The sequence below is a fragment of the Molossus molossus genome, unplaced genomic scaffold (genome assembly GCF_014108415.1).
Source record: "Molossus molossus isolate mMolMol1 unplaced genomic scaffold, mMolMol1.p scaffold_m16_p_4, whole genome shotgun sequence".
Lineage (NCBI taxonomy): Eukaryota > Metazoa > Chordata > Mammalia > Chiroptera > Molossidae > Molossus > Molossus molossus.
This window is the reverse complement of record NW_023425377.1, coordinates 124491080-124779437: the sequence shown is the minus strand read 5'-3', so window position 1 is coordinate 124779437 and position 288358 is coordinate 124491080. Positions and strand designations below refer to the sequence as shown.

The following is a 288358-nucleotide window of genomic DNA, read 5'->3' as shown; positions in this document are numbered from 1 at the left end:
GAAACTAATGGTAGGACGGAAAGGAGTCGGAAGGTCCTTTTTGAGCAAAACTTTTTTTCTTAAAAGACAGAGACCAAAGCAGGCATGACCAAATATGAATGTCTATCCACGCTGTCGGCAGATGCATGCACACTGCTATTTTTTATTTTCTGCTTTCTTCCGTATAGTGAAAATATGTCCTAGTGAATATATTTCTAAAAGCTGAGAGGAAAGGGGAATTCTGTGGACAAAGGCACAGGAGTCAGAATGAACACGATGCTCTGGTGGCTGGGTGGTCACTGGGATCTGAGCAGAGTGGCAGAGGTCAAGGTCAGGGTTGGGTGTAGGAACACAGATGAATGGGACTCACCCCAGGTAACTGCTACCTGTGACACTTCTTTGCACGTGATGTTAAAGAACTCAGTCCATTCTGTCTCCTTAGCAGTATAATTCATTTGTTAAATTTTGAGTTTCTGTGCTTGTGGGGGGAAAAGTGGTAACACTGATCAAAATTCGAATTGGATGGGGGAGGGAAATATTTATTCTTCTTTCATAGGGACATGGACAGCTTACATGAACGCACCTGTTTTCTTGAAACAACTCTGGTTTCAAGGGGTGTTGATCAACGCAGCTGCCTCCACATCGAACAGCATCCACAATGTCCGACCCCTCTCCCGGCCCTGAGCACACACACTCTGGAATAGCCTCAAACAGTAGCCAGTGGGACCAGCGTCTCGAGGGGCCTAGGGTCCCCTGAATTAGAGTTCCATGTTCTATTCACTGCAGAAAATAAAGAATCAATCATATGTAAACCGACCCTCGGTTGCCTCCTGTTGACCCAGTGAAAGAGGGCTCCGTGTGGTGGTCCCAGCAAGTCGGCACTCAAGTTCTCCACTCTGCTCTCTGGGGGTCACGCCACGGTGTCAGCATCGTGCAGAATGAACACACCTCGGAAAGGAACCGGAGCACAGAGCTCTCAGGAATCGCCCGCTGGATGCTCCGGGCGCTCTGCACAGTGCACTCAGGGCCCCGCAGCCACTCCGCCCAGTTACAGGAGCAGGAGAACGAACGCCGGCCGGAAACCCAGGGTGTCTGCAACCAGGGACGCGGCTCCCTGGACGCTGTCGGGCCCTGAGCTTCTGAAGCTTCCTTCGATTAGCTGCCTTAGAATCCGTCTTAACAGAGAGGCCACAGTGGTGACTCTCCACCCAGAAAATGGGGTCACAAATCAACCACGAGAAACAATCTTTTGAAAAGGGATTTATAAAACGTTTCCCAGCTGACACGCAGTCGGTACGCCTCTGGCACCCACTGTGCGGACACACAGCTGCTGGGAGCCCACGGCGCCCCCTGTCTTCCTCAGAGGCGGGGGCAGCCCATGGCAGCTCCCACTGTCATCCGTGTCCTCACACACGCAGTGTCCCTTGTAAGACTCTGAGTTTGCCTCTAGGACATTCTCAGAATACCTCCAGGAAGAAAACTCCTGCCGTTCTGGAACTTCTAGGTCAGAGGGTGTTCCTCCTACCTAACATTAGATAATGTAAATACAAAGAGAAGACTCCTTTCTTCTTGCTCCATTCCACCATGCTAACCAAATTGCTTCCCAGCTACCACGGATGCCCCGCCCCCAGCATCGGGTCTGCGTACCACACACTCCCATCGCATCTCCTGCACCATAGAAGCGGCTTGGCAGACAGACAGCACTGACTGCGACGTGTCATCGTACGTCAGTGACATACTCGATCTAATGTCTGCCATCCTATTAAGTGCCGTGAGGTTAAGGCTGTTTTAGTCCCTATTATACCCCCCTGCTTTACACAGCCCTGAGCTTAGGGTAGGACTCAATAACACTTGCTAGATGAGTGACTGCTCAGGAACAGGTGACTACTGACCATCACTCCCACATTTCGGTTGAAGAGTTTCTAAATTAATAGGTGTGCGCAGTCTTATTACTTAAATGCAAATTCATTAGTCAGGAATTTCATTGTGCAAACACTTCCCTACCTAGGCAAACCTCACATTAACCTTTTTCCACCAAAGTCAAGCAAGTCATTTGTCCATCCAGTTATTCTCTAAGTTCCCAGGAAATGAAAAATGTATAAAAACCAGCCACAGACTAGAATTTTTAAAAATCATGGTTATACTGTTGATCATTTTCGGAACTTGAATTGTTAAATATAACATCCATTTCTATAGCATAATGTGCTGATGTGTGTCTTGGCCGATATATTGTAAGTTTATTTGATAATAATCGAAATGTGTTCTTAAAAACACAGAGAACTGTTAAATAAAGAGAAAGTATCAAAGTCATTATGGGCCATTATACCCTGTTAAGAAATCACCAGTAAAAGCTCCTAATGACGCCAAGCTTGAGTAACCTTTTGAGCACATTTGAGGGAACAGATATAAAATACTTCCTCGTACATCTTTCTGAATGTTTGTTTCACTGTCAGCTATTTTCAGAAGGATGGAACACTTTTCTTTGGGGATTTTCAAACTACCAGAATAATGAAAGCTAAGATATTTTGAACCACTAGTAAAAGGATGTTATCGCACATTTTTTGACACGAGAAGGACCCTGCTGCATATTCTACAGCGTGGAACCCCAGTCACCCCCTCTGCTGTGTATGAGCGTGGCTGGCCGTAATCTCTCGTCCAGACACTTGACCCAGCAGAAACGGATTCCTCCGAAACCGGTGCACGTGGAACCGGCTTTGCTGAGTCACTGCCGGTCGGCACGTCACTCACGATCAGTAGGACTTACTCCAGAACAAAATGTTGCCGCTGAAGAGGAACATAGATGCCTCCTTTTTCTCAGAAAACAACAAGCAACACAACAAAAAGTCATCTGTTTCCTTTTTTTTCATTTTAGCTGCCAGGAGACTCAAGCAAAATTCAAGCTCCAGGTTTCCTGCTCTTTTTCAGGTGCCTGTGAGCATTTACTGTGTGATCCACATACTTCTGAACATGTGCAGACACCGTGAGCTGAATTACTTAGGTCGCCTGAAGGTCAGGGCTTGCTTTCCTGGCTGCCGTGTCTCTACCCACCACAAGGTCAGCCAAGCACACCCCTTGATCATGGTAAGCTCCATACATGCTGGCCCCCAAATGAATAGAATTAAGTGAGAAAATTCTGGTGGTTTTCCAGTCTCCCTGTATTCTAGGTGGAGCCCAAACAAGCCGTCACCTGTGCCACATTTCTGCTTTCTGAGCTAGCAAATAAATCCAGGTGGACTCCGAGTTTTTCAAACAAGAAGGCAATTTATCTCAGCAGAAGAAAACAAAGAGGATTGTCAGAACTTTCAAATTCACGCGTTCCCGTGGTTACATTTTGGAGTCGGGGTGGGGGAGGGTCTTAAAAACACCTGTTGCAGTGAACAGGAGCACGTCACGTATTCTGCAACCAAGACCGCATCATCCTACTTGCTGAGTTTCAAAGTCAAGCAGCCCGTTACAGCAACAACTCTGCCTTGGCTTTCTTATCCAGTGAGCTGTTTGACGTGCTTTTAACAGAAACTGCAGATGATCACAAATATCAGAATACGAGAGGCTCGGTTACGTGGTGTCTCTTGACCTTCTGCCACTTGGGTCCATACTAACATGAGTTCTAAGTCCACGGGTGGGACTCACAACTGGCCCGTACCTTTCTTGTTTTTACTGGCAATTGTCAGTAATTGCCTACTTTTACTATTTTCTTATCTTACAATTACTTGGTTAGTTTTAGTGGAACTTGGGTTTATGGACCCATTAAAATATATATTCAGGCACAGATTCCCTGCCTCCTCCACCCCACCCCACCCCACCCCACCCCATTTTCAGTTCTGACCTAAGGACTAATACCTTTCTTCCAAACATACACAGAAGAAAGCCGTCTGCACCAGACTGGGAGATGCTAGACATGGATTTCAACCTCGGTACTTACATGCGGTTCCCTCCTCTGGGTTAGTGGTCAGGTGTGAGTTGTGGAAAGCAGCCTGTTCTCCCAATCTTCAGGCTTTGCTGGGGAGACGGGAATTTTCAGATTCTAATTTATATGACAGCGAACTCAGAATGACGACTTTCTCTCTCTGAGTGTTAATTATTCATTGAAAAGCTTTTTAAAGACACAGTTCAATATTTCCTTACTGACTCACTGCCAATAAAATTACAAGTAAGGCATCTCGATCCCTTATAATGGGACTTAATATTTATTTTATTTCTAAATCACATTTAAAGGGATATAAGCAATTTTTTGGAAACGTTAATGTGAGATGTTCCTCGTGTGCTACGCTACCCGCGCTACCAGCCATTAGCAGCCTTCCTCAGTCTTATTCCTGTGCTGGTGCCAAGTTAGTGTTGATGTAGCCACTCTCTCTTTCCTTTCTATTGTGGTAGGGACATGAGATCTAGTCTCTGAACAGAGTTCTGGCTGTGTAGCCCAGCATTGTTATCTGTAGGCACAATGCCATGTGTACACAGCTCTGTAGAACTTAGTAATCTCCTGTAACTGAAACTTTACACCCACTTCTACCAACTCTATTCCTTACACCTTCTAGTCCCCGGCAACATTCTATTCTTTATCTCTATGATTTGACTATTTTAGATACTTTCTCACCTCGATATCTGCACAAGCTTAGGCAAGAATAGTACGAAGAATTATTTTTAAAAGCCGGGATATTGGGTTTGAAATTTGAAGCTGACAATCATCAGGGAACGATCGCCTATTTCTTCTGACTTCTGTCCTGTTTTCCCACGTGCCGAGCTCGTAGACCTGAGAGAGGCTGTGCAGGGAACAGCCAGGTTTGGTGACGGTCCGCACGTATAGCAAGTCTCCAATTCCAGTCCGTGCTGTTTGGAATGCAGTTAATGTCATTACCGTAACACACACATCAAAGAAAATCAGATCACACACCCAGGGAGAGCTGTCCCCGCTGGAAATCCTGTTAGCTGACTTCAATTACGCCGCGCGTTCCCGTTCCGAGGGCTGCGGCTGCGTCTGGTTTGCTCGCTAAGTCGTCTGCCTGATCAACGTGCACACATGTGAGACCCATCAAATCAAGAAACATAACATCTGAATCCTGTGCTTGCTCCAGTTCAGAGTGTAGCAGGGTCACAATTATTCTGATTGCCAGAAGTGTGTCTGTGGATAGTAGTTAAGAAGATAAACAGGTAGGATTGAACCGGCATTGGGGAGAGAGTCTTACAGATGGGAAGCTTATAGAGTCTCAAGTAAACGTTACTTTCAGGATTCATATCTGTTTTTTAAGATAGAACTCAGGCCTGGCCTGTGGGCTCAGTGGATTGAGCATCGTCCCATGGACTGAGAAGTCCTGGTTCAATTCCCAGTCAGGGCACATGCCTAGGTTGCAGGCTTGATCTCCAGTAGGGGGCGTGCAGGAGGCAGCCAACTGATGTTTCTATCTCTCTCTGTAAAAATCAATTAAAAAAAAAAAAAAATATATATATATATATATATATATATATAAATTCAGGATTTGTAGAATTCCCTTCATCATATTCCCTGAAAAGAAAACGCAAGCATATAATGCCTGTATTCTTTTTCTGTTTTTACTTGTATTATTATGTAAAACAAAGTTCCTTCATTCTTTAAACATTTTTTTCCTTTTACTTATAACCAAAGACATTTGACTGATAATTCCTGTTTTGTTGCTTAAAATACAAGTAAGAAACTAACTGAAGCAAAGAGCAAGTGTTAGAATGAGGGTACTTTTGCAATCCTGAGTTACATGGAAAAACAGCACATGAGAGATGCATTCTAAAGAAGTTTTGTTCTATTTTTTAAAATTGGTCCTTGTCAACCACACTAGATATCATTGGATCATATCCCTATTTAATTTCTCTCAATCCTTCTATTTGGTCTAGAAGCAATTCTCAGTTTAGTGCTAGAATGTCTTTAGCAGCAAACAGATTCCAGCCTACACTTTTAATCAAGGGAGAGCCAGCCTCAAGCTCAAAGCCTTAGGCAGACAATGATATTTAACTAGAACTGAATAATATCATTTGGCACTCAGCTGGTGTGGTTGAGCATCGACCCATGCACCACAAGGTCACCGGTTCAGTTCCCAGTCAGGACACATGCCCAGGTTGTGGGCCTGGTCCCCAGTGGGGGGCATGCAGGAGGCAGCCAATCGATGTCCTCTCTCATCGATGCTTCCATCTTCTCTCCCTCTTCCTCCATCTCTCTCTGAAATCAATAAAGAAAAAAAGAATAATAATATCATTTTGCTTTAGTTGAATTTACTTTCATGGTTTTATTCTATTAATAACAAATGGTACTGTTTTTCTATTTATGGTAATATCAAAGTTTCCACTTTGTAAGTAAAAAATGATTTAAGTTAAAGATAAAGGTTAAGTCAATATTAGTGTAGCTGGGACATGGATGTGGTAAACATTATGAAGGTAACCCAGGGACGGCTGAAGTTTGGAGGAACTAGCCTAGAGGTTTGCTAATCCAGGGGAAGAGAGGATCCGTGGCCACCTGGGTGGAAAGTGTCTTTCCAATAGGACTCTTTACTGGGATCTCTTCTATATTTCATCTCAGGTGGAGTTTTCAAGATCACTTAGCTCCAAATACGGCATTCTCGAGGTACACCCTGCAATTCCACAGTCCCAGCCTTATCCTGGTCTTCCTAGGTCAGTGACTCCCTAGTACACCTGTGACAACGAATTGGCGTGTCATGCTCTGGTTTGAACTTCTGTTTTTTTTTTTTATTAACAGCACCTTCCCTTGCCATATCCTTCTGCCCTGCACACAGCTCAAGCATGTACTAATTCCAGACTTTATTAATTCTGATCCCTTTAGAAGGAATCTCCAAAGTTTTCTTCTGCTCAAACTCTACCAACCAAAGTCCTGTCCATCCTTCAAGGACCGACTCAAAAGCCAGTTTTTCCACGGAGACTTCCCAAACTGCACTGCAGTAAGAATGCGTCTCCTCCACCTCAGCATTCTTCAAAAGCTCTGATGAAGCATGTCTCACAAACAGCCTGGCGGACGGGGACACAGGGAACACGTGGAGATGAGGACTCTGTCTCAGTTATCGTCATCTGGTTAGTAAACGCCCCCCAAAATGTTTAAATTGCGTCAAACCGTTATCAAATCAGAACTTTAAATTATTTTGATATAATCCTGTCATTATTATTTAAAAACTCTCTTTTGTCATTTTTGTAATAATGTCTACTTTTCTCCTTATTTTGTTTTCTCCAAATATGGGTTAGAGGATCTCAGTAGTGGAAACAATCTCGAGGCATTATATTACAATAAAAGGATATATTTTAACTATCCCAGGGCACATTTATTCCACGTTGGGAGACATTCAGGAAACGTCACGCTATTTTCCTTAAAAACCCATTTCGTTTTTTGCATCGTTTAGTCACAGGAAGTTATTCCTCACATTGAACCTAAACCACTCCACGCATCAGCTTAATTTGTTTCTTATCACTGAAGTCTCATGATCTCCATAAGAAACAGCTGGTCACCATCCAATTCATTTGTTCCCACCACAATGAAAAGCCAGCTGCCTAAATATCCTTTGGGAAGCACACACAATTTTCCTTTTAAGTCAAGAGTTGGTAGGCATCCCACTCTAGCAGGGTAAGTCCCTGAGATCTCTAATGATGAGCATGGTGCACTCTTTTAAACAGAGAGTTCCTGAGATTACCATCAAGAGGACAGAGGAGAAAGTCTAAGGGAGACTCTATTACACTGAGATTTAAGGAAGGAAATGGATCAAAGTTAGTTTGTAAAAAAGAAAAAGAAGAGTGTGTCAAATTATGAACTCAAAGGAATGGTCACCAATATGATCTGAAAAGAACAGATGTTGAGGGAGAGACTGTAGAAAGTTTACATTCTCGTGAGCCCAGAAATAGAACGGTCCAAGTACTCAGCTGAAATTTGACCAGAGGAGCTGAGGATCCAACTGAAGCTGCACCGGGGGCATGGGTCATTCCTGCACACCCTGCCCACAGGACCCACTCTCCACAGTGATGACGTTATAATGAGAAGAAAATGCATGCAAATTAGGAAAGAAGAATCAAAGGTGGCGCCTTCATGGTCTGTTTTGGAGAGAGATCTTGGGAGGAGATGGGAGGGGGCTGGGAGAGATGAAGCACGAGGTCAGGAGAAAAGAAATCTGAGTTGTGTACAGAACAGTTGAGTGGCCGAGAGGCGGGCAGGAGAACGTGGAGAACGTCCTGCTCCCACTGAGTGTAGACAACCAGTGTAGACAACAAAGGACATGCCCGTCTTCTCTCTTCTAACCCTGGGCATCACTGACGGCACTGCACCAACCACGGAGAAGTCGGGGAGCTCAGCTTCCTGGGGACCACTGGGATTTTATTGGGGTTCAATGCAGTTGGAACAGTTTGCAGCTTAGGTCATCTGGCCTGCCCCAGACAGTCGGGACCTCCAGAGAGAGCGAGCGAGCAGAGGGAGTAGAAATGAGAGTCAAAACGTGAGCAAGAAGTGTACTGACAAGAGAAAATAAGAATGTGGTCTATCAATTGTTGTTTGACCGAGTTACAGAGCTGAACAGACTTCAGAGATTCACTGGACTGATTTTTCTAACTTGCTTCAGATTTTACCTGAGCATTCCAGGTCAACCATTATTGTGTGTTTATTCGAGATCCTAAGATATTTATCAAGTACCTCTTATCAGAAGGTCAGAGGTGAAGTTCTTAGAACGATGCCTGGCACGCAGATAAGGTTGGTAGTGGTCTTGGTAGCACTCACTGAACGTCAGGCACTGGGCAAGCCGGTGGGGTACAGACAGAGGGCAGAGGCCGGGACCTGAGCTCGTGGAGACCGAGCTAAGGGTTCCACGGAAACAGCCCCCTAACTTCTCCAGTCTTGCCCGCTGTTCGAGGAGCCCAGCGCATCGAGCTTGGCACTTGCCTGTTTTCTCCCACCGTCCATCACCCTGACACTTCAGAGTCTTCCCTAAGGGGGAGGAGATCACAGGATGCATGTTCTCATCTTCCTCCCTGGCAACGTGGACAACCACCCTTCTCCCAACACACACACAGATGTGCACAGACACAGACACACACAGATGCACATAGATACTCAGACACACAGACACACAGACATATACCCAGACATACACGCACACACACGCAGAGACATACATGCACACACAGACACCCATACACACACACACACACACACACACAGCCCTCCATGCTGTTATTAGTCATGAGACTTTGGGAAGAAAAGAGATTTTTTGTCTGGAACGTGTTCATTGAAGTACAGCACTGGAAGGGTGTAGATACGATGTTGGGGGAAAGTACTGACATTTGATAGGCAGTGCTTCCGAGACACCTGATCTTCACGTACACTTTTCTCAAGCGATAGCACAGGGGTGACCTTTCTATGCTGACATGCACCTCAGTTTTTTCATAATAGTGAAGGTTAATAATCTGAGAGACCATCCCCCCCATATGCCTCAATATAAAGTAATAACCTTGACTTCTCTGGGCTAAATGCTTTGGAAACACAGTTAGTTTATGGCTTTAAAGCGTATTTAATGTCAAGGGATTATTTTAATGTGTAGCACACCCAGGCAGAAGTCCATTTTGCTAGCCACAGTCTTGACTGTGATACAGGAAGGGCCATCCTGAGTGCCGACTCACAACAACATCAGCCGTTCCTTAATTGCGGCCTCTATGGGGATGGCTATTGAGAACGAACGAACCCAAACTCTGGGATGAGAACCAGACACCACCTCATATAGCTAATTTGGGTTCACATATTTGCAGTGACTATGATGAATACTATACAGTGCGGTTCTGTAGTTCGGGTTCCTTGGAAAGCAGAGCCCGAGATAAGAATTCAGTTTAGCCCTGGCCAATGTGGCTCAGTGGTTAGAGCGTCGGCCCGCAGACCGAAGGGTCTCAGCTTCGCGTCCCAGTCAAAGGCACGTACCTGGGTTGCAGGTTCCACCTCCAGCCATATTTGGGGTCGTTCAGGAGGCAACCAATCGAGGTGTCTCTCTCACATCAATGTTTCTCTCTCTCTCCCCCTCCCTCCCTTCCACTCTATCTAAACATCAATGGAAAAATATCCTCGGGTGAGGATGAACAACAACCACAAAAAACAGAACTCTGCAAAGTGCTAGTTTTCCTACCTCAATAGCAGCCAGAGGCTGTGCAGGGCTCCACACTAGGGCTCCCCAACCCGAGAAGGCCAGCGGTATTGATTTGGGGGCAGCCAGCTTACGCATGCGCAAGCAGTGCAGCCCTAAAGGGACGGGGTTTGAAATCCCTTCAGGCACCAAGGTTCCTTGGGGACCCAAGCTGAGAATCGACTTCATCCCTTGGGAAGCCCCAGAACCATCCTTTATGCACTAGTAAGAAACAGCAAAGGGTCGTTACTATTTAACTCTTCTGTCCAGCACCGTGTGGGCCACGTTGCATGAGAGCTGAAGTGAGTACATTTCCAGCAGCAGAGACGTCTGTGAACCTCATCGGATTTACCTAATTAACACCACCCGTAGACCTTGAAGTTATCTTGGAGGAAGGCCCAGAGCTGAGCTTTTTCGACAATGTCAAGTCCGGTGGCGCTGACAGAGGGCAGGTTTGCTCCCCTCTCCCAAGGGCATTTCACGATCTCCGCGGACGTTTGTTATGTTCACGGCTGTGCAGAGAGGCTGGTGGCATCTGGTGGACAGAGGCCAGAGAAGCTGCTCAACAAAGAACCATCAGGTCCAATGTCAATACTGCGGAGGCTGAGGAAGCTCGGTCTGGAAACACTGAATTTTACCTCTACTGACCCTTTGTGACGTCTCCCTTCCGGGCCTGTTTTCTGTGCTGATGACGATGTTGTTCAAGGTCACTTGCAACTCAGACGTCAGAGGATGCTGTGATGCTGTCCCCCCCATTGCTGCCTTAGCCTCCTTCAGCCCCGACATTCCAACGTCGCCCTGTTGTTGGAAAAGCTGAATGTAAATAGAAATGGATTTTTTTAATCTTTACGCTCAGCAGAAGAGAATGATTGAGTTGCTGTGGAGACAGCAACATCACTAATTTAACTGTTGTATGATGAATTTTAATACACGGAAAAGATTAAAGTCATAGCGCAATTTTTAAATTGTTGACTCTGTTACATTCAGCCCTGTCATGCCCTCCACGCAGCCCACCTGGGCCTTCACTGCACGGTTGTCTGTGCACATAGGCATCATGTTCTTTGTCTGATCTCCTCTCATCCTCCCAACCCCTCCCCTCTGAGATCGGTCCGTCTGTCCCGTGCATGCCTCTGGTTCGATTCTGTTCATCAGTTTATTTTGTCCATTAGATTCCACATATAAGTGAGATCAAAGATGACATGCAGATGGCCAATAGACATATGAAAAAATGCTCAAGTCACTAGTCATCAGAGAGATGCAAATAAAAACTACCATGAGGTATCACCTCACACCAGTCATAACGGCCACAATCAACAAGTGCTGGAGAGAATGTGGAGAGAAGGGAACCCCCCTACACTGCTGGTGGGAATGCAGATTGGTGCAGCCACTATGGAAGACAGCATGGAGTTTCCTCAAAAAATTAAAAGTGGAATTACCTTTGACTCAGCAATCCCACTTCTGGGAACATCTCCTAAGAATCCTGAAACACCAATCAGCAAGAATATATGTACCCCGATGTTCATAGCAGCACTATTTACAATAGCTAAGATCTGGAATCAGCTCGTGTCCATCAGCAGATGAGTGGATAAAAAAGCCGTGATACATGCACACAATGGAATACTATGCAGCTGTAAAAAAAAGAAAGATCTCTTACCCTTTACAACAACACAGATGGACCTGGAGATTATGCTAAGCGAGATAAGCCAGTCAGAGAAAGACAAGTATCACATGATCTCACTTATGTGGAATCTAATGAACAAAATAAACTGATGAATAAAATAAGTCCAGAGGCGTGGATACATGGGACAGGCTGGCAGATCTCAGTGGGGAGAGGGGTGGGGTGACAGGAAGGGATTTACCAAAAAATTTACGTGAGTATAAGCCAAGCTCATGAACACAAACTATAGTGTGGGGAAGGACAGGGGTGGGTGGAGGGGGACAAAGGGAGGCAGTGGAGGACATCTGTAATACTGTCAACAACAGAAGAAAGAAGAGAGGATTCAGCTGCTATCACACCATCATCCCGTGTACTGCTTGCGCAGTGCCTAGGATGAAACGTCCGGGAAGCAGAATGTGTCTGTGGCTGCGCCTGGGAGCGGCGAGCTGGGTGTACTGCGATGGAGGTGCGGTCTGCAAACCCCAACCTGGCCCCCGCTGCCCCTGCTGCCCCCGCTGCCCCCCGCTGCCCCCGCTGCCCCCCGCTGCCCCCGCTGCCCCCCTGCCCCTGCTGCCCCTCGCTGCCCCCCCTGCCCCCGCTGCCCCCGCTGCCCCCCCCGCTGCCCCCGCTGCCCCCCGCTGCCCCCCGCTGCCCCCGCTGCCCCCCTGCCCCCGCTGCCCCCGCTGCCCCCCTGCCCCCGCTGCCCCCCGCTGCCCCCGCTGCCCCCCGCTGCCCCCCGCTGCCCCCGCTACCCCCGCTGCCCCCCGCTGCCCCCGCTGCCCCCGCTGCCCCCGCTGCCCCCCTGCCCCCGCTGCCCCCGCTGCCCCCCGCTGCCCCCGCTACCCCCGCTGCCCCCCGCTGCCCCCCGCTGCCCCCGCTGCCCCCGCCTCGCCGGCTACTCAGGGTTCCCACCTGCAGGAACGGGCGCTTCCAACGGCGAGACAGCAACACAGAATGAAAAGGCCCCTCCTTCCCACGAGCGACTCTTCAATAAAAACAACCCAAAACAACAGAACAGAAAAGAAAGTGTAAACATGTAAATGTTAAAAACAGAAGACAGAAAAGTGGGGGTGAAAAAGCCCCAGGGCGGAAGGGTGTCAAGGCGCGGCTGTGAGTGTGACTGCCCAGGGCTGCGCTTCGCATGGCCCCGCGGTGGCTTTCTTTCGGATGCGACCGAAGGGTCTCCGCAAGGCCTGCGTGTGCTTCTAAATATATTCGAAACTCAGAAGCAAAATCTTTCTAAAAATGGTTGCAACCCCAGAAAAAGGTACAGCGGCGTTTTTTCAAGCTCTCTGGCCTTCTTGCAGTTAATAGACTGTGCCATCCCAGCAAGACCTGGGCTGAGGGGTGCGGGTCCTTGATGCTAAGGCCAGGCCCTCTCCGCGGTCTGTCTTAAACTCGGACCCGACCCCTGTTACCTTGGACTCTGAGTGCTCGGTCACTGCCCCTGCTGTTCCTCCTCACCGCCCTGGCGCCACCCTCTGCCCCAGTGCAGTGGGATTGCTACCTGCCCCTGCTCAGGCCCCGCCACAAGCCCCGCAGGCCTACCCGGGTGTCTGTGTCTCCAACAGCACAGTGTTCCATTTGGCTCTTTGGAACGACTTTATAAGAAAGCGTATATGTTTTCTGCGACTTACTGTTTCGTTTTTTCACCATTGTGTTTTTGCAAAGAGTTGTGATTAGTTCATTTTTTAAAAACTCGTTACAATCTATCCTGTTGTGTGGACACATCTCACTTTACATGTACATTCTTCTAGGGCTGGACTTTTGGGTTGTCCCTCCCCCACTATTTTCCTTTTTCTTTCTTGTGCTGTTAGTAAAAGTGGTGCTGTGAACATTTTTGTGTGTGTGGCCGGGGTACATGCAAGGGGTTTCCCCAGAGGTCTACCTACTGCTGGCTCAGGAAGTCTGCATGTCCTCCCACTTGTCGCTTAGGATGACCCAGACCCCTCAGCAACGGACCGAAGTTCTACCTAATCCTGACGTTCCCCAGCCTTGGCGTGGTCTGTGGGATATGAAATATCTCTCTTACGGGATGAGCTTGCATTTCCTTTAGCACTCAATTAAATAGTTCTCATGTTTCCTTTCTGCTTAAATGCCTGTTCGTGTCTTTTCTTGGCTGTCCTGTGGAGGGCTTGCTTTTTTTCACAGTGGTTTGTAACAGGTTTGAATATCAATCCTTTGTTGATTATATGGGCCTGCAAATACTGTTTATGCTGTTTATAAAAACCATGATTTTTTTTTTTTTTTTTGGATGAAGAGAAATTCTTAACATAGCCAAACCTATCAATCTCACCTTATATGGTTAATGCTTTTTTTGACCTTATTTTAAAAACATCTTCTCTACTCTAAGAGCATAATGATATCCTCCTATATTTCCTTCTAAAAATCCTGCCTTGTCTCTTTGGACCTTGTGTTGGCTCTGTGACTTCGTGATACAGAAGATTCTGCCTCACTTCTTTCATACGGATTACTCATTGTCACAGCGTCTGGTGACTAGCCCTCCCCTTCCTCGGTGGCTCACAGTCCCGCCTCTATTGTAAGTCAAGTTTCTGTGCGTGCGAATCTGTTTCTGGGCTTCCCAGGCTGTTTCCATGGTCAACGTGGCTCTTCTCACACCCACCCACACACTTCATCACTATGGCTTCATAGTATTCCCGGGTCCTGGGTATCAGGGAGGCCAGATCCCCCTGTTTTGTTCTTATTCAGGAGTCTCTTAACTGTTTTTTAAGCTCTTGTGGTTCCCTACAGGATTGCTGAATGAAATCTCATTAAATCTGTAGATGAAATTGCAGTTAACGACACTGCAATATTAACTTTCTTTTCCAAGATCGTTCTTAATATATTTCAACAAAGTTTTCCATTCTTTCTTGTCAAATGCCTTGCACATTTATTCTCATATTTATTCATTGATACCTTATATCTTTTTGCTTCTATTGTAAATGGTATGTTTAAACTTTGATTATTATAATGTCTGTGTATTGCTGGTATCTAGAAATCCAATTAATTTTAGTAGAGTTGATCTTACATTCAGCCATCTTTCTGAACTCTGTTATTCATTTTAAGATGCAAAATCTTTGGGGATTTATGTATGTATAGTCACTCATCTCTGTGAAAAAAATAAAGCCCCTTTTTCCCCATTCTTACACCATTCCAATACTTTTCACTTTTTTTTTCTCCTACTGACCTAAATACAGTGTTCAGAAGAAGCCATGATAGTTGGTCACGTTTGTTGTGTTTCTGATTTTAGGAGACATCTGTCTAACATTTCATCATTTTAGGTCAATGTTTCTTATAGGTTGTTGTCTTATATTTCCATTTTGCTAACAATTTCAAATATTAATCATTTTTAATTTGTTAAAAGTTTTTCTTATCTATTAAAATAATCAAATGGTGCTTTTTCTTTAATAACATAAAATTGTGAGTTCCATGTATTGATTTTTTAAAATTTTTACATAATTCTTGCATTCCTGGGATACATTCAGTTTGGCTGTCGTATATTATTTTGGTTTGGCGTATTTTGTTTACAATTTTTCGCTTCTGTGCTCACAAATGTGATTGGCCTATACGGCTGACCCTTGAACAACATGGAAGTTAGGGGTGCCATCCCCACACAGAGTCAAAAATCTGCGTATAACTTTTGACTCCCCCAGAACGTATGTTGTCTCTTGGTGTCCGTGGAGGGTTGGTTCCCGGACTTCCATGGGTACCAACACCCACAGGTGCTCACGTCCCCTGGGTAAACGGCGTAGATAAGTGCACACAGCCAGCCCTCTGCATCCGTGCACTCCCAACCACAGAAGAAAACAATACACGTACAAGTGGACCAGCGAAGTTCAAACCCATGTTGTTCAAAGGCCAGGAAGACCTCTCTTTTTCCGTGCTCTTTTCGTCTGGTGTTTGTGTCAGGACTATCATAGTCTCATAAAATGTTGCATCGTCATCGTCCGTCTGTGCGGCTGATGGGAACTCTGCGCCCCTTCTTCTAGGCCCTCCTTCAGATTTCTTCTCTGGAAGTTGTTAGTGTTCTCTCCTATTTGTTGATGCTCTAAAATTATGGTGTGGAGTTGCCCAGATGTGAAAATTCTGTTCTCAGTGGTGGTGGCGTTTTGTGTTATTTTTGGAATGGAAAAAAATTGTACTTGGCAGCAGGTGGATTCTTTTAGCAAAAGAACACGTATCGCTCATCATTCTGGAAAGTCTTCTACCGGTTCCTTGACTGTTGCCCGCCTCTTCGAAGCCGGAACGGTGGGGTCTTGACTCTAATGTAGACAGTACCTGTCCACATACCGATATATAACAATATCCGAAGAGGTCTGAACTTTTTTTCTTTTTGTTCAGGTTTGCTATCTTTTTATCCTTTGGCTGAGTTCTGGGAGAATATTTTCTCTCTCTCTCTCTCTTTTTTTTTTGGTACATGCCCCTAGCGGGAACCAAACCCAGGACTCTCTGGTCCACAGGCCAACGCTCCAACCGCTGAGCCAAACCAGCCAGGGCAGAATATTTTCTCTTTATTATGAGCTTATTAACTCATTCTCCAGCTATATCTGTTCTGCTACTCAAGCCTTCCTGTCTATTTGATAGTCGGGCTTTAAAAAGACATGACTTCTAATTAATTTTTTTCTCATAAATGTGGCAGTCTCAGATCTTCCTGACAATTAAAAACACAAAGCAGAAACCTGAATCAGAGAAAACTAAATCCATGCCGTACGAGGCAAGCCAGTGGAGGAGCGGAGACCCACTAGGGGTTGTGCTAATAGAAAACAGGGGGGAAAGTTGGAGAAACACTTCTCCCCATACTCAGCAAAGCACAACATGAGTGTCACTAACTTATTAAAAGAAAGAAACTCTAAGACTGTGTGAAATAAATCCAGCTACAAGCTGTTTATAAGGGAGATACTTGTAAAAAATAATTCCGGGAGTTTGAAAATAAGGAAATAAAATAGATATCACAAGCTATGGCACTAGAAAATTATAATTACCATTTATTTTTATTTTAGTCTTGATTAAATGGCAATTGAGCGAAGAATCCTGAAAGTAAGGGAGACCATTAGCAGATGCCATCAAGATGAATGCTGAACTAGCCATTACCCCCTAAATTAATGAATTAAAACGATGAATAAATGTAAACATTGAAAACAATTTCAAAATGTTAAGGGCGCTAAGAAAATAAGCCTTAGTCAAGGTGAAGACCCTTTCTTGTTAGGTTGATGTTCATTGTATGTCTTGCTAACATGGAGTTCAGTTTCTGTCTAAGTCTGTCTACAACATGGGGCAAAGAGCTTTCTGATACTGTTGAACAGGTTGTTTTTATCATCCCAAAGATAGTTGAAGTCTGACCGTGAGACCATGAAGAACTAGTGAAGTCTGCTGTAAGAACAGACGTGTTAGACTATGTACGGTAGAAAACCATGCTCACCAACACTGTAAACTCTGGTTTAGGAATAACTTTTAGTCACCGGTCTTGTGATAAGTAGCCCACTGATGGTATCTCATCGATGCTGTTAGGACTAACTCAACCATGATGACAAAGCCTGGCCAGATTTTGTCAGGACTGAGACTACAGATAAAGGTGGTACATTTTTTTTTTAATGGATGAAATAAATAAGAAACTTTTATTTGTTTGTTAATCTTCACCAAGGATATTTTTCCATTGATTTTTAGATAGAGTGGAAGTGAGGGAGGAAGAGAGAGAAACATCTATGTGAGAGAGACACATCAACTGGTTGCCTCCTGCACAACCCCAACGAGAGCCAGGGATTGAACCAGCAACCCAGGTACATGCCCTTGACCAGGAATTGAACCTGAGACCCTTAGGTTCATGGGCTGACACTCTAACTGCTGAGCCAAACCAAACAAGGCTAAATAAGTAACTTAAACAAACAAACAAACAAATAAAAGCATATTTTTACAAGTCAAGTAAATAAACAACAGGGTAACTTTTAAAATAAAAATTTAATTTACAATTTTTAAGTAGACAATATGTACTCAAAGTTCCAGTTTCTGACTTTTACATAGGATGTATAAAGGTTTGGCTTGGGCCTCTGTCCTGGGGAGGCCATGAAATGAAATACAGACCCGTCTCAATGTCATTTATTATCCTACTCCAGGGAGGTTTCTGAAATCGGTGTGCATACAGACTTGAACGCCGGTCTTGTCCTAATGCCACAGTTCTAGATGCAACATTTCATGACAACTTTTTTTTTTTTCTCAAGTGAGCATATTAAGAATAAAAAATGGCCCTGGCCAGTTTGGCTCAGCGGTCGGAGCATCGGCCTGCGGACCAGAGAGTCCTGGGTTTGTTTCCCGCTGGGGGCACGCACCAAAAAAAAAAAAAAAAGAATAAAAAATGTAAGTAAGGGTAACCATCTGAAGTCTATGTAGACCTTGTGGGGTTGCCTCATTGAGATGCACAGTTACACTGACCGGACCTCCAAGTCCAGGAGCTGAAGGGAAGATAAATCATTTCAGTTGCTGTTCGGGAGAAAGGCGGGATTAATAGTACGGTGGCGACGGAGCCGTTAGTAGAACCTGATTATTTCCAGGCCTGGCCCAGGGAGTCTTACTCCCGCCCCAACTTCAGGGGCGGAATGAACCATCTGGTATCTACAATGTCCAGTGTAATTTCCCACGGCTGCTGACAGTGCTGAGAAAGGGTTATTGTCTCTGCCCTGTAATGTCAGACTCGTAAACTGTGACCAATGAATTTTCATAATAAAACTGGAACGAGAGTAAAAATTCAAATCTATTTTCACGTACTCATATCCCAGAAGGTCACTGTGTGGTGGTGATGTTTGGCTTTCACAGTCGGCCATTCGGCACTTGGCCAAAACGTGCGGTTTGGTCAGCCCTAGTCTCCTGGGTTCTCTTCTAGTGTTTCTAATGCAGATACAAGCAAATTCTAGACTATATTCTTATTTTTTTCCTTTCTAACATGCACACCACTCTGCACTTTAACATATCAGCTTCAAATTACAAAGCAAACAGTAACTTTAAAAAAGCTGTTGCAGAGTATGCACGTCAGGCATGGTAGAATTCAACGTGAAAAGCCTTCGAAGGGGGAAAAAAGATATTTTATATTGGCAAGAGGCACAATTAACCCGTGAAAGTAGCCATGGACTTTTATGTTTTCCTAACAGTACGGCTTCAAAATATTTTAAGTAAAAGTTGACAAAGCTACAAGGAATGACGGGTCCATGACCCTGCCACCAGACTCTCCCGCAGCTTGCTCAGAAGAGACACATGAAGTAAATAGTCTGAACAATGAAAGAGAATATTGGGTGATCCACCTGCCAAACTTGCTCCAGTAGATACGTGCAGAGAAAACACTGTACCCAATAAAGAAAGACTCTGTATTCTTTTCCAACACACTTGGAGCATTCCCCAAAATTGCCCATGCAGTGTCGAAGGGAATGTCTAATCCCAAGGTTTATACCACTTAGACCACATTCACTGACCACAAAGCCACACAACCAGGAATCAGTAACAGAAACATATTTAGCCCTGGCCGGTTTGGCTCAGTGGTTAGAGTGTTGGCCCACAGACCAAAGAGTTGTAGGTTCGCTTCTGGCCAAGGGCAAGTACTTCGGCTGCAGTTCAGTCCCCGGCCCTGGTTGCGGTCATGCGGGAGACAGCCAATGGATGTCTCTCCCACATCAGTGTTTCTCTCTTTCTCTCTCTCTCTGCTCCTACTCTATCTGAAGATAACCCTCGTGTGAGGATTGAAAAAACAAACAAAAACAAAAATACGTATTCAGAAAACCCGCATCTGTAAATTTAAAAACTAAGTACACTTCTAAATATTGGCTGAAAAAGGAAATCAAAATGGGAAAACTCAAATGATTCAGGTCAGAGCAAAACTAAAAGCTCTAATTATGAAAGGTAATATATAAAGCAGATGAACGAAGCTTTCAACTCACGATGCAAATATATGCAAAAAGTAAGACCTTAATGAAACAAAACTAAAAGTTAATCAATAATTAAGATACATTGAAAGAGAAATAATAGTAGGAACAAAAGAAGTAACTACCGATGCAGAGACATTTTTTAATTATAAGAGAATAATACAACTACTTTTTGCGAACAATTTTGCAAACCTAAATGGGAAGTTCCTACAGTTTTTAGGAAAATGTAAATTTCTAAAATTGGCTCCATAGGATATAGAAAACTTGAGTAGTAGCAATGGAAATGACAGCCCCCTTCCCCTCCGCCCCGCCCTTCTGGCACCAGGCCAAACAGGAACAGAGAGTTCTTTTATCCAGCTGTTTTAGAGTTCAGTTTGTTTTATGAGGCATCACCCTGCTGAAAACAGCCCTCAAAGAAACAATAAGCAAATATCCTATAAGGATATAAATATAAACATATGTAAAGATATTAATAAACTAAATCATCTAAGGCATTAAACATGGGATTCGTGTCTCTTAACAATAAGACAGGTAGGTTTTGTCCCAGGAATGCCAGTAAGGTTCAGCACTGGACAAGATTTGAACCAATATAAGTCATTTCAGAAGAGACTGAAGAAGGAATTCAAATACACATCTCAAGGGAAACCAAAGACGCTTTTGCTTCAGTCCACGCCCATTTCTGAACTCTTACCGAGCCAGGGAACAGCCTTGATGGGTGTTAGCTGCCGAAACCCAAAGGGGACGCCGTGCTCAATTCTGAAACCGGGCCGGATTGGGGAGTGGAAAGTGGGGTTCACCTCAGGTGCAGCATTTACTGGGCACCAAAAACTCAGTAACAAGATAAATAATATTGTTGGAGACGGAGGCTAAAGGACTATGTGCTGGGTTTTTCTCGATAACTATTTTTTCCCCAAAGCATTTACTTTTTTAAATATTGAAAATTAAAAAGCAGGTGTATTAAAACTCAATATTATTTTAAATTGACATATCTCCTTTACAGCAACACCAGAATTTTACAATTTTACTTTCTCAGCTTTAATGGGAGCAAACGTATCAGTAACATTTTCAAACTCTGCTTCTTTGCTTCTCTCATTTTCGATTGAGAGAATTACCATTTTTAGAATTCTTCTTGGCCAAGTGATGATCTTAAATAACCACTATTGGGATATAAAATTGGATGCAGCACTTCTAAATTAATGGAAAGGGGAACATGTCCAAGAAAAATTGAATAATTGTAATACATTCAGAAGGAAAGAAAGAGAATACTCGAAAAGGCATCAATAAGATGACGGGAATCCTATTATCCATATTAATTGCATAATAACTGTAAAAGGGCTAATTTCTCAATTAACAAAGATTTTCAGACTGAGTAAAAAAGACATCCTGTCCATACTATTTGCAAAAGATATACTTGTTACTAAGAGACCCCAAAACATTGTCACTTGATTGACAAAAAATATCAAGAAATAAAAACAAAAGGAGAGAACAGGGTGGCCATATTATAGTTGGAAAAAAGCAGAGTTCAAAGGAAAATGCACTGAATAGGACACAGGTGTAAAATCTAAATGGAAATTACAGCAGCGTTCAGCTTTGATTCAACTAATGGCAAAGTGAACCATAGAGCAACACCTGCTTGGCTTAGCTAATACCTTTATTTTTATTTTAAATATGTTTTGTGTGTGTGTGTGTTTACAGAGAGGGAAACAAACATTGATGTGAGAGAAAAACATTGATCGGCTGCCTCCTGCACATCCCCTACTGGGGATTGATTCTAGAAAGAGAGAGGAAGGGGTGGGCAGAGGAGAGAGAGAGAGTGGGAGGGAGGGAGGGAGAGAGAGAGAGAGAGAGATCAATTTGTTGTTCCACTGATTTATGCATTCATTGGTTGATTCTTGTGTGTGCCCTAACCAGGGATTGAACCTGCAACCTTGGCGTATCATGGCAATACTCTAACAACAGAGCTACCTGGCCAGGGTCCCAGAGCCTTGCTATTAATAGCAAGCATTTGAATGCATTTTATGAAGCTAACAGAGTCAGGAGGTGAACACACACTCACACACTCAAAATGAGAGCGCATTCTCATGACAGGTGCGACACACACAGTACTTACGATGTGCCAGGCAACTCCAAGCAGTTTACATATATTAACTCATTCATTTACATGTATTATGTATTAACACATATTTACATATATTAACTTATTCTTCCCAACCATCCTAATATTGTCATCTTATAAAGAAAGGAAACACAGCGGGGTTAAGTGAGTTGCCCAAAGCTTTATACACTGCAAGTCAGCGTCGGGTAGTTAATAGTGGAGGTGGAATATGAACTCGGGCAAACAATGTTGGAAATTTAGTAATTGTATCCATTACGTATAGAATAAAGGAGAAGAAACTGTACCGTCATACTCATGAATGCCAAACAGGCACTTGATAAATTTCAGTTTCAAAATGAACAAATGAGAAGAGAATCATGGTGAATTAGAAATGACAGAGAGCTTCCTTAGTATGTTGGAAAATGCAGTGACACAGAATTGCCAGTAAAACACCAGCTGCCTTCCCACCGAAACCGGGAACACTAACATAAACATTCTCAAATAAAAGGCAAGCATACAGTTATCGAGGGGTGGAGAGAACCGCATGTGTCTGTATACAGAGGAATACCTGTATTTATTAACGTTGCACACATTCTATCTGTCTGTTTTGAAAATGAACAGTTGGAATCCTGAGTTACTAATCTATTTTGTGGGGTTACTGTTTTGAGGTTGACACAGCTGTAACTTCTTTTGGATGTTTTCGAGGTTTCTTAGGCCTTTTGTCTATTCAGGTAAAGGAAGCAAGCAATAGAAAGGTAACCTTCCTAATTAATGTTTTTAAGATTTCATCACTCATTCCACATACTAACCAATCCACAACGACCCTCACCTTCTCCCTCAGCCCCAGCTCCTCAGCCCAGACATCGGTGGTTGGTAGAATGATTTGGGTTTCTAGATTTAGCAAATAAAATTATAGAATATAAAATATAGAATATAGAATGGACATCCAATTAAGTTTGTATTTCAGATAAGCAATGGGCTTTTTTAGTATAGTATGTCCCATTGCGATATTTGGGACATACTTATACCAAAAAAGTATCTCTTATCAGAGGTCCCATTTACCGGGACATCCTGTATTTTATCTGTAGACCTCTGGCTGGTCCCAGGTTTTAATTTTGGATTATGTCTTTTAAAGATTGAAGACTCTTCAGGGCCAAGTTTTTCTATCTCATGCAAATTTTATCCATAAATTCCACTTACACAGGAATCTGAGCTATCTGGTTTTCAGCACTTTTACATATAGATATAAATTCTTAAATATGGATATAGGTATAATTCGATTTTATTATATTCCTGTCCATTAATCAATAAGTAGGCAAGTCCACTCATTGTTTAGCTGGAGCAAGCAGACGCATGGGTGTTTCCTAGAGGCAGTCGCAGGAACAACGGAATCGCAGCAGAGGAGACGGTTTTCCGTGTACACAGCAGTAGCGGGGCTCCAAGGAACCGAAAGTGCTCCTTTCGGAAGTAGCCATTGAAGAGAAAATGAGGGGGTGTGTTCTCAAGTGGTACAAAGTGTTTACGTGTTACCATCACATTTTATAGGCTCGAATTTCCCGGCACGCCTATGTAGAAATTCCGTTAATTACTCATTTGCAAAGAGGTGTCTTATTTGTACACAGACTAGTTCTGTAAATTGACGCCATAGATTTCAGGGTTTTCACCACAGTAAAATCTGAATTCAATTACTTCCTAGCAGTGTGATGTTTTGTTATTTATATATATATCTTTATTTTGAAATGTTTCAAACCCACAGAAAAGTTGGAAGAAAGGAACCAAAAACTCATGCTCCTCCTCTAGATCTGCTAAGTATCAATGGCTTTCCCTGCCTGTGCACGCATGCATGCACACAAATACACACGCGCGCGCACACACACACACACACACACTTTTCTCTTCTGCCAAATCATTTTATTGTAGACCACAGACATTGTGAGACCACATTTCATTTATTAGATACGCAGTACTCATCTCCCAAGAACAAGGACATTTTAGGGACCGACCACAAGACTATCATCACGCAGAAGAAAATCAATATCAATTCAAGGACATCATTCAACATGCAGCCCATGCTCCGGTTTCCCTAAGAAACGCCTGTTACAGCGCCACAGCCGCCGAGCCGGCATCGTCCCTGTGCATCTCTGCTCCCTCGTCCCCAGTTCTCCGCTCCTTCGGATTTTCCCACAACGCTGATTCCTTGCAGGGGCCAGGCAGACTGTGTTGGGAGACCACACCGCCCTCTGCAGTCTTCTGAGTCTTCATGAAACATTTCCAGCATGGACACTGAGGTGAGGTCTCGCATCTGCTACCACACAGGTCAGGCTGTCCCACTGTGGTAATCAGTGACTGGTGGGGTGGTCGTTTGAGATCACGTAAACATTCTGTGCCTCGTAAATCTAGACCACACCGCTTAATTATTCATTAATAATTCATGGGGAGCCACCTATTACATCGTGTTACAAATGCTGATTTTCTTCTCTCATCTACAACCCAATGGTGATTTTCTAATCGTCCCTTCTACATCTATTGGCTGTCATTTCCACTGTAAAGAAGACCATTGCTTTCTCCCCATCTCTTCTCATATCACCAGAACTCCGTGATCTCTTTAATTCAGCGTGTTACCACCCATTACCATCATTTTTCTTTTTGATGCTGAAATCGCTTTAAATTTGGTCAGTGGGGGGCCCTTCATGCTTGCTCCTGGGCCCTGCTGACGGGGCCCATGACTCTCGGAGCACTTCTTGGCTTCCTGGCATGAGGTTCCGGGCTCGGCTTGTACCTGTACTTTACTTGCCTCGGGCCAGGAATCTTCTAGATTTCCAGGGATACTTGGTTCCTTTTCATGGGAAAAAAGTTTTAGAAGTCAAGATTCTGCATACAATTAGAACAGAAATGTTAGTTTTCCTAGGCCCTTTCGCTGAGAAAAATGTACTTATATATCATAAAACCATGAGTATGTACTAATATGTACAATTAAAGTCCAATAGTCGAGGATTCTTTTCTTTTATCCACTTTGTATCTCCTTTTCCCTCAGTGAAAATCAACAGAGGTTTCCAACAGGACACTATTTACTCATTAGTTCTATCCAACATGCACACAGAATAGTTTCAGAACCGCACCACCGATGCCACCACCAGGAGCAAGTACAATTATTTGCAGTGTCCTTGTATAGCACACAATGGTATACCATCTCAAGAGTGTGCTTAACATTTACTTGAATTCATTATTTTTCTATACAGGTATGTTATTTCACACTCTGCTAAAATCAGGTGTTTCTATTTGTATTTCATTTTAGTGCCCATTGTTCACACGTTTTTATTTTTCACACTTATTTTTTTAATCCTCACCTGAGGATATTTTTCTATTTATCTTTTGATAGAGTGGGAGGGAGGGAGAGAGAGGGAGAGAAAGAGAAACATTGATGTGAAAGAGACACACTGACTGGTGGCCTTCTGCATGACCCTGACCAGAACCGGGGTTGAACTGCAACCGAGGTATGTGCCCTTGACCGGAATTGAACCCACGACTCATTGGTCCGTGTGCTGATGCTCTAACCGCTGGGCCAAATGGGCCAGGGCTATTTTTCACACTTGTAAATTTAGTTTTATTTTTGAAAATATATAACATATTTGACATATTTCATAAATCAAAACTACATTAAAAAGGAACTCAGCAAAGTCTCTCTTCAAATCCCTTCTGCCTTGCTCCTATCATGGATGGATGGATGGACACAGGAGGCAGATGATAGATAGATATTCACATATATCTGAACTTCACCTTATATCCTTTTTGTTCGCCTCTTGCATTTTTCACTTAAGGTTATATCCCGGAAATGATTCCATATCAATAAATGGAGATATTTCCCTTTTCATAGCTACTATCACAACACGACCCCTTACCAGTGAGCTCCTGTCCCTGGGTGTCAGGAGGGAAGTCTGGCAACAAAGAAGCGGAAAGGCTCCTCCAGTCCGGGCCTGGGGACTTCTTGCAGATGGAACACTGAAAGGTAGACAGCTTTGCAAGTGGATAAATCTGATCATTATAGGCATCTTATAGGCCACTGAGTCGTTGATGCTGTTGTTCATTTTTACTTTTCCAAAGTGTGAGGTCCTGTGGGCAGAGGCAGCGAGCCAGCCTCCCGGGAGGAGCAGTATAGGGGGAGGTGACGGGTCACCCCAGGAACAGTCCAGCTGCAGCGGCACAGAGGGACAAGCAGAAGGCCAAGCAGTCCTACAGAGCAATCCATCAGATGCAAATTAATACACAGTTCCGCCTTCTAATGACCTCAACTCCGGAACGCAGCCTTCAGTCCCGAATATGCAAAACACGGAAATACAAATTGGAAAATAGTCGCACTTTCCCAGAACGGTCTTACTTGATCACAGTCCAGAGGCTTGGGCTGTGTCCCCGCGAAGGAAGAAGACATTGCTCGGGTGCAAGCAGAGGAGCACCATGAACCACCTCCCTTGGCCAGGTCACCTTCCCTGCCTGTGGAGAGCAGGTCACGGGGGCGGGGGGAGGAACTCAGGCAGAGCAGGGAGGCCAGTGAGGACAGGTCAGGAGAGAGCCACCATCCAGGCAGGAGGCCTGCGTCCAGCGGAAAGAGGAGAGTGAGTAAGAACTGGGGAGGTGCTGGATATGCTGGAGGTAGGAACAACAGGATCTCCCACTCGAATGGGTGAGGGAGTAGGAGGCACGGAGCAGGGAAGGACGACTCCAGGTCTCTGGGCAGCTGTGGGTGTGGTGCTGCCAGTACATGAGATGGGAAGACCGCGAAGAGCAGCGTGGGCAGGAAGATTGGTGTCTTTTCATGATGGTGCCTTGGCATCAAGAAAAAGTTATGTTAACGGACTTGGTCATAAAAGGCAGAACAAATAGGTGATATATTTCTCCAGAAAATAATTTAGGAAAAAAAGTGTAAGTGACTAACCATTGGCAGTTAAAGAAATAAGCTTATATTTTCAAAAATTTTTCCTCCTGCAGGACAGAGCATTCCCTCAAAAACCCAGGAAAATAAAAATGTTTTCATTACTAAGAACTGAGGTCGCAATGTAAACGACTAATTGTATTTGGTGGGGCTAATGGAGGCACGTCCTCCAGGGTAGGTGTGGTTAAGCCCAGAAGAAAAGAAGGCAGAAGAAAAGACGCAGTGATAGAGTGACTCTCTGGCTTGGGGAATTCAAGGAGCCTCCAGCTAAAAGCCGAGTCCATTAATTCAGGAATCTGCGAGAGGCTCCGAGAAGGTTGGCTGAACCGCTGAGTCACTCAGCAAGGAAAGGAACCAATGGCTAGGCCACCACTGACTCGATGGACAAATGTCCACATCCTCTCCAGAAGGGTTGACTAAATTGTGTCAAAGGCACCTTTATGCCTCAATTCAAATCCTGTAATTTTAAATGAAACTTCATCTTCCAGCCTGGGAAGGGGTTATTATTCAAAAGATATTAACCAACTGTTCATCACCTCCAACAAGGATTGGACGTGAGGGAGAGAAGGGTAGGTTAATTCTAACAGAATTTCTTGACTGTTATTAAATCTCAGAATGAGGTCCTGAGAGCAATCTGCCATCGGATTAGTCTTCCTGAGCACCACTTTGTGTCACCGGCCTGTGCCAAACTCCCATGGTTTCTTATTGCTGCTCACTCAAGTCTCACCTGCTCAGACCTCTGGGGTCTGGCCCCAAAATATCTGGGCAGACTCGATACCCATCTCTGTTATCCACGTGCCTATAAGTCCAACCAATGTGACTGTCCAGCAGTCTTCCAATACAGGTGGTGTCAGAAGCCTCTGCAAAGACTCATGGGTACTACCTCTCCTGAATGTCACCCACCCCTGCTTCATATATACATATATATATATGGTTTAATATATAGCACGTGTACCCTGCTTTGTGGCTTCATTACCTGTACATTCATCGATCACCTGTGGTACACTTCTCTCCCACAGTGTCTCACGACGGCATAGTCGTGTGAACAAATGGGTGGGGATATTCTCTTGATACTTTCAGAAAACAAGACAGCATGGTTTCATATTGGTTTGGAATAATATAAAGTCCTGATTAAGAGACAGGGAAAGGTGAAAAAATTATGCCCAGTGAATGTTCACCAGGTGCCTGCCTGCTCCGTAGGTTCACTGTCCTTGTGGGGAGCCAAGGACAGGTTCCGCGGTATGTAAGTATGGTTTGTAAACCACGATTTAAAACATGTATAGATTACTCTAACTTTAAGAAATGTTTGATTTAGAGAACCCAGAAATGGACCCAAGACAATATGCTCAATTAATATTTGACGAAGGGGGCAAGAGCATACAGTGGAGTAAAGACAGCCTCTTCAATAAATGGTGTTGGGAAAAATGGACAGCTACATGCAAAAAAATGAAACTAGACCATCAACTTACAAGACCATCATATACAAGAATACACTCAAAATGGATAAAAGACTTATATGTGACTCATGAATCCATAAAAATCCTAGAAGAAAATGTAGGCAACAAAATTTCAGACATCATACGCAGCAGAATTTTCACTGATACATCACCTAAGGCAACAGAAACAAAGGAGAAAATGAGCACAAGGGACTACATCAAACTCAAAATCTTCTGCATAGCAAAAGAAACAACCACCAAAATGGAAAGGCAACCCACTGTATGGGAGAGCATCATTGCCAATGATACATCAGATAAGGGGTTAATTTCCAATATATATAGAGTGCTCATACAACTCAACAAAAGGAAGACAAAGAACCCAATTAAAAAATGGGCAGAGAAACTAAATAGACACCTCTCCAAACAAGACATACAAATGGCTAAGAGACATATAAAGAAATGCTCCACATCACTAATCATCAGAGAGATGCAAATTAAAACACAATAAGGTATCACCTCACACCTGTCAGAATGGCCGCCATCAACAAATCATTAAACAACAAGTGTTGGCGAGGGTGTGGAGAAAAGGGGACTCTAGTGCACTGCTGGTGGGAATGCAGATTGGTGCAGCCACTTTGGAAAACACTATGGTGTTACCTCAAAAAATTAAAAATTGAACTGCCATTTGACCCAGTGATCCCACTTCTAGGAATATACCCTCAGAAGCCTGAAACACCAATCAGAAAAAATATATGTACCCCCATGTTCATAGCAGCACTATTTACAATAGCTAAGATCTGGAAACAGCCCAAATGTCCATCAGTAGACAAATGGATAAAAAAAGCTGTGGTACAGCCCTGGCCAGTTTGGCTCAGTGGTTAGAGCGTCGGCCTGCGGTCCTGAGAGACCCAGGTTCGGTTCCTGCTAAGGGCACGTACCTCGGTTGCAGTTTGTCCCCAGCCCTGGTCGGTTGTGTGGGTGGCAGCCACTCGATGTGTTCCTTTCACATTGATGTTTCTCTCTCTCTCTCTCTGTTCCTCTCTCTCCCTCTCACTCTACCTGAACAAAAAATGAAAAAAAGTCCTCGGGTGAGGATTAAAAAAAAAAAAAGCTGTGGTACATATACACAATGGAGTACTATGCAGCTGTAAGAAAGAAAGATCTCTTATCCTTTGAGACGACATGGGGGGACCTGGAGAGTATTATTCTAAGCAAAATAAGTCAAGCAGAGAAAGACAAATATCATATGATCTCACTTATTTGTGGAATATAATGAACATAACAGTTTGAGGAACGAGGTAGTCCCAGAGACGTGGAAGTGGGGTACAGACTGACAATCCCCAGAAGAGGGGGTGGTGGGGAGATAAACCACAGAACATATGCATGTGTGCATGAACAATGGACATGGACAACAAAGCTGGGGACAGGGAGGGGAGGGAAAGGGAGGGGGGAATCAGTGGGGGGAAAAGGAGAAACATCTGTAACAAAAATAAATAAATTAGTTAAATAAAAAAAATAAAAAATAAAAAAAAAGTTTGATTAAAATTTGAGAAAGAGCTCTTACTTCACTCTGAAGTAAAAAGAAAGAACATTGATCTTGGTGGTGATGGCAACACACTGTGTACCATTAGCGAATAGTAACAAGACAGGAAGACGCACAGTTTCAAATCTGTCCCAGAGGCAAAGTGAGCTGGCTTTATTGATTGTAGCAATATATGCCCAACTCCGAGTGGCAGTAAAGTATGTTAATTCAATTCCAGTGGCCTGTGATTTAAGATCCCCACGCCAGCGACGACAACATTTGCATTTCCCCGCTGTTGGCTATTTTCTTGGTGAGTGTTGACAGTGGTCATCTACTTTTATGTTGTACTCATGATGGTTCACTCCGGATGGATGGTCACTTGGCGAAATCATCTCGCCGGGAAAGCACGGATGTTAGTAAGCCGATTCCGTACAGAAGGGAACAGCGTGATCATCCACAGGTTGGCATTCCTTTCTTCTCACCAAGTTCTGAGTCCTAAGTCCTGTACGGCTCAGAACCTAGCTTCCGGAACGAGGAAAACATAGGTGGCAGCTATTTTTAAAACTGACTCTCCAGCATTTCGCTCTTGACACGAGTCTAAAACAGGCTTATCATTTGTAAGAAGCTCTAAGTTCCTACCTAAGAGGTTCCATTCTTTATTCTTTTTTCTTCCCAGAAATTCAACCTTTTGAATTAAGCAATTGACAAAATGCAATGTTTTATCATGGAAAAATGATAGCAACAGTAACAAAATAAGGAAAGAACCTAAAATGCGCAATTACAAATACCAAATCTACCTTCTCTATGGCTGTTATTCTTTCTTTTTTATCCTCACCCGAGGACATTTTTCCACTTGTTTTTTGTTCAGATAGAGTGGGAAGGAGAGAAACATTGACGTGAAAGGGACATATCGAGTGGCTGCCTCCTGCACAACCCAATCAGGGCCTGGGATAAACCGCAACCGAGGTACATGCTCTTAGCGGGAACCGAACCTGGGCCCCTCTGGACCGCAGGCCAACGCTCTAATCGCTGAGCCAAACCGGCCAGAGCATGGTTGTTATTCTTATAAGGATTATTTTTATCCTTAAGGAGACTGTGTGTGTGTGTTTTTAAATTAATTTTGAGTTTGTTGTTCAATTTTGATGTTGTTTGACCTGCATCCTAGATGTTCTTTGTTATCTGATGAGGTAATTTATGATAGAACTGTTCAATAGCTATGATGTAAATACTGGACTATAAACATTATGCTAATCGCACAAGAACAGTTCCGTGCAAATAACACGAGTGACTAAGTAAATGCAGGGCTTGTATTAGATTTTACACTAATTATAGTGATTTATTGTCAGATCAAGATGAATTTCTCGTCAGTGAAATCCCTGTGGCTCTTGGATGCAGGTCCAGTGTACGCTGCAGCTGCCTGATTTCCCAGGAGCTTGTGCGGGTGTGGGAGGGGGGACCTCACGGTAAGGAAGCCGATGGAGCCATCACCACGTACAGGTGGAGCACAGTTGGCCTGGGGTTTGGTGAGCACTAGTTAAGACATGTTTTCTTAGAAAAGATAGGGCCAGACATTCTCACCCAGTTGCAGCCGCTGACAGTGACCATGCCAACCCAGAGGGGCCAGCCAGCCGGCTGCGCAAGGGCAAGGCGACCAGAGGTGGGCGGGCAGTGCTCACAGGAGAGCCCAGCAGAGAGGCTCGGCGGGGTGGGCGGGGAGGGGAGGACCTCCGGGAGGCGCTCCGCTCACGTTCGAGGAGCTTGCGTTGAGTGGGCTGGTGCGAGTCAAGTTAGAGGCCCTGTCCATCAACTTGACCAATAAGCTGAGAGTGATTACAGAACGGGAGAACCTTCCCTAGGTTGCTAGAAATACCTGTGGCCATTTAAATCACTAGTTTTATATGGTTTCAAACTGCCTCTTGGCCAAACATTTGTAGTCTTGGGAGAACCAAATTAGAAAACTCCCGTGTTGAACCCACTTAGAGCCTATGTTTATGGTGCAGGCTTAGCCCAGTCCAGAAGCCTTAGTTATAAGTCTGATCTTTGGTTTCCTCCGTGCAAGGTGTCATGTTCACCTACGGTCCGTAGCTTGGAGGCGAGGACGCCAGGGCGTGGGGTGAATCTGCCTGTCAGTATCGGTCTCCTGAATGGCTAGGCTCGGGCTCTATCCACTTCGTCAAATTAGGGAGATTCCTACAGGTGCCCTGTTATGGTCTTGGGTCTCTCCACCTACAATTAGTAAACATCTCCTGCCTGGTTAGAGCAGGCTTCCTCGTGGTAACAACCTAATTCAGTTTCTCCTAACGGAAGTTAATGTAGACTGTTCTGTCGCATCCTGGGGCTCAGCAGGGACAGAAAGTGAGAGTCGCAGGGTGGGACTGATGGGAGGGGGGCCAGCTGGACGGCAAGGAGTCAGGCTCAAGCGGGAGGGAACCACGTCCAACTTCAAACGGCAGGTGCTACAGCCCAGGGCCCTGCCCGGCGTCCGAGCGGGCCCTCCTGGCGGGCACTGGTCACCATCAGGAGACAGAAGAGCCGGGGGAGGGGCAGGCAGGGGCCTTCCACTGCATCTAGAACATGTACCCTCATAAAACCAGAAAGGCCTCAGGCAGACACAGCAAAAGTGGACGCTCGTCGATTCTGGGGCATGGGTGCGCCTGTGCGACAGACCAGCGGTTCCCATGGGACGGGCCCGGGCCAGCAGCACCAACACGACTTGGAAACTTGTTAGAATGCTCATTCGCAGGCTGCGCCCCAAACCCACTGAGTCGGGACCTCGAGATGGCACCCAGTCACCCGTGTTTTCGCGAGCCCTGTGGGTGATGCAGGCCCCATAGCATTTGAGAACTGCTGCAGTGGACTACTCTCCATACTTTTAAATATCACAGAGGTGATGGGGGAGCCCGACAGGAGCGTTGGGGAGGGCAGCTGTGGGGAGAGGGCAGACCGGTGTGGTCATAGAGCAGTTTCAGGACTAGGACCCAGTGTCTGCAGCGTGGGGCTGGGGTGGGCAAGGGCTGGTTTACAACAAAAGAAAAAGGCAAAATCAGAAAGGAGTGGTGTTGGGCCACTTAGCCAAGAAGCCTCAGGTGCAGGGTCCTAAGGCAGGCCCTTGCTAGCAGAGGACACCAGGAGACCAAGGACTTGGCAGGCTGCAGTCACCCAGCAGGGCCACCTGGGCACTGCACTGCTCACTGCAGCAGGACTGATGGGGGCCAACGTGCTGGGCTATGGAACTCCCTCCGCCCCTCCCTCCGCCCCTCTGTCCTCTCCCCTTCCCTTCCCACCCAGGACAAACATGCAGGTGGCGGCCAGGGGCTTTGCTGTTGAGGGGCTGGGGTGGGCAAGGGCTAAGGCTAGGCCGATGCCTTCACACAAAACTTCTTCCTATAACAAACCCTCCCATCTCCTCACCTGTCCCAGGCCTGAGCAGAATGAGCAGTTAATTTAAATTTTTTTAAAAAGCAATTATTTGGAGCATTGTCCCATGTACCAGAAGGTTGCAGGCTCGATTCCCGCTCAAGGCACATACCTAGGTTGCCAGTTTGATCCCTAGTCCAGGCAAGTATAGGGGCAACTGATGGATGTTTCTCTCTCTCATCAATATTTCTCTTCCTCTCTCTAACATCAATAAACACATCCTATATAAAATTTAAATTGCATAAAACACAACAATTTAAAATGCACAGTATAACAGTTTTCCAGTGCCCGGCGGTGTAGCTCAGTGGTTGAGCGTCGACCCCTGCATCAAGAGGTCGCCAGTTCGATTCCCGGTCAGGACACATGCCCAGGTTGTGGGCCCGACCCCCAGTGGGGGGCATGCAGGAGGTGGCCAATCGATGTTCTCTCTCATCGATGTTTCTGTCTCTCCCTCTCCCTTCCTCGCTCTCTCTAAAATCAATAAAGAAAAAGTAAAAATAAAAAAATGTTTCCCAGCGATCATGAATTAAAATTTCCCCAAGCCTCTGCGTCTCCAGCTCTGTCCTGAATTAACCCAGATGTTTTCCCCATCTTTTGGGCTCCTCTCACGCGGCTCCTCCGCTGAGTACTCCCTCCTCCATCCCACCTGGGAGGTCCTTAGGCTGTTCTAATGCGCTGCCCTGAGGCTCCCTGCCAAGGCATCAGCCCTAATGGCCGGTCTGGAGAGGCGGCTGCTTGGACAGCAGAGCCCCACGCCGAGTCACGTTACCGTGGTGAAGCACCGGCCCTTGCTGCAGGCAGTGGATGCTGAGAAGACAAAAGGGGCAGGGAGCCCGAATTCTAACTTTGCAACATCGCTTTTCAATCTAGTACAGACGGCACATACTAGACAACTATTCACACACACACACACACACACACACACACACACACACGACGGACTTTCCAGACACTGGTGGAATTAAGTGTTTCGTTCTCTCGCAGGGATTTATTTAGCCCACCCGGGACATGTTTGTGCCACGGTTCTGTCATTTACAGAAGGACAGGAATAACATCTCATTTCCTCGCAGGGAGGTCTCACATCTCCGAGATTACTACACCACAACCATCACGCTGTGTTTGAGGTGTCGTCAGGGACTGGTCCTCCCTTTGGTATCTTCTCGGTTACACAGCGTCAAAATTCCCGGGAAGCGGGTCCTCTGAAATGAGAGAATCCAAAGGAAGTGAGGTTTTCCAAAATGAAAACCCCCATTTTGCAGTCAGCAAAATTATCCTGAACACAGCCTTCACGTTCGTGGGTTTGGAGGCAGAGTCAGGCCGCTGCAAAGATGTTTGCATTCAGATCCCAGATCCTGTGAACACGGTAGGCTACTCGGAAAGGGGGTTGAAGGTAGCTAATGAGTGGACTTTTAAATATGTTTTTATTGATTTTTTTTTTTTTTAAGAGGGAGAGGAGGGGAGAGAGAGATAGAAACATCGATGTGAGAGAGATAGATGGATTGGCCGCCTCCTGCATGTCCCTCACTGGGGACCGAGCCTGCAACCCGGGCACGTGCCCTGACTGGGAATCGAACTGGGACCTCTCAGTCCATGGGACGAGCTCAGTCCACTGAGCCACACCTGTCAGGCAGTGGACTTTAGAATAGGGAAATTTTCACAGATTATCTAGGTGGATCCTTAAAAGGGACAGTGGGGGAGGGGAGGCAGAGGTGTGAACACTGGTGAGATGGCCGCTGAGGACCAGGCCTGAGGTTGTAACTTTGAAGATGGATGAAGGGGCCACAAGCCAAGGAAAGCAGGCAACCTCGAGAGGCTGGAAAAGGCGAGGAGATGGGTTCTCCCCTGGAGCCGCCACAGGACAAGCCCTGCCCACACCTCCGTGTTAGCCCGACGAGACGCCAGTTAGTCTTCCGGCCCTCAGACCCGTAGATCATACATCTGTGTTGTTTCAAGCCAGTAAGTTCGTGGCGATTCGTTATGGCAGCAATAGGAAGCCAGTGCAGTTGGCTTCCCTTTATCTGAGGTTGGAGACTCACGCTGCAGAGGAGGAAGGAGAGGGTAGGTTTCCCAAGGTTAGCCTGGCCAGGCTCTCCCCATCTCTCTCATCATGAACCCTCTTTTAGAGAGAATTCTGAGGTTCCATCACTTCATCACTTCAGGTCTTGCAAAGTCCCAAACTGTCATCTGTGTGTTACTTGGTTCTAAAGAGTGAGGGTGTGGGACATTCTGTTCCATTTCACTGTGTTTGAAAGGCCTGCATCTTCTATATTATAAAACACCTTCTCAGATTGATTTGAAATACCTCAGACATGGGGTTCAGCTACAACCAGCTTGCAGCACAGCAGGATGGGACGTGAGATGGGGCAGGATATCTGCTCGCAGACGGAGCACTGGTCTCCAGGTGCCCCCAAGTGATTCTGTGTCTCCAGGGTTTCCTGTGTCCTAGCCCTGTACTTATTGAAGAAGGAATGAATGCATGAGTGAGTGAATGAGTGAATGAGGTGAGTGGATGAGTGAATGAATGAGTGAGTGGATGAGTGAATGAGTGAGTGGATGAGTGAACGAATGAGTGAGTGGATGAGTGAATGAATGAGTGAGTGGATGAATGATTGAATGAATGAGGTGAGTGAATGAGTGACTGGGTGGGTGAGTGGATGAGTGGATGAGTGAATGAATGAGGTGAGTGGAGGAGTCGATGAGTAAGTGGATGAGGGAATGAATGAGTGGATGAGGGAATGAATGAGTGAGTGGATGAGTGAATGAATGAATTAGGTGAGTGGATGATTGAGTGAATGAGTGAATGGATGGGTGAATGGATGGGTGAGTGGATGAGTGAATGGATGAGCGAGTGAATGAATGAGTGAGTGGATGAGTGAATGGATGAGTGAGTGGATGGGTGAGTGGATGGGTGAGTGGATGGGTGAATGGATGAGTGAATGAATGAGGTGAGTGGATGGGTGAGTGGATGGGTGAGTTGATGAGTGAGTGGATGAGTGAGTGGATGAGTGAGTGGATGGGTGAATGGGTGAGTGAATGGGTGAGTGAATGGATGAGTGAATGAATGCATATGCTGTCTTTTTTTTTTATCCTCACCTGAGGACATTTTGCACTTATCTTTAGATACAGCAGGAGGGAGAGAGGGGGAGATGAGAGAGAGAGAGAGAGAAACATCGATGAGAGAGAGACACATTGAGTGGTTGCCACCCACACGACCTCGGAGGCCGGGGACAAACTGCAACCGAGGTACATGCCCATAGCAGAAACCGAACTCGGGACTCTCCGGTCTGCAGGCCGACGCTCCAACCACTGAGCCAAACCAGCTAGGGCTGTATGCTATCTTCTTGCTGCTTGTCTTCTTTTACCTCACTTTCTGCACAACCTAACTGGAAGTGAGAAAATACAGAGGCTGCCTCTGGCCCAAGACGTACCTGGTTTGCATTCCTTCCCTCATGCTTCTACCAAACAGAGGAGATAAACTTGTTTTTTGGGAAAACTTAAACATTGCTTTGACAAGTAGAATTCTTATACTAGTGAAAATGAAGTAGAAAGAATACATATTCCTTCAGAGTCTTACATTTAAAATACGTTAACATTTCTAAAGAGCAATAGGGCTTGAAAAACACCAACCAGGAATAATGCATTTCTGCCTCGGACTGAGTTATAAAAGCATGAAACACTACCTCGGCTGGTCTCCCTGCCTAACCCTTGAGTCCTCTCCTCTCGATAACTCATTGCCACTCAGTCTTCCAGTCGTAAGTTATCCGTGTCTCGATGTGGGCTTGTGTGTCCTGAGTTTCTTGTGGTGGCCTTTTGTTTGAATGAACTGAGATTGTCCGTCAAAAATGCATAGACTGATGCCGTGGTGCATGGGTTAATTAATCTCTTTGATTTTATTTTCCCCACCATGTGAAACTAAGGTGCCATCAGAGACTGACCTTGATGGATAATCAGAAATAATAATGAGAGAAGAAAGCAGAGAACTGGTTTTCAGATATTAGGTATTATTCATTTTCTACCAACGACCTGAGGAAATTTATTTTATTTCATTTATTTGCAACTTTTATTAATTTATTTTTGTTACAGATGTTTCTCCTCTCCCATCCCCCAGACACCCTCCTCCCGATCCCACCCCATCCTCCAGCATTGTTGTCCATGTCCATTGGTTACACACACATTCATAGAAATTCTTTGGTTTATCTCATCCATTCCCCCAACCTCCTCCTCTGAGGTTTGTCAATCTGAACCGTACTCCTTTCTATGTCTCTGGATCTATTTTTGCTCATCAGCTTATTTTATTCATTATATTCCACAAATAAGTGAGATCAGGTGGTATTTGTCTTTCTCTGATTGGCTTATTTCACTTAGCATAATACTCTCCAGGTCCCTCCATGTCATCTCAAAGGACAAGAGATCTTTCCTTCTTGCAGCTGCATAGTACTCCATTGTGTATATGTACCACTGCTTTTTTATCCATTCGTCTACTGATAGACACTTGGGCTGTTTCCAGATCTTAGCTATTGTAAATAGTGCTGCTATAAACATGGGGGTACATATATTCTTTCTGATTGGTGTTTCAGGCTTCTTAGGGTATATTCCTAGAAGTGGGATCACTGGGTCAAATGGCAGTTCAATTTTTAATTTTTTGAGGAAACACCATATTGTTTTCCTTAGTGGCTGCACCAGTCTGCATTCCTACCAGCAGTGTACTAGAGTCCCCTTTTCTCCACACCCTCGCCAGCACTTGTTGTTTGATGATTTGCTGATGGCAGCCATTCTGGCAGGTGCTGTGAGGTGATACCTCATAGTCCTTTTTATTTGCATCTCCCTGATGATTAGTGGTTGAGCATTTTTTCATATGTCTCTTGGCCATTTGTATGTCCTGTTTGGAGAGGTGTCTATTTAGGTCCTCTGCCCATTTTTTAATTGGGTTCTTTGTCTTCCTTTTGTTGAGTTGTATGAGTACTCTGTATATTTTGGAAATTAACTCCTTATCTGATGTACTGTTGGCAATTATGCTCTCCCATGTGGTGGGTTCCCTTTCCATTTTGATGCTTGTTTCTTTTGCTGTACAGAAGCTTTTGAGTTTGATGAAGTCTCATGTATTAATTTTTATCTTTGTTTCTCTTGCTGTAGGCACTGTATCAGTGAAAATTCTGCTGCATGTGGTGTCTGAAATTTTGTTGCCTACATTTTCTCCTAGGATTTTTATGGATTCACAAGTCACATCTTTTACCCTTTTGAGTTTATTCTTGTGTATGGTGTGAGTTGATGGTCTAGTTTTATTTATTTTTTGCATGTAGCTGTCCAATTTTCCCAACACCATTTATTGAAGAGGCTGTCTTTACTCCACTGTAAGTTCTTACCTACTTTGTCAAATATTAATTGAGCATAATATCTTGGGTCAATTTCTGGATTCTCTTTTTTTGCTTCATTGATCTGTATGCCTGTTCTTATGCCAGTACCAAGCTGTTTTGATTACAATGGCTTTGTAGTATAACCAAATATCTGGTATTGTGATCCCTCCTACTTTGTTCTTCTTTTTCAAGATTGGTGTTGCTATTCGGGGTCTTTTTTGTTCTATATAAACTTTTGAAGTATTTGTTTTAGTTCTGTGAAATATGTCATTGGTATTTTAATGGTGATTGCATTGAATCTATATATTGCATTGTGCAGTATGGACATTTTAATGATCTTAATTCTTCTAAACCATGAACAAGATATATGCTTCCACTTTTTTATATCTTCCTTTATTTCTTTTTTCAATGTCCTGTAGTTTTCTGCAAATAGGTTTTTTACTTCTTTGGTTAAGTTTATTCCTAGGTATCTTAATTTTTTTGCCATGATGGTAAATGGGATTGTTTTTTTAGTTTCTCTTTCTGTGAGTTCATTATTGGTGTATAAAAATGCAGTCAATTTCTTGATGTTAATTTTGTATCCTGCTACCTTGCCAAACTCATTTATTAAATCTAGATTTTTAAAGGAGTCTTTAGGGTTTTCTATCTATAATATCATGTCATCTGCAAATAATGACAGTTTCACTTCCTCCTTTCCAATTTGGATCCCTTTTATTTTTTCTTCATGTCTAATTGCTGTGACTAAGACTTCCAGTACTATGTTAAATGAGAGTGGAGAACGTGGGCATCCCTGTCTTGTTCCTGTTATCAAGGGAAATGCTTTTAGTTTTTGCCCATTGAGTATGAGGTTGGCTGTAGGTTTTTCATATATAGGCCTGAGGAACTTGAAATTTTTATCTAAAACATTTCTTAACTAGAAGGTAAAATGATTTACAGAATATGCCTAACAATATGTAGTACAAAACTAATACCTCTTGGGTCAGGTTAAGGTCACCTTTCTTACCAAAGTAGAATACAGTCTTCGGAATAACTCATTCTTTTCTTCCTATCCTGGAGGTTACAGCCAAGCAAAATCATACATTTCCTACGTTCCATTTCCCATGATGCTGGAACATTACCCAGGAAATAAACACGACGGAGTCTGTTTGTTTCCTAAAACCATGAGAAAAATGTGAACTGCTTGGAAAGTTGCACCCGAGGGAAAAGGCTCATGCTCAGATCACTGACGTGGTGAACGTGTTTGGTTACTTTTCTCAAGAGTCCACTTCTCGTCACTGGGTTAGGAAGCCTGCAGCCCATGGGGAAATAGCATCCTGTCCAAGGTCAACAGAGCTGGGGAAAAGGACCAAGCTTACTAGATCTCTGCCATGTCCAGTGATGTTGATTGTGGCAGACATAGTGCCCTCAACCTTCAGCCTCTGTCAGCTCCTTTGCAGGAAACGAATTTGATATGTTAAGTGTATTTACTGCATGCCTTTCATCCTCATCACACATTTCAATTACATCTCTTTCTCCTGCTCCCCAAGCTGACTGTGTTTATAGCTAGCCTCCTAGCCTCCCTCTTGTAGAGTTAATTCTTTGTTTAGGTTGCCTGCAGTCAACTGTATAAATAAAGGGGCATGCCCTAAAGGACTTTTTGGACAGCAGCCATCCTGTGAATAGGGAGTCGACAGAAAGAGAGAAGAGTAAGCAGCTGTGAGTAGTAGGTAGAACAGGGAAATACTGGGGGGAGGAGAGAGGAAAGAGAGAGCTGCGTGTCTGAGAAGTCTCCTGGGAGAGCAGAGAGCATGGGACAGGCAAAGGACAACAAGGACCTGAGCAAGGTGGACCGCTCTTGCAAAGCACAGCTGAAGAGGCTGGGTATCTAGCTTGGTTTGTTTGATAAAAACAGCTCCCATGACCAAAAGATCGGAAAATTGGCTGAGGAGGCAGGACCTATGGAAGATGATGACAGTTCAGAGGAGACCTCGGCATTGTCCTTCAGCATGGGTGCTAGAAACCTTGAAAGAAAGAGTGAGTGGTGATAAAGAAGAGCTGTAAAGAATAAGCGTCTCAAAAAGATGACTGTAATCTCTTCCTGCTCTGGAGAAAGCTATGCCAGTTCCTCCATCATGGCTTCCTTCCTCCTGGTGACTGCTGTCTGAACTTGGCTTTGCTTAATTAGGATTTTCCCAGCTGGCGGCTGAGACTTCTGTAGCTCTCCGGGGTCCCTGTCCCTTCCCTGGGACATTTCATCTCATCTTCTATCCCTCTCTTTGTGACTAGGTGTCCTCTGCCTACGACTGGCTTTTTCATCCATAGGAAATCTCATAGAATAAAGGCAGAAGCACGGCAAGTTATGTTCACCAAGCCGTTTGTAACGTTGCGACGGCTCAGGAACGCAGTGTAGGGATCTAGTCCCGTTGATTCCCGCGTGAGCTGCTGAGAATGTTAGAGTTCTCTGTCTCATCCCCTTTGTATTGTCCAGAGTTCTTTGTAAAATTGTTATCTTAATAAAATGCAGGTGAAGGGGTCCAGAAATGCAGTTGGCATAAATTGTTTTGTGCAGAAAGCATTTGAGAATAGGCTTTTCCTGAACTCCCTTATCTGCCCCCAAACAGAGCCTCCCCAAAAGAACTCAATTGTCTTAAATCCCTTCCCTGAGAGTTTCACAAGCAGAGAGGACAGACTCTTATCACCGGAGAGAAGTTGCAACCACACACCGCACTCAGACTATCACACAACGACACACTGCACTCAGACTGTCGCACAACCACACACCGCACTCAGACTATCGCACAACCACACACCGCACTCAGACTATCACACAACCACACACCGCACTCAGACTGTCGCACAACCACACACCGCACTCAGACTATCGCACAACCACACACCGCACTCAGACTGTCGCACAACCACACACCGCACTCAGACTGTCGCACAACGACACAGCGCACTCAGACTGTCGCACAACCACACACCGCACTCAGACTGTCGCACAACCACACAGGGCATTCAGACTGTCGCACAACCACACAGCGCACTCAGACTATTGCCAGTTCCCATCTGCTCTCTCCTGGGCCTGCTTATCTCGCTTAAAAGTCACTGATTTTCTCTTCTCCCCAACTTTCCTCTGGTAAGATGATATATAAGCACCTCCTTGATTCACATTTTTCTGTGGACTCTGCTACTTAGGTGATTGGATTTTGTCTTTTCTTTCCCAAGTCTGTCCTTTGTCAGTTTAACTCTCAGGCTCCCAGACTCTGAACCCAAGTGGTCGGAGGAAGTCTTGTCCCCCCTGACACAGGCCGTTCAGCAGGAGCCTCATTGCTGTCCTGCCCCTGCGTGTCCTCGGACAGCCCCGTGTGTGCCAGCCCATCTGGATTCTGCGCCATTTCTGGTGGCCTCCCTGGCTGCCTGTCAACCTCTATTTAAGAAATATCTATTTTTAGTCCTGGATTCTTTCTCTTTCTTAACAGGAGTAGCAAACCCTAACAGTGAGAAGAGCCGATACCTAACTTAGCACTTACCTTGATTCAGGTGATGTTCCTGGTATCTTCCATGAGAGGTCAAAGGACGTGCTGGAGGCCGCCCTGCTCCCAGGGGCTGGGCAGGGACACCAGGGCGGACAGTCCAGGGCTGGAGCTCACCCCTCACTGGGACACCTCGTCATACTTCCCCTCTGGCTTCCAGGGGCTAATGTTAGACCGGGACCAGGATAAGCCTAAGAAGGTGTGTGGCCTGAGACTTACTACCAAGTCTACAGAAATGCAGGGGAGGCAAGAGTATGTTTACAGTTGTTCGTGGGGAAAATGATGCAATGAATAATAAGACCAGAATGAACTGTTTTGTGTACTCACCGCTGTCACCCTACTTTGCCCCACCCTGTGGATATCCACCACCTGGCCCTGGACAGCGGTCGTTAGCTGACCCCAGCTCCGAGAGGTCCAGCGACGTGTCCCCAAGGGCACATTGACAGGCGACATTCTTAACCTCGAATGCAGATCTTTGGACTAGCCAGGGGACAGGCTCACTGACTAGCCGTCCCGTTGCTCTGTAGACAGAATAAAAGGGATGCTTCTATGCTTTAGGACCCTTTGGGGACTGCCAGGCTTCCTAGCTTCCGTTTCAACTGTGAGGCGCTTCCGATTGGAGCAGGGTAAGGAGGAAATTCAGAGCAGGCTCTCCAGCGCAGCTGGCGGGCACCTCCTCCGCGCTGCTAATCAGCTCCCTCCGCCGTGCCAGCCTTCCCCAGAGCTGAAGTGTGTCACCTGCAGGATGCGCATCCCTTCCAGAAGCAGCGTGATGAGACTCATTCCCTGTCCCCAGCCACGATACTTAACAAGAGTATTACACCCCTCGGCGCTCTCATGACTAAGGGAAATCAAAATAACAGATGGTGCGAAGAAATAGCACCCTCAAATCACAGTTCGGTAGTGGCTTCTCCTAAAACGACGGTGTTGATTTTGACTGACAGTATCTCCTCTGCTTACTGTATGCAGAGAGACAGCTTTGGAAACAGCCTCGGGCCTCTTCTGCTTCAGGGCACAGTTGGTCACAGCCTGCAGACAACCTGGACGCCAGCCTGGTGTTCTCAACAAGAAGCATGTGCCCAGTTTTTAAACAGGGGCAAGATGGCCAATCTGGGCACTTCCCCAAGTACTGCCACATTAGTCCATGGCTTTTCGTTATTTGCTTGTTGTGCATGAATTGTCAGAAAATTAATCACATCCATATCCAAATATAAATATATACGCAGATTTCAAAACCCAGTTAATTTTCAGAACATCCTACGTTTTGCAGTAACGCCCATTCTCTCTAACGTGTGTTAGTGTTGGTAGCCAGGAATTTCTACTTCAGCGATAGAAAACAGGGTATGTAATTTCTCTCCCTAAAATTATACGGAGTAATACAAGTAATTATTCATTAGGGGTTCCGGTGCTATGATTTCTCATGTGTATTATGGTTACTAATGAATTTGTGAAGAATAAAGTCAAAACACACGTATACTACAATAAGAGCATCTGTAAGGGCTACAGCTATAAGGCAGTTTATTTCATCATCATCATCACTAATAAAAGCCTATTGGGCCCAGCCAGTGAGGCTCAGTGTTTGAGCATCGTCCCATGCACCAAGAGGTCACCGATTTGATTGCCAGTCAGAGCACATGCCAGAGTTTTGGGCTCTGTCCCCAGTAGGGGGCATGCAGGAAGCTGACAATTAATGTTTCTTTCTCACATCGATGTTTCTATCTCTCTCGCCCCCTCTCTTCAAAAAATTCTATATATATATAGAATTTTATATATATATAATAAAAAAATTGAAAAGCCTGTTGGGAATACTTTGGGCTTGATTTTCTACGAAGCTGTCCACCAGAGCAGCTCTGCAAGGCGGTCATGAACCAAACGTCGAGAGGCTGGAGGGCAGAGGGGCAGCCCGCCTTCATTCTAACTTGCTCCACGACGTGAAGCCCTCAGAATGTACTCAAAGCATTCTGTGGTTCATCCTACCTACCACTGCCGGTCTTGTTTTCTAGGTTTTTATTTCAAAATGATTTAAGATTTACAGAAAAGTTGCAAAAACACTGCAAAGGCAAAAGCATTCCCAGGCGTGTTCATCCAGATTCCTCAAAAGTTATCCTATTGCATTTGCTGTATCGTTTTTTGTGGAACTAGATACAGGTGGATATCATGATGTGGTTTGTACCACTGGAGAGTACGCTGTAGACATGATGCTCCTTCATCGCGAAATGCGTGTCGCGTGTCTGTCCCAAGGCCAAGGGCGTTCTCCGTGTAACCTCAGCACGGCAGCCAGCTCAGGCAACTCACTTCGACACAGGTGAAGTGGGCGAGTGAGTCGGGTTTAGACATCATTCAAATGTTGCCGTCTGTCTCACAAATACCCTGGACAGGAAAAGGGGAAAATCTGGTTTAAGAGTCAACCTAGGGGCACACGTAGGTGTTTGGTTTTCTTCTCTCTCTCGTCGCCTTTAATCTGGAATCTCCGGTCTGCTGACCTTGACAGTTTTGAAGAGTTCAAGCCATTTCTTTTGAAAAAGATAAACCTGCAGATTCTGATATTTCCTCGTGATTAGGGTCACACAACGGATGTGTTTCAGGCAGGGGTACCGCAGGGTGACGTTTGGCCCTGTCTCAGCACATTGTTTCGGGAGACACGTGGCACATTGGAACGAGAGAACTGGGACCGTTTCAGAGTATCTGGCTGTGCTTTGCAAAGTCTGTGTTAGGGTTTCCAACAGGGCAGACATTAGGGTGAGGTGAGCAAGGCAGGATTGGGGACGTGAAAGGTTGGGTCTTGTCTTTATTGAAAATTTTGATAATTTGTTCATCATGAGGTTTTTTGCATTTTTTAAAAGCATTATATTGCAGTATTTATCTGATTCCTGAGGTGTTGGCACCCCCTTAAACTGCACCTGCGGGAGTACCTCACTCCAGCCCCACCTGGCTTCACTCTCGTGACTGTTCCTTTCTCTTCTTGGTGCTGCAGCGTCCCATGTCACATCAAAAGCATTAATGAAAGGGCACGCGTTGGGGACACGAATAGCTGGGAGAAGGGAGAAGGCTTAATGCTTCCCAGGTCAAACTTTGGATGGCTTTGTACGTCTAAGGGAAGCCATTTTCTGATAGATAAATAAAAAGATTGACTAGAATATCCCGGATCCAGTTGAGGTTGGATAAATTGAATTTTTAATAACACTAGTAGCATAATAATAGGAATCTTGACAGAAAATTAAGGATGAGCAAGGGCTATGTAGACAAAACAGGAGACAGGTAACCTAGGATGTGAACCAGAGCCGTCTCCTATCCATCTCCTGGCTCTGTCTGTGCTCATCCTTAACTTTGCAACACCTCAAAAAATGTCTTACTTACATGCTCCTGAACCATTCTGGCCAAGACACATACCAGTGCCTACAACATTGCCCGGAACATAGTAAGCACTCAGTTAAGTATTTGTTAAATGAATGAAGGCAGGTTCACTGAGATTTTCATGAGACATCAAAGGTCATTTCAGAGGATAAACAAGAAAACTAGGAAGTCAAAATTGTTCCTACTGGCCATCCCAACTAAAGAAAGTCATCAGGTCATCTACATTACCTCTAGAGTGTGTCCGGGTGTCCAGTGGCTTCTATTACAGATAAACATAACAGTTGTCTCTACTTTGAAAGTTAGTCTGGGTTCTCCAGAGAAACAGAACCAATAGGATAGATAGATAGATAGATAGATAGATAGATAGATAGATAGATAAAAAAAAGATGTACTATAAGGAATTAGCTAACATGATTATGGAGATTGAGAAACTCAAGATTTACAGTCAGCAAACTGGAGACCCAGGAGAGCTGATGTATAAATTCTAATCTGAGTCCACAGTCAAGAGGAAGCCAATGGCACAGCTCAAAGCCAGTCAGGCAGGGAGAAGGAATTCCTTCTTACCCAGCCTTTCATCTGCTCAGGCCTTCAGCGAGACTGAACGAGGCCCGTCCACACTGGGGAGGCAATTGGTGCACTCGGCACAGAGATCATGCATTAATCAGACCCAGAAACACCCTCAGGGACACACCCAGAAACAGCACGTAACCACATATCCTGCACCCACAGCTCATCCAAGTTAGCACATCAAGGTTGCCAATTAAAAATCTAAGAACATAGAGTTAGTTCTGTGAATCGAATGTTCAAGTAAGTGGCTCTTCCTTCCACTATTCCTACGAAGATACCTTCCTCCTGGGTGGCTCAACACAAATGAAAAGAAAAACTAAACTAAACTTGGTTAACTCCCAAGTCTTCAGAATTACAAGGTTGTCTAAGTGAGAACATTAACGAAGGCAAGACTGTGACAAGAGACCACTTCCCGATTTCATACTCAGTGACCATATGTACCCAAAGGACATGAAGAGTTCAGCGACAGGCAGCCACCTCCTGGGTCAGGAGAGCAGTCCTTCAGGGTATGAGCAAGGGGCAAAGCCAAGGGGTTTCCATTTTTAGCTACTGGTTGTGTCATTTTAGAATAAATTCAATTATTTTTCTAACTCGGCATTGGACTTTTAAACTTATTACTCTGAATGCAACTGTTCCTTTGTGCAATGAATGTGCTCAACACCTTTGAGCAGTGAACAAGTAGGGCGGTAGGACGGCACCCGGCCATGCCCCTGCTCTGCATGGGTCCTGTTCAAAGATGCGCCCTTCTGGCTGCCCCTCCTGATCATGTCCCAGGAGGTGGATTTGTATGTTTTTAACAAGTGGGTAAAAGATTTCATTGTTGTTTAGAAAACTCTGTTTTCAAGTTTCTTTTAAGTAGGCAGCTATAAGATTTTATTGTTGTTTTTGTTAATCCTCACCCAGGATATTTTCCCATTGATTTTCTTTCTTTTCCTTCCTTCCTTCCTTCCTTCCTTCCTTCCTTCCTTCCTTCCTTCCTTCCTTCCTTCCTTCCTTCCTTCCTTCCTTCCTTTCTTAGAGAGTGGAAGGGAGTGAAGAAGAGAGAGAGAGAAACATTGATGTGAGAGAGACACATGGATCGGTTGCCTCCTGCATGACCCCGACCAGGGCTGGGGATTGAACCTGCAACCCAAGGCACATACCCTTGACTGGGAATCAAACCTGCGACCATTCAGTCCACAGGTCAACACTAACCACTGAGCAAACTGGCCAGGGCAGCGATAAGATTTTTTGATAGGAGAGAGTGACATTATTTTTTGTTATAAAGACAATAGAACCATGGCAAAATTTCTTCATATCTGTTTTAAAAGTGTTCATTTTCAAAAAGGAGTTATTTTCTCATTCATTTTTTCTTTGATGACACAGATGGCTAAAAAGAAATTTTAGACTAAATGCTGCATTCAGGTATGCTCAGGCGGAATTATTTCAACCTCTCAAAGTGGCCCAGCAAAGCTTGTGCAAGGAGTAAAGGGTTATCTCTGCTTTCTTGTCATTTACCTGTGCTTGCCGTATTATTTCTGTCTTTGATCTGCAGTCACTTTGCAGGAATATTGTTGAGGCCACCTGTCCATTCGTGACCAGTGAAAGCTAGATGATATAATGTATGAAGCCGTTCATTTGGGCACACATAAACTGAATGTACGTGTGCTGAAAACAAGGATGTGAACACCCAGTTAACACCCCCGCCCACCACACTAATCCCCCTCTGCCTTCTCAGGATAGCGCTGCCCCAGACGTGACATGTGACCGACTGTCTGACAGGCGGATGAACTCCTTGTTACATAGTGTCACTTAGAGCCCAGCTTTTACATAGTGTCGCTTAGAGCCATAGTGTCCAGGGAGCCCAGCTTCATCTTGGAGCCATCTGTGGATCCAGGGAGGCCGAGGACATTTCAACTACAAATCAGTGCCGAGGTGTTCAGAGCCTTCAAGTTCTTCACGACAAACAAGCCTTCCTCTTCCTGACACTGATGCTCTCATAGCAAAACCTGGGTGCAGTATTTTGCAAATCCAGCCCGTCTCTCTTCTGCCTCACCCCCACACCCCGCTAAGTCAGAGTGGGTGGTAGGAAAGGGACTCAGGGAGAGGAGTGGGAAATGTTGACCCGTCACAGTATCAAGGTCCACCACGTAGCATGTGCTCCACTTTGGGTTGCCATAGTGAGGTGTAATTGGCCTTTCTGGTCATTTCATTGGATGCGGGGTCCCACTTAGTCGTGGGCCGGCACAGGACCAGACTGGGCCTGTGAGACGCCCCGGGCGCCGACATTCCGTGGTTCTGCGCGTCTGTCCTGGGGAGAGCCGCCTGCGTCCTTGCAGGGATGCTCCTGGGTGCTGAGCACAGCTCTGGGCCCTCACTGGCCCCGGTCTCCCTCCCTCCCCGGTGGAGCAAAATGAGAGCTTCAGGAGATGAGCCTGAAACCGTGAGAAGTGGAAGCGAATCACAGCAGGGAGCCAGCTAACAGCATAAAAATACTTGGCCAGGAGGGATGGAAGCCCTGGTTCCTGCTGTGGTGCACACAATGGACACAGCATGGGGCAGCTCTAAAAACCAGAGGGGGAGCATCTGCGAAAGAGCTCGAAACACCCCCAGAGAGCTCAGGCACCTCCCGTGGGGAAAGCGTGAGGATCACAGCACAGTCGGGGGTCAGGAGGGCAAACCCGTGGCCCAAGTTTAAAGTCCAAGTTGAGCCCATCTGTTGGTGCAACCAACCCCCAAGAACTTCATGGCCAAGGTTACCGTGTCCATTCCAAAATCGCTTAATTCCAGAAAAACGGATGAGAGGATAAGTAATCAGATTTAGTCCTCAATCTAAATCAAGGCATTTATTTCTCGACCAGTGTTTCCGCGAAGCTCAGGCTTGTGGCTCATTCTGCTTAGGGGTGATGAACAGGTCTTATTCCATCATCACCATGTTGCTTTTCGAATGTAAACCTACTGGGCCTCTCAGGGGGAGAACACTCTGAATTGAACGAAGAATGAAAATGAAAGTACAAGCCTGTAATCATCATTTCATACTATGTGTGCCAACAAAGAAAAAAAAGGACTATTTTATATAAGGATCACATCCTCTGAGGGGAAAAAAAGGAATTTAAAAAAGTCATGTTTAGCAAGTAAATCCCTCTGATAGTGACCCAGTTCTCCCTGCTGGTATTGAAGGAATACTTTTCCTAATTGGGTAACTGATGAGAAGTTCATTACACTCGGTCTGTTTTATAATCCTGATCTCTAGATCGTAAAGTCCTGGAGGGCAATGGCCGCACATTTTGTTCGGAGATTTAAAGACCTTCCTCAGTGGGTACAGTATGAAATCAGTAGGGAGTTTTTGTAGCATGAGGACGCCTTCCGCTGGAGTTAATGGGAAGCTCGTCTCCACCTGCTGAAGCATTGCAGTTACGTACCACCTTACATAAGAAGTAGTCCAGAGTTAAGGCAAGTTATCGAGTGGCTCGAGTCCATCACCAAAGACCAAGTTCTTCCTATCACCCAATCTCAGAATGTCAGCGTCTGCTTTGCAGCCAGCTCCCCTCATGAATATAGGGTGGCTCCCAAGTCCCAGCATCCTGTGCAGAGATGTCAAAGTCTGTCGGATGGCGTGGCCCTCTCTTCCCAGGCATCTCTGAGAGCAGGAGACATCTTTAGGAAGCTCCCAATTTCCTTGTTCAGGAACTAGGTCACATGGCAACAATTAAACCTAATCACCCAGTGATCAATTGACCAGCCAGGATTGAATTCTGAGGCTCATGAAGACGAGGTGGATGGCTCTTGATAGAGTAGAAGGGGTTTGGTTGTAGCAGAGATCCAAAATATAATCAATGCTTAAATAAGAAAGAAAATCTGCCCCTTTCCATGGTCGGCCATGTGGAGCAACTTAACGGTTAAAGCCAAGTGTCCGTACATCTTTAAAAATAAAAATTAAATTATCAAATGTGAAATGACATAACTTTTTGAAATAAAACAGAGGAACTGTTTGAAGACGTTGTTAGCTGTGCATTAGGTGCATCCTCTCTGGGCTCCAGCATGAGCTGCTGTGGGGGCGGGGGCGGAGGGAGCCAGCTCACAGGTGAGCTTCCCAAAGCATCATGCAAGTCAGCAACAGGAAAGGCAGCAATTAGGTCATCACAGATACGCCCTTGGCAGCCAATTACTAATAACCTCATGTGGACTGCCGGCCAGCTACATGGAAGCCGAGTGTCCAGCTTCGAAGGGACGAGGGCCGCTGCGTGCGCCCAGGGACCGCTGGTTGCCCTTCCCCCGGCCAGCAGGACACGCACAGTGGAGCTGCACACAGCTGGGACTTCAGCCTGTCCTTTCATCGTGGCCCCCGCTGGCCAATCATTGTAGTTGAAGGTGATGTTAAATACAGGGTGAGGCAAAAGTAGGTTTACAGTTGTGAGTACAGAACGCGCAACACAGAATTTATTCTTGTCCATTCTCAGTTATTAATTATTGTATTCTTTTCCATATGGGCAGCTGTAAACCTGCTTTCACCCCACCTGTGTATGTAATAGCTGATACGGCACAAGTCTTGATCCGTGAGGAGGACCGCAGCCGTAATGCAGGTGCGGGGCCTCGGGCTACATGCTGACCAGCACGAACCGCCTGGTTGCTGGGTGGTGGGGAGACCCAGGGGGCTCCAGGAAAGGCCGGACACGTGTGCGGGGCATGCAGGAGGCTACAGACATTAGCAGTTGACCAACTTTCACTAACGTATTTGAACGTTTTCAACAATCCTTCACTGTATCAGGACAAATCAGGCGACTATCGGCCCTGCCTCGGGACCCTCCGTGCTCAGCAGCCGCGCTGAGGTGGGAATGGCCGTCCTAGTGCAGGTCCGAGTTTCCTAAAGTTTGGGTCAGCTGGAGACCCGCACCATGGCTTTAGCCCTTTTGAGAGAACTTAGCCTTGGGAGACAGGTGACGAGTACTCTGCTTAACAACACTCCACGGATGTGCGCCGGTCTGTTGACTAGCACGATGTCTTCTTGGTTTTCACCCGTTAGCCATCCCCCCCCATTCTGCTACCCCCTTAATGCCGGCTTTCCACCGCTCACCTGTCACTCAGGTGTCTTTGGTTGTTCCCTGCTGAACCCCGTTGTCCAGAAGAGAGCCCGGTATGCAGGAGGCGCTCAATGAATGAGTCACCGTGGCCTCTGGGAGAGAGGAGAGGTGGCCGTGCAAAGGAAGGAGGGGAAGGCAGCTGAAGGGAGGCCACTGGACCCGAGATCTCCTCGGGGGGGCGCCCTCCCTGCAGAGAAAGTGTGTCTAGCGGCCAGACAGCACCGGGTGCCATCCTCCCCTCACAGGGCGAGACTGCCAGCCGGGAGAAGCGGATAGCAGGTGAGCTAGGGAAAGGGCAGTGAGGGGGTGTGCTTCTGCCGTCTCCCCAGTCCTGCCCGCAGCAGCTCCTTTGGACAGAGAAACGAGGTTGCTGTGGTTTTAGAAAAGGCCCGGCTGCCTCGTTCTCATCCTGGCGGCTTCCTAGCCTCGGGCCCGTGGAGCGAGGGCCCCTCCCGACCACCTGAAATCCGCTTCCCCTTACTCCAGCCTCTCCGAGTGCACGTGACCTGGGGTTGCCCACATACTGCGGCACGCATGGCTTTAATGCTGGTATTCTGCTCCCTGTCCCCGTGCGACAGTCTCAGATTCTAGGATCCAGGAGTGCAGGCAAGGAGTCTATGTAACTGTCACATAACAGAGTCGTTCAAAGCACGAGGTACAACTACTCACTTTGTTGATTTCCTAAAAATAGTGCTGGTGAGGGCCCCTGAAATCTGAAGTGTAAGGTCATAATAATAATCACTTTCACAAACGGGGATTCTTTTTTTCTTTTCTTTTCTTTATTGATTTTAGAGAGAGAGGAAAGGAGAGGGAGAGAGAGAGAGAAACATTGATGAGAGAGACCACCAATTGGCCGCTTCCTGCATGCCCCCCACTGGGGATCCGGCCCACAACCTGGGCATGTGCCCTGACTGGGAATCGAACTGGCGACCTCTTGGTGCATGGGGTCAATGCTCAGCACAGAGCCACACTGGCTGGGCCGACAAACCAGGATTCTTAATCTGGGATTCATAAACTTGGGTGGAAAATATTCTTTTATTTACTGTCTCTAACTGAAATTTAATAATTTCTTCAATTATTAATATAGGTAACAAGCCACAGAAGTATCAGCTCTATGTATACGTGATACAGATTTGAAGGGCATGATGGTTAGTTTTTTCTGTGTCAGTTTGGCTAAGTTGTGGTAGCGGTTAATCAAACGCTGGTCTAGGTGTTGCTGGGAAGGTCGTTGGTGGATGTGATTAGCATCTAACATCAGTTAACTTGACCTAAGGGAGCTTACCCTCGATAATGGGGCTGGGCCTCATCTAATCAGGTAAGTCCTTGAGAGCAAAAACAGGTTTCTCTGGGTATAAGAAATTCTGCCTCGAAACTGCACTGTTAACTCCTGCTGAGAGAGAGAGAGAGAGCGCGCGCTTTATATAAAAATATAAATGCACACACTCCATTTCAGCCTCTGCTTCTGAAAAGCCCAGCCTATCACAGTTGCTACCGAGATATACATTGTATCGCTCCTGTTTGTCCAGAGAAAGCAGCGGGGCACAGTGGAGGTGCAGGGACCGGGGCAGATCGGCGGGAGGTCGATCTGTGTGGAGGGCAGAGAGGTAGGGAGTGGCCAGGTGACCTTAGACCTTGTAGATTCCACAAGATAAGAATCCACAGAAGAGATGGCCAACAACAGGTTAAGTGAGGAAAGAAATCAAACGTTAACAGGTCTAAGAATTAAATTAGGTTTCTTGCCTGTCGGAGTGGCACGTATTCCAAAGATTGACAACCCCACTTTATTGGTGTGGCTGTGTGAAAACCATACTCTCAAATGCCGGTGCTGGGAGGGTAAAGGCCATATCCTGGGAGGAGGGGACTTTGGTGATAATCTAACAATGACTCATGGGCATGTATTACTGGTCCAGCATTTCTACTTCAAGGCCTTTACCCTGAAGATGTACCTTCATAAACATGAAAAACACAAAAGGTTATTCTTTGCATCACTTTTTGAAATAGCAAAATATGGCAAGTAACCGAAAGGCCCATGCCCAGGAGATTGGTTAATAAAGTCTAGTGCGTGCCCGGAGCAGAGTTCCACGGAGCTATCAAACACGGACATTCCCACGTTCGGGTAGAAAGTGGTTTCTACGATACCGTGTTAAGTGAAAAGCAAGGGGGAAATGAATATAAATAGAATGCCAACTTTTAAATAAGAAGGGAGGGAAAATAAAAATGTGTATGCATATTTGTTTATTTTGGGGGAAAAAATTGCAGGCCAAAAAAAAAAAGGCAGAAACTAAGGAAATGGTTTCTGTGGGATAACAGAAAATAGCTGTATTGGTCTCTGTCCCCCGCTCCTGACACTGAGCTCCTGAAACCCTTTAACTTCCTGGGTGATAAGAATGCTAGGAGCACTTCTTGTCCTAATATTGGTCTTTGAGCTGTGTTCCTGAGACAGGGGTTCTGAAACCCCTGTGCTTTTCCAGGTGATAGGAGTGTCTTTTATTCTAATGACTGGGGGAAGGGTGGGGGCTCCTAGACAAGGACTGGTCACCGGAAAGACCATGGTTAGAAGCCCGGAATTTTAGCTCCATCCCCGTTCTCCAGAGAAGAGAGGGACTGGAAGTGGAGTTAGTGACGGATCATGCCATGTGATGAAGCCTCCGTCAAACCCCAAAAGTGCAGGGTTGGAGAGCTTCCAGGTGGGTGAACCTGTGGAGCCCTGGGAGAGCGGAGCCCAGAGAAGGCACGGAAGCTCCGCCCCTTCCCACACACCTGGCCCTCCACATCTCTTCCACCTGGATGGCCATCGCATCCTTTACCATGTGCTCTTACCGTAAACCAGGAAATAGAAGTGAACTGCTTTCCTGAGTTCCGTGAGCCGCTCTCGCAAATGAATCCAACCTAAGGAAGGAGTTATGGGAACCCCCGATCTGGACATCCCAAAGACCACATTCATCCACTACATTGATGAGGTCAGGTTGATAAAGATACAGAAACAAGAAGTGGCGGGCACTTTTAGAATAGTATCTCCATTACAAGAAAGCGGGGTCGTTGGAGAAATGGTTGATTGCAGAACTGAGACAGAAGTGCGAGGGGAGGCGTATGCCCTCTCTCTCTCATTCTCTCTCTCTCTCTCTCTCTCATTCTCCCCACCCCCCCCAGTCTCTCTCTCCTCCTTTCTCAGGTTTGTGTGCCTTTGCTTTCCTTCTCCGAGCTGGTGCTGAGGAGACCGACTCTTGTTTAGGAAAATGAAAATCACTTTCAGCCCAGCGACTCTCGTTCATTTCTGTGCTTTTTCATGGGGGGAATATTTTCACACATTTGCACACTGCCATTTGCACACTGCCTCTGGTTGTTTCTTTGTATTCCTTCAATGTCAGTTCGCTCCACTGTTGCAGAGAGAGATTTCTCCGTGAGGTCTCTGAGACACACGTGGCAAACACCAATAGCTCGTCGTTCCTTGTCCCCAGTGAGTTCCCTCTCAAGGGTTAGCTGAGCCCCTTTCTTGAGATACGGTCCCAAATGTTTCTGTTCATGCCTGGGATGACAGACGATGCTGGACTTTTACTGAAGATAGAGCGACAGGTCTTTTCCATGCTGTTTGTGGGGTTGTGACATCCACACCCTTCCTCAATTTCTCCTTCTGCTGTAATGTTTGTTTGTTTGTTTCTTTCTTTCTAATTATTATTTTTTCTTTATTGAGTTTACAGACGGTGGAGGGGAGAGGGAGAGAGAGATAGAAACATCAATGAGAGAGAACATCGGTCTCTTCCTGCATGGCCCCTACTAAGGATTTGGCCCACAACCTGGGCATGTGCCCTGACTGGGAATCGAACTGGTTGACCTCTTGGTGCATGGGTTGACGCTCAACCACTGAACCACACCAGCTGGGCTCTTTTCCCACTATTAAAACATGTCCTTTTGCCTGGTTGGTATGGCTCAGTGGATTGAGCGTTGTCCCATGGACTGAGAGGTCCAGGTTCGATTCCTGCTCAGGGCACATGCCCGGGTGGTTGGCTCTATATCCAGTAGGGGGCGTGCAGGAGGCAGCCAATTGCTGGTTCTCTCTCACATTGATGTTTCTATCTCTCTCTAAAAAAAATCAATAAAAACATATTTTAAAAAAAACCAAAACATGTCCTTTTAAAGAAGCTAAAATGATATAAATTCTTGTATAAACTTCATGTTTACATAGTTTGAAATGTTTTATTTCTTTTGTATCTTCTCAAGTTTCACTCATTTCTTAACTTCGAAGAGAGGAAATTTCAGTGCATTTTCAGACCCAAGAGCACAAGCCTGCTTTCAATATCTACTAACATTTGCATCAGCTGCTGGGGAGACAATTAGTTTATATAAACTGAGATGAATTATAATTTGTGGGTTTTTGCAAGAATTACTATCATAGTTTAGGAAAAAAGTGGCTTATGATAGTAGTGTGAATGAGGCAATAATTCAATTACATGTTATTGAAGTGGGAGTTTGTGGAAGAGAAAATATGATTAGAGTTTAATAGAAGTGTACATTAGAGAATTACATCCTTGATGCGTGGTAACAAGTAAATAAATTACAGCCGTTTTTCCTAAGAAAAATGCAGACCCTCTGATGTGTAACTTTGACATTACTTCAGTAGTGCCATAAAAATTGCTATTGAGAATTGTATCTGTTGCTGAAAGTTTTAGAAACTTTAGGGTAATAGTTCAATGGTAGGATGTCCAACATTAAACTTGTTTGAAACAGAGAAAAAATTTAATTAATTCCAGAATAATAAAATCGGGTATTTGTGTGTTAACAAAAATACATTTTTTTTCCTGTGCCATTTAAGTGAAGAAGGTTGGACACCTTTTGCTCTTATTCACAGGGTTGATTCTGCTACGGAGAAATGACAGAAACCTTTAGTCTAATTTATGGGATTTATCATTATAGTTTGTATATTTGTCAACTCATCAAAAATAGAATCAATGCTATAGGTTTTCTGTCTAGATAAGCTCTGTCCTAAGTTCTCTGTCTCTAAAGTATCTATCTTCCTGAAGACTTGCACTTTCCTACCCAAAATCATACTAATATTTCCCCTGTGTTTTTATCATTGAGGCATAATAGTTCCTTATATATTCTGGGTAAAAATTCCTCATCAAATACATGATTATAAAAATGTTCTCCCCTTCTGTGGGTTGTCTATTTAATTCTGGATGACATCATTTGTACTGGATACAACCTAGTTCACCACCTGGAGTTAAGCTGCAAAGAGAACTCACAGAATATCCCACTGCATGGCCCACAGGAATTCACTAGGTCTGATCCTTACATCTCTGGGATTTCTTGTTTTTCTTTCCCTCTTTATTGATTTTAGAGAGAGAGGAAGGAAGAGGGAGAGCGAGAGATAGAAACATCAATAAGAAAGAACATTGATTGACTGCCTCCTGCATGCCCCTAACCAGGGATTTGGCCCATAACCTGGATATGTGCCCTGCCTGGGAATCGAACCGGAGACCTCTTGGTGCATGGGTTGACGCTCAACCACTGAACCACACCAGCCAGGCAACATGTTGTATATCTTAAACTTATACAATGTGGTATGTCAACTGAAGATACCCCCAAATTTAATTTAATTATTTTTTCAAATTTAATTTTAAAATTCAATACTTCTGATGACCACATTTTAAAAAATATATTCATTTTATTGATCTTTTTAGAGAAAAAGAAAGGGAGAAACAGAAACATCCATGTGAGGGAGAAACATCAATCGTCTGCCTCCTGCACGCCCCCTACTGGGAATTGATCCCTCAACCCCGGCATGTGCCCTGACTGGGAATAGAACCAGGACCTCTCAGTCCATGAGAAGACACTCAATCCACTGAGCCACACCAGCTGTGCCTGAGGACCACATTTTATTGTGGTCATATGTTGAATGGTGGGAAGGAAACATATAACTTCAGTTTCTTTGTCTACGAGAAGATATTCAGTAAATACAGTAATGTGTACTTTAAAATTTTTTCTCAAGTCGGTAGCATCATCTTTGTTGGTCTATTTGATTAAATCCGTGTAAAAGCTCTTTAGAATGAGGATGGTACATACTGTACTTCAGTAAGAGAATTTTTTCAGGCAGATAATTGTCCATTCTGCTGCTTTTCAGTTGGACACAGATAGGCACTTTCTGAAGCTGCTTTGTTCAGACAAGAAAGAAATAACTTTAATAGGGAAGAAAAAGCATTTCAGTAACTGTGGTAATGGTACTCGTTTGCATTGAAAATAATGTTACTAACGTTTTCTACTTAAAGTTTCATTAGAAAACTTCCTTTTTTTCCTTTTTTAAAAAATTTTACTTATATTGTTAACACTATTACAGGTGTCCTCATCTCCCCCACTTCGTCCACCTCACCCAGCTCCGGCCCCCGCTCTTCCCTCTGGCTGGCGCCACACTGTCGTCTGTGTCTGTGGTTATGCATGCATGGTCTTTGGCTCATCTCTTCACCTTCTTTCATCCAGTCCCACATTCCCTCTCCCCTCTGACGGCCCTCAGTCTGTACCATGATCCATGCCTCTGTTTCTATTTTGTTCATCAGTTTTCACAGTAAATACCAAGGCATATTTAGGTGTTAGTTTTGTACTGCTTTATATTGTATCTCTGTAGATTAGAAGGATCTCATCTCAACCAGACAAATAATTATATGTTAAAGGGAAACACTGGCTTCTAGTCACATGTTTCTTTGAAAGACTTCTGCTTTTGTCTCTATGCTATCCTGATTTTAGATCGCCATACCTTCTTGTGAGGGACAAATGAATTAATATGTACAAAGTGCTTAAGCAAAATTTATTGACACATGATAAGTGCTCAATATGTATCCACTATATTGATTGCTATGATGCTAATAATATAATGATATCACTTCAGCAAATTTGAATATGCAGTGTTAGTAGAGAATGTAAGGTTCTTTAAGCATAATAGATATTGGATTATTCCATCATATTTCAAGTTGAGAAGTATAGTCAATAATCAAAAGCACCAGGTAATGGTAACTTCTTTTTAAAGCATTGGTTAGTAAATGGAAATTCAAGAAAAGTGTGCAGTATTTCACATTCAAATAAAGGGTGTGACATTTATCGACTTTTTAAAAAACATTCTTTGATGTTTGTTTTCATATCGATTTTCTTTTTTTTTTTTTTTAATCCTCACCCGAGGACATATTTTTGTTTTTTGTTCAGGTAGAGCGGGAGGGAGAGAGAGGAACAGAGAGAGAGAGAAACATCGATGTGAAAGGGACACACCGAGTGGCTGCCACCCGCACGACCGACCAGGGCCGGGGACAAACTGCAACCGAGGTACGCGCCCTTAGCAGGAACCGAACCCGGGTCTCTCAGGACCGCAGGCCGACGCTCTAACCGCTGAGCCAAACCGGCCAGGGCTCATATCGATTTTCTATTATCCAAAATGAATCATTCCTTCCCTCACTTATTTAATAACCACTTATTGAATGTTTCCCTTATGCCAGTCACAGTGCCAGGCCTGAGTACAAAGGTCTGGACGATAGTCCTTCCTCAGCTAGCAAAAATGAACTTAGAAAAATCCTATGCTGTGTCTTTACTGATGAAGTAGCAATAGCCCGAAGTTGGTACTAGCTCCGATTCTGGGGATGGAGTGCATGCCCATAGCCCACACGGGTCATTACTACTGCAGTACCCATGGCCATGAGGGGTAGCATGGAACCCAAGAACAGTTGAGGAGACTCAAGGACACTTTGGCTGAGATTTCTGGAGAACAGACTCTTGTTTTTCTTGCTGAATCAAAAAATGGGGAAGGTGTAGGACTTGGAGGTCTGTCACTGTTTGACCACCAAGGGAAACCTGATATAGATGCCACCCCAGGGAACGGTTGTGCTGGGAGATGTAGCCACACCCGGTCCTGAGGACACAGGCAGCTTGGGGCCTCATGCCTGGCTCGAAGTCCATCTGCTTCTGGTGTTGAAAGCCTATGAGGATTGGCTCATTGCCTTCAGTTAGGCCAACTTACGTTACCTTTCTATCACGTACAAACAAAGGAACTTGAACTTAGTGCAGGTTGGGGGAAGAAAACTATTAAACTATTATTAACAGGAACTATTAGACTGCAGTGGTGGATTAGAATTTAACTTTTGGTTCATTCTCTAGCTTTTCCACTGACTCTAAGCTCCTCAGGGGCAGGGCCATGTCTACCTGGATCATTTCTGCAGCTCTAGGTCCCCATCCAGTGTCTAGCAGACCACATACTAAATATTTCTTGACCGAAGTGAAGAAGAAAAATAGGGACATGAAAAATCAAGATAAAGACTTCAAAGTACTTTTTCACATTGTGACCTGAGGAACTGAGATATAGTGGCAGATGATTAATGACTTGCAGAAAGAAGGTAGTAGCAACGACAGCAACAGAGGAGTTTATTAGAAAGATAAGATGCTATCACTCAGGGTGGTACACATGGTAAGCAGGCTGGACCAATGCTAAGGAATAATGGGAAACCCTCCCCTTTCCTGGAACACACACAAGATCAAATGATAATTGACCAAAACATTTTTAACTTTATATTTTTAAAAAAAGAATGATGAGATAAACAAATAAGATCACACACACACACAAATAAAAAAACAACAACATAAGTAGTAAGAGTTTTAAAATAGGGTGTGTGCAATGTATATTTCAAAGAATTATAGAGGAGTAAAAATGAGACTATTTTTAGGAAAAGATCTTATTTTTCAAGTGTTATGAACTGAATTGTGTTCCCTCAAAATTTATATGTTAAAGACTCAACCCCCAGGACCTCAGAATGTGACTGTATTTGGAGGTAGGGCCTTTAGAGAGGTAATTAAGTTAAAATAAAGTCCCTAATCCGGTCTGACTGGTGTCCTTGTAAGAAGAGATTAGGACACAGGGGGCACACTAGGGTCACACTTGCACACAGAAAGGACCATGTGAAGACACAGTGACAAGGTGGTCATCTGCAAACCAGGAACAAGGTCTCAGAAGAAACCGAACCTGCTGAGACCTTGATCTTAGACTTCCAGTCTCCGGAATAGTTTAAAAATACCCATTGGTTAAGCCATTTTATGGCAGCCACAGCAAACCAATACAGGTATAAACTCATCTTGGGTTTGGAGGGAGGAAGTGTAAATTGATGGAAGAGCCAAAGAAAGAGAGAGTTGTGTTTCATGAAAATATTAATTTGACTTTAGGAGAAGTAACACATGTACACATCACAAAGTCAGTTGTTATGAAAAGGGGATGCAGTGGGAGAGACTCTCCAAACTCATCCTGGCCAGGACGCCCAGTTAGTTCCCCACCCTAATCATAGTCTGTACCAGTTCCTCCAGCATTTTCTCAGTTATAACCTGTGCCTAAGAGTGTGTGTGTGTGTGTGTGCATATGTTATTTTACACTATGTGCCATTGGCTGGAAATTTTAACTTTTGTCCAATTTAGTCTTTGATCAGTATGTTTTTGGAGTCAATTTGTTGGTTTTGGCCTATTTACTTACTATTTTTCACACATACACATATGTTTTTGCTCTTCAGCAAATATACATCTTAGATCATCTTATATCAGGGCATTTGTAGCTATTGCATTTTTTCACTTGCTCTACAGATATTCTGTAATTTTCAAACCAGTTGTTTAGAATTGAACATTTTTAGGTTGTTAACAATCTTTGACTTTTACAAACAACGTAGCAATGGATAGTTTGTACATTGGTCAGATGTGAAGATATCCATATGATTCACTCTAGAAGTGGAAATGCTGGGTCAAAAGAAATGTGGACTTAAAATTTTAAAAAGGTATTGCTGTACTGCTCTCTGTTGGGGCTAATTACCTCACCTGCCCATCGGCAAGGCAGGAGGGTGTCTGTTTCCCCAAACCCTTTCTAGTACTGTGGTAATAGAATACTTCTGTGTCTTGTTTAGAGTGATGGTTACCTGAACTTACACTTAATAAAATGACATACAGCTTTATACACACATTATACCAGTGACAGATTCCTGGTTTTCATGCTCTACTATAATTATGATAAGATATAAGCATGGGGGGAATTGGGTGAAGGGTACCCAAGACCAGTCCGTGCTTTTAAAAGTATTTCCTGTGAATCTATAATTATTTCAAAGAAAAAAGTTAAAAAATATATCATTAGAGGCCTTCTATCATCAGAGCAATTCTTACTGAGGCCTCTGGATGGAGACAGTGACTTCTGTACCCTTATTTTCCTATCAGGGTGTTAAAAAGTGAAAGCAGGTGGAAGACGGGTGGAGGGGGCCTTGCCAGGTAATTAGTAAATCTAACGGAATGTGAGAGAGTTCAGCGATTGTCACAATATCAAACACCTTTGGAATAGAAAGGCTTTCACAATAAACAATTCATTTTGATGATGTTGCCTGGTGCACAGCTGTAGCTGCAGGATGGCTCTTGGGCACAGGGAGGGAAAGGAAGCAAAGCCAGCAACTTTCGGATTCCAACAGTTTACTGGGTGGCTAGGTGAGATCCAGTGACTTTGAGCCCTTCCCCCCGCTTAACCCTTCCCCTAACTCCAGAGCAATTTGGTCTAAGTTTAGGTTTTAATTTGGGGAAACAGAACCGCATCTCCATAATTTCTAGTGCAGAGAACTTGTCCTGGGATAAAGTTCCTCTCGGCAGAGTTGGTATTTGTAGCAAACTTGAATCCTTGTGGGAGCCTGGAGCCTTCCTGGGGAACTAAGATTAAGCACGCTGGGGACTCTTCCCACCTTAGAAAAGACTGTGGAAATTAATTTCTTTGTAGAAGTGCAGAAATAAACTCTAAGAATGAATTCGGATGTGGATGGTGGGGGTGTCCTGTGGCGGGGGGAGGCACTAGGATAGGTGTATGCTCTTCTCGGTTTCCATCCAGCCTTTTCCTAAACCCCGTCTGTCTGGGCCTCTGTTTCCTTACATGGCACTGAAGGCTGATATGGTGCCTCACGTGTTTAACTTCTCTTGGCTTTATTTCATATTTGCTTTCACGTCTGTTCCCTTGGGGTAAGAGTGGAACTCCCACGGGGAAATGTTAGACCAGGGACGTCAGCTCAGAATGGAAGTCAGAACAGAACTCAGCAGGCAGTATACAGGAATATTGAGGAGCATGAGCTTTGGAACCATGTTGCTTGGGTTCGAACCCTAGCTCTCCGGGTGGTGACTTATTTAACCTCGCTGTACCTTAGTTTTTCATTTGTGAGATGGAAATACATGGGGATAAGAGTGTTTACTTCACGGGGCTTTGGGAGGATTAAGTGCTTAGAACAGCGCCTGGCCCATATTTAACTCTGTTTGTAATTGCATGTCTACTTGTCTTATGTGCATATTTCACATCTGCTCCAAGCAACCAGAAAGCTTGGGCAGAGTTCAGAGGGCTGCCCACTGTTTCTATTACAATTTGTGCCTCCTGGTTTAGGCCCCGCCCCCACCCCGGCGAGGGGCGGAGGGAGGGGCGGGGCGCCGCCAACTCCTGGGCGGGGCTCGGCTGCCGTGCCTCTCGGCGCCGGCGTAGTGACGTAGGACGTTACCAGTTGACGCAGCCGCAGTGCCGCCCGGCTCCCAGCTCGGTCTCCCGCCCCCTGTCTTCCTCCACCTCCCTCTGTGTCAGTGGCCTGGGCTGCGGCCGGACCTTGGTGGCGGGCTGGACCTCAGGCGCCCGGCCCGGCTGGCCCGGCTCGAGGGTGTGGGCGCGGGCAGAGCTCCGCAGGCTGCGACCGCTCGGCGCTGCTGCCGCTGCCCAGGGCCCTTGGCGTCCTCCGATGAGAAGCCGGACGGTTCCGGGCCGCCCCGGCGCTCGCCCAGGTGAGGGGACCGGCCCGGGTTCGGCTGCGTTCGGGTGGGCAGCACTTTGTCCCGCGTCTCGGGACTTCAGCCGGGTCGGAGCTGGGAGGTTCGGCTTCGTCTCGGCTGCGGCGTCGGAGTCTCTTGCCCTTACCCGAAGCGTTGGGACCGCAGACCGGCGGGAGGTCCATGGGAGGCCAGGAAGGGCCTTGACCGGTGGCTGGTGGGTCTCAGAGGCCGGAGCGGCCCCTGCGGCTGGTGGTGGGGCGGGTGGGCGGCGCCCGCCCGCAGGTGTGGCCTCAGCGGGAAGGACCCTGCACCTGCCATTTGCGGCTCCGCCTCGCCAGCACCTGGTGGCCGGAGGCTGCAGACCGCCCAGCACCGGGTGGACTGGCCCCGGCGGCGGAGCTTTAGGACCCCCTTTGCTCCCCAGGCGTGGCAGTGTGTGTTCTGAATTGGAGCTCGCTGAGTCTGCACCCTGGGAGCGTACACATGTCAGCGGAAACATCATCTTGGTCAAAGGGAGATGGAAGGAAGTTGATTTTTCTCCCCAGAGCATTAGCCCTGTCCCACCCCACGCGCCTCCCCACTCCCCGCACTCCTCGCCGCGTGGGCCTTAGTTTTGACTGCAGAGAGGTAGGGACGCTGGTGAAAGGGCAAGAGTGTTTGTAAATTTCCTCTGTAAGGAAATCGTGGGATGGGAACTGTCCAAGTGTGTCAGTTTCAACTGGTTTCCTGTTGCTGCTCTCACCCTGTTCCCGGCAAAGCAGCTGATTTAGTCTACGTTAACTAGACTCGTGAAGTGTAAAAGCAGATGCATTTACCAAAATGTTTATCTTAGAAAGCTGTTGAGTGGCACATTATGTGCATGTATTATCTCATGTCCTCATCATAACAATCCTATCATGTCAGGCCTGTTACTCTCGTTTTACAGACGAGAGAACCAAAGCCCACAGCCCTAAGAAACAACTGGTCCAGAGTCAGAGCCGTGATTTAAACCAGGTGATCTGGCTCCAGGTTACAGCCCCTTAATCAGTGTGCTTGACCACTTCCCAAGCATCTTAAGAGTTTGCAGGGAGATTTTCACGTGATAAAAAGTGTGCTAGGTGCTGGGAATAGGATGGAAACTGAAGAGCTGTTCTTGCCAGCAGAGACCCAGCAGTTAAAGAATTTTTCAAGGTCACACTCAGAATGTTTTAAAGGTAGGATTTGACCCCTGAAACCCTCTGACTGCCAAAGTCATAAGTACAGTAGGTAGTTTTGAAATGTTTGGTAGGCCGTAGTTTGGAAATTGTGGCCTTAATCTAGTTTTAGGAGTATTTCAGGTTTGGAAACTTTAAAGAAGGAAATATAGTATTGAACTAACATTAAAGACTTTCACGCAGGTGTAATCAAATAATTTAATCTGAAATGGTGAAAATGCCAGCAAGGCCAGAATATCTTATATAATTGGTTGAAATGTTTGAAATTTGTTTTTGTTTTTGTTTTTTTTCAGGTTGATTACGATGAAACACTGCAGATGGACCTTCTGAAGATAAGGAGAAGGAAAAACAACATTGGAGACTCTGGGGAAAAAAGAAACGGGTAAGTATTTTGATTAAGTTAGAAAAAAAAATCTAATTTTCAATTAACGCTCAGGTAGAGGAAATCTTCTGATTTTCTGTTTTAGTTGTGTTTTGATCTGCTTAAATGGTCAAGGAATAGGGTGGGGTGGTGCTGGTGTGTAACTTGACCCGCCAGTCATTTTACTTGACTTTGGAACTACTGATACCTGACCGACAGTTGAGTCATATGTTTAGCTTGTGTACTGGAAGAATCAGGCCACGGAAAGCTTTGGCTTACTTCTTTATCGAGTGTTACTGCTCTTTGCTCCCTCTTGCATGCACATCAATCTGCCCATGTTAGAAAGGGTTTTAAAAAGAAATGAAGACAATTAGTTTACTTTTGGTTTGTTCTTCATAGAATAGTGTACGTGATTGAACTCAAGTATATTTTTTACTATGAGTTCTATGAAAAATAGTAGAAGATATGGTTAAACATGATTAAGAAACAATTAATTCATTTGATAAATTATTTAAGGAGTACTCTATGTTAGGCATTATTTCAGGCTTCTAGCAATGGAGTAGTGGTCTTCATGGCCCTGAAGAGGGCTAGTGTAGTGAGTTTTCCTGGAAGGTAATATTTTTGTGAACCCATACCTTTGCAGGGATTTCCTGGGTTATGTAAAAGGTGGGAAAGCAGCACTATGAAACAGATGGTGGTTGTTTGTATTTATGATAAATCTTTTACATTATTTCAATTAATCAAAGAAGGTACTCTGTTAGTGTTACTTTAAGGTTCAATGGGAAACTAGTATACTTACAGACTTCATTTTGGTATACTGTTTTTCATGTTAAAGGTAGTGATAGAGTTTCAAAATTTCATGGAAGGTTAAGAAAATTTACTCTTTCATTTGGGAAAATTTGGGGGAATTTCCATGTGGCGGATAGAAGTGGCGTAGTCAGATAGGCAGTCTGATGAATTGGAGAGAGGAGCTCGGAGGCATGGTGATCAGGTAGAGACTGTTGTGATGGAACCAGGTGGCAGATGAGAACCTGAAGGAGGAAAGCGGTGTGAATGGGAACTAGGGATGGAGATGCCTAGACAGACGCAACGGAGATAGAATGGGTAGAATTTAGTGGGCTTGAGGGGCAGGGGAGTCAAGATACTTCCTAGTCCCTGTCATGTTCAAGTACGTAATATTTACTAAATACTTGCAGGGTAAATGAAGTAAATTGCCTGATACCTGGCTTGGGAAACTGAATGGATTCTGGGGCCATTTCTGAGGGAGAATAGGAAGAACAGTAGATTAGGAACATAGTTGGAGGAGATAAGTTCAGTTGGGAGCTGTCGTATTTGAGACCTCTGTGATTTCCACGAAATGTCATTAGGCAATTGTGTGGATGGATCTGAGTTAGGAACACCCACCTTGATATATAAATTGTGGCGTCTCGGTTTATAGGTGGTAGTTAAAAGCAGTGTGAATGGCTGCGATCACTCAGGGGGAACTTGTGGCACAATGGAAGAGGGGTGAGGATGTGCACACCAATATGTAAGGGTCAGGTGCAAGAAAACACACCTCGGAAGAGATGCGGTGGGCAGGGAAGTAGAAAATCAGGAGAGTCACAGAAGTCAGTGGAAGAACTGAGTTTGGAGAAAATAAATGAGTGTTAGACATCTTTGAGACATCAAATAAAATGAGGACAACAAAAGTGTCCATTGGATATGTCAGTTAAGAAGTTTTTGACCTGAGCAAGACCAATTATATAGGTGGAGTAAGTTCACACTGTGTATGAGATGGGGAAATTGAAATATCTAATGTCATTTATTCTCTCAGAAAGTTTTTTTTTTTAAATCTTCATCCGAGGATCCTTTTTTCCCATTTACCTTCAGATAGAATGGGAGGGAGAGAGGAAGAGAGAGAGAGAGAGAGAGAAAGAAAGAAACATCAATGTGAGAGAGACACATCAATTGGTGCCTCCCACATGACCCCAACCAGGGATGAGGATGAACTGCAACTGAGGTACATGCCCCTGAATAGAATTGAACCTGAGACTCTTTGAGCCAAGGGCCAACACTCTAACCACTGAGTTAAACCAGCCAGGGCAGAAAGTTTGGTTTTAAATAGAATAGAGAGAAGGTAGCTAAAGAGATGCACTTGAAAGAGGGCTTTTGTTTTTTAAAGGTATGAGTGATATGAATACATTTACAGTCTTGATTTGCTGAGGATAAAAAGCCATCAGAAAGAAAATATGAAGATAGCAGAATGAGAAAGAATAATTGGTAAAACTCATCACTTTGTATTAGTTATTTATTGCTGCATAACAAATTGTCCAAAAATAGTGTTCTCAAACATTTATTATTTAAGAGTTTCTGTAGGCTCAGAACTTGGGAGTGACTAAGCTGATTGCTTGTAACTTTGGGTCTCTCAAGAGGTTGCACCCAAGATCTTGGCTGGGACTTCAGTCGTCCGGGGACTAAATTGGTGCTGGAGGATTTGCCTCCATAGCTCTTCACTCAAGTGACTGTTGCCTGGAGGCCTCAAATCTGCACCACGGAGCTCTCTCTAGGGCTTTTTATGTGTCCTAACAAGGCAGCTGGCTTCCCCCAGAACAGATGATCCTAAGAGGAGAGAGCAAGGAGGCGGCTGTGATGCCATCTGTGACCTAGTCACACACCATTGCTTCTGCCATATTCTTTTAGCATTGTACCATTCAGTCCAGCCACATTGGCTGGGGGAGGAGGGGACTTAATTAAGCTCCACCTCTTGAAGGGAGTACGATCAAATACTTTTTGGACTTATTTTGAAACTACCAAATACCTTCTATCAGTTGTCAATTTCTTGAGGAGCAAAGCTCTTTACCGCTGAGCCAAACCAGCCAGGGCAGGAGCAAAGCTCTTTCAAAATATGTAGATACATCCTCTATGACCAGGTGAGAGGGTGGTGCAGAAAAGCCAGGACTGGTTCATTTGGATTTGGCTCACTTCACAATGTGCCCTTCTTTGCCCCTAATCAGGCTCTATAACTTGATGTGTGCGTGTAATTATTTTTTTTTAAAAATGACTGCCGACCTTTGATTTAATGGAGAACCCTTTTAGAAGGAAAAATGCCATAGTGGGCAAAATATAAATTTCTTCTTATACCAAAATATGAATTCTGGTAACATTCATATCAGCTACTAAACTAGAATCTAGAACTGGGAGGAGGGCACTCATTTTTCATAGAAAAGAAATGGAAAACCAAGAGATTCTTACTGATTTCTATGAACATAAGTGATGAGAGACAATAGAACACACTCTAAAGCCATGCGGTCTAGGTTGTGAACAGGTTGGGTCTTAGCTGTGTTTGTGCTTAGCTTCTGCCATAGTTTTCTCATCTGTGAAAGGGGGAATTGTAAATGGGTTGTTATTTTCACAGTTAGATGAGTAAATACATGTAAAGTGTTTGGAACGGTGCCTGGCACACAGCAAGCAGTGAATAAATGTTAGCCACTGTTATGGTAGCTCCATTTTAATGGTGAGCTAATTCCAAGGAATTAACATTTCAAAGAGTAAGCTAACATCGACCAAAATGTTTAGAGTCTAGACTTTAAACTGTTTCTATCTAGCTCCATATCCATTTAAAGTACTGTGTCAGATGTCACCAGCAGTATTGTATAGGTCAAGCCTCATAAAACTCCCTGAAGCAGCCTTTAAAAATTTTTTTACATAAAAGTTTAGTTTTAATTGGAGCAATATTCTCAGCTCATAGGAATGAGCTATTAAATGAATCTTTTGGACTTTTTGTCTAGCAATATGCTAATAAAAATATTTTCTTTGAACTTGATATGACAAGTGTTGGTTGAACACATGTGGCCATTTTCCTCTTCCTTCTCACCACATCCAAAGATCCTATTTTGTTGAGTGAGTAGTTTGAAGATGTATTAGGGAAAGTTTTCTGACTGAAGTGACTTAAGGTAGAATATAAGAGAGGAACTTAAGGGCCAGATACAAAAATGGAAATAGTTTTATTATAAGAAACCATCTTTAGAATTTTACTTTGCTAATGCTTTCAAAAAAAATTTTATTGTTTTATTTTAGAGAGAGAAGAAGGGAGGAGAGAGAGAGAGAGACAAACATCGATTTGTTGTTCCACTTATTGATGAATTCATTGGTTGATTCTTGTATGTGCTCTGACCGGGAATTGAACCCTCAACCTTGGCAAATCCCAACGACGCTCTAACAACTGAGCTACCTGGCCAGGGCAAGTTTGCTAATGCTTTTTAGTGTTATGCTTTCTGGTATATTTCCAGTAAAAGTGGAAGTGATATATTGAATTCTTGATTAAAAGAATTAAAAGAAACTTGCAGAGTGCGTTTACTAGTCAGTACAAAAAGCAAAACAAATCCCACAGTTAACCAGTGTATGGGGTATGGAATTGGGAGGATGAAACCTATTCGCTATGGCACTTTCTGTTCATTTCTGTATCGCTAATCATGTTCAGGAATATGCTGGCGGTAATAATTAGTTCTGGTGGATATTACATGTGAGTACTATTTAAATATTATGGTTTCACCCTGATTGAGTAGCTCAGCTGGTTAGAGTATCACCCCATACATCACAGTGTTGTGGGTTCAATCCCAGTTGGGGTGCCTATGGGAGGCAACTGATCAGCATTTCTGTCACATTGATGTTTCTCGCCCCCTCCCTCTCTCCTCTCCTCCCCACCCTGTACCAAAGAAAAACCCACAAAAAACATGTCTTCTGGTGAAGATTTAAAAAATAAATAAATAAATATCATGGTTTCTTCTAGATTTGGAGAAGTTGAAGTCAGTTCTTTTTACCCTGTTTTTTTTAATTCTCACATGAGGATATTTTTCCATTACATTGCTGTTTAGCTAGAGTGGGAGGGAGGATGGGAGAAAGAGGAACATTGATGTGAGAGAGACACATCAATTAGTTGCCTCCATCACGACCATAATGTTAAAAATTCTTTCATATATAATATGAAGAATAATTTTTGTAACAGATTACAATATTCAAAGTACATTACATTTGTTTAGTTTGCTGATTTATAGTATTTGAATCATCAGTCACCACATCTGAATATTCCTTCAGCAATAATTGCCTGGCAAGTAGTGTAATTTGGTGTTTGATCTGTTTCTAAGAATCATGCTCTCTAGTATTTGTACAACTATGTGATTTATATTCACTTTGTAATTTATGTCAACTAATATCTTTGATTATAAACTTCTGTTATTTAGCTAACTATATATTTTTTCTCTTCTATTTTGTAATGAATGAGATACATTTTAGTCATTGTTTACTGCTATGCATGTTACTGTTTCTTTTTTAGCTTAAACCTTTTTTGTTCAACTGATTTTAAAAAAAACAAAACATTAATTATAGTAGCTTAGCTACCACTGTTGTAATGTGTTTCTTGTCAAGCACTGTGCTGTGAGTTTTATGTTTGCTTTGTGTTTCTAAGGCCTTTAGCACCTCTTAAAGGAAGAGATGGCTTTTTGCACCTTGTAGTAGGCCCAGAGAGATAGAGTGACTTGCTCCAGCTCTCTATTGCACAGCGAAGGAAGGGACAGATAGAGAGTGAGCTTTCCATTTCAAGTCTGGCTGTAAAGCCTACTCTATTTCCAAGTTACCAGATGATTTCTGTTAATTTTTTAAATTTATTTATTGATGTTAGAGAGAGAGGAAAGGAGAGGGAGAGAGAGAAACATCGATGAGAGAGAATATTGACTGGCCCCCTCCTGCATGCTCCCTACTGGGGATTCGGCCCACAACCTGGGCATGTGCTTTGACCAGGAATCCAAGCGGCGACCTCTTGGTGCATGGGTCGACACTCAACAAGTGAGCCACACCGGCTGGGCTGATTTCTGTTATTTCTGATTGAATGTTTTCTTGCCACAATTTTATGGACTTTAGAGTTAGTTAATCGTGAAATTATGTTTGTCACATACAGAATCCTGAGACTGAAAAGGACTTGGAATGACTTTATGTAGGTAATAAGGATTGTATCTAATCTATTTGACCTAAGAAAGTAATTGTTTTGTTTGTTTAGATGAATGGAATGGGACATTAGATAATTCTGCTTTATGTATACAACTGCTGACCCTGGCCAGAATTGATAAGGAAACTAAGTCTGCTTTGTTGGCCACTCTCTCCTTTTTAAGATTTCCCATCTTCAGGAATCTTGAGACTTCAATGATATTCCTGGGTCACACTTGTTAGTGGACAAAGTCATCTAATGAATTAATTTACATTAATAACACATAATAATTAATAGTAGCTATTATTGACATATTCTACAGTTAACTTTGTGTTTTAAGAGAGAATAGAGGCCCTGGCCAGTTTGGCTCAGCGGTTAGAGCATCGGCCTGCGGTCCGGAGAGACCCGGGTTCGGTTCCCGCTAAGGGCACGTACTTCGGTTGCAGTTTGTCCCCGGCCCTGGTTGGTCGTGCGGGTGGCAGCCACTCAATGTGTCCCTTCACATCGATGTTTCTCACTCTCTCTCCCTTCCTCTCCCTCCCTCCCACTCTATCTGTACAAAAAATGGAAAAATATCCTCGGGTGAGGATAAAAAAAAAAAAAAAAGAGAGAGAATAGAGGCTAGTACTTTATTTAAAGTTAAGAATGGGTGGTGGAATTTTAGGCTTTGTATTCTGATGAGTAAAAATTTTCAGGCAGAGATTTTCAAATCACTGTTTACTCAGTGGATAACACCAACCATCTTATATGGCCCAATACTATCTTAAATGTAAAAGTTTACATATTTCTTTTATGTGAGATGTTCAGTTGCAGGAGGTACTTCTCTATTTTGTGTACTTATTTGCAGAGCAACATAGACTTGGACGGAGCATCATAGTTCATTGCTTCAGGGCATCTGCCTTGAGCTTGGTGAGTGCTCAGATTGTCTGAACCATCCTAGAAACAATTCAAAAAAATTGAACACTCTTAAGACTGAATTTTGGATAAAGTTGTTGTGATCTGATTTGTGTTTTGCTTTTGTTTTGGGGTGTTATTGTGTTATGGGAAATATAGGCAGTAAGTATGTTCAGGCAGTTCCTTTGTGTTGGTATTGACAGAAATATTTGGGTTAATTGCCCAGCTTGGTCAGATGCTCAGTTTCTTAATTATTAAGGAGGACCTAAATTTGACATTGAAATTGGAAACCCTACACAGGTATCTCACTAAACAGTAGCTGCAAAATTTTCAGGTACACGTGTATATAACAGTTAATGCTGATCAGTAAACGTGGGTACACAATGCAGAAATGTATACAAAGTGCTTACTTTGTGCTTCACAGACTTTCTAGTATGCAGAATGTTGCTGTGTTGACTCTTGCTTGACAATGGAGAGAATATAAATGTTGATCAAGTTCAAAGGGGAGCTGTAAAGCTGATTTGTTTCCCAACTCCTAAAACTCACATAGTTTCCTCTATGAAAGAGGAACTATGATTAAATGCAGAGGAACTACGATTTAATATAATGGTCTGAAGAAGTGTAACACTTTTTATACAAAGAATTGTGACTTCATTGTTGCATGAGGCATTTGAGAATGACTACGTTTTTTTCCTTCTCATTTTTATTATATTTGAAATTAAGTTATTAAAATGTTGAATATCCTCTTCTTAAACTCAAGCAAATGAAAACCAAATTTTCTTGAGGATGAAAAAGATCATTTATAAGTCTCTCTGTCCTTAAACATATTGGAATTAGTTGCTTATCTTTGACAATAGCTCATATTATGTTCTTTTTATAATGATGCATTTATTTCATTCATATATGAAAGTAGTGTTTATGAGACTACTTACTGTATAGCAGGTACTTAGTTGGCTTAGGGGTAGGGAACCTTTTTTCTGCCAAGGGCCATTTGGATATTTATAACATCTTTCCAGGGCCATACAAAATGATCAACTTAAAAATTAGCCTGCTATATTTGGTCAGGCTATTGCGTACTCAAATGAAGAGGACAAAGCCATTCTTAAAGAGCAGCTGCCTAGTGAGGGAGACAGACTCTAAACTGATAACTACAGTGTGATGTGATAACTGCTAAGATACAGGTAGTCATTCAAACAGTTTTTATTTAATGCTTTGTATATTGTCAGACATCCTACAAAAGATTATTGTAAATATTCCAAATCTTACACTTACTACTCAGAATTCCTTGGATGCATAGTAGAATTTTTAAGCTCCATAAATATTTATTTATGTATTTTTAAAATATTTCTTGAATGAATAAACAAAATAAGTAGCACTATTTTATCATGTACTATCTTACTGTGTTGCTCCAAATAATTGGACTCAAATAGAAATCTCCATCATAATGCAGGGTCAGCTATGGCTCTTCAAAGCGAGGTCTCAGGTCACAGCAAATGTATATACACGTGTTCCAGCTGAAGCCCGAGACAGGAAAACCTTATTTCTGCCATGCTGTGTTAAATCACGGGGTGCTCTGTCTTTTGGAGGAGTGGTGTGACTCTGGCAGAGGTTTCACCAATGCAGCGAGGTTTTCTTGAGGCCCTGTGGACAGGTGCGGAGATCATCCTCTTCCTCCTACTTCTCTTGCTGATGTTATCAGATACTGTTGCTGAGGTGGGGGGCTTGGTGGTGAAGGCCTCTCGTCCACATGACCTTTCAGCCACCACCCTCTGGCAGGGCCATCCTTCTGTCGGCTGTTGTCAACACAAATTGAAAAGTGAGAAAAGTAGAAGAGGAAAAGGAACTGTAGAGACATGGGATTAGAAACAAACACTTAACTCAGGGCTTTTCTCGTTGTTCTCTTTCTAATTCTTTTAGTTGTAGGATTAGAAAGTTTAGAGATTTTTCTTGCTTCTTGAGGTAGGCCTATAATGCTATGAAATTCTCTCTCAGGACTATTTCTGCTGTGTCTCATAGATTTTGGGTTGTTGTGTGTTCATTTTCATTTGTTTCTAGGAAGTTTTTCGTTTCTTCCTTGATCCCACTGATAACTCATTCATTGTTTAATAACGTGCTGTTTAGCCTCCACAAGTTCGAATGTTTTTGAGCTGGATTTCTTCTGCTCTGTCCCCACCGTGGATGCCCTTTTCCATCCACTAAGGCTCCAGCATGCTGTGCCTAACTTCCTCTGCATGTGTGACCTCCTCATGCCACTATGGCTTTGATGCCCCAAGGCACTGCCACTGGTCCACTAGCCTCTTCATCTCACAGGTGGACATTTAATGTACCCTTGCCCACCCCTGACATCCTCTCTAGCCATGAGGACTCCAGTTCCGCCATTCCCCACATGCAGATGTTGGCCGTACTCTGTGTCACCTGTGGCTTTTAGATGAATTCATCAGGAAGGGAAGAGAGTAAGAAGCAACTAGTTTGGTTTTTAATGAGGCCATCATTTCCTCTGTGAATATTATGCAGTAGGTTCTTACATCAGTCTCTAGTTCCTCTCCACTAAAGGAACTGTCCAGTTAAACAAGGGGGCTGAGCCCCAGTACAGCCGCAGTTCAGTCGAATTCCGTGTCCATTGGTGTGTTGACATCCTTTACACTAGAATGTCCACTTCTCACTTTAGTGTCTTTATTAAGTCTTACCCTTTACTTTTGTACTTGCTCAAAGTATGTTCTCTTAACTGTGGAACCTTTATCTGTTGATTGCTCTGAAAGTGTTTGCATTAGCTAAACTTGGAAAAGTGTTGGTGAGGGCTGTGATACTCCAGTGTTCTGCCTTTGCAAGCAGCACACTCTTTCTGCATTCTCTTTGTCTGTGGGTTGTTACAGTGGTGGGTGGCGGTGACTGGGGATGGGGACTCTAGATCCTTTTGGCGGATAGATCACTTCACCTTGGATTTGATTCAAAACAGATCCCCTGGCGAGGTGAATACCAGGACACATCCCTCGCGGACTATCCCAGGAGGCAGTGGGAGATCTTTTCTTCCCCAGTGCTCTGTGTAAAATGGTAAAGATACATATGAAATAGGTACAGTTGTGGTTTTGTTATATGTAAACCACTATGTGTGAATATTTGGTTTTTGATTAAAAGTCTTTTCAAAGTGTTTTCTCCTTTTAAAAAATTATTCTTAGTTTAAAGAAACTAAAGAAAGAGAAGAAAAGGAAAGTTCATATTGGAAAGCCCCCACATTTTAAGTTGCTGGTTGATGGATTTTTCAAAGCTTTGAAAAATATGAATAGATTTTTTCCAGTTTTATATTGTGAGGTATAATTGACATGCAATATTGTATTTTCATGAGGGTGAGGATTTTTACAAATACTTGCTTGTCTTTGGCAGTAGTTCATAATCATGTACTTTTGTGATGATGCATTTATTTCACTCAGGAATTATCATCCGTCTTCCTGCCAGAGGAGTAAAGTAGTTTTACTTGCAACAGGTGCATCTCTTCCAGTTGGAGTCTAACTGATGTCTTTTTGTTGGGGTGTGTAATTCAAGTTCAGTGGTAGAGTGTGAGGGCTCCCCCTTCTGGCCTCGCCACTCCATTTTAAATGAGTTTTCCCCTTTATTTTCATAATAGTTACTTTCTCCTTATTGTTGAGATACATATCTTTAATTATATTTTAGAATAATGATGTCTCTCTTTGGATCCAGAGTACAGTAAATGAACCTGAGTCTCTGCTCATACTTAGAATGGTGAAATCAGGACATTAAAAAGACAGTATGTTGTCTTATATGTCAATGTAAGAAACATTCAAACCTGTGAAAAATTTTGTGAGTTTATTTGAGCCAAAACTGTTAACAATTGCCAGGAAGCAAAACCTCAGCAGATTGAGATATGCTCTGGAGAATGGCAGTGTTGCACCTTATTTTATACAATTTAATCAAAGAGGAGATGTAAGTGGGCTACGTGAAATTCTCGGGTGACAGAGCAGGGAGGTGGAGAAAGAAAAGCAGAGATGAGGGGTCGGAACCTCTGGGGCTGGATGAAAAGTAAAATGATAGACATGTTTCTTTCACACAGGGAGGTACAGCATAGTCAACAGCCAGCAATTAACATGATAATAATGGGGGGATTTGTGGTCTCCGCCCTGGTGTGTCACTTGTGCCCTGAGGAGTCTGGAACAAGGGGAGTTGCCCTGACACCCTAAGATACATCATTATAGGAGCAAACAGGCATAGCTCAATCAAGGTGGAAGCTGACTCTTGTCAAGGAGAATGGCCTAGGACATGACTCCTGCCATAAACTGCTTTTAGTTAAAAAACTTCCATTTCAGACCGTCCTCTGTGGTTACTTCAGGTCTCTCGGTCTGCAAGGCCGCCACGCAGGACTCCCTGCTGTCAGGTTAGCGTGTGGCCCCTTTTCGTCCGCATGTGTTTTATATGGAAATGTGGACATGTTCTGTTGTTTATTGTACTTTTTCATTCTTATCATTGGAGGAAACTTTTATATTTATTAAACTCACCTTTTTTTCCCCTTACATGATCTTCCTTACAGATGTATAAACCTCCGCTTCTAAATTTAACTTTTGGACTCTTTCAGACCTTTAGATGCTGCTCTGGAAAAACTTCAGTGATGGATCAAAGGAAGAATGAGAGTATTGTCCCTAGTATCACCCAATTAGAAGACTTTCTTACAGAACACAATTCCAATGTGGTGTGGCTCCTCGTTGGTAAGCAGAGTGTATTTTCTTATACGTTACTGCTTTTTATGGATGAAATAACAACTGCCACATTCTAAGCAGTGGTCGGCTAAGTTAGGGTGCTTAGAATACCCTTTGTCCATGTTTTGGAAAGAAGATCCATCTATGTTTCTGTGCACACTTGCCCTGGGAGCTGCTCTGGAGCTTCTCCATAGGCCGCCTCCTTGTCTGGCCTCGGGGGAGGGAGGGAGGAGAGGCCCTGCTCCTAGCTTCTCTTCCTTTTCAGGCCCACTCCCCACCCCATCCGGCACACACAAGCCTTGTTTGTTTTGTTACAACAGCGATAAATCCTCAGGGTAAAATAGAATGTATGTGCCCAATTAACCTCATCTCTTTTCTCACTCTTATGCACTTGGCAGGGGGCTCTGCTAGTAGTAACATTTTGTCTTATATTCCAAAAGTTTTCTAGGTATATGCAAATAATACAAAAGAGTGTATAAGTTAATGGCAGAGAGAGGGATGGAATATGAGTAAATGAGTGTATGCGATCAAACGAAAGGGAGAAATACTGAAATATATCCAGGAAGGTAGAGATTCCTGCAGGCTGTTACCCAGGAAGGGTTTGTGGAAGAGTGGTGTGACATTTGATTTGAATTTTGGGGTAGGAATTAAAAGGTAGGGAGGAAAATAGGAAGGGAAAGAGGGGTGAGAGAGGAAAGGGAGGCCAGTGGCCATCACTGAGCATCTCCTGTGTGCATGTCATCTCACTGGGCGCGCAGAACAGAGCCCACTGACGGAGGTCGTCATTCTTTCCCTGTAAGCATGTGGGAACCAGGGGATCCAGCGATCCATTACGTGGCTGGTTTTCTGAGTGTGTGCTTATGCTTCTTTCATGACCCCACAGGATGTGTGGTAGGGCCTCCGGTTGAGGTGAAGGGTATTTAGAAGGAGTCACAAATTGGAGGATTGGATTACCGTTTAAACTTTGAGTTCTATTTTTTCTAACGAGTAAATGTGAACTGATGTAAATTATCATTAATGAAAGCCAAAACAAAAGTACAATGAAATGCAAAGCATTAGTATGAAATAAGACTTCATTAAAGCAGCACTGAAAATTACCTTTTAGTTTAATTAAGGGCAGAATTCTTTCTTATTTCCTACCTGTCCCTTCAGGTATCACTTAAGAGTTTCTCTTTTCTGTTGTACACAACTCCTTTCTTTAAGGAAAAAACAGCAGCAACCAGATAAACACTGAGTGATTGTTTAAATTTGCCATTTTACTTGGGGGCCTTATGCTGTGAAGGGGTGGGAGCATGGCACAGTGGTGGGCCCCAGCTCCTAGGTCATTTAACACTAGGAGCATAGTTCTCCGCGAGTACCTCTCGCCTCTCTGAATGGCCCACAGCAGCCAGCTGTTGACACAGTGGTTTACAGTAAAAATCAGTACAAAACGACTTTAAATTTAGAACATAATGATATATCATCAAAATAATTTTTCAAAAGAATTGTTCTAGAAATAGCTTTTATGGACAGACAGTAACACTTGATACATCAAAGCTATTATCAATCTAAGCTAAACTGTGAAATGTTGTATCAGTGACTGCTTTATCTATATTAAATAATTTTTTTTAAAGTTGAGATCTTAATTTTATGTTGCTAAAAGGTTACCCATGTTAAATTGCTTTACATTACTTTGTCCTAATTTAGAAAATAGTTATACTTTTTAAATGGATAAGTAAAAACATTTATTATCCGGAAATGCTTTTTTTTGTTTTGTCTTTTGTATATTTATGAAGTAGTTTTTCTGGGGAATATTATGGATTTTATAAGTGACTGTAAACTTCATGACAAATGGTTAGATTTGGAGTATTACTTATTGTAGTGTATTCAGTAGAAGTAGACATTCTTAAATGGTTGTCTTATCAATTATAGCAAAACAGTGTACGATGCCCTGTTTAATATAGACATGCCTTCAGTGGCTGAACTCCTGCTTATTCCATTACTTTTTTAAGAGAACAGTTTATTGATTGAAAAAAATCAATGACTTTTCTCTGATTTAAAAAATCATTAATTTTCTTTCTTTTTAAGTGCCTTTAGCCTTTAGGGAATAGCTTGGGAATTAGCTGTTAGCCTGATAAAGGTGGGTGTTTTCATAATATTCAGAATTATGGGTTTTCTCATCCCAGAACATCTTCACATAAGTTTAATAACTGAAACAGTCCAAGGCAGTGGAGAAGGAAACAAGAAAAGGAAAGGAGAGGGCTGGAACTGACCAGAAAGGGAGCGAGAACATTCGGATTAAGTAGAGCCAACCTCTGATTTTAAATCCCAAGTAGTAAATTGTAAGAGGACATACTACCATATTACCATTTCTGAACATGGTAAATGATCTTTTACTAACAAAGTTTTACTAAGATATTAAGATGATTGAAGGTGACATCCTTTTATATATATATTTTTTTCTCTCAACAGCTACTATTTTGTCCTGTGGATGGATTATTTATCTCACTTATTATAATTCTCGAAATGTTGGTCTTATTTTAACATTGGTTCTTAACAGATTGTACAAACATGGCTATATTCATATTGGTGAGTTTGAGTAACCTTGCATTTTTTCTTCTGTGTAATCTTGAGGTGTAGATTAAAAATTTGTATTTTATAAATAGTAGCTTTAGAAATTTACTTTTGTTTCATGAAGATTAAACTAATCTAACTGGAATTCCTCTAGTGACAACTTATACTCATTCTTCTTAAAGTGTTTCCATCTTTACTTTTTGAATTCTTTTACTTGTAAAAAATGCTCATGGAAGCAATTTGAAAATATAAACAGATATAAAATATGGAAATAGACATTTCTTTCAATTCCACCATCCAGAGAAAGTTTCTAATGCTCAATGAAGTATTTGCTATTTTATTTCTTTAAGTAACCCATATTTTAAAAATCTGTTAGTTGGAATTATCTTGTATTTCATTTTGTGGCCTGCTTTATTAATTAGTGCTGACTGCTCATTAGTGGGAGCTTTGCAGATAGCTAGGAGGGTGTATCAGGAAGCTGTACACTCTGGAAAGTCCTAACCAGTGGGAAAGGGGGAGGGGACACCGGATAGAACCGTGCTAACCGTCCCTGGAGTTGAGTACCATTTAGTGGAAATGAACTTCTCTCAAACATAAATAGTCTTCCATTTGTTTGAGGCAGTGACTGGTTCCCGGAGTAAAATGGTGAATTAGTCACTGCTCTGGGTTTATATAATGGCATAATTAAGGGAATTAGTCATATGAAGCAGCTATTGAAACTAATGTCCTCATATGGTTATTTAGTAGCTCAGTTTTAGTGATGATACTTGTGGCACTTTTTCAGGAAAAATGCTAGAAATTAGTAAGGCTGTAAGGATATCAGTGAGTCAGGAGAGAACATTTAATTATTGAATAAATTGAATTCTAAGATTATTTTAAGCATTAAGGACTCTACTATCTATCAAAACAATTATGTTAATTGCTGTTGTTTTTTTCCTGTAACAGGCTCCTTCTCTTTCTCTGTTCTTTCCGGAAAAGTCATGGTTCGTGAAATCTATTACATTACAGAAGACATGTCTGTTAGGTAAAAAGCAAAATAAAAACCATAAAAAAAATCTTAAATTTGAAATATTGAAAAAATTTTCTAATTATGGGCATTTATTTAATATTGGTTCTTCAAATAAAACCATAAATCAAAAAATCTTTTTTATTTCTTTCAGTAAATCAGACCTAATGAATTAATGTTTTAAAATGTTACTATCAGTTGATTAATTTAGCTAAGGTTTAGACTGGCAAAAGTTTTTACCGAATAGCAGCATATAGAAATCAATAATCTCATTTCATTCCAAGATGAAAAATTGAGCCATTAAATTACCTGATCATTTCTGTTGTAGAATCCATAGTGGTCATTTGTTATATAAAATAAGGATCAGAGATGCCGATAACTCTTACCCATTAGGTCCTTATTAAGTAACATGTTTTTAAAATTGTTTAGCATCTGCTAACAACTCTAATTTTACTTTACGAAGGAAACAAAAATCTGAATGTGATAAGTGATAATATGTTTGATATATTCTCTTCTGTAAACCTCAAAAGAAAAGCTTACTCTATTTTTGTGATCTTCTTAAAATTTGTTACTTAGATAGAACGTGGAAAATTTTGAATTATTTGAGAGATGCCAGGGTTTGGCGACACTTATACTTCTCTTAAAACAGTAGAAGCAGCTTCTTTGTGAGTCTAAAACTACTTCCAAATTAAAAGTAAAAAGTAACAGTTAAGATACTGTAAGCATCCTTTTGGAGCATAAGGTGATATATTATTACAGAAATAAAGGGATATCTTTAAAGTTTCCCTTAGTGTGCTCATGACTCCTTTCAAGATTTGGCTTTCTGTTTATATAGTTTGCACCATTAAAAATATAACAGAAAAGGGTTTTCTGTTAGCACTTCATTTTCCTGTTGAACATAATCCGGTATTACATTTTACCTGAATAGAACAATGTAACTAGACCTGTACAAATCCTCTTTTCCTCTTTAACTAAAAGAGTTGAAACGTTTAGGTATGCCAGTGTTCTGTTGAGAAGATTTTGTGTTTCTTTATTAATTATCAATTGCCTGTCTTTTATAATAACTAGTTAAGAATCAAGTAAATTATTACTTAAGTTTTTATTTTTGTAATTCATCTTGCTTAGAATTCAAGATGGATTTATAATTTTTCGTTGGTGGAAGATGTATAACCCAAAGCAGAAGCAGCACGGTGAGTTTCCATTTTTTCATGTGTTTGAAATTGTCTATCATAGAATCAGTTTTTATTTATGGATATTATAATAGATAAAAATATTTGTAAAAGCTTTGAACTTGAAAAAACTCTAATTTTATCACCAGTCGGCTGAAAATCCTTTAACAGCTTTCCTCTTGCCTGGTTAAATTGGTTACTTTAGCTGAATATTTATTCAGGGTCATGACCCTTTTCTACTTTTCTAGCCTTATCATGCGTTTCATCTGTGGACCTGACCCATCCTGGGGATAAATGGCCTCAGCACCTTTTACATATTCTACTAGGACACTTTTCTAATGTTTCATCTTTGGCGACTTTATTCATACTTCTGCCTGACATTGCTATTAATTCGTATTTATCCGGTATGATAAGGATGATCAGAAAATGAGAAATGCAAGCTCTAGAATATCTTCTGGTTCTGCTTTTATCATCAGAATTTTGCCATCTCAAAATTTTCTCCACAGTTATTTCATGGCTCTGTTAGTGCCCCAGCTGTGGCCTTAACCCTTTTACCCGACACTAACCAGACCAGTGGCTTCCAGGAAAGTGGACCTTGTCTTGACTCTCTCCAAAAGCTAGGCTTTGGAAGGTCTGGCCAGCGTGTGAGGCACAGGCTTAGTCAGGGGAGTCAAGGCAGAAGCAGGGAGACTCGGTGGGAGCCACCTGCTGTGTTCCGCAGAGACGTCCTAGTGGGTGTGGACTTGGGCCCGAGTGGTGGCTGCCGCTCTCTGGATCTGTGTTGGAATAGAAGCTGGCAATGGCTGGGGCATGGAAGAGAGAGCAGTTGCGAAGACGGACTGCTATTGATGAGATGGGGAGTAGTGTGGATTAGGTGTGGGGGACCAGGTGTTTGGTTGATCTGTCAAGTGTGAGATGCCTGTTAGACATCACACTGGAGACAGTTGAGTAGGCTGCTGGACACTGGACCCTGGCGTTTTGGGTGGAGGTCGTGGATGGCTACTGAGGAAAGGCTTAACCCTAATGAGGGCTAGAGCTTGATTTTCTCAGTGAAAAATAGGTAATGATATTTATCTTCATCAAGTCTTTGACTACATATGTATTCTATGTACTGAAAAACTGGTGTGTTTCCTATTCTTTTTATTTTAAAGAATTGGACCTATAGCAAGGAAAAGATGATAATAATTTAGGGGATTATCTTAGCTTTTAGTCATTGGGTTTTTTTCTTTTAAAAAAATTTATTTTTCTTTATTGATTTTAGAGAGAGGAAGGGAGAAGGAGAGAGAGATAGAAACATTTATGAGAGAGAACATCGATTGGCCGCCTCCCCCATGCCCCCCACGGGGGATTTGGCCTACAACCTGGGCATGTATCCTGACCGGGAATCGAACCGGCGACCTCTTGATGCGTGGGTCAATGCTTAACCACTGAGCAACACTGGCCGGACGGGGTTTTTGTTTTTTCTCCCATCATTTATCTTAGGAAGTAATGAGGGGGAAAAACCAGGATTGGAGCTGAAGATATTACTGTGAAAAAATGAAAGTTGTTGATTGACTTTCCTTATTTTGGAAATATATTACTGTGTATTTTTCATTTGCTAGTTTAAACTAAAATTTATTTAGGGTGTTTGACAGTTTATATGCCTTTTTGCTAATAACTTGAAGTTAATTTTGGTGAAATTTGATACCTTACCATTTAAACCACAGCTTAAGCTACTAAAATGAAAGTTAATAACAATTCTCTACCTGTTTTAAAAAATTAAGCTGTTCTAACTGGCCATATCTAATTTTAATTGCTATATTACAGTCAAGTTATACTTTTACTTTGTAAATGGCACTTTTCTATTCTTAGTGTAAAGTCTTTAAATTCTGGCTTTAGACAACCAGAATCTAGAAATTTAGTTTATTTTTAGAATGCTAAATTAAATGCTACAGTGACCTCCGCTTTTTTTATTTATTTTGCCAGTGTTTTATCTGTATTTTAAAACAATTCTATTTACCATAAAAAATTTTTAAAAATAAAACATTTAAGTTACTTTAGCTGTGAAAAAAGATTTTAACAGAAACTTTGACTAAACTTTTTAAAAAGTTGACTGAGAACTTGTGTGTTTGTATATAATTCGTGTCTTTAGATCCAAAGGCAGAAACCAGATTATACATCACAGTCAATGACTTTGAATTTCATGTCTACAATCGGTCGGATCTTTATGGACGTCTTCAAGAATTGTTTGGTTTGGAGCCAACAATAATCCCACCCAAGAAAGAGGAGGATAAAACAAGGGAAAATGGAAGAGCAAGAACCCAGTCCAAAATTGACAGGTTCATTGTACCTTCAGATTTTACTAGTCTCCGATGTGCAAACATTCACTCTCCCTTTCTGGTATATAGGAAAGTGACTGACTTTTATAAGTTATTAACCTTGTGTCCTGCAACTTTACTATAATCACTTATTAGTTCAAAGCAGTCCGTTTGATTGATTCTTTCAGACTTTCTACATGGACAGATGTGTTGCCTGCAGACCAAGAAAGTCTTATTCCCCTTCCCAATGTGTAGCCCTTCTGCCTGTTGTGTTCCTGAAATAGCTAGAACTTCCGAGTGGAAGGAGGTGGTGAGATAGGACCTGCTGGCTGTGTCCCTCATCTCAGTGGGAAAGCTCTAGTTTCTTGCCTTTAAGTATGTTAACTGTAGATGGTCTTTATGAAGAGGAGGAAGTTTCCTTATTCCTAGTTTACTGAGAGATTTTAATAATGAACGGGTGTTGGATTTCGTCAAATGCTTTTTCTGCATTTAGTGATATGAGCATTTGATTTTTTGGTTTTAGACTGTTAATGTTAATTGATTTCTGAATGATAAACATCCTTGCATACCTAATAGTTTTTTTTTTTTTCTTTTTTATTGATTCTACAGAGAAGAAGGGAGAGGGAGAGAGATAAAAACATCGATGAGAGAGAACATCGATTGGTTGCCTCCTGCACGCCCCCCACTGGGGATCGGGCCCACAACCTGGGCATGTGCCCTGACTGTGAATTGAACTGGTGACCTCCTGGTGCATGGGTTGATGCTCAACCACTGAGCCACACCGGCCGGGCCCTAATATTTTTTAAAGTAGATTATGATGACAGTTATTCTCAATTAAATTTTTAATGGACATTATGTCCTAGGCACTGAGCTGAGGTACTGGTAATACTGGGAATATGACAACTCCTCTGTCTTGAGGGAATTTATAGCCAAATATGGAAGTTAGAAGGGTTAATGGGTAATTTTAGTGCACAAAGTGTTACCTCAGGGACGAGGAGATTTCTGTGGACACACACAGAAGGGTCAGGAGGGCTGGGGCCTGAAGGGTGAATGAGTTAGGGAAAGGTGGTGATGAACAGTCTTCCGTAGAGAAGAAATATCACATGCGACAGGGAAATTGCTTACTGAGGCTGCCGTGGATTATTCGAGGTGGGGATACATTAGACTAAAAGGTCAGCAGGATCGGGGCCTCCCCCCAGGTCAGTGGTGCTGTGATGTCCTTGGAGGGAGATGAACTGGAGGCAGGGAGGCCAGGTGGAAAGATGCTGGGACAGCCCAGCAGCTGGGTTGGTAGCAAGGGGAAGGAATGAAGTGGATGCAGCGAGACACACTTAGGCGGATGAACCCATAGACAGTGGTAGGTTAGACGTGGAGAATGAGGAAGAAGGATGGTTAGCAGTGAATCCAGACTTAATGTAAGCAGCAGCCATGCACAGGCGGGGAACCCCAGGGAAAGAGGGGGCTAGGGGGTGAGTGGGGTCTGTTTTAAGCACCGAGGGTCACCTTTATGTGACTGAGGAGATAGTGGGTTAGTGAACTGATATGCCTCAAGTTTTCATTCGAAATCTTGATTGAATTGCTGTGAACTTTTCATTCCTTAAATTTTGTGTACTTTGTATATGGCCATTTTTTTCTTACTCTTAGCCTGTCATTTTTATTTTACTGAGAGGACATTGTTTTGGCATAAAGTGGTGGGAATAGGGAAGGAAAAGGATCACCTCAGTTGGCAGAAATGCTCAGAACAGTAGAGAAGATCAAAGTGACTTGTGTGGTGATCATTTGTTTTAATAATAATTTTGGCTGCCATGTAAAATGTCATGTTGTAGTGTAGTGTGGGCATAATGGTGGATATCACGACAGCATCTCATAATTTACACTTTCAGTATTAGAGCTTGTCATTCTGAAAACGTAGCTGTATTATTACAGCCTGCCCGTGTAAAGCCCGGCACAGGATGGAGTGCACTCCATGAGGCACCTGAGGGGTACTGGTCTCTGCTCACTGGGGCCGTCATTAGATGTATCTGGAAAGATACAGCTGGTATTCATAATGTATATTTTGAGGAAGTCAATTGTATCCTCAGGTATTTAAGTCTTTTTATAAACATCAGTTTTTATTTTTCCTTATTAGAGTTAAAGTAAAAACAGAATCTCAGGACCCCACATCTTCATGGAGATCACTTATTCCGGTCATAAAGGTCAATGTGAGCACAGTAAGTAATTCTGGTACTATTAATGTTTGGTGGGTTAATAACAGAACCATTTATTTATGAAAACATAATTTTCACTTAAGAAAAGAAAGTAATTTTGTAGGGTTTTTTTTGTTTGTTTTCAATTTTCATAAAGTGTGAAAGAATTATTTTAACATCAGTACCATTTAGCATAAACTTATTAGACCTGAAAGGCTATTTATTCATAAATTCTTAAATTTCTTTAAACCCAAGTCTAAATTGATCCATGGAGTAATTTAAATATAGACAGTGCTAAAGTGGAATCATTTAGTTGTTGCTTGAAAATGTTACTAGGTTAGCTAAGGAAAAAAATTGAGCCCGAATAGTAATGCATAATATCTCTAATCTTTTTGTAGGGTCGCTTGGCCTTTGGAAATCATTACCAACCTCAAACTCTGTGCATCAATTTTGATGATGCTTTCTTAACTTATACTACAAAACCACCTTCCAGTCATCTTGACCAATTCATGCATATTGTGAAAGGAAAGCTTGAAAATGTTCGAGTCATGCTTGTTCCTAGTCCAAGATATGTTGGTCTTCAAAATGATGAGTAAGAATGTCTTCTATATGTCTAATATAGATATCAATTAGATCTTTAGCATCCTTTTAATTTCTGTTACAAGTTGGGCAATAATTAGGTATATTTCCCTGTTAAATCAATTAACAGCGTAATCCTGAGATAAATGGATATGCTATCCATTGGTAAACTCTAATTTAAACTATTTTTCTTTAAGATTACGACTATAATTTTTTACCCCTTTCTCCTTCTTACTATATTTGGGAAACTTATTTTGGGCAGTTAAGCCCTGATACTTGAGGTTGGAAAATACACATTACAGGTAGGTTTTTATTTACAGAGGGATGGATAAATAGTAAACTCAGCAAATTCATTATAGTGTGTAAGCAGCAGAAAGTCTGTGAGGTCGTGAGAAGCATGATTGTTCCTTTTTAGTTCAAGATCTTGCCGTTTGAGCTTCCAGGTGCTGGCTGGAGGGTAGACAGTCCCCTGGGGCCCAGGGAGGCTGTGCGTCTCCTGGGCTCACTCTTTTTTTTTTTTTAATCCTCACCTAAGGAAATGTTTTTCCTCTTAGCTTCAGACAGAATGGGAGGGAGAGAGAGGGGGAGAGACACATAGGCTGGCAGCCTCCCTCGCGACCCTGACCAGGGCCCAGGACCGAACCGCAACCAAGGTACGTGCTCTTGACTGGAATTGAACCCGAGACTCTTTGGTCTGTGGGCCGACGCTCTAACCACTGAGCCAAACTGGCCAGGGCTGGGCTTCTCTTCGGGATCAGGGGCTTTGCCCAGCATATGCTGTTGCATTTATGGCTGAAAGTTCAACACTGCACAGATAAATAAGTCGGGGTTTTATGAAAATGACTAGAGAATAAGATGGAGAAGCATTCTGCTATTCATTTGTATAAAACAATTTAAAATTGTATTTTTTACTTTTCAAAAGTGTGAAGATTAAATGATAACATTAAACATTAAGATTTACTACATTTTAAAAAGATTGTTGAATTTCTGTGATTATCTAGTGATTGAGAAGTAACTTTTAGTGCGGAAGGGAGATGTGCATGACAAAAAAGGGTTAAAGCAAAGCAATTCCAGATTGATGGTTCGTGGGAAAGAGATTGCAGAGAAACAGTCAGTCCAGAGTTTGAGTTGGACATGTTTGCTTTAAATTGGGTTCAAGTTGACCAAGTAAATATTCTTGGAAATAGGTAATATAAAGTTATTAACAGTAAAAATGACAAGATTATGTTTATTTAAAATTTATTATAAAGGCAGAATATAATTATTCTATTTCAATGAATATTGTTTTCTTGTATTTATCTAAACTTTGCCTTAAATTGATTTCTCTTATTCATAACTTAAAATGGAAAATGTGAAACAATTTTTGTTTATTCTTATTGAACTAATTTACTTATTTGAAAAATTTCAGTACCATTTTATTATTTAGTCTAATATAAAAGACAGGTATGGAACAATTCATTGTCTGTGAAAGATGGCTTCCCTTTTCAAGATGCTACACTTGATCCTTTTTAGTTTTTGTTGTTTGTTTTCACCTGTCACCACCGTTAACAAGAACACTGAACATTTTGTGTTCTGGAGATGCTCTGAGCCTGCCTTGCTCTCTCCCTAGGCCCCCGAGACTGATGGGAGAAGGCTTCGTGGTGCTGCAGTCGAATGATGTGGACATCTACTACTACATGGACGAGCCAGGTGGGACCGAGTGCTTCACGGCGGCCGCTCTGTTTCTTCTGTGAAACGGTGTCTAACAGTGCTTTAAGTTTCTTTACTTGGGATAAAAATATGAACCAGTAAATGGTAAATGTGGATGTAGGAGTGCCTGCCTAAAAAATACCTGTCGTTGTCAAAAGGTGAATATGACTAGCATTCCAGACCAAAAGAAAACGATACTGTGATCTTTCCTTCAGATTCCATTTCATCACTGTACCTCAAAAATTGTGACTGCAAATGACCATGAATACAGACCTTTGAGAAAAGGTGGTGGTGAAGGTTGTTCATGTCCGCTAGGAAAACGCCTAGTGTGTTAGGCTTCCAGTTTCAGCATTAAAATCCAGCTGCGATGCCTCATGGGTGGTTTTTGTTTTATGAAAGTATCTAAACATTGGATTTTAAGCCCCCCTTTTCTTACTTGCTATCTTGTTACACCTTTCAGGGGGCTTATTAGGTCAGAGTATTTCAAAACTAAAACTTGGGTGCTGTTTGCCTTTTTTGCCACATTGACATTTGCACCGCTGGTGTCAAAGCAACGGCAGGTGAATCTGCTAGCGCTGGAGCAGGAACCCCGGCGGCAGTGCCCACCCCACGAGGGGTCCCTGCTGGTGTCAAAGCAACGGCAGGTGAATCTGCTAGCTCTGGAGCAGGAACCCCGGCGGCAGTGCCCGCCCCACGAGGGGTCCCTGCTGGTGCCAAAGCAACGGCAGGTGAATCTGCTAGCGCTGGAGCAGGAACCCCGGCGGCAGTGCCGGCCCCATGAGGGGTCCCTGCTGACGGCCACGCGTGCGCAGTGAGACATGTGCCTGCATCCTGTGCTGAGCCAGCAAAAGTTACTTTGATCAAATCTTGACCCTTGGTAAACTTTGTAGTTTTTGGTGTGATAAATGGCAAAGACACACAGTACACTTGTGCTGTGTGCCAATGTACACGTGTGTTCAGAGGAAGCACCTGTGTGATTCAGTTCTAAGCTGAACTATTTTGTTTGTTTGTTTGTTTGTTTTTGTGGAACGATGGTTTTACTTGAAAGCATAGCTAGGGACAAACGGTGGTTTGAGCTTTCATGTGAAAATTAGCATTTTGGAAACTTTGGCTCTGCAACTGTGAGTTTGGTGATTTTTCTGATTGTAACAAGTGTGATTTTTAAAATGTGTAATAATGAGCTCTGGCCGGTGTGGCACAGTTGCTTGGAGTGTCGTCCGGTATACCAAAAGGTTTCAGGTTCGGTTCCCAGTAGGGCACATACCTGGCTTGTGAGTTCAATCGCAGGTCGGGGCATGTACAGAAGGCAACCAATGTTTCTTTCTTTCTTTCTCTCTCTCTCTCCCCTCTCCCCTTCTCCTGTCTCTAAATTCAATAAGCATATCCTCAGGTGAGGATTTAAAAAATTTTAAAAATGTTTAATCAGTTTATTAATATTTGAAAAAATATGCATGTCTTAGTGAACACATATTTTCCAAATGACCAATGCATGATATTACAAGGTCATGCCTTGTTATTCAAAGTGCAAGAGAGATAGTAAATTTAAATATAGCAGATCCTGAACAACAGCTCTAATATAGAAGCAGCTGTGACAATTCACTTGTATTCAGTTGAACTGGACATGAAAGAGGTTTGCCAAGATAAAAACAGTGCCAACACTTCTTACTAAATTAATTTGTTTTAGGAAATATAGTTATTTTTCATTAAAAATATTTTAATTAAAAAATGAAATTAAAATTTATTTTTCATTAAAATGTGGTTATTTTCTTTTTATAAATTTTAAGAATAACTATTAAAGCTGGGGACAAATCAGAAAGAATATATGTACCCCATATGTTCATAGCAACACTATTTACAATTGCTAAGATCTGAAAACAGCCCAAGTGTCCATCAGTAGATGAGTGGATGAAAAAGCTGTGGTACATGTACACAATGGAGTACTATGCAGCTGTAAGGAAGAATGATTTCTTTCTTATCCTTTGAGATGACATGGAGGGACCTGGAGAGTATTATGCTAAGCGAAATAAGCCAATCAGAGAAAGACAAATACCACATCATCTCATTTATCAACGAAAAAAAGCTGATGAACAAAGTAGACCCAGAGACATAGAAAGAAGTAGTATTCAGACTGACAAACCTCAGAAGGGAGTTGGTGGGGAGAGAAACTAAAGAACTTATATGCATATATACATAACCAATGTACATAGACAACAATGCTGGGGGAGACAGATCAGGAGGAGGATGTCTAGGGGGGAAAAGGGGGAAATCTGTAACAAAAATTACTTAATAAAAAGTAAAGTAAATAAAGCTGAGGACAGTGAGACAAGAACGTGCTTCGGATGGAAGCAGCCACAGGAGAGCGTAGGTGGGGCTGCTTTGGCTCACTGGAGAGTCAGAGCCAAGGGGTTAGAGACAGCTTCATGGGGTTAGCCTGGTGGAGCCCACTGCTGCCCTGGTTGCAGATCTCGTGGGTGCCTTGGAGGTTAGGGGATGCGTGCCTGAGAGGGAGGAAAGGCCTAAAATAGAGTTATTTTTCATATCATTTTTATTAAATGTTATCACACGTTTTATTTTGTCAATATATAATGGGTTTATTATTTAACAAATAAAAATTTTTGCCTGGCCAGCAAGGCTCAGTGGATTGAGCGTCGTCCCATGGACTGAGAGGTCCCAGTTCGATTCCCGGTCAGGGCACATGCACGAGTTGGGGGCTTGATCCCCAGTAGGGGGTGTGCTGGAGGCAGCTGATCTTTGTTTTTCTCTCACATTGATGTTTCTATCTCTGTCTCCCTTCCTCTCTCTCTAAAAAATTAATAAACACAGCCGTGGCCGGTTTGGCTCAGCGGTTAGAGCATCAGCCTGCAGACTGGAGAGTCCCAAGTTCGGTTCCCGCTAAGGGCACGTACCTCAGTTGCAGTTTGTCCCCTGCCCCTGTTGGGGTCGTGAGTGGCAACCCACTCAATGTGTCTCTCTCACATCAATGTTTCTCTCTTCCTCCTCTCCCTCCCACTCTATCTGATGATAAATGCAAAAAATGTCCTCTGGTGAGGATTTAAAAAAAAAAAAAAATTAATAAAAACATATTAAAAAAAAAAAAGAAAAAATTTTTAAATTGTTCAGTTTAAATTTTGAATACAGTATATATTGATAGAGATAATATAAAAATACCAGCTTTGGGGATCCTCAATAATTTTTAAGAACGTTAAATGTTCCTAAGATCAAAAAATTTGGGCACTGCTGATCTAAAGAAACATTTTAATGGTTATTTTAAGTAACTGCCTTTATGTTGTATATTCTGCAATGCAGGACTTGTTCCGGAAGAAACAGAAGAAAACATTGAAGGAGAAATGAGCAGTGAGGATTGCAAGTTACAAGACTTGCCTCCGTGTTGGGGACTGGATATAGTTTGTGGGAAAGGAACAGACTTCAACTACGGGCCGTGGGCCGACAGGCAGAGGTGCTTTATATTTCTAATAGTCTTTCAAATGTATTGAGCTGATACTGTAATTTTTATTAAAACTAGCTATTTTATTATGGCAGGGTAAAATATCCCTAGACATTTTAATCCAAATATTAACTTGTTTGTAGAGAAGTTGGCTTAAGCACGTTTACTGCAAAGGAAGGGTTAGTTCATTAGAAAAACGGTGAACAAGCAGCGTATTTATTGGTTCCTTTGTTTTTCCTTTTGTATTTAATCAGCAAATATGCCAGCAATAGTTGGGGTGATGCAGATTCAGAGATAAAAGACTTTACTTTTAGTGGAGGAAGAAAGAAAGAAATAGGTTTATTACATGCATAATAGAGGAAGTAAAAACTCTTGAAAAGCTTAGAAAGGTGCTGACTTGGTGTGCTGAGACTTCCATAACAAAGTACCACAGACTGTGGCTTAAACACCAGAAACTTGGCATGTTCGGGAAGTTAGAACTCTGAGACCAAGGTGTTGGCGGGGCTGGTTCCTTCTGAGGGCTGTGGGGAGGATGTGTTTGAGGCCTCTCTCCGTAGCTTTCAGATGGCCGTCTTCTCCCTGCATCTTCACGTGGTCTCCCCTTTGTGTGTCTCATAGGTCTCTGTCCACATTTCCTCCTCTTAGAAGAACAGTCATATTAAGATTAGGGCCCACCAAAAAGACCTAGTTTTAACTTAATTACCTCTTTAAAGACCCTGTCTCCAATTATGGCCAAATTCTGAGGTTAGGACTTCAACATAAGAATATTTAGTTGGACACAATTCAGCCCATAAAAGTTATATAGATCATATTAAAAATAAAAGGAGAAAAGAATTAGGGGAGGCTTTTTTGTAGAGGGAATATGTGGTTCAGTTTTGAAACATAAGTAAGAGTTAGCCAGGGGAGGAAGACTTTCAAACAAAGGAGAGGACATTTCAGTAGTGATGAGGAGACATCTAAAATGTTCACGTAAATAGACACTGCTTAGAGTTAGCTCAGCAACTGTGCCATTTGGACAGCTGATACACTTGTAGAAAATCTCCCATTTCTCACAGTAGAAAACAGTCTTTTGTTTTACTGAGAGGAAATTATAGTAGGTGTTTGTGACTTCTTTTTTTCTCTATTACGTCTATTTGTTAAATAAGATAGCAGTTATAAAGTTAAAATGTTGATTTTGGTCCCTTATCAGAGAGAATTTCATTGGAATAACATGTCATTATTCTTTCTACCTTCTTATATAGAGATTGTTTATGGAAGTTTTTCTTCCCACCTGATTATCAAGTTCTGAAAGTTTCTGAAATTGCACAGCCAGGGAGACCAAGACAGATCCTTGCCTTTGAACTGCGAATGAATATTATTGCAGATGCTACGATTGACTTGCTGTTTACCAAAAATAGGGTAATTATTGAAATAACATAGAGAAAATAGTGTTTAAAATTTGAACATTATTTTCCAGAGCATCTTTCTGGTACCTAGTCCTGTAGTTAGATTAATGGCTATGAGCTTCCTGCCACCCCACCCCAATAACTGTATATATGTTACTTTCATTAAGTGCCAAACAATAGACAGAAGTTAATAATAATAACAAACCTTTATACTATAGTTTGGTTCATTTTCTCCTTTATATCTGCCCCAATTGTTTTAATGTATTGTTGGTATAAATTTGAACTTTTGTTCTTAGGAACCTTTTTTTAAAATATGTTTTTAATGATTTTAGAGAGAAAGGAAGGGAGAGGGAGAGAGAGGTAGAAACATCTGCAAGAGAGAGAGCTGCCTCCTGCAAGCCCCCTACTGGGGATTGAGCCTGAGACCGACATGTGCCCTGATAGGAAATAGAACTGGCAATCTGTTGGCGCATGGCGCATGGCATGATGCTCAATCCACCGAGCCACCCGGGCCAGGCCTTAGGAACTTTTAATACCTATTTGATATCATGGATGGTTATATTTTGTCTGTGATAATAACTAAAGGGTAAAGATGGAAGTGTAATTACAGTGAATGTTTTATGTTAATTACTGTTTCTCTTGATAGGAAACCAACGCTGTGCATGTCAATGTTGGTGCAGGCTCCTATTTGGAAATCAACATTCCCTTGACAGTGGAGGAAAATGGTAAGCTGCAGGGAGTGCTTTTCTCTTCTAATTGATCAGCAGGGAAATAATATATAAACAGTAGTTTGTTAATCCACTTCAACAAACATTAATTAATGGGGTTAATTAAATAATTTGTGCAGCCAGAGAGAGGGGAACATTTTTTTAAATCAAGTTAAGTCATATAATTCATTGCTTTTATTATACTCTAGATTTCTCTCTTGTAAGTGAGCATACTTTGCTTAGCATATTTTTCCTGTTTCTGCATGAGAGCAGGTGCTGTGTATACCTGATGCTGAATCCAGTACCTGGCTTGTGGTACATGGCCAGTAACTGAATGACTGATAGCCTTTACTTTGGGTTATATTAGTAGATTTTGTCAGGGAGTAAACTGGGTACTTTGAACAGCAAAACTTTAAGAAAGGAGAACGCTTCATATTTCAAATGGTAAATAATGCCTTGATAGCTATTGCTGAAATAATCTAATTCATTATGCATTTGAAATTTGGTCTTTGATACAAGTTAATGAACAACATGAGTAAATACTTTGTTAAATTGATCAAAATATTATATAGCCATCTTCATTTTCTCATCTTCTGACCCTCTTATTACATTTGTAATTGAGAGCAATTAAAATGAAATTCTGCTTAATTTATTCACTTTCTTGAGCGTGCAGAGAATAGCAACTTACCCCTATTTTTAAATCACTAGCCAGCAATGTCATGATGGTTATGGTAGAGAGCACTCTCTAACTAAGCTTGGCTCTCTCTGCTTGTTCCTGCCACTCATTTTGTTTAAAGTTCAGGAGAACACGGGCTGAGGGGTGACGGGATTCATTGGGCCTATAAAGTAGGAGCAGTCGGGTATGCCCGCTGAGATAACCCACTGAAAAAGGGACTGGGATGGCAGAGGGCACTTTCCCCTGGGACTGGGGGCTGTGCTCGTGAAGAACGAAACTGGATTTTAGCTAGCTCCAGATTAGCCTCCTGTGTCGCAGAGCAGGCTCCTAGGACAGTAGGCTCAGCGAGGTCAAGGTAGGAGGCGGCCCCTGTTAGGACAGCCTTATTACCCAGCTGGCCGGGGGAAAGGCAGTTGGGTGCTGCACAAAATGGACAAGGGTTCGTTTGAGGGAGCGCTGCTGCCATTTTTAAACTGATGACTCACGTAGGAAATAGGATTTATACAGACAGCTTGTACAGTTATTGGCTCACTGGGGGAGGGGCACCTGAGGGCTGCAGGGGCTGGAGCACACCTGCCAGGGACCATGGAAGTGCCGCAGCACACCGGCTGCGGGCTGGAGGACGGCTCCAAGGAAGCCAGTCGGGGCCTTGTTCAAGGTTAAATGACTGTCTGAGGGACAACAGGCTTAGGCCTGAGACAGGAACAAATAGAACTCAAGTCTATGTCAAACTTTTTTCTCAGGGATTCAGGTGTTTGAAAAACTACAGTAACAACAACAAAATGCCCAGAGCAGAATGCACGTTGGAGTAGCCATGTAACAATGACAACAGGGTCCGTGCTCCGGGAGGGCCCCCCTCGAGAGCAGAGGGAAGTACTGTGCCCACTGCTCCTGTTCAGAACAGGCTACTTGGGGTTGTGTAAGAACGGGCATGGCGAGGAGTGGTTGAAAAAGATGAAAAGAGGTACGCGGGCGTCAGTGGAAGGAGAGAGGACGTGGGATCCATCTTAACTACTTCAAAACTCTCATTCAGAGAATGGGCTTGTAGTTTTACGCTGGAAAGCAGAGTCATAACAGACATCATGTGAAGATGGGACTTTCTTCTCTCAGAGGTGTTCAGCTGAGAAAGTAACCTGTTAGCTGGCAAGCTCCCTCCCCACCACTGGGTCTACCTAAATAGTGACGGCCACCACTTCTCGGGAATTCTCCTTTGAGTGGGGTGGGGTTGTTTCCAGTAGCTTCTTCATTTTATGTTTCATTTATTAGGTTACACCCCTGCAATTAAAGGACAGCTCTTACATGTTGACGCCACTACCAGCATGCAGTACCGGACCCTGTTAGAGGCAGAGATGTTAGCGGTAAGTCTGGGGTATATGATGATATGCTTGGGTGCATAAAATGCAAATTTGGTTTTAATTTTTCAATGTAAGATTTAATGACCAGGAAGACATCACACGGCCCATCTCCTGTTCTAGAACCAGCGGGTGCTCCTGGCCCTGTTGGGGGAGGAGTAGGCTCGCAGTGCCGGGCGCTCCCGGGCGCGCTCTTCCTGGCGGGGGAGTGACCGGAAGGCCATCTCAGGTGGGGTTTTGGCCTTTAAATATGAACAGTTGTTAGAATATTATTTTTAAACTTCGCTATATGGCTGGATTATCTGTCCGATGTTGTAAATAAATCTTTTGTTTTTTACTATGTTTTCTGGCCCCATTGGATTCTTTCTTTGGGCTTAATAATTCATTCTGGTTTTTACTTGATGAATAATGTGAAAAGAAGAAAATTTTGATACCTTGGATTGCTCCATATTACAAAGAGAAAAAAATACGGAAATGCTCATGACCAAAATTTCAGATTGGGGATTCAGTAATCAGGCAGCAAGGGTCAACAGCAATAACAACAATAATAAAAGCCACTTTGTAGGATGGCTGACATTCAGAGAGGATTCTTTTATATATTTTACCAGTAGGTTCTTAACTGCTTGCCAAACAAGCTATTTACACATGATACATATGTAAATTAAGAGGAACATTTTGCAATTAAGCAAGAATATATTGAGTACCATGAATATGTATTTAATTGGCATATTAAGCATTGTATTGATGCCTGAGCTATTGCTGATAAGTAGTGCTATGCACACATGCTAGTCCTGGCCAGGCAGCTCTTGCCTTTGCACAGCTGTTCAGCTTTGGCAGATGGAATTCAGGCCTGTAATGACCATGCTGTCAGATGGGAAGCCAGGTGGCCAGCGCCAGAACTGTGTTGACAGTGTGCTGTGTGCACCCCCTCGCCCGAGCTGCTCCCGAATAGCTGGGGTGCAGAGGAGTCATGGGTATTCGGGTGTTGGCTGTTACTCTGGGAGTTTACTCAAGGGCTATATTGAAACTGTAACCTGACTGTCGTTCCTCCAGTCTTTTGACCACATCATGGCTTAGTATTTCAAGGAACTGGATGTAACCATGGACCTTTAGCCACAGAAATATTAATATTTCTAAGGGACCTTCTGTTCCACTTAGTAGGAAAATAATTTCTCACCAGTGAGTGTGAGTTTATTTCTGATGCTGTACACACAGGCTTACATTTTAAGCTCTACCTTTTGGTTTTCAGTTCCACATCATTGCCAGCTACCCCCGAGTGTGGAACATGCCCCAGACGTGGCAGTGCGAATTAGAGGTGTATAAAGCCACCTACCACTTCATCTTTGCACAGAAGAACTTCTTCACAGGTAATTTCCTAACATACACAAATGCATGAGAGTCATCACAGGGAACTGCTTGCCATTCGGGAAGTTTTGCTTTTAGATTCAACATAGGGATTTAACGACACAAACTTTCTTCTTTTTAAAAAAATTTTTTTTCCTTTATTGATTTTAGAGAGAGAGGAAGGGAGAGGGAGAAAGAGCTAGAAGCGTTGATAAGAGAGAACATCGATTGGCTGCCTCCTGCATGTCCCCCACTGGGGATTTGGCCCACAACCTGGGCATGTGTCCTGATCGGGATTCGAACCAGTGACCTCTTGGTGCAGGGTCAATGCCCAACCACTGAGCCACAGCAGCTAGGCAACACAGACTGTCTTAACTTGCACATTTTGGGGGCCGAGATTACCAAAAGGAAAATTTAAATTTTGGTATGTTGTGCTGTCTTCTTACCCAAAAGGAAAATATGAACCCAAAATTGAGCTGAGAGGAAATAAAAGAACCCATTTTAGGCTGGTGCTTTGATTCGATCTAGCAGGGAATATGGCGGGGAAGATGAATTGGTTCCTTTCTCTTCCTGAATTAGGCATCAGCATGGCTGAATGATTTTGTTTTCATAATTGTAATCCACAACAGTATATTCAGATAGTCAAGTATGTTATGTTTGTATTGGGAGACCCTACTTTCTCCTTTCCATTGGCATAGATAATTGAGTTGATGTCCTTAGAAAAATTCCTTCATTTCTTCAGCATATTATGATAGTTACTAATATTTAATGAGTATGGAAACATGTAATCTTGGTGTCTGAATAGCATAAATATTACTGCAGAAAAACAAGCAGCATTTATTGAGACTTCCTGTGACAAGTTTGGCCAAACAGAGTTGGTCTGATTTGCCAGGGTCAGTGGCTCTCCCAGAGCACCTAATATTCGCTTGACTGAATGCTGCAGTCTCCCCTCCCTCCCTCCCTTCCTCTCTCACATTGATCTCTCTCTCTCTCCCTTCCACTCTGTCTAAAAAAATCAATGGAAAAATACCCATTAACATGGGTATTTACAACATGAGGATTAACAACAACAAAAAACATGAAAAATGAGGTCAACCCTGTTTCACTGAAGAAATTCAATGAAATGAGATTCTTTCTGCCAATTAACCAATTATCAAGCCACACCCCTGAAAAAGAGAGAGGTAGAAAAATATACAGGAGAGGATAGAGTGAAATAATCAAGCATACATTTCTGGCAGGGGCATGTAGGATAGTATAAAAATCTGGAAGGATTGTGTAGAACAAAATTGGAAAGAAACATCCTCAGAGTTGGATGTTTTGATAGTGGAATTCTCTTTAATCTTCCATAGTCTCTTTAAAAAATAATTTATGGAATGCATAGATTTCTTCTATTTGGAACTGTGATTACTAAGTAAACATCTGTTTTCTGTTAAATCATTTAGCTATATCTTAACCATCTTTTAATAGTTTAGTATAAAAGTTCTTTTTAGTTATGAATGAAAAATTCATTTTTGACTGGTGTTACAATCTTCACATTTTGTTTTCTGACTTTCAATAAATTTTAATTTCTGTCTCCCATCCTGATTACTTTAGATTTAATTCAAGACTGGTCTAGTGATAGTGCTCCAGACATCTTCTCATTTGTTCCGTATACGTGGAATTTCAAAATCATGTTCCATCAGTTTGAAATGATCTGGGCTGCTAATCAGCACAACTGGATTGACTGCTCCACTAAACAACAGGAAAATGGTGAGAACTTTGTAAAAATTGAGTTGAGTATTCTGTTCATTAAGACAGATACCAACAAATTGATAATGCTTTTATAGTTGATACTGGAATTGATCTTTTTTTCATTATTTTGTGAGACTTTCAGAGGAGTATTTCAGAGTTTTATTGGACTAAACATGTGGTCTTAAACTTAATTTTGTTTAGATGTGTCTCTAAGGCATTTTTTATTTATAATTTATTGAAGTGAAAAGGACATTTTTTTTTTTTCCCTTTTTTGTAGTATATCTGGCAGCCTGTGGGGAAACACTAAATACTGATTTCTCCTTGCCGTTTACGGACTTCGTTCCAGCTACGTGCAATACCAAGTTCTCCCTAAGAGTACGTATACTTGATGCATTTAGTAGGTTTGTTAGTAAGTTGGATTTCCCAAAGCTTATCCACCCCCTCGTGTCCACCAGTCCCCTGGCTACCCTGAAGTAGTTTAGCCCTCCTCCATCCTTCACTAACTTCCATGTCACAGAAGTGCCCTGGTCTCTTTTGTAGTTAGCGATAGCATTCTGCCATTCCCCTGAGTTTTCCACCTTCCCCAAAGAAGGTGGGCAATAAGGAAATCATTTTGAGTTGATTATTTCTTAACCTCTGTGACTGATCTATGTCTTTTTGACACCCCTTCTAGCTCTGATGTTTACTGTGTCTGAGAACTAGCTTTTATGTACTTCCCTGTATGTCATTCCTCACTGTAACCACGAACTCAAGCGACAACCACAAATACCTTTCTTCCTTTTGTCTGGAAACCAGCCTATATGCACCCAGGATTTTGTGGAACACCTAATTGTAGGGCACGGCCATCAGTAGTAGTTGTAGTATCGATGGAGGTTATGCTGGTAAAAAAAAAAAAAGGCAATTAATGATAAGAGCAGCTGACACTTGTTAATCATTTTCTATGCGCAGATACTATTTCCTGTGCTTATGTGTAGTTATTTCATTCTTGGAACAACCCTCCAGAGGCAGGTGTTACTGTCTGCATTCGTGGACTATGAAACTGAGAAGCCACATTTAGTGACTCGTCACATAGCTAGAGTGGCTGAGGTGGAATTTGAACCCAGGCAATAGATAGAGCATAGGGTCCTATTATTTTAAGCATTTGACTTTGCTGCCTGTTAAGAAACCAGGCATTAGGATGAAAAAGATTATGGGACCCAAAAAAACAAAAGTGATGCTGAATTAAGATCCTTTGATACACCAGCTTAGAATTCCTAAAAGCCAGTTGAGGAATCAAGACTTATTAGAATCAAAAGAAACAATCATGTTTTAAAAACTAATAAAATTACAGAACATATTCCACCTGGGCTTATATTAGTGAGACAGTTTTTTTACTTTTTACTGAATTACATGTGAAACAGCTATTATACCCACGGAAGATAATCTTTTCACTGTTTTGTGGAAACTGTGCTGTTTATTATCCTGACTTTTTTCTTGACATCTAATCAGAATTTAGTTTTAATCAATGTAAAATCTTACTTCAGTTATTTATCTGACTGTTCAATGTAAAATCTGTGTTTTGGAATTTATGGTTCCTTTCTTTTGAATTTATTCTCAAGATTATTATAGAGAGGTTTGGCTGTAAATAGTAACCTGAAACGTTTATAGACCTATTTTATTACTGTGAGTTATTATAAATTATTTTTTAGGGAGAAGATGTTGATCTACATCTGTTTCTACCAGATTGCCACCCTAGTAAATATTCATTATTTATGCTGGTAAAGAATTGTCACCCAAATAAAATGACTCAGGACACTGGTCTCCCTGCTGAGTGTCGGAGCAGCCAGAGAACGGTGAAGCCCAAATGGCGGAACCTCACGCAAGAAAAGTGAGTGCATAACAGGAGTGGCTGAAATGTTTCTGTTTATATGTGGAGAAACTATTCTTCAGAGTCTTTCAAAGAATAATAATAAATTTGATTATCTGTACCTGTTGTTTGTATACAATGAAAGGAATAAGTACCTGAGTAGAAACTTTATTCTTTTTTTAAAAAATTAATTTATTTATTTTTGTTACAGATGTTTCTCCTTTTTCCCCCACTGATTCCCTCCTTCCCCTCCCTACCTGCCCTGTCCTCAGCTTTGTTGTCTATGTCCATTGTTCATGCATACATACATATAATTTCTGTGGTTTATCCCCCCCACCTTCTCTTCTGGGGATTGTCAGTCTGTACCCCACTTCCACGTCTCTGGGACTACCCCGTTCCTCAGACTGTTACGTTCATTATATTCCACAAATAAGTGAGATCATGTGATATTTGCCTTTTCTGCTTGGCTTGTTTCGCATAGGATAATACTCTCCAGGTCCTTCCATGGAGATCTTTTTTATAGCTGCATAGTACTCCATTGTGTATATGTACCACAGCTTTTTTATCCATTTGTCTACTGATGGACATTTGGGCTGTTTCCAGATCTTAGCTATTGTAAATAATGCTGCTATGAACATGTGGGTACATATATTCTTTCTGATTGGTGTTTCAGAAACTTTATTCTTTACTCTTAAAGGGCTGGTTGGGTTGAATGCTGGACTGTCCCCAGTGTCATGCTTACAATTGATTATACATGGCATCCAATTTACCCACAAAAAGCAGATGAACAGCTAAAACAATCATGTAAGTGTTTTTATATAATTTGTACTTTGAACATCTGGTGTTGTGATTGATAATCATCAAAGATTAAAAAAAATGCATCTATTCTTTTAACATAATTGTGTGCATTTAAAATCTTTTAAGGATTTTGATATTATTATAGCTAACTGTTATTGAGCATTTACTATGTATCAAATACCAGGCCAAGCTGCTTCCTGTCTTACATTATCTTGTTTAATCCTTACAACAACTATGAGATAGGTATTGACATTTTTATTATCATTGTAGAGTTGAGGAAGTACGCTCAGAGAAAGCAATCACAAAATTTTTTCAAGGTCTGCCATCTGCCACGCTAGTTAACCTGGAGCTTATGTGCCTTAAAATTGGGATCCAAAATGGAATTAGAATCAAGCAATATTTCCTTTGTATTTTTCCAGTGAGTTAAATTTTAAAAAATAGTTTTCAAAATTATTCTTATATATGGAGCTTGATAACATCATGCTGTATTTGAATAGCTATTTAAAGGAAAATAGCTGTACCTTAATGTCCAAGTATAGTGAAAGCCTCATCCTGACCCAAATTTATATGGCAGGGACTTCAGAGGAACTTTTCATTGATCCTGTGCAGTCTGATTGATGTATTTCTACACATATTTCAATGCAGTCTACTCTATTGTGTATTCTTGATTATTGGTCTTTCAGGTTTGTTTTCATTATATACTATAGGTATTATATCAGAGTTAGTTGCTTTCATATTTGCCAAGTAAAACTTCTTAGTGAATAGTTCCTTGAAGAACTTCTCGGAGATCCTTTCCTCCTTCACCAAATTTTTAGTTTCTGAATTTATTCCAGTGTCAGAAATGGAGGAAACGATGCTGTCCGTATTGAGGCCGTCCCAGAAGACGGCAGACCGAGCGGTTTCTTCTCCCTCTACTTCTTCCCGTCCGCCTGTCGATCCCTCCGAACTTCCACCTGACAAGCTGCACGTGGAGTTGGAACTTTCCCCGGACTCTCAGATCACGCTCTATGGACCACTGTTAAATGCCTTTTTTTGTATAAAGGTATGATTTTTAAAAGAACAGGCATGTTTTTAAACATATACGAAGCAGTGACTATCTGATTGAAATTGAGACCATTTGCAATAGCCGGTGGATGTTTTAAAGTGTTGAGAATATATCATATATGATATAGGTAGTGCTAGACTCAATTGCAAAATTATTTATTAAAAATACTGTACTCCTCATTTCATCATTTTTTTTTTTAGCATTTAGCATGTTCTAGGAATTGTGCTAGCTGCCAGAGCTAGAAATGATATCGCACCTGCTCTCAAGGAGAAAAGCTAGGAGGGATAAAGTGGACCAACTTTAACACATTGTACTTAGTGCAGTAATAGAAATACAAGAGAACCTTTTATGTGAGGTTAATTGGTACAGGAAAAGTCTACTTCAAGCGACTCCATTAAAACTTTATTTCATTGTAAATAAAAATCAAAGATTTGTTTGGAGCTCCATCTTAAAAAATTGAAGCAAATATATGAAAGTAAGTTTATTTCAGAGTATCACAAATTTAGGTTCTGAAAACGTATGCACTATTTTTTGAGCAAGGATTGAACCAAGTGTTGATTCATTTTGGTAAAACTCACGGAAATTGTGTGATTGTGCAGTATGATAGCACCTACAGGTTGATGCCTGTGGTATGATTATGAGGCTGTTTTAAGGACGATGTGCGAGAACTTCGTCATTTTCCTAGAAGTCACTCTTATTCTTTTGATATTGAACTCATACTTTTAAAGAGCCCCCAGCAAGTCATCAGTAATACTTACTGATTGGCTCTTCTTTGTAGGTAACTGCTCTAACCTTCCACATCCTCATTTTATTAGTGAGAGGTTTTACCTGGGACTTGAGCAGTTGTCCAATGAAACTTTCAACAATTTCATGAAATTTTGCATTTTTCCAGGATTTTGAAAATTCACTTTGCTTTAGGTTTTCATTTAGTGTTGGTTTTTTGCCACACCTGACAACCAAAGGGAGACGAATGGTCCAAACCCTAGCAGTCACAAGCAGTGGCGTTCCGTGTGTGAATCTAGATCCATCAGTGCTCCCTCATGTGCTTCCTTCTGTGGTCTGGCTGCTGCAGAGGCTGCGGCAGCAAATGTGCAGCTGGCAGAGTCCCGGAACCTGCCGGGACGGGGGCGTCGTTCATTCTGGGAAGGTCTGGGATGATCAGGGCTGGTCAGGGAAGGACAGTCGAGGTTTGTTAGCCAAGACTAGAGAGGAAGTGCCGGCTGAACGGTTGTAAGGTACCTGAAGTCTCCCATCAAGCAGACTCTGAGCGGAACCTGTATTGAGATGCAGAAAACAGAGGAAAAAGCACCAGTTCTGGGAAGCAGTAGATTTGGGATTGTTTTTTATCCTCATTCGAGGATACTTTCCCATTGATTTTCAGATAGAGTGGAATGGAGGAGCGGGAGAGAGAAGCATCGACATGAGAGAGACACATTGATTGGTTGCCTCCTGCATGACCCTGACCAGGGCCGGGGATTGAACCTGCCACCCAGGTACGTGCCCTTGACCAGGAATCAAACCCGTGACCTTCGGACTACAGGCCAATGCTCTAACTGCTGAGCCAAACTGGCCAGGGCAGATTTGGGATTTTAATAGACCTGCCACTAATTAACTGGATGACCTAAGCCTTTCGACATCCTGCTCTATGAAAATACTTGAATTGACCTGATGTCCAGAACCCTAGCCAGGAAACAAATGTTAGAATTCACCCATACATTGACTTGTTTCTAATATTGAACAAACGCAGTCAGCAGTGTGAACAGGAATATTTTAACAACTTTGATTACTACTGACAGATCAAGTAGATAAAATTTAAATTCAGAATGAGTGGGAAGAAAAATAATTTCAATGAAAAATAAATTTTGCTCAGTCAGTGTGGCTCAGTGGATTGAGCGTCATCTCATGGACTGAGAGGTCCCTGTTCAGTTCCTGGTCAGGGCACATGCCTGGGATGTAGGCTCGATCCCCAATAGGGGGCGTGCAGGAGGCAGTCAGTCAATATATCTCTCTCACATGATTGTGTGTCTCTCTCTCTCCCTTTCTCTCTCTCTAAAAAATCAATAAAAAAAACCACTCATTTAAAATAAATAAATTTTGATGCAAAGAAACCAGAATATTAGTAGTTAAAACACTAATTAATTCATAAGAAACCAGGATGATTTATGTGAAAGGAAGTTTTGGTAATTGCTTTATAACATGTTTTTGTCAGCAATAAACCAAAATTGGACATGCTTATTAAACTGTTAAAACATTCCTGATAAATATTCCAACTGGAATATATGAATGACAGTATTTAGCTAGTTGGATTTAGCAAACTCATTTTCAGTGAAGTGATCTGCTTCCCCGAAAGGGTGCCTCTGGGTGTTACTTCTGAGAAGTATAGTTGACAACTGTTGAACCTTACAAGTCTTCAAAGATTTCTTCTAGGATATAGATTGCAAGTTTTTGCTATAACTGGAGGCGGTGTTATCATGAAGCTTTATTGTATGAACTTCTGTAACTTTGGGGGTTTTTTTGCTGTTAATATTTATTTGCTAAGCAGCCAAGTAAGCATATGTCTTATATATGTGTATACTTTTTTCCTTTCTAAGGAAACAGACCAGATGCTTGTTTTTTGTTTTTAATCCTTACCCAAAGATATGTTTTACTGATTTTTAGAGAGGAGGGCCCTGGCCAGTTTGGCTCAGCGGTTAGAGCGTCGGCCTGCGGTCCTGAGAGACCTGGGTTCAGTTCCCACTAAGGGCATGTACCTCGGTTGCGGTTTGTCTCCAGCCCTGGTTGGGTCGTGCAGGTGGCGACCGCTCGGTGTGTCCCTTTCACGTCAATGTTTCTCTCTCTCTTCCTCTCTTTCCCTTCCACTCTATCTGAATAAAAAAATGGAAAAATCTCCTCAGGTGAGGATTAAAAAAAAAAATCAATAGAAGGAGGGAAGGGGAGAGGGGGAGAGCGAGGGAGAAGGAGAGAGAGAAACATCGATTGCCGCCTGTACTCATCCCAACCGGTAATCGAACCCCCAACCTGAGTAAGTGTCCTGATCAGGAATTGAACCCAAGACCCTTCAGTGCACAGGGACAATGCTCCAAACCAACCGAGCCACCTGGCCAGGGCCAGATGCTTTTAATTAAATAAAATAGGTTAGGGAGATGCCTAGTTACAAACTTTGGGCTCTAAGGTGAGAAGTTATTGTTACATATCTCTGTTGATAGCAACTTGCTCATAATGTTTATAGGAAAACTACTTTGGGGAAGACGACATGTATATGGATTTTGAAGAGGTTATTTCAAGTCCGGTTCTGTCACTGTCAACGTCGTCCAGCTCTGGGTGGACTGCAGTTGGAATGGAAAGTGACAGAAAGGAAAACGAAAGTTCAGCCAAGTCGATTCATCCGCTGTCCTTGCGTCCTTGGGATATTACTGTGCTGGTCAATTTGTACAAAGTTCACGGGCGTCTTCCTGTTGTAAGTGTTCACATATCAAAGTAGTCTGGAGTGTCATGTGAAATTCACCCAGCATAGGAAACCGTGTGTGTGCACATGCACACAAGTATTTAAAAAATTCACATTAAAAACAAAATCTATCCTTTTATCTCTGTAAAGCTAGTTTATTATTTCCTTCAGAATGTAATTACTTGATCATTGATAATTTCTCCTTTCACTTTAGTTTCTTCTTTGCTGTTCTGCGTAACTTCAGAACATTTTGACATGGCAGAACATTTTGAGTTACTTTGTTTATAGTTAGCCCCATGGGTATTCTAGGACTTACCATTTTCATAGCCTTTATCTCCAACTCCAGATCAGTTTGGGGTCTCATGGTGGACCCGTTACAAAATCAAGGTTCAGGCTTGGCCCTGGAGGTTTAGATACAGCATTGAATCCTGGTTCACTCTAAGCGGGACTGAGGGCCCGTTGGGGCTGACTTGGAACAGGAATATACTCCCCAAGGAACCCAGGGCCATCGGAGCCAGGCCAGTCGGGGTCTGGGCAGCCCTGAGCTTTGTGCCGTTTGCTGGCTCCACGCCCTGTCCTAGGGGTGCACAGCGGAGTCACTGTGCTCAGTACACCTCCTGTCCTTGCTGGGGTGGCACAGGTAACGGGTTGGTCAGGGAGATGGTTTCTTTTCTTAAAAATCAAAACCTCTTAGTCATATAAGTACAATTTTTATTTTCTCATACTTCCTTGGTCTTCACCTTTTCCACATCTTGATTATGGGATTTTGTTTGATTTCTAGCACGGAACTGCCGATGGTCCTGAGTGTCCCACTGCTTTCTTGGAAAGACTGTGTTTTGAAATGAAGAAAGGATTTAGGGAGACCATGCTGCAGCTTGTGCTGTCACCCCTGAGTGTTTTTGTCAGCGACAACTACCAGGTAATGGGGAAGTGAGTTGTGGTAGAGACTTCGGGATTTCTTGTTGCTGTCTGTGGGGTGAAAACAATGTGTTAGCTTCTGTGCTGGAGTCGACAGCTCTGTAAACCAGGGACTTTTCATGTAACCGTAGTAAGCATGTACATGTGTATGGATGTATGAGAGTTTTTCAAGAATCTCTTTTCTTCTGTAATTCCCTGTTTATGTGGTCTCAGACAATTATATTTTATACCTATTGTTTTTAGAAATGCAAAGAAATACTTTATAACTTTCTCATTTATTTATGAAAGGGAAAATGTAGAAAATCTTGGTGGATTCTGCTGAAAATCACAGCCTAATTCTTACTATTAACCATAAATCTGCAAAACATGCATATCTGCATGGCCAGTGATTCATTCTTTTCATCTAACATACCTACAGGATGCTTTGTTCATTCTCTCATGATATCCCTGGGGCTCTTTTGGAAGAGAACAGTGATATTCATCAAATGGGAATAATTTATATCCTGCGTAGATTATCACTTTATAATTATTACTTTTTAATGCCAAATGGCTTATCTTGCTACCACTACTCTAGGGTTCTTCCCTACTTTTATGCAGATGGTGTGCTTTAGACATTTAATAGATTTACCCAAGCCCAGGTAAATAGGTAAGTGGGAAGCTGAATCCGATACTCCAGATTGTCAAGGAATGATAATTTACTATGGACTCTGTGTTGAATGGATCATCTTATTTCTCATAGCATACCCCATTTCACTTTTTTGCGATAAATGATTATATTTTTCTACATAGAATTTTAATTTACTTTTTTTCGTGTATATTTACATAGTTGAGATCGTAGTTGAAACTAACGTTTACTATATGCTTGTTTTGCCACAGAATGTGCTTTGTATTTTAAACTTCTATTTCAAAATAATAACAGATCCACAGAAGTCACAAAGTTAGTGCAGAGAGTTCCTTGGGTTGACCTTTTCCATAATTATAGTGCAGTATCAAAACCAGGAAGTTGACACTGGTGCAGTATGTACGCGTAGTTGTGTCAGCTCACCACGTGTAGATCTGTGGGACTGTCTCTGAAATGAGGGTGCAGCCCTGTGCTGTGGTCGCGAACATCAGACTTGCTCAGCACCTCTATTTGAGCTGCCACAGAAACCTTGACCACTCTGTTCTTCTCTCCCACTAGGGGGCACTAGACTTGGTTGGGTTTTTACTCTGGGAGAGGTGTGTGTGGAGAGGAAGTTCATCACCTTGCCGAGGAGATTAATAAAGGTGAAGGGAAGTATCTCCTGATGCTGAGTTCTGCAAACCTTAGCTGAATATCTGGTTTCTTATGAGTACCTCGTGCCATTTAACTTTTATTCCCATCACTGCATTCTCAAAAGACTGGACCAGATATAAAACATTTTATCGAGCTCATCACGAGAGGTCACATGAACCCTCACGACAGAGTTGTGGCAGATTTGTGCAGAGACCGAGGTGCTGGGTGCGGTGTGTGGGAGAGGAGTTGGCGGGGTGCACCTGTGAGACAGCAGAGCACTGGTTCCCACGTGCTGCAAGTCGTCGCTGTCCCCAAACCTGCCGACCAGGGGCTCTCTCTGGGCTCTCGCTGTCCGCTCATCTGCTGAACTTGCTTACATTTTGCAGTGCTGGCTCGTCTGTTCCTAAGACCTGTTTTCTTCCTTAGTCTCTGTTCTTTCTAATGTCCTTTCAGGGTGGTAGGCTTTACACTGTGACTCTCCCAGGGTCAGTCCTGGCTCACTTACCTGTAGGTGCTTATTCCTGGTGGTGTTAGTCTTAACGCAGGGCTTCAAGGTTAAGGATCTAAGGTGATGGATAGATTATTGTGTCTGGCTCAGGAGACCACACAATCTACATCATGGTTATCTTATGATGCTTCTTAGCTTTCTAGGGCTCCTGCAGCAGAGTACCCCACTGGGTAGCTCGGAACAGCAGACGTTTGCTCCCTCCCAGTTCCGGAGCCGTGCCCTCTCTGAAGGCGGGAGGAAAGGGTTCTGCCTTCCTCTTCCTGGCTTTCGGAGTTTGCTAGCAGTCCCTGTCATTCCTTGCCTGGCAGACACATCGCTCAGGCTCTGCCTCCATCCTCATGTGGCACTCGTGTCTGTGTCCCGATTCTCCTCCACTAGGACATGTCTAAGAAACCCCAGTCCACTGGGACCTCATTCTGACTTGATTGCGTCTGCCCAGACCCTGTGTCCTGTTCTGTGTCCAAATAAGGTCACACTCACAGGTACCTGGGCTTAGGACTTGAACATACCTTTTTGGGGGACACCATTTGCCCATAGCATGATGCAAGCCATAACACAATTTAGAATATAACCTTTACTAGTGTACTAGGTAGGCTATACCTTTAGGATAAGCCAAGATCCACATGTATTATTGAGCTAAAAAATAAGAAAACTATGAAAATTTATTCTGAGAATTATGGAATCTGCCAGAAGAGACTGACCATTTTCCCAGCTCCCTCAGATAAAACAAGGGAACTAATGCCTGGAGAAGTTAGACAATTTTGCTATTGTCACACAGCTTAGATGAGAACACCATAAAACGTGTTGAAAGTTCTAGAGCTGTATTATAGTCATAATTTGAAATTTTCTTTTAAGAAGTCCTTATGAGCCCTGGCTGGTTTGGCTCAATGATTAGAGCGTCGGCCTGCAGTCCAGAGAGACCCGGGTTCGGTTCCCACTAAGGGCACGTATCACGGTTGCAGTTTGTCCCCGGCCCTGGTTGGTCGTGTGGGTGGCAGCCACTCGATGTGTCCCTTTCACATCGATGTTTCTCTCTCTCTCTCCCTCTCCCTCCCTCCCACTGTATCTGAACAAAAAATGGAAAAATGTCCTCAGGTGAGGATAAAAAAAAAAAAGTCCTTATGAATTAGATTTAGTCCTTCTCCTTAAAATTTTTTTTAAAGAACACATTTCCACAGACGTGTTGAAACAGGGACCACTAACCTTGTAAGGCGTCTGCGCACACACGGGGAAGGCCGCCCTGGTACACTTGCTGGGGAAGCTCTGTGAACTGTCTCGGTGGATACAGCATGTGACATCTCTGTGCAGACCGCTGTGAGGACATCTGTGCAGCGCCTCGGGCAGTAGCATCTGCTTTTGTGGTCTCTCTGTTAGGTGCAGTGGGATACCTGGTGACCAAGGCAGAAGTGGTCCTCATCTACCTGGCCGAGAGAGAAATATTGAGGAATTGCCGTTAAGATAAATACTTCAAGCGTACGAAGTGCTGCAAGGAGAGGTGTGGGGTGCTTGGCAGCGTATCGTGGTCTTGAGACAAGAATATGATAAAATGTGCCTTTTATAAAGATCTGTGGTCCTTTTGTAGAGCGTGGAGCAGAGCGATGTAAAAGTGGGTGCTGGAGGGCTTTGCACACGTCCTGGCAAGAGGGCTTGGGACTTGGCCCGGGATGGTAGAGGGCAGACGGAGGATGTCGGTGCATTTGTGAGATACTGGGAGTAGCATGTGCAGAACCTGGCGGCTGGCGGGTAGGCCACTGTGAGCTTGCTCGATTCTGCATTCCTGGTCCTGTCCTGTGGAACTAGTGTTCCAGGCAACAGCCCATTTTAGCACTCAGTCTTTAGCTTTCTGGGTGAATTTTTGACATTTTCTGTTTCAAATATTTGCTGTTTTTAGTAGTGAGTATATAATTATTCTCTGTAAATCAGTTTCATACTTAAAAACTCTAAATGGAAGATGGCTTCCTTCCCTAGTTCTTCATTTTATGGTATTAGTGGTCTCTATTGTCCCCTGTTCTTTTATTCTTTTTAATATTTTAATCTCCTGATTCCTGCCTTCCTACGACATTGGCCTGTTACACTTCCTGCCCTCAGAGTCGGGTTTCTTTTTCTTCACCAAGGCCGGGACCACTCAGAGACTGGCATTCCTCAGAGGGCTCCTCTGTCTCGCTTTGTGGCTGGGCTCTCATGGGCACTGTCACCGCAGAGCCTAGCTCAGACTGCTCCGTGGGTGAACGCCGTGAGCAGCTTGTGGGTCCTGGCGCTTATTTTCCAGAGAGTGTGTCTTCACTATTGGTCTCCGGGGGAAAGCAACGAGAGAGCATGATGTGATTTTCTTATGCTTCTCACCATGTTCTTGTTCTTGTTTTCAGCAGCGACCCCCTGTGGATGAAGCGCTCAGGGAAGGTCACATCACCCTGTCAGGCCTCCAGCTGAGAGCTCACGCTATGTTCTCCGCAGAAGGTCTGCCTCTGGGCAGCGATTCCCTGGAATACGCGTGGCTCATAGACGTGCAGGCTGGAAGCCTCTCTGCCAAGGTCACGGCTCCGCAGGTACAGGCTCAGAGGACAGTCGCTTGCTGCTTCCCTCTTCCTCCACGCCCCCCGGCCCCAAGCAAGCTGCTGCCTGCAGGTCCGCTGCATGTCCGCAGTGCATTCTGACTTCTGACAGTCACAGTCTTCTTAGCGACAGATGAATCAGAGACAAGTGTTACTTTTCTGAGCTGCATAAAACTGATGAGTATAATGTTTTAAAGTTCTACATAGTACTTTAAAGAATTTGAGACTTTATTTTATTTAAAAAATAAAAGCGAATTTACCAGAGAGTGAGCCTAGGTCAGAGTGCCGGCCGTGGCCCTCCGGACGGATTCCCTCCTCTCACCACCCCCTCTGTCCGCAGAAGATTGGAGGCCTTAGGGACCGTGTGCTTCCAGAAATGGACCACTGAACTCAGTGCAGAGCCATTTCATGTGACACCTCACCTGCTGAGCCATGTCTTTGTGCTAGGATGCATGCTTCTCTTGGCGTTTCAAAGGACTGGGATGTGGTAGAAATGCACATACTCAATTTTAATGAACAGTTATAGAATGGATATGAAACATGTAATTGAGAGGTAGGTAGTAGCAACAAGGTGAATAAAGATCTAAGTACCTTCTATATCTGAAAGAAATTGTTGGGAGACAGTAAAAGTTAAGATTCTAGGAAAATGAATGAATTGCATAAGAGATATTTTATATAAAAAGAGGCAAAAAGATGTATTCAGTACTCTCTGACATCATAATTAGCCTTTTCTTATTATCCACCATTTCCTGTCTTTCCATTGACAAGTAAAAACTGAAATACACAATGAACGGCTTGTTTTCTGACAAGCCATACTGACCTGCCAGGCTGGATGGACATAGGTCCTTGAACCTAAGGATTGCTAGACTGTCATGTTTATAAGCTGCACTTCTTAGAAGATGACCATTTTCTTCTGCACTAGAATCGTGGCATCACTGTTTCCTGAGAGGTTCATGATTCCTTAGGTGCTTTTTAATGTTCATGCCATTCTTTGTATGCTTTCAAAGTAAAATGCATGTTTTCTAGGAGTTTAAATTATGTACTTTTTGTGTAGGGGATAGTATCATGTATACCCATGTCTCAGTGTGTTAATTAGTTAAGTTTTTTTAATCTAAAGGTTTGATGAAGAATTGATATATGGTTACTTAAGCCTCAATTTACATAAACAAAAGTACTTTAATTTTCAAAATATCTGATTTCTCCAAATTGTAGTTCAATATAATAATTAAATACTCAAATTTCACATCAAAGCTTGTTTGATTATTAGGCAGAGAATTCTAGGTGCTTTCCTATGTCGAGGATTCCTGTTAGTCATGTAAGAAGAAAGAAGAAAGATATAACCTTGAATAAAAATACTTGCTTTAGAAGTTGAATTTTTCAGTTGAAATGAGTTTTTATTTTGGCAATGTATTTTGTCATTCACAAATGCAAAGTGACGCAAGCTTATAAATGATGTCAAGACAGAAAAATCATGATATTGACTAACAAGTGGATTATAATATAGCAGCAGGTGTGAGACGGTATTTTGATTCTTTCAAGCTGTTTTAATATTCTTGATTATCTTTTAAGCTCTAAGCAGTTGTTTAGTGTGCTAACCGTGTTGTCAACCTGTACTGCTTATTTGTAGCTGGCTAGTCTCTTGGAGTGGGGACAGACATTTGTTTTCCATGTGGTATGTCGGGAGTATGAACTGGAAAGACCCAAATCAGTAATAATATGTCAACATGGAATTGATCGTCGGTTCTGCGAATCCAAGGTACGTTAACTAATAGGTTAGTCATATTATAAACACAGATTTATTTAAGTGGCTGATTGAGATACCAATTGTAAAACAAATGCACATAGCCACAAAGTAAACACTGTATTCAGTTTTTTTATTTAATAAAATTATTTTTGCTAATTTATACCAGTTATTTAGTGGTAAGTATCTAAAATATGAGGTAATATTAAAACGTGCATTCACAAATAAGTGGAGATATGAAAATTATATTTTGTCTCTTCTGTTTTTGTGTCAACACTCAGATCTTACTGCATTATTGCACCAAGTCTTTGGGACTGGCTGTATATGTGTGTCGAGAGTTAGAAACTGAAGAAACTGAAGCTGGAGGAAGTTCAGATTCCTTGCATGACACTGTTTGCAGGCCCCTGTCTTCTAGAGTGTGATTAGCAGTGTGGGCATTTGCAAGGTTTCCTGACTTCACTTCGCATGCTCTTTCCACAGCATTGCATGACCTTGACTCAGGGTCATTACAGCACCTTCAAAACCATGCGCTATGGCAATGACATGCAGACTGTAGTAAATACTGTGCCTTATGAATTTGGGGGTGGGGAGCATTTTGCAGGGACAGGGAAAAGTATGCTCATTTCAGAAAACAAGGCAATTTTAAAAGAGAAAAATAATTTAACCCAATTCCACAACACAGATAAGCATTGTTAACAGTTTGGTTTTCTTTCTATTTTCTTTCCCATGTGTCTTTACCGTCTTCTTTCCTTTTTTCTTTTGCTGTACAAACTATATTTGTTTGCAAATGTGTTATTATAAAATGAACGTAATTCAACCTGCTTTTAATTTTATGTCTAAAGAGTCTGTAACCCATGCTTATTTGCCAACGATAAAGGTACAGCTACAGTTGGTAATACAATTAGTTTTTCTTGTTATACACACATTGCCAGGCCCCCAGGAAATTAGTTCCTTGGTCATTTGTCACCCAGTTATTTTCTTAATGATAATTCACACATTCTTATAGGTGTCTCCTCCCTTCTTTTTTCTTTTATGACCCAAAGCTTTTAAGTTTCATTAAAAACATTTAAAACTCAACTTTATTAGGGCATAATTTACATACAATAAATTCACCCTTTTAAAGTTGTACATGTTTTCAGAAACATGGTGTATACTGCTGTCACCATGAGCGCCAGTGAAGACGCAGAGCATTTCTGTACCTTAGAAATTCCTTCGTGTGTTCCTGTGCAGTCGGTGCAGAGGCACACAACCAGTATGCTTCCTTTCATTTCGGATTCGCTTATCTTAGGTCTACTTTGTGTGGAGGGTAGATGCTCACGAGCACTCCGCCACTGGCCAGCCGCTGCGAGCTGGCGGGCCGTCACTTACTCGGGCTGCCACTGCCCAGGAAGCTCGTAGGTGGTGTGTGTGTTCTTGTCCAAGTCTGTGTGTTAGGAGTGAAACCAAATCAAGTCTGTGTGGCTTGTCCTAGATAGTACTGTGATATTTACAGTTGATGTGTTTGTGGGTGTGTGTAACAAGTATGTATGTATGTGTATGGTGGACTCACAAAATCTTACAACTTTAGCCCTGGCCGGTTTGGCTCAGCGGTTAGAGCCTTGGCCTGTGGTCCACAGAGACCCGGGTTCGGTTCCCGCTAAGGACACGTACCTCGGTTGCAGTTTGTCCCTGGCCCTGGTTGGATCGTGTGGGTGGCGGCCACTCGATGTGTCCCTTTCACATCGATGTTTCTCTCTCTCTCTCTCCTTCCCTCCCTCCATCTCTATCTGAACAAAAAATGGAAAAATGTCCTCAGGTGAGGAAAAGAAAATAAATAAATAAATAAAATCTTACAACTTTAAACTACAGTCTTATAAACCTATGACATTGTTTACTTTGACTATTCCTTTTGAGTTTCAGTAACAAGTTATATATGAATTCTGTCCATTTAAACTTGCTACTTGCTTGTTTTGAATGAAAATGGTACATGGTTACTTATATTTAGTTTTCTAATTGAAGGGATTTTAATTGCTGATGATTTTGTTTATCATTATAAAAAAGTGAAATTTAACCTACTGATTTTTAAAAATACATGTGACCAGAATTTTGTTTAAATAGAATTAACTATTCCATCTTTTTTCATTTCAGTTGAGTTGTATTCCTGGGCCTTGCCCAGCGTCAGACGATTTGAAGTACACCATGACTCGCCTAGCGGCAGACGGAGCTGATGTGTACGTTGTGGAGCACGGCTGCGCTACGAATGTAAAGGTACAGTTGTCCTTTTCTTTACCAGTGTAGTTCTTTTTCCTTTTACCAAACCAGACCTCTGTTTTTTGAAAAACAATACACATTTATAATTTGCCATCTCACTAACACTATCGAATTCTAAGAGATCGCTTTCTATTTTTACTCATTTGTGTTCTCTTCCAGTATTATTTTAAGGCATCTCGTCACTGCTTTTTTTATCTAACTGAATTATTATAACATTACTTTATGGCAGAGGTATAGACTAGTCACTTGCTTTTATAGCAGGGAAGTGAATTGGTGATGTTTTTCAAAAACTTGGTTTTGAATGCCTATAGGTTTCATACATTTATGGTCCCTGCCTGGCTTCTGAAAATGTTGGCCACCTTTGCTCTATGAGTCACTGCTTAAAATCAAGCTTTGTTAAGATTCTGGGATTCTGTTGTTACCGCTCTAACTTTCTTTCTTCCTTCTCTTGTTTTTCTTTAGACTTGTGTTCTTCTTATCCTTTTTTAAAATTGAATGATTTTACTCTGTTGCATTAATTTTTTTTATTAATCTTTCCCCTTTTTCCCTTTCCCTTTCTTTTCTTCTCTTTTATGCAACTTGAAATAATTACCTATTATGTAGTTTATTCTAAGTTGCTAAAAAATACAGAAACTAGAGTTATTTCATTTTCTTCATTCAACTTTAGATGGGTGCAATCCGGATTGCAAACTGTAATCTCCACAACCAGTCAGTCGGGGAAGGAATAAGCGTGGCGATTCAGGACTTCCAAGTGAGACAGTACATCGAGCAGCTGAGTAACTCCAGAGCGGGGCTGCAGTCGGCAGTACTGCGGAGGGCCTGCTGGCTGGAGGCTGGCTCTGCCGGCCTAGGGCTGATCACTGTGGATGTTGCCCTGGCGGCTGACCATCCTTCTAAACATGAGGCTCAGAGACATTTCCTAGAAACGCATGACGCCAGGACCAAGAGGTTAGTGAAATTTAAGATGAAAATTGCTAGACTATTATAGAGGAAGTTCTGCTATTAGGAATGGGGTAAGAGCATTTTAAATAAAGACCTTACATGATTGTGTCCCTACATGGTAACTCATTACCTTTTTTTTTAATCCTCATCCATTTTTTCAGATAGAGTGGGAGGGAGAGAGAGAGAGAAACATCGATGTGAAAGGGACACATCGAGTGGCTGCCACCCGCACAACCAACCAGGGCCAGGGACAAACTGCAACCGAGGTACGTGCCCTTAGCAGGAACCGGTCTCTCTAAACCGCAGGCCGACACTCTGACTGCTGAGCCAAACTGACCAGGGCGTAACTTGTTACCTTTAGTTCTGGGCACTGTTGTGGATATTTGTTTCCCAGAGTTCTGAGAGCAGGTGTATTCATTTCTGATATAACAGGGAAGTTACTGAGCATGTAGACCATTAGTTTATTAGTGTTTCTGAAAAGTATAGTTTCCAGGCCACCAGCACCAACTCTCCTTGGAACTTGGTAGAAACTTACATAGTCAGCCCTTCCTGGACCTCAGTCAGAAACTCTGGGGTGGAGCCCAGCTCTCCATAGTTTCATAAGCCACCCCAGTGATTCTCACTCAAGGGTGAGACCAGTGCATTGGATTTTATGCAGACTAGGCAGGGACACCTGCTGTGCAGCCTGTAGTCCAGGTTTGCGTCAGGTGCTTTCCACGTGTGATACCGTTGAATCCTCACAACAATCTCATTAGGTGTATCAGACCATAATTTTGCAGGTGAGGAAACAGGCTTAGAAATCTTAACTAACTGTCCAAAGTCCTGGAGTTGTTAAGCGGCACAGCTGGGGTTTGAACCCACATCTTCTAGGTGACCTCCAAGCCTGTGTTCTATGAAGTTTTTGCTGCACAAATGAAGTAAAAGCATCTGTGGGTTAGATAAGGGCTTTTGTTTTGATGGTGCTTTCAAATATTTTTGCCGGATGACTAAACCTTAACACAGACAAGTGATTTGAAATTGATAACATCTAACTGAAAAATAATTCTCTAGACTCTCTTATCCGAAGGCTTTCTCACGTATTTTTCCTCTGTCTCCTCTGATTATTGTTCCACTTCTAACTTGATACATTCGTTCCATCTCATCTTTCACATCTCAAGTATTTCTTGTTGAAAGATTTCCCATTTTCTTTGTCACAACACCCTCTTCCCTGCCTGCAGCTCTTTCTGTAACTTAGGGTTAGATGTCTATCTGTGGCCTGTCTTGGCTGTGGTGCTGTGAGCCTCACGTGGGTAAGACTTCTGCCTGGCACATCAGAGATGTTCAAGAGGCCCGGATGAGTGACCACACAGTGAAGATGGAAACACTGGCGCTGCCGTTCTGGGAGGGCCCTGAGGCCCAGTGCGACAGTGCGTGTGAAGGAGGAGTGCGGACATAGCTCGCACATTTGTGTTATATAACGTATTGAAGAGGGGAGGGAGCTAATACAGATTTGTGTGTGGGTCATGCCCAGCCCCTGATCATTTCGAATACATTTTCTTATTGTCTCAGTTCTAAATACTTCATTTAGAGTACTTACTACAAAATTATTTTTTCCTCTAAAATATAGCATAGTACATTATTTTGGCTTTATTGAGAAATAATCTTTTACTTACCCCATATTTATATTTGGATGTATTACATTTGCCATGTGAAAAAGGCTCTGGGATGCTAAAAGCAATGAATTATCTATTAAATATAATATATACTAATTCTTTTGTCCATTTTTTTAGATTAATGTTTAAAATTTTTAGTCCTTTTGAGAATATTTACTATTGTTTTTAAACTGGATTTAAACAATTTTTTAAAAATGTTTTTATTGATTTTTAGAGAGAGAAGATGGGGGAGGGAGAGGGAGAAACATCCATCAGCTGCCTCCTGCACGCCCCCTACTGGTGATCTCTTGGTGCACCGGTTGACACTCAACCACTGAGCCACACCATCCGGGCTGGATTTAAATGATTTTTATATTTGCTTCTTCTTAGCTCTTTATTTTTTCTTAATGTATATTTTATGTCTATTATTACTGCTCTTACTTATTTCCACCTCACCATGGTGAGATGCTTTTTTATTTAGAATGGCAGAATGATTAAAAAGACATACCACAATAAAAGTAAACCTTTATGTTTACTGTGTCTTTTACAAATATTAACAATTAACTTATATGTAACTAATTATCTGCCCAAAAGCTTTTCATTTCTTAATGAGTTTTTGTTCCATTGTTGTTTCTCATTTGTTTTGTTTGGAGTTCAGGCTGTGGTTTTTGTGGCCCGACGACACCCTGAGGAATAAGAGGTGCAGGCACAAGTGTGGCTGTCTCGGTGGCTGCAGATTCTTTGGTGGCACAGTGACTGGCCTGGATTTCTTCAAGCTTGAAGAGTTGACCCCGTCCAGTAGCTCTGCATTTTCAAGCACAAGTGCAGAGTCTGATATGTACTATGGACAGTCTCTGCTGCAGCCTGGAGAGTGGATTCTTACCAAGGAGATTCCCAGAACTGTGGATGGTAATGCAGTGTGCTAGTCTTTCGTCATCTTTGTCCCTGTGCCATTCTGAGCCAAGTTCAGTATTACTTTGTTTAACTCAGTTTTTGGGGGCTGTCTTAGAGGTGGGATTTGATAATCTGCCTTGTTTTGCATGTGATATAACTAAAGCCAGGTAAGATGTGAGTTTTTCAGATTTACACAAGGCAAAGTAGGTCCACTATTCACCCACATACTTCCTTTTATGTCATCATGTTCCTAGAAGTCAACTTCTGGAGATATACATAGGAATAGTTATGTTTCAAAGTAACAGTTGTTTTTCCAGTTTATCTAATAGGAAAGCTTAATAGTAGTAATATTTATACCACTGACCTCCTGTTAACTACTTTTGCAAAATATTCTTATCACTAAAATTGAATGTGTCAGGAAGTGTGGTCTTTCCTTAGGGTCTTTAGGATAACTTTATAAATACATGCATTTGGTATGTGCAGTGAATGGTATATTCACTGGATATTAGATTTAGATTTATCTCGTGTCTTTTCTCTAAAGACTTCAGAAATGGATTTTCCTATGGTCTTCTTAGTTGTATGTTCCTACAATTAAGTGAGTAGCTACTGCTTATGTTGCCATGTTGTCAACAAGTGAAATGTAGAGAAGTCTATATTTCACCAATATTCAGCCTTTTTTCCTTCGTCCATTCAAAAACATTAACTTTTGTTTTTAACATTAACATTAACAATGTTTGACAAAACGTTAACAATAGCACTGCCCATTGTCAGTAGACAAACAGGGATGGGAAAAGAATTGCCATCAGAGTTTATTGGATGGATTGCCCCTGTGTGAGGAGCTCTGAGCGGAAAGCACTGGACCCCATGTCTACATGAGCCGAATTCCCGTGCAAGTGACTTTTCACGAGTAGGAAGACATGGTATTTTTAGGCTGCTTGATTTTAGCAGTTTTGCTTATGAGACCAGGTTATCTTATAAAATCATCAGAACTTCTTGACATGGAAAAGAAAGTTGCTAAGTACAATGTAACTTCAGTGTCTTCTTATAATATTACTTTCTTACACTTGAATAATGTTTGTTTTTAAAGATTTTCACAGGCGTTTTCTCAGTTAATCCCCAAACTGCCATGTGAGGTGTATATCATCCCTGTTTATAGTGAGTAAACTGAGGCTTATCACTGGGGCTGAGGTGCAGGAAGTCAAACAGCCAAGTGCATGGCTTAGCAGAAACCAGAGTCAGCCCCTCCCTCATCATGAAACCACACAGGGCTCTTGTCACAGGCCTGAGGATGTGTTCCAGATCAAAGGAGACATGATTGCCAAACGCAGTCATGTACGGTCCTAGATTGGATCCTCTACTGGAGGGGCAGAGGTGCTCTAAAGGACATTATTGGGTCACTTGAGAACATTGGAAAGCACATGGTAGTAATCTATAAATACTAAATTGATCAAGTCGATAACTATATGGGAGCTATGTATTGTTCTTAGGAAATAAACACTTGGCTGAGTAGGGTAAAAGACCACATGTCTACAAATGACTTTCAGATGGTTCAAAAAGTGTTATGTATATTATATATAAGTAGAGTAAATGTGGCAAAATGTTTAAAATAGGGAATTTTAAGTAAAAGATATTTGGTGGCTTTGTGCTATACTTAAAAGTTTTCTCTAAGTTTGAAAATGAAAAAAATTCCCTGTCTGTAGACTCTGGATCCACACTTAGGTGGATACTTTGCTTTGTGGAATTATATACTTGTGCTTTTAAAAAACAGGGAATTGAGTTAAGTTGCTATGTTTTTCATAAATTGCTGTTGAAATGACTGTGTTCACGTAACCTGCTTTCGTCGGCTGGCGCAGGCAACGCGCAGGGCGCGAAGAGGAAAGGATGGGAGAGCCAGGCGGGGGCGGTGGCAGCCGAGAGGACGGCCCAGCGCCTCAGCCTGCAGGTGCCGGTGCGCTGCCACAGCTCGTCCTCGTCCTCCGACGACAGCAGCGGCTCCAGTGCGGCCCAGCCCCTGCTGGCCGCGGACAAGGAAAGCCCCGCCTCCGTGGCTGAGGACCCTGTGCTTCGGAAGGAGCTCCTGCACGGCATGAGAAGAGATGACGGCCCAGGGGGGTCAGTGTTCATGCAGACGTGGGGTCTGCTCGCCCTGCGATTACAGTTGCTTCACGCTGGCCAGAAAAACCTCTTTCCTCTTAACTCACCCCTGTAGAAAGTGTTTTTCTCCTCCCGAACAGATTCTTAAATGTGTATTTGCTGTTGACTTTTTGATTATAAAAGTAATACATAGTCATTCCAAATATTAGGAAAATACAGAAAAGTATAATGACAATAAATGTCTTGTCGCCTGACCTCTCAGAGTGACCCTGTTAACCCTGGGGCATTGTCCTAGGCTGGTGACTGTCCTCCTCTTTCCATAATAGTTGATGCCTCATTTCTTGAAACATACTTCCCTCTTGACTTGAGGGCACATTTTAGGTTTTCCTCCCTCCCTCTTGGCTGGTTCTTCTCAAGCTGTTTCATGTCCTCCATTTTTCCTCCCTTTCTTCTTTCTCTTTCTCTTCCAGTGACCTTTTGTTAAACATCGCTGTCCGTCAGGACTCTGTCTGTGCAGCCTTCTCTCCACTCTTTGTACTGTCTCCCCAGACAGTCTCTGAAACTGCTTCGCTTCAATTATGATCTGTAGCTAACATCTTTAAACTCCAGCCAAAACCTTTGTCCCTATAAGCCTGGTTGCCTTCTTGATGTATCTACTTGGATGTTTCACAGAGACCTCAAACTTGATGTATGACCTTGTGCCTGTCATGTCAGCTTGTTCTGCCTCCATAAAGGGCACTTCTACATCAGTAGCCAAAGTCAGAAACCTGTGACTTTTCTCTCCTCTCAGGTCCTCTCTGGTGCATTTTCTTGGACAGGCTTTTAAAGGATATGGAAAGAAAAAATCCAAAACTCGCCCTGGCCGGTTTGGCTCAGCGGTTAGAGCGTCGGCCTGCGGTCCTGAGAGACCCGGGTTCGGTTCCCGCTAAGGGCGCGTACCTCGGTTGCAGTTTGTCCCCGGCCCTGGTCGGTTGTGCGGGTGGCAGCCACTCGATGTGTTCCTTTCGCATTGATGTTTCTCTCTCTCTCTCTGTTCCTCTCTCTCCCTCCCACTCTACCTGAACAAAATAAAACGGAAAAATGTCCTCAGGTGAGGATAAAAAAAAAAAAAAAAAAAAAAAGAAAAAATCCAAAACTCTATTAATGCATTAGTTTTCATGGATTATGGATAGATAATATTTTTGGGTTTCTTTAATTTTTTGTTTTGTTTTAAGCTTCCTCAATTTTTTTTTTTTTTGTACTATATGGGATATGAACACAGTGTGCTGATTTCTGGTGTTTTTGTTGTTGTTGCTATTAATCCTCACCTGAGGATGTTTTTCCATTGATTTGGAGAGAGTGGAAGGGGGAGGGGGGGAGGGGGAGAGAGAGAGAGAGAGAGAGAGAGAGAGAGAGAGACATCGATGTGAAAGAGGCACATCAATTGATTGCTTCCCATACGACCCTGACCCTGACCTTGATCAGGGCTGGGGATCAAACCTGCAACCCAGGTACATGCCCTTGACCAAGAATCAAGCCTGAGACCCTTTGGTCCAAGGGCCTAATGCTCTAACCGCTTAGCCAAACCTGCAAGGGCACATTGTGCTGTTTTGTTACTTTGTATGGTTGTTTCATTGTAAAATTTTAGATTTTCATTTGTTTTTAAAATAAATGTTTAGCCCTGGCCAGTTTGGCTCAGCGGTTAGAGCATCCACCTGCGGTCCGGAGAGACCCGGGTTCGGTTCCCGCTAAGGTTGCAGTTTGTCCCCGGCCCTGGTTGGTCGTGCGGGTGGCAGCCACTCGATGTGTCCCTTTCACATCGATGTTTCCCTCTCTCTCTCTCTTCCTCTCTCTCCCTCCCACTCTGTCTGTACAAAAAATGGAAAAATGTCCTCGAATGAGGATTAAAAAAAAATTAATTAATTAATTAAAAAAAATAAATGTTTAAAATTACTAAAAGGATCTTATAAGTACTTCTGTTTATATACTTATAGTAAATGACGTGCTGTACAGTAAAGGATAATAGCTTTGCTTTCTGTTTTAGTGTTCCTACAGAAATTTCAGGAAACAGCCCAGTGTCTCCTAATACTCAGGATAAGTCAGTAGGCCAGTCTCCTCTGCGGTCTCCCTTGAAACGACAGGCCTCTGTGTGCCCCGCCCGACTCGGAAGCACCAAGAGCCTGACTGCTGCTCTTTATGGGGACAAGCAGCCGGTCCCAGGTGGAGTCCAGTTTAGCAGCGATGTCTCTCGAAGTGATGAGAATGTACTGGACTCACCGAAGCAGAGAAGAAGTTTTGGTTCTTTTCCGTACACACCGTCAGCGGACTCTAATTCGTTCCACCAGTATCGATCAATGGACTCCAGCATGTCAATGGCTGACAGCGAAGCCTACTTTTCTGCCGCTGAAGAATTTGAGCCCATTAGCAGTGACGAAGGCCCTGGGACCTATCCAGGTAGAAAAAAGAAGAAAAAGCAAACCCAGAAGGTTGACTACAGTAGGGGTTCCATATATCACAGTGTTGAGGGACCACTGACTGGCCACGGAGAAAACATTCAGGATCCCCGAACTCTGCCATTCAAAACTCATCCTTCCCAGGCCTCGTTTGTTTCTGCACTAGGTGGAGAAGACGACGTGGTAGAACATCTGTATATTGTCGAGGGTGAGAAAACAGTAGAGAGCGAGCAGATCACGTCTCAGCAGCCGGTGATGAGCTGTTACCAGACTTACCTCACTCAGTTCCAGGTGATTAACTGGGCAGTGAAGCACCCAGCCAACAAAAGGACCTCCAAGTCCTCCCTGCATCGCCCCCTCGATCTGGACACACCGACCAGTGAAGAGAGTTCATCATCGTGTGAGCAGCTCTCCGTTCCGACTTTTAAGGTATAAATCAGACCATTAGTTCCCCTGATGTGTGTATTTAAGAAAAGGAACACTGAAGATATTTTCAGTTACTCTAAGTGATTTTAGCTACTTTTCGGGAAGACTTTTTGAAGTCGGCTTCATGTGTGATAGTAGGTCTCGGTTACTGGTGGGAATTATAAAGTGAAGCATATCAAATTGAGGAATAGTTACAGACTTGATCGTCACAGTGTGTTAGTCAGTCAATGTAGTAGTCTCTGTGTACACTGTACTCTTAGATTAAAATCAAGTCTGTAGTGAAGAGGGAAATGGTCATGGAGCTTGTAGTTTAGGGGGGTGGAGACAGACCATTAATAGATAAACAGATAAGTATATGATCACAAATTGAGAAGAGTCTTATGAAGATAATCAACGCATACCAGGATGGAGAATAGTAGATTGTATTAACAAGACGATTGATATATTTCAACTGAAACTTCAAGGAGGAGGAGGAGTTGAGGGTGGGAAGACTGGGGGCCACTACATTCAAGGCGTAGGCATCAGCCTTGTTGAGTTGCTACTGTGGGAAAGAAGTCTGTGTGTCAGGCTAGAGAGTTAATAGGAACCTGCTGCTGATGAGCTGGACACCTGAACAAAGGGATAGAGCAGGTGACGGTAGTTAGAATTAAACTGATTTCACTGGAAACTCCTGAGAGCTCTAAGGAGATGTGATGTGACCTCATGTACTTTGGCCACTAAGTGAGATTGAACTGTCATTAAGCAGGAGAGGAAGTGACCACTTACGTAGGAGGTTGTGGTAGCGGTCTGTGCAGGAGGTGACTGGCTTGGGCCTAAATAATGATGGAAATGTGACAATGGAGTTGACTGTCCTTTCAGATACAGAGATACAGGTATATGTGTGCAATATATATTGAAGGAAATGGAAATATTGGTTAAAAAGCTTTGGTTTTAAGGTTTTGCCCATTTCTCTCTTTGCCCAAGATAAATTGCTTATGCTAGGATTTTAAAATGTTCTCTTTATTCTATGTGAAAATATGTTGGTTTATGAATTTTTCAGTGTAAACTTGAATGGTACTTGCTCTACAGAATAGTTCCTGAGAGGTTAGAATCATGTTAGTATTTTCAATACATCTTTTGGGTTTGATTAGGCAGTCAAATGTCTGCAGAAAATAAGTCAAGGAATTTGTATATTTTGATCACTTTAAAAATAGAATACAGGAAGTAAGAACGTTGTTTTTCTGCATTAAATCAAAGTAACTGGCTAACAGGGTCCAGGTTCAAGTGCATTATTTATATTATTTGTCTTTTATGGATATAAAATACAATCTAGCTTTTCCTATAAGGTAATATTTCTGTAGGATTCTTTCCCACCTGAGAGCCGATTGTGCTGGGAAGAGACTCTGACAGACAGACGGGAAGCCCTCGCCTAAGCTTGGCTGAGGGGCTTCCCCTCCCTGCTGAGTGCTGCAGCCCTGCCCTGCCCTGGGCTGCCTGAACTAACACGGAAACGGCCAAGGAAATACTGTCTGCGATGTCATTCAGCTTTCAAATATTTGTGTCGTATACGTCAAGATCATATTCACAGATGCTTGGTCTTTAGCATAAACTTAGAGACTAATAATAAAATTCTAGACTATAAGTAATATTTTATGTTATTCTAGGTTATCAAACAGGGGCTCACAGCTAATTCTTTATTAGACAGAGGAATGCAACTTTCAGGATCAACTTCAAAGTAAGCAAAAATTACATACTTGTACTGTTTTTATTATTTTTGTTACACATATTTCTCCTTTCTCCCCCCCAGACCCCTTCCTCCCACTCCTGCCCCCCACCCCACAGCTTTATTGTCTGTGTACATTAGTTATGCATACATGCATATAAGTTCTTTGGTTTATCCCCGCCACCCCCCGAAATTTGTCAGTCTGAACCGTACTCCTTTCTATGTCTCTGGATCTATTTTGTTCCTCAGCTTTTCTGTTCATTTTATTCCACAAATCAGTGAGATCATGTGGTATTTGTCTTTCTCTAATTGGCTTATTTCACTTAGCATAATACTCTCCAGGTCCCTCCATGTCATCTCAAAGGATAAGAGATCTTTCTTTCTTACAACTGTATAGTACTTCATTGTATATATGTACCACTGCTTTTTTTTATTTTTATTCCTCACCTGAGGATATTTTTCCATCTATCATCAGAGTGGGAGAGAGGGTGAGAGAGACAGAGAGAAACATCGATGTGAGAAAGACACATCGACTGGTTGCCTCCTGCACAACTTGACCATGGCCAGGGATGAACCGCAACTGAGGTATGTGCCCTTGACCTGAATTGAACCAGTGACTCTCTGGTCCTCGGGCTAATGTCTTATTGCTGAGCCAAACCAGCCAGGGTATTTTTATTTCACTTGACATATTAACCATCTTTGATCAGTTTTTGCTTTAGTACCTCATTTGTCATGTCTTTGAAAAGTATTTGAGGCATAAAGTGTCTAGTCCAGTTCCATGAAATTTTCAGTTAAAATGTAGGTTTAAGTGTCACTCATCTTGAAGAGGCTCCAACTTCTAGTCTTTTTCATGGTCTTTGTAATGTATACTCTGCGGGTTACATTGTGCAGAACTCCATATACTCCTCTGGAAAAGAGGGCCGTTGATAGCACAGATGATGACACTTTGATGGAAGAGTGGACCCTGGGTCAGCCCGTCTCTCAGACCAGGACGACAGCCATAGTTGAGGTCAAAGGAACTATTGACATTGTTCTGACTCCCCTGGTGGCTGAAGCTTTGGACAGGTATTGCTTTTGTCTCAAACCAGAACTGTTATTTGATAAAAGGGTAAATGTAGTTATACGACGATTAGTGTATGTGATATATGTTCATAAAGAAGAATGTTAATGATGGCTATTTGAACAAAACTGAAGTATGTTTAAAAAGGTCTGTGTTTTACTTAGCTATCATTTGTTACCTTTTCAGCCCAAATAATCATATTACAATATTATAAGAATTATGTTGCATTATAGTTTTTATTTTTTTGCTTTGGGATGATGAGCGTAAAATGATCGAATACCCAATAACTAATTATTAAGTTTATATTATTACTACTGTCTAGTTCATGGAGGGATGAAGGGGAAATAATATATCTCTGTCCTGCAAGAAGCTTATAATTTAGGCAAATAGAATGAACACGAATAAAGTCTAGAATGGAGCACCATGGAATAGACTTGATAAACTAAAGTTTCTTGTTTCCTGTTTCTCCTCCCACAGATACATTGAAGCAATGGCTCATTACGTACACGCCCGCCATCCAGCCGCTATTGTGGACGACCTTCATGCCAAGGTCCTCAGGGAAGCTGTGCAAAACAGCAAGACTACCTTCTCGGAGAACGTAAGACCCTTTTATCCAGGGGCTGTGGCAAATGGAGTATTCTTCCTGTGCACATAGACCCAAACTTGAAAAATTGTAATGTATTAACATTTTATTAGTCATGTAAATTGGAACATATGGACATTTCTAAATAGCCTTTATATGTCATTGGCTCCGTAAGAGATGGCATAGAGTACTATACTATGAATTAAATAGTAGTCAACTATTGATTAAAATGTAGCTTTATTTTTTCTTTTATTTCAAAAGTAGCTTAATTCCAGTCCTTTCCTGAAGAGCTCTGGTCCTAAGAGAGTGAGCACTCTCTAGGATTGATACATTCATTTCCTAAGAAAGCCAAGCTGCGTATTATTTTGGCTTTCCTCTATGATTAGATTACTTGTCTCTTCATATTTTTCAGATTATTTTTGCTCACTTCAGTGAGTCTAGTCACTGTCCCCGGGTATTTGATAGTCAACTTATGCCTGGTCCAAGCCTCGAAGCCATTTCTTTCCTTTTTTTTTTTTTCTTTATTGATTTTAGAGAAAGAGGAAGGAAGACGGAGAGAGAGATAGAAACATCGATGAGTGAGAATATCAATTGGCCGCCTCTTGCATGCCCCCCACTAGGCATTTGGCCCACAACCTGGGCATGTGCCCTGACCAGGAATCAAACTGGTGACCTCTTGGTGCATGGGTCAGTGGATTGAGTGTCGTCCCAGGGACTGAGGTCCCAGTTCCATGCCTAGTCAGGGCACATGCCCAGGTTGCAAGCTCGATCCCCAATAGGGGGCCTGCCAGAGGCAGCCAGTCTATGTTTCTTCCTCACATCGATGTTTCTGCTCTCTTCATCTCTCTTTAAAAAAAAACACAAACCAATAAAAACATATTTAAAAATATATCTATTGTTATTATCACCATTTTTCTCTTTCTCTATAGGTCATTTTAACTTTAGTATGTATCACTTCTCTCAACCCTGAAGCTACCAGTCTGTTCCGTCCAGTTTGGACTTTAACACTAGGGATGCTAAGCCAATGGCAGCTGGCACACCCATGGCGTAAGGAGCGGAGTGAAGGAGCAGCTTGCGGTTGTGGATGATGCGGACATTATGAAATGTCTGTGAAATAATAATTCTACTTTAATTTTTTTTAGTTATCTTCCAAACAAGATGTTAGAGGAACAAAAACGGAGCACTCTACCATAGGGACGACTAACCAAAGACAAGCACAGACAAATCTTATCATGAAGCAAGATAATGTGACAATCAAAGGTCTTCAGGCTAACGTCAGCATACCAAAAGTAACAATTCAATATTTTTTAAGTTTTCCTGAAAGAGGAGAATGTTTTGGTAGTTTTGTTTTTTGCATTTACTAAATTGAATGGTGGTGGAATATCAAAAACATACATTTTATTTCCTTGATCTAATGTAAGAATGTAATGTAAAAAAGTTTACTTAAGCAGAACATTGGGTAAGATACACTAAAATATTCCATATCCATCCAGTAAGAATTTAATTACAATTATTTTATGAGAGTCTATATTTATAAGCTTTGTCTTCATAACTCTCAGACACATAGATATGTTGTTTGTTACAGTAGTTTTGTCATTTTCCTGTGTATCTTATATTTGATAATTTTCACTTTTCAACTTGGACATGGATGTCATTTTCTGTGTTAGGTAAACTTATGTTTGTTACAAGCCTCAGTGGAAGAATCTCCAAGTATAGCTCCCAGCAGAAGCGTGACTCACGTGTCCCTGGTTGCGCTGTGTTTCGACAGAATTGCTACACAAGTCCGCATGAACAGGTAAGAAAGAGTGCATTAATTTGAGCCGTGATTATCTTGCTGGGTGGAAACGCAGGCCTTACTCCTCTTAACACAGTTCTGAAAATTCTAATGTTAAAACTCATGGGATTGGGATTGGAATTTCAAATCTCACTTTGTAGGTATTTGAAAATTTTTTTTTTTTTTTTTTTTATCCTCACCTGAGGATATTTTTCCATATTTTGTACAGATAGAGTGGGAGGGAGAGAGAGGAAGGGAGAGAGAGAGAGAAACATCAACGTGAAGGGACACATCGAGTGGCTGCCACCCGCACGACCAACCAGGGCCGGGGACAAACTGCAACCGAAGTACGTGCCCTTAGCAGGAACCGAACCTGGGTCTCTCCAGACCGCAGGCCGACACTCTAACTGCTGAGCCAAACCGGCCAGGGCGGTATTTGAAAATTTATAACTGTTTTTATTCATACTATTTTTCATTAAACACTGAAGAATTTATTTTTAATATTGTTTTAATTAAAGCAATGGAATGTTTTTTATTTTTTTGAAACCATTTATTAGTTAAATGTTTTTCCTGAACTACGTTGTTTAAATGTTAACCCTCATGCTCTCTTTGTTTTCCGTGAAGAGGTGTGGTTGAAGAGACTTCAAACAACACAGAACCCAGTAGGACCTCACAGTTTGATAGGTACGTCCACGCTTCCAAAATGCAGCCGCAGTCATCTGGATCTCTCAGATCGAATGCTGGAGCCGAAAAAGGCAAAGAAATTGCTGCCAAGTTAAACATTCATCGAGTTCATGGGCAACTCAGGGGTCTTGATACAGCAGGTAGGATTGTACAGCAAATATTTTTTCTTTGACATGTATACATGTAAGAGGATTTTGCAAAAGGAAACATTTTTTTCCTTTGAATATTGCTATAATTTGAGTATTTAATAAGAAAGAGAAAGATGTTCCTGCATATATTGAGCAATGGGATTTAACTCTTCCTCACTCACGCTCCACACGGAACAGTAGGTGAGGTTGGGCAGGGAAGTGAGTGGGATGGCCCAGCTGGGACCCCTCTGTTCTCTTCATGGCGCCTGCTGCTCATGGCAGAACGGAGTATGGTCTTCATAGTCTCTCACTTTGGCAAATCACTCTATTGGCTGAACTCTATTAAAAATTATTCATCACAATATCAAAGCAAAGAGTCAAGTGTGTGAAACACGTGAGAATGGGCGTGCGGCCAGGGCGGTGCCTCCTGAAGTCCCGGTGCGGGAAGAGAGGGACCCGACGTGCGCACGTGCACCTCAGGGCTTTGCCCAGCGCCACGCTGTGCGCAGGCGAGGCTCGTGTGGGTCAGGTTTTCAGGGATTTAATCCAGAGAGTGAGGTTGTCAGCTAGTCCAGACGGCCACGCTCCGTGAGGGACCGGCGGCAGTCCTGGACGGACCGCTCCTGTCCTGGAATTCGCTCCGTCTTCCGCGGGCCCTGAGGCGCCGTGAGGGCTGCCTGTGCTCTGGGTCCGGAACTGAGGCTTTCCCAGGACCGGGCCCCCTTGTGCCTGGGGCGAAGCATTGGGCCCAAGGCTGCGGAGCGCCCGGTCCCCCGCTCTGCGGCCCTGACACGGCGGCCGAGGCCTCTCTGCGCTGGGCACTGGGGGCCGGTTGGTGCCTGGTATCCTACGGGCTGCAAGCAGCGACTGGATGGAAGTGGCAGGGAGGGCGACCGGGTGAAACTCTTCAAATACAAAACTCCCGAAGACATTTTAAGGAGATCATTATGTGAACATGTACATGCCTTGGCTTTTACATACATACGGTATCTTGGGAAGATCCTCGGTAGTCTAATGACATGTTACCTCGGGGAGGGAAGTGTGTGTTGGGGCCTTCACTGCACACCCTTTTATACTCTAGAACTTGATGTGAGTGTGTTACCTCACCACACATAAAATTCACGTAAAATCCTCACCTCATGCCATATTTCAGAATAAGTTCATGGAATTAGACAAATATGAAATAATTAAACAATGAGAAAACTACAGAAAAACGTAGGTGAATGTTTGCTCTGATTTGGAAAGGCTTTCTAATCATAAATACTAAGTACAGTATTTTCCTGATAGAATTTTATATAGCTATTTAAACAATATCTTGGAACAATATTTAATGACCTGAGGAAATTATCATGGTTGCCGTTGCATGAAAATTGGGAACCAAAGCTGGGTTTGTAAAGTGATGTCTAAAAAGCTAGAAGGAAACTTCAAATGTAAACCAGTTATCTCTAGGTGATAAATTTACATGTTTTTTTCATCTTTTCTTTTCTGTATTTATTAGCTATAATCAGAGAAATTTGAAAACGTAAGAAAAAATGCCAGGAACTTGGGACGTTAATTTCCATATTGCATATTGTAATGGCAATGTCTGTGATGAGTTGTAGTTATACAGAATATGTTAGCATAAAGCCATCTTTCAGCAAACACTGTTATTTTATTAGAGAATAATGTTTTTCTTAAGGCTGGGTAATTAAAATAATTTTTTTTTATAAAATGATGAGAAAGTATTTAAAAATAGTTTACTTTGAAGCTGAATTATTCAGGAGCTTTTTAAGTTTAGATTTTTAGAGTACACTGTAGTCTTTCAGAAATGACTCCATCCTACCTTTGAGCAATTATTTGTTAATTATGGAATCTTTTTCTCCTACTTCAACGTGATTGTGGCAATTTGTAAGCCGTACGTCATTAGGCTACATTATTTTAGGTTGATTGGTGCATTCGTTTATTTTTCTTTTTGACAGATCATTAAGATATCATTTGAACATAACCAATGTGCCAAATGTTTACATTGTTTGTTGTTTTAAAAACTATACAAAACGCCTGACTTTAACAGTGGTGGTTCTGTTCTGTTCTGGCAATAGATATCGGCACCTGTGCCATCACTGCGGTTCCCTTCGAGAAGTCCAAAGTCTTGTTTACTCTTGAAGAGCTGGATGAGTTTACTTTTGTGGATGAGACTGACCAGCAAGCTGTTCCCGATATAACTCGAATGGGTCCCAACCAAGAAAAGTGGGGTTGGATAATGTTTGAATGTGGACTTGAAAATTTAACTATAAAAGGCAGGTGTTTTTTAAAAAGTTTGCTTTAGTGGGGACACATTGGCCCCACATTGCTGAAATGTTTTGAACACTCATGACTTTCAATAACCTGAATCATCATATTCAAGCAGAAAGTACGGTAGCTGGGAATATTTACCAGGAGTGGGTGCCCCATCCCAGTCCTTCATCGTGTGAGTCAGAACTAGCAGAGCATCTGGACATGTGAAACCTCAGTGCTCGAGCAGAGCACTCTGTGGCTCAGGTCAAAGCCCCCAGCTTGTGAGAGCTCATGACATTGCAGCTGGGTCTTTGATTAGCAGAGCTTTGCCATGTAGGAAGAAAATGCTGCAAATCCTTGATTCATTGAGATACAGAATGACTTACAATTATATGTGTTTTCCTTTACATCATTGAGTAATATATTAAAATAGAAAGGCTGACTGTGTGTAAGACTTTCATGTTTAGTCATATATGGTAGTAGTTGTATATGCCTACAGTTGCTACTTGGTAATCTAATCTAACCTTAGCTTTCAGAGATAAGGGCAAATTTTAGTGAGAATAAAAAGATTTTTATGAGATTTTTATTTTTATCTTTATGGATGTGTTAGAGCACATCACTGAGATACCAAGTGTTTTAATAAATACGTTCTCACATTTGTATAGGAGGAAGACAGTCCGGCGCTGTTTTGTATAATACATTTGGAACGATGGGCAAAACTGGTGGCACAGAAGGAGGTGGAGTGCTGACATCCAATAACTCTTCTGATTCTCCAACCGGCAGTGGCTACAACACCGATGTCTCTGATGATAACCTTCCTTGTGACCGAACAAGCCCTTCTTCAGACTTAAATGGAAATTCTGTTTCCGATGAGCAGGTTGGTGAACTTCCAATAATAATGCTTTGGAGACATAATGTAGAAAATGATGAACCAACTCAAAATTCATATCTGGAGTCTATTTGCATGTCTTTTCTATAGTTTGTGTTTTGCTTAAATGGTAGTCAAGGCATTTTGGTAATTACACTTCCACTAAAGAATGTTTCTGTGAGCACTATATCACAGATATGTTTATATCCATCACAGTACCTAGCATAATATTGTGTTCATATTAGGCACTTAATGATACTTGCTGCATTAATAGAATAAAGCAGGCTTTATTTTTATATCATTTGAAGGATTTTAGCAGAATTCTTTTTTTAAATAGTTTTGTTACTGGTAGTATTTCATGTAAGTTCTATATTTTTGTCAGTATGTACCGATTTCAGTTAGAGTCTTGAAGATTGCCTTGGATGTCACTCATTTGTTATTATTGGGGCAGAATTTCATGGTGATGAGTACCGGGGTAGCAACAATGAAAATATTTAAAATTCTAGATTACAAAAGAGTTGTACTGTTACCCGACTGAGGACCCGGGCGAGTTATTTAACCTCTCCCGACTTTCCTCACCTGTGAATGATGCTGTGAGGACATTGCTGGAGGAGACAGGACTTAGGAAAGGCTTAGCTCAGGGTCTGTCACGTAGTAGGAACTTGGCAGGTGGTGTACTTAACACATACATACACATGCACACCTCTGATCACTTGAAAATTAGACTGAGGAATGAAGCCACCTTTCAATCAAGAAATGTGTCATGGGTATTCATAGGCTTAATCACCTGTGAACCCCAGGGTTAAAGGAGTTTCTTTTGAAACATGTATTTTGACTGTATGCGTAGTTCAAGAATTTAATCCCTGTTTTCTTGTGAGGTCTTTGGAAGTCTCAGAGAGACGGGTGGGGCTCAGCACCCTAATGAGGAAGTGAAGGGTGGTGGCTGCTCCCCAGACAGAAGAGCCGCTCACGCCCTCCTTCAGCTCACCTGCAGCACCACCTGATGGTCCCGTTCTCCCGCAGAAGTCCCCGCATTGCTTAGAGTTGCTTCTTCCTGACTTTCCTCCGTCCATTTCCTTTGGCGCTTCTTTGTCCTTCACCGTGGTGCCCTCTGGGTTCTCCCTCCGCCTCTCTGTCTACCCGACTTGCTCCGTCTCCTGGCCCAGCCCCATCGCTTGCTGACAGCGCTCTTTCCCGTTGGTTTCGCCTTCAGCACCAGCCCTGCACTGGAGCTCGAGCTGCATCCAGTGGCCTTTCAGGCTCCCATTCGCATGGGCCTTGAGCACCCAGCCCGTGGTCTGCAGTTGAGTTTGCTGTTCTTCGCCTCATGCTGGTGCCGTTAGTTCTTCTTGTCTCCTTTTTCTGAAATTCCAAGTTCCTCTAGACTGTTCTCTGTGTCCTTGTATACCCAGTGCCTGGCTCAGGGACCTCGTCTGAGAGTTCCGGTTGTTTCCTTTTCAGAGAGGAATGCGCTGTGTGTACTGTATGTTACATAGACTCCCGGTGGAATCTGGGGCAGCTTCATCTCGAAACACTCATTTCTGCAGCGCAGTTTTAATAAAAACACCAGATGTGGGATAAATAGCTTCTCATTGCTTTAGATCAGATTTGGATACATTTACAGAAAAAGATTAGATTTTAGAATTGCAGATAAGGGAGTGTGGACTTAAGTGTAGTGCCTGCTGACTTTAAAGTTACTGGAGCCTATAGTTCACATTGTTCCCTAACACTTAGGACTCAAAACTGTTCTGTGGGTATTCTTCGTTCCTTAATCACCCCACAAGAAATGCCAGTGTGTTCTTTATCTTTTTCTTTTTTTTTATCCTCACCTGAGGACTTTTTTCTATTTTTTGTTCAGATAGAGTGGAAGGGGGAGAGAGAGAGAGAGAGAGAGAGAGAGAGAGAGAGAGAGAGAGAAACATCTACATGAAAGGGACACATCAAGTGGCTGCCTCCCACACGACCCAACCAGGGCCGGGGACAAACTGCAACCGAGGTACGTGCCCTTAGCGGGAACCGAACCCGGGTCTCTCCGGACCGCAGCCGACGCTCTAACCGCTGAGCCAAACTGGCCAGGGCTGTGTTCTTTTTCTTGACCAATGCTATCCAAAAGTGATTCAGGTTTTTGTAGGTAGATGTGAAAGGCAGGAGACGTTTTTGTTTGTTCTTTAATATGCTTCTTACCTCCCTGCATTCTGAAGGGTGGTGATCCCACATTCAGGCAGTATTCCTGTTCCTCAGCACAGCTGTAGACTGCAGCACAGAAGACAGCTGCGGTGGGGGTGGGGAGGGAGGAGGGTGTCTGCGGGGGAAAGGGATAAACATCTGTAAAAAAATAAATTAATAAAAAATATTTTAAAAAGAAAAAAGATAACTAAGAATTTTTTGTAGAGTGTTATTTGTTTGACATGGGACACAGTGGTATTTGTTAGGGGTTTTTATTTGGAATGTTCTGGTACGTGGACAAGAAAATAGATTGCAATAGGAAGCAGGCGACCTTAATTCTGCCTCCCGTTCTACTCAAGAGTGTATGACATCTGGAAAGTTGCAGGACCTCTTTCTCTCACTTCCGTCGTCTGGAAAAAGAACACTTACCATCCCTGACCTAAAAGTTTTGGGTATTCTATTTCCTGTAGGATGAAGGAGTCGAATCTGACGATCTGAAGAAAGATGTGCCCCTCACGCCACCGCCGCCTGACTCCTGCAGCATGAAGCTGAGCATCCAGGAGATCTGGTTCAGCTTCGCAGCCCCCACCAGCATGAGGTCTCCCACTCACGCCTTCTCCAGGTGAGCTGGCTGAGACTGCCCGTCGCTGATGCCTGTTCAAGCGACGTGCACTCTGTTTCGTGCATGTTTTGAATTCCATCTAGGCTCTGTCTCGTGTGAGGACTGCCACTTCTTCCCCGTCTTTCCTGCCCCAGTCTCTGCGACCTTACTCTCAGCTTGTTGGGCCCTTTTTCTTGGGCTTTAGTTTTCTTTTCACATGTTATCCTGATGTGAAATTTTTATTTTTCCCCACTTCTAATAGGCTTTTTTATATTTTTTTCCTATTATCTGTTCTTTGTGTACCATAAATTATGAAGTTAAATCTTCATAAGGAAGAGTAATTTTGCCTAACTAAAATACCTGCTAAGTACAGTTGATATGGACGATTGTTAGAAATACAAATCTTGATGCTTATTTTTATAATTTTCTAAAATAAATCCAAAGGCAGCTGAACCTCTTGAGCACTGCGACCCCTGCTGTGGGTGCATGGCTCGTTCCCGTTGACCAGCTCAAGTCGTCCTTGAACAAATTGGAAACGGAGGGGACACTGAGACTCTGTGCTGTTATGGGGTGCATCATGACCGAAGCGCTAGAGGTAGGTCCTCAGCAATGCACGGAGTCAGAGTCTAGTGTTGCGGTGATCCTGATCATTTGAGTGCTGAGTGACTGGGTGTCTTATGTCACTATCTTTGATACATCATGCTAAGACTGTTGCTGCTTTGTTTCAGAATAAAAGTGTGCATTTTCCTCTAAGAAGTAAATACAATAGACTCACAAAAGTTGCCCGCTTTCTCCAAGAAAACCCTTCATGTTTACTGTGCAATATTCTGCACCACTACCTGCACCAGGCAAATTACTCCATCATCGATGAGGCTACAATGGTGAGTGACTGAAACTGTACGTTAGCTCTGAAGAAGCCTCTGTTCTGTTGAGGAGCCACTGACCTGCAGGGAAGTCCGGAGGAGGAACACAGTCGGAAATACAGGCCCATAGACAGCAGCAGGCTCAGATTAGCAATTAGGATGTTGACAGCATGAAGGTGCTAAAAGCAGTGGACATGGATGAGAATTCTGGTGTTGAGTAAGAAACTGGCCAAGGATGGATCCCTGCAGAATACCAGTATCACAAGGGGTTGGGAGGGTGGACAGAGGCACGCAGACTGCTGAGGAGGCAAAGGAGAACCAGGAAAGAGTTGTCTGGAAGCCAAAGTAGAGCGAGTTTCAAGGAAGAGACTAATCACCAGAGTTGAACTTCCAGCAACGTTCAATAAATAAGGACTGCTTAATGATCGAGGGGAGATCGTATAATTGTACAAGATAAATAGAAGCACTTCAGAAGGTGACATGTGACTGGGGGGGGGGGGGGGCGGTTGGAGGAGCTCCCTTCCCCTTGCCAAGCTCCAGTGAGTAGAGAAGACAAGACTGTAGCCATATTAGGGGTCAGTGTATCCATATTGGTAATGGCCAGTCAAGCTCCTATTTCCTTCCAATGCCAGGATTTCCAGGAAGTCATGTTTTTGAAAAAGGTACTTGGCCTGAGGCTTGTGTCGTTTCCAGTTTCTGCTCCCACCTGAGAGCTGAGGACCGGGAGGCCATAGTGCGAGGCCCCCGCCCGTGCTGCCGTAGGCAGAGACTGGAACAGAGCGCGGCCGCATCCCCACGGCAGGTGCTCTGCCCAGGTGTGCCTTCCGTCCTGAGGAAGGGTGCAGACGGCCCTCCCGACTGGAGCCTGGGAGGGAAAGGGCAGGCGCAGGCAGTAAAGGAGGCGCTTCAACGGGGAATTGTCGAGAGGGGTGGAGAGGGGCTGGCTGTTTCTCCTCCGGCTAAGGCTCCAGTAGGAAAAAACCAGGTTTTCTTTCTTACAGTCATCACCATGTGGGATAATATATATTCTAAATTTTGTAATTGTTAATGATAATACATGTAACTTCCAGAGCAGTTAAAACCCATCTATGTCCAGCATTAGCCTGTAATAATTTATTATTTTAAATGTTAAAAGAAATCTTTGAAGGGAATCATTTTATTCCCTCTTTGCTTAATGAATATTCCAGGTTGTTCAAAACCCATTTGATTCTTCAGTTGGAACAGAAAGGTAAAGTGAATCGAATGCCTCTGAAGAAGAGTCCCGGTCTTGCCCACAGTCAGTCTCGGTCACCGGGCGCTGCTGTGCTGTTTGCGGCAGGAGGTGCGGCCTGGTGCTCAGAGCTGGGTCATGGGCAGTGTGAAGCGCTGGCTCTGTCGTGGGGCCTTGGACAGATCACCTGACATGTAACCCACTGGGAAATAAGGAAACTAACACTTATGCGGTTTAAATGAATGACTGTATGAAAGCACTGAAATGGTGACTGTCCTCACTGTAGTGAGGTGACTTCTAACCACATCATTGTCATTACAGGGGGATGGACTTCCTGCCTTGGTAACCTTAAAGAAAGGGTTAGTGGCCCTGGCTAGGCAGTGGATGAAGTTCATCGTGGTGACACCAGCCTTCAAAGGAGTCAGCTTGCATCGTCCAGCTCAGCCCCTGAAGCCCCAAGCGGCCGTGGACCGTGACCAAGATGATGGCCTTGGGCTAGACAATGGAGCTGGTCTTCAGAGCGACACCAGTGCCGATGGGGCAGAATTCGAATTTGATGCAGGTAATTTTGTAAATATTTTAACTAGTTATTGTGCACTTGGTAACCTAGTACATGTGACAATTTTAATAATTTGTATCCCAGATTTGAAATTTAAAGTTGTCATGTCTTAATTATTTAAGTATGGTTTGTATTAGTCCAAATAAATGGTAATAATCTTGGAGTCTTATACCAATTTTTTTCTTTTTAAATATCTTTTCTTTATTGATTTAAGAGAGAGAGGAAGAGAGAGGGAGAGAGAGAGATAGAAACATCGATGAGAGAGAACTCAGTTGGCCACCTCTGCATGCCCCCCACTGGGAATTGGGCATACAACCTGGGCATGTGTCCTGACCGGGACCCAAACTGGCAACCTCTTGGTGCAGGGTCGACGCTCTACAACTGAGCCACACCTGCCGGGCGTGATTTGATCCTTAAGTTTATTTTGTAAAGTATAGTAGACTTCTCCTAATCTAACCAGTCCAAACAACAGATATCTTTGTATAACTAGAATATTTTGAGTGAAACACAGTAATTTCCATTTAAAAATTATATCTGTCTCTTTATCACCTTGTCCTATGCCACAATCCTTTAAAGGAGACTTGGAATCTTACCCAGTGCCTGTCTGGTCCTGAGTTTATGTGATATTTGGAGGTCTGTTCTTAGCCTAGGACTCTGTGAGCATGACGGCCATGCCCGGAACACAGGCTGCACGTCTGTGGGTCACCAGGTACAGGGTGGGCATGTGTGGGCACCACTGTTTGTATGGAAAATTAGTAAAATAAGAACAAGCTCCATGTTTCACATGCTCACAACTGTAAACTTACTTTTGCCCCACCCTGTACATACTTGAATGCTTTTTCAAAGTTTAATTTTTATTATTATCATGTACTATTCACTGCAATTTTATTATGATAGCTTGAAAAAAATATTAAAAGTACCATAGGAAAAGACAGTAGTCTTAAAATTAGAGCTTTTCAGAACATCGATATATAATACTTTACCCAATTCGTTTTTTGTTTTTCAAAAAATAAAATTTTTTTTTGTTTTCAATTGTAGTTAATAAATGAATGTGTTATGAGGAATGGGCTGTATTTTATTTTATTTATTTAATTTATTTATTTATTATCCTCACCCAAGGATATTTTTTTATTTGTCTTCAGTTAGAGTGGGAAGGATGGAGAGAGAGAGAGAGAGAGAGAGAGAGAGAGAGAGAGAGAGAAACATTGATGTGAGAGAGACACATCGATTGGCCGCCTCCTGCATGTCCCCGACCAGGGTCAGGACCAAACCGCAACTGAGACACGCACCCTTGATGGAATCGAACCCGAGACTCTTTGGTCCACAGGCCAACACTCTAACAACAGAGCCTAATTGGCCAGGCCTGGATTTTGTTATTTATTTTGAAAAATTTCAAGGCTACACAAAAGTTGAAAGAATAGTGTAGTCAGTATCCCTTCTAATTAATTATTTACAAATGCCTATGCTAATCTGTGAAAAGTCTGTGTTTTCTTGAGTGCTGTTGAATTGATTTTTGGATTCTAACCATTTGGGTGGTATAAGTGAGGTTGAATAGAAGCTGTTTATTCCTTTTCTGAGCCTGAGTGAGAAGACTGGGGTGGGAAAAGTAAAATAAACTAAAAAAGACTGAGTGTTAGAGAAGATTCCACAAGTAGTTTGCCAAGGAGCATGTGAAGTTGAGTATGGGTGAACCACCAGGAACAGAGGTTGCTGTTTAAGGAAAGTGTCTGACAAGCTGCGGCCCACTCACTCTTCTGACCGGTTCCAGCCACAGTCAGCGAGCACACGATGCTGCTGGAAGGGACCGCCAGCCGGCCTCCACCTGGGGGCTCGGGGCCTGTGACTGGAGCGGAGATAATGCGGAAACTCTCTAAGACGCACACCCACAGTGACTCTGCGCTGAAAATAAAGGTACAGTGCTGCTGTTTTAGTCAGTGTCGTTTAGACTTGCAGAGAATACTTAACTTTTGCTGTCTCAAATTTAAGTATTAAGTACCCACCCTAAATATTTAAATTTAGTAAAAATAGTATTTTTATGTTGAAATTAACATGATTAGTAACTTTTAGTGTGCGCATTTCTTTGAAAATTATATAAAATGATATAAAAAATTTTATCATTTAATTAATATTAAATAAGGACTACTTTAACTACCAAGCTTTAGGCTCTCTTTTCCATGTATTGAATATTGCACTCAATACAATACAGTATTGAGAGTGTTGATCATCTTGTGATTGTGCATGATCAGAATACAGGTTGAGTGAGGCTGTTTTGTTTTCAGTGACGTGGTTTTGTTTGGTATCGTGTGAACCACAACAAGAGCAATGGCCAGGCTGGCCGCAGTTGTGGTTCTCAGCTGTCATGTTCATGTGCATAAGGAAGCGCCCGTGTGGTTCCTCTGCAGGGCATCCACCCGTATCACTCTCTGAGCTACACCAGTGGAGACACCGCCACGGATTCTCCGGTGCACGTGGGCCGTGGCGGGCTGCCGGTGAAGGAGAGTCCGCGGAAGGAGAGCCTGCTCAGCTACCTGACCGGGAGCTTCCCGAGCTTGCACAACCTCCTGGAGGGGACCCCGCAGAGGAGCGGCGCGGCCGTGAAGAGCAGCTCCCTGACGCGGACAGGTGGGCCTCCGCGCTGGACGCCGGTTTCCTTCGGCGGGAGAACTGAAACAGCAGGCTCACATTTATTTAGATGTGTACTTTCGAGGCATGACCAGTCTTTCATATTGCACCTCGTCTCTGGGAAAGTGTTTTGGGAAACTCCTGTTTGTAACCTGTTAGTGTCTTCTTGCCCTTAGTTTGTGTTTTTGCATTGTAGCATTTGACATTACCATCAGCCGAGGTGTGGTGTGGGTTGCTAGTGAATTTTTCTGTGGTATAATAAATATTTATTAATGCCTTGATCTCCAAGTACCAGTGTCATACAGTGAATTTGAAAACATCTGCAAAGACAGATATTTTAACATGACTTTTCAATAAAAATGACATAATTCTTTAGTACATAACACTATAGTCAGTAAAACTGTGTTTCCAGGAAATACGATGGCCACGGATATATTATCCGAACACCCCTTGCTGTCCGAGCCGTCGTCCGTGAGTTTCTACAACTGGATGTCCAATGCGGTGGGGAACCGAGGGAGCGTGGCACAGGACTCTCCCGTCACAAAGTCAGCGCACAACAGTCTTCCCACAGGTATGGACTTATCATCTGATTTTGCATAGCCGTCTAAGGGGCACCTATAAACTTACTGCAAAGTCCTATTTTTTTTAGAATGATTAAAAAATCTCAAACGTTTAAGTACTGTTTAGTTGAAATTGACTCATTTATGAAACACTTTTCGTAATTCTGCAGTGAGGGGCTATAAGCAGTTGTTCCTCGTTCCTGTGGAAGGTCAGGTGTGTCAGAGATGAGATCGTCTATGATGTAATGAGTTGAAAACTTCCGTTTAACCTGGCTGGTTTAATTTCAAAACACCAAAAGGAGGAAAATAATGCGGTGTGAAATTACAACATCATATACCTACAATGCAGAAAGTATTTTCAGTTTATCTGGATTTCTTGGGACATAATAACTCGCATTCTTATACTCTTTATGGTTACTTAAATATTTAATTGAATCTAAGGGAGTGCTAAGAGGAATAAAGTACAGTTCTTGCCCCTGAGGAGGGAAACATGAGGGCAGTTTATTAATTTTAAAGGGATGTGTATGAGCAGCGAGAAGACCGGCCAGGAACTCCCGAAGGATTGGTGGCCGTCTCCTGAAATATACACGGAGTCACCCCTCCTTTTCTTTTCCCCAGATTGACTGGACATATGTGTTTTGTTTTGGCCAAAACATATTTAAAAAAAACAATATGTGAGGTAGCCTTTGCTTCTTGTTATGAAAGGCAGCAAAAATTAATCTGTGTAACAGCTACTGGGATCACTAGTAAATTCCATTCAGACAGAAAATACAAACTCATGAAACGGGGTTGGCACGTGACCACTCAGCCTTTTTCTTGCTGGTGTGTGGACCGATCTGACTGGACCTGACCTTCGTGCTCAGCGTGGCCTCGGCTGCAGGAGGTGGAAGGGTGTGCCTGCTGCCGTCCCCACTTCTCCTCCGTGTCCCGCTGGGGACGGCAGAGGCTCTTGTGGACATGAACGTCCTCATTCTGGGCTGACTGGCTCTCACGCACACTTCTTATGTGAGGATGACAGATATTTTCTGAAATTTTAGTTTAATTTCACTTTTTATTAATCACGTCTGTAAAATGGCCTAAAGGTGCTAGCTGTTTTTACTCTGATTTAGACAGTCTGTAGCACTGCTCCACACAGGCTTAGTAGGTGTCCATGCCGCACCCGTCATGTCCTTTACCTTCCGGTAATTCAGATTGCCTTCTTGACCGTCTCTCCTGTTAGGTGTTGCGCCCAATCTACCCACAATACCCTCAGCCTCCGATTTCAACACCGTCTTGTCTAGTGACCAGAACACTCTGGACGGGACGCCTTCTCAGCACAGCACAAGTCAGGACGACGTGGCAGGTGTCGGAGAAGCCAGCCAAGGCTTTCCTGCAGTCCAGCTGGCTGACGCACAGGTGAGCCAGCCCCCCAGTCACTGGAGCCTCAGGCAGCACTGAGCAGCTGGCGCCACCTGCAGTGTGCACCCGAGAACTTCCTGAGCACCTTTTTCTGTGCTTGTCTGCCTGAGGCCTTCAGGCAGAACAGGAGGAGCCTCCAAAAAGGACGTGGGTGAATTAGCTTCTCTAGATAGTCATGAAACAGAAGAGTGGCATGGCTGTTTACCTCACGTGGTAACGTTCTTGTTATTTGGGGATGCAGACTGGCTAGATAGCATGACTAGAAAGATAAGTTTAATCACATCCTGTAGTGTTCAGTGTGACGAGAAGACTTGAGGGAGCAGTGGGAAGCAGTGAAGATTTTAGAGCCGAGCTCTGGCCAGTTTGGCTCAGTGGTTGAGCATCGGCCTGCGGGCCAGAGAGTCCCGGGTTCGGTTCCTGCTAGGGGCACGTACCAGAAAAGAAAAAAAAAAAGATTTTAAAGCCGAGGAACAACAGGACTGGACCTGGACGTGGGCAGCAGTGCGCTAGACGGGCCGAAGTAGGGGAACTAGAAGTGAGCGCTTTACACGGTGGTTATGCAGCTGGCTCAGGGCGTGGCTTGATGAGGCAAAGGAGAAATACAATCAAGGTCTTATTGAATGGGTTGAATATGGAGAGTCCAAGGCTAAATCTCTGAAATCTCTTTAGTTCAGGTGGCCAGAGGCGAGGAAGAGGGGGTCACGGGCGTTAAGAGGGGGTACTCGCTAGGATGAAAGGATGTGAGCACATTCACATACTTGGGCGGAGTTCAGACGGTTCCACTCCAAAGCAGAGGCAAGAAGGGCAAACTGACAGAGCCAGGTTCAGAGAAGGTGAGAACTGTGGGGATCGAGAGGTGTTTATAGAGATGCTGTGGACATAAACGATACTTTCTCCTCTGAGAATTTTTGGGACAATAAGGACAGCTCACATCTATGTGGGTGAGTGTGCAAACTGGCAGCCTCCATTTTCTTGTACAGGTGGAGGTAATTTATGTTCAAAATGTATCAGGCACTTAAGTTTTCTGAGGGTTACTTCTCCGTTACACTGGAGTTGTTTTGGGGGACTCCTTCACTTTTTCTTATAAGGGAGAGTGGGAAAAAATGTAGTATTTTTTGTTTTGTCCTTTGTAATATGTTCATTGTGTTTATTAGCATTCAATACACAGTTTCAAAGTAACTCTACTATTTTACACATAAAACTCTAAAATCTCCCCGAAACGTGAATATTAACTAATACAGTGAGAAACTGAGCTGATTAGGTACGCCCTGGAGAGGATGTGAAAGAGAGCTCGCCACAGACCGGGAGCGTGACTGTGCTGCGGGCCCAGTGGGGCTGAGGCTGTCGGGGCCCAGCGGTGCAGCTGGGCCATTTCCCGTCGCCGTCCTTAGCAGCTTAGCTGTGGAGCAGGGGAGGGTTCTCCAGAGTGGACGCCACAGACCGGGAGCGTGACCGTGCTGAGGGCCCAGTGGGGCTGAGGCTGTCGGGGCCCAGCGGTGCAGCTGGGCCATTTCCCGTCGCTGTCCTTAGCAGCTTAGCTGTGGAGCAGGGGAGGGTTCTCCAGAGTGGACGCAGCAAGCAGTGTGGGGTGACATGGAAAGTGCAGTGTAGGAAGTTGCTGAAGCACAGTGGAAGCCGGGGTTCTGGGGGAAGGGGAGCCCTGTAACTCTGGAGTGTTGGCTGAGTTACCTGCAGGGCCAGAGAAGCCATTCAGGATGATAACTTGGCATACGAAAGAATACATGAAAGTAAGTCAGGAGCCAGTTTCCCTGGTAGATATGGAGTATTAACTAGGGGTATACATGGAAGGTGGTTCGAACCTGGGAAAGGGAAGGGTTTTCCATTAGGATGAAAGAGTAAACCAAGAAAGTATACCAAGTGACAAGGGAGAGAACATTTCTCCCTGAGGTTACAGTCTAGAATGCTTGAATTCTCTCATTCTAGGCCTGTCTTCCCAACCACAAACAAAACCTAGAGACAGTTGGAAATGTGGGCTTGGGTCTTATTATGTAAATGGCACTTGTCCATTTTGATAGGATTTCTTAAGCTTCAGCAAATGATCACTAAGGGAGAATGTATAGTGAATGAGTTAGGAGGGACCTGGGAAAGCATCAGATGATGCCTAGATTCGGCCTGTCAAAGAAGGAAAAGGCACGTGAGTGGTCATTGATTATAGTGGTTTATGGAACACATGTCGTTGCTTCTGTTGGGTTAACTCGTAGTGACTTCAAATTCAGTTACCTAGAGACTTAACCAGAGTAATGGTATTTCCATAAGTGTGTATGATACTTAAAATGTAAAGGAAGTTGTCAGAAAATAAATGTCACATGACTGTTATGACCAAGTAATACCATTGAAAAATAGGTCAGATATTCATAATTTATCAAATGTTTTTATATTAACACGGGAAGTTGATAAACTATTTTGTGAACCTAATATACCAGATTTTTATGGAAATGCAGATATTCATGCCTTTTTCAAAAGCAAGAAGTAGATTGTTTTAAACTAATCCATGATTTTATTTTCCTTATATTTTCAGACACTCAGGCAGGATCGAGTAATCTTTGTTCTTGTGATTAATTTGAAGACATGCACAGAATAAGTGCTCAAAATACGGTTAAGCTCTTAGTTATTTTTAATACAGTTATATTTATTGCAGAAGACTTCTTTTGTGTTCCACACTGCACAATCTGAACTGGGGTAGGATAAGAAAAAAGCCGCATAAATGACGAGAATAAGCTGTGCAAGTATGAATGTGCTCTGTCTTTCAGGTTGTTTTCAAGCCTCTTCTGAGTCACACAGGGATCCAGCCCCAGGATGCGATGCCGCAGTGCTACCGCGTGTACTTTGGAGAGCACCTGTCCTTTTCGGGGACCTTGGACTGCCTCAGGGCGGATATCGTGGACTCGGACACGGCCAAGGAGAGGAAGAGCAAAAGGGCAAGAAGGTGTCTGCATTGTGGTTGTTTGCATATAGAATTTCGTGCAAGGGTTATAATTCCTGTTTGTGGTTACTTTGCTTTCCTCTCATGCTAATGAGAAATTAATTTTAATATCTTAACGAGAAGATAATTTCCATTTAACAAAAACAGGTTACAAGGCCTATTTTTATTTATTTCTAATGGTTTATTTATTTATTTTTAGAGAGAGAGAGAAACAGAGAAATATCAATGTGAGAGAGAAACATCGATTGGTTGCCTTTCCCAAGAGCCCCGACCAGGAATCAAACCTGCAACTTAGGTATGTGCCCTGGCAGGGAATCAAACCTGTGACCTTCCGGTGCATGGGATGCTCCAACCAACTGGCCGCTCTGGCCAGGGCACAAGGCCTATTTTCAGGTCTCTTTTTGTACCATGTTAGCACATCCTTGAGCATCAGCTACATAACACATGATGATATAGACACTTAGAACTTATTTACTGTTGCACTATGATTTTTATGATTATAATAAAATTAATGGATTGTAATATTATATATTTTGCTTAGAATTTATTTCCAACCTTTCTGAGTTGACTTGTGGCTGGTGACATTCTCTGTTAGGAACAGAGGAGAGGTCATATACAGTCTGGCCATCAGAAACAAAGACCCAGGAAGACCAAATGCAGCATGAGAGAGCGAGGAACCATCTTCTACCGTTGATTGTCGTGGGTGGTTCTTCAGTTTCTTCACTGTTTGCGAAGGAGATAACACGCCTACTAATAATATTTCACTGTTCTGCTGTGAACTTGAACTTTACTTTGGCTGGATCTTGCTACAGTGTATAGGAATAATAGAATATACACATGGGTGGCATTTCTGTCAGTAGGTTTTTGGCAGCATGCTTGGTTTCATCCAGTTTGTGCTTTTGCAAGGTGGTAGATTAAAAGTAAAATGCACATGTACCCAACATATAGTTAAGTGAAATATATTTTTCATTTGAAATACTCCATTTAAAAATTTAAATAATATAATATTGGTTTTTAAAATTCTCATGACAGTTTTTTTTTTTTTTTTTTTATCCTCACCCGAGGACATTTTTCCATTTTTTGTACAGACAGAGTGGGAGGGAGAGAGAGGAAGAGAGAGAGAAGGAAACATCGATGTGAAGGGACACATCGAGTGGCTGCCACCCACACGACCAACCAGGGCCGGGGACAAACTGCAACCGAGGTACGTGCCCTTAGCGGGAACCGAACCCGGGTCTCTCCGTACCGCAGGCGGACGCTCTAACCGCTGAGCCAAACTGGCCAGGGCATCTCATGACAGTTTTATATAGAAAATTAGAGTGTCCTTTTAGTTTGTTTTAGGTCTAAATATCTGAGGATTTTCTCATAACACGGGGACATGGAAATTGCATTGTCTTTTCTATTAAATATAAGACAGTTCTTGCTTTTCACAATTGTGTGATACCACAACAATGAACATGTAAGCTAAAACACGGAAAAGTGACCTTAATGATTATTAGGATTAGTGGGAAAAATTACTTTTGTTTTTTGACCTTGAAAAATGTCAAAAAATAATATCTCTCTTACTGTTTATTATAAATATATAGGAAAATGAAAAATACAGTAAAACTAACATTTAGACATTGTAATTTAAAACATTTAAACATTAAATTTCTTTCTAAAACACTTCTCAAAGGGTAGTTTGAATAGTTCTTGCTTCCTTGTCATGTAGCTTAAAGAATGAGAACCTTACCTTTTCTGTGCCTTGGCAAAATGTCATACTCTGCTAAGTATTCATCAGTTTCCAACATTTTATCCTTTGCATTTTAATGTTATGAAGTATCGTCACAAGTCCTTTTATTATGTTGTTTTTCAGCATCATTTCCTCTTGGATGTCTTCATCCTTTTTGTTACAGCCAATTTCCACATTATGCCAATAAGTCCGCCTTCCCTGTGTTCCTTTGGCTCCATATCTAGTTTCTAGAACAGCGGAAGTGGCAACATCTCCAGGGTCAGCTGTTCTTTGTATAGTTCCATTTATGTTTAATTGAATTTCACTACCAGCATTATCATTTTTTGTTTTGTTGCTGCATTTTTATCCTTGCTGTCCAATTCCCTGTTTTGATTATCTTTTTTTTTTTTAAATGTCACAAGGAGTCAACACACTACATGCTTCACTCTCTGGGTGTGAATTCATAACAAACATGCATCGACCAATCACAGACAGACTTTGACAAAGTGATGTGATGGGTCATTGATCATGGCCCATCCATTATTTATGTAGTGACTCGTGCACTGAAGAGCTAGCAGCAAGTTTATGCTTTATGAAGTTATACACAGTAAATATTAGTTAAAAATTTGAACCATGTTGTTGGGGAGCTGGTATTATTTAACTAAACTGTGATAACTGAAATCCCTTCACTTTGGGATCATCAAATCCAAACACCAAATGTCAGTGCCTACTTACACCCCCTGATTAGGGGTGAAGCTCTGAGTTAAGCTTGTATTTCTATATTGCAATAGTTGACTTTAATATAAATATAAATATAAACAAATATAAATGTGTGTATATACACACATATAGTGTATGCATTGTCATATATAATTAAGTTATGCATAATTATGTTTTATATATGTATATATGTGTATGTGTACATACATGATTATATGTGATTAAATAGGCCTCCTCATGAGCCTACTATATGGCATGGAACGCTGCCACAGACTAGACCTTCATCTGGCCACACTTCCCTTATGTTCCCAGAGAGGTTCTTTGAGTGACTTTGAACTTACTGCCTTTGGTCTGTCTACCCAAACTTAACATTCCTCTTAAGTCTTCTACCATCGCATCAACTCTGAGTGCTCTACATTTCTATTAGCTCTTATCTCTTAGATCTCCTGTAATTTCACCGTAAAGTCTAATTTACTTGGAGACCTTTGTCACAGTTTGCTTTTCCTGATCAATACTTTCAGTCTTGTTTGGGCTTTTTTTTTTTTTTTTTGTAGCACATTGTTCATTCTGCTAATTATTGTGTATCGCTACTGGGACCTAGTTTCTTGTATAAGCACATGTAACTCTCTGAGACTGTAAAGCAAGACAGTTACTAAATCATTTAGTTCTGGCACCTAGTAAGTCTTCATAAACATCAATTTCCTTCTGTCTCTGGTGTCTCTGACCAAGGTAGTTGAACACATTAGCAACTAAATATTTTTAGATTTTAATTTAACCTGACTGTGCAGTGCCCATGCCAGCTCCCTACCTGCCCGGCTACCTTTGCCTTAAGTGACTGCTTCATTGTGGACCCAGGTTGTCCTGCGACATATGTCTCTCTCAGACCTTCTCGCCTCCCTCGCCTGGCCAGTCCTCGTTCTCATCACTGCGGGTTATGTGAATCTCTTTCAGTCTTTTCTCCTGTCTGTTCTGATCCTCAGAGTTCAGTTTTCCCTCCTCTGACCACAGCGTAGCCTTGATTGTTGGCTGACTGTGAGCTTGTGTGTGTTTATGAATCATTCTACTAAATGGATTTTTCTTATTAAATAAGAAATACTAGCATTCATTAAGGAATTATTCTCTAATTATACATTATTTAAGTTCAGTTGAGGCCATCAAAGCAGCTTCTGTTTTCTTTCCAGTAGAAAAAGATTCTTTGTTAAACTTGACCTATACGGCTATGCATTCATAGTGTACATGGAAAAAAAGGGAAAAATGCCATTTTACAATTTCATTGCTTGAGATTTCTTGTTATTGGTAGTTGGTTTATGGAAATCTGAGACATTTTTGGCTCTTTTATATTAAAATTGACTAATATTCATTCATGAAAATTTTTAGATAAGCAGAAGAATTTCTCAAAATAATTTTTATAAAGGTTTAGTTTTTAGTGTGCAGTCTCATTTTTGTTTAATTACTTTCTTTACCACTTTCAACTTTACAAAGTATGCCAACAGGGTTTCATTTCAAATAGCAAATTGAAATTATATAAAATGTGACATTTTATATTTAAACTATAGGTTTAATATAAGGGGAGAGAATAGAATCCTAATTGACCTATAATTAACTTTAAATTCTAGTACCAGAATGGTGTTCCATCAATGGCAAGAAAAACTATTGTATCACTCCACTGAAATCATTAACATAAGGCTGATTTTGACTAGTCAACTTACACAAGGCTGGCTTGGTGAAAAAAGTAAATTCCACTTGATTTCATCCTTTTAAAGTGTTTACATGACTTACAATGTATATTACCTTGGAGATTATTTGCTTATAAATTAGTAAAGATTGTACAGTTCTAGAAAAGAAAAAAAAAGCCTTGTCATTTTCTTCCCTTTATTTTCACATTTTTAGGCAAGGCCACGTGAATCTCCCTCCACTTGAGTTCAAACCGGCACTAATGTTGGAAACCTTCAGCATCAGCGCTGTCATGATGGAGAAGTCCGTGTGCACCCCACAGAACTCCACCAGTGCTCTTTCTTTCCACGATCTCAACAAGCGTTACTACAACACCTTCCACTGCAACTTCACCATTTCCTGCCAGTCCATAAGCCAGCACGTGGACATGGCTTTGGTTCGTCTCATTCATCAGTTCAGTACAATGGTGGACGACATCAAAGCCACTCAGACTGACATTAAACTGAGCAGATACACAGCTGGATCCGCTTCCCCAACACCTACCTTCAAAACCAGAAAGCATCGGGACTTCCGCTCCTCTGACTTCAGCCGCAGTTCCCGAGGAAGTCTTAATGGTGGCACCAGAGTCAATAATGCAAAGAACAAACGGACCAGCAGTGAGAATAACAAAAAGGACTCTCGAAACAAAAACTCACTCGGAAGATCTGAGAGGAGAACTTCCAAAGTGTCCAGGAAAGGCTCCAAAGACGTGGTGGATCACATGACGATCCCCATGGATGACTCCGACTCCATCACCGTGTCGGAGCAGAGCGAGCCCTCCGCCGAGTGCTGGCAGAACATGTACAAACTGCTGAACTTCTACTCTCTCATCTCTGACCCAACAGGAATACTGGAGAAGTCTTCAGACGCGTTTGGGCCAGCAGGTAATGGATGGTTTTGTATTTTTCAAATTGCTGTTTGGAGTCACACTTCCAAACCCATGTGTTTCTGTTTCCTCTCGAAGGCATTCGGAGCCCGACCGAGCCAACCTGCAAAGTGGTGTTTGAGAACGAGCAGGACAGCAGCAGTGTGACGAAGACGCAGAGGAAGCGCAGCTTGGTGACTTCGGAGCCCCAGCACGTCACCCTGATCGTGTTTGGGATCGGCATGGTGAACCGCACACACCTGGAGGCGGACATCGGCGGGCTCACCATGGAGTCCGAGCTGAAGAGGATCCACGGCAGCTTCACGCTGAAGGAGAAGATGAAAGGTACGGCCACGGCCCACGCGGGCTGCTGCTGCGCGCCGGTGGCTCCCAGGTCTGCTGGCAGTTCTAGAGACGACTCCCGGGGGAGCAGGGAGCCACCTTATGTCGTTCTTGTCCCTGTTCTTTCCGAGTTTAAAATGTCCAGGTGTTCTGCGCTAAGTATTACTTCTGAGACTCACAGTGTCAGCAGGCTGTTTAATGCCTTTAGGCTCCATACTGCATGATTGGCATGTTAAACGCAATATTTAGCATTATTCCAACTTTGACATCTAATATATATGTATATATGAATACCTAGAGATAAAAAACTTCAAGGAAACTTTTTAAAGTAGTTTGAAGTTTATTGTAACTTTGAAATTGTCATTGAACATATTATGAATAAAATGCAATTTTAATGTGAAGTGAGTTATCTTATTTCCAGAATTCATGTAATTATTTTTTATCATATTTCAGATGTTTTACATCAAAAGATGACTGAGACATGTGCCACTGCGCATATTGGTGGGGTTAATATTGTGCTGCTTGAAGGAATCACACCAAATATACAGTAAGTGTGTTGATTTTTATTATTTTCTTAAATTTATTAGTTATAGTTTTATAGGAAACTTAAAATTCATTGGATAAATTCCACACCTGCTGAGTTTTGACATTTATGTCCTTAATGTTTTAGATACTGGGATTCCATCATTAAGAATATCACACAATGAAATATTTTCAGAAAAGTGATTTTTTTTCCTCTTTGAAACTGGTTTCACTGCCTCCCTTGCTCCCCCCCACCCCACCCCGGAGACTATACTCCTGGGACATTATAAGATTGTATATCAAGGAAAATGATTACCAAAAAAGAGAAATGATTACAGTGCAAATTTTGGTTAAACATAAGTTGCAAAAGCTCATATAATTCAAGTAGTTAAAGAAAACAAAATTATAGTCAAAGGTTATAGACTGTCTTGGTTTTATGTTAAACAGTCATTACCCACATTTATTCTGGGTCTTAAAACTTTCTCTTGCCAGTTTTACATTTAAACGATTTAACTGTACTGCCTAGGAGACCCTTATAGTAGAATAGGTAAGCTTCTTACAATGACTGACATTTCATATCACCCTTCTTTTGACTCTTTGTCCTTTTCATTGTATTCTTGGATCTGTTCAGAATTGCCCTGGAGGTAATGATTACCTTTTACACGATATTCTGACCACTCATCTATTATCAACACATTAAACACTAACAAGGTAGCATTATATACCTTCATTCCTAACTTCCTTTCAATGGAGCAGTTTTATGTTATAATGACAAAACGTATTTAGGTAAAATTTTAAGAATTTGCTCTTAAGGCTATACCTAGGTATTGTTATCCTACTATGGTCCTAGAGAGCCTCTATCATGCCAGGTACTGACTAAATAGAGAATTTGGTTCAGCATTATAAAAATTAAGTATTAGTTGTAGACCGACGAGTTACCGGTCTACTCATGATATTTTAAATGTGCACAATGTGATAGCCGTCTGGGGAATGTTTCCCGAGATGGATGTGTAAGTCTTGCTGGGGAGTTTGGACCTGAAACCTTAGAACCAAAGATAACATATTTTATTTCAGCTGCCTGAATGGTCCAGTTCACATCTCTTAAGAAGTCTTTCAAAAGTCCATAAAATACCAGTGGTTGGGAGGGACGAGACCTTTCCTGATTCTTCATTGTGGGAGAGGGACTATTACTTCGTAACTGTAATCTCGAGAAGAACCTACTGTGGGCAGGAGCCTGAGATGATCTCACAGTCCTGTGACCTGGGTGGTTTTATCCCCACTTTACAGAACAGGGTACTGAGATTTAGAGAGATCAAAGTGTTTGCCTAAAATGCTTCACATCCTACAGTAGAAGGAAGAGAGGCCAGAATCCAGCCTCCTGGCCCCTCACTGTGCTGCTTCTGCAGAAAGTCATCACAGACCTCAGGCCCCGTGATGCCGTGTTGACTAAATTTACAGCGCGCACCATGCTCGTCTGGCCTATTCAGAAAGGAAAGCAAATCTCTTGATCTGTCCTGTGTTTTATTTACTAAGTCCTATTGGACTCTCGTCTCCATTATCTATTAGTTCTTAGAAGGGCACAAATAGTCTCGAAACTTGCATAACCTATTTACAAAACAGATTTTTAAGAGTATTGAATAGTTGATTCCCGAACTTTTATATTTGAAAAATAAAAGTTATTACTCACTGCCAGATTCTAGTGGTCTTAAGTGTTTCTGGAATTATTCCTTGGCTTTTAATTTCCAATTTTAATTAAAAGGAAATGGACCTAAAAAAAATAGTTTAAAAGATTCTTTGAAGGAAAGTTTTACGAGTGGGAGAGAAAAGCTTGCCAGGTGATAGGTCACCTTGTGACTGATCTATGCATGAATGCTCATCTGCTTCCTTTTTGTTTCCTGCTTTCTCCTGAATCTTCATCTGTAGACTGGAGGATTTTCCTACATCTCCTACAAGCACAGCCAAACAAGAGTTTCTGTATGTCATATTATTCTTTTTATGGGCTTGTGGTTAACATAGTACTGAATAGTTTTAAAGATAATGTTACCTGCATGGCTGTGAATGTATGTAGTTATTATTTTGTAGTTTTAATATAGACCTTTTTATAGATGAAAGCTTACTGATATTCTAGGAACACATGCAGGTAAGGGCTTCACTTTTTGTTTTTTTGTGAAAGATGGTAGCACTGTAGTTGTGTGTTGCTTGTGCTGTTTTTAGACATGTTACTGTTAAAATTTATATTATCACATATCCTTGTTAATGTTTGATGGGGTGGTAGAAACTAAAGTGTTTCACTTTGCAAAAGAATTTTCACTAATTGCAAAAATTATTAAAACATTAACATTGAAAATATCTACACAGCCCTGGCCGGTTTGGCTCAGCGATTAGAGCCTCAGCCTGCGGACTAATGAGTCGCGGGTTCGATTCTGGTCAAGGGCATGTACCTTGGTTGTGGTTCATCCCTGGCTCTGGTTGGGGTCGTGCGGGAGGCAGCCACTCGATGTGTCCTTTTCACGTCGATGATTCTCTCTCTCTGAACAAAAAATGGAAAAATGTCCTAAAATGAGGATGATAAAAGAAAGAAAGAAAGAAAGAAAGAAAGAAAGAAAGAAAGAAAGAAAGAAAGAAAATATCTATACATATTAGCCTTACAATTCTGTTTTTAAGATGAGGAACATTTACTGCTATAATTGACAGATTTTATGTATGGCTTTTACTATATGTGCTTCTATATTTTGAGTTCCTTGATTTGACTCATGTATATCTGATATCTTGTAGTAGTGAGCTATCCTGAGTGCTATATTTAAAACTAGTCATTACGCCCTGGCTGGTTTGGCTCAGAGGTTAGAGCTTTGGCCTGCGGTCCAGAGAGACCCGGGTTCGGTTCCTGCTAAGGGCATGTACCTCGGTTGCAGTTTGTCCCCGGCCCTGGTTAGTCGTGCGGGTGGCAGCCACTCGGTGTGTCCCTTTCACGTCGATGTTTCTCTCTCTCTTTCTCTCTCTTCCTCCCACTCTATCTGAACAAAAAATGTAAAAATGTCCTCGGGTGAGGATAAAAAAAATAATTAATAAAATGTAGTTTTACTTTAAAAAGGAAACAATTAAAAAAAAAAAAAAAAGATAAAACTCGTCATCGTATGAGTCTTATCACCATGACAGATTAATGTTACTTAACATTGGTTATTTCTTTGGACATTTTTTATAAAACTAAATATGCTGAATAAATATTTGTATCTGTATATTACGTTCCATATTGGTAAGATTATCATACTTGGTAAAATTTGTTTCATTGCATATTGATAACAGGCCATAGACAAAATATCAGTCACCAGCCCTTTGTAGAGATTAATGTGAACTATGTCACTTTATAAGCCAATTAATAGTACTAAAAAAAATAAATGCACTAATATTAAATTAGATAAATGATTATTTCCTGTAACTTACTCTTCCATACTAGTGTCATCTTAACAGGTATTGATAAAAAGCTAATCCACTTCACATAGTAGCTACAGAGGACTTATTCCCCTTTTATCACTAAATTATCTGGACACATAACAAAAATAATCAATACTATGACCTTAGAGGGGGTGCTTTTAAAAGGCTGAAGATGACATTTTCATCCACTTACCAGCTATCAGTTACCTGTTACGTCCTGGGCACCGTGGCAGGCTTCAGAGCTGTGACAGTAGCACATGCGAGGGGCCCTGCAGTGACGTCCCTCACAGCCACCCCTCTCCTCTAGTTTCCTGCTGAGAAAGTTAACATGTGAAGCACAGTTGCCAAATGGAAAAATTCCAGGACCTTTAATAGCTGGCTAGCACAGAACCCCAACGCCCCCCGGCCCCGTGCATAGACGTGCAGGCACAGCTGCACTGAGGCAGGCAGCGTCCGTCATCTGCTTCTCTCCCTGCCCCTAAGCTTGGCCTGCATGCTCAGGTGGGCGGGGTGGGGACCCCAAAGCAAGTCCTAAAGCAATTGGCTCACCCTGGTGCATGCACAAGGCTGGCTGGCCTATCTTTAAGGCCCAGTTGCCTGGACACAGGGAGTAAAAGATGGTGAGAAGTCCTTGCCTGATGAGGGACTGTGGCCATTGTCACTGAGGCTCGCCGTGGATCCGGTGGACCTAATTCACTGTCAGGGAATTGGTTCTATCACCAGCCTTCCTGGTTACTCACCACGAGCTTTTCACACAGATGAGGCATGCCAAGTCTTCTCTTTAGAGAGAGTTAACCACTCCTTTTTGTATGACACAAGTCCTGTATGTACTACGTGTTTCAGTTGAAGTGACAATTCTCTTCAGGGATTAAAATAAAATTATGAATAGGTAACTCTTACTGGCAACTTGTAAAGTGTTTATCATCACTCACTTGGGGTCTCTTGACACTTTGACAGTTAAGCAGATGTCCTCTACAACTTCTGGCTCGAGGTGGTGACTGTAGGACCATCATGTTGTCCACCTCCAGGCAGCACTGCTCACGTGGGCGTGGTGGCATCATCACAGGGACCACAGTGTGCATGGGGCCCCTGGGGTGGGGTAACAGCCCCTGAGTCCTTCCTATCGACGTCCCCCCGGGACTGCCGCAGCAGGGTCTCCAGCTGCAGAACAGTCAGCCCCCAGCTTTCGCTGCTGACCTTGGGCACGTAACTGCAAACCCCGTGTTCTGTATGTGCTCATGTCATCAGAAGTACTAATTAAGCAGATTTCTGTAGACTGTAGGACACACTTCTTTGTAAATGTATGTTTAGTTTCATTCGATAGATGGATGCAGTTTGCAAGTAGGACCATTTTCATTTTAGCATCCTGTAAGTGTAAGCATCCAGGCTGCTGTTGAAATTGAATTTAAGATGAAATCTCCTCGATGATAAACAGCAGCTTTGTTTATTATAATATTTAAGAAAAGACTCAAAATTCAGTGACTCGTCAATATCCTTGAATCTGGCCAGACCCTCATGCTGGCTACACCGATACTTTTTCTTTTTCTAGTCAGTGATAGTCTCTTGGAAATAGTTGTCTTGGTAGAAGAAAACAATTTAGCTCTTTCTAGTACCCACTTGTAAATTGTATATAATATCCAGTTTTACTGTTTGTAAGTAGTCATGGTGTCTGATAGAGCCACTGTTAGGCTTCTCAAGGTTTATTCCAGCAGAAGTTAAATGTGATAGGCTGATTCTGTAGATCCCAAGACTGTGAGTCAATTCTTAGTTTAGCCTTTGCAGCCTAAGCAGAGATAAATGTCTGTGAACTGACACATGTTAATGTGACATTGCATTTTGCATGTTTTGCTAAATCTGTTTATTTTCAAGAATCCTTTGCCCATTGGAAAGATAACATTTATGTTAGAAGCTATCCTTTTACTATTTGGGCCTTTACTGGTGCAGTTCATTGGCAGGAACCTTTCTGTTTATATCACACTGCTTCGTCATGGCTTCTGCATGTGTGGCCTGCCACATGCTGTCCATGGAATTACACGGTTGACATGTTGAGAGCGTCCTTCTGCAGTGCTTCTTTCTGCTCCTTCATTTCACAGGATCCAGTGAGTGCCCATCAGGCCAGGGTGCTATTCGAGCCACAGGGACAAGAGAACACGAGATCAGGAAAGAATTCTCCGCTTTATGTCTGCACCAGTGCAGTGTAGCGGTTTTCAGCTGGCTAGTAGTTACTGGTTATGAATTGGACTTCTCTCATTTCCTTGTCACTCATCGAAAATAGAAAACCCAAATTTCTTTCTTCTTGTTCATTTCTCTTAGTATACTTTAATATATTACATAATTATTAGATTAAATTATTTGATTAGCTTTTAAGAAGTATATTGAGTATTTTTATCATTTCATATTCAGTGTCTGTACTTTCTTAGTGGTTGTACAGATCTCTAAAGTAAGTTGGAGGAGAAAAGCGGAATTCTGAATGGAGAAAAAAAGAAAATGGCACTTTGTGTGTTGCATGTATGTAATGTGTCGGTGTGCATGCGTTTACCTACCTGTGACCATGGACATATATTCTTCCATAAAATAGAATATTTGGTGTGTCTAGCAGACATTTTAAAATATATATATTTCAGTATTTTTAGAATACTTATTTCTTCAGTGTATGATGTAAATGCATGAAAAATCTTAAGTCGTTTAGTTCAATGAATAATTGGAAAGTATTTGTCTTTCTCTCAGAAATACTTTCCAAAATCTCTCTTTACTTGGCTGCGTTTTAAGAGCCCTCGCCCTCTGCTTGCAGAACTGTGGTGAAGTGCAGCATTGCCAAGTCCCAGGCCCTGTACAGCGCCCAGAGGGGGCTGAAGACGAACAACGCGGCCGTGTTCAAAGTGGGAGCCATCAGCATCAACATCCCCCAGCACCCTGCCACCTTGCACAGCATGATGGTCCGGAGCTCTCACCAGCTGTCGAAGCAGATCTCAGACCTCATCCGGCAGCCGTCCACAGTGTAAGCTATTCCGTCACCTCCTGTCATTCCCTGTCACACCTCACGTCATTCTCTGCTGTGTGCGCAGCAGTGTGGAGGAAGACGGGGTTTCTTCTAAGCATTGACCATGACAGACAGTGGGGCAGGTGGAAGTAGCCGCACGTGATCATGGGCAATATTGGATATCATATCACATGTCACGAGTGCCGTTGTCAGTCCATGTTGCATCAGTACAGTTTAAGAGGCCCTAGAGATGTGTAGGTGTCATAAGGGGTACTACTAAAGAGCGAAGTGACAAATTCTAGGACTGTGCAATCTTGTACTCTTAACTCATTGAAATTTATGACTGCATAGGTTTCAAAAATGTCAGTGACCATATATGTCCCATACATGGTTTTGTGCTGTCCTTTCTATGAAGTGACTGTATGTGGTTCAAGGCAGGGTATGATCATGCCACATAAGTGTTTTAAAGGGCAATAATTCAGACCAAGCTAGACATGCTAATCTATATTCTCTGTGTCTGAAGCCCTTGTTCATGGGTCTTCGTTGCTGACTTACTAGTCTCCAAAGCTATAAGTTATGAATAACTAATATAAATATGATAAGTAAAAGCTAAAAAAAATTTTCTTTTTCCTATTCTATAAGGTAAAAAAACACTAGTGTATCTTTTGATAAAGCAATGCCTTTTCCAATTGTTCTATCAAGATCTTTAATACTGATATAATTCATGTCTGAAGTTGCGTAAGTAGTAATAACTTGAACATTTCTCTTGTCAGTGGCATATGAAATCCAGAATGTGTACATGAGCCTTAGTTTAAAATAGTCTAAGGATAGCCCCGGCTGGTTTTGCTCAGCGGTTAGAGCGTCGGCCCGCAAACCAGAGAGCCCTGGGTTTGGTTCCCGCTAAGGGCATGTACCTCGGTTGCAGTTTGTTCCTGGCCCAGGTTGGGGTCGTGTGGGTGGCAGCCAGTCGATGTATCTTTCTCACATCAATGTTTCTCTCTCTCTTCCCACTCTATCTGAAAATGAATGCAAAAATGTCCTCGGGTGAGGATAAAAAATAAATAAAATAAGGACTTACTCCAAAAATTCAGACTCTGGAGTCAGACTGATTGCGTTCAAATCTTGGTTTCACCACTTTCTAGCTGTGCTCCCTCCTCTACAAAGTGGAGATGCTAGTGTCCACTCAAAGCATTGTGTGAGTTAGATAAATACGTAAAATAGAACACACACAGCACTGAGAACACACCTAGCACATGTGAGCACTCAATTATTGTGGTTGTTGGTGTCATAATTGTTATTAATAGTAGTAGCAATAGTCTTTTATTTTTAGTGGTTTTTTTTTTAGATATTTCTTTTTCTTTATTGATTTTGGGGGGGGGGGGAGACGGAGAGAGAGATAGAAACATCCATGAGAGAGAACATCCACTGGCCACCTCCTGCATGCCCCCCACTGGGGATCGGGCCCACAATCTGGGCATGTGTCCTGACCAGGAATCAAACCGGTGACCTCTTGGTGCAGGGGTCAACGCTCAACTACTGAGCCACACCAACCGGACAGTAGTAATAGTCTTACAAGCATCAGTAGAGTACGCACGCTAAAGCCATGTAATTCAGAATGATACACAGCTCAGTCTGAAGTCCACTTAGTTTCACAGTGATGCTATGAATGGTTTTGGTGGTACAACTTCCTGTTGATGTTGTTACTGCTTCTATTTGCTTACTTCTCTGGGTCATCAGTTTTCCATAGCTGTTTCTAGAAAGTCTTGACATGATTTGGAATTAGAAATAAAACATCTGTTTACAGTGTATATTTTCTATTTTTATTGAGAACTCCAATAATTTTATATAATAAAATTCATTCTGTGTCTTTTTAATTTTTTTATTTGCTTTATAGCCCACAGCCTGTAAAAGAAGATATTGCAACCCCCCTACCTTCAGAAAAAACCCCAACAAGTGTTAATCAGACCCCCATTGAAACAAATGAATTTCCTCAGCTGCCAGAAGGCTTGGAAAAGAAGCCCCTGGTCCTGAAGTTCAGCACCATGCTGGACGGCGTCGCCATCGGGGCCGCGCTGCTGCCCTCCCTGCGGGCCGAGTACAAGATGGGCAGGATGCGGAGCCACGGGATGACAGGTGGGCTGCCGCCGCCTCTCAGTGCAGCATTGCTGCATGATTCCGACCGTTTGATGGAAAGGAAATCTCGGTTTTACAGATAGTATATGAAAAATTTTAAAGTTTTCCTTAATGACCAGCGTGGACCCAGACTTATTGGACTATGGAGGCTATTTCTCCAGTTACACTCAAGTTGAATAAATTTCTACATCTGTCAGATTTCTGTTGCTTGAATAAGGTGGTTTAGGTTCACATGGGTGCCTTTAGCTCAAATTAGAGGTACTTTGACTTCTTTGAAATAGCTACTTCTAAAAGGTTTTGTGATCCTCATATATCTTATCAAAAAATTCTTTGCTGTGCCCTGGCCGGTTTGGCTCAGCGGTTAGAGCGTCGGCCTGCGGTCTAGAGAGGCCCGGGTTCGGTTCCCGCTAGGGGCATGTACCTCCGTTGCAGTTTGTCCCCGGCCCTGGTTGGTCGTGCGGGTGGCAGCCACTCGATGTGTACCTTTCACGTCGATGTTTCTCTCTCTCTCTCCCTCTCTCCACCTCCCGCTCTGTCGGAACAAAAAATGGATAAATGTCCTCGGGTGAGGATTAAAAAAAAAAATTCTTTGCTGTTATATTTTTATCCTGAAGTGTATGACATATGTAAGTGTAAATTATATACACACAGTTTAAAGGATAATGAAGAACTGTGAACACATCAGTCTATTACACACCTAAGAATTAGGGTTTTTTAAATTTTTCTTTGAAGTTAAAAATTTTATACTTAAGGTTTCTGTGCATATTTGGAATATATACTTATTTACTTAGATACCTAGTTATCCAATGCTGAGTTGGTAGTTATTACAAATAATGTATTTTGTAAAATGGCATTTTCTAAACTGTTTGGTGGTACAAATGCACTTGACACTTATGTTAATTTTATACTCAGCAACCATATTAAGCCTTGTTATTATTGCTAATAAGATTCTTTGGAGTTTTCTAAGTAGATATTCATACCATATGCAAGTAATACTTCTGTTTCTTCCTTTCCAGGATTTATGTGTTTTTGTTGCTTTTTCTTGTCTTTCTGTGCTCTAACCACAATGTTCAGTAAGGGGTATTATGGGCATCCTTTCTTACTAACTCCAGTTTTTTAAGGAAGTCAGTATTTTTCAAATAAGTATCATGTTTGCTCTTGGGTTTGCTTGGTTCCTTTTATCAGGTTAAGAAATTTACTTCTTAATGTGCTGACTTTCTGTGAAGAATAACTGGAGAATATTATCAGATATTTGTTCTGCTTCTGTGAAATTAAAATGTTTTTGTCCTTTATTCTGTTAACATGATAAGTTACATTAATAATTTTAAAGCCCAGCTGGTGTGGCTCAGTGGATTGAGCGTCGACACATGGACTGAGAGGTCCCGATTTGATTCCCGGTCAGGGTACATACCCAGGTTGTGGGCTCGATCCCCAGTAGGGGGGCGTGCAGGAGGCAACTGATTGATGTGTCTCTCTCACATCGATGTTTCTATCTTTCCCTTTCTCTCTCTCTAAAAAATCAATAAGAACATATTAAAATAAGTGAATAATTTTAAAAACATCCACATATACACATATGAATATATACATGTGTGTCTATATAGTATGTGTATGTGTTTATTCCTACCCCTCACATTTTAGGTTTTTTTTATTGAGAGGGATTTTTCTGGACAGCTACATTTTCTTTCACTGGAAACAGAAATACTCCACAGTGAGTTTCCCAGCTTTGGCAGTCAGCACTGGGCAGCCTTCAGATCTGGGCTGACAGGAAGGTGGGTTCATCTCGGCCCACCTTCAGGGGATCCATGAAATGCAGAGGCAACAGAAGCAGCAGCCAGCAGCCAGTTATGCAGGTTGGAATAGGAAGACACAAATACTTAGTAACAGCAAGGTAAACGTATGGTCAAATGTCCAGACAGGTCAGAACCCATCATTCTTCTTGAAACGAAGGAAAGGGGCAACAAGATAAACGAGTGGCTGCACTAGTTACAGGGCTGACCGGAGGCCTAGGGTCAGGTCAGTGGTGGTCTCTGTACTTAGTGATGCTGCTGGTAGTCATTGTAGCGGTGGCCACTGCGGTAGCAGTCCCCACCCCATACGGCCTGCTGCTGGTAACTGGGAAGTCTGCCTGGACGAATGCGGAGGGGAGGAGGCCAGAGCAGTCGCACTAGTTGGTGAGAGAGCTTTCCTGTTTACAGCTAACTCACTCCAAGTACAAACTCACTGTGTGGCGAGTGAGCATAACGCACGTGACACAAAGGTGACCACTGATTCGTATTTTCCAAAAGAATTATTTCTGGCACAACTGAGAATACTAGGAATACATAACAAATTATTTTACATGTATCTACTTGTACATTTAGGAAAACTAGTCTATTTCGTGACGTTGGAGTGGAGAGAGTCGGTAGTGAACAAGACAGGTGGGCAGACCTGGTTGGGCGGAGAGGAGCGTGTGCAGGTACACTGCGCGGTACACACGGCAGGCAGTGGTAGACTTGATTCCCCGAGGCTCCTGCTACTTCCTAATGCGTTCTTCTTGTACCTAACTTACTTGTTACAACTCTTCTGTGACGAGGGTGATTGCTTTTCTTTCTACCTTCTGTGAAATGAGGAACATTTGTATGTGATTCTCTAGCACTTAATGTTGGGTGCCTAGGAAGCTTAATAAGTAATTCTTGCTGGCTTAATAATACTACTGATTCTTTGTAGTAACCATACACATATTTAAAGATAGGAAATATAAGCAAATTGAAATAATCCTTTCCATATCTTTTAATATAGGTTTTGGGATACGCATACATTTTTCTCAGACACCAATTTTGAACAAAGTAAGGAGTGAGTGTGTGAATGGGCACCAGACTGAACAAGCAATAGCTTTTCTTCTTTCTTACAGGTGCACAGACCAGGTTTACATTTGAGCTGCCAAATCACAGATTGCGTTTTACTTCGAAAGTTTCTGCCACAGATATGTCAACCATTCCTCCTTCTGCCAGTCTGACCCTGCCTCCCGTGACCATGTCCGGGAAATACGTCATGGAAGAGCATGACAGTTATTCTGACCAGGTGTGGAGCATAGACGAGCTGCCTTCGAAGCAAGGGTGCTATTTGCAGGGCGATTACCTGCGCTGTGTGGCCGAGGTGAGCGCTTCCGTTTTCTCCCCCTGGCAATGGACGTCTCCAGGCCTCAGGTGCGCCAGAGTGTAGAGACCCAGACCGTAGGCAAATTATTCAGTCGTTTGTCCCTACAGAATTCTCTACCACATCTGGGGTGTGTGTGTGTGTGTGCGTGCACGTGTGCATGTGCACGTGTGTACGTGTGTATGTCTCTCCCTGTAGGGTTATTGAAACATGTTTTTTTTATTAGTCATCTTTGAATTCATTATTTCTTACATTGGATTTCACATCCATCTCTGCAATGTTTCATGGTTCATTTTATTAAAATGATATTTATTTATGGTTCTTACAACAGTGGTCATTAAAATAAATATTACTCTAGACAAAATTTCAATTTTGAAATTAGGTAACATAATTAAAGTATAATTTCTATTCATCTTCAAATGATTTCTTATACTTTATTGGCTACTTTTTCTTAAAATTGTGGGAATGATCCATAATAGGCCAGTAAAGTGTTGGAGAATCTGAGTATTTTTAACATTCTTCAGAGTATTGATTTCAAATAGTATGTAGATAATTGTTTGTCCACAGAGTTTGGGATTACTCATGTGAGCAAAGATGTATCTAGAACGAAGCCGGTCAGTAGGTCAGCCTAATGCTCTAATTTTGTTTGGCAGGTTGGTTCTTTTGAACATAATCTCACAACTGATCTTCTCAACCACTTGGTGTTTGTCCAGAAAGTGTTCATGAAGGAAGTTAATGAAGTAATACAAAAAGTCTCCGGTGAGCTGCTCTGGCCCCTTATAATACAGAGCGTATAGCAGCAAGTTTAATTCTCATTGGTGCAGGGTCTGTGGGTCTGTGGTCTGAGCATTGAGCCTGTCACCGGGATGTAACTGAGTGACGCCCTGTCAAGGTGTGCCCTGTCAAGGTGTGCCCTGTCAAGGTGTGCCCTGTCGAGGTGTGCCCTGTCGAGGTGTGCCCTGTCGAGGTGTGCCCTGTCGAGGTGTGCCCTGTCAAGGTGTGCCTTTTCTGGCTTTCCCAGCTGTAGATTCTTTTGCTTATTACTTTTGTCATGTGTAATACTTACCTTCCGAGAGAGAGAGAGAGAGAGAGAGAGAGAACACGAACTTAGTGTATGTCCATTAACCAAACCAATCTTACTCATTTGGGAACAAAATTGAGATCAATATTAAAATTGCCACTTTATACCTGGTGGTGACTGTGTGCTGGCTACAGGGTAAATTATTTATAACAACCTTTGTATGTTTGCTGTCCCTCAAAGAGTAGATTACAATTGAGCTTCTTAATCATAGTTTTACATTTTAACAGGAAATACATGTTTGATTTAAAAAATATTTAAGTGCCTTTTCATTCACAAGATGAAGTATTAAGGGGAATTAGGGTAGAAAACAAGTTGATTCTGTATAACAAGTCTCAAGGCTGAATATTTCCAGTATGAATATAATCATGTCAAAATAATAGTTAAACCACATCTATAAATTTAATTCATAATGAGGTAAAAAAAAAAAACTGTGGAGTTAATGTGACTAATAGAATGTGGCTCTGATATTTCTATAAACTATAATGATTATGTAGTACATTTTGCAAGAGGTGGAGCATCTGCCTTTAAATTTTAAGAATTTTTTTTCTGATACCAGATAAAATATGTTCAAGGTAGTGATAGATAACACAAAACAAATATAATTTTTACAAATAGACTTTTTTTGAGGTGAAATTGACATATAACATATTAGTTTCAGGAGTGTAACATAATAATTTGATATTTGTGTACACTGTGAAGAGATCACCATAATACATCTAGTTACCATCCACCACCACAAAATTATACTTTTCTTTTTTTGTGAAGAGAACATTTGAAATTTACTCTCCTGGAAACATTCAGATGTGCACTACAGTGTTGTTGACTAGCATCACCGTGCTGTACATGACATCCCCACAACTCAGTCATTTATATCTGGATGTCTGTACCTTTTGTCCCCTTCACCCATTTTTCCCGACCCCAACCCCCTTCCCTTCTAGTTGCCACCAATCTGTTTTCTGTATTTGTGAGTTTTGTTTTTCATATCCCACATCTAAGTGAAATCATACAGTATTTACCTTTCTCTATTTGACTTATTTCACTTTGAATAATACCCTCAGGACCCATCCATGTTGTTACAAGTACACGAGGTCTTTCTTATGGCTGAGTGCTATTTTATTGTGTGTGTGTTTATCACATCTTGACCCATTCATCCATTGGGGGACCCAGGTTGCTTCCATAGCTTGGCTATTGTAAATAATGCTGCAGTGAACATAGGCATGCATCTATCTTTTGAATTAGTGTTTTTCCTTTTCTTCAGATAAATAGACTTAATTTTTCAGAGCAGTTTTAGATTCACATCAAAATCGAGACAAAGGTATGAGATTTCCCAACTATCCACTGCGCCTGCGCATGCACAGCCCGCCCACTATCAACATCCCCTGCAGAGTGGGACATTTGTTACAGCTGATGAGCTCACACTGACACACCAGTCTGCTTGCTGAGAATGGGGTGGGAATTGTGGGGCATGAGGAAAACCATGAGGACTTGCAGTAGTTGCCGTGAGGAGTGTGTTGGAGACATGGCAGAAGGTGAAGAGTTCGGTCACCAAACAGCACAGGTGCCTAACCGCATTCAGCAAAACACTACCTGAGGGTCTGCTAAGGTACTGTTGGCTGGGATCTGAAGCTATTGGTAGCTGCCCGTAGGAACTCATCTAACTGGGGAGATGGGAGTGTACATAATAGAACAGACGTGTATTTCATGGTGTGCTTCACGGAGGAAGAAATGACTGGATTCTGATTGTGGTTCATCAGGGCGGGATCTGAATACACCGATAGGTGATAAAGAGCTTAGAGAGCATTTGGCACCGAATGGGCACTCCACTGTTGTCTCAGCATCACTGGTGCCAGGGTCGGCACAGAGGTTGGCTTGGTTGAGAAGACAGGAATGAACATGAATGGAATATGAGTGCAGGGACAAAGAAATTTTAGGAAAGTAAGTTCAGGGAACAGTGGTATAAGAGGGATGTGCTTTAGAATACAAATGGCAACAAGTAGAGAGAATAACAGTTTAGTGTTTAGAAATAGCTCTGAAAAGGAAGCCAACTGCCATCAACTAGGTCAAAGGAATGAATGATACAAGACTTCCAAGTGGTGGGACGACAGAAAAGGCGTATTCGAATGAGGTTAGGGAAGCAGAGAAGCGAAAGATGCTCTGCACAAGGAAGGTGTGTGACTGCAGATGGACATGGAGACGGTGGGCTTGAGATGGGTAGGTGACAGGTGGAAATGTGTGCTTAGATGCGGTGGGGTTAGGGCATCAGTGGTGAGGCCTGCGCGAGAGAGGGTTGTGGATTTGCAATAGAAGGTGGAGAGAGGAAGAACTTAATTATAAGTTGGAAGAAAATGCAAGCATATGGGCAGGTAATGAGCCCTGTAGACGTGAGACTAAACCTCTTCTTCCACAGTACAGATAACGTTTTAAACACAATGTTCTGGTGTTACCGACCCACAGATCTTGAATAACCTGTTTAAAAAGATTGGGTTAATGATCAGTGAAAAGAAAGTAACTTTTATGGGTTTTTTAAAATGTACAAAATAGTAACTTCCTTTTAACGAAATTACCCTAAACCCTCAGTTATCCCAAACCTTCCATTATTTCATCGCTTTTAGGTGGGGAGCAGCCAATTCCCCTCTGGAATGAACACGATGGGACAGCGGATGGAGAAAAGCCTAAGATTCTACTTTATTCCCTCAACTTGCAGTTTAAGGTGACAGAACAATAATAATGCTACTCTTAGAAGAATTTTCTAGTTAATGCCTGCTGTTCTGGAAAATTCATACGATACATAAATATGCCAGATAGAAAATAGAAATGATATATATTTACTCAAGGAAGAAGCTTTACAGTATCCTCTAGGGCCTTTTTCATTTGTATTTTTCAGTATGCATATATTTCTGCATTTTAAAAGACCTTGGGTGCCTTTCCATGCAGAACATTTAGCTCAACCTGCAAGAAATATTTTGTACACTTGTCCAATTAACTGTAATACCTTAATAGAAACTTTATATTTCCATATTTAAGCCATTAATGTTCTTAAAAATAAAAATTATTCTTACTGATAGTTATTTAATTGTAATGTATTTAACCCATGAATGATCTAGATTTTAAATACAAAATACTGAAATGAAATTTAATAGCTAAAAAGTCTCTACTAACGAGAAATTAAAGAATGTTGACAGTTTAATCAGTTTATTAGGCATCCCGTGTGTGTTTTAAAACATTCTGTTTTATTTATCGTATATTGAAAGGTTTCATTTGAGTGGTGGACATTGTTGATTTAAGTCTCTTTTCTACTTAATCCGCCAGGGTATTCAAGTAACAGCTACGACCCCATCAATGAGAGCTGTGAGATTTGAAACTGGGCTGATTGAACTGGAGCTTTCTAACCGGCTCCAAACCAAAGCCTTACCAGGGAGCAGCAGCTACCTGAAACTGTTTGGTAAATGCCAGGTGGACTTGAACCTGGCACTAGGACAAATCGTCAAGCATCAGGTGAGCGTGGAATGTGTTGACATAGAACTGGGGCTTTTAAATTTTGCATGTCAATTACAACTACATTAAGCATCATTATATTTATGAAAATACTTTGTATAAGTTGCTAAAATTTCTGATTGCAAATTCTGATGAAAATGTATTCATGAAGGCCTTTACAGTTTTACCTTGGTATTTTATTGAGCGTTTTGGTGATGTATTGTTATAATCTAGTGCAAATGCAATCATGTGAAACTTAATCCAGTATCTTCATAAATATTTGCTTATAAGTTCTCTTTATTTGTTAAACATTGTTTTTATTTTATTGCTTTGCGCTAACATTGATGAGTTTTTAAAATGTTACTAAGTTTCTTAGCTATCCTATAACATTGACAGGTTTTGCATACCATAATATTAAACATAAGTATACACAAACAGCAGTAAGTCAGACTGGATGTTATAAAAATTAATATTCACAACTCATAGGGGTTATTTTTTGTTTTGTTTTTTATTTTGTTAAAATTTATGTAGATTTTCACCTTTTCCCTCTGTGAATTGAAGAACCAATGAAATGAATACCACTCACCCTTTCAAAATTGAGTGCGGGGGGAAATGAACAAAAATTCCTTCTCATCTCTAGAAAAATAATTTGTTCAAGTAAAAACATTTTGAGAGGAGCGAGGATCTAATTATCTTGGAATATTTAATACATTGCCAATCAGAATATGAACCTCATCCTAGATTTTGCATGAATTTGATATTTGACTTTACATTTAGTTCTTAAAATACCCATTCATCTTGTATATTGATTTCAGGTGTTTATGTTGTAGAGTATAAGGTATGTATCATTAGTGCGTGAACTTGAAAATAATACACTATAACTGCTTTGGTGCACTACCAGTAATGGTGTGATTTTAGTTTCTTTAATTAACACATTTTCCATTATTTGATTTTATTGAATTTTTAATTTAGGTTTATGAGGAAGCTGGTTCTGATTTTCATCAAGTTGCCTATTTTAAAACCAGAATTGGATTGAGAAATGCCCTCCGAGAAGAAATCAGTGGTTCTTCAGATAGGGAAGCTGTGCTCATTACCTTGAATAGACCTATTGTGTACGCGCAGCCCGTGGCCTTTGACCGAGGTGAGAGTCAGGCAAGTCTTGTTGGATTTAGAGTGTGTGGTGTCCCAGGCAAAGATCACTGCAGTTCACCAGTGTAAATCCGAAATGCGAGCCTCCCAAGGGTATTTAAAGTTATTTGCTTTCTACATAGATTGCAATGCTAAGATTTTTGCTTTGGGTAACTAATGCACCCATTTATTTGGTATTGTCTTGATTCACTTATTGTCTAAAAATTTATTGTGTACTGCCTAGAAATGGAATTTGAATACTGAAGACAGTATCCTGCCCTCTGGGAACTCTCAGCCCTGTGGGAGGAGCTAAGTGGCTAAGTGGAATCAGAGCCCAGTTAGAGGTGGTGTTCTAGGGTCTCAGGGAGTCTCTGCCTTCACCTGTGCTGCTTAGAGCAGATGCCAGTTCCTCAGATTCACCTTGGAGTGAGGAGTTCACCAGGGAGACAAGGAAACAAAAGCTTGTCTTATTTGCCTCTGCATCCAGTGGCAGAACAGTCCCTGATGTGTAGCAGGGAAAAATAACTGCTTGCCAAGCGGCAGAGAGCATGGATGCAGGTACATGAGCACAGAGGTCTGAGAAAATGCAGCAGCAGCTTTCATGAAAGAAAGTAATGCGAGATAAGGCTGAGCAGATCGAGAGGGTCTGAATAATGCGTATTGGATGAGTATGTTGGAACTGACTTTGGTGGTAGACGTTGGCTGGTGATAAGATCAGTTGGTTGGAAAACTGCCCTTTTCGCAACATTATGGATAACATTTTATTTTGCTTGATCCAGTGTCTGTTCTTTTCATTTCTCATCTTACTGACTTCTCATCAGCTTTCAACAATTCCTTACAGTACTTTCTATTCCTTTATCCCTGACAGACACTCACTTTTCCTTCTCCTCTGGCCCCTCCTCCATCTCCCCTTTAGGCTCCTCTTATACACAGCATCCAATAAAGGATCTCCTTAGAATTCATTCTTGTTACACACTTACATGTCTTTGACTCTTCCCTACACCCCTTCTTCTCTATGTATACTCCACCTCTGGTATTCTGCACCTCTCCTCCAGGACGTTCTAACATTAGCAACAGTAAGCTCTGCAGAGCCAAGGGCCATGGCTGCTTCCCTTTGTTCTTCCATCCCAGTGCCTGACACACAACAGGTGTTTCACAGACAACTTGCTGAATGAATGAGTGGACCTGGATTGTCTTCTTCCTTCTGCTAGTGTACAGTTGTCTGCTTTCTGCTTCTTTGTTTCATTTGTCAAGTTGACCACATCCTCTTATATCCTTTCCAATTCTAATGCTACAGTGTTCTGGGGGTGATTTTTATCAATCAGTGTAATTTTCCAGCTATTGAGGTTTACTTGCTATATAGCTTTACAGTGTTGTTTATTTGTGTGTGTGTTTAAATTTTCTCTCTGCCCTGCCTTAATCATCAAAAGCTGTGCTGTTTTGGCTGAACTATAAGGCTGCCTATGACAACTGGAACGAACAGCGCATGGCTTTGCATAAGGATATTCACATGGCCACGAAGGAAGTCGTGGACATGCTCCCCGGAATCCAGCAGACCTCCGCCCAGGCCTTCGGGACGCTCTTCCTGCAGCTCACTGTGAATGACCTGGGAATCTGCCTGCCTATCACAAGTACTGCACAGGTACGGGCTCAGGTCCTCGTCCCACACCGAGAGCCCACAACTCTGCTGGCCATTTCTAGGTGTATAGGGTCACAATACATTTTTTTTTTTTTTTTTACTACTCACCTGAGGACATTTTTGCATTTATCTTCAGATAGAGCAGGAGGGAGGAAGGGAGGAAGAGAGAGAGAGAAACATCAATGTGAGAGAGACACATCGAGTGGTTGCCACCCACATGACCCCAACAGGGGCCGGGGACAAACTGCAACCGAGGTACGTGCCCTTAGCAGGAATCGAACCTGGGACTCTCTGATCTGCAGGCCGATGCTCTAACCCCTGAGCCAAACCGGCCAGGGCACAATAAATTTCTTAAGAGAACAGTTTATAACTTGAGTTTAGTAAACAGCAAGTAAGATTGAACTCCTTCAACCATTATTCATTCATCTACAGTGTATTAAAGGCGAATCTCAAAGACTTTTCTCTTATGCACTCTGATGTCCTTCAGAATAGTGATGAGATTGACACCTGTCTGATAACTCTTAATTTTGACCTTGACCAATAAGCAGCAGAAATTTTCTCTTCATAATTTGGGACCAAAAAACACATATTTGCATGCACGTGTGTGAGAGAGAAAAGGCCATGAAACCCTGCAGACCAAGAAGTTGCAATTAAACAAGTACAGAGGCTTATATTTTACTGTTATATTAGCTTAAAAACCTGTAAGCAGTTGTTGAATCAGTTTATCTTGTAGTAAACTTTGGGTGGAGGATTGGCACCGTCTGTGTCTCAGGAGTTGAATGGTAACTTTTAACGGCATGATGGATGGACTCAGGAGGGTCGCACACTCCAAGGGTAGGGGTCAGAATGTGAACAGACACTCCCCACGATGAAAACAGAAGCTTGAGATAGAAAAGCAGATAGTCTTTTGCAAGTTAAGTTTTTTGTTTGTTTGTTTGTTTGTTTTTTAAAAAGCACATGGAAATGCATTTCACCTGAGTAACCTAATTTTTGAAGTAGGCATCTTTCTAAGCTGCTTTTCAGTGACGCTTTTGGGCTTGCCCCTAATGGATTTCTGTCCCCTTGAGTCCTATGAGAATTCCCAAATACGGAAGTTGCCACCTTTTGTCTTGTTTCTTCGATATCTTGCAGTCCAATCACAGCGGAGACCTGGACACGGGCTCTGCCTTGGTGCTGACCATTGAAAGCACTCTCATCACGGCTTGTTCCTCAGAGTCTCTGGTCAGCAAAGGGCACTTCAAAAACTTCTGCATTCGCTTTGCTGATGGCTTCGAGACGTCGTGGGATGACTGGAAGCCAGAGATCCGCGGGGACCTAGTGATGAATGCCTGTGAGTGTCTTCTTTTCTGCATGAGCTTTAGAAAACAGAAACAACCTCCATCTTCACTTGTAAAATAAAGGATGTTCAGATACAGGACTGTTACTGGATTTTGTGAAATGACGGCTACTTCTATTTAAAATGCCAGAGTGTTGGTGAGTGAACCGGGTGGCCATTCTTGTTGATGATGTGGCCTTTGAAGGCTCCCTCGTTCCTTGACTTGTCCTGCAGTCGACTCACATTTTCTATAGTTTCCTATCATTGACCAGGTAAAGCATCTTTGTTCTGCAGGGATTTTAAAGAAAGTGTAAAATCCAGTTCAGCATGTAACACAGAACAGGTGTAGATAACCAGGAGCAAGAAGCTTGCCTTAATTAATGCCGACACGAGTACGTCCACATGTCCGGATCTGTGGGGTAGAGTGTAAACAGTGTGATTCCTTCGGTTGCATAACACTCAGGTCGGGAATTACTGCAGCTGTGCGTATATGTTATTTTGAAGGTGTAGGGGTTTATTTTGTCCATTTTAATAGTTTAAGTATTATAACAGTTAATAAAGCATCATGAATCCTAATGAGGATAATTATACTTAAAGAAGGAAAGGTGATGAACTAAAATGCTGCAGCCAGTCTTGTAAGCCAAGACTGATGCTTGATTACGTTTCAAAAGGTGGCGTGCTATTGTTTATACCATGTTCCCTCTGCAGTGGGAGAGAATCTTCTTCCAGTTCTGGGTTTTCATAGTTGATGACGTTGTAGTTTTCACTAACAGTAAGTATACTTAGATGTAACTAGCGTAATTTTTTTTTGAGGAGTTGAGTATAGGGCAGAGAAATAAGAGCAGTAGGAATATGCCTCAGGATTTCTTTTTACAGATCATTTCTGCCCTAGAAAAAAGATGGCCCAATCAGATTCTCGCTCTAGGTGATAATGTTTCTTTGGGAAATGCAGTGAAAGTTAGAATGGCCAGTCTAATATGTAGAATGTAGGAAGAGTTCAAAAGACCATGTAAATAGGTAGTAAAGGCTAGACCCCTTTCATTAACATGAACTTAGAAAAATTACATAAACCATGAAGTTTGAAAGATTAACACCTGAGTAGCATTCGGTCATGAGAGCCTGAAATTGTCCTTCTGGGTTCAGAGTAGTGGTTGGTCCAGCTCGGCTTTCTGTCTCTGCCGGAGGCCACGGGCGCCCTGGGGAAGAGGCTGGCCGGCTTCCTCCCTCGCTGTCCAGACTGGATCTGCTCCTGGCATCTTAATATTCCTTCTTAATGCGACAGCTTTGTGTTCTGAGAATTTATAAAAACTTTTTTAAACTTAATTTTAAAAGATTCTCTGACATTTCTTGAGTTTTTTACAACTTATTATTATTATTTTTTTAGTTACTAGTTCTTCCTTTCACTTGGCCTCAATTATGTTACTCAAATTTTAAAGGGTTTTCCTTTCATTCTGGCATTCTTAGATTTGAAAGGGTAGTCTAGGTTTCTTTTGCTCTGAAGGGTGACCATGACTATGAAGGCGAACTGGGTGATCTTTTACCCTGAATCAAGAGCTAGTTCTTTCTGTTTTATAGTTGTGTCTGAGGCATAGGTACCATAAGGTTCAAAATATATTTAGGTTTTAAAGTCATTGGCACTATCTTAAAATTAAAAACTACATAATAGAAATTGTCACTTAACAAATAGACCCTTTCTCCCAAATTAAGTTGCAGTTTTTCTACGACTCAGATTCAGGTAACGTTTGAATACCAATGTGAGACAGTGAGTTGCAGAAGGTTATTTCATTTAAGATGTATGTACATTTAGATTGAAATTTGGTTTCCATTAAGGATTACTGAAAAGGGGTTTAATTCTGTCTTTAGACTTTACTTTGTTTAAAAGTTATTTCAAGGATGATATGTCCTTGACTGTTTAAAATTGTTGGTTTAGTTAACCTCTCTGTTGAAGCTAACATTAAAGCAAAGTGGTGGTAAACGTTTTGAAGCTAAAATCTGGGGTGTTCTGGGGGAGGTCCATGACCTTATGAGTCGTCAGGGAATCCAGTCTTTTTTTTTCTCCTTTGAGATGTTCCTGGTCAAAGGGAAAGACAAGACTGATAAGTCATGTCTGTGACCTAAAGTGGCAGTTCTTAGTTGTCATTTTAAAACCATTTTCATCACTCCTGATGTCAGAGATTGTCATAGCAGCCAGAAGCTAGAGCTCCAGAGTCAGCCAGGGGTCGTCACTCAGATAAGGAAATCCCATGCAGAAGGTGAAGATAAAACTGCAGTTAAATTCCTAAAATTATAGAATAAAATCTTTTGAGATAGGAAGTTTATACTGCACATCATCTAAGGCAGCCCTTTCGTGCCACAGATTAGAAACTGAGGCCCAGAGCAGCCAGTGGTCTTGTCCATACGTCGGTGTCACTCTCTGGGTGAGGAATTGCAGTGTGATGTTCGGTCAAAGCGCAGTTCACTGAACGGCACCCCGGTGCTCTCTGCAGGTGTGGTCCCCGATGGCACCTACGAAGTGTGTTCCCGGACGACCGGACAAGCAGCCGCCGGTAGGTCCGCGTCGGGGTCACCCCGCGGCGTGGGTGTGTGGGGGGGGCTGCCTTGTGTTGGGGGGAGGGTCTTCTCACCGACTTGTTCTGGCATTCCCCAATTCCAAAGCATTTGTAGCAATCATTAGCACATTTAATTTAGCAGTTATAAATCGGACACCTGCTCTGCAGAAGGTACACTGCAAATATTTTGGGGAAGACAGACTAAGGTAGACTTTCTACTCCATAAATTTAAGTTTTAATAATTAGTTAAGGCTCTACTGCATAATTAAACTATAATACATGATAAATATAATAAAATGTAAAATTCTAATTGCTATTGAAAATTATAGGAGGAGAGAACATTTTTAAATTTGGAAGGATACTAGGATCAGAGAACGCTTCATGGAAGAACAAGCATTTAAACAGGAACTTGAAAGATGGATAAAATTGTTTCTTAGCAAAAACTGGGAGGTATAGGTCACAGAAAATTCAGGCAGAGAATGTCATATCAGCTGTGATGGCAAAACACAGTGTCTAGTTAGAGTTGTCTAAATTGGCTGGAACAAAGTTATGTAAGAATAAGATGAGTAAAACCTTAAATCCCAGAATCAGGACTTGGAACTTGATTTGGGGGATAGTGGGAAGGCCACTAAATCTTTTTGAGCAAGAAATCAGATGGTGACAGTGTGAGAGGGACATTTTCAAGAAAGGGAGGAGAAACCCCTAGGAAACCAGGTGGGAGGTAACTGTGGAGGAATGGGCTGTCTTGATTAAGGTGATAGCTGGTGTAAATTTTTTTATTTTGCTTGATATAAAATTAGGGTAAGCTGAAGGGAGAGATTTGTTGGAAGGCTCTTGAGTGTTGAGAGGGGTGGGAGCTGACTGAGGTCAGTGATTTCCTTCCTTCCTTCCTGTTCCTCTTGCCTCCCCAAGCCTAGCCTCAGAGCTCATCCTGAGTAGGTGTCCCAGAGAGCAGCAAGGTGACAGCCACTGACGGGACTGGAAGGTCAGGACACGTCCAGAGTCAAGCTGGAAGGCGGGGCGGTGACGAGAGAAAGGTCACACTAAAGTCTTTGTCAGGACTTGTTCAGAAGGGAGGACAAGCCCCTCAAACTAACTTAAGCCAAAGGGGCCTGTTAGGAGGATGTTTACAGACCACGGTTAAACTGGGGATTAGCTGTCTGGCCGAAGGAAGGAGCCGGGTCAGTTGGCCCCAGGAACCACGGAACAGGTCCATGTCGGCAGGACTCCAGCTCTCGTCTCGTCCTCTGCTCTGTCTTCCCACCGAGGCCGCTCCTGACACGTGGCGGGAAGCGAAGCCGGCAGCAGCTCAGGAGCCCCGGGCCCTCTTCGCCAGAGGAGGACGGTCTTCCGAGTCCAGGGGCAGGCTCTTGGTTTTCCAGCACTGACCCTCCCCTGGGCTAAGTGCCTGCAGTGCTTGCTGGTGGGGAGGCCACGGCAGTCTGCACTGTGGTGTGGGAAGGGACCGGAACGGGGAAACCACAGGCCCCAGGAGCAGGTGCACACTGGACGGTCAGGGACTCAGTCCACAGGCTGTGTTGACAGACACTGGTGCTCCACGAGCTGCCATCCACTTCGTCCCTGAACTGCAGAATTATTCAGATAGCGACACTCAGGGTGACCGGCGTCACTTCTCGATCCCGCAGAGAGCAGCAGCGCCGGGACCTGGACGCTGAACGTGCTCTGGAAGATGTGCGGCATCGACGTGCACATGGACCCGAACATCGGCAAGAGGCTCAACGCTCTGGGCAACACCCTGACCACGCTGACGGGGGAGGAGCTCATAGACGACATGGCCGACCTGAACTCCATGGACATCGGCGACCTGTCGGACGAGGACGAAGTGGATACCATGTCTCCCACTATCCACACTGTATGTAAACTCACCGTGGGCCTTTCCCAACTGGCCCTTACCCTGGGGCGGGATATTATAACTCAGTGTTATTTATTGTACTGTGGTTGCTAATTGTGCAGGAAGGAAGGGACTGGTGGTTCCTGGGTCTACATTTTATAATAATGTTTTAATGTCCTAATAACATCTTTTAATTGAGTTTCTTGTTTCATAATAATGTCTATCAACCATCTTGTACCTTAACCTACAGATAACATACTAACATTACAAGTGCACAGGTCCATAGAGACAGAATGTAGATTAACGGTTTCCTTGGGCCAGGGGTGTCGGGAGGTGCTTGGAAGGGGACCGGGAGAGACTGCTGACAGTTATGAGGTTCCACTGGGGGGTAGTGAAAAGGTTCCGGACAGATTGTGGTGATGGTTGCGAATATACTAAACACCACTGAACTGTACAATTAAAATGGGTGAATTTTATGGCATGTAAATTATATCTAAATAAAGATGTTAAAAAATAATACTCAAAAGCAAAGTACATGAACATAAAATGTATACATTTAAAAATATGTATTTCCATCTATACTTACATTTTATAGTGTCGAATTTTTTGATAGTTAAAAAGAAAGTTACTCTCTGCTTTCATTCTGGTATTGATTTTAAAAAGTTTTAAACTATCTTTTAACCATTGTATCATGAAATACTTTTGTTCTTAGAAAGACATTTTTTAAAAAATTGATGTTACTGTTTATCATTTAGAGTTCAGATGGAAGTTCAGTAAGTGGAGATGGCCACAAGCTCACCTTTGGGCAGCGACTTGTAAATCACCTGCTAGGCCTGACGCCCCCACACCAGCGCTATTCTGTTCCTGCAGAGTATCTGTGTGACCCCGAGCTGGGGGGCTCCCCTCAGCCAGGCCAGGCCCATTTGAAAGTGTGCAGAGCTCATTCCTGGGGAAACGTAGGTGGTAACTAGATTCCTATGAAAACGAAGGGATGTTAATCACTGGAGAATTCCAATCATCGTACTTCCTGTAGATGCCTCTGATTCTTGCATGCTGCTTTGATTTGTGTCGTTTTGTGATAGTGTAGATTTGCTGTGTGACCAAAGGGTGATCTGACCGACGTGCCTTGGTTTTTCAGGAAGCTGCAGAATATCGACGACAAGGAGCGTCTTGCAGTCAGCAAGGAGATCTGAGGGGAAGAAAGCTGGTGAAGCGAATAGTGGACATCCGAGAGCTGAATGAGCAAGCCAAAGTCATAGACGACCTGAAGTGTGTACCCGACATTTCACTCCACGCAGTCCTCCCTGGCGCAGAACCCGAGTTCTAGGTGTGGGCAGACTGGCCGTGGGCCAGCACAGCCCTTGGTCACAAAGGAGATGAGCAGGGCCGGGGGACGGTGGCAGGGTGCTGAGCTCTGCACCCACCAGTGACCCGGTCAGGCCTGAGACTGCTCTGCTGCTCGCCACAGCTCCTCGTGTGCGAGCAGTTTATGCCCGCTGTCATGTCACACACACATGTCTCCACGTCTGCACGTGCACTGACATGTATCTTCACATGCCTATGTAAATATGTACACTAGTCCTTTGCCAACATTAGTATTTCAGGAATTCACATTTTTGAAAGGGGAAACAAATTGAGCATTGATCAAGTACGTACTATGCATTTGACCTGTTACCTCAGTTTAATCTCCACAGCATTCCTGTGAGGTTAGATGGCATTATCCATACTTCATGGCTGAGAAAATGGCCCGGGGGAGATAAAGGGTTAGAATTTGAACCAGTGGTCTGAATTCAGAGTTCACACTGGTTTTGCCTGCCTGTAGTAGCCCTTTTCTAGGGGTGAGGACTGTGGGGCGAGGCGAGGCGAGGGTGGGGGGTGTGCAGGAGGAAGTGTGTGCTGGTCATTTATTTTCTGTATCTTTGTCTGCTGGATGGTACTAAGATATACTTTTTCTATAAGACTATTCTTGGAAAATTTTGAAATTTTTGTTTTCTCAGAGGTGATAGTCATGCCTCCTCTTTTCTAATCTTTGTACACCTGTATTTATATATATATTTTTTTGCATGCAAAAACTTTACACAAATATGTGCATTTTGTACAGTGGAAGTTATCACCTAAAAACTTGTTTGTCATTTAGTTCTGACACAATGATTTACATTTTCCTGTTGACTTACATGACAGTTTGAGTTTGTTCTTGCGGGGGGCGGGGGATGACTTGAAGCAAATATGTTTCCTTCCTTAAACTCTTCCTAGAGGCTTGACTTGCAGGCCGACTTTCACGTGCAGGCAGGATTCTGCTGCAGATTGTGCACAGCGCCACCCGCTGGTCCCAGGGGCTCGACGCAGGAGTGAGCAGGACCATTTCCTCTCACGACAGAGCGAGCTTGGTTGAGCTCATGAGGGTCAGCTTCATGAGCGACTTTGGCGTGTTCAGATATAATCTGATATCCTGAAAAGTGAAGGAATTAAAAAGGAGGAAGTAAAAATCAGTCTTATTTTGTAACTTCTTTACATTAACTGCCAAATTTGTTTTTTATCCAGAAAATTAGGTGCAAGTGAAGGAACCATCAACCAAGAAATCCAGCGTTACCAGCAGTTAGAATCTGTTGCTGTGAATGACATTCGAAGAGACGTTCGTAAAAAGTTACGGCGGTCCAGTATGCGAGTGAGTCAACATTTGCCAAGAAGCTTATTGAACTAAACCTTTTCTTTCTTTTTTCTTTTTTTTTGTAAGCAATTTTCTTTTTTCTATTTTTATTAATTTATTTTTGTTACAGATGTTTCTCCTTTCCCCCTCCATGACATCCCCCTCCCCATCCCGCCCTCCCCCCACCTGTGCCTCAGCATTGTTGTCTATGTCCATTGGTTACACATGCGCATAAGTTCTTTGGTTTATCCTCCCGTCCCCCTTCTTTGAGGTTTGTCAGTCCGAACTGTATTCCTTTCTATGTCTCTGGGTCTGTTTTGTTAATCAGTTTATTTTGTTCATTATATTCTGCAAATAAGTGAGATTATGTGGTATTATGCTAAGCGAAATAAGCCAATCAGTGAAGTAAATTTTTTCTTTTTATGAAACTTTCTGATGCTATTTCTGTTGTTCTCTTTCTTCCTCTGTTGCTGGTGATGATGCCTCCGGATTTGCATAGCTCTCATATGTGCACCATGCAGCACTCAAGTACTTTATGTCCAACAACCCATCAAACCCTGCAGCAGCCCTGTGAGGAGTTTGTACCATTCTCTCCGTTTTAAAGAGGAGGAAATGGAGATAGAGAGAGATCAAGTAATTTGATCAAGGTTATACACCAGCAATCCCCATGGAGCCAAGAATCAAACCCAACACTGGGACTCTACAGTCCCTGCCCTTAGTCACTATGTTTTGTCTGCCTTTCATGAAGTCACACTTCTTTTTAGTGTGTACCTCAAATGTGAAGTCTTTGAGATGTCCTACCCCACCCCATTCCCAACAGCTGACTTGGCCTCTCTGCACCTCCTTCTTACTTTACCATGTGTTTGTTCAGTTGCCTCTGTTAGAGTTTGAGTATCTTAAAGAGCAAGTTATTTATCTTTGACCCAACGACCTACCACATTTTCTGGGATTCAGTTCAGTTCCTGAACAACTGAAATAAATATATAGCTATACACATATAGTAGGAAATAATTATAAAACTTATTCAAATGGAGGTAGGTTGCTTTAGGTCAAGGTGATCTTATTAGTGGAGAAATTACTTTTAAAAAATATATAATTGGGTTCTTAACTTTTTTTTTTAACCAGAATAAGGTTTTTGGTGACACCCCACTACATACAAGCAGATTAAGCCAGAGCTGTTGAATCAGAGAAAGGGGGAAAAGTACAAAGATCGAGCATTTATTGGCTTGAACTTTCTTCCCTTCATCACCCCCAGAGTCCCAGACAACCTGGTTTGAATACTGTTCTAAATTATTTAAATTAAAGATAAAATCCAATTTGAGTTATTCATCACTGGCTTCTGATACTAATAAATGGGTAGAGATGATCTATAATACATAGTTCTGTATTAAAACCTTTGGTACTATGTACCTAATAATCATACAATATAGTTAAAATAATGCTTGCATAGTATTTGTAAGGTAGCTTATACTTGGTAGTCGACTGTTAAAAATGAAACTAGGGACCCTGGCCGGTTTGGCTCAGCGGTTAGAGCATTGACCTGCAGTCCAGAGAGACCCGGGTTCGGTTCCCGCTAAGGGCATGTACCTTGGTTGCAGTTTGTCCCGGCCCTGGTTGGGGTTGTGTGGGTGGCAGCCACTTGATGTGTCCCTTTGATGGTGATGTTTCTCTCTCTCTCTCTTCCTCTCTCTCCCTCCTAATCTATCTGAACAAAAAATGGAAAAATGTTCTCAGGTGAGGATACAAAGTAAAAAAATAAAACTAGGTAGAGAGGATTGGGGAAATGATTTAATTAATTAATTTTTTTTGTTGTTAATCCTCACCCAAGGATATCTTTCCATTGATTATTTTTACTTTTTTTATGTTTATCATGCCTTTTTTTTTTTTTTGCAATTTTTATTCATTTATTTTGTTAAAGATGTTTCTCCTTTTTCCCTCCTAGAAACCCTCCTCCCGATCCCATTGATTCTTTTTAGAGAGAGTGGAAAGGAGGTAGGGAGAGAGAGAAACATTGATTGGTTGCCTCCTGCATAACCCTGGCTAGATGAACCTGCAACCCAAGTTCGTGTCCTCGACTGGGTATCAAACCCTTGACCCTTTGGTCCAAGGGCTGACCCTCTAACCACTGAGCCAAACCAGCCGGGCAGGATTGGGGAAATGAGTGAAACGTGTGTGTTGCTAACATCTGTCCCTGGCGTTTCCCCTCACTGCCCTGGTAACCCTTGTATCGCACATCACCGTATGGAGTCCTTCCATGGCGCCCCGTCTCCCATCTGGAAAAGAGGGCTTCGGTATCCTTTGAGACGACATGGAGGGACCTGGAAAGTATTATCCTAAGTGAAAGAAGCCAAGCAGAAAAAGACAAATACCACATGATCTCACTTATATACGGAATATAATGAACATAACAGTCTGTGGAATACAGTAGACCCAGACACATGGAAGTAGGGCACAGACTGACATCCCTCAGAAGAGGGGATGGGGGTTGGGGGGTGGGAAGAGATAAACCACAGAACTTATATGCATGTATGCGTGACCAATGGACATGGACAACTAAGCCGGAGACAGGGTGGAGGGGGGTGGGGTGGGGGATGCCAATGGGGTAAAAAGGTAAAATATCTGTAACAAAAAAATAAATAAAAATTCATAAAATAAAAAAAAGCAATGGAAAAAAAAAAGAAAAGAGGGCTTCAGAGACGGGGCGTGTTCAGGTCACCCCGTCCGCTCCTTTGCCATAGTGGAGAGTCCTGTCTCAGGTGTCCTTAGGTGGTGCTTGAAGTGATTGGTGGTCTTTTCCTCTTTGCTTGTAATTCTCACGTCCTTTTCTCTTCCTTTTTAATCTTTTCCTTTCTTCTCGTATTGTTGCTGTACCCGGCAGCCCGCTCCCAGTCTGCTCCTCTCTCAGCCCAGCTGTTGGCTGTACTTTCCCTGCACAGCTCTCCTGACAGACGCAGAACTAACGAGCGGCCGGCTCATGTCCTACTTGGATCTGCCCACATTGTTAAGTGACACTTAAAGTCACTTGTCATCGACCTGGGGAAATGGCGCCCTTGTTCATAGCAGTTTATAGTCACCCTCTTCCTCTCCCTTCATCAGGCTGCTTCCCTCAAGGATAAGTGGGGTTTGGGCTACAAACCGAGCTACAACCGGTCGAAGAGCATCTCCGCTTCCGGAAGACCACCTCTGAAGCGAATGGAAAGGGCGAGGTAACGCTGCTCCAGCCAGCGGGCGCGCCGCCCGGCTGCTGTCCAGGCCCTGCTCTTCACTGTGTCCCGTGGGGCTGATGAGCTAGCACAGCGGGCGTGCCGCCCGGCTGCTGTCCAGGCCCTGCTCTTCACTGTGTCCCGTGGGGCTGATGAGCTAGGACAGCGGGAGTGGGTCCCTCCGGCAAATTCCGGCCCTGCTGGGTGCTGTCGCACCGAGAAGGTTGAGGGATTCTTCTGTCACACTTATGCCACAGTCATCGTGTGCTTTTCAGGAATGAAGCCCATTGCTTTTTGGACAAGTTTATGTGTAAATTTATAGACTATCCAGAGACATGAAAATGTGCCCATTAGTAGCTGCTGCTCCTCTACATTTGTCATTTTAGAAGATGTGATTTCATACAGATTCAGCATATGAAAAAATGGAAAATTTTATGTATTGAAGAAAAATACTGTTTTACTAGTAAATGAGCACTATAAAGTAATAATTGTAAATTCTTTTTTATATGGTTGACTTTTAGAAACTGTGTCAACAGAACATTGAATTATTTTTATGGGATGCTAAAGGTTAAGAAATGCAATACCAAAAGTAGAATCCTTGAGTAAGGAAATATTTAGAAATAGAACATAATGTCATTAAGTGGACTGTTTATAAAGTCCATGGATTTTTTTAAAAATCGGAATGTCAGTGTTTTCTAACTTTATGTTTCACTCATAGTTCCCGAGTAGGAGAGCCCGAGGAGCTCCCAGAAATCCGTGTGGATGCAGCGTCGCCTGGGCCCAGAGTCACGTTCAGCATCCAAGACACGGTAAGAGAGACGCTGGCTAGACCCGCAGTGCTGGGCAGTCGCAGACGAATAGCTAGACCGTTGCAGAACGCTGGTTCCTGCCTGCGTCCGCGTGTGCACTGATGGTCGGAGCACCCTGCTTACCAGCGGCAAGGCGCCGCCCACATGTTTAGTGCTTTGTGTGTAGAATCAAGACAGCTGTTTGTTCTTAGGTAGAAATGTTTTCTTGAATAATTTTTCTTTTCATTACAAATCCAAATTAAACTAGGTCTTATACGCAAATGTAAATGTGGAATGTTTATACTTAATGTGTTTTATTACTTATGTATTTAAGTGTAGAATATATAGAGATAATAGCAGATATAAGAAGTGAAAAAGTCAGCTTTAAAGTTGTATTCTAATTTTATAGCATATTAAAAATGTTTGTTTTATTGTATATTTACTTTTAAGCCATTGTTTCTATTTTTGTGAGTAAATTTTTTTAAGTTGAGAAAAAAACCGTTTGGGGAGGCACACCACAGTCTAGCTGTCCTGGGGAAGGGTATTTTCAGGTGCTTCTTAAGAGTAACATAAAGTCTGCTTTAAAACTAATTAACCACCCTGGAAATTGCTTTCAAAATGCCTTCCTCTCATTTCATACTAAACTCAGACCTCCAAAATATTTTGCATAAAGGTTTAAGATTGTTTGGTTAATAAGCTCTTGCATAAATATATTTTAGTGTTATACTTCTTTAGAGTTTAATATTAATTATTCTTCAAAATTAAAAGTCTTAATGAAATTACCAAATCAACTCAATGAAATTATAAACCAAAAAATGCAATTTTATTATAGTTATTTGCCCCATATTCAACTGCAAAATGAATATTTTCTTTTAAAAAATTAGTTAACTAGTTCAAACTAAAATCAAACCTGAGAACAAATTAATCATTGAATAAACATTTCTTTTGAGTCATTGGTATAAAAAAATGTATAAAAACAATCTATTTAGAAAATTATTCTCATGTTCAAAACAGTATGGAAAATGCGCCATACAGTCATAATTTAGAAGTCAAATTAACATTTTCATGAGCTGTATATTTTCCCTAAATATGTCATAAAAGTAAAATTGAATTTTTAAAAAGTGCCTGTATACCAGTTATGTAAACCTTCATCTAGAACTTTTCTATAAGGTTACTTTAATTTTTTTTTTTAATCCTCACCCAAGGACATTTTTCCATTCATCTTCAGATAGAGCAGAAAGGAGGGAGAGAGGAAGAGAGAGGGAGAAACATCGATGTGAGAGAGACACATTAATTGGTTGCTGCCAAACCAGCCAGAGCCCTGTCAGGTTACTTTCAAGCTGACACTTACTCCACATATATTGTTTTTCTTCCCCTACCGTTTAAGCTCAAGTCTCAATTCTATATCCCACAGTTCCACTGGATTCAGTGACACTGAATTTGGTTTTAGAACTATTAGATTATAACACAGTGAGCTTGATAAACATGTCCTTTTTCTAAAACTGAACTTGGAGATAAATCATTTACTGTGAACTGAGTGGGTTCTACTAATTAAGATGATTTTTCCCTGTCTGACATTTTCAAGTGGATATAACTGACAAGTGACATGATATCATTGTAGGTAGACAGCATAATGGTTCAATGTATGTACATATTGGGAAAGGATTAAGTGATTCTTAAGTGCATTAATATTTGAAATGATTCAAGTCGTATTTTTTGTTGTTTTTGTTTTTTATCCTCACCCGAGGACATTTTTCCATTTTTTGTTCAGATAGAGTAGGAGGGAGAGAGAGAGAAACATTGATGTGAAACATCCAGTGTCTGCCTCTCGCACAACCCAACCAGGGCCGGGGACAAATTGCAACCACGGTACATGCCCTTAGCGGGAACCAAACCTGGGTCTCTCTGGACTGCGGGCCGATGCTCTAACCGCTGAGCCAAACCGGCCAGGGCTCAAGTTGTGTTTTTAAATAGCATTGTACACTGTTTATAAAAAGCAGTACATAAAAGTTATAAATTCCAAAACACATCATTAGGCATTGTTAATAGAAAATAAATATAAAACAAAGGGATTTTATTCATCTAAACTTTTACTATTTTTAAAAATTGAAGATGTTCTGATAGAATCTGATTTACTTATTTACTAAATAACATGCATATAATAAAAAGTGAAGAAAAGCTGAATCCTGCAAATGTTTGAAATTTTGAATTAGGAAATTAGAATTTCACTAGGTGTATAATATAGTAGCAGCAATAAGTTGCTTCCCTGGAACAGCATAATTGACAGAGAGTGATCACATTCTCAAGGGATAGTCAGACAACTCTCAAAATTGGGAATCGAAAGTAGGTCATAGGAAGTTTTGCTGTTTCTTTGACCTACTTAAACACAATGGCCACAGGGTGCAATCCTCAATTTGTGACATGATGGGTATACAAACTATGCACAGCATTCCTAAGTTTGATGGATAAATGTGTCTGTTTCCAAAGTGATTTGCTTTTGTCAGCCATTCGGGCCTCATTCGTATGGGGCATACCTAGGCCAGGCCCCTGCAAGAGCTGTAACTGCTCGAGGGTGCACGGTCCATCGCTGGTGCCCTCCTGTCCTCTGATTACAGCCGATCCTTGTTTCCTTGTCTCCGCAGCGTGTCTAACTTACACTTGTACTAGCTGCTATGATGGTCTATGCTTCTCTGAGTCAAGTTTCGCTCTGGTGTCAGTATGTCAGTGGTGTGACTTTCTGTGGTTTGACCTTCCGCTTCCTTCTCTGCTGCACCATTTCATAAGTTCATGAATCTGACCTTTCTTTCCATTCAGAGTGAGGAAATTCGACTCTGAGACAAGTTTTAAATGCTTAAGCATACATCGTTTTCTTTTTTCATCGAGAAGAGATTCATAATGTGAACCTGATTCACGTTTTCTCTTTTTACCATTAGTTTCCCGAGGAGACAGAACTGGACCTTCTGTCAGTCACCATCGACGGTCCCTCCCATTACTCATCCACCAGCGAAGGGTCGCATTCTGTGTTCAGTTCTCCCAAAACTCCAGGCTTTTCACCAGGTGTCGCTTTTCAACCTGAAGACGGTCGACGAGATGACAGTATGTCTTCCACAAGTGAAGATTCTGAGAAGGAAGAGAAGGATGAGGACCACGAGAGGGAAAGGTTTTATATTTACAGGAAACCCTCGTGAGTAGCCTTTATGTGTTAAGATCCTTGGGTAGCATTTCTGAATCTAGAACTGAGCTTAAAGCATTATATATAACTTAACTTTCACAGAAAAACATCTTGATGTGCTTAACGGAGTGAGACTAAGAGACATGTCCATGGTTTACTAATGTAGTTTAGTTCTATATGCATTGTTTTGTTCTTTTCCTGTACTTCTGTCTTTTAATAAAATCTTGGAGGATTACAAAGTTCCATCTCCTCCCAAATGCAGACTGGTGCACATACTCATATTCCGCCTCCCTTGCACGGTGGTCCTGCCTGTGTCCTCGGCACCCAGCCCACAACCAGGCACACAGCAGTAGCTCTCAGAACATCCATGTGGAATGAAATGTGATGGTGACACGTAGGAAAAACTTCATTTAGTGTGAGCTAGTTGAGTATTTTGTGTGACTTTATAAACTAGCACAGTTTATTTGTAGACTGTTGCTCACACGGCCTGTCGGAGAACAGTTTGTTAAAAGCTGACCACTCACTGCAACATGATGACCAGTGGTTCTTTCTGCAGACACACGTCTCGTAAGAAAGCCACAGGCTTCGCTGCTGTGCATCAGCTGTTCACAGAGCGCTGGCCCACAGCTCCCACCAGCCGGAGCCTCGGCGGCACAGCCACAGAGAGAAATATCGACTTTGAACTTGACATTCGGGTTGAAATTGATAGTGGAAAATGTGTGCTTCACCCAACCACCCTCCTACAAGAACACGATGATATAAGCTTGAGGAGGTAAGAAACTGGTCAGAAGAGGGGCCGTGTCATTTCTTGGTTAGAAACACTATTTATATGGTATAAACACATTTTCCCCACTTCCCGAAATGCAGATTTAAAGAGGAGATTTAATCATACTTACAATGTTTGAGTGGTTATTTGTACAGTATACTATTTCTTTAGATAATTGTATAATTTTTTTGGCAACTAGAAATGAATGATTAAGATCCTAGAAAATTATTTAATTAAAATAGTTTCATCTTTGGGATTTTCTTTTAAACAAATATGACTTTCTTGGCTGGTCTCTGTCCTTGCATTATGCATGCTTCTGCTTTAGAGAGCGATGCAGAGCTCGCACTGTTTGGTTGTTGAGAGTGAAATGGGAAAGACGTAAGAGAGGCGGGGCAGCTGCACGCGGGCTTCCCCGTGCGGGACATCCTGGTGTAAGTGCAGCTGCGCCATTTGTGTCCATCGACGATCATCAGTACTGTGAACAGGTGGATGTTAGACTATTTTTCTTTGAAACTTTGTTTTGCTTTTTTTTTTCCTAATCTAAAGGAATTATGAGAAGATAATAATGATTGGGTGGGTGGGTGGGAAGGTAGATGGAACCAGAGGGCAGCTGCTGACAGTCCTTGAAGCTGGGAGAAGGATTATGGGTTCATTACACCATCTGCTTACTTTTTCTAAGTTTGAAATGTTCTATAATAAAAGGTCTTTAAATGGTCTGTTTGTCTAAGGAGGCTTTTATGAAGTCACAGGATAAAAAGTTAAATTCTTAGAAAGGTAGTAGTGATGATAAAAGATGACTTTATTTATTTTGGGTTGAATCATCATAAACCACAATAACTTGCTAGTATTCCACTGATTTTTGTTTTGTTTTCTTTTTTTAAATCCTCACCCGAAGATATCTTTCCATTGATTTTCAGATAGAGTGGGAGGGAAAGAGAGAGAGAAACGTCGATGTGAGAAGACACATTGATTGGTTGCTACCCACATGACCCCAACCAGGGCCGGGGATCAAACCACAACCCAGGTCCTTGCCCTTGACCAGAATTGAACACGAGACTGGTTCATGGGCCGACGCTCTAACCACTCAGCCAAATTGGCCAGGGCTTTTCCACTGTTTTTACCTTTGTAAAGGGCATTTTTGTTTGGTTCATCCTACTATGTTCACGTGAAATGGTTGCGACCTCAGGTGAGAGTAAAGGTAAGTGCGCAGACAGTGCAGCAGAAATGCACGTGCGAGGTGTTACCCGTGCAGTCTGAGGCCGCGCAGTCTGAGCTCTCTCCACCTCACTGCCGAGGGTGGCATTCTGTTTACCGCGCCAACAGCAGCTTGATGTTAACCAGCAGCAAAGGAGAGACATGTCCTTTTTTAGAAAGATAAAACATTTTTTTGTTTATAGGAGTTATGATAGAAGTTCCAGAAGTTTAGATCAAGATTCTCCTTCGAAAAAGAAGTTTCAAACTAATTATGCTTCTACCACCCATTTAATGACTGGCAAGAAAGTGCCATCGTCCCTGCAGACCAAGCCGAGTGACCTGGAGACAACAGTCTTCTACATCCCTGGCGTCGATGTAAAGGTACAGACCTCACTGTCTAGGATGTGGGTTAGATAACTAGTATCAGTGTTATTTTCAAACCGTACATGCACTTCCTTCACCAACTGTATTGAAATGATCCTTCCCGACATTTTTCTCTAACATGAGCATCTGCAGTGCGGTTGTCACTTTAGACAGCTTTCCCCACAACACTGGGGCAGAAAGAAGCTGATTATATTTCTCATACGTTGATCTCATAACATGTTTGCTAAGCTTACCTAGTGTGACTTTATTAGACAAATATATTTTAGGTTCTAGAATCACAAAACCCTAGAATGTTAAGCTAGAAATAACTTTAAATGTTATAAGCGGGTGGGGGTGGGGAGGCCTTTATAATTTAGAAAATGAAAGAAAGCTAAGAAACTTGCTGGGGTCACAGAGCTAACTTATAAATGTGGGACCTGGGTCTTCTGACTCCCGGGCCCATGTTTGTTCTACACATTTTCTTGTATTTCTTGGTTTTTCTCATCCGTGTGATGTTAACTTTGAAAGTGTTATTTTTTCAATACAGTTGCATTACAATTCCAAGACGCTGAAGACTGAATCGCCTAACGCCTCCAGAGGGTCTTCCTTGCCCAGAACACTCTCCAAAGAGTCCAAGCTGTCCGGTATGAAAGATAGCGCCGCCTCTCCTCCTTTACCTTGCACTGTCCAGAGCAAGACTAACACCTTACTTCCTCCCCAGCCCCCACCTCTTCCCTCAGGTACTGAAGGAAAATGTACTTGGCTTTTATTTTGTTTCATAACTTAATGTTTAGTCATCACCGACTTGCTCTAGTGAAACTTCAAATGCACATGTTTAAGAACAGAGGAAATAAACCCTGGCCAGTTTGGCTCAGCGGTTAGAGCATCGGCCTGTGGTCCAGAGAGACCCAGGTTTGTTCCCGCTAAGGGCACGTACCTCGGTTGCAGTTTGTCCCTGGCCCTGGTCGGGTCGTGCGGGTGGCAACCACTTGATGTGTCCCTTTCACGTCGATGTTTTTCTCTCCCTCTCGCTCCCACTCTATCTGAACAAAGAATGGAAAAATGTCCTCCGGTGAGGATTAAAAAAAAAATAAAAGAACAGAGGAAATAGACTTAATAATGATTGTACAAAATTTGTAGGTGGAAGTGTAAGCCAACTACTTTGGGCTATTTTTCAAGTTGTTATTATCTTAGAATATCAGTTGTTAAAATAAACTTAATATATGTACTTATTTTTTTAGATCTGTGCATATTTGGAAAAAGTTATATGTTGTTTCCGTTTGGGAGCTGATGATATAGATGGGAATATCAGACTTACACAAGACAGTGTACACTGGGCTTGACCACATACATTATCCATCAGTGCATCACACATTACCCACAACTTGGTGGCTTATAGCCTCAGACATGGTTTCTGTGGCTCACAGATTCAAGAGCAGTTTGGCTGAGTGGGTCTTTACGAAGATGCTGGCAAGATGTTGGCAAGGGCTGTGCCATCTGCATGCTTGGCTGGGTCTGGGATATCTGCTTCGATCCTGTCCCGTGGCACATGGCTGGCAAACTGCCTCAGTCCTCTGCTGGGCTGCTGGAGTGTTCTCCTGGCAGGGCAGCAGGGGTCCCTCAAAAGGAGGGATCACAGAAAAAACATTGCTGAAGCAGCCCCATCTTTTATGGCCTCAGAAGTCACATGCCATCCCTTCCGCAGTGTCTGTTGATCCTGCAGCTCAGCCCTGCTCAGTTTGGGAGGGAGCCACACAGGAGGCCAGGACCATTGGAAGCTGTTCTGGAATCTGAGTACCATGCCACGTGAATAGCACCTTACCTGTATAGAATTTCCAAAATGGGGAATGTCAGACTGGACAATAATTACAGTCGGCCCTCGTTTATCGCGGTCAATCAGTTCCAGACTCTACTGCAATAAATGAATTTCCGCGAAGTCGGATTCTTTATTTACAGACATGTCCCTCGCCACTTCGCGCTTCGACTTCGCAGCTTCGCTCTGTCACAGATCTTTCGAACACTGTGCTGTACTGGAAACCACGGTAGAGTGCAGCTGTGAGGGTGGGGGCGCAAGGTGGCGAAGTGGCAGGACGACTGTATTCGAAACAGTTTCAGTAGGGAGATGGAACTTGATACATAATCTTTCTTATTTTTTATCCTCACCCGAGAATATTTTTTCATTTTTTTTTCCTTCAGATAGAGTGGAAGGGAGGGGGAGAAAGGGAGAGAGAGAGAGAAACATCGACATGAAAGGGACACATCGAGTGGTCGCCACCCGCACCCAACCAGAGCCGGGAACAAACTGCAACCAAGGTACATGGCCATAGTGGGAACCGAACCCTGGTCTTTCTGGACCACAGGCCAACGCTCCAACCACTGAGCCAAACTGGCCAGGGCAATACATAATCTTTTAAAATAGCAGTAATCATGATAATAATGCCAGTCTTTTTATATCATTTTCAGTTGACAAGATACACCCGTGTCCACTAAGTGCAGGACAGATATGGTTATTCCCATTTCATCAATGAGGACAGTCAAGGCTCATAGAAGTTGAATTTCCTTCCTAGGTTTACAAAACTAATATATGTTGGAGTTAGAAATCGAAGCCAAAGTTAGCTAAGTCTGAGGTGGCTATTGCACTCATTCTACTGATAGGGAAATATTTAGTGAGGTAAAGACAGCGATGGCAGCACTACAAATATGTACAAGTTGAGAACAGCAACAACACAGGGAAGCCTGAACATAAGACATTTTTCTTCACCTGTCTCAAAATATTGTCAGAGTTCTGTCTTTTTAAGTGGACAAAATAATGCTAATGAGAAACTTAGCAAAGTATAAACTTGAAAAGCTACCGAAATGTGTGAGCTAGAGCAAGTAGGCATGACTTGTGCAACCTACATTATTTGTCATTTTGTAGTCTAACTTTAATGTGCCATTTCTTTCAGCCTGCTCTCTGTTACATTCTCGTGTGGTTTTCAATATGAGGTGCTTCACCTGATTAAGCTGTCATATAATTCTCACGTGTCACAAAATTGTCATGTTTTATTAAATTCACCTCACACTCGTCAATATTGTAGCCAAAGGAAAAGGGAGTGGAGGAATCAAAACAGCCAAGCTGTACGCCTGGGTGGCTCTTCAGTCGCTGCCGGAGGAGATGGTGATCAGCCCCTGCCTGCTGGACTTCCTGGAGAAGGCGCTGGAGACCATCCCCATCACACCGGTCGAGAGGAACTGCACAAGTGAGTGTCTGCCAGGTCTGCTGCCCCGTGCACACCCTGGGCCAGTGTGCGGACGCCTGAGGCCGTTACAGATCACTGCATGACGTGCTGAGTGCTGACCAGAGAATCACAGACCTGAGCAAGAGCTTGAGAGGCCCTCTGGTCCTCATTTACAAGTGAAGAAACCAAGTCCCGTGCAGTGCGTGGCTTTCCTGCAGCCACGGCCAGTTCTGACAAATCACAGCCCTAGGTCCTGGGGTGTCTCCGAGACTGGGAAGTCCTTGGGGCCAGTGTTTGGGGTAGCAGTGGGGGTGGGGTAGGGATCGGGGTTTGGAGGAAGGAACGAGGGGTTTGACTGGGAGTGTGGCATGATGGGCCCAGAAGTAAACATGGCCGTGTGTTCATAGCCTGAGCTCAGCCCTGGCCCTGTCTAATGATAAAACTTACGACTCAATGTCTTAATAGCGGTCAGCTCCCAAGATGAAGACATGGGACATTTTGACATTCCGGACCCACTGGAAGAGTCAGCAACATCGCTGGTGTCGTCCTCCACGTCTGCTTACTCCTCCTTCCCGGTGGACGTCGTGGTCTATGTCCGCGTGCAGGTGGGACGCCTCACTTCTGCTTGTTTTAGAGAAAAATGCATTGCTTGAGTTTATTTGAACCTTTCCAACACGATTTCCCTTTGGAGTTTACTTACCCTTGGGCTCCAGACCTTTGTATGTGCCGTGGCCAATAGGTCACCAGAACCTCGGGGAAATACCTGCAGTTTTGTGTGTTTGCTTTTTCGCCAGGGGGGTTTCAGAATTCAGATCTCATGCTTTTATGAAAAAAAATACAAATATATATGTTAAAACTTTTTTTTAGCATTATATGCCTTTTTTAGTATGGCGCCTGTGTTTCTTGCCATTATGACCCTTTGAGGGCAGATATAAAGTGTAATTGAGGTATAGTCACAGTAGTGTCTTTGTTAGATTTTTGCCAAGAGTTATGTTATTTTTATTTAACATTTTATTTTAAAATGCAGTCCTGTCAATAGGCCTTTGGGAGTGTATGTTAGCATCTGATGGAGTCCATTTAGTAAGAGGATTTGAAAGCTACTCGTATCTAAACTTGAGGCTTTAGTTTACCCTCAGTTAACATTTGATGAGCAATCTCAAGAATAAAAGAAACACTAATGGTCATCTGTTCAGACCGTTTCTGTAGTAGCAGTTTGGCCAAAAGAGCTTCCTTCTGGTGTTTCGCACTAGCTTTTCCAAGAGCTAATGAAAATGTGTGACAAGTGAGGGCTTGAGAGAGGGTTGATGAAACTTCTATTAATATAAGTCTTTTTAATTTTTAGTATAGGGGAAATTACTTTCTATACTTGATTATGAACAAGTATAATGTGAATATAAACATCTTTAATGGTCTGAATTATCTAAATATCACTCAGCTATAGCTCCTCAAATACTTAGATTTTTTAAAAATGATACCATTTTGTTAACACATTGCTTATTGTCTCGTGTCTGTTTACAAAAGCTGGTGCATTATACACAAAATCCTTTTCTGTGTCAGTGTGTTTGGTACGTGTGGACTGAAATGGAAATGTAATTTTTAGAATCGAGTGTGAAATTGTTTAACCTAGAACCGTCTTTTGTTCTTGTTTTTTGGCTTTCTGTACTTTAGCCCTCACAGATCAAGTTCAGCTGTTTACCAGTATCAAGAGTAGAATGTATGCTGAAGCTGCCATCCCTGGACCTGGTGTTCTCTTCAAACCGGGGAGAACTGGAGACTTTAGGGACCACGTGTCCCACCGAGACTTTATCCCCTGGAGGTAATGCCAGTCAGAGTGGAGCAAAGGCCTCTGCAGGCAAGACGGGAACCCCAGGTAAAGAAGCCTTTTACCCACTGGTATAGAGCCAAGGACTGTCTACTGCTCGTTCAGAAGGCCTCGTGTTGTTTATGTGTAAAGCATTGTGGGCATCAGCCCGACCACCCTGACAACACTTGGTTCTCTGAGAGAGAGAGGTCTTTACTTTTTGCTTTTTATTTTATTAGCATATATGCAGGTGTCCCTTTATTTTTTTTCAATTACAGTTTCCATTCAATATTACTTTGTATTAGTGTCAAGTGTATATCATAGTGGTTAGACAATCATACATGTTACAGAGTGATTCCTCAGTAAGTCTAGTACACACCTGACACCATTCATAGTTATTATAATATTATTGACTCTATTTTCTGTACTGTACTTTACATCCCCATGACTGTTCTGCAGCTTCCAATTTGTACTTCTTAATTCCTTCACCTTTTTCACCCAGCCCTCCGTCCCCCTCCCCTCTGATAGCCATCAGTCTGATCTCTGTATCTATGTGTCTGCTTCTGTTTTGTATGTTGGTTTATTCTATTCTCCAGATTGTACATGTAAGTGAAATCATATGGTACTTGTCTTTCTCTGACTGACTCATTTCACTGAGCATAATACCCTTGAGGCCCATCCGTGCTGTTGCGAACAGTATAACTTTCTGCACCTGCGCCCTTGCTCTGCATCCACTGTTTCCTACTAGAATGTGAACTCAAGCAGTCTGATTGGACTTGTTCACAGTTTGTCCAGCCCCCCGCCCCCTCCCCTGCTTAAACCCTGACTATTCTGTGCCTCTCCCTTGGCCTGTTCCAGTGGTGCAAAGGAGAGAGGAAACAGGAATTCATGGATTTGGCTAGTCATATGTATAAATGTTTCAGGGTATTCAACCCTGTCTTACCAAGTAAATTAATTGGAAAGTACATCTAAGACCTTATTTTGTTTTCAAGGATTTAAATCTATTGGTAAGTGCATGTTTCAGTATTTCTGTTTTATTTTCAAGTCATGTTTGGTTGCTTCTTGAGATTGTGCAATGGGCTTTTTTTATTTTCTGTGGCTGATAAAGAGTTTGGATGTCTGTACTGGCGGCAGGTTCGTCAGGACTAGGCAGCCCTCTTGGCAGAAGTCGGCACAGCAGCAGCCAGTCAGATCTGACCACGTCAAGCAGCAGTTCGTCTGGGCTGAGCTTCACTGCCTGCATGTCCGACTTCTCCCTGTACGTGTTCCACCCCTACGGAGCCGGGAAACAGAAGTCTGCTGTCTCCGGCCTCACGTCCGGGTCAGGCGGCTTAGGTACGCTCGGCGCGTTGGCGTCTCTCGGTGTTAGAGCTGTGTCCAGGCTTTGGTCTTTTCAGAAGCCATGCTACCTATAGTGATGGGTGCAGAGCGAGATCAGAAACTTAGCCATGTTCCCTCTTGAAACTATCTGTCCTGTCTCTACAATACGTAGAAGTATGCAATAAATAATTCAGGTAAATGAATTGTACAAGAATTGTAAAACTCAGAATATTTTGTAAGTGATATACATATACACAGCACAGTAATTTCTTTGGATACAGGTTTATTTGGATAAGAAGTTATATTCTACAAATAGCAAATTTTTAAAGTGTGTGCATCATGTTTATTAATTTAAAATGAGATTATTTTATCATTATTATTATCACTATCATTAGTCAGAGAACTTAAATTTCACTAGTATTTCAAAGTGCAGATTTACCTCTAAAAATGCTCATTAAATTCTTGTGCTTAATTTTTTACCTCATTTAAATGATTTTAATTGATGTGTTTAATTCCAGTGTTGGATAATTTCATGGAACTAGATAGTTTTGTGTGTGTGGTATCTGCACACCTGTATGTGTAGGTATATGTACTCATGTATGTGTGTGTTTTTTTAAAGGGAATGTGGATGAAGACCCCACTTCAGTCACTGGCCGAAAAGACTCACTGAGCATAAACCTGGAGTTTGTGAAAGTGAGCCTGTCTCGGATCAGGCGCTCCGGAGGCACCTCGTTTTTTGAAAGTCAGTCTGTAAACAAGTCTGCAAGCAAAATGGACACAACGCTGATAAACATTTCTGGTATTCAGTTTTATCGTTTTTATTTTTTTGATATATTTTATTGATTTTTTTTTTTTTTTTGAGAGAGAGCGGGAGAGAGAGAGAGAAACATTGATGTGAGAAAGGAACATGTATCAGCTGCCTCCTGCACGCCCCCTACTGGGGATTGAGCCTGCAACCCGGACCTGTGCCCTGACCAGGAATCGAACCGGGACCTCTCAGTCCACAGTGGGGAGGGACATTCAATTTACTGAGCCACATCAGCCAAGCAAGTTTTATTGTTTTTAATTTAAAGATTGTTTTCCAGAATTAAATAAGGGGCTTCTTTTTAACAGTGTTCAAATATTACATTTATTTAACAAAACGAGCCTTTTAGTGATAAAGGAAAAGGGAGGAATGACAGTCCAGCCTGGGGCATGCTCTCAGCCCAGGTGATCAATGGTAGAGATAGGACTTCTAGATGAATACATAGAAGAATTACCCGCGGGCCAAAGTGCACCTAATCCAACCACCTAAAACTGCTTCCCTTAACTTCTCCTCCATGACTTGGTAAAATTTCTAATTTTTTATTTGATTTTCTAATTGCAAATTCTTAAAACACTAAAGAGGAATGAGTTAAAGATGCTCCACATGCATTTAATTTTAAATACTCAGAAGCCATCTGCCCATGGCTGGAAAGCTAGTTTCGGAGCTAGCTCTGCACGTGCACACGACTCCAGGCCGGGCCCAGGCAGCGTGGACTCTGGGCAGAGACGCCATCAGGGGTCTTCAGGAAATGGGGTGGTAGCGTCATCCCCAGTGATAACAGACAGTACTGTACACTGAACAGTCTATTGAGAAGCTAGACAAATGGGAGGCTGTTGAACTAGGCCGAGCAGCAGGGGCTGGAGGCCGGATTGTGACCGTGATAAAGGAGAAGAGGGGCGGCGTCTAGAGAAAGCGAGGAGAGTCCACAAGCTTGGGGACAGAGTGTGCGAGGAGCAGCAGACAGGATGCCTCGCACTCTCAGCCTAGGTGACGGGACAGAGAGGTCGCTAACCTAGGTAGAAAATAAAGAAGGGAGGTGCCTCTGGGGCATTAGGTGGAAGGGCGGGGTAGGCAGCTGCTGGTGGGCTGGCTGTGGGCTGAGGCCAGACTGAACCAGGTCTGGGAGACGAGGTGTGCAAGCCCCCCAGAGGCCTAGAGGAGGAATGAGGAGCGCAGCAGCTGGGCTCAGCGCGTCGCCTGCGCACAGACCAGCCCTGCCCTGCCCACAGGAAAGCAGCGGCCCCTCCACACCGCCACGTGGCTTGCAGCTGCTTTGGAGGAAGTGTGTGTCCCAGCTCATCCCGTGATCCATTTGCCATACTTGAGAAGAGCCCTGTGTTAAAGCTGAAAATTTGTCTGTAGACTGACCTTTAGACCCTCTCTGAGAATTTCATGCTAAAGTGATCATTCCAACTTGCCTTCACCTCAAAAAAGGAATAGAACTAAAGTGTTAGAACGGGCTATTTTTCTCATGTGTGGAAGGAACATATCACTTACCAATCATGCTGTGCAACTTACTTAGATATTTCATGAATTGTAGCAGTTATAATTCAGTTGTGTAATACCATGTCATATTTTGCCATGTGAAAATATTAAAGGTTTTGGAAATCTGTTCTAACAAAGTTTTTTTATTTCTGTATCAGCTGTTTGTGACATAGGTTCTGCTTCCTTTAAATATGATATGCGCCGACTCAGTGAAATTCTGGCATTTCCGAGAGCCTGGTATAGGAGAAGTATTGCAAGACGCCTCTTCCTTGGAGATCAAACTATCAATTTGCCAAGTAAGCTTGTTATGTAATTAGACTTATACATAGGTTGCTTTTAATTTTGGTTACAATTGTAACAAGATCCATGATTGGTAACACAAACTTTGTCTCACTTTGCAAGTTGTACCGGGCAGTTCATTCCCTCATTCAACAGACATCGGTGGAGCCCTCTAGTGTGCCAACCTTTACAAAAAGCTTGCCCTCTCAGAAACCTCCTTCAGCTGACATACATTTCAGCTATTCAAGTTAAAATCATGGTTAGTGAAGCATCGAAAATAGAAAGTGTTGGACACATGCTACCATATTGCATTTTTTTCTCTTGGACCTAGATTGTGTAAGTGCAAGGGAGAGTTAGCATGATAGAATACAAAACACACGCAATTCGATCTCAGTCTGTCCCATCTGTAAAATGGGAACACAGTGCCTCTCCAGTCCTTATGGTGTTTCTGTGAGAAGGAAACTGGCAAGCTGGACTCTACTCTGCATACTGTAAACCTCTGTACACTTGTCAAATAGAGAACTAGAACTGTGTGATGTGATTAGAAGTGATCGGGTGGTGACATTATTTTAGAACATGCTGATTTTTGTTCATTGTTTTTGTTTCTACTTTTCTATTAGCATCTGGCCCAGGGACACCTGATTCCATTGAAGGGGTGAGCCAACACCTTTCCCCAGAATCATCGAGAAAAGCTTACTGCAGGACCTGGGAGCAGCCCAGTCAGTCGGCCTCCTTCACCCACATGCCTCAGTCACCCACTGTGTTCACTGAGCACATGGCAAACAGCACCATGTCACCAGGGACAGCGGCCCAGAGCCTGAAATCCCCGGCGTCCATACGATCCAGGAGTGTGTCTGATTCTTCAGTTCCCCGGAGAGGTGACCCTGCTCTCTCTTATCAGTAGCCCTCCAATGCCCCCAAGATAAAAATCTTGATGAGTTACTCTCAGATTTCTGTCCCACCTGCAGGGAAGGTGGGGGAGGGGACAACAAACACTTCAAAGTGTCTGTCAGCAGAAGAGACAGCTGGGTGGCTCAGCTTGGACAGGGGTAGGGAGAGAGAGGAGTGAGCTCCAGATGGTACAGTTATTTTTCTTATTTATTTTCAATTACAGTTTACACTCAATATTATTTTGTATTGGTTTGAGTTATACAGCATAGTGGTTAGACAATCATATACTTTACAAAGTGTCCCACTGATATTTCCAGTACCTACCTGGCCCCACACATTGTCATTACAATATTATTGACTATATTTCCTATGCTGTACTTCATATCCCCATGACTTCTATAACTACCAATCTGTAATCCTCAATGCTACAGTTATTTTTAGAAGGAAAACAGTCCTGTAAAACATGTTTGATATTGAAAAAGTTCATCTTTGTATTCATTCAGTCATTCCTTTATTCACCCAGTGTTTTTTAACTCTGATGTGCTCAGCACTCTACTTGTGTCTGAACATATAAAAATGAGTGATGTGGTTCATACCACAAGGTAAGATTAGAGAACAACGAGCCAGTGCTGGATTCGAGGTGTGTGTGAGTCTGTAAGACAGAGACGGACGCAGCCTCTGCGTCTCGGAACGGCTCCCACCTCCGGGCCCTCTGTTTGACAGTTGCAACTTGGGATTCCCGCCTCTGTCGAGCGGCCCAGCGCTGACCGATCTGCGCTGCTGTCCCTCGAACACCGAATTCCGTCCTGTGACAGGCAGCCCTCACAGAACTTGTAAGCTGCAGGGGTGCGGCTGCAGCGCCTACTGAACGCCAGCAGACAGGGTCCCTTGGGCAGTGTGACAGCTATTCAACGTTAGGCTTTAACACAGGAATATATTTTCCATTTTTGGATTATAGTAATGAGTTGTTTTTGCTTTGTAATCACTGAGCATCTGTGTGAATAAATGTACATTTCATTTTTCTATTTTTAGATTCATTTTCAAAAACATCAACTCCTTTCAACAAATCAAACAAAGCAGCAAGTCAGCAAGGGACCCCGTGGGAAACACTTGTTGTGTTTGCTATCAACCTGAAGCAATTAAACGTCCAAATGAATATGAGTAATGTAATGGGAAATACAAAGTAAGCTCTTCACATACAAAGGAAATACATTTAATCATTAGTTGTGATTTTTCTTACAGTGTAATAAAGCAATTCAAAACCTTTTCCAATGATGATATTTTTGAGATGGTAAAAACAGTAGATAAAAGATATAAGTTGCTTTTTCCTGAAAATGGCTTAATCAAATCCTAAAGATACTATAATGTAAAACAACATGAACTATATATTTTAAAAAGAGAGAAAATTATAAGTAAAATAGCATAATTTTCTAGTTAAGCAAAATGCCTCATCATAAATGTTAATTAAACATTTACTAGTTTTTATGATAAACTTTTTTAAATGTTCTGAAATCATCTAACTATTGTTTTAATTTATGTCACTGGAAGCCAGATGTCTAATTAGTAACCTTTTCCTTTTTTTAGTTGGACAACGAGTGGTTTGAAGAGCCAGGGCCGCCTGTCGGTAGGAAGTAACCGTGACCGAGAGATCAGCATGTCTGTCGGGCTGGGAAGATCCCAGTTAGACTCTAAGGGAGGGGTCGTTGGAGGGACCATCGATGTCAATGCTCTGGAGATGGTTGGTATGTTGAAATTTTACAACTAAAAAATATATTGAAAAAAAGTTTTTAAAAATTGATTGTGCTGAGTTTTTCCTATTCAGTTTATCTGTGAAAACTAATTTTTATTTCAGCTCATATTTCTGAACATCCTAATCAGCAACCCAGTCACAAAATCCAGATCACAATGGGCTCCACAGAGTCCCGCGTGGACTACATGGGCTCCAGCATCCTCATGGGGATCTTCAGCAACGCCGACCTCAAGCTGCAGGACGAGTGGAAGGTGAACCTGTGCAGCGCCCTGGACTCGAGCATGAGTGATAAAAGGTGCTCGGAGCAGTAGGGCCTTCCGAACGTCACATGGCTCCGGACATGTTTTCTGTCATCCAGTGAGAAAGCACAAAGTCTTTCTCTCTCAAAACGATTCTACATTGCGCAGTTAATGTGAATAAAAAAGCCGGGGGCGGAGAGAGAATTCTTCTTGTACTTTCAAATCATCTTCTATAAGTTATATGATAACGACTCTTTTTATGTTCTAGTGAAATTTTTGTCCATGGAGATTTGAAGTGGGATATTTTCCAAGTAATGATATCAAGATCAACCACACCAGACCTGATTAAAATAGGAATGAAGCTCCAGGAATTTTTCACGCAACAGTTCGACACCAGCAAACGAGCTCTGTCTACCTGGGGACCAGTTCCTTACCTTCCACCGAAGGCAGTGACGAATAACCTGGAGAAAAGCTCACGAGAGCAGTGTAAGAGTCAGAGCTGACCTTGTAGCGCTGATCTTTCAGTGAGCACCCTGCAGCCTGCGTTTGAAGCCCTGGAGCATCTACGGGCCGTAGCTACAGTGAGCCTGTGCTCTTCCCCAGCTCACTCCGCAATGCCCCTAATTCCTACCCACGTGGGCTCCAAGGCCATTATTTGAGAAGTCACTTTTTTTTTTTAAATTCTTACCCGAGGACACTTTTCCATTGATTTTCAGATAGAGTGGGAGGGATGGCCCTGGCCGGTTTGGCTCAGCGGTTAGAGCGGCGGCCTGCGGTCCTGAGAGACCCGGGTTCGGTTCCCACTAAGGGCATGTACCTCGGTTGCAGTTTGTCCCTGGCCCTGGTCGGTTGTGCGGGTGGCAGCCATTCGATGTGTCCCTTTCACATCGATGTTTCTCTCTCTCTCTCTCTGTTCCTCTCTCCCCCCCCCCCCACTCTACCTGAACAAAAAAAAATGGAAAAATGTCCTCGGGTGAGGATAAAAAAAAACACAAAAAAACATAGAGTGGGAGGGAGGGAGTGAGGGAGAGAGAGAAACATCGATGTGAGAGAGTCATTACCTACTGGTTGCCGCCTACACAACCCCAACCAAGGCTGGGGATCAAATCACAACCGAGGGACGTGCCCTTGACTGGAATTGAACCTGAGACCCTTTGGTCCACGGGCCGACACTAACTGCTGAGCCAAACTGACCAGGGCAGAAGTCACTATTTCTCTCCTCCCCCTGCCAATCCTTCCTAAACCACCCATACCCCACGTTCCTGAGTACTAGCTGTGGCACTGCACGTGCTGCTTAAGAGCATGGGCTGCAGAATCAGCATGTCTGAGTTTGAATTTCTGAGCTGGGTCATATTAGACAGGTTGTTATTGTCACTCAGTGATTCAGTCGGCAGACCTTTATTAAGCATGCCACGTGCCTACGCACTGCTGTAGGCAAAGGAGAGCTAGTGGGTCAGGTCCTAGTCTTGTGAGGTTTACACTGCAGTGGGAGAGACAGCCCATCATTAATTTCCTAACTGAAATGCAAGACAGTTTCAGGTAGAGAATTGCTGTGGAGAGGTGTGAAGCGGGGAAGGGAACGTGAGGGTGTGAGGACAGCTATTTCAGAGGGGGCTCGGGAAGCCGTTCTCTGTGAGAGAGAGCGAGGCTGAGGGCTGGGGAGGGGCTCCCAGAGCAGGAGGAGAACTCTGAGGGTCACCAAGGTGGTCGCTGTGTGGAACAGGTGAGCAAGCAGGAAAATGTTGCACCTCAACTCAGAGAGAGAAGCCACAGATAAGAGTTTTAATATGATGAGTAGCTATTGGAGAGTTTTGAACAGATTTGATATTATTTTACTTTTTCTTAAAATACTCCTTTGTGAAGCATCACTGGCTACTGTGTAGAGAACAGACTACAGAGGGTTAAGGGTGGAGGCAAGGAGAGCACGTGTGGTCATTGCCATCATCACACACACTTACGGGCCACGGGGAGCCCGCTGTGGGAGTCCAGGCTACAGGTGGTGGCGGCTTTAACTAGCGTGATAGAGGTGAAAGTGGCAAGAAGTTGTTCAAGTCAGGATCATTTTTAATAACTTCTTATTATCACAGAAGCAATACTTGTACATTGAAAAAAACTAGACAATACATACAAGCAAAAGATAACATCCCATTTTATCCAAAAGTCATCCCTGTGAACACCTAGGAGCATGTACCTTCACCTGTATGTGCATGTGTACTTTTTACCAGAATACTGTTCATACTGTTTGGTAACCTTTTTCACTCAACAGTCTCCCACTTTCCATTTTGTTAATTTATCTCTTCTAGCCTGTGACCACATTCTGCAACTGACCTAAAATTATCCTAAAGTCTGTCCAAACGAGTATATCCACGTCAAGGTCCCAGGTTAGATCTGGTGATGTTCCTTCACGCTCTTTCGTTCCGCGCAGCCCCGACCAGCCTGGTGTGAGCGGCCGGGCCAGTGGTCCTGCAGAATGTCCTGCCTTCTAGATAGTTTCAGTTGCTTCCTCTGGTTCCATTTCCCTTGTTGTTCTACTCTAGTCCCTGCATTTCCTTTCGATTAAAATTGGTGCCAGTCATATACAAATAGAGGGGAGTGTTCCCCAGACGCCTGGCCCTGGCTCTTTAAAAGGTCCTTATCATGGAAGGTAGACAAACAGGCTCAGGGAATTGTTCTAGATTAAAAGAAACTAAAGAAACATGCAAACTAAATACGATTCCTGGTTGGATCTGGAACCAGAGCTGTGGGAAAACCACCAAAAAGGAATTGCTGCTTTACTTGCACAGTCCAGATAAAATACTGAGTTTACAGAGTTACTGTGAGAACTGTATAAACGTCATGCAGGCATTAGTCATTGCAGCAGTGTTAGCTGCAATTAGTAGCAACTAACCACTTTCCTTAGTTGTATCCAGCCCTATGCTACATCTGTCGGGAGACGGCATGTTTATTCACTTCTTCTTCATGTTGTTTTCATCCCTTCCTGGAGTCACTGCAGCTGTAGAAAAGGGCCCTGCTCCCTTCCAGCTGCCAGCCATTGCCCTTCAGGCTGTGCCCTGGACAGGCACCCAGGACAGGCCTGTCTGGTTCTCTTGCAGTGATGGATGCCGCGCACCACCGGCACTGGCCTGGAGTCCTGAAGGTGGTGTCAGGATGCCACATATCCTTGTTCCAGATCCCGCTACCGGAAGACGGAATGCAGTTTGGAGGGTCCATGAGCTTACATGGAAATCACATGACACTAGCCTGTTTTCATGGTCCAAATTTCCGTTCAAAATCCTGGGCCCTTTTTCACTTAGAGGAACCAAACATTGCCTTTTGGACCGAAGCTCAGAAGATCTGGGAAGATGGTAAATTGACACTTACCAAGCTTTTACTCTTTCCTCTCTTCTGATGTAATAATACATGGCAGAGGAACTTTTCTCTCTCCTTTCTGTTTGTCTGTTTTCTCTGTAATGTTTCTGAAGTCCATGCTATTTGTTATGTGCCTGACACCTCAAGGAGTTCCCTGCCAATGAGTCCATTTTTATAAAGTCTGACGTGGTGAACTTGTTTGTGAACTTGCCATCTGCTGTGTTTCTTATTTAGGCAGTTGAAGTTTCTATGGCTACTGCTGGCCATAATCATAAAGGTAGTATTGTAGGTATTTCTTCATAAACATGAACAAAGAGACAGTGGCCGAGTAAGGAAACGGCCCCCAGTCAGCCAGAGGCGGTGGGCGAGGTTCGGCACTGAGCTCCCCCGCGGCACCCCAGAGCCTTTCACTGCCGTTTCCTACTCGGGTTTCTTCATGTGACCAAAACAATGGTTGATGCTGTTCATCTTACTTGGGATAAATCCATTTATAACTAAAAGAAAGAAAACTTGTGATTTTTTTTATCACTTATATACTCATTTTCACAGACCTCTATCTGTTGCTCTGAACACAACTATTTTCTTGCATCTAAATGTAGTTTGTTACATTAAGAAACTTTTTTTCCTCTAGGCTCTAGTGATCATTCTACATATATCGTACAAACATTGGATTTTCATCTGGGCCATAATACCATGGTTACTAAACCATGTGGTGCTTTGGAAAGTCCTATGGCAACAATAACCAAGATAACAAGGCGTCGCCATGAAAACCCACCCCACGGAGTAGCCAGTGTGAAAGAATGGTTCCATTATGTTACAGCCACGAGAAATGAAGGTTAAAAGTTTGAATTTTGAGGGGGGAGATATTTATTTTGTTTTTTCTATTTTGGGCTCTGTTGACTGTTTAGAAGTTAAGTGGGGGGAAGGGTTTCATTTACTCCTGCTTACATAAGTAACAACATTAGTACATGATTTCTCCACGCTGATAATGCAACATCTCATAGACTTATTTTAGATGTAACTGAAAACATTCCAAATAAAACTGGCTTAAATAAATGAAATTAATTTTATTTTATGATAACTAGAAAAATATTTTCATACTAATGCTAAATATTATAGGTTTGGGAAAGTTATTATACTACTAAGTAATAGAATGCCACAGACGTAAGGTTCTGGATGATGAAATAACATTAAACTAAATAATGTTATTCCTATGAAGTCGTAAGTTTAAAGAGAGTGGTTTTGATGAGTTTTTCATTTGATTAGATTCACCAATCTTGTAATAATGAGGTCATGAACATTTTTACTTGGTGGCGGCTTTATGTTCAAGTTACAGTACTGCTTTTGCCAATCATTTCATTTGTGTTAGAAATCTGACTAGACTGAGACATGTTAAGACTTGAATATGTTATTAAAAATGGTGTTTTAAGATGGAAAGGATGATGGCATGGGCCCCGTGGAAAATAGTTACTATGGACTAGGTAACCCCAGGGATCAGAGACTTCTGAGAACAAAGAGGCAAGGAAGCAAATGAGAAGAGTGTGCATGTACTGACTGTCCTTCCAAGTACACATTTCGGGGGAGGGGGTCATTTTTTGGCTGGGATGCTATGGTGGGGCTGTTAGCATATTGAACTGCTCCCTGTGTACCTAGAAAGATGCTAATTTTATAAGACAACCATAATGTAATCTAGCATGCATGTTGGGTAGAATCAGGACTTCTACCTGATTTCAAGATCAGGATCATATTTAATCACAAATTCTGTAAGAGTGAAATATTCAGTGTATGGAGAACGCTGAGATTAATGAAGCTCTTACATTCAGACATGAATTCAGTTGAGAGTAATATTCATCTTATATTTCAAGAAACAAAAAACAAAATAGATTGAATTCTTGGATTTATCCAAACCATGTTATAATGCTTCAGTCTTAAGAACTGTGATATATATCACTATTTGTGTGTGTGTGTGTGTATAAATATAATCACTGCATATATATTAACCTAGCCCTATATTTATTTATGTAAATATGCCTATACCCCTATCTGCATGTACAAGAGATACATAACTATTCTCAAGACCACAACTTCATGGGGCTCTATTTTTTCAAATGTGAGTTTATTTTCCAACTTCTGACACGACGAAAGCTCCTGGGTCAGGTCACGACAGCTGCAGGCCTGTCGTGCTGCCCGGTCTGACTCACTGTCTCCTGCGCACGCAGAGCTGACCCTGCTCCGTAACGTGGACGCCAGCAGCACCGAGAGCAGCGCCGCGGTGAAGAACGCCAGCCTGCTGAGCGGGTTCAGGGGGGGCTCCAGCTACAATCACGAGACAGAGACGATCTTTGCCTTGCCCAGGATGCAGCTTGACTTCAAGTCCATTCACGTTCAAGAACCACAGGAGCCTTCATTGCAGGGTATGTGCAGAAGCAGTTTTTAGTCTCTGAAATTAATAAAGAAAACGCTAAAGGAACTTCAGACTACTGTTTTCCCATAGTTATTTGTGAAACAATATAGTCTGATCATATAACTATATAATTATATACAATAATGTAAATTGATTTTCTGGGTCAATTTGATTGATTTTCTTACCAGCCATGTGACCTGTGGCAAATAATTTAATCCATCTGCACCTCATCCTCCTCAGTAAAATGGAGGCTAATCACTGGACTTGGTTCAGAGGGTTTTCATGAGGAAAAGATGGCACATAAAGTGCTCAGCACACCGTTGTCATCCTGTGACTCACATACAGAAACACTTGTTTCTCCACTGTCGCACTGACCCTTGTGGCTCCCTCGGAGCAGAGACAGGGACTTGTTCAGTAACTTTTGCCATAAAAGAGCTTGGCCCTTGCAGACGCCAGCCTGAAGCCGAAGGTGGAGTGCAGTGTGGTGACAGAGTTCACTGACCACATCTGTGTGACGATGGATGCTGAGCTCATCATGTTTCTCCATGACTTAGTGTCGGCTTACCTGAAAGAGAAGGAAAAAGGTGGGTCACAGATTCTTGTTTGGGGGGTTGTGTTGTTTTCTTTAAAAAAAACTTTTTAATTGTTGAAAGTATTACAGATGTCCCCTTTTTTACCCGCTGACCCCCTCCTCCCTGTACCCGTACCCACCCCGCTCCTGCCCTCCTCAGCCTAGTGTCCACGTGGATTGGTTGTGCGTATCTGCATACAAGTCCTTTGGTTTCTCTCTTCCCACCCCTCCCACCCCATCCCTCTGAGGTCTGTCAGTCTGTTCCCTGCTATGACTCTGGGTCTCTTTTGGCTGACAGCTTATTTTGTTCATTATGTTCCAAATTGTTTGTTTTTCTTTCAAGCTTCAGAAAAGGCAGCTGTCTGTCATGTATGTGAATTTTTAATGGTCTGATGGTAAATGAGTAGAATGTGTCTCCTTCCTCTATGAGTTGCAAATATCAATCAATAAATGAAATAAATATAAATAATCTATTAGTAAGACCATGTGGCAGACTGAGTGTCTGCTGGGTACACACAAGACTCACTCTAACCATGCCTCACGCTGAATGGTATTTTGTACATCACATGTTTCCATGTATGGGTCAACACTATCAGGCCTTGTAGTAGATTCTCACAGAGTAGGAAAGGAAAGAAAACCTCTTTGAAGAAAGATTACTATTCAAGCGAAATGACTAAAGAAACAACTACATGATAAAGGAACATGTTGCCTATTATTTATCATCATCAATTTAGAAAGATTTCATCTTTCATAAGACATTCGACTGTTCACCATATGGAATGAAAAGGCTGCTTACATAAAAAGCTTCTAAGTTAGTACTACATTCAAATACATATATTGCCATTAACATACTGAAACCAGAGTTGCACACATGAAATGAATGAATTATGTGGTATGTGAACTGTATCTCAGTGAAGCGGTTAAAATGATAAGTCACCCACCTCCAGCTGTTCTTAGCAAACCTGCAGTGTCAAGTCCAATGCCCCAGGCCGGCTGTCAGATTTCTGTACCATTAGTTTCAGGCCCACAGATACATGTAAAACATATGCTATTACTCAAAAATAAATGATAATGTTATTTCTAATTATAAGATAATGCAATAACTCTGACATTGGCTTTCTCCAAGCAACACTAATTATTGGCACTTAGTTAAGGCTCATTTAAAAATACTACTTTTTAAGAAATGCAATTAAATGAGGCTTTGGCCAGTTCATAAGTAAAGTGATAAATGGAACAAATTATTCTGTTTATATGGTGATTTAAAATAAACTTACAAGATATGTATTTGCAATATTAATTTATTATTTTCATCATAGCCATTTTTCCACCTCGGATTTTATCTACTCGACCGGGACAGAAAAGTCCAATTATTATACATGATGATAATTCCTCTGACAAAGACAGAGAAGACAGCATCACGTACACCACTGTGGACTGGAGAGATTTCATGTGCAACACGTGGCATCTGGAGCCCACGCTCAGGTGAGCAATGGGCATATATGTTTACCCATATTCTATGGGCTTATTAAGAGGAAATGGGTATAAATTATGTACTAATTAGGTTATTAAATATTTTTTACCAAAGTTATATTTAGAAGTTAGCCAGCTGTAACCTCGACAACACCTGACTGCCGTTTCTGCCGTCCCTCTGCTTTAGCCAGAGTTCCAGCGCAGGAGCGCGGACGCTGGGGCTAGCTCAGCGCCGGCTAGCTGTCCACTGCGTGACCTTCTGTCAGTTGATCACCAGAGTGTCAGAACAACTCCGCTCCCATCCTGGCTATTATTTTTTCACCATCTCACCAAGATGTTGTTTTCAGGCGCTTGAGGTCGCTACAGTAAACTTTTAGTTTGGGAAGATGTAGTGACAGTCACACGTCACTGAGGAACTACACAGGTTCTCACATACGTCATGACAATATAATAGGCTGGACCGTGTCACAGTGTCTTTTTGTCTGTATAGGAAGCAATATAAAACCATCCGTGAAAAGTCCAATTTAATGCTGTCAGATTTCAGTTTCTCTACTGAGTCATGTTCTCAGTTCTACAATCCCAGTTACATCAACTTGTTTTCATATCATAATTTTAAAAGTATTGTCTAATTTTAACTATTTTTATATTCGCTGCTGTAACCAGCAGTACTTGCTCTCTGTGCCCTTGTCTGTGATCAACACTCACAACCTCCCTGCTCCTTTCCCTGTCCTCGCGTCGGCTTTAGCGATCGACATCACTGTCTGACCCGAGTCATGGTTTCCAAGGCCCTCACGCAACACTGCACGATGCATAGGTTTCATTTAGATAAGCTGTTATTCAGACACACTTACACCAAAATAATTCCAACCAACAAAACCTCCATTAGACAGCGGGCTTTCTAGTCAGTGTAATTTATTGTAACCAAATTGACAAAACACTTTGGGGTTAATAGCACATAAATGTGTGAGAAATAGTAACAGTGTCAATACTCAGGAACAACATTAAAATATCACAAAGGTCTAATGCAGAAAACTACTTTAAAAATCTGTTTTGTACTTGTAAATCTAAATAACTATAATTGACTAGTTAAGTCATCACCTAATGTCAATAAGTTGGTTCTGTAACTCTAAGGGAAAAACATATAATGAAACCAATTTTACTATAGGCTACTTAATATAACAAGAGTTAAGTTCCTACAGTGTTATAACGAAAGGGTGTTATTCAAGGACCTGCTTTATCTTTTCATTTAAAATAAGCATCAAATAGTTAAGTCTGCCATAAATATGTCCCTTGCTTTGGCAAACTACCACGAGACTAGACATGTGCAGCGGTGGACAGCAAGGGGCAGAGCAGTGGCTCTGGCCTGCTTTCTGGCCAAGTGACACTGCCCAAGGGCCGCCTGAGGGCCTCATGACCAGTACGCTCTGCCTCAGCTGCCTCAGAAGAAAGATGCAGGGTTGTTAACAATGGTTCAAGTTCATTGACTCAGAATGCTTGTAACTCTTAGTTAGGAGTTTCAGCAGATCGATGCTTGAACACCCTTCCCCTCACTGAAACAGTGGGAGTGAGGCACTGGAGATTAAAATGACAGTGTTAACACTGATGACACTGGTGACAGCGGTTTTCTGCTGGAGTCCGGGTGTGGACTTACCCTGCAGGGGCTCAGTGCCGGGGGGCTCACAGGCGCAGGGGCTGGAGTTGTGTGGTCAGCAGCACTGGGTACGTCCCCAGCCACAGGCAGCCAGGCACAGTCTGGGGCTCACCTACTGAGGGACCTGTCCTTGGAAGACCTGTGGCGTAAAGGAACAGGCCAAAATGAATGTTTCTGAAAGAAGGCAGGGAGAAGGGTACTGAACTACACTACTCACTCAGTTCCTCCATAAATTTGCCAGATAAATCATCAGTCAGAGAGCAGAGGCCAGAGGTGTTTCACTAATGGCTATTCCTCTACACCAGCGGTTCTCAACCTGTGGGTCGCGACCCCTTTGGGGGTCGAATGACCCTTTCACAAGGGTCGCCTAAGACAATCAGAAAACACATATTTCCAATGGTCTCAGGAACCGAGACACCGCTCCTCCATCCGTCTCCAGGCGGGTCCGCCCACATGCAGATGCGCCCACAGACAACACGAGGAGCTGTATTCAAGGGTCCAGCATTAGGAAGGGTGAGAACCACTGCTCTATACAGAGAGAGATACTAAGAACAGGAAGAACATGGTTCTTCCTTCGAACATAGTTAGCACAGCAAACACTGTATATTTTATTCTCCCCGCCCCCACCACTGTGCCACATACTTGAATTCTATTTTTTCAGCTTTATTGAGGTGTAATTGACAAAACAAAGATATTTTAAGTGTATGACAACCTGACTTGACATACATACACATTTGAAAGGATTTCTCCCACCAACTTAATTGACATCTTTTAGAATGAACTCAGTGTCCTTTAAATGTTTAAGGTGACTATGTAACTTTAGGCTTAAAATGATCACAGTGAAATTCACTGAAGTCCATTACTGTATGTAGGCTTATCAAAGATACTTATAATCACACATTTTTAATGCTATTATAGTGAATCCAGGAATTGTAGGTTAAATTATTCAAATGCACCTACTGAAAATATTTTTGTCTTGGGCACATTATGGAGGCTGAGTGATGCTCTTGAACTTACCTTCAGGACTGTGCTGGGACACTGCATCTCTAATTATTATTTATAATTATCTTAGATTAATTTCTTGGACTGGAAGAAAAATTGATCCAGTAGGTGTTGATTATATTCTTCAAAAACTGGGCTTCCATCATGCCAGGACTACTATTCCTAAGTGGCTTCAAAGAGGAGTCATGGACCCACTGGACAAAGTTCTGTCGGTTCTTATCAAAAAACTCGGTACTGCACTACAGGATGAGAAGGAAAAGAAAGGAAAAGACAAAGAAGAACACTAAAAAGTAACTCAGTCTGTGAACAATTATGATTTTGTGTCCGTTAAGTTTTATTACACTGGAGTGTTTTTTTATATTAAAGTTATTTTAGATATAATTTTAAAATAATTCTAATGTTGTGGCCATTATATTGAAGTTAACCTGTTTGTTCTAGTTCCACCGTTCTATATACAGTGAAGTATTGCCTGATAATGTAAATTTTGTGAAAAACTAGATTCAAATGTATTCATCTACTCAGTAGGGTTTATAATTGTATTATGTGCAATATGATTCCTGCATCTTAAAATATTTTGAGAGTAACTGTGAATTTCCTGTTTTTGGCCATACTTTTAGAAAAAGTCTTGTTCATAATGTGATTTTTTTTTTTTTGGTCATTAATTGCTTTTTCTTTTTTTAAATTTAGACTTGTATAAATACCTATTTGTATATAGTTTGAGTAATTGTGTATGATTAAATACCACTAAAATATTGTTTGTAACTATTGTAATAAAGTCACAATAATTGGTTTCAGTCATAGTTGTTTTTGAGTCTTCTTCCTTTGATAGCTTATTTTTATAATTAAGAGATGCCCACCCTGTGTTAGCTATTCAGTGTTTATATAGAAGATAGTCAATACTTATATAAATGAACTCTGTATAAAACTTAGCTGAAGGAGGACACAGTCAGAGTACATTCTTTTTTTTTTTTTAAATCCTCACCCAAGGATATTTTTCCATTTATTTTCAGAGAGAGAGGGAGTGAGGAGGAGGGAGAGAGAGAGAGAGAGAGAGAGAGAGACACGGAAACATCGATGAGAAAGAGACCCATCTACCTGCTGCCTCCCACACAACCCCAACCAGGGCTGAGGACCGAACTGCAACCAGGGTACGTGCCCTTGACTGGAATCGAACCTGTGACTCTTTGGTCCACAGGCCGACGCTCTAACTGCTGAGCCAAACTGGCCAGGGCTATTATAGTACATTCTTTATGAACATGTGTATATGTATTCTTTTGGGCATATGAAGGTAGGTGTATAATGCATATATTGTGTTTATAAAGGTATATGTAGAATGTACATGCATTAGTATAATAAAAAGATTTTTAAAGAATAGCAAAATCTAAAATAATACTCAAAAGTAGCTATAATACTCTTAATCACAACTCAGATTTGAAATCAGCCAAGTCAGAACAGTCCATTTAAAAGTTGGGTAAACAATGGAATTAACCCAGAGCTAGAAAACACCTCAAAGTGTCTCACGCAGAATTTGCTCTCAGGTGGATAAGGCGTTATTTGCTGTGACAGATTTAAGAAAAAAAAAAGCCTCCAGAAGAGCCAAGACACTTAGACAGCCAAGGACATTGGTAGAAGGATGGACAGATGGATGGACAGATGAACAGTGTTAGTAGGGAAATTAAAAATTGTTCTCTATTGTCACACAGCAACTTAGTAACACAAAACTAAAACCCTAGTGACTAGAGTCATAATTTCGTATTCTTTCTGCCTGATCTCTCTATTCTTCCTCTAACCACCCCTACAGATGGGGGCTATAGGAACACTGTGTCTATTGATCAAACTTACTAAAGAAGCATATCCGATTCCTACTTTGGATCTACTGTCTAAGATAATACTGCCAGAAAGGTACTTCATAAAACAAAGTAAACAAAGATTAAACAAATTAGTTCCTTACTTGAGTCTTTCAGGTATTAATTCTCTGCTTCAAAGAAAATTATACCAGTAAGTTCTAAATGTTAACATTTTCCCATGGCTTTAAGTATTATTGACATGAGATTACAAAAAAAAAAAAAAGGTGTAAGTATAGACTTACCCTATTTCTGGCACTTAGAGTGGTAATGCTATAAAAAGAAAAGGGCAGCCCTGGCCGGTTTGGCTCAGTGGTTAGATCGGCCGCCTGCAAACTGAAGAGTCTCAGGTATGATTCCAGTCGAGAGCACATACCTGGGCTGTGGTTCCCAGCCCTGGTCAGGACAGTGCAGGAGGCAACCAGTCGAAGTGTCTCTCTTGAGATGATGTTTCTCTCTCCCTCCCACTCTATCTGAAGATAAGTGGAAAAATATCCTTGGGTAAGGATTCACAAAAGAAAGAAAGAAAAGGGCAATTTGAATCTGTATCTATTCAAACTTTCTGTGGCTCTGTTGGACAAGGCTATGAGAAAACCATATTTGTGCATTGTTTATGGGAAGTTAAATACGAACATTATAGGAATTCCAGAAGAGAAAGGGACAGAAAGTATAGTTAAAGAAATAAGGGGTGAGGACTTCCCAAACCTGAGAAGAGAAATGGATATCCTGATCCATGAGGTCCAGAGGACCCCAAACAGCTGAACTAGAATAGGGGTACAGAGAGACATTATAATTAAACTATCAAAATTCAGACAAAAATAATTTTAAGATGAGCAACAGGAAAAAAAGAAGGTACATACACAGAATACACGGGAACTCTTCAAGACTACAGGCAGAATTCTAAACAAATTTTTCAGGCCAGGAGAGAATGAGATGACATACTCAAAATATTGGGTGGAAAAAACTGTCAAACAAGAATTCTATACCCAGTGAAGCTGTCCTTAAGAAATGATGCAGAGAGAAAGACTTTCCCAAACAACACCTGAAAAATTTCATTGCCAGCAAACCTGCCTTACAAGAAATGCTAAAGAGTTCTTTAAGTAGAAGTAAAAATAAATAAATAAATAAAATTAAATGGTAATTAACATCAGAAAAGCACAGAAAGATAGTGTAAATTCTCATTGGTGATGACTATATATAATTATAGTTAGATTCTGCAATATGGTAATAGTTATCTAAAATTCACTTACAATTCTAGTTTAAAAGTTAAAGTAATAGCCCTGGCCAGTTTGGCTCAGCGGTTAGAGCGTTGGCCTGCGGTCCGGAGAGACCTGGGTTCGGTTCCCGCTAGGGGCATGTACCTCGGTTGCGGTTTGTCCCCGGCCCTGGTTGGTCGTGCGGGTAGCAGCCACTCTATGTGTCCCTTTCACATCGATGTTTCTCTCTCTCCCTCTCTTCCTCTCTCTCCCTCCCACTCTATCTGTACAAAAAATGAAAAAATGTCCTTGGGTGAGGATAAAAAAAAAAAAAAAAGTTAAAGTAATAAAAATAACTAAGTACAATAATCTGATCGTAGTTATACAATATAAAAAGCATGTAAATTGCAACAGTAATAATCTAAAATGTGACGAGCAGAAAATGTAAATGTATAAACTTTACAAGTTCACTTGAAGTTGCTACCAGTTTAAAATAGGGTGTCATAAGTTTAAGGTATTTTAGGTAAACCTCGTGGTAACCACAAGGAAAAATCCTGTAGCAATTATATAAAAGAATACATAGAGAAGCCAAACCATGATACCAAAAGACATCAAACACACACACGAGAGAGCCAGGTAAGAAAAAAAGTAACAGATCTACAAAACAACCAGAAAACAAAATAGCAGTAGTAAGTCTTACCAACAAATAAAACTTTAAAACTAAATGATTAAATTATGCAACTAAAATATAATGGCTAAATGGATAGAAAAACAAGATCCAACAATATGCTAAAAGAGATTCACTTTAGCCTTAAAAACACACATAGACTGAGAGTGAAAGGATGAAAAAAGATATTTCAACACATTTTGGTGATCACGAAAGAAAGATACATTTTTACTGAAAATGCATTGCTTAATGAGAGGAATGAGCCTTTTTTTTCACCCAATTACCTGTGTATTTGTGGATGGATATTACTCGTTACTGTGATGAGGTATAATTCCATCAATACTATTGTTATTTTTGTTTCCTTTTTGGTGAAAATGGTATAAATCAACTTCAGAAACCTGTCCATGTAAAGAAGTAGAGGGGTGCTTAAACTGTGTCATAAGGACGTCACTCAATTCCTTGGCTCCTTTGGGCGTGCCAAATCCGCGTTAGAAATGCACTACTAAGATACGGTGAACGACCTATCAGCTAACACCTCCGTGCAGCCAAGAGCTGAAAACACCCACGCTGGGTGGAACAGAATGGACCCATCAGTTCTCAAAGCCTCCACCTGTTTTCCCAACTGTCCGGCGGAAGTCTCGGGTGCTTTATTCTGGACCCGACAGGCTCGGAGGAAGCCCAGCCCGTCCAGGTGCCGTGACAGCGCATAACTGGGGATGAAGCAAAGGGTTTCCTCGAAACCACCTTGGATAAAGAGGGCCATGGATAAGGAGGCCCGACATGAGTCCCCGTGCACAAGGTGGCCCCAAACAGGGACCTGCGATGGCTGTGGGGCCACCCGGGCGCAGAGTGAGTGACCAGGTCCCCCGGCGCCACCGTATCAGGCTTTCCGTCGAGGAGCTCGGAGCTCGGCTTCGGGCCGGTACCTCCACGCTCAGAGCACGTGGCCTGCGCCAGCGCCGCCAACACACGTGAGCATGCGCGGCTCCCCACGCTCGGTGACGCAGGCGCAGGCGCAGACGCAGGGGCGCGGCGCAGGCGCAGAGACGGTTGGTGCTCGGAGGAGGCCTGGGCGGGCGCGTCAGTCTGGGCCGCAGGGCCACCCGCCGGGAGACCGTCTTGGGAAGCCGCAGCGCTGGCCGCGGGGCTCTCACGCACGGTGGCCTGAGGGGAGAGGTTGAGGCCGGAGGTGGGCCTCAGCTGCCCGCCCACGAGGTTGGACCAGCAGGGCCGCAAGGACGATTTCGGTGGGTGGGACTTGGGCCGGGCCCGGCGGGTGCCCCGGACCGGGTGCCCCTCCTGCTCCTTCCCCGGAGCCCGAGGGCTTCAGGCCGGCCCGTGGAGCGCAGCCGGGGCGGGGAGAGGGGAGCCGGGCCCTGCCCCGTGGAGCCGGCCGAGCAGCGCCGCCGGTTGGAGACGGGCCCGTGCGGGCTCGTTTCCTGCCAACTTTGCCGGTTCGCAGGTGAGAAGATGGCGGCCAACAATGGCTGGTTTCAGCAGAGCTCCAAGGTCCCTAGCTTTGCCCAGATGCTGAAGAAGAACCTGCCGGCCCCGCCGCCCGGCCAGACGGTGACGACGCCCGCAGCGCCGTCCCCGCAGGGCGACAGCCTGTCCCGCATGGCCTCCAAGGTCACACCGGTGACGGGTACGGCGTCCCTTCCACCTGCGGTACTGCCCACGTCCCTTAGGACTCGGGCCGGCCAGTCCGTGCCTGCGGGCTGGGGGCCGGCCCCTGGCGCTCGGGGAGCCCGCAGAGGCCCTCCCCGCGCTCGGCCCTGGGCGGCCCGTCCAGCGTGTCTTGCCACGTGGAGGTGAGGCCGTAACCCCTTCGCGTGGGGTTCCGGGCGCAGCCGGGACAGACACGCCTGAACAGTGAGGCCGGCTCCCACGTGAAGGGTGATATAAGAGTCAGGGGGGCCCTGGCCGGTTTGGCTCAGCGGTTAGAGTGCCCGCCTGCGGTCCGGAGAGACCCGGGTTCGGTTCCCGCTAAGGGCACGTACCTCGGTTGCAGTTTGTCCCCGGCCCTGGTTGGTCGTGCGGGTGGCAGCCACGCGACACATCGATGTTTCTCTCTCTCTCTCTCTCTCTCCCTCCCACTCTGTACAAAAAAAAAAAAAAAAAAAATGGAAAAAAAGAGTCAGTGGGAAAACCAGAAACGAGGGTCCAGTCGCAGACCTGCGTTGTACTCTGTTGTCGGCCTTAGTGTCCCAGTGGCCAAGAGCGCCCCGAAGACCTGGGCAGGACTGCAGTTGGGTGATTCTTGGGTACCCCTTGATGACACGCCAGCGACCTAGCCCCTCCTTGCAGAACAGCCGTCGCGCTCCAGAAGGACAGGTTGCACTTGGCATTTGTGCCACAATTGTTTAGGAGAAACTTGTCTGTCATGGAAGAAAACACAGATGGCCAAGTGTGTCAGGGACAGTCTTCCCCTTTAGGGAAGAGCTTAGTGCTTTTTTTACTTGTCTTTTTTTGTTGTTTTTAATTTAGCAAATTGACACGTGTAAACATTTATTTTTTAGGTAATTTTCCAGAACCATTGCTTTCCAAAGGTCTTTCATCTATTTCAAATCCTGTCCTTCCGCCAAAAAAAATACCTAAGGAGTTTATAATGAAATACAGACGTGGAGAGATAAACCCTGTGTCTGCCTTGCACCAGTTTGCACAGATGCAGCGGGTTCAGCTGGACCTTAAGGAAACAGTAACAACAGGTAAGTGAAAGCTGTGTCTGCTCATTACAGGACGGGAGAATTTTTTCCTGGTAAAAGCAGAGCGTGTAAGTGGCACTACATTTGATTATTTTCTATATTCGTGTAATGTTGGGGTTAGATAACTAATATTTTTTGGCTAGAATATTTCAGAAAAATTTATATTAATATTTCTTTAGCCTTTTGAGAATCTGCAAACAACTCATACAAAAGATTTATAATCATGGGATTTTGATACTTTGTGTATGGCTAGTTGAACTGAAATTTCATTATCCTTGTGCGTTATTGGCAGGTGTAACTACTTGTAGATTAAACATGCTTTTCAGGGATTTTAAGTATTTGGACTATGATTATCTTATGAGCAGGATTCTGTGAAGTTGATGCCTAACAAAAATCATGGTCACATGGCACATGATTGATACTCGTGTGCAGTCTTGTCTGTTTCCTCGGTTGTCTCTAACTGCCCTCAGCCAGGAATCTGTCACCACTGTGGCTGTGGAGTACAGATTAGTAACATGCAGAAAGCAGCTGTGTCATCACCTCTGACCAGCGACCAGGGAGAACTTAGAAAGGTGGAGGGGTAAGAGAACGAGTACTCTTAAGAGGCACTGACAGTCTTAAAAACATGTTTAACATGTGTACATACATGTGTGTACATGTCTGTGCAGATAGGGTCTTAATGTAGAGGGGAGTTTTCCTAGGTCCTGCCACTGTAGGTTTGATTACATCATGTGATCAATACTATGAGCTTAATATCCTGTAACTGGTCAGCTTTCCTCCACTCTCAGACTACCCTTGGAAGAATGTAGACTATTGGTCACAGTAAGAAAAACTTGATCGGGGCAAATTTTCATCAGTCTGAGCAAAAACTACTCAAAACACAATCCACTGATTATTAATAGTGTTTATTTTATGTACATAGTGCTAATTGAATAATCTCATTCAGTGGGTTTGTTGGTGAGATCAGAGTATCAGTATTTTTAACGTGCTCTACAGGTGACTTAGATCTGTTCATAGTAAAGTTTGAGAACTGCCCTGGCCAGTTTGCTCAGTGGTTAGAGTATCAGCCCTCGGACCAATGAGTTGCAGGTTTGATTCTGGTCAAGGGCATGTACCTCAGTTGCGGTTCATCCCTCGCCAGGGGCCTGCGGGAGGCAGCCAGTCGATGTGTCCCTCTCATGTTGATGTTTCTCTCTCTCCTCCCCACCTCCATTCTATATGAAGATAAACAGAAAAATATCCTTAGGTGAGGATTAAAAAATATATATGTATACGTGTGGTGTGTGCGTGTGTGTGTATATATACATACATATATAACATACAAAGTTTGAGAACCTGGGGTATAAACAAGATAAAGCTTGAAGGCTTCCCGATGCATCCAGGACGCTGACACAGAGTACTTATTAACGATTTCATGAGTAATATCTCACACACAAGAATCATCTGGGCTACTTGTTAAATATACAAACTTTTCTCAGGTTAAAGAAATTTGGATTGGAACCCAGGTGGTCCTGAAGGAAGAAACTTGGGAAACTGAGGTCGTAGATGATGGGAGGAAAGCAGTTTCCCAGATGCAGTCAGGAGTTGCTTGTAACCTTGATGTACTTCTTCAGAAACAACCAGCAGTTAATGTAATATTTGAGAAGATAATATCAAGTGACAGTGTCCTTAGCCATCCATAACCAGAGTAGAGACTGACGTTCCCTAAAGACCTCCTAAAGTCCAAATACCAACAACAAGTAACACTTGAACTGGAACTCATTGGCCTGTACATTTAGGAAATGATTTCATTTCATTTTTTTATTTTTTTTATCCTCACCCGAGGACCTTTTTTTTTCCATTTTTTTGTTCAGATAGAGTGGGAGGGGGAAAGAGGAAGAGAGAGAGAGAGAGAGAGAGAGAGAGAGAGAGAGGGAAACATCGACGTGAAAGGGGCACATCGAGTGGCTGCCACCCGCATGACCAACCAGGGCCAGGGACAAACTGCAACCGAGGTACGTGCCCTTAGCGGGAACCGAAGCCGGGTCTCTCTGGACCACAGGCCAAGCCAAACCGGCCAGGGCTCATTTCATTTTTTATCAGGAAAATATGAAAACTAGTAAAAGTAATTGTGTAAAGGTAATCCTAGGAATTTTGCATGATTGGTAATCTTTATTTTGTTTATATTTTGGTTTTCCTTGTGATTCCTATTCCTCTACCTTTCCTAGGACTGAGATGGGTTGAGTTGCTTACAGTGACTCCCTGAGAGGTACACAGGATTTCTTTAAAGGGATCCTTTCTGGATTTTTAAGAATATTGGGGCACTTGGAGGGAGGGAGAAATTCAGTTTTATTGGTATTGAAGTTTGAAAAAAGAGAGGTGTTACCAGAATCTGCACATTGTGCCTGTCATAGGTCATTTGATAGATGTCTCAATGCTTAGCATTGTTGGGCATTGTTTAAGACAGTGTCGCTCCTCGTGTGGCCTGTACTATGAAGCTGGCCTGCTGCTCATTAGGAATCTGGAGCCAGCTGGGCTGCTTGAAGGACTCTTCAGAACTAGTTCAGGGACCCCCCCCAGATTTCCTTTTTACCTCTAATAGGCCTACAAAAAACCCCTGCTGATCCGAGATAGCTGGTTTTCCAGTTTTGTACTTGGATGTTTTCCTGTGTAACATATTTTTTTCAGGGTTATACTGTGAAGTCCTGCAGCATTTATTCTGAGTTGTTTTTCAAGGTAACGTTTTAGGACCATATTTTGCTTTTTGTGCTGTGGTGGATGGTATTCAGTACAAGACTGGACTGGGACAAAATAAAAAGGAATCTAGATCCAACGCAGCCAAGTTAGCTCTCGATGAGCTTCTGCAGGTGGATGAACCTGAGCCAAGAAGTTTAGAAACACCAGGTAAGGGCTCTTGATTATAAAGTATTTATAAAATATATCATGTTTAGAAGGAATCACCTGAAAGGTTTAAGGAAGTTACTTGGCAACTTCGAGTTAGAAGTAGCAGGGTCTGAATAATTTTCTCCATTGCTGTCTGATTGCTAAGGTATTTAATAGTAGTTTAAATCGCTTACATCGATTTCAGTCCCAGAAGAGAAAGATACGTTGCTGAACTGTCAGATAACTTGTCAGATGGTCAGTGGGTTTGAGTCCTGAAACTTGCTTTTCTCTGCAAATTATTAGATTCTTATTTTGTATTTAACACTGTGCATTTAATACTTAAAGGTTTTTAATGCAATTTTTGTTAAGTTTGCCTGTGTTAAAATCAGTCATGCTAGAATTACTTGAGAAAACAATGGCTTAAGGTAGAGTAGAAAATATGCTAAGAGTGTGAACTCCAGAATTAGATTGCCCAGGTTGGAATATCGACCCTGGACAGACAAGTTATTTGCCTCTAAGTTTATCATTTGAAAAGTGGGGACGATGGTAGTGCCCGCTCCTGTGGCTACCGTGCCAGGCCTCTAAGTGCACGTGAACAACACGTGATCAGTGGTAGCAGTTCCCATTAAATACAAATTTGAGAATGTTAACATGTTGCATATGTTAGCATAGTAAGCAGTTTTTGTCATATTTCATGTTACATTTTAGTTTACCCTTTGGTTTAGTATCATGTTTTGTTGTTTTTCCTTGATTTCCTAAGTTTGGAACCAAATTGCAAAGCCATTGCAAAGAATGGGACTAACAGCTTTAAAACTTTGAATGTAGTTCCCCTAGAAAACACTCTGGTAAAATAGCATTAATTGCTTCGTGAAATAAGCCAGGTAAGAGAAAGACAAGTGCCGTGTAATTTCACTCATGTGGAATCTAATGAGCTAGTAATCAAAATAGAAACAGAATCAGAGATAGAGAACAGGCTGACAGCTTGGTGTGTGTGTGGGGGAGTTGAACCAAAAGAAAAGGTGATACTTTTTACTTATTAAATTTTTAATAGACTATTAATTTTAAGTATTTTGCATAATATTACTGTAAATAGAAAATTGTTCTAAGCATCTAAAACAGGGTTTTACTTTAAACTCTTCAGAACTCTTCAGAACACCTGCTACAAAGCAAGCATAAGCAAGCATAGTAGCAGAAGATTAGGAAGCCCAGAGATGTGTTTGAGACTTGGCTGTTGGATATTTGATGGTCTAGAGTTGGCAGAGTATACAGAAGAAAGTAATCATTCTGGGGTTGCCATTTTATTACAGAATAGTAAGGTGCTTGCTCTTTAGAACGATGGTGTTTTGTCTCCTTACACATTTGTGTGCTTACAGGTCCTCCTCCCATCCCTGCAGAACCTGCTGCTTCACCTGAGCCAGCATACGTTTCAAAGGTGCATTATGGTAGGAAAGTCCTTTATGGTGTTCCTTTTTAGAAGAGTAACCCAACTAAAAGTGATAACAACATATCATTGTTGAGGGGGAAGAGATAAACCACAGAACTTATATGCGTGTATGCATAATCAATGGACATGGACAACAAAGCTGGGGAGGGAGCAGGAGAGATGGGGAGGAGGGTGTCAATGGTGGGAAAAGGAGAAACATCTGTAACAAAAACAAATTAATAAAAATAATTTAAAAAATAAACTGCAGTAAAAAACATAATAAACCAAAAATTTGCATTCTAACCCATATATATTTGACTAAACTTACTATTTAAAGCAGAAACATTAAAATTTTGATTCTTTTTTAAAAGCTTCAAAAATATGCATAAGTATGAAACTATGCATTAGTATTTTATCATTCAAACCTGTCATACTTCCACAAAGAGGAGAAATTCATATGCTGCTAAATATTAGAGAAACAGAGAAAGGAGAAGAAAGGTTGAAGAACTGCCTTTTCCTAGGAGCAGATAGTTCATCAGTGTCATGTAACTGCTTTTCTGAGAATTCTTTGCCTTGGTGGCTGATCATTCATGAGAACCAGTGGCTTTCTTGTGCTTGATGGTTGGGACGTTCATGTCAAATAATTTATTCACTTTTTTTTAATGGTAGTTACTTGTTGCTCAAGCCCAAGAAAACTACAACTGCAGTTACAAGTACTTATTGTGTGACCTAGGAACAGTTATTTCTCTGTGCTTCTAATTTCTCCTTTTATAAAATGGTCACTACAGTAATTATGGTGTAGGGTTATTAAAAGGAGTATAAAGTATTTTGATCCGAGCCTGGCACACAGTAGATGCTCACTAGATTGTAACTACTAATGTTGTCACACTCTGGTGTTCAACATTGTGTGGTAGTCACTGTGTACTGTTTCTGTTAGGCTATGAATCCCCTGAACAGCAGGAACAGTTTTCAGGTTTGTTTTTCTTTTTTGTTAATCCTCACCTGAGGATATTTTTCCATTGGTTTCTAGATAGAGTGGGGTTGTGGGAGAGGAGAAATATCGGTGTATCAGTGTAAGAGAGACACATCGATTGGTTGCCTCCCGCATGACCCCGCCGAGGGCCAGGGATCTAACATGCCCTTGACCTGGAATGGAATCTGAAACCCTTTGGTCCATGGGCCAACTCTCTCACCATGGAGCCAAACTGGCCAGGGCTAGAAAGTATTCTTAATTTCTACATTGGCTACATAATAGTAATACTCAGACTACAGAGTATTTGTAGAATTAAAACAAGAAATTAGAAGTCTTTTTTCTAGGTCTGGAGACTGGGATTTGAAAACAATTTTATGCTGAATGCTTGGTTTCCATTGTTATTTTATAAGACAGAAAGGCTTTGCTCATTTGCCTGCTTGCACAGAAGGAAAGGTCAGGCCAGAGAAGAGAGGCACATTCCAAAGGACTAGACCTCATGGTCCTGAGCATTGATGAGCAGAAGGGCAGCGAGGGGCCGTCCGACAGCAGGGACCTTTTAGCATGAGAAGGAGCTCTGGTCTTTCTTTTCAGCCTCTGTGGACGTTTCTAGTGAATAGTGGGACAGAATTCCAGGTAGATTTGCATATAATACACATTACTAGTACGCTGAGAAAACAGGTCCATCTGGTAGGAAGGAAGAGCATGTGGTCAACAGTACATTGAAGGAGATGCAGAGTAGAGTCAGGTTGGCTAGGGTCGGGTCTGGAGTTGGTGTCAGTCAGAAAAGGGAGAACAAGCATCATCCTTCAAGCTCGTGTGTAAACACAGAAGTTGGATGTTACTGCTTTTGAAGAGGAAGGATTTTCACCCATAAAAATCTGAACAGTTCCTGTTGAGCCAGCTATAGAGGGTACCACTACTTCCAGCCTGTCTGCTGCACCGTATCTTTGTTAGAAATAGTGACATTTGGCTCTGAAGATAGGATCATGGTTACACACAATACTGAAGATTACTTGAAATTAGCACCTCCAAATCAAAGAGCATTATGTGTGGCATTTCATCTCATCCTTTATTTCCAATAATTTGAGATAACATTTTATTCCCTCAGGAGCCAGCACACATTTAGAGGGGAAATAGCATTGCCGTTGCTCCTTGTTCCTTCACACACGCGCTAATGAGACACACATTTACTGAGATTCGATTATATTCACATTATTCATTAATTCCTGTAACACTGAATAAGATCAAGAGGTAGATCTGATGTCATTAACTCACAAATGTTCTTTAAGATATAACCTTTTAAATGTGCAGCAAAACAGCTCTTGGCAAATTCATAATTCTTGTTCTGTCAGTACTAATTGCAGTGTATTTTTCTGTTCTATATCATAACACAAAATAGTTGCTAACTATATAGGATGTAAGTAAATAAATTATAGTGGAGTACATTCATCCTGTGGAACCATTAAGAAAAATGAGATAGCACTAAGGTCTACCCTTGAATGATGTCCAGGACCAAGAAAATGCAAAAAAGTGGGTTTTAGAATGTCCCAGTTTTTATTTTTGAAAATGATGTGTACATATAGATTGTTTTTCAGACTATTCATAACAAACTGGTAATAGTGGCTGCATTTGGAGAGGGAGACTTCTGAATGGATATCTCTTACATTGCTGTTTCAGTTAAAAAATAGTGCCCTAGCCAGTTTGGCTCAGCGGTTAGAGCGTCGGCCTGCGGTCTGGAGAGACCCGGGTTCGGTTCCCGCTAAGGGCATGTACTTTGGTTGCAGTTTGTCCCCAGCCCTGGTTGGTTGTGCGGGTGGCAGCCACTAGATGTGTCTCTTCACATCGATGTTTCTCTCTCTCTCTCCCTTCCACTCTATCTGTACAAAAAATGGAAAAATATCCTCGGGTGAGGATAAAAAAAAAAATAATGTTTTTATTTTTTTTTATTTATTTTTTTTATCCTCACCCGAGGACATTTTTTTTTGATATTTTGTTCAGATAGAGTGGGAGGGAGAGAGAGAGAGAGAAACATCGATGTGAAAGGGACACATCAAGTGGTTGCCACCCACACAACCCAACCAGGGCCGGGGACAAACTGCAACCGAGGTACATACCCTTAGCGGGAACTGAACCCTGGTCTCTCGGGACCGCAGGCCGATGCTCTAACCGCTGAGCCAAACCGGCCAGGGCTAAAAATAGTTAAGTTTTAAAAAGTTATTAAATTAAATACTACTTCTCTTGTATCTCTTGGTGATAAGTAGAGCCAAGTTGCTGAGTCCTTCTCATTCATATTTTTACTACATAAGGACCAAAACCTACGCACCACACATTGCTGGTTTTGACCAACCTGAGTGAAATGTATGCTAACATGCAATTATAATAATCTCCACATGGCATGCTGTGTGATGAGATAAGAGAACATAGCCAGAAGTTCATTCTCTTTCCCCCAGAGCTTCATTTTGTAATTAACTTTCTTTTTTTTTTCTTCTTCATTGATCTTTTGAGAGAGAGGAAGGGAGAAGGAGAGAGAGAGAGAAGCATCGATGAGAGAGAACATTGATTGGCTGCCTCCAGCATGCCCCCCACTGGGGATCGGGCCCACAACCTGGGCATGTGTCCTGACCAGGAATGGAACCAGCAACCTCTTGGTGCGTGGGTCGACACTCAGCCACTGAGCCACACCTTTCTGACTGTTCTTTCACTTTCATTGATAATGTAGCTTTACCTGTTTTTGCCAAGAAGAGAGCATTAGCAATATTAACAAAGAAAAATTCAAGTTTAACAAATATAAACAAAAACATGTAAATGTGAAGTGAGTCACAACTAACTGAAGAGAGTTGCATCCAGTTAGCATAACATTCATTAGCTGAGAAGGTGAACATGGAACTTCTATTATTTGTGTGCCTATATACATTACACACACACACACACATTTTTTTAATCCTCACCTGAAGACATGCTTTTATTGATTTTTTTAGAGAGAGAAAAACATTGATGTGAGAGTAAGACATGTATTGGTTGCCTCTTGCACACACCCAGATCAGGGATCGAACTGCAATCATGATATAAATATAAACTTTCTTACATCTCTTCATAAATTAGTAACTCATTCAATTGTGAGATTATAACATGAATAATAGAGGCCTCTGGGAGAAATCATAATGTTCAAATTCATAATGCATTTTATTTTTTTTCTAGAAAGGAGACACATGCAGTATGCAAAGATTTCTCATATTGTTAAAGAAACATTTAATCAACTTATTTATAGTCATTCAGAATATCTGAAATGTAGCAATTCATTGGCTGCTTTTATAATTGAAAGAGGTAAGTCCAAATATTTGGAATGTGTTAGTGTGTAAAAAAACTATTAAATATCTTAATGGTCTGAATTATACAATAGTATTTTAATTAACTATCTTTGCTCCTATTGACAGTGGTGTTTTATTGATTTGAGGTGGCCTTTTCTAGTAGGTGTGGGTTATTAAACACAAAGATTCCTAAAGGTAAATGTAAAGTATACTGACCAGTAATCAATAATAGATACAGAATGGTAAAATGCCTAACATTTTAAACAATAATTCTTCAGTCTAATAACCTGAAATCTAATCCCCATTATAACAGACATTGAGAAGTACTCTATAAAAACGAACATACTTTCTTCATTTTGAAGTAAAAAAAGATTAAAATATAAAAAATCATGAGCCCTCTGGTTTTTCTTGTGGATATTATATGTGATTTCAACTATATTTTATCTTTTATTTACTCTTTAATATTCTAAATTGAACATTAATTAAAAGTGTTTGAGCTCTATATTCATCTCTAAGTAAGATATTAAAGATGATATAAAACAATTTGAGATTTGGTTTGTATTCTTAAGTCCAAGATGATACAACTTAAAAACTGGTTTCTGTAATCTAAAAATGCATAATAATGCATAGATAGGAAAGAACTGATTGGTTTAAAATCTTTGAGAACAGGTGAGACTTAAACTGGATCCTTAAGGGTTAATAAGGTTTGGATCAAGGAAAGGAAGACGTTGTTGGAGAGAGAGAGAGAGACACACACACACACAGACCCAAGGAGAGGGGGCCAGCAGTGAGAGACTGGGACAGTGAGAGAGGACTTTGGTGCGAGTGCAGAACACGTGTGAGGATACAGAACAGGTTGGTAGATGTTACCAGTTATGGAGGGGCTTAAAAGCCAGTCAAAAGTTGGATTTAATGAGTTTGATAATAAATTGGGAAACATTTTTGAACAGGGATTGATAATGTACTATAGTTTTGGGAACATTAGCATCAGACTCAGTTCTGCAACTTCAGTCACTGGAAAAGTTATATACTTAACATTTCTCTGCTTCAGTTTTCTTCTCATGTATTAAAAATAGAAATTGTAACAACACTGACTTCACAGAGTTGTTAGGGTTAGATATGCTAGTGTAAATAAAGTAGTTAACCTGGTACTTGGCATTAAGTAAAAGCTTAATAAATTACATTTGTGATTATTTAAGATAATTGATGTTTAAGCAGTACTGAGAAACAATTTTTTAAAAATATTACAAGAATTTAATCTGAATTAGGGAATCACAGCTAAAATGGTTGTGTCGGAGTTACCTACATTAGAGTTGAATAGACATGAACATGAAGAGAGAAAGTAACATCATTTGAAGTTTACATGGGAGAAGGGTGCTCTCATGTGCACAGGGCAGCTGCCGCCAAGTTGTGTGAAGAGTGTGGGAGAGAAGAGTAATCCGACTGGAAACATGAGTGAAGCTGAGTGAATTAGTGCCCGTTCCTGGATGAACTCCCACAGTCCGTACATACTTGAATGCACTGTTACAGACCCCAGGTGGATGTTCCTCGCTGCCCAGCCAGCCTGTCTGCAGTGGGACTGGTCACACACCCTTCCATAGTGGCCTCATACTTTGGCTTTGTTCTCAAACGCCCACCAGCCTCTCTTCCATCCTTACTGTCATTTTCTTTTTCTGTCACAATTTTTAATTGTGCCTGTAAGAAGTTATCAAATCTAAACTTATGTCCTCTTCTACCTGTCTGAGTACTTTCCTGCTTATGTCACCTTCTCTGTTGTTACAGTGGAGGGGGGAACTCTCCTCCTGAAGACGAATCCCTTCCCTTAAATTCTGATTCCATTCCCCTGCCAAGGCGACGAATGCCTTCTTTTGGTTATCCCCCCTTTGTCTCTCATTCTACCACTTCAGTGTCTGCGTGACACTGCAGGTCGAGCTAGAGCTGAGAACGAAGCTGAATTCACAGCCACACTGTTGCCCTGTGTAAATCAGAACTTACATCACCATCCCAGAACTCCCCTTTTGACCCCACACCTACTGGGGGAGCAGCTGCACTAGAGATAGTGGAACTTGGTCTTTACCATCCACTCCTGCCCTCCCCTGGTGATCCCCGTCTCGGTAAATGGCGTTCCCCTAGTAACACCCTGCAAGTTATCTCTAAGTCCTTTTGATTATATCCCTAAACTCTGCCTCAGATCTGATCATTTCTTCTCATTTAGCCTCCCATCATTTGAGACTAAGCCATCGGTTCGTACCTGGACTCCAGTAAAAGGCCCCTAATTCAGCGTCTGAGACCCTGCATGTCAGTCTCCAGAGTGTGGCCCACTGTGCTGTTTGCTCCCTTACCTTCAGGAGCTTCACCATAGCTCGGGTGAAATCCACAAACTCCTTGCCGTGGGTCTGGAGCCTCTCACCTCATGGTGTGCCATGCCTTTCACTGGGTCAGCCGGGGTGTGCCCGAGCTAGTTCTTGTGGCCGAGCCACCCCACCTCACCCCATGCTGCTGACTCCTGGTCCTGAAATGTCACTGTTTCCAAAGCAGGGAATCCGCAAGTGGTAACATTTCCCCCATTGTTCTTGACCTCAGTCCCATGTTTGTTTCCTTCAGGGCCCTTGTCACAGTAGGTGGATTGTTTTGTCTTTCTCTGCTCCTATTAGAAGCTGCTTTAGGGCGTCTGGCTCAGCTTGTATTCCCAGCAGCTATCTCAGTGCCTGGTGCTTGTTAGGACCTTGGCAATTTTTGTTGAATTAATGGAAGTCCTACAGGTAACTAAATGGGAAATTGAACTTTGAAAGACTAAGAAGAGAGATTTCCCCAAATCATCAACACTGAAGTAAGGAATGAGCAAGATATCCAGAGGGGAATATTTAGAGAAGGAAAAAAAAAAAAGCAATGAACTGGTGACCAGGCTGTAGAAAGACCCCATAGTTAGGGTGTGAGAGGCAAAAGGAGCAGTGTCTGAGCACAGTGTCGGGATCTCTAATGATGCAGCAAGAAGTAAATGGAAGAGCTGGGTGCTCATTTCTCTTATTTAAAAAAAAGCCATTTTGGCAGAGCAAAGAAAAACTACAAACTAGAAACTGGTTTGTAGGGAATTTGAGTGGATTAAGAAAAAATTAGAGATACTATATATAATTTGCTTAATGCAGTAGTAGAATGGCAAATGAAGTCTCAGCCAGCCAAATAAATGTGGATGTAGGAGAATTAGATGCATATTTGAAAACCAAAGATATCTGGTGATTCTGGTGCTCATGGTAAAAATTGAGATGAAGTATAAAATAATATAAAACATGCTGTTTTAATTGAGCTATTGAAATATTTAAAAATTTTTGCGTCTTAGAAAAATCTCAAACTCTTACTTGAAATTGGAGAATTATTTTTTCATCTTTTCGGTCAGTATATTTTACTAACTTTAGAATGGTAAGTTGGAGCTGTGGCGGTTGAACCCAGGGAAGGGGGACATCAGACTAACCTGCTGCTGTACCACCTTCTCCAGCTGGACGGCACGAAGTCGTGGCCCTCGGCACCGGCGAGTACAATTACAGCCAGTGCACCAAGCCGGACGGAAGGGTGCTGCACGACACGCACGCTGTTGTCACGGCCAGAAGGTCTCTCCTTAGGTGGGTAACAGATGCGGCAGATGCCATCGGACTGTGATGTTCTCATCCCAGAGGAGCCCTACACATGCCTTTCAGCCCAGTCTTACTTGTCCCAGCATCTGATCTGATGATCTCCATGTCACGTTTGGAAACCTCGTCATGGTAGCTACCATGTAGCTTGATTAAGATTGTCTGGCTCCAGTTTTAAGAGTCCTACCACTCTTTTTTTTTTTTTATCCTCACCCGAGGACATTTTTTGTTCAGGTAGAGTGGGAGGGAGAGAGAGGAACAGAGAGAGAGAGAAACATCGATGTGAAAGGGACACATCGAGTGGCTGCCACCCGCACAACCGACCAGGGCCGGGGACAAACTGCAACCGAGGTACGCGCCCTTAGCGGGAACCGAACCCGGGTCTCTCAGGACCGCAGGCCGACACTCTAACCACTGAGTCAAACTGGCCAGGGCCACTCTTTTTTTTCTTAAGATAAAATACCATCCTTATGACCAGTGTAAGTAATTGGAGAGTATAGCATTAGATCTAGACCAAGTAGGGTTGGTGGTATTTCACCCCTGAAGTAGTCATACTTATACAGAGCAACACCAGAAATGGATGGGTTTCCATTTGTGAGGTCTGTGCAAGCTGACCATGTAACAGAATATATAAAAGGTAATCTCAGGCGGGCAGATCTCAGACGGAAAGGGGATGAGGTGAGCAATGCCTAGCTGCTTTGTCCAAACTTTGATCAGTCACTCTGCTCCTTGTTTATAAAAGAATTGTAGCAGGCAGGAGAGAGAAGCCAGGATGGGACTGTTTGGAAGTTCCTTCATATGAAAACAGTATCACCCTCACAGTATCTATCCACCAGCTTTGTTTGTTTGCTTTCTCTCTATTAATTTGTTTTTGTTACAGATGTTTCTCCTTTTTCCCCCACTGACACACTCCTCCTTATGCTCCCCATCCCCAACTTTGTTGTCTATGTCCATTGGTCATGCATACATGCATATAAGTTCTGTGGTTTATCTCGTACCACCCTCAATACCCCCCCACCCAGGCTTGTCAGTCTGTACCCCACTTCTATGTCTCTGGGTCAATTTTGTTAGTTTGTTTAGTTCATTATATTCCACTAATAAGTGAGATCATGTGATATTTGTCTTTCTCTGCTTGGCTTGTTTCGCCTAGCATAATACTCTCCAGTTCCTTCCATGCCATCTCAAAGGATAAGAGATCTTTCTTTCTTATAGCTGCATAGTATTCCATTGTGTACATGTACCACAGCTCTTTTATCCACTCATCTACTGATGGACACTTGGTTGTTTCCAGATCTTAGCTATTGTAAATAGTGCTGCTCTGAACATAGGGGTGCATATATTCTTGCTGACTGGTGTTTCAGGTTTCTTAGGGTATATTCCTAGAAATGGAATCACTGGGTCAAATGGCAGTTCAATTTTTAACTTTTTGAGGTAACACCGTAGTGTTTTCCATAGCGGCTGGACCAGTCTGCATTCCCACCAGCAGTGTACTAGAGTCCCCTTTTCTCCACACCCTCGCCAACACTTATTGTTTGATGATTTGTTGATGGCGGCCATTCTGACAGGTGTGAGGTGATAACCTCATTGTTGTTTTAATTTGCATCTCTCTGATGATCAGTGACATTGAGCTTTTTTTTATATATCTCTTGGCCATTTGTATGCCCTGTTTGGAGAGGTTTCTGTTTAGGTCATCTGCCCATTTTATAATTGGGTTCTTTGTCTTCCTTTTGTTGAGTTGTATGAGCACTCTATATATTTTGGAAATTAACTCCTTATCTGATGTATCATTGGCGATTATGGTCTCCCATATAGTGGGATCCCTTTCCGTTTTGATGACTGTTTCTTTTGCTGTACAGAAGCCTTTTAGTTTGATGTCGTCCCGTGTGTGCATTTTTTCCTTTGTTTCTCTTGCCTTAGGTGTTGTATCAGTGAAAATTCTGCTACATGTGATGTCTGAAATTTTGTTGCCTGCATTTTCTTCTAGAATTTTTATCGATTCATTAGTTACATTTAAGTCTTTTATCCATTTTGAGTTTATTCTTGTGTATAGTGTAAGTTGGTGGTCTAGCTTCATTTTTTTGGCAAGTAGCTGTCCAATTTCCCAACATCATTTATTGAAGAAACTGTCTTGAGTCCACTGTATGCTCTTGCCACCTTTGTCAATTATTAATTGAGCATATTGTCTTGGGTCAATTTCTGGATTCTCTATTCTGTTCCATTGATCTATCTGCTTGTTCTTGTGCCAGTACCAGGCTGTTTTGATTACAGTAGCTTTCTAGTATAACCTAAAATTTGGTAATGTGATCCCTCCAACTTTTTTCTTCTTTTTCAAGATTGCTGTAGCTATTCAAGGTCTTTTTTGGTTCCGTATAAACTTTTGGAGTGTTTGTTCTACTTCTGTGAAATATGTTGTTGGTATTTTGATGGGGATTGCATTGAATCTATAGATTGCTTTGGGTAGTATGGACATTTTAATGATGTTAATTCTTCCAATCCATGAACAAGGTATATGCTTCCACTTTTTTATATCTTCCTCTATCTTATTTCAATGTCCTGTAGTTTTCTGCAAATAGATCCTTTACTTCTTTGGTTAAGTTTATTCCTAGGTATCTTAAGTTTTTTTGCTGTGATGGTAAAAGGGATTGTGTTTTTAGTTTCTCTTTCTGTGATTTCATCATTGGTGTATAAGAATGCCATCAATTTCTTGATGTTAATTTTGTATCCTGCTACTTTGCCAAATTTATTTATTAAGTCTAGTAGATTTTTGATGGAGTCTTAGGGTTTTCTATGTACAAAATCATGTCATCTGCAAATAATAACAGTTTCACTTCCTCCTTTCCAGTTTGGACCCCCTTTATTTTTTCTCTATGTCTAATTGCTATGGCTAAGACTTCCAGTACTATGTTAAGTAATAGTGGCGAACGTGGGCATCCCTGTCTTGTTCCTGTTCTTAAGGGGAATGCTTTTAGTTTTTGCCCATTGAGTATGATGTTGGCTATAGGTTTTTCATATATGGCTTTTATTATGTTGAGATATGATCCCTCTATCCCCACATTGCTGAGCATTTTTATCAGAAACGGGTGCTGGATTTTGTCAAATGCTTTTTCAGCATCTATTGATATGATCATATGGTTTTTATCTTTCATTTTGTTTATGTGGTGTATCACACTTACTGATTTGCGATTATTATACTATCCTTGGATAAAACCCACTTGGTCATGATGAATAGTTTTTTTGATGTATTGCTAGATCCGATTTACTAATATTTTGTTAAGGATTTTTACATCTGTGTTCATCAGGGAGATTGGCCTATAGTTTTCTTTCTTTGTAGTGTCTTTATCTGATTTTGGAATTAGGATTATGCTGGCCTCGTAAAATGAATTTGGAAGTATTCCATCTTCTTGGATTTTTTGGAATAATTTGAGGAGAATGGGTATTAGATCTTCTTTGAATGTTGGGTAAAACTCCCCCATGAAGCCATCTGGGCCTGGGCTTTTGTTTGCTGGGAGTTTCTTAATTACATCTTTAATTTCTTTTGTTGTTATTGGTCTGTTCAAGTTTTCTATCTCTTCCTGGCTCAGTTTTGGGAGGCTGTGTGTTTATAGAAACTTGTCCATTTCTCCTAGATTGTCCAATTTGTTGGTGTATAATTGTTCATAGTATGTTTCCATGATCCTTTGTATTTCTGTGGTGTCAGTTGTTACTTCTCTTTTGTTTCTGATTTTGTTTATTTGGTTTCTCTCTTTTTGTTTCTTGGTGAGTCTGGCTAAATGTCCATTGATCTTGTTTATCTTTTGAAACAACCAACTTTTTTTTTTTATTGATCTTTTGAATTGTTTTTTTAGTCTCTATGTCATTTATTTCTGCTCCGAATTTTATTGTTTCCTTCCTCCTACTAGCTCTGGGTTTTTCTCTTTGTTTGCTTTCCATTTCTTTAAGTTGTAGGGTGAGATAGTCAGTTAAGAATTTTTCTTGTTTCTTGAGGTAGGCCTGTAGTGCTGAGCTTCCCTCTCAGGACTGCTTTCGCTGTGTCCCACAGATTTTGTGTTGTTGTGTGTTCATTTTCTTTGGTTTCCAGGAAGTTTTTAATTTCTTTCTTAATCTCGTTAGTAACCCATTTGTTGTTTAATAACATGCTATTTAGCCTCCAAACATTTGAATGTTTTTGTGTATTTTCATTGTAATTGAGCTCTAGTTTAATGCCCCTGTGATCTGAGAAGATGCTTGATATGGTTTGAATTTTCTTAAATTTGTAGAGACTTGCTTTGTGTCCTAACATGTGGTCTATCTTTGAGAATGACCACGTGCACTTGAGAAGAATGTATATTCTGCAGCTTTGGGGTGAAATGTTCTGTAAATATCATTTAAGTTCAACTGACCTAGTTTGTCTTGTAAGGACTCTATGTCCTTGTTAATTTTTTGTCTAGATCTATCTAGTGGTGTCAGTGGTGTGTTAAAGTCACCCACTATGATTGTGTTGCTATTGATCTCTCCCTTGAAGTCCTCCAGAAGTTTTTATCCACCCGTTTTTGGTTCTTTTACCCCACTGAACTTACTTTATGTAAAAATTTTTAATGGAAATTTTCACATACTCATACGTGAGAATTGGATAATGAATTGCTGGAGTATTTTTATTTTTTTAATCCTCACTCAAGGATATGTTTTCAAATATCTTCAGATAGAGTGTGAGGGGGAGGAGAGGAGACATCAGTGTGAGAGAGACACATCGACTGGTTGCCTCCCGCACAACCCCAACCAGGGCCAGGGATGAACTGCAATCGAGGTACGTGCCCTAGACTGGAATCGAATCCACTACTCTTTGATCCATGGGCCATCGTTATAAGTGCTGAGCCAAACCGGCCAGGGCAATTGTTGGAGTTTTTTAAGCAAGTTTAGGTATACTACTTGATCTGGAAAACTTAAGTATGCATCTCTGATTACAAGGAAAGAATCCTATAATATTAAAAGGAAAGTTTGGGGGAGTCCATTAAAGTACTGCAACTTACTGTCCCACCCTTTTGGTGCTGCTGAATTATATGACCTCTTTAAAATTACCTCATTTAGATTCATTTCTTTCCATGCTTGGCACTGTTATATACTGGTGCTTAATTTTTTATTATGTACTTATTGCTGATAATAGGATTAAAACCGTTTTTTTAAATGAGCATGGTAGTGTTTGCCCCTGATTTGATTAGTAGGGTCTTTCAGGAGCTCTGTCTCACTTCTTAATACAACTGTGGTCTTCACTGTGTTGTTTCTGTGCTCTTGTGTTTGTCTTTGGGATCTGAGAGAGGAGGGAGGAGCCGGAAGGAAGGTGGGTCTCTTGCAGGGTGTGAGAGCTGAGCAGTCACATGTGAGATGAGTGGCCTGGTGCCCAGGGAATGAACGGTGCCTAAAGGCAGGTCCCGGGCAGACTGGCTCCAGCTGAGGACTTCTCACAGGATTGATTCTTCATTAAATAAGGCCAAGATCATTCTAGGAATTCCTGTCGGTATCATAATTTTGACATACCAGGACATTGCTCATGACACATAGAAATATGATATTCATTAAGATAATTTTTAAATTGTATGACTTGATAAAGTTATAACTCATTTATTTTAGGTACTTTTATAGACAACTCTTACTCTTCTATAGCAAAAATCCTGCTATGATGGAAAAATCAATATTTTGTACAGAACCAGCTTCAAACTTACTCACTGTCAAACAGAATATCAACGTTTACCTCTATATGAACCAGCTTCCTAAAGGATCGGCCCAAATTAAGTCACAATTGTAAGTATCATAGAAGTTGTTTTTAAACACCGCAGGATGGCCATGTCAGGCATTCGGAATCCCGTCAGCAGTGTAACAGGTCAAATCACACCCCGTGTTTCCCTCCAGCCATGACCTGCCGAGTGTAGACCACAAGAGGCCCCAGAGTCTGTCTCCTTCCCTCCTGCAGTCTAATCTGTTGCTGCTAATAAATACCAATGTACTTGACCAGCTTTTCTGTGCTATTGAAAATCTTCTGCTTTCTAGTTTGAAATTCATAACCTTTAGAAAAGTGTGGATTTATTCACATACTAATACAGGAATTAAGGAAGGTATTTTGTTCTCCTGATGAGTGTGTAGCCAAAACCTCATTATCTTGATGAATGAATAGGCTTAGTTAGCATGGAAATTAACCCAGAAAAGCACAAAGAAGAAAGTAAAATTCTCTTAAAATTGACCATCTTAAAAATTCTTCTACTAACACCTTTGAAAACAGGGCAATGCGTGTTCTTTGAGAGAAACTTCAAGAAAAATGATTTTAGATTTTATTGTTTTAACATTGTATTGGAGATGAATCTTGAATACAAGTTGTCAGTTTTCTTTTTTAATTTCCTTATTTTGTAGTTAAAAATTTTTTTTTCATACAGAAAAAAATAACTCAAACTATGGTTATGACAAAAAAAATTAGGTTTTCCTTTGATTTTAAGGCACAAAGAATTTGGCAATAATATGAAATTTGTCTTTGTCGGAAGATCTAAGTATGGTTACTTTCTATTTGGAACCAACTCGCTCCACTCCTGCCCTGTTTTGGGTTTGCATCTGCATCTGTTACTAGGATTAAATGGACACTGGCCAATTAAACATGTTGACAACAATTCTTAGGTACATGTAGCTTTTACTTTGTCGACTTTGTTTTTAAAGGAAGAAATTTTCTTTCTTCAGGCGTCTTAATCCACATTCAATATCTGCATTTGAAGCCAATGAAGAACTGAGTCTCCATGTTGCTGTTGAAGGCAAAATTTATCTGACTGTCTACTGTCCTGCAGATGTGGCCAATAGAGTAAGCAGTATGTCCTCGAGTGACAAACTGATGAAATGGGAAGTGCTTGGTGTCCAGGGGGCGCTGTTGAGTCATTTCATACAGCCAGTTTATATCAGCAACATACTTGTCGGTGAGTGGACCCAGCACCTCCTGGCACTTTGACAGGGAAAAGCACTGTATTTAGCAGTATAACATCACATTGCCCATATGTGACCCTTTATTTAAGGGAAGAAAACAGATCCACTGTTTTGTTGAGCTTTTCATTTTATGGTAACTTGTAATCACACTTAGTATAACGTGACTTTTGTCAAAAGATTCATGAGAACATTCAGATTCAGCGTCCTTCCCATCCCAGTGCCCAGACACCCATTTACCTCCATGGCTCCTGTCATGACTGTGTCATCTCTTGTTTTTTTTTTTCTAAATTAAGAGTTTATGCCTATAGGAGTAAGTGCATACCTTCTTTTAAGTTTTATTTTACACAAATGGGATCATACAATTTATACTCTTTTGCATCTTTTTTTCATTTTACAGTGTATCTTAGAATTTGTTTACATAAGTATGTGAAGAATTTCCTCATTTATTACTCATGACTGCTATTTCTTTGTATAGGAGTATCATAAGTTATTTAACCAGTTGTAAGTTGATGGGATATTAGATTGTTTCTGAGCTTTTTTTTTTTTAATCCTCACTCAAAGATATTTTTCCATTGATTTTAGAGTGGGAGGGAGGGAATGATAGGGAGAGAGAAAGAAACATTGATATGAGAGAGACACATCGATTGGTTGCCTACCACATGACCACGGCAGATGTTGGAAATCAAACCTGCAACATAGGTATGTGCCCTTGACTAGGAATCGAACCGGAGACTCTCTGATGCTCCAACCGCTGAGCCAAACCAGCCAGGGTGGTTTCTGATCATTTATAGCTGCAAAAATGCTACAGTGAATGACCTTTTTACATTTGTTATTCACACATGTAGAAGTACAGCTATAAGATGAATTCCTGGAAGAAGAATTGCAGGTCAAGGATACATTCATTTGATATTTTAAGAAATATTACCAAGTTACCCCCAGATCACATTCCCACTAGCCATATGACTTACACGAGAGTGCCTGTTTATTTACATCCTCAAAGTGGTTATTTCTAACTCTGCTTTTTCCAAATGTGTGTTCTTGTAAATGATGCACTTCTTAGATTTAATTTGTTATTAAAGTTCTTTACCATGTTTTTTTATTTCTTTCAGTTTATGCGCGTTCTCCAGCACCTGACACTTCTGTCATTCTCCTGCAGGAAAGGCTAGTTCTGTTCTTCATAAAGGTCTATGAGTTATTTACAAATGTCTGTGCTCTCTAGAATCACAGCTTTGGCACTTAAGGCTTTCTTTGACTCTTGTGAGGAAAGATATTTTAAAATATATTATTTGTATAACATAACTTAGTTTCATAAGAGGATGGATGTAGATTTTTATTTTTTTTTTGTATTTAGTTAGTGGTTTGGAATACAGGCATAAAATTTAGACCTTGTCATTTTGACTGTCATTTCATACCTAGTGATGAGAAACATCAGGTAACATTTAAAACACTGTTAGACTGTAAAATTGCTTCTGCTCTCCTTGGCATCTTTGTGGGACACATCTAAAGCTAATTTATTGCTGTTCTGTCTGGTATAATCTAAACTATCTTAGTATGTATAAGTTATTCGTAAAAAAAAATCAGATTTATGTACCTCTTAAGATTGTTACTGTATATCTGGGGATGGGGTGGGGGATAGGAGTTCTGAGGCCAGGAATATACATGTAAAAGAGCATCGCCAGGTGCTCACTTTGAGAAATACTCGTTTAGAGTACCAGACCACTAGCCCTGGCCAGTTTGGCTCAGCAGTTGGAGCGCTGGCCTGCGGTCCAGAGAGACCTGGGTTCGGTTACCGCTAAGGGCAAGTACCTTGGTTGCAGTTTGTCCCCTTCCCTGGTTGGGTCATGCGGGTGGCAGCCACTCTGTGTGTCCCTTTCACGTCGATGTTTCTCTCTCTCTCTCTCCCTCCCACTCTATCTGAACTAAAAGTGGAAAAATGTCCTCAGGTAAGGATTACAAAAAAAATTTAAAAGTACCAGAACACTAAAAGAGTGTGATTTGGATAGCTGAAGATTCAAAGTTCAACAAATCTTCATAATTCATTGAACTCACACTCTTTTCATGCCATTCCTGATGGAGGGCCATCTAACCCTGACTTAGAAGCATCCAGTAGATCGGAGTGGAGGATCCGAACAATCTATTCCATTAATCGTTTAAGAAAATTCTTATTTAGAATTGAAATTTGCTTTTCTTGAATTCTGTACTAAGCGACAATACAGATTGGATCTAATTTTTCATGATAATGACTTTGTCCCCTTTTCTCTGAAGTCTCACAAAATCTTTTGCAGTTCTTTATTTTGATTCTTAGAAATCTAAATTAATTTAATCAGTTAAAAATGGAGAGATATTTTAAGACTTCATTTAACTTGTTTAAAATTTTGCAGAAACAAATCTGCTGTAGATGTTCTCAGGTGTTTGTTTTGTCATTTCATCGTAGTCTTTTTTTTTAAGAGAAAAGTTTTAGACTTGTATTTAAAAAGGCATTTACTGTTATTTTAGTATAAAATAATCCAGGGTAATATGGGGAAATTTCATTTTGCTTAGATATTAAACAATATCTGGATTTATATTAGCTTTCAAGCTTTTAAGGTATATTTTTTTACCTTTGGTATTAAAATAAGGTCATCTGTGGAACTACTTCAGAAGTGTTTGTTTAGGGTTATTTCCACCAAGGAGTCCCTTTCACGTGCTGATTTGACTTGTAGGAGTGGACTAGAGAATACCCAGTACTGGTTCCCTCCTAGTGAAGGAATCTATTTTAAACAGTTCCTGGACTTTTAAGAAGCATTTGATAATCCTAGAGATTTTGGTGTGCATTCCTTTTTCTCAGATTGGTAATAGGAGGTTCAGAATATTACTAAAACACTTGCCCTGAATCATTCAGTCTGCCTGTTAGCAGAGCCTGGCTCAAACCCAGTTTTCATAACTTCTCTGCTGCTGCCTGTATTGAATTGAGCTCTGACAGCTTCAGCTGGGCATAGCCGGCACCTGGAATCGCACTGCCGTGCCTGTTCAGCTTGAATTCTTTGAGACAGGCACCTTGGTCTGGCTTGTACTAGGTCAGTAAGTGTTTCGTGAATAAATGCTTTGAGTCAGCATGTTTTATTTTTGAAAGTGCTTTTATTTTTCTGCTTGATACTAACTCTGCTGTCTGGCACACTTGAAAAATAAATTTTATCTATTGTTCCTCTTGCTGCAGTTTATACTCATGTGGGAAACTTTTAAAATAATATGGGGCCCTGGCCGGTTTGGCTCAGCGGTTAGAGCGTTGGCCTGCGGTCCAGAGAGACCCGGGTTCGGTTCCTGCTAAGGGCACGTACCTCGGTTACAGTGTGTCCCCGGCCCTGGTTGGGTTGTGCGGGTGGCAGCCACTCGATGTGTCTCTTTCACATCGATGTCTCTCTCTCTCTCTTCCTCCCACTCTATCTGAATTAAAAATGGAAAAAATGTCCTTCAGTGAGGATAAAAAAATAAAATGATATGGGGATGGCATTGGCAATTCCATGCTAATCCCTAGTGATGCGCACCCAGGGATGGTGGCTCTGCCCTCGGTAACCTAATCTTTCACATTCCTTCTCGCCAGGTAGTTCCTGAGCCTCCCCCTGCCTGCTGTCATGACTCTCAGGGCACCGTCCACCTCATCTACCGATGAGCATTTGCCTTCTCCTGTCCAGACAGCATGTGTGTTTCACAGGAACAGGACTTTTCTCCATGTTCTGTAGTGCACGGGTGACGGTGTTCAAATGTCCTGCCACAGACCACCTCTGACGCTCCAGGCGTGGAGTGCCGTGTGCACGGGCGGCTGCAGGCTTTGAGCTGGGCACTGTTTTATTCACGAGCCAGAGTTCCTTCGCTGCTTCAGCAGCGTCCGCGCCTCGGGCTTACTGTGGGGGAGCTCCCGAGGCCTCCTCTGCCTGAGGAGCTGTCCCATTAGGGAGGTTTTTTTGTTTTTTTTTTAAAGTGGAGGCTTTTTTTAAGAGAGAGAAGGGAGAGAGACATAGAAACATTGATGTGAGAGAGAAACATCAGTTGGCTGCCTCCAGCACGCCCCGTCCTGGAGAGCCAGCCCGAAACCCGGGCATGTGCCCTGCGTGAATAAAATACCTCTCAGACCATGGGACCATGGTCAAGCCACTGTGCCACACTGGCCAGGCCGGTTAGGTAGATTTACCTTTTGACTTTAGCCTTTGAGTTTTATGCTGTTATTTTAGATCATTTTGGAGAAATCGAATAAAAGTTTCCCAATTATATGACATAATTTTAGATACATGTTTTTCAGAAAAAAGATTTATCCTCAAGATATAATCAAACTCTACTTCAGATACAGTTAATAATTAAAGCATACATAAAGGGGAAAAGTAAAATTTCTAATAAAATATTAATACACTTGACTTTTTGTATTAAATTAGCTTTTCCATCATCCCAGTAAAACATGTGGTGAGACAGTTTGATGTTTGAGGACCCTTACACAGAGTTGGACTTGCAGGGTTTATTTTCTTTTCCACGTGTCTTGCTCTTTTAGGCCCAGCCATTTGTCATGGTCTCGTTACAGTTTCCCTGAGTCTGTTTGGGCTGCTGTGAAAAACAGCACAGACCAGGTGTGAGTCCAGTTTCTGGTGAGGCCACTGCTGGTTCAGAGATGACTGTCTTCACTGTGTCCTCACATAGTGGGAGGGGCGAGGGTCTCTTTTTTTAAGGGCACCAATCCCATTCATGAGGGGCCCACCCTTACAACCTAATAAGCGTGCTAAGGCCCCACCTCCAAATACTAGCATGTCGGGGCTTAGGTTTCAGTATGTGAATTTTGAGGGAACACATTTAGTCTGTAGGACAGTATGTAATAAATATGTAACATTTTCTTTTGAACCCTTGTCTTCCATTTATACAGATACAGTGACTATCCCATAAGCCTTATGTCTTCCTTGATTCTGTGCCCAAGTATATCTTTAGCCTTCAGTTTTCAGTATCTCTTGATTTGGAACATTCAAAGGAGTACTTAGAAAAAGTGTCGAGCAGCTCACGTTCTTTTTACATCGTTTCTGTTTCCCAAATATCATAATGAGTGTGAGTCCAGTGGCTAACAACATCTACAATGATGTGACACAGAACTTTATTTGTGAAATACGTCTAGTGGTTCATAAAGATTCTCTTGTTATAACAACCTCCAGCGCTCTAAGGCAAAAGAGATCCGCTATAGAATTACTAAATTTTAAATAGGAATGACTGTTCCCTAACTTCTGTATTAAGTTGGTGCAGCTGGTTTATTATACTAATAACATTGTATCTTTTTGAGCTCTGCTCTTCAGCAATTACTTTAACTGAGAACTCTGAGCTTTTGGTATTGCCCACAATTTTAACCAGAAATGGTCATTCTTTAAAAAAATGCCATCTTGTGAAGCCAGAACATGTGGTACTGGAACAGTCGTCATTTGTGGCCCTCAGATGTGGGCGATACTGCCCTTCCTCCAGCTTTCCCTCACCTGTGGTGGCCTGCTGCATCACCTGCTGGATTCGAGCTGCAGTCTGAGGAATCGCGACCCAAAGAGCCGGTTCTGTCTGCAAAACCTGTGAAAAGGACCAGTTTCACTTCTGGGTCAGCTCTGGCTCTGTGCTGTCACCCACCGGAATACTAATTCATTCTTTCTTTCTGTAGAAGATTCTGTTTTGCACGGAGATTCTGGCTGCCGTTACCTGGTACAGAAGTATCTGCCAGTGAGCAGAGGTGGGAGAGGGAAGGTAGCAGGACACAGGATAAGGGACATGGACTTGCGACTTTCCAGTCACTTTTCTGTTCTAGGTGTCGCCCTCACTGATACCGTGGTTCTGTCCTTGCCTTCTAGGTGATGGGAGCTGCAGTGACACTAGAGGCTTGGAGATCGCCATCAAACAGCGCGTGGATGATGCACTCACTTCGAAGCTTCCCATGTTTTACTTGGTTAACCGGCCTCAAATTAGCTTGGTGCCCTCTGCATTTCTGCTTCAAACAGACGTGGACTACAGATCCTTGAGTCTGAACTGGGCACAAGGGGACATTTCTTTGGAGATTGTGGATGGCCTAAGTGGGAAGATTACTGAAAGGTCAATATAATTCACTTATTCAAAAACTACGTTACTTTCACAAAGGAATACATTTGAATACAAGTTTGAAATGCATACATTTCTAGAAAAAATATTTCTAAAACTGGTACAGAAGAGGGAAAAGTCTAAATAGATTTTTTTCATGAGAAAGTTATCAAGAAGATGCCATAACTCCTCCTCAAAGAAAACACCATTCTGAGGTGGCTCAGAGAAATTTTATAAACCTTTAAATAACATAACTTTCCAATATTATCTAAAAATATGGCAAACATCCAAATGCTTTTATTAGTCAGAGGTGTCATTGATATTTATATGTGCTAGAAGATTGCTGCTCCTGCCCCAAAAGTTACAGACCAAGCTCACCCTGGCATTCCAGCAGGACTGCTAAATAAAGGGTTAGGGAGCAGAATCAGGCAGTGCATTCAGGTAGTGACGTGTTTTATACAACAATACCAACTGGTACTTCTAGGAACGTGTGGGTGTAACATTTAAAGTAACACCAGATTAGAAACTCTTTATTAATGTAATTTGTCAGATTCGTTGATGTAGGGGAAAAACATTGTGTCTCTACAAATTCTAAGAAAGCATATAACACAGCTCTATAACTGGTCTAGATAAAGATACTCCTCAGTAAAACAGGATAGATATTTTTGTTAAGGAGCAAGTGTATCTTTATTAGTCGAAAAGTATCACGATTGATGATGAAATTTAGAGGCATTGTCACTGACTTCTAAACAGACATGATTGTTCACTGTTGTTGCTATTTAACATTTAATGCATTTTGGACAAGAGAAAAAAATGAGATATAAAATACTGAAAAGGGGGACGTAAATTACCACTCTTTGCACATGGTGTCATTTTATACCCAAAAAGCCCGAGAAAATCATCTGAAAACTACCAGAATGAAAATCATGGTGGAAAATCAATAGAGAGATCAGGAGCTTTCATGAATGTGTGTTAGTGTCACTGCCTATAGACTACCTCAATACTTAGTGGCTTAAAACAGCAGCGTTCTTACTGCTCACAAGTCCTGAGGTCAACTGAGCTGATTTGGTTGGGCTCCCCCAAGCATCTGGGGTCAGCTCTAGGTTAACTGAAGGTCAGCTTGGCAGCTCTGGGACAACTGGGCTCTGGTCCCTGTGTCCTCTCAGCCTCTAGTAGACTGGTCCGTGCTGGCTCACGTGGCAGCGGAAGGAGTCCCCAGACAGTGAGAGCACAGCCTCCCGGGGCCCCAGCCAGAGCCAGTCACAAAGCTGGCCCAGATTCAAGGGAAGGGAAAATCAAGCACACTGACCGACAGGTGAGTCTGACAAATGATATTGTTAAGAGCACGGAGATGGAGAAATGAAGGATTTGGGAAATTTTTGTAATCTATTACGAGAGCAAGTGATGAGAAGGTACGATGAAGGGAAGGAGTTTCAGTAGCAAAAAAAGTTCATGATATGTGGACGCACTTTTATTTAAAAAAATATACATCTGCATGTGCGTACAAACACACATATGTGGAAGGTCAGGAGGTTGGTGTGTATATTTCACTTTTTGCGTGAGTTAAAATTGACTCAGTGAAATGCACTGGACAGTTTCATTAGTTTTGACATATGTATATACCTATGGAACCATCACCCCTGTTAAAATGTAGGACATGTTATCATCCCAGAAATTATTTCTGTGCCCTCTTCCAGTCAGTTCCTAGTAGAACACTGTTCCAATTTGGATCACTATAGGTTAATTTTACTTTAAGCAATAAAAATGTTCTAAATATCCATCATCTTCTTTAATTTTAATGCAGTACTGTAATAACTTAAACTGTGATTTTATTAAAGAAATTAACTTCAGAAAGTAAACAGTCCAAATATTTTTATGTTAAAAAAAATTCACTATTGGTGTTGCACATAACTGAGATAAGTATCTGTCAATGCTTTGTTGACTGGAATCCCTACAACTACCAGCATAGTGATTAGTGACTGCCCATTTCTTTGTCTCAGTTCCCCATTTAAAAGCGGGGTTTCCATGGCAAGTCGGCTGTGTAAGGCTGCGATGCTAAGTCGATTTAACCTGCTTGCCGGTGAAGCTAAGAAAGACGATGTACTTGAAGCTAGTACGTATCATGCAGCTAAGGTAAGTCCTCACAGGAATACAGTTGATCATAGGAATATAATTAAGACAAAAGTAGTGCAGGAATTTCATGATGATGCGTAGCAAATATTAGTTGAACAGTTCCTGAATACAGGATATTGTCATGTAGTGGTAAACTTAATTTTTAAATAACCATGCCAGAAATGGATACATGAATAAGTTTTGTTACTTGAAGTAGCCATGCTGTATGTGCTTTGTATGGTATGTACTTTGTATGATATGATACGTACTTTGTATGATGTGTACTCTGTATGATGTGATATGTACTTTGTATGATTTGTACTTTGCTCAAAACCTGCTGTCCTGCCGAGAGAAGCAAAAGGATCCTAACGCTCCTTCTGTACATATTAACTGTGCACACTAGAGACGTTAGTTATTCTAGAATAACACATTGAGATAGCTCAACAAATTAATTTTTCTCTCTTAATATTGTGAAGTAGCTTTCATTTCAGCATGTGATTTGGGCCTAAGTAAGTAGGTGATGTAGATGACCGTTTTCTTTCTTTAAAAGTATTTATTGTTTCACCCTGGCCAGTGTGGCTCTGTTGTTTGGAGCATTGTCCCATACACCGAAAGGCTGCAGGTTAGATTCCAGGTCAGGTCACATAACTAGTCCAGTCCCTAGTTGGGGGAGTATACGGGAGGCAACCAATCAGTGTTTCTCTCTCACATCAATGTCTGTGTGTTTGGGTGTGTCTGTCTCTCCCTCCCTCTCTGTTTCTCCCCCCTACCCCCACCCCCACCTTCTCTTCTGTCAAAAATGAATAAGCATACCCTCAGGGGAGGATTTTTAAAAAGTATTCTTTTTTTTAGTATTACATACATAATGCATGTTTAAGTAGAGAATTTGGTCATTTTTTTAAAGTACAGGGGAAAGTAAGAAGAACCCAAACAGGCCCATACCAAGACACATAGTAATTAAAATGCCAAAAATTAAAGACAAAGAGAGAATCCTAAAAGCAGCAAGAGATAAGCAACAGGTTACCTACAAAGGAACCCCCATAAAGCTCTCAGCTGACTTCTCACAAGAAACACTACAAGCCAGAAGGGAATGGCATGAAGTAATCAAGGTCATGAAAAACAAGGATCTGAATCCAAGACTACTGTACTCAGCTAGGCTATCATTCAAAATAGAAGGTCAAATAAAGAGCTTCCCAGACAAAAAAAGGCTAAGGGAATACATTAGTACCAAACCAGCACTGCAAGAAATGTTAAAAGGACTGCTAGACATATGAAGAAATGCTCAACATCACTAATCATCAGAGAGAGGCAAATTAAAACAACAATGAGGTATCACCTCACACCTGTCAGAATGGCCGCCATCAACAAGTCATCAAACAACAAGTGTTGGCGAGGGTGTGGAGAAAAGGGGACTCTAGTACACTGCTGGTGGGAATGCAGACTGGTGCAGCCACTATGGAAAACACTATGGTGTTACCTCAAAAAATTAAAAATTGAACTTCCATTTGACCCAGTGATCCCGCTTCTAGGAACATACCCTAAGAAGCCTGAAACACCAATCAGAAAGAATATATGTACCCATATGTTCATAGCAGCACTATTTACAATAGCTAAGATCTGGAAACAGCCCAAGTGTCCATCAATAGATGAATGGATAAAAAAGCAGTGGTACATATACACAATGGAGTACTATGCAGCTGTAAGAAAGAAAGATCTCTTATCCTTTGAGACGACATGGAGGGACCTGGAAAATATTATCCTAAGTGAAATAAGCCAAGCAGAAAAAGACAAATACCACATGATCTCACTTATATACGGAATATAATGAACATAACAGTCTGAAGAATACGGTAGACCCAGACACATGGAAGTAGGGTACAGAGTGACAACCCTCAGAAGAGGGGGTGGTAGGGGTGGGAAAGGATAAACCACAGAACTTATATACATCTATGCATAACCAATGAACATGGACAACAAAGCGGGGGACGGGGCAGGGGGGATGGGAAGGAGGGAGCCAATGGGGTAAAAAAGGAGAAACATCTGTAACAAAAAAATAAAGTACAGGGGAAATATTACTTGTAATCCCATTTACTAGTCAAATACAATATTCTTAATCTTGTAATCATCTTATTTCAGTTAATTGTCATGTATATAAATTTTGGGATACACATAATTTTAAAATATTGAAATAATCCTGAATAATGATCTTTTTTTTTATCCTCACCCAAGGACATTTTTCCATTTTTTGTTCAGATAGATTGGGAGGGAGAGAGAGAGAAACATTGACGTGAGAGAGACACATCGAGTGGCTGCCACCCGCACGACCCAACCAGGGCCGGAGACAAACTACAACCAAGGTACGTGCCCTTAGCGGAAACCGAACCCAGGTCTCTCTGGACCACAGGCTGACACTCTAACAGCTGAGCCAAACCGGCCAGGGCAAAAAAACAATCTTTTTACAACTTTGGAAATTTACTAAAGGCAGAAAACATACTGCCCTGGCCAGTGGGCTCAGTTGGCTGGTGTCGCCCATACACTGAAAGGTCGCCAGTCTGATTCCCGGTCAGGGCACATGCCTGCGCTGTGAGCTCGATCCCTGTAGGAGGAGGTGTGCAGGAGGCAGCCATGGGTGCTCCACTCTCACACTGATGTTTCGTTCTCTCCCCCTTCTCTTCCTCTCTCTCTCAAAATCAGTTTAAAAAATGTGTATGTTCTTGAAAAACCACTAGAACTCTGGATCAGAGCAACAGGAGTTTGTGTATCTTTGCCTGAGGCTGTTTCTGGTCCCTCTTCCTCTCTGCTAGTTTGAATGGCGAGAACTGTAGCTTTACCAGAGGGAGGGTGCCACCAAAAGTAATAGATTTGCTCCTAGAAGAGGTAGTCTTGACTTGGGGCCTGGTCATCTAAAAGTGCTCAAACTGTAGGAAACAAAGGGGAAATCAGTAACTTAGCTGGCCCAGGAGTGAATGCAGTCCTGGTAGGGAAAATGGTGGACCAGCTAATGACTCGCGTCGATTTTAGAAGCGAAGGAGCCATGGAAGGACTGAGATAAACTTTCCATCTCTGCTGGCTGAGAAACTATACCCTGTCAGGGAGGCCCACGAGGAGCCAGTGAAGAGTGAAACTGTGGAGGAGAACCGACTGCAACAGTAACTATACCCTCCCCCTCACACACAGGTGGATCAGAAGAAGGAAGGTTCCTAGGTCCAAGGTGTTTGAGCACACCGTCTGCTGAAATCATTGCTTATCACTGAGCCTGGCAGAGTAGCCACTGGGAAGCCAGGCCAAGACATGCGAATAAGAATAAAGCCATGAAAGAGACAGCAGCATCTGTACACCATGGGGAAAACAGATCTCACAGTGTAAGCAAGCTAAATTTAAAAAAAAAAAAAAAAATACAACCTTTGAAAAATGAAACAATCCAGAGTTACTCTATTATCTTAAAAGTCTAAGATTCAAACAAAAATTGTGGAATATGTAAAAAAAAAAACAGGAAAGTGAAACCTATACTCATGAAAAAGAAAAATGAATACAAACTGGTTCTGAACAGGTCCAGATGTTGAATACTACTTTTCCAAGGCCGTGTACTAAAAATGTATTTTTAAAAAGACTAGAAGGCAGTAAAGAGGGAGCAGATATGAAACCTGAAAAATAAATCATGAAATGGCAGACATAAATTGACTATATCAATATGTACATTAAATTTGAGCAGACTTAATGCTCCAGAAAAAAAGGCAGAGGTTGTGAGATTGGGTTAAAACAACATCCAACTACATGGTGTCTGCAAGAAACACATTAAATCCTGAGATACAAATCGATGGAGGGTAAAAGGATGAGAAAATAACAAACCATGCAGACAGTGGCAATAAGAGTTCTGGGGGGTTATGTTAATATCAAACAAATACACATGAAGATGAGAAACATTACTAGAGACAGAGCAATGTGAAATGTTAATACATGAACAAATAACAATTATGTGTGTATGGGTGTATCAACAGAAATCATTATACATTTGGAAATTAAATAATCTCTGAAAAATTCGTGCATCAGAAGAAATTGTAAGGGAAATTAAGAAATATCTTGAACTGAGGGAAAATGAAAATGTAAAATTTATGGGATGTAATCAAAGAAGTGCTTAGAGAGAAATTTATAGCTTTAAATGCTTATATTAGAGAGGAAGAGAAGCATGAAATCAGTTATTTGAGGTTTCACCTCAAGATGTTAGAAGAACAAATCAAAACAAAATGAAGAGAGAGGAAAATAATACAGAATAAGGTGGAAATCAATGAAATCAAAAGTTGGAAATCATTGAAAAAAGTAAACAGAATTGATAATCCTTTAGGCTAACCAAGAGAAAAAGTAAGATAACACAAGTTATCAAGATCTAAATGAAAAGAAGGGTCATCACTATTTTAACTGAAGAGCTAAAATAATTGTAAAGGAATGTAATGAACAACTTTCTGTCAACAGGTTAGACAAGTTAGATAAATGTATACATTCCTAGAACACAAATTACAAAACCTGACAAACCAGAATATCTGAATTGAACTAAAGAAATTGAATTACTAATTAAAACTCATTCCCTAAAGTAAAGCAGACATGGCCTCACTGGTGAATTCCATCAAACAAGCAAGAAACAGTGCAAAACCTGTTGAAATCCCTTCATACAACAGAGGAGCACAGCACACTTCCAGCTCATTCTCCAAGGCCAGTGTTCCAGGAACATAAATGAAAAATTCTTAACAAGATACTGACAAAAAAAAAATCCAGCAACATATAAAAGGGGTTATACACCTGACCTAGGAGATTTATTTCAGGAATTCAAGGTTGATTTAACATCAGAAAGTTAGTTGATGTAATAATACATCATGTGAATAGATTGAAGTTCAAAACCCACATAATTATCTCAAAAGATGGACAAAATGTGTTTGACAAAATCCAACACCTAATCACAATAAAAACACTGAACAAATAAGAAATAGAAGTAAACTTTCTCATCTTGATAAAGAACACCAATTAAAAACCTATGATTGACATCATACTTAATGGTGAAAGACCTTCCTCTCTCCCCTCTCAAGATTGGAGAAGACAGCAAGAATGTCAGATCTCACCATGTCTGTTCAATGTGGTTCATGTCAAGGGAAGGAAAAAGAAGTAAAAGGTGTCCAAGACTGGAAAGGAAGAAGAAAAACTGTCTAAATGATGTAACCTTGTATGTAAACTATCTTACGGAACTTACCAAGAACCAATATCTATATGTATGCGTTCAGCATAGAGTATAAGAACAATATAGAAAAATAAATTGTGTGTACATATATATGGAATGAATACTCCAAAATTAAAATTGGGAAAACAGTTTTATTCACAGCATAAAAAATAGTTAGAAATAAATTTAATAATGAAAGTATAGGACTGAACACTGAAAATGATGAAACATTGCTGAGAGAAAGAAGACCCAAATAAATGGAGAGGTGTACCATTTCATGGATGGGAAAACTCAATATTGTTAGGATGTCAGTTCGGTCCAAATTAATCTATGGATTCAATGTAAACCTCATAAAAAATGCAGCAGGATTTTGTGTAGAAATTGGCAAGCTGATTCTAAAATGATCCAAAGGATATAGAAGAACTGAAACAATTTTTTAAAAAGAATAAAGTTGGTAGACTTATCCTACCTAGTTTCAAGATCTATTCATAAAGGCACAGTAATGAAGACAGTGTTTTGATGTAATGATAGATCAGTGGAATAGAATAAACCCATATGCTTGTGAGCAGTTTATTTTGTACAGAGCTGCCAAGGTAATTTAATGGGAGAAGGAATAGCTCCTTTCAACAAATGGTGCAGGGACGGTTGAATATCTGTGGGCAAAACAAAGAAATTAATTTAGACTTATACCAGACATGCAAAAAACCCTCAAAATCGATCATAGATCTAAAAGAGCTAAATCTATGAAACTTCCAAGGAAAAAATGAGAAAATATTCTTAGATTATGCAAAAAAATTATTAAATATGACACCAAAAGCACAATCCATAAGTGAAAAAAAATTACTTAGATTTCAAAATTTAAAGCTTGGTTTCAAAAGTCATCATGGGGACTAGGTGGACAGGGACTGGGGGGTGTGGAATGGGGACATCTGTAATAGTGTCAACCATAAAAATAAAGAAGGAAAAAAAAGGGAAAATGAAAATACAAGCACAGACTAGAAAAAATACTTGCAAATCATACATCTGACAGAGGTCTTGGATCTAGAATATATTATAAACTCTTACACTAAGTATTAAGAGGACAAACAGCCCAGTGTTTTTAAGTGGCAAAGAATATATCCACAGGGCTAACAGACTTCTATATAAAAGATTCTCATCCTTGTCTGTGGCCAGTGTGGCTCAGTGGTTGAGCATCGACCCATGAGCTAAGAAGTCTCAGGTTCAGTTCCCGGTCAGGACACATGCCCAGGTTGTGGGACTGATCCCCAGTGGGGGGCGTGCAGGAGGTGACCAATCGCTGTTCTCTCTCATCAGTGTTTCTATCTCTCTCTCCTTCTCCCTTCCTCTCTCTCTCAAATCAATAAAGGAAAAAATTAAAAAAAAAAAGATTCTCATCTTTCTTAGTCTTTAGGGAAAGGCAGAATCAAACCACAATGCGATATTGCTGCATGCCCGCTAACGTCCAGAAGACGGACTCGGGGTTGTCGTGGAGAGACGAGTGCTCCTGCACTGCTGGCAGGAACAGAAATGGCACAGCCACTTGGGAAAACAGTTCGGCAGCTTCTTGCAGTGGTGACATACACTGACCATGTGACCCGCACTTCCCCTGGTACCTCTTGTGGGGAAATACAAGCACATCCTCACAAGACTCATACATAAATGTTTACGATAGCGTTATTCATAATAGCCCCAAACTGGAACAATGCATAAGCAATGCGATAGATGTGTCCATACGATGGCTACTGATCAGCAATGAAAAGGAGCAAACCCCTGTCGCTTGAAACAACATGAATGAATCTCAAAACATGCTAACTGGAAGGAGCCAGATACAACAGAGTCGATATTAATGTTAATCAATTTTTATGAAATTTCTAGAAAAAACAAAACTAAGTCCTGGAGACTTGTGGTTCCCCAGGACTGGGTCTGGGGATACAGACTGCTCGCAGGTGAAACTGCAGGTGATGGGATTATCTTACAGCTGTGCTAGGGTTGCACACCTGGATGAATTTACTGAAAGCACCAAACTGTGTACATGCATGGGTGAATCTAGGGTGTGTAAAGTATACCTCCATAAAGTTTTATTTGCAGTTCATCTATATGTTCACTTATAAAAAATGGAAGGAAATAAACCAAAATATTAAATGTGCTTATCTATAGTTTGGGAATTAAGGTAATTTTTTTCTTCTTTAAGTTTTATCTATTTTTCAAATTTTCTGTAATAAGTATGATTACTCCCTTAATTAAACATGTTAAAGAAAAAATTGTCTTTCAGGAGTATTGGGAAGGAAAATTTTTAGTTTCAAAAATAATATTGAGGAAAAATAGTAATTCAAAATATTTTAATTTTTTAAATGTCAAATGAAAGAGACAAAATTAGGATTGCTTACTTTTCATAAGACAAATCCTGCGTGTATTCTATAATTCATTTTTTTTCTTTCTATAGTGTTTGTCTGGATCCTATCAAGAAGCTAAAACTTTGTTGAAATCCTACTTACAACAACATGGCTATGGCTCCTGGATTGTGAAATCTCCCTGTATAGAGCAGTTTAGCATGTGAATTAGGGCTCACTGTCACATTAAACATCTTTTCTTGTTTTGGTGTGTTTTGACTAATAAATTAAATTTATATATATTGGTGATTTTCAGCTTTCAAAATAAGAATCTTGCAACAGCAGTGTCTAGAGATTGCTGAAAATTTGTAAATATTCATGTCAAGTACACTGAAGTGTTAGGGTTTTGAAATTCTATTTTTTTGAAAAACAATTACCTTATTCATTATGTATTTACTTTATGTATTTTGTATTTACTTTTACAAACATTATAAAGCCATCACCCTTTTTGTAGTCTAAAAGAAAATTTATTCTTTTAAGGTTTTGTTTTAAAGCTATCCATACAGCAGAAGGTATTCAACATTATGTCCTTGTATCTCACTTAATTTTTTTAAATTAAAAACTAGAATCCATGAATACAAATAATTTTTCTCATTTGTTGGCTAATTCAACAGACATTTGAGTGCCTAATATTTGAAATCACCATGCTACGTGATAGTAAAGAGCAGTAACTAAAACATTTCTCATGTCAAACTGCACATGTAAATGCAGAAAAATGTTAAACATGTTAGAGAATAACTTTATAAATACATTATTCTTAATAATAGAAGATTATCATAAATACTTTACATAAGATTGCTCATTTTCAGGTGTCCAGTATATCCATCCAAATGTGATTTAATTCTTTATAATTTAGATTAGTGGGGATTTCTAGTAAGATCAATAAAGGATTGTTTAACTTTATATATGTTTATACAATGCTTAAGTGAGAAGAGAAAGTTTACTTACTCTTGAGTAGGATATGTATTGTTAGTGAAACTGAGTTTATTCCATACTTTAGCCTCTCTAAACTAGTCCTTTGTTTCAGTCACAGGTGAATTAATTAAACATTATTGGTTTCAGACTTTAACCCTATTAGCTTGGATCCCTATTAAATTTATAAGCTTCTTGCCACACCGTATGAACTGTTATAATTTCTCACCGGGTTGATGTAGGGGTTTGTTATTGGTGGTGGTGGTGGTCTGTTCTAACTAAAAGTATGGCAGAGTTCAGTTGATGAGCACTGAAGTCGTTCTGGAAAGACATGTTTTTCGGAAGACTACATTCTAGACTTACTAATATCAGATTGAACCATGTGAAATTGCCATTTTTGATAGGCTAAAGGGGTCAGATATGGGCAGTTTCATATTGATCAACACAAATATACGATGAATAAGTTCCATTTTATCAATCACATGATATTTATTGCTTGTTTCTCCAAACTGGTATTTTCTTGTTAAATATTTTTAGTCTCTTTTCTGAATTGTTTCTTTCCACAGCTAATTTCCAACCTTTATATCTATTATTTTTTATAGTTAATTTGCCTTTGAAAATACAAGATCTTTCACCTTCTCTTGCCTCTTCACATTCGTGGGTATTTTGCTTTGGACTGACACTTAAAAATAAGGAAGAGTACCAAGTGGCTAGGACTTGCCTTTGAAAGTTTTGCCTAGATAGTAAAGGCCCTGTGTCAGACACTGCCATGAGGGTCGGTAAAAGACCATTTATTTTCTCAAGTAAGAAAAAAATGAATATATCCAACAGTTTTACAGACAGAATCTAGTAAGTACCTCTTATTTACGCAACGTATAGTCACTGAGTGTCTCTGTGTCATGTCTACTCAAGTATATGTACTGTTTGGTTTAGAGAGAAAGATCCTATCTAGAGAGGGCTACCAAGAGAGACTGTGTAAAGGATGAAGGAGATGGCATTTGGTAGAAGGCCGTCATTGGGTGGAAGGGACATTGGCCTTTATGACTGTTATAAGGTATTTAATCTCTTAGCTCAGTTTTCATCATTACAAGGATGAAATTTATACTACTGGTTGTCACTACTTTTCAGGGGTGGAGCTTGATAGAAAGGGCCCCGAGCTGCCCTTGGAACAGCCATGCTTACTGTCTTCCTTTATCTGTTACGTGTTGGGTTATGCAAGATATTTTCCTTGAAGAAAAGTAAACTTCTGCATTCAGACTTCTAGCCTGGCCGGGGTTGCTCAGTGGATTGAGCCTTGTCCCATGGACTGAGAGGCCCCAGTTTGATTCCCTGTCAGGGCACATGCCCGGGTTTTGGGCTCGATCCCCAGAAGGGGTGTGCAGGAGGCAGCTGATTGGTGTAGTTCTCTCACATCGATGTTTCTGTTTCTCTCTCCCTTCCTCTCTCTCTAAAAAGTCAATACAAACATATTTTATTTGTTTGTTTGTTTGCTTTGGTAAGTGCCCCTAACGGGAACCGAACCTGGGACTCTCTGGTCCACAGGCTGATGCTCCAACTGCTGAGCCAAACCGGCCAGGGCCATATTTTTAAAAATAATAAAATAACAAATAAATAAACTCAGACTTCTAAAATTGTTCAAAAATCACTAGTTGCATCTAAGTTGAGGTCCTCTTTCAGCTCTAAGGCTCTGTTACCTGAGCGAGCATTGGAGGGTGTAAAGCAGAGGAAGTGGGGAAGGGGGAGTCGGTGCTGAGGCCAGGCACAGGGCTCTCGGCGGAGGGCCGATGGCGCATGCTCTCGGTTTGGGAGGCAGAGGGAGCTCTTGGAGGACTGTGTAAGGAAGCAACATACATTTAAACACCATTCCATGGTATTTTCTTTGTTTACTTTGGAAATTTGCAAACATACAAAAAAAGTAGAATAGTAAATGAACCCCCATGTACCCATCACCAAACTCAGTAATTATTTAAAAAATGGCAATCTTGTTTGATACATACCTCCTCAAACTGGTTTATGTTACAGCAAATATTAGACATGTTATTTCATCTGAAGATACTTTGATACGTATCTGTAAAATGTGAGGACTGTTTAATTCACACATATGTATAACTACAATTTAGTTAGCACACCTTAAAAATTACCAGTAATTCTCCCATTAGCTCATAAATGTTTAGATTGTTGGAGCCAAGATCAAAATAACATATACTAGGATTTGTATGTTTGTTCAGTATCTATTAATCATTTTCTCTTAATTTGGTTCTTGAAAAAAAATGGGGGCTTTGTTTGAAGCACCCCACAAACTCCTTTTTGTTGCTTACATCTCCATGATGTCATTTAACATGGTCTTTTGTTCTCTGTATTTTCTGAAACCAATAAATCTAGAGGCTTTCAAATTCAAGTTCAAACGTTTATTTTATTTTATTTTTTCTTTTTAAACTTATCTTTATTGTTGACTGTATTGCAGAAGTCCCTTGGTTTTTTCCCCCTTGATGCTCTCCTTCCTAACCCCCCCCCCCAGCCTTCCCCACACGTTTGTCGGTGTCTATTGGTTATACATATATGTATGTAAATTTCTTGTTTTCTCTCTCCCCGTCCCACTCCACCCTCTTCCCTTTGAGGTTCAGTCTGACAACTAATTTGTACTTCTTAATTCCTTCACCTTTTTCACCCCTCCTCCCAAACACCCTCCCATCTGGCAAACAACAAAAAATTCTCTTGTATCTGAGTCTGTTTTTGTTCTCCTTCATTTTGTTTGTAGATTCAATTGCTGATAGATATGTATTTATTGCCATTTTATTGTTGATTTTTTTTTTATCTTTTTCTTCTCTAAGAAGACCCATCAACATTTCATATAATACTGGTTGGTGATGATGAACTCCTTTAGCTTTTTCTTGTCTGGGAAACTCTTTATGTGGCCATCGATTCTAAATGATAGCTTTGCAGGACAGAGTAATCTTGGTTGTAGGTCCTTGCTTTTCATCACTTTAAATATTTCATACCACTCCCTTCTGGCTTGCAAAGTTTCTTTGGAGAAATCAGCTGACAATTTTATGGGAGCTCTGTTGTAGGTAATGAACTGCTTTTCTCTTGCTACTTTTAAGATTCTTTATCTTGAACCTTTTGCATTTTGATGATGATGTGTCTTGGTGTGGACCTCTTTGGGTTCATCTTGTATGGGACTCTCTGTGCTTCCTGGACCTATATGTCTGTTTCCTTGACTAAGTTTGGGAAGTTTTGTGTCATTTTTTCAAATAGGTTTTCAATTTCTTCCCCTCTCTCTTCTCCTTCTGGCACCCCCATGATGTGAATGTTGATACGCTTGAAGTTGTTCCACAGGCTCCTTATACTATCCTCAGCTAGTGCATCCTTCATTTCTGACTGGTCCTTTATTATGCTCTTGAGGTCCTCACTAAGTTCCTTGATGTTTTCACAAAGTCCCTTGAAATGCTCATTAAGTTCATTGAGTGTCCTTATAAGCAGTGTTCTGAACTCTGCATTTGTTAGATTGCTTACCTCCATTTCATTTAGTTCTTTTCCCGGAGTTTTGTTCTGTTCTTTCATCTGGGACATGATTCTTTGTCTTCTCACTTTGGCTGCCTCCCTGTGTTTGTTTCTATGTATTAGGTAGAGTTGCTATGTCTGCTGGGCTTCCCAGGGTGGCGTGTAGTAGGTGTCCTATAGAGTCCAGGGTCACAGCCTCCCTGGTCATCTAGCTGGGCCCTCAAGGTGCACCCCTCATGTGGACTTTATACCTTTCTGTTGTAATTGAGTTGTTGTTTTTTTTTTATTCTCACCCGAGGACATTTTTTGCATTTATCTTCAGATAGAGCAGGAGAGAGGGAGGAAGAGAGAGAGAGAAACATTGACATGAGAGACACATCGAGTGGCTGCCACCAACACGACTCCAACCAGGACGGGGACAACCTGCAACCGAGGTACATGCCCTTAGCAGGAAATGAACCCAGAACTCTCAGGTCTGCCGGCCGACACTCGAACCACTGAGCCACACCAGCCAGGGCTGTAATTGAGTCTTGATTGCTGTTGGCATGTCAGTGGGAGGGTTTTACTCAGGCTGATCAGCTGCAAGGACTGAGTGTGCCTACTGTCCACCAACCTCTGACTTCCTTGGATGGTCAGCTGTGCAGGGGCCACCACACAGAGCAAGACTTCAGCAGGGCTCTCGTACCCACTGAGTTCACATGGGTGTGTCACTTGTGGAGGTGGTTGGGTGGTGGTGCTTCAGCATGGACTGAAGCTGTCCACTGGGTGTGCTGGCTCTGGGGCAAGGTCAGCCACTGCCTGTGTTCTACCTGGGGCCACCAGGCATAAGCTGTAAAGCGATCTGCCAATGGCTGCTGCTTGTGCTGGGCTGGGAGGAGCCCAGGCAAAGCCACGCTGTGAAACAAGGCCACCTGGGGCCACTTAGTGAGAGGTATGGGGCTCGCTGAGACCAGATGCTGCTTGTTTGAGAGAATTCAGGAAAATCTCAGGCAGCAACCAGAACAGGCCAATCCTATGGTAAAGCCACTGGAAACAGCTTGGGTGGGACAGGGCCTCAGGGAATCAAGGGCGGAGCAAACAGTGTGAGCCAGGTTGCTGGGGTCCCAGATACGGTGGGTGGCTGCTGCCCCAGGGAGGGGCTCACCAAAGGAACAAAGGCCTCTGCCAGCACGTCTGTCCCGGAGAAAGCCCCTCTCCAGCCCTCACCCAGATGCCAAACAGCTCAGTCCTTGCCCGTATGTCTCTCGTGCCGTTCGAGCTGCGTCCCTTCCACTCTGGAGCTCAGAGGGAGCAAATCCAAGTAAGTCCGTGCGCGGGCCCTTTAAGAGGAGCTGAGCTGCCTGGGGCTCCAGAAGCCTCAGCCTCCCTCAGCCTCAGTTCCCACTGGTTTTCCAGCCAGAAGTGATGGGGATTCTCTTCCTGGCACTGGAACCCTGAGCGGGGCGCCTGGTATGGGACTCCTCAGGGAGGACCTTCCAGCCGAGGTGGCCTGATTTTTATCCGCCACACGTGGGTGTGGGCCCAGCCGGTCCCGCTCCCCCTACCAGTCTCCATGTGGCTGCTTTGATCTCGTAGTTGTAGGACTTCCATTCAGCTCGATGTCAGGCGGTTCTGAAGGATGTTGGTTCTGTAGTTTAGTTCTAATTTTGATGTGGTTGTGGGAGGAGGCGAGACCACAGTTACCTACCCGCCATCCTGACCGGAAGTCCAAGTTCAAACTTTTGGCAAGAGTATTTCACAGGCAGTGTTGTATACTTTGATCAAAAGACAATAGCTGGGTTGTCTTTCTCTTTGTGACGTTAGCTGTCATTGACAATCACTGCCTAATCCATTATTTGATTAGGGGTTCCAGGTGATAATCAAATTCTTTCATTAGCTGAAATGCATCTATTAAATGTGCACTTATATATTATTTGATTACCTGGGGTATAGTTGGTAACAGAAAGATTGAATTATTTCTCTTTGATGTTGAAATAAATAGTTGGTTCTCAGTCTTCTTTTAAATATGTCCAATGAGAATTTTATTAGTATCATGAATTTAAACATATTTGTGTCTCAGTTATTATAATCATATTCGTATTCAGATTGTTCTCTTTTGTCAGTGGGAGTCTTTTCTACATATTTCTTAGTATTTTCTTCTAATTGATGTTTCTAATGCAATTTTAAGTACTATTGTTTTGTATGTTTCATTTTCTATTTATTGATAATATGTAGGCATGTTGATTCTTTCATGGCGGACTCACATCCAGTGATCTTGCTAAATTCTCACAGTTTCTTGTGGAGCTTTTTGAATTTTCTTCACACACAGTCATGTCATATGTGGATAATGATGGATCTGTTTCTTCTGTCCCAATCCTGTAATTTCTTTTTCTTTTTTATTTCCCCCTATCAACAACTTCCTAGTAAATGTGGATAGAAGTGGTGATGGTGTCCTTGTCTCACGTGGGCACCGTGCCGTGCTGGTGCCCGTGTCTTCTGAGCGTGACGCCTGCAGTCCTTGTTGGCTCTCTTCCTGCTCCCGTGACCGTACTTGCCTACTCAGCTCGTGCTTGGAACGGCCCTGCTCTGAAGAAACCTAGTTCCTTTTCATGGAAGGTGGTGTCTAAACACCATAGTCTGGATGCTGAGGGTGCCTGCTAATACTGGGTTGGTTGGTTTTCCCTAGGTCTTTCTCTTCAGAGAAAAGAGCTTGGAAATATGTGTATCAATTTAAGATAAAATAATATATTTAGTTTATACTTTCATTTCAGATTCAAGTCCACAGAGTTTTAGTTCCTCTGTTATATGTTACGTGCCACCTCCTTCCCCTACACCAAAACCCTGATTCCTGTTGATGCCAAAATAACTTCTTTCCTTTTCTCTGGCACAGACACAATAGTGTCAGAGTAGCTGTATTGTCACTGTCATCAATAATGTCGTCACTGAGAACAATTTTAAATTGTTTTTGTCCTTAGGATACATCCTGCCATACATGTACAATCAAGTAATGTGTTTTATTTATTTTTTTATTATTTTTGTTACAGATGTTTCCCCTTCAGGTAATGTGTTTTAAAGTAGTTTAACTTCTGTCTGTGACTTATGCCTCCAATTCGATCCACAGTTAAGATTATTCGTTCAATTTGGCTCTTGATATTAAGAAATTGAGATTTTAAGTTATGTAAAAATATGGTACTGCACCCACAGATTCCCCAGGGCCTGTGCTCACTGTGGCCCTCGCCCCGCATCGGCATTGACCTGTGCTGCCATTGGTGACGATTTACTGAGGGGCGCTGCACCCACAGATTCCCCAGGGCCTGTGCTCACTGTGGCCCTCGCCCCGCATCGGCATTGACCTGTGCTGCCATTGGTGACGATTTACTGAGGGGCGCTGCACCCACAGATTCCCCAGGGCCTGTGCTCACTGTGGCCCTCGCCCCGCATCGGCATTGACCTGTGCTGCCATTGGTGACGATTTACTGAGGGGCGCTGCACCCACAGATTCCCCAGGGCCTGTGCTCACTGTGGCCCTCGCCCCGCATCGGCATTGACCTGTGCTGCCATTGGTGACGATTTACTGAGGGGCGCTGCACCCACAGATTCCCCAGGGCCTGTGCTCACTGTGGCCCCTGAATATACCAACAACCCAGTCGCAGGAGCCTACTTGAGAGTCTGCTGCACGGTGCGTGTCCGCTGCGACCACGGTGTCCGTGGGCACAGATGGCACCTCAGAGTGATGCCAGGAGGGCCTGGGCAGGGTTGGCGGGCAGAGCCGGGCCGGGACAGGCTGTCGGGGCTGAGCTGAGCGGCAGAGCGCTCTGCTGGTGGGGGGAGGGCGGGGGGAGGGGAGCAGAGCCGAGGGAGAGTCTCCCGGTGCTTGGGCGGCGCAGCCCCCCCCCCCCCCAGGCCTCCCTGAAGCCCCCCGGGACCGTGGAGAATCTTCCGCCCTCACCCCTCCCGCGGGGCTGCCCCATGGCAGCCCGGTGGAGCCGCGGGGCGCAGAGAGGGGTGCGGGCGGGGCATGCGGGAGAGGCGCCAGTGCCGGGTGGCAGCCGGAGGAGGAGGGTCTGCCGTCTGCGGGGGTCTGCGGGGGTCTCTCCGCCCGAGGAAGCCACCAGCTGCGGCAGGAGGAGCAGGGGCGTCGGAAGCCCGTGTCCCTGGCCCGCTGTGGCCGCGGCAGCAGCTCGGAACTTTCAGAATCACGTAGCTGGACGTTATTTACTCATCATCTTTATTAAATAATAAATACTTTGGGATAAATAATTTACGAACATTCAGAGCCCGTAGGGCTTACAAGAAGAATCCTGAGAGATCCATAGTCATGACCCGAACACAGCGACCCCGGCCGCGCACAATAAATACAGGTTAAATAAATAGGGATGTAAACACACATCCCCGAAATAAATAGGGGCGCGGGCGCGGGCGCGGGCTAGGCGCGCGCGGCGTAGAGGCGCTGGCACAGGGCGATCCACCGGCGCAGGAACAGCTCCACGTTCACCGGCTCGTCCCCGTACTCGCAGGGCGCCCCGCCCGCCGGCTCCTGCAAGAAGCAACGTCCTCAGTCCGGCCCCCTCGGGCCTTGTTCCCTTGTTCCCCGCTGCAGGGGCGCAGGCTCAAGGCCTGCGTTTTCCAGAAGGTCCAATGTCTGAACCCCGGTTCCTAGCAGCGACCCAGGCGACCTGCCGAGCCTGCCTTCCCGCCCCTGGGAGCCCTGCCCCTTCCCGGGGCACAGGGTTCTCCCTCCGCGATGCGCCAGGAAGCACTTTAAGTGGCAACAGGTCTAGACGGGCACCTCGTGAAACTGCAGGTCGGTCAGGTCGAGCCCTGCCCTCCTTCCCGCTGCCCCGTCTGCCCCTCGGCCTGCCCGCAGGCACGCGCACCACGCTTGCTGGGTAGCCCTCGAGGCCCCTGCTGCCCTCCCCGGGGGGTCTCTTCCTACTCCCCCAAACCCGATGGAGCAGCCAACAGTAAGTTAGGACGATCTTGGGGAAAGTTGTGTGAAGAACAGATTGTGAATGCTCATACCCACCCTGCCCCACCTCCGTATCAGTCGAGGACCAACTTCTGAAAGTCTGAACATTAGAAATTTTGTTCTGTGGACTGACACTTTGGAAATTAACCTCCTCTACTGGTGGGAGCTATTTCACCTCTGAGGCTAGCTGACAAGCTAAGAGAATACTCTGATACACAGTAAGATAGAAGGCTTTTGAAATTTGAAGTAATTCCTATCCTGGAAACATAAACCAAATGAGGTACAGGATTCTCTTTAAATAAACTGTTGTAGCCCTGGGCAGTTTGGCTCAGCAGTTACAAGGACCAGGGAGTCCTGGGTTCGATTCCGGCCAAGGACACGTACCTCGGTGGCAGTTCGTCCCTGGCCCTGGTTGGAGTCATGTGGGTGGCAACCACTCCATGTGTCTCTCTCACATCCATGTTTCTCTCTCCCTCCTACTCTGTCTGAAGATAAATGTAAAAATATCCTCAGGTGAGGATTAAAAATAAATAAATAAATAAACTGCTGTAGTCTTATATACTTCTGTAAAAACATCATTGAATATTGTAACCTCTTAGAGGGTTAGATTTTTTTTTTTTACTATCTGGCTTTTGAAACTCAGAGTCTCTGATTTTCACATAATTTTGTCCTAATTTTGCATCAAGAATTTAGAGTGAGTTTTCTGATACTGGTCGAGTATTTTAGAGCAAACCTCTTGACATGGACACTGAGTCTGTCGATGTCTAGATGACATTGCTCTGATGTGTTATTTTTAAAGAATTAAATGGAAAGGAACAGTCTACTAACAAAATGGCTCTTGCTTGGAAACAACTAGAATGTTAGAACCTTGGTTCTACTATCATTAAAATTATTCTGTTTATTTAGCTATTCACCTATTAACTCATGAATTGTGTACTTTGGCAAACGGGGTGAGAAAAGGGAGATGTGAATCTCTTCACATCACCCGAGTCCCTTGCATATTTCATGCTTCCTGTGCGGCTAAAAGTACTGAAAGTTCTGAAGGTATTATCTGTCAATCAGGAGTTAATTATCTAGTCTGTTGGCCATTTTAATGGTTGCCCTTTTTAAGACAAATCTTGTAGTTCTGCCAATGGCTGAGAAACCCCACTTAAAAGCTGTTAGGTCATCAGTGCTGGCCATTCTGGAAACTGATCTGAAGGAATTTTAACAATATGTGATGAAACCTGTCTGCTTTCTGTGCACTTCAGTTCCGTGTCTTCTCCTACTCCCAGCGTGCTGGTAGTGTGAGGGGTGACAAGGAGGGGCAGGGCGTGTCCCCGCATGCGTGCGGCTGGAGAACCCCTGGCTCTGCCCTACCCCTTATACCTCCCAGCTCCACACTGTGTCATCTAGCTCACAGTGACTTCACAGGTAGGAGTACTTCACAAATACCACAGATGCTGTGCCACTTTAAAATGCCTCCCCGTGGATTTTCCTCCCAGGCGAGCAGGTGGAGTAATGCCTTACCTTTAGTGCCTGAACTAGTGTGTTGATATTTCTCACTGAGTCATTGATATTTCTCAGGGGAGAGGTTTTGCTCTTATCTAAGTTGAGCACGTCCTGCAGAGGTGAGAGTTCTTCGACCAGACACTGCAGGTGTTTCAGCTCCGTGGCCTTGAACAACAAAGACAGTTACCAGGTCAGTCTGCCCTGATGGTCAATCAGAAAGTAACTTCAAATTTGTTTTAGTAAGAGTAGCAGTACATAGCTTTTACCACTCTCTCCATTCTCAGCATTACTGTCGAGATGGACCGATAGAGTTTTACTTTATAAGACTGGAAAAACTAGAGTTCAACTACCCATGATTAGAATGAACTATTAGCTAACAAGGAATTAATCATTACTTTCAGTTTAATTTGGTTTTGCAAAAAGTCAACGTTTCTGCACCCCATTGCAAATCACAGACATAGGCTGACTTCGTTCCCAGTCTGCACAGAAGTTACTCGGACCAGAGTAGTCAGATTGTGGAAGTACGGGGCCACGGGCTGTGACGCCAGCACTATTTCGTGGTTCACAAGTTGAGAACCAGGGACCGCTAGGCCAGAAGAAGCCCTTGGGGCCACTGGCTGCAGCCCTAACATTTTGTAGATTAGCGATGGTAGCTCTGTATATAGTATTGGCTCTCAGAACAGCAAGTCACATATCACTGCATCTTAATTGTTTAACTACATTACGATGCCTTCAAAGGGGTATTAATACCAACCAAATAAAACGTCACAGTTATTTGAAGGATTTTTCAATGAGCCTCCTGATTCAGATACACACACAGCATGATAATACTGCACACTTCTGTGGTACGCTGTGATTTCAAAGTGTTTGTTCCCAAATAAGCCCATTCACATCTCTCAGCCGCATTCTGAGACAGAAATGCAGTGTCATCTCCATTTCACAGAGAAGGACGGTGAATCTCAGAGCCTGTGTCCTCCCCAAGGCCACACAACCAACAGGAGCCGGGATTCAACCGCTTCTCTGTCGCCATAACGTAGCATCCTTCGAGTTACATGTTCTTACAGTTTTCTGCAATCTCCGAGACATGGAATGGTGGTAACGAGCAAGTGAATGGAGTTCATCACATTACTTTTGGTTTCAAATAGATCTTGAGCTGTCATTTAGAAAGTGTTAGATTTCAAAGAATCTACCACCCTCTAAACTGCGCACACATCCCCTGTTATCTTTCTAACAATCTAGCGAGGGAGAGGGAGGGCTCCGCCGCCAGGTCGGAAGCCGGTTTCATCTGCAGGCCTCCCCGCTGCCTCCTGCAAGTGCTGGAGCTCAAGGCTCGAGTGTTTGGCATGAGCAGCCAGAACGAGCCCCTCACAAAGCCTAGAGCCTTTCAGTGACTGGAGGTAAGAGGTGTGTGTGTCTGACTAAGCCGGAGGAGATCTCCGAGTTATTTCCTTCTCATCTTTCAAAAGATAGCCTAGAGCATAACTTAAGTAAGTCTGAGGAAAATCAGTGGGATTGCATCTATGATCCTTTAAGTCCCATTTTTTCTGGGCGTAGATGCCCAGCACTGGTTCTGCCCTTCTCTGCTGACCAGCACAGCTAGCTGTCAGCAGCCTCACTTAGCAATAAGAGCATAGAAGACTATGCCTGTCTGTCTACCTGAATCCCCAAACAGCCAGATGGAGCTTCTGATCTTGGAAAATGAGTCATGCAGCATACGTCTCCAGGCTACTGGCATAAAAGATGTGTAAGCCCCGTTTTTTACTTTCTACTCCCCAGGGAGAAGTTGGTCTTCACTACTTATTACTAGTGATAGCGGGTGTTTGTATGGTGCTTACCCTATGCCCGATGCTGTTAGAGCCCCTTACATTTACTCACTGACCCTCACAAAACGATGTGAAGCATACACAAGTGTTCACAGATGTAGGTAAGAAACTGAGTCACAAAGAGAGCAGGTGGCTTGCCCCCACCCAGTTCACCAAAGCTAGGCTCAGGCCGACTGGCCCTGGGTGTACGCTGCTTCTCAAAGACAGACCTTAGGACTCTCCTAAAACAAAGCATCCCTTTTAAAGTGGGCTCCTCTGACATCGGTTGTGGTCCTTTGCATAGTGAAATCACATAACAGAGTATCTTTAGGGTTTTACATGTTCAAAGGAAGCAGTAAGTCGACAATCGTTTTAGAAAGCAGTCCCAGCAATAAAGTGAGAATAGTATTCTTGTCCTCTTTCCTTCCCACTTCCTCTCCCCCCAAACACAAACAAGCGCATAGAAATACATAGACAAAGCCACTTTACAGAAGCCTCCCTCTCGAACTTGAGTGTTTTTTCAAATATGGAACTTAGTAATATTTCCTCTCAGGCGCGATGCAATCAGTGGGCAGATTCCCACTTGGCTTCTTAATAAAACACAAAATGAACTTAGAAAGTGGTACTTACATTCCTGGGCATGTAGAATTTAAACGTGAGCAGCATGGAGCGCTTGGGGTTCTCGTGGTTCTGCGAAAGCACGACAGACGGTTATTACAAACCACCCCAGAGAGGAAAGTCAGGGGCAGTCGTGGGAGCCAGGGGACCGACTTACCTCGAATACCTTCAGAAGCAGCTGCAAATCCAGCATCAGCTGCTCCAGCTGCTGCTGTGTGTCCTGGCTGGAGCTCCAGGTGGGTGCAGCGTCTGTGAGGAGCACCAGCGTTAGTGCGACGCAGGACAGCAAGTGCATCTTGTGCATCGTGGCAGGAGGTGAGGTCGCTGTCGTTGTGATTGGAGAGCTGATAGGGAGCTCGAGAGAGAGAAGCAATTTATACTGTTAATTCTGGAAAGATATTATGGGGGTGTCAAAATATTTTACATATTACACATATTTTCAAAGACTCTACCTGTGTGGCAAAAAAAAAAAAAAAAAAAAGCATTACCTTTATTTTTCCTCTTCTGATGACTCTTTGGAATTTCTTCAAACCCCCATGAGCTGACTGAATGGATGTAGGTGAAATCCCTCTTGGGTTCAGTAGCCCACACTTCTGTGGTGGTTCCAATGCATACGCCTCACGCCTTCTGTATGAAGCAGTTTTTCCTCCTTTCATTAAGGGGGTGGGGAGACCAAAGTGGCTTATGAAAATTTTCTCTTTGTCATAAACTGTGCTGAACTTGTGGCTCACCCTGCCGTGGTGGACACGAGCCAGAGCAAATAGGTGATAAGAATAAATGTTTAGATTTGTTGATTAGACAGGAAGAATATTGGTTTCCGGTTTCAGGATGACTTTTTCATCTATGCGATGCCTGCGCTCATGCACACGGCCTGAGAGGTCCCCTCTTACATAATCTGCAGGAGAAGCACCAAGCGGACACATCATGCCCATTGATCTGCAGATTCTGCTTTAAGGTTAACATGTTTCTCATATCTGTTTAAATCTCTCACTGTCTGTTTTACTTTCTAAAAACATACAGTGTTCAACAAATACTCAGAACACGTGTTCTAGCCAAAGGTACTGATGTGGGGGTGTGCGTGACCATTTTAGTTTTGCCCCTTTATTATTTTGCTGGGTATCAGGGGATAGAACGAGAGTTGCAATGTCTCTCCCTCTCCGATGGCTTATACTTCGTTCAATATAAGGCAGGAAACAAGCATAACAATAGGGCTCCCCGTCCGTCTGTCTGAAGCGTGCGGACTGGGATGTCTGGATTCCACTGGGGCGTTCCTTAGGAGAAGGGCAGGATCTGGCCGGCACGCGGCGTGCGGCATGGCCCAGCTGGCTGGGGAAGAAGGCATGGCCGTAAGAAGCACAGAAGGAAATGGGCCGTGGAGTGCCCGTGTGTGTGTGTGTGTGTGTGTGTGTGTGTGTGCACGCGCGCGCACATGCGTGCACCTTGTGCAGTGAGAGCAGTCCTCAGAGCAGGGGTACCTGGGCTCATTTATTCCAAGACGACTCTCCTAATACAGCAGCCAGAACTTGGGGACGGCAGCTGTTAAGAGGGACGTCCATGATCATTCCTGGAGCACCTTTATGAAAAATGAATAAACTTCTACCAACAACTGGGACAGACAGACACGTGCAGACAAGGGGTGCGCTCGGGCTCTGCTGTTTGATGATAGACTTGACATGTGTTGTATGTAAACCTGCCCGCGTTCCTGGTTTCGATGTTTTCGCCTCTTCATAGATTCGCATTTCTCCTCGAAAGCTCCTGGGACACTATGAGTGTAACAGTAATAGTTGCCAAATAGGATGAGTGTTTTGGCCCTGGATGGTTTGGCTCAGTGGTTAGAGTGTTGGCCTGCGGTCCAGAGAGACCCGGGTTCGGTTCCCGCTAAGGGCATGTACCTCGGTTGCAGTTTGTCCCCGGCCCTGGTTGGGTCGTGCATGTGGCAGCCACTTGATGTGTCCCTTTCACGTCGATGTTTCTCTCTCTCTCTCCCTCCCACTCTATCTAAACAAAATATGGAAAAATGTCCTCAGGTGAGGATTAAAAAAATAAATAAAATGTTATTAACCCTTTCAAAAAAAAAAAAAAGCTGAGTGTTTTGTAATTGGGAGACTGAGAACGCTCGGGCTGGGCGTTAACTTGTCCTCAGTACAATGTACAGTTAGTTATGCCTGAGGGATGGGATCCAGAGATAGGTGTAGACCTGTCATTTCAACTGGGGCAAATCCCAAATCCCAACCTAGTTTCTCCTTCCTCAAAGGAATCGCTCGTGACGCTTCCATTTTTACTGCTGTGCACCTTTCTTGTCTAGTCTTTTTTTATTTTATTAATTTTTTAGAGAGAGGGAGAAAGGAAGAGAGCGAGAGAAACATTGATGAGAGAGAAACATCGATCGGCTGCCTCCTGCACGCCCCCTACTGGGGATCGAGCCCACAACCTGGGCCTGTGCCCTGCCTGGGATTCGAACTGGGACCTCTCAGCGCACAGGGCAACGCTCAACCACTGGGCCGCACCGGCGGCTCCTTTCTGGTCGGGGGGGCAGGAAGCTGCAGCACAGGGCGGTCGGGTCCCTTCTGGGCCATTCAGCCCTCACTGCGGGAAGGGCCCCAGTGGGGACTTGGCATCGGGAGGTTCTGACGGCAGCGCCCACTCCCCTACCATCTGTCTTCCTCCTGAAGGGACCTGGGGCATAGCAGGCCGGGCGCCCGCGGACCCCAGCCCGACCCTCCAGGGAGTGGACAGGAGGGTGTGAGGAAGGAACGGGCTTCACACTGGGTTTGACAGCATCGGAAACAACAGTCCTGTAGCCTGAGGGCTAGGAGGGGGGGCAGGCAAGGGAGGCCCTCGGAGGACCTGCGGACAAGCCCTGGGGAGGAGCAGAGAAAGGGTGCTGTTTGTCCAGGCTGCACAGTGTGCTGAACACAGCATCTCGGCAAACTTTAAAAATAAGCAATTATGGCCCTGGCCGGTTTGGCTCAGCGGTTAGAGCGTCGGCCTGCGGTCCCGAGAGACCCGGGTTCGGTTCCCGCTAAGGGCACGTACCTTGGTTGCAGTTTGTCCCCGGCCCTGGTCGGTTGTGCGGGTGGCAGCCACTCGATGTGTCCCTTTCACGTCGATGTTTCTCTCTCTCTCTCTCTCTCTCTCTCTGTTCCTCTCTCTCTCCCCTACTCTACCTGAACAAAAAAATGGAAAAATGTCCTCGGGTGAGGATAAAAAAATAAAATAAAACAAAATAAAATAAAAAAATAAAAATAAGCAATTATAGATCCTCAGGCGGAAAAAAATTAAGGAAAGCCCGATTAGAGACAAATGATTTTTTATTTTTTAGAAGAGAAGACATGGGTTAGAGACACACAATCATAATCTTTTCTTTTTATTACAAAAAAAAAAAAAATGCAAAACACTTCTCTGTACCTTTCAAACCAAAACCACAAACTTAGCATCAGTTCTAAGGGGAAGGCTATTCAGTGATCTTGTTTCGCTTCTGTAAAGATGTCAGTGTCTCATCCCAGCATCATCAGCCCAGGCCGCTACCCTTCCAGAGTGGAAGAACTCGGGCCCACACATTTCTCCGTGTGGGGGCTTTTCCAACGAGGCCTTTGATGTGCTCAGTCTTGATACTTCTATTTCTCTGGCTATTTCCGTTAGAGAATGGGCCAATGCGGAGACGTTCTGGGACAGCAGAAATATTACTGCGTAGCCGGCACCATGGTGGGGATGGGCCTTGTTTTGTGAAATGCTCAGGAGAAAACTCCCACACCGTGGTGGCGCGACAGAGTCAAAGAAAGACCACTAGGGAACTGAAGTCCAAATAAGAGCCGTTTGTTAGCCGGCGGCGTCTGATCCCGGACACCCCTGTGACAGAGTCTTCGGAGATCAGCCCCGACCTCCTTACACACACACCTTCTAAAGCTTAAAACCACATTCCGGTTCGCACTGGGGCAGAGCTCGGACAGAGCGAAAATATGCAGTTAGGCAGTTGGCTAACCTGGGAACCTGACGTTTCTTGGTCCAGTGTCTGGGGACCGGACATTTCTTGGACAGGGGCTATTCTAATTTACTAAGGTTATTATGATCTCTATCCTGTTAATTAAATTCCTTACAAAATAGATTCGGCTGGAGGACACACAGTGATTTTACCGATCATCAGTTATGGGGCTATAAACATGCCAGTACAACACGCTGTGGATACTCTCACTTTTTTTTTTTATCCTCACCCCAGGACACTTTGCATTCATCTTCAGGAGGGAGAGAGAGAAACATCGATGCGAGAGAGACACATCGAGTGGCTGCCACCCACACCACCCCAACAAGGCCGGGGACAAACTGCAACGGAGGTACGTGCCCTTAGCGGGAACCAAACCCCCAACTCTCCGGTCCGTGGGCCATCGCTCTAACCCCGGGCCAAACCAGCCGGGGGATACTCTCACTTTTAAGGTGACTGACACATGAGCTGGCCTCTCTGGCTCTACTGGTGACCAAGTCAGCAGCCGACTGCTAGCTGCCCAAAGCCGCAGCCCAACTTCCCCTTTGGAAATAGCAGGGTTTGTGACTCGGCCGGCAGCCCAACTTCCCCTTTGGAAATAGCTGGGTTTGTGACTCAGCCTCCCGGCCCCAAGGGCAGCCGGGTTCTGCGGAGAGGAAAGCCCCGCCCCCAGCTGCCTGTCCGGAGGCTGGCCATCCAGTCACCACGTTGTCCGTGGGTCAGAGCCCGCTCCAGGACGCAGCTCCAAGACTCCCTCCTCCCCCCCCTCCTCCCCCCCCCTCCCTCCCTCCTCCCTTCCTCCGATGGGTCCTGAGCTGAAGCCTGAACTCCGTGTGGAGCGCGAGCCTGTGTGGGCGCCCCTCAGGGCACACTTCTCCCCGTGAGCTCAGGACACACTGTGGGTGCCTCCCTGCCAGCCAGGCACTGCGTCTCAGGAGACGTCTGCACCCCGGGCGATGACGGGTGCCCAGCGCTCGGCTCTCAGGCCGCTGGCTTCTGCGGCGGTGCCCATGTGTGCCCTCCCGTGTGGTCACTGTTAATGGTGCTCCTCACCTTCGGGTGGAAGACTGATTTATTCCCTTCGTACTTGTCGTTCTGCAAGTGTCTCAGATTCATTCCCTCACTGAGTTACATGTTACTGGTGAGACACGTGGCATTTCTAGAGATTGAATGACTTGCCCGAAATCATATTCTTAAGTTGGAGGTGAAATCAGAACAAAAACCCCGGCCTTCCTTACTCCCGACCACCTCATATTGTCCATGTGAAATCGGGGCGCCAAGTTCCAGGCCACCAGGCCCAGCAGGGAAGGCCGGGTGAGAGTGTGCCCCTGAGTGTGCCCCTGACCCCCTCACTCAGATCCCCCTCTGGGTGAGAGTGTGCCCCCTGAGTGTGCCCCTGACTCCCCTCACTCAGATCCCCCTCCGGGCGAGAGTGTGCCTCTGAGTGTGCCCCTCACCCCCTCACTCAGATCCCCCCTCAGGTGAGAGTGTGCCCCCTGAGTGTGCCCCTGACCCCCTCACTCGGATCCCCCCTCAGGTGAGAGTGTGCCCCTGAGTGTGCCCCTGACTCCCCTCACTCAGATCCCCCTCCGGGTGAGAGTGTGCCCCTGAGTGTGCCCCTGACCCCCTCACTCAGATCCCCCTCCGGGTGAGAGTGTGCCCCTGAGTGTGCCCCTGACCCCCTCACTCGGATCCCCTCTCAGGTGAGAGTGTGCCCCCTGAGTGTGCCCCTGACTCCCCTCACTCAGATCCCCCTCCGGGTGAGAGTGTGCCCCTGAGTGTGCCCCTGACCCCCTCACTCGGATCCCTTCTCAGGTGAGAGTGTGCCCCTGAGTGTGCCCCTGACTCCCCTCACTCAGATCCCCCTCCGGGTGAGAGTGTGCCCCTGAGTGTGCCCCTGACCCCCTCACTCGGATCCCCCCTCAGGTGAGAGTGTGCCCCCTGAGTGTGCCCCTGACCCCCTCACTGGCTCCCCCTCCGGGTGAGAGTGTGCCCCTGAGTGTGCCCCTGACTCCCCTCACTCAGATCCCCCTCCGGGTGAGAGTGTGCCCCTGAGTGTGCCCCTGACCCCCTCACTCGGATCCCCCCTCAGGTGAGAGTGTGCCCCCTGAGTGTGCCCCTGACCCCCTCACTGGCTCCCCCTCCGGGTGAGAGTGTGCCCCTGAGTGTGCCCCTGACCCCCTCACTCGGATCCCCCCTCAGGTGAGAGTGTGCCCCCTGAGTGTGCCCCTGACCCCCTCACTCGGATCCCCCTCCGGGTGAGAGTGTGCCCCTGAGTGTGCCCCTGACCCCCTCACTCGGATCCCCCCTCAGGTGAGAGTGTGCCCCTGACTCCCCTCACTGGCTCCCCCTCCGGGTGAGAGTGTGCCCCTGAGTGTGCCCCTGACCCCCTCACTCGGATCCCCCTCCGGGTGAGAGTGTGCCCCTGAGTGTGCCCCCTGAGTGTGCCCCCTGACCCCCTCACTGGCTCCCCTCCAGGTGAGAGTGTGCCCCTGAGTGTGCCCCTGACCCCCTCACTGGCTCCCCCTCCTGTCGCCTGCCCGCACCGCCCCCGCCCTCCAGCAGCACCAGGGCTTCTGAGCTCTCAGCAGCGGATTTACAGGGGTCAGGGCGCTACAGCAGCAGGGTCTTGCTCATGTTTTGAATCTCTTTCTGGGAGTTTCCAAAGCACCGGGGCACTTGATGTGTTCCCACCCCTTCTCCAGATCTGAGGTGAGAAGCTGGTGCCCCTGTGCACTGAAGCTGTATGTGTGCAGGGTGCGGAGCTATGGTGACGTGGGGATGTCACGCTAGGCAGTGGCCTGCACCTGGCCACCAAGAGCCACCGGCTGTGCTGTGTGGTGAGGATGCGAGTGTCTGCAAAACCCTAGACGTCTACTCTTTGTGTCAAGTAAGACCCTGTGACGAGTCACACCGTGGTTACCAGAGGCAGAATGTGATCATCTCCCAACATTAACCGTCAGAGATTTGCAGAGTGCGTCAAGTTCATAAAGATCTTCCTCATCCGCTTATCTCTCTCTTTTTTAGAGAGAAAGAGAGGAAGGGGGAGGGGAATGGAAACATGGATGAGAGAGAATAGAGAACATCGACTGGCCGCCTCCTGCACGCCCCCCACTGGGGATCGGGCCCACAACCTGGGCATGTGCCCTCACCGGGAATCGAACCCGCGACCTCTTGGTGCAGGGTCGGTGCTCAGCCACGGAGCCCCACCGGCCGGGCTTGGCTGTATGTGCTTCGTGAAGAACTTCGTCTCCTTCATACATCAAGAGTTAAGCTATGCACCTGCTCAGTCTGAGCTTCCTCCTCTGCCGAGGCGAACGTCCTCACTCAAACCTTGTGGAAGCACAGTCGTCATCCATGTGGCAGGATCTTCCTCCGACTGTCCTTCCTGCCTGCCCAGCTTCTGCTTTCCTCGCCCCGGCGCTGCGGACGCACCCCGCCCAGCCATCGCTCGTCGTCTTGCTAACAGATGCGCGGGGCAGAGTCAGCATGTTAAGAGCTCATTCTGAGCAAAGGTGGGTTCTAGTGGACGGCGCCCCGCCGGGCAGAGCGAAGGGGGTTCGGAGGCGCTGTACGACGTGAAGGACTTCTGGGGCCAGGACGGAGCAGGACCACAGGAGGTTAGGCCACAGCGCTGCTGGCCACTGCAAGGTCACTGCCTGCAGGGTCAGAACTCTGCCCGGCGGCCACCTCGCGGTGCTGACCAGGGCGCTCCTGCCGGGTGTGCGACCCCTCCCGTGAGAGCAGCACCGTGACTGAGGCTGGTCTCGGGATGTGGTGCTTAGCATCGGTGACTCCATTTGGGGCCTGTTGTCTTTTTAATGCTAAATAATATATTTTTAAAGAATTGCCCTGGCCGGTTTGGCTCAGTGGTTAGAGCGGCGGCCTGCGGGTCCAGAGAGACCTGGGTTCGGTTCTCGCTAAGGGCACGTACCTCGGTTGCAGTTTGTCCCCGGCCCTGGTCGGTCGTGCGGGTGGCAGCCACTCGATGTGTCCCTTTCACATCGATGTTTCTCTCTCTCTCTCTCCCTCCCACTCTATCTGTACAAAAAATGGAAAAATGTCCTCGGGTGAGGATAAAAAAAAAAAAAAGAATATAGCCTTATATTTTATTTAAAAATTATAACACTATTATCTAATTATAAAATAATACATATTCATTATAGGAAATTTGGAAAATATAAAAAAGCCTAAATAAATGAAAATTACCTCGAATCGTACCAGGTAATAACTATTGTTATCATATATTGGTATTTGTCCATCGAGTCTTTTTTCCTGTGGTTTTCTTTCATGCTTTTACCCTTTAATAACATTATAAATACCTCATATTAAGTATTCTTCTAGCCTGGCCAGTGTGGCTCAGTAGTTGAGCGTCGGCCCCTGCACCCAGAGGTCTCCAGTTCGATTCCCGGTCAGGGCACATGCCCAGGTTGTGAGCCTGATCCCCAGTGGGGGGCATGCAGGACGTGACTAATTGATGTTCTCTCTCATCGATGTTTCTATCTCTCCCTCTCCCTTCCTCTCTATCTAAAATCAATAAAGAAAAAAAAATTTTTTTAAGTATTCTTCTAAAATGGTTTTAACAGTTATAGAATTCTGTTGTGTGGCTGTACTCATTTTTTGGAATTCACATGAATTCTAATCATTCACAAGTACAACTAGTGCTGCAATTCACCAGTGTCTTTAGCACATAAGTATTTGTACAAGTTTCTGATTTCCTCTTACGTTGAAATCCTGGACGTGGAATTCCTGGGTCCAAGAATAAGAACACTTTGAGGTTTCTGATGCCTATTCAGAAAGTTCGTCATAACTTGTCACTCCTCGCCGGCGGCGTGAGCCTGTTTTTCTCTGCTGCCTACGTGGCTCCACGTTACGGACGAGGGCGGGTGGTCTGCTGGAATGCACGCTGACCCGCTGCTGTGCTGAGGCCCTCGGGTCCACATTCGGAGCTGGGAGTCAGCCCGACCTGGGTGTGGGCCGTTTATCACTCACTGCCTGTCTGACTTTGGACGAATTACTTGTCGCTGAGCCTGTGTTTCCACTTCTAAAACGACAGCAGGGGTTTCGCTGGACTCTCACGGATGACACATGAGCTTCAGTGAAAGCCCGCGGCACCAACGCCCACTGAAGGCAGGCGTGGTCTCGTGGCTTCTGCTACGCGACACCCTCCCCCGTCCATTTAAGATACTTTCTTCTGCGTGATGACATTTGCTTTGCATAATTTCTTGATGTCATCCAAGTTTACCAATCTGCCTAATTTAAGAGTTGCTAAGGAGATGGAAATGTTTACCATGCCAACATCGCCCAGGTTAAACTCAGGGAAACATCTACTTCATTGACCAAATAATTTTTAATCGTTCTATATGGTTACTAGATGTAAGGTGTCATAGAAATATTATCCCATAATGCATCAGTCCCAGCTAAGGGGATCCCTGTCCACTGTAGGGAAGAACAGTCATTTCTGCTGAGCCCTTCTACGTGCTTGGCTGCGATCAAGCCCCTCACTGTCCCCCCGCCCCACCCCCACAAGCTGTAATGAAAGAGAGATTACAGGAGAAAAAATAAACAATTCTAATTACATACGTCTGTACATACAGAAACCTCACCAAGACTGAGACTTAAAGACAGCCAGACCATCGCGACTTGCACCCGTTCCTCAGCTAAGGAAGGAGATGCGGGGTCTGGGCCTTCAGGAGGAAGGCAGTTCCCGGGACGGTGAGAGAGGGAATCTCTGAGAAACTGCCCTGCAGGCGAGCCTCTCGGGCAACAGAGTCGTCGCTCATACTAGTCCTCCTCCTGGTACAGGCCCCTTTCTAACGCAAACTTCCTTCGTAAGTGCAGGTTCCCCCGACCAAAGGGTTGACTTCTGTTTTCAGAGCCTCTCCTGTCTGCAAGTTTCTCAAAATAATCAACTCAAAATATTATCCTGATGCCAAAGAGGCATGTTTTGAGGTGGCGTATTCTGCTGCCCTCACACCTGACCTACCTGGGTCTGTAAAACAGAGGTGTAAGGGATGCTGTACTAGAAGACAGTGACTGCGAGGGGATAAGTAGACAGCTAACCGCTAAGGGTAAAAGGTTTGGCTTCTACTGGCGTAAGTGTAGACATATAGATCAATGGAATAGAATTGAGAATCCAGATATGAACCCTTACACCACAGTCAATTGATTTTGGCAAGGGCTCCAAGACAATTCGATGGAGGAAGAGGAGTCTTTTCAACAGCTGAGACAACCGGATATCTACATGCAGAAGAATGAAGTTAGACCCCTATTCATGCTGTCTACAACTGTGAACTCAAAATGGGTCACAGACCTACATTTTAGAGCTTAAATTACAAGACTTAGAATAAAACATAGGAGTAAATGTTTTTTGTTTTTCTACTTTGAATTAGACAATGGTTTCTTAAATATGTCACTGAAAGCAAAATTAATAAAAGGAAAAAAATGATTTGACTTCATCAAAAAAGTTTGGGCTTCTTCAAAATTGAAAACGTATGTGCTTCAAAGAACACCATGAAGAAAGTGAAAAGAACCCACAGAATGAAAGAAAATATCTGCCAATTATGTATCTTTAAGTTATTTGTATCCAGAATGTGTAATGCACCTCAACAACAAAAGACCAAATAACCCAACTTAAAAATAACCAAGTGGAAAAAAAAAAAAAAATGGCCAAATGTTTTGAATAGACACTTCTCCAAAAAAGATGTATGCATGACCAGATAGCACATAAGAAGATGCTCATTATCATTAATCATTAGGGCAAAGCAAAGCAAAACCACAATGAGAAGGCTGCCTCCCCATTAGGATAACTAAAATAAAAATCAGAATAACAATATTGGCAAGGTTGTCACAAGACTGGAACCATGATGCGTTGCTGATGGGAATGTGAAATAATGGTACAGCTGCGTTGGAACACAGGCAGTTTTTCAAAACCTTGAACATCGAGTGCCATATGACCCAGCAGTTCTACTCCTAAATATATACTCAATAGAAATGAAAACATAGCTACACGAAAACACGCACCCATGTTCGCAGTGGCCTTCCTAAAAATGTGCAAAAAGCGAAGCAGATGCACGTCCCACCACCTGATGCGTGGATCAATAAATGTGGTACGTCCACACAATGGAAAATTGTCTGCCAATACAAGTACTGATGAATTCTACAACACGGATGAACCTTGAAAACGTGATGCTGATTTCGAGAACCTGGTCACAAAAGTCCAAACATCCTATGATTCGACTTACGAAATGTTCAGAAAAAGCAATTCTATTCTGGCAGAAATCAGAGCCGTCGTTTCCAGGGGCTGGGATGGGGGCACTGCGGAGTGACTGCGAATGGGCATGGGGTTCTCACCGGCCGGTGAGCCTGTTCTAAAATCGGATGGTGCTGATAGTTGCACAGCTTTGCGAATACACTAAAAACCACTAAATTGTACACTTGTCATATGTAAATTATATCTCAAAGCTGTTAATTTTTTTCTAGCTTCACAGTTGTGGTTGAAAGATAGGCAGTGCGCTTTTGGTTTGTGGCTACACTGAAATAATGTTTCCCCAAATGAAACTGTGTTTCTCTCTAAGAATTGCGTGAGCAAGGAGCGGGAGGGCTGGGGTGGGGGATCGGCATTACTGAGCTGGGAGGAAACCCGGTTCTCTCATTCCAGTGTTTAACCTCAGAGAGGCTCACTCTGAGAAAAAGCGACTCTTTCCCCAGTTTTAAGTCAGTGCGAGATCTAAGGTGGAAAAAACAGAACTGAAACCGCAAACCCATGGCACACAGATCGAGTTAGATTCCATGAGTGAGCAGTCACAGAAACAGCCGTTATCTTTCAAGATTATTTTTGAATTTTTTGAAAAGGTGTTTTATTGGCTTTGAGAGAGAGAGAGGAAGGGAGAGGGGGAGAAATATCAGTGTAAGAGTGGAACATCGATGGGCTGATCGGAGCCCCAAGCCCGGGCATGTGCCCGACAGGGCATCGAACGGCGTGGGACAGCGCCCAGCCCAGGGAGCCACCCGACCAGGGCTAGCCATTATCTTCTAATTCTGTCTGCAGTATCCGTGACTCAAACTCTACCATAACCAGGGGTATTGTTTCAGGAACAAACACTTGATTAAACTGGAAAACTTGCTTTACATTTCATAATTGACCACATTAAAGAGATAGTTCAACTGTATCTGAACCTAATTCTAAGACTACAAATGCCTTCCAGCATTACTAGTATTTTTCACAGCGTTATTGAGGTATAATTGATATATGAAATATTGTACATATTTATTGTGTACAATTTGACAAGTTTGGACATAGGCATATCCATGAAACCATCACCACAATCAAGCTAATAAACATATCTATTACCCACCCCCCTTTTTAAATCCTTACCGGAGGATATTTTTCTATTAATTTTCAGATAGAGTGGGAGGGACGGAAGGAGAGAGAGATTGAGAAACATCGATGTGAGAGAGATACATCAACTGGTTGCCTCCCATATGACCCCGACCAGGGCTGGAGATCAAACCGCAACCAAGGTACATGCCCTTGACCGGAGTCGAACCTGCAACTCTTTGGTCCATGGGCCAACGCTCCAACTGCTAAGTCAAAACGGCCAGGGCTCTTTTTATGGTAATAACACGAGACCTACTCTGCTAGCAAAGTTCTCAAGCTCACAATACAGTATTGATAAGAAAAGGCACTATTTTATCAGCAGATCTCTGGAATTTACCCATCTTGCACAAGTGAAACTATACCCGCTGAACATCAACTCACCATTTCCCTCCCTCCAGCCTCTGTTCCTGTGAGTTTAACTATGTCAGACACTTCCTCTGAGACCGGCTTATTTCACTTAGCATGATGACCTCCATACTAGTATATCATACTATTGTGATATCCTTCTTTTTAAAGGCTGAATGATATTCCACTGTATGTATATAAAACATTTTCTTTATTCATTAGTTGACGGATATTTAGGTTGTTTCCATATTTTGGCTATTGTTAATAATACCGTAATGAACATGAGAATGCAGCTCTATCTTCAATATCCTGATTTCATTTCTTTGGAATATATCCAGAAGTGGAATTACTGGATCATTTGATAGTACTGTTTTTAATTTAAACTGTTTTTCAAAGCAGCTGTGCCATTTTACACTCTCATCAGCAGTGTACAAGGGTCCCAATTTCTCCATGATCTTACCAACATTTTTTATCTTTTGGCCTTTTTTTTTTTTTCAATAACGGACATCCTAACAGGGGTAAGGTGATATCTGACTGTGGTTTTGATTTGCATTTCCCTGATAATTGGCTATATTGAGCTTCTTTTCACGTCTACATGGGCTCTTTGATTTGTATGTCTTCTCTGGAATATATTTCGGATATTAACCCCTTATCAGATATATGTTTTGCAAATATTTTCCCCCATTCTGTAGGCTGTCTTTCATTCCACTGTCGCTGTGTGAAAGCTACTCAGCTTTGAAACAGTCTCCCTTGTAGGTTTTGCTTTTGTTGCTGTGCTATTGCTGAAGCTTTATAGTTTTAGGTCTTATGTTGTAAGTCTTCAATCCACTTGAGTTGTTTTTTGTGTCTGGTGTAAGATGAGGGTCCGGTTTCATTATTTTGCATGTGGATATCCAGGTTTCTCTACACTCTTTGTTGAAGAGATTATCCTGTCCCCATTGTGTATTGTTGTGCTTTTGCTGAAAATTCATTGACTGTTATATGCATGGGTTTATTTCTGGAGTCTCTGTTCTGTTCTACTGGCCATATGTCTGTCTTTATACCAATATCCTGTAGTTTTAATTACTTTGGTTCTATAATATGTCTTGAATCAGGCAGTGTGGTAGCTCTAGCTTTATTCTTTTTTTCTTTGACTATTTTGGGACTGTTATGATTCCAAATGAATTTTAGTATTTTTTTTCTATTCCTTTAAAAAAATGCCATTTGAATTTTGATGGGGATAACACTGAATATAAAATTTTTCTTTGGGTAGGATGGACATTAAACAATATTAAGTCTTCCAATTCATGAACATGGGATGTCTTTGCCTTTATTTGTGTCTTCTTTCATTTCTATGACCAATTTTCTGTTGTTTTCCAGTATATAAGTCTTTCACCTCCTTGGTTGTTTATTCTTAAGTATTTTATTCTTTTTGACACTATTGTAAATGGGATTTTCCCCCTCGTTTTTCAGAAAGCTCATTCCTAGTATATAGAAAAACAACTGCTTTTTGTATGTGGATTTTGTATACTCCAACTTTACTGAATTTATTTAATGGTTCTAACAGTTTTTTATGGAGTTTTTAGGGTCTTTTAAATAAAAGATCATGTCACCTGCAGAGAGATAATTCTAGTTTTCCTGTTACTATTTGTATGGCTTTTATTTCTTTTTCTTGCCTAATATCCCTGGCTAAAACTTTTAGTATTATGTTGAATTGAAGTAGCAAGAGAGTGGGCATCCTCGTCTTGTCAATCATCTTAAAGGAAAACCTTTCAGTTTTCACTGTTCGGTATATGTGCCCTTTATTGTGTTGAAGTGATGCCTTCATTGTGTCCTTAAATAAGGTGTCCGTCCCCTTTTCCTTCTCTTTCTTGTACCCCACAACACACATATTGGTTCATTTGATGAAGTCCCAGTCCCTTAGATCCTCTTCACTCTTTTTCATTTTATTCCTCTGACCGAATAATTTGAAATGACTCCTCTAAAATTTGCTGATTTTTTCTTCTTCTTGATCAAGTCTGATGTTGAAGTTCTCTGTTGAATTTTTCAGTTCAATTATTAAATTCTTGACCTCTCAAATTACTGTCTGGTTTTTCTTTTTTTTTATGGTTTTCATATCTGTTGATATTTTCACCTTGTCCATGTGTTGTTTTCTGATTTCATTTAGGCGTCTGTGTTTTCTTGTAATTCGTCGAACTACTTTAATCGAATTCTCTTTTAGAAACCATGTAGATCTCCATTTCTTTGGGGTTGATTACTTGAGACTTATTTTTCTTCAGTTTTGTCATATTTCCCTGAATTTTCATGCTCCTTGTAGCTTTGCATTGGTGTCACACATTTGAAGAAACAACCATCTCTCCTAGTCTTTACAAATGGGCTTTGACAAGGAAAACTTGTCACCAGTCATTCTGACTAGTTTCTGGGAAACTCTCAACCTTCTCTCTGGGTGTACACACTCCAGTTCTCTCCCTCCTCTCCAGGGTTCAAGTTTTTGGTGTTGTTTTGGTTTGTCTGTTGGTTTTCAACCCTCCAGGTTCAAAATAATAGAACTCTCAACAAACTTAGATTATAGGCCAAAGACAGAAAAGCGTTTCTCTGGAAAAGATCTACATTTTCTTTCTTTCTTTCTTTTCTGCTATCAGATGGGCCACCTTGAGTCCCAGCCTATCTTATTCTTGTAGGGTTTTACTAAGTAAGAGGCAGCTGACCCATCCCAACATTCTTCAAGTTTCCTGTTGCTTCCCCAGATGCTGCACCTTTAGTAGGCATGTGTCTGTCCCCCAAGGTAACACATTTTCACCAACTGTTTCCCAAACAAGTTTCTAGAATCTGCGAGCCAGCAAGAGTAACAGGGCATCCATTGTCATTGGTTCCACTCTCCCCACTTAACAAATTTCACATCGTGTTTTAGGGTCTGTCTGAGACTTGGAGCACTTCGGTTTCGGGTGCCAAATTCTGCGTCAAATAGGATACCCCCAGCCATAAGTAATAGAAGCCCTGCTTCAAATAGAACTGAACACCAAGGGCGTCTATTTCATATATGAGGAAATCTAAAAGTAGGGTAGATTCCAGAGCCAACTGATTCAGTAGCATAGAGATGCCATCCAGGACGTATTCTCCGCCGCCACAGAGTTGGCTTCCTGCTAAGTCTTGTTACTCTGGTGGTCATAATGTGGCTGCCAGAAGCAATTAGAAAAAACGTACTTCCCTGTTCATATCCAGCGGGAGAAAGTAAAACTAGTTCCTTTTCCCAGAAACTTAAGTAGGTCCCAGATCCAAACTGCCTTTCCCCTACTTAACCAGTTCGAAAGGAGACAGTCTTATGATTGGCTTACACTGATCTTCTGAGATAGAATGGATGTTGGAGCATTAGCTCCATTCTCCTCTGTAGCCAAGCCTATTCCACTGAGCATTCATATGCAAGTGATACCCCTTCTCTCAGTAGTAGCTGAGTCTTTCCCTGTGCTCTCCTACCCCTCATATCTTAGAGTGAGGGCTCTTCTGCATGGATGAGTAGATGTTGGCAGAAAAGTTGAACAAGCTATGCATTTATTATTTCACTTTGGGCTTAAGTCATTGTCAACAGCAACACTTGAGTAATTCAATAAAGCTCTCTGGACTCCCTGTGTCTTTTAGGCAAGCTCTAAGGTTGAAAGTAACGTAAGTCAAATAGAGTGCTTACATGTTTGTGTCACGTCTGGCTATCTGTGCTTGCCTGTATTGGCTTAGTAGCTTGACAGTGTCACTGTTAATGCCTGTGGTTCTCAGTCTTACTTATATCGTATGTCTGTTGCCTCATGGTGACAAAGTGGCTGCTACAATTCCAAATATTGCGTTTATATTTTAAGCAGGAAGAAGGGAGGAGGGCAGTAGGTGACTATGGAGAAGGGATCTACGTAGAACAAACAACAAACACAGTGTCAGCCACACACTGCAAACCATGTAAAGTATGTAAGCATATGCTGCTCAGTGCAGAGTAAGTTACCTTCTTCCAGAAGCTGGAAATGAATTTATAGGTGGTGATGAGCATAAGGGTCTAGACTTGCCCAGTCCGGCTGCCCCACCCTGTCGGAGTTGCTTCACGGGACCTACGTGGGCAGCTCTCCTAGATTTGGGAGACCATGTGCTATTCATGGCTCCCTGTTACCTTAAGGTTTTCAGTCCAACGTCCTGCGTTCCAGTCCAGTTGGTCTGGAGAACTGAACTGCAACTGAGGCTGCAGGAAGCTGTGGTTGACCTGGTTTCTCATGACCCCACAAAGAGCCTCCATGATCTTATTCTCATAACTTCTTCACAGTGTCTGGGTGAGGGATAGGAGATTCCTTGACTCTCCTTTTCCTCCTCTGTCCCTACAAGTGGCTTTTGCTGTTTTAGGGTCGGCAAGCTCTGTAGATGGTGGAAAGAACTTGCCTGAGCCTCGAAAGTGGTCCCTGCTTTGCGTCGACTCCCTCGTCTTCTCTCCCATCATCCGGCCTGTAGCTTACTGCACAGTGGGTGTGCAGAGGCTGCAGGAGAAGGGAAGGGATTGGAGCAACAGGGCTTCACTTTGACCTCCGTCAAGCCCTGCTTTGCTCCCAGAGCATCTGGGAGCTGGATGCAGACGAGGGCAAGACTAGAGACCTCCTTCCTGCACCGCCTCTTAACCCCAGGCTAGCCCAACGCTGAGCAGAGCAGAGCCCGAAGCCCCCTGGTGACTCAGAAACAGTCGAGCCCCAGAGTAGGCGGGACCGAGCACCGAGCAGGGGTCTTCCGTTGCCTTCAGTTCCATCTCTTGTCAAGACAGTGTCAGTCTCCCCGCATGCGCTTCCCTCGAGAGCCTGCTTCTAAAATCCCGCCGTGGAACAAGCCCTGACCTTAACCAGTGGCTCTGTTCTGAGCCCAAGAGGAGTGGAAAATCACCCTGGATTTCTGAGTCTAGGGAACTGGCTAATGGTTTTTCACACTTGCCGTTTGAGGGAAAATAATACGTGTTTTCATTTTCTATGGAAAGTGTACACTCATACAGAGAGTGATATACAGGTAGAAAGTCCACGCCAGAGATCCACACATTACCCTCAGGAACAGGTGCAGCCTCCGCGACAACGAGGACCAGGGAGCAGGAAGTGCCCGGGTCTGGAGAAGCTGAGTGATGACAGCCCTACACGTGGGCCCAGCCCGCCTGCGCTCGTCGCTCCAAACACTTTCAGTTTGGCCCAGGGGCTGTGGTTTCAATAGGCTTTGGCTTCTTTGGAAGGGAAGGACATTACTGTGTTTTCTACTCAGAAGCAAGCCTGTGTTTTCTAGACCCTCCAACAGCTGTGGGTGTTCAAGCGTCTCTCAGGGCTGCTTGTGGTTGGCAGATGGGGAGGGTCCTGATTTCCTGAACAGGTTGTGGGTGCTCAGGAGTGAATCTTAAAGATGCAGCTGAGGGATGCCCGGCCGGTGTGGCTCAGTGGCTGAGCGTCGACCCCTTCACCAAGAGGTCGCTGTTTCAATTCCTGTTCAGGGCACATGCCCAGGTTGTGGGCCCGATCCCCAGTGGGGGGCATGCAGGAGGCAGCCAATCCATGTTCTCTCTCATCGCTGTTTCTCTCCCCCTCTCCCTCTCCCTTCCTCTCTCTCTAAAATCAATATTAAAAAAGTTTTTTTTTTAAGATGCAGCTGAGGGGGAAGGGGAGGACATTTGAAAGTCATTCAGTTTGCTGTACTGCCTCCGAAGGTGCCTGACCCCATGTTTGCACACAAGGCAGGAGGAGTCCCTCTTACTCAGCCTTTTCTGCTCTGGTCTTCAACCGCTTGATAAGGCCACACACTAGGGGGCGACTGCTTTACCCGGTCCACCCTTCAAATCATCGTTTCATCCAGAAACACCCTCACAGACACAACCAGAGTAATGTTTGACCACATAAAATGAACCATCAAAAGCATTTTTCATGATATATAGTCTTCATGAGCATCATTTACATAGCCATTTTGGATTACTATATTTTTAAATAATTGTCTACTTGTTCCCACTTATAAATAACACCATGGTGGACATGTTCACGATACGAATATTTCCGTATTTTAAACTATATCTTTGGAAAAGCTCCCCCAGGTAGGTTTCATTTTGTCTGGGGGGATGAGGTGTATGTTACGTTTCCCAGGGCAGCTGTAACACAATCCCACCCCCTGGGTGACTTAAAGCAATTCAATTTATTCTCACAGTTCTGGAATATAGACACCCAAAATCAAGATTTCTAGCAGGGTTGGGTCTGATAAGAGTCTTTTCCTTCCCTCTCTCCTCGCTTCTGGTGGCTGTTGGCAATCCTTGGCATCCTTGGCTTGTAGATACAATACTTCTAGCTTTGCTGCTTCTTCTCTGTATTTTCACGCGGCCTTTTCATGGGACACCAGTCGTCATATTCAGGGTTTACCCTAATCCAGGATGGCCTTGTCTTAACTAATTGCATCTGCAAAGACTCTATTTCCAAATAAGGTCACATTCATAAATTCCAGGGATTAGGACTTCAACAAAGCTTTTTAGGGGACACAATTCAACCCATAGCAGGATATCTGGCTATTCCTGGTGGCTACTGCCAGATTGTATCACAAAAGGCCTGTATTTGTTTGAAATATGCCAATGGGGTATGAAAGTAATTTTATTGTATGTGTTTTATATTCTTATAATAGTTATGGGCATACTTTGGAGATATTGAGAGTTTATTCCAGACCACTGCAATAAGCAAAAATCGTAATAAAGTGAGTCACATGAATTTTTTGGGTTCTCCGTGCATATAAAAGTTATGGGTTTTTTTTTTAATTCTTACCTGAGGACATTTTTTCATTTTTTGTTCAGATAGAGTGGGAGAGAGAGAGAGAGAGAGAAACATCAATGTGAAAGGGACACCTCGAGTGGCTGTCTCCCACATGACCCAACCAGGGACAAACTGCAACTTAGATACATGCCCTTAGCGGGAACCGAACCCAGGTCTCTCTGGACCGCAGGCCAACACTCTAACCACTGAGCCAAACTGGCCAGGGCTATAGCATTATGTCTAAAAACAACCAACATACATACTTTAATTTAAAAATACTTTATTGCTTAAAAAAAAAAAATGCGAACCATCATCTGAGTCTCTAAGGTTTCTGCCGACAGAGGGTCTTGCCTCTGGGTTGATGACAGCTGACTGATGGGGGGGCGGGGGGCTGAAGGGGGTGGCTGAGGGGGGGTGGCTGGGGGGAGGGTGGCTGAAGGGGGTTGGCTGAAGGGGGTGTGGCTGTGACAATTTTCAAAAATATGACAACAACAAAGTTTACCACGTAGACTGACTCTTCCTCTCACAAATGATTTCTCTGTAGCATGTGATGTGGTTTGATAGCATTTTACCCACAACAGAACTTCTTTTAAAGTTTATGTCATATTTCAAATCCTTTTTTGTCATTTCAACAATCTTCACAGCATCTTCACCAGGAGTGTGTTCTGTCTCAAGAAACTACTTTCTTGGCTCATCAGTAAGAAGCAACTCCTTAGTCACTGATCCAGTCTGAACATGAGGTCACAGCCACTCGGTCCCATCCTCAGGCTCTGCTTCTAATGCGACTTCTCTCGACTTTCCCACCCCATCTGCCCTCACTTCCCCCGCTGAAGTCTAGAGCCCTCAAGGTCGGCCACGAGGGTCGCCCAGCTTCTTCCAAACTCCTGTTCACGTGGATATTTTGGCCTCTTCCTGTGATGCTTTGTGGCATCTGGATAGTGGGTCCTTTCCCGAGGTTTCCAGTGGACTTTGCCCAGATTCAACAGAGCAATCACTATCTATGGCAGCTTCACTAAATGTGTTTCTTTTTTTTTTTTTTTTTATCCTCAACCAAGGACATTTTTCCATTTTTTGTTCAGATAGAGGGGGAGGGAGAGAGAGAGAGAAACATCGACGTGAAAGGGACACATCGAGTGGCTGCCACCCGCACGACCGACCAGGGCCGGGGACAAACTGCAACCGAGGTACATGCCCTTAGCGGGAACTGAACGCGGGTCTCTCTGGACTGCAGGCCGACGCTCCAACCGCTGAGCCAAACCGGCCAGGGCTAAATGTATTTCTTAAACAATAAAACTTGAAAGTCAGAATTACTCTATGACCCACGGGCTGCGGAATGGGGTTGCGTTACAGGCGTGGGAACAGCGTGGACCCGTCAGCGCGCTGGGTGGCAGGTGCCCGTCAGTGTGGTCCCTTGAAAGGAATCTTCTCTCTCCGAGCAGCATTTCTCAGCGGCGGCTGACCCAGCCCGGGAACGAGCCGTAGGCGGCGGTGCTGTCACCGGGCGCAGAGCAGGTGCAGCCGAATCCTCAGGGGCCCCGGCGTTTCCAGGCTACATGAGCGCTGGCCTCCACGCCAAGGCCAAGGCGGCGGCTGCACGGCCCTCCGGGGTCGGCCTGTCCTGTGAGGCTCTGGGCCACACGCGGCTCTCGCCGTGAAAGTGCAGGCAACGGTGCTCCCTTCACACGAACCCCCGTTGTTGGCGCAAACACCTTCGTCACTCGTCTTAGCAGGGTCTCCGTGACCGCTCGCTGCAGCTTCTACATCAGCCTTGCGGCCTCGGCTGCACTTCGATGCCAGGGAGGCAGCTTCTTCCCTGAAACCTCACGAACAACCTGTGCCGGCTTCCAGCCGCCTCCCCTCAGCCCGCGCTGAGCCGAGCAGGGGGTCGGGGCCTCGCGTGCGGGCGTCGGCCTACGGGACTGTCCTGCTGACCTGACTTCTCTCCAGGCTCTAGAACTTGGTCGCTATAGCAAGAGGCGGCGGTTTCGCGTGTCACCCGTGGTTCACTGGAGTAGCACCTTAATCTCCTCCAAGAACCTTTGCTCTGCTTCCCCCCCTCGGCTACTGTTTGGCAAAAGCGACCTAGCTTTTGGCCCGTCGAGGCCTTTGCCTTGCCTGTCTGAGCTTGACCACTTCCAACGTGCGGTCCAACGCGAGAGTCCTGGGACCCTTCCTGATGCTGAGGACACGGCCGGGTTATTCCGTCACCGTAACAAATATAAGACAAAAGGAAGCACTTGAACTGTTACGAGGACTATCGAGCGGGACCGACACAGCGAACAGGTGCTGGTGGGAAAGGCTGCCGCAGGCTTGCTCGGCCCAGGCGGCCACGCACCTCCGGCCCGTGATGCGCAGCGTCCGCCCGGTGCAGCGGAGCGAGGTGCGCCCACGGAGCCCGCGCTCGGGCTGCAGGATGACTCGACTCGGCACTTTGTGATGACCCCCTTTCTCTCCAGGCTTCGGGCGGGGACCAGAGCTGCCGACCTGTTCTGCGGGAAGGTGTACAGCTCCCCTGGGCCTGGCCGGGGCCAGGACAGCCGCGGAAGGCCGCGGGGCTGCTCTAGCCCTTCAGGTGCAAGGACGCGGCTCGATCCCCTGTGCACGTGGGGCTTCTGAACGGACGACGGGCAGCAGCGCAGTCTAATGGGGACGTGAACATCATTCTGGAAACTTCAGTATGTCAGTCACACCTGGGACAGGCCCGGGCAGCCCACGCGGGGACGCTGCTCGCCGGAGTAGTGGGCAGGTGCATTTGTCTCTCGGAAGCAGTGTCGCCGCTCATAGGAGAGTGCGCTCCACCTTCCGGAGGCTGTGCTGTGGCGGTCGCTGTCACTACGAATGAGCTGACCTCACTCCCCTTCCAGCTTGTTTACTCTGGTCCCTACTCTACTATGGCTTCTGTTTCCTGCCCCCGCTCACTGTCTCTTGGCTTCTGTCCAGATTGTTGTCTGCTGATTGTGATGCTGAGTGTTCTGAATTCAAACTCCCCAAGAGTGTGACTCAGAGCAGGTCGGCCTGTCCTTCCCTCTGGGGAGCACAGTGCCAGGTCGGGAGGGCACGCGTGAATGGCCTCCCAGTGGGGGCAGTGACTCGATGACCCGCTGTGGACCCGCTGTGCCACCTGCTCTAACCATGGCAGTGCCTCCTGTGTTAGCACCGTGATGACACAGGCCAGCAAGTCTCTCAGAATGGGGGGGCAGACACTCTGAGGTGGGTTACAGGTGAAGGCAGTGTGTTACAGGTGAGGGCGGTGGGTTACAGGTGAGGACGGTGGGTTACAGGTGAAGGTGGTGTGTTACAGGTGAGGGTGGTGTGTTACAGGTGAGGACGGTGGGTTACAGGTGAGGGTGGTGTGTTACAGGTGAGGGTGGTGTGTTACAGGTGAGGGCGGTGGGTTACAGGTGAGGGTGGTGTGTTACAGGTGAGGGCGGTGGGTTACAGGTGAGGGCAGTGGCTTACAGGTGAGGGCGGTGGGTTACAGGTGAGGGCGGTGGTTTACAGGTGAGGGTGGTGGGTTACAGGTGGAGGGCGGTGGGTTGCAGTGTGTTATAGGTGAGGGTGGTGTGTTACAGGTGAGGGTGGTGGGTTACAGGTGAGGGCGGTGGTTTACAGGTGAGGGTGGTGGGTTACAGGTAGAGGGCGGTGGGTTGCAGTGTGTTATAGGTGAGGGTGGTATGTTATAGGTGAGGGTGGTGTGTTACAGGTGAGGGCAGTGGGTTACAGGTGGAGGGCGGTGGTTTACAGGTGAGGGTGGTGGGTTATAGGTGGAGGGCGGTGGGTTGCGGTGTGTTATAGGTGAGGGCGGTGGGTTACAGGTGAGGGCAGTGGGTTACAGGTGAGGGTGGTGGGTTACAGGTGAGGGCGGTGGGTTGCGGTGTGTTATAGGTGAGGGCGGTGGGTTACAGGTGAGGGTGGTGGGTTACAGGTGAGGGCGGTGGGTTGCGGTGTGTTATAGGTGAGGGTGGTGTGTTACAGGTGAGGGCGGTGGGTAACAGGTGGAGGGCGGTGGTTTACAGGTGAGGGTGGTGGGTTATAGGTGGAGGGCGGTGGGTTGCGGTGTGTTATAGGTGAGGGCGGTGGGTTACAGGTGAGGGCGGTGGGTTACAGGTGAGGGTGGTGGGTTACAGGTGAGGGTGGTGGGTTACAGATGAGGGTGGTGGGGTACAGGTGAGGGTGGTGGGTTACAGATGGAGGGTGGTGGGTTACAGGTGAGGGTGGTGGGTTACAGGTGGAGGGTGGTGGGTTACAGGTGAGGGTGGTGTGTTACAGGTGAGGGTAGTGGGTTACAGATGGAGGGTGGTGGGGTACAGGTGAGGGTGGTGGGTTACAGGTGGAGGGTGGTGGGGTACAGGTGAAGGCGGTGGGTTACAGATGGAGGGTGGTGGGTACAGGTGAGGGCGGTGGGTTACAGGTGGTGGGTGGTGTGTTACAGGTGAGGGTAGTGGGTTGCAGGTGGAGAAGACATAACTTGGTCATTGACTCTATAGAGGGAGTGAGTGTCAGGAGTGTGTTCAGAATGACTCTCAGGTCTGACACAGGCGACCCACGAAAGGTCCTTTAACAGAAGTTTAAGGGCTTAACACAAAAGAGAGTTTGGGGAGAGAAGATGAAAGGTACTGAGTTCAAGTGTTGGACATTTTGAGTTTCAGGTACCTGAAGTACACACATTTGGATACATGCATCCAAGTTCAAGG

General features: G+C 42.9%; 3 protein-coding genes across 6 annotated transcripts; 2 read left to right on the top strand and 1 right to left on the bottom strand.

Moving 5' to 3' along the window:
* Window positions 1–62610: 62610 nt before the first annotated feature.
* Window positions 62611–210228, top strand: KIAA1109 (KIAA1109 ortholog). Of its 3 annotated transcripts, XM_036241411.1 has the most exons (87): window positions 62611–62695; window positions 64170–64258; window positions 75676–75805; window positions 78248–78364; window positions 79295–79373; window positions 80481–80545; window positions 82656–82842; window positions 84950–85031; window positions 85406–85599; window positions 87196–87275; window positions 90582–90732; window positions 91962–92118; window positions 92752–92830; window positions 94755–94846; window positions 96090–96207; window positions 97778–97933; window positions 98193–98290; window positions 99604–99782; window positions 100459–100565; window positions 101393–101601; window positions 104834–105061; window positions 105831–105968; window positions 110097–110276; window positions 111910–112038; window positions 114151–114270; window positions 114941–115221; window positions 117505–117755; window positions 119594–119852; window positions 121858–122695; window positions 124336–124406; window positions 125286–125459; window positions 125932–126052; window positions 127180–127326; window positions 127705–127832; window positions 128436–128635; window positions 130702–130899; window positions 131542–131753; window positions 134381–134532; window positions 134956–135106; window positions 135240–135392; window positions 136906–137146; window positions 138912–139054; window positions 139546–139765; window positions 140178–140336; window positions 141545–141720; window positions 144495–144670; window positions 148989–149695; window positions 149776–150021; window positions 150472–150565; window positions 152464–152514; window positions 156764–156970; window positions 158847–159085; window positions 161979–162223; window positions 162877–162982; window positions 165917–166014; window positions 166614–166799; window positions 167751–167919; window positions 169337–169548; window positions 170677–170875; window positions 173347–173406; window positions 175056–175282; window positions 176017–176217; window positions 176400–176530; window positions 177803–177926; window positions 181005–181114; window positions 181830–181920; window positions 184833–185083; window positions 185628–185843; window positions 187235–187412; window positions 187942–188134; window positions 190472–190633; window positions 191078–191217; window positions 192281–192482; window positions 193548–193748; window positions 194353–194532; window positions 196182–196319; window positions 196923–197180; window positions 198226–198376; window positions 198778–198935; window positions 199046–199238; window positions 199451–199668; window positions 202275–202526; window positions 203162–203365; window positions 204750–204944; window positions 205384–205518; window positions 206822–206987; window positions 209699–210228. In XM_036241411.1, exons 3-87 carry the CDS (start codon window positions 75709–75711, stop codon window positions 209913–209915), a joined length of 15204 nt encoding a protein of 5067 aa, XP_036097304.1. In that variant the 5' UTR covers window positions 62611–62695; window positions 64170–64258; window positions 75676–75708; the 3' UTR covers window positions 209916–210228. The 3 variants fall into 3 exon arrangements, with proteins under 3 accessions (XP_036097304.1, XP_036097303.1, XP_036097302.1); XM_036241410.1 differs by lacking the exon at window positions 176017–176217 and having other exon boundaries at window positions 187942–188038; XM_036241409.1 differs by lacking the exon at window positions 176017–176217.
* Window positions 210229–214805: 4577 nt separating this feature from the next.
* ADAD1 (adenosine deaminase domain containing 1) lies at window positions 214806–251152 on the top strand. Of its 2 annotated transcripts, none has more exons than XM_036240908.1 (11): window positions 214806–214980; window positions 215855–216043; window positions 218756–218923; window positions 220276–220344; window positions 224497–224622; window positions 228100–228223; window positions 233870–234007; window positions 234929–235158; window positions 241003–241240; window positions 243226–243358; window positions 250987–251152. In XM_036240908.1, exons 1-11 carry the CDS (start codon window positions 214806–214808, stop codon window positions 251098–251100), a joined length of 1704 nt encoding a protein of 567 aa, XP_036096801.1. In that variant the 3' UTR covers window positions 251101–251152. The 2 variants fall into 2 exon arrangements, with proteins under 2 accessions (XP_036096801.1, XP_036096800.1); XM_036240907.1 differs by having other exon boundaries at window positions 233837–234007; window positions 250987–251144.
* An 8599-nt stretch (window positions 251153–259751) lies between these two features.
* Window positions 259752–264509, bottom strand: IL2 (interleukin 2). The gene is made up of 4 exons (XM_036282288.1): window positions 264363–264509; window positions 264218–264277; window positions 261804–261950; window positions 259752–259862 (listed from the first exon to the last, which is right to left on the bottom strand). Exons 1-4 carry the CDS (start codon window positions 264507–264509, stop codon window positions 259752–259754), a joined length of 465 nt encoding a protein of 154 aa, XP_036138181.1.
* Window positions 264510–288358: the final 23849 nt, after the last annotated feature.

Excerpts from the sequence above, each read along its gene's own strand:
- ADAD1 (XM_036240907.1), top strand. The coding sequence starts at position 214,806 with ATGGCGGCCAACAATGGCTGGTTTCAGCAGAGCTCCAAGGTCCCTAGC. Across the intron at positions 234,008-234,928 it reads GCCCAAATTAAGTCACAATT|GCGTCTTAATCCACATTCAA; the intron begins GTAAGTATCATA and ends TTCTTTCTTCAG. Across the intron at positions 241,241-243,225 it reads AGTGGGAAGATTACTGAAAG|TTCCCCATTTAAAAGCGGGG; the intron begins GTCAATATAATT and ends TCTTTGTCTCAG.
- IL2 (XM_036282288.1), bottom strand. The coding sequence starts at position 264,509 with ATGCACAAGATGCACTTGCTGTCCTGCGTCGCACTAACGCTGGTGCTC. Across the intron at positions 264,278-264,362 it reads TGCTTCTGAAGGTATTCGAG|AACCACGAGAACCCCAAGCG; the intron begins GTAAGTCGGTCC and ends GTGCTTTCGCAG. Across the intron at positions 259,863-261,803 it reads CACTAGTTCAGGCACTAAAG|GAGCCGGCGGGCGGGGCGCC; the intron begins GTAAGGCATTAC and ends TGCTTCTTGCAG.
- KIAA1109 (XM_036241411.1), top strand. The coding sequence starts at position 75,709 with ATGGATCAAAGGAAGAATGAGAGTATTGTCCCTAGTATCACCCAATTA. Across the intron at positions 75,806-78,247 it reads TGTGGTGTGGCTCCTCGTTG|CTACTATTTTGTCCTGTGGA; the intron begins GTAAGCAGAGTG and ends TTCTCTCAACAG. Across the intron at positions 125,460-125,931 it reads GTGGCTGAAGCTTTGGACAG|ATACATTGAAGCAATGGCTC; the intron begins GTATTGCTTTTG and ends CTCCTCCCACAG.